This window comes from Mesocricetus auratus, unplaced genomic scaffold (assembly GCF_017639785.1).
Source record: "Mesocricetus auratus isolate SY011 unplaced genomic scaffold, BCM_Maur_2.0 Super-Scaffold_100001, whole genome shotgun sequence".
In the NCBI taxonomy this organism is placed as follows: domain Eukaryota; kingdom Metazoa; phylum Chordata; class Mammalia; order Rodentia; family Cricetidae; genus Mesocricetus; species Mesocricetus auratus.
Window position 1 is genome coordinate 9,406,735 of NW_024429187.1, and position 243,793 is coordinate 9,650,527.

The following is a 243,793-nucleotide window of genomic DNA, read 5'->3' on the forward strand; positions in this document are numbered from 1 at the left end:
AACCCCACTGCATCTTCTTTTTGACAAACTCGGTCAGTGGCATTCAGCTGGGGCTACACTGGTAAATGCTATCTGGGGTACTGTGGCAGTGTTTGTCAGTGCTTATGGCCCAGTGCAGGGAGCTATTGGCAGGGCCTTCTAAATATCTTCATCAAAGCAGCACATTTTTATTTTATTTATTTATTTTATTATTATTACTTTTTTAGTTAGGTTAGAAACAATCTTGTTTCACATGTCAATCCCAGCTCCGTCTCCCTCCCCTCCCCCCCTCCCCACCAGGCCCCCCAACCCCCTACCCAGTCTCCACTCCAATCCCCAGGAAGGGTAAGGCCCTCTATGGTGGATCTCTAGTGACTGTCATTTCATCCAGGGCAGGGCCTAGGCCCTTCCCCAAGAGTCCCGGCTGAGAGAGCCTCCCATATTGTGGCATGGGCACTCAAAGTCTATTTGTACGCCAGGGGTAAATACTACCCAAGGCCCCATAGATTGCCTAGGCCTCCTCACTGATGCCCACATTCAGGGGGTCTGGGTCAGTCCCATGCTTTCCACACAGCCATCAGTCTGGGGTTCAAGATCTCCCCCCTTGTTCAGGTCAACTGATTCTATGGGTTAAACCAGCCCAGTCTTAACTCCTTTGCCCATCAGTTCTCTCTTTCGGACACTGGATTCCAGGAGTTCAGTTCAGTGTTTGTCTGTGGGAGTCTGCCTCTGCAAAGCAGCACATTTTACATGGAGAACTCATCTGCTGTGCAGAGTGCAGAAGCTAAGTCCAGGCTGCCCTTGTCTTCTGCCCCTGTTTCTGGGTCAGTCTTGTCCACGACACCTTTCCCTTTCCCCCCATCCGTCAACTCTTCCTTTTGCACCCCTGCTCACCGAGTGAGCTCAGCACTGATGCAGACTTTCTCTGTCCCGGCAGTCAGGGTCTCCAGGTTTCCCTTAGGCTCTGCCTGTCTGGTGTTGAACTTCAGGCTATTACTCAGTCACCCTCCACAAGAAGCGGCCTTTTAGCTGTTCTGATTCCATGTCATAAACAGCTGGGTAGAGCAGATTGCTTCTCATCTTCCATCCTCAATCCTCACTTGGCTGTCTTTTTAGTAAAGAAATAATAATTTATGAGTATAAGGGTAAGCTGTTTATAATTTGCTCTAAACCCCTAAATATGCTCATTTTGGGATTCATAAAACATAGTTTGGAAGAAGAACTGATGGCCAGCTAATGTGTTTGTATATGGATCTGTTAGTAGATTGAAGGTGTGTACTTATTATTACATTTTTATAGTGTGTGTGTGTGTGTGTGTGTGTGTGTGTGTGTGTGTGTGTATGTCCTAGTGCATGTGTAGGTCAAAGGACAACTTTTGGGAGTCCTTTCCTTTTACCATATGAGTCTTGGGGATTGAACTCAGGTCCTCTGACTTGGCAGCAAGTGATTTTACCTGCTCAGCCATCTCACTAGCCTCATGAAAATATGTGTGTTTTGATTTAATATTTGAAAATAATGGTAATATTGCAAATGGACACTCAAATCCTTCTTTAATTGTGAAGATGGTGACCACCTTAGGTACTTGATGAAGGTTGTAGATTTAAGCCATTCTGCAGTACAAGGAAGTTTGCTCAGTATTTTTGTATGATAAAGCTACAAAGAATTTTTAGGAACAAATATCTGTAGAACAACAGGTGATTTATAGTTTCCAGTTAGTTTCACTATTCAGGAAATAAATTTGCTAAAGGACTTAGAATCCTTCAATGCCATTCTAAATCAGGCAGCTTCCTCCAGTTACAAAAAAATCACATGCAGTGATGTTTACTCTTGGGTCTACGTTACATTCTTTTCCTTGTTCGTATTCTCTTTTGATGATTGGCCTTATCTTTAAATCAAAACCATACTTATGAAGGTCAGTCATCTGTCTAATTAGGGAAACTTACTTACTTTGAGCAGCGTACATTTTCACATGCTCCGATAGCCTGCAACCCTGCATGTGGCTCTTACAAGGCTTGGTTTGGGCAGTTTCTTATTCTCACCCCACCTCTTAAATATTGTATTTCATTCACACTTTATTATTTTCCTCTTTCTAGTTTTCCTGATGCTCATTTTTTTCTAAATAATTTTCTAAGGTCAAAAGGAATGAGTTAGGCAGATAAGAAAGCCTGTGTGTAGCGCTTTAAGAACCAAGAAGACTCCATGAAATGAAATAACCCAAGTGCTTCTGGTTACATAAGTGGCTCTCTGGGGTCCAGGCCCTTAGGTTGGCACATTTGCTTTCCAGGCCACTAAATACCATTTAAAGTAAGCTCTGTAGCAGTTCTCCATACAAGAAAGGAGAGTAGCGGCCTGCGGTTTGACAGCGTCTGCAGTAGTTCCATGTGGGTTGTCTCCTTTGTCCTGAAAACACTTCTGGATGTTGGTTTAGAAGGATAATTTGAAGTCCTACTATGTTCCAAGGTGTTACTAGTTTGCAGAGCAGTCAAGAAGCCTAGTATCTAGCTGTGGGCAGTCTATATATACAACAATGAGACCTGACCACTTATTGGAAAGTGTGGCTAAACATGACGATAGATGAGTAATGATCGCATAGGACTTGAGAACTGAGCTACTCATGGCTGCAAGACTTAAGAAAACTAATGAGCAAATCTTGACAATATAAGAAATCAAGTGTGGAAATACCTTCTATGAGCCAACTTAATTTTTAGGTAGAGACACTGGGTTCTATGCACTGCCAGAGCTATGAAAACTGGGTTTGTGTATGCGTGTTTTGTTTTTGTTTTCGTTTTTGTCAACTTGACACAAGCTAGGGTCCTTTGGGAAGCTAGGGGCCAGAGAGTCAGTCGTGTTTCTCCGCGGCCTCTGCTTCCGTTCCTGCCTTCAGGCTCCTGCCGTGAGCTCTGGCCCTGACTTTATTCAGAGACGGACTACAGTGGGACAATGAAGCTGAAACCATCCGTTTCCTCCCCAAGCTGCTTAGGTCAGTGTTTTATCACAGTAGTAGAAACCCTGATCAAGATGGTCTGTATACATGGAGGGTGAGGACGGGACAAAGGTGCCCGGAGAGCATTGGAATACTTTTCAGGTTTTCAACAAAACGTTACTGAGTTCCCTGGGCATTTTCCTCTCTTATCTCCCTTTGAGAGCCGTGATCAGGTCTGTGGTTTCTCTTACTGGACTCGGCTCCATCTTGAAAGCAAAAACCCTATATTCCTATGAGTACACCAGCAACAACCAAGCCAGCCTGAGTACATATCTGCATGCAACCAGAGGCTGTTATCTAGTTACTTGCTAGCAGAGAGTCAAGAAGTACACAGTGGTGATTGACTTTAATCATCAGCTTGATTGGATTAAAATACCCCAGAGCATTAGAAAAGCACACCTTTGTGTGTGTGCGTGTGTGCGCGCGTGTGTGTGCGCGTGTGTGTGTGTGTGTGTGCGTGTGTGTGTGTGTGTGTGTGTGTGTGTGTGTGTGTGTGTGTGTGTGTGTATTTCTAGAGAGGATGAACTGAGGTGAGGAGACCTGCCGTGATTATGGTGGAACTGTCCCATGGACTGGGGTCCCAGGCTGAATTAAAAGTGAAGAAAGTGAGGAGGCCAGTGTAATAATGGCATGCCTCCTTTTCTGCTTCCTGATTGGCGCAGATGTGGACAAACAGCCTCATGCTCCCGTCGCCATGGCTTCCTTAGCATGATGGCCTGTTTCCTCTAACACCGTGAGCCAAAACCAACTCCACTCCCTGTACGCTGCTTCCATCAGGCATCCCATCCCGACAACGAGGACACTCCTTCCTGGAATCTGCTTCTGTCAGGCATTGCATTACAGCAACGAGGGCAGGAACTAGTTAGCACTCAGCGTTGAGCTCAGACTTCCTGATGTGTTAGCAGTGTGATTTTGAGCAGGTTTTTCTTTGTCTGAATCAGCTCCTACATAATTATCCGACAGTAAAGAGAGTTGCCTTTGTAGAAGCTTGCCTCTGTGCAGTACCCACTAAACCCTTTGGAAGACGGGGAAGAAGAGTAAGGCAGAGGAAAGGCCAGTTTCCTGTCTACTGAAGCAGAGACTTCCTCCTCCTCCTCCGCCTTGGATGTTGGCACTCCCAGCTCTGGGAATCTTTGGATTCAGATCGCATGCCTCTCTTGTTCTCTGTCCTTCAGATTTGAACTGAAACTGCACTGCTACTTATTCAGCCACCACAGCAGATGGCAGATTGTGGACCTCAAGACCTTCATACACTCTCATGAGCCAATGCTTGGAAGTCTGTACCTTTCTCTGGGTACTTGTCTATCCTGTCAGCGCTGTGGTTTTGGAGAGCTCTGATGAACCCAGAGGGTAATGCATGACAAAGATCTGGCTACTGAGTCAGTGAGGGTTTTAAAAATGCTTCACGTTGCAAAATTAAAAGTGAAAATGCTTGCTGGGTTGATAGAAATTGTTCTTCCAGCTAGCCTTGGTGTTTCATACCTGTGATCCCAGCACTTGGGAAGCTGAGACAGGAGGATTACCCTGAGTATGAATTCAGAGGATTGTCCTGAATGTGAATTCAGACTGAGTTACAGACTAAGACCCTTTCTCAAAATAAAATGAAACAACACAAAACATAAAATATGCTTACCCCCACTCTGCCCTCCCAAAGCCACAAAATTGAATGGACTAGCAAAACAAACAAACAAAAAAAAAAACAAACAAACCCTAAGTCCTTTGGTTCTAAGAATATAATTGCTGTAAAATGATATGCCTGGCTATCTCAAACCTGGCCTGAAATTTGGTGACTGTGTTAGCTGCAACCATTGAGGGTAGTGGGTAGCATGTTGCACAGTGCTTTGTGTGAGGGTAGTCGCTTAATAAATTTACTAAAAGGCTTGCTAATGCATGGCTGTCAGCCCCAAACACGGGAGGCCCAAACCAGAAGAACTCTGCATGTTTGAAGTCAGCCTGGTCTACACAATGAGTTCTAGACCAGTCTAGAACTGAGTTCTAAAGCAGTCTAGAACTGAGTTCTAAACTAGCCAGGGCTGCATAGTGAGACCCTGCCTTCTAACCAATCAGTCAGCCAGCCAGCCAGCCAGTCAGCCAGCCAGCCAGCCAGCCAGCCAACCAATCAAGCAAACAAGTAAAAAACCAAATCAAAACACAAACCATGAATAAACAATAACGAAAAGGAGATTTTTCTGTACCAATGAGAACTTGGTGCACAGAAGGCTCAGTGACATCTGCTCTTTGCTAGAGAGACTCATTTATCCTGGCTTCTTACCCTGAGGTCCACACACCACTACAGTTGTGCAGAGGGGTTCCACAGCACTCACACAACTCCTGCACAGTGTTAAATTGTGCACACAACCTACTTACTCAACAACAACTACAGGATTGTGGTCACGTTCTCAAAGGCATTTCCCTTGACTCCTACTGCACCCAACCCCTCCCAGCATCACTTAGAAGACGTGATTTGGGCATTGGAGAAACAGCAGAGATCTCCCCAATGCCTGTGTGTACTTAAGCTGCTGTGTGTATAATAAGCTACTTCTAGGAAATTCGATGTAATAAGTGTGCAGCTATAGTGCTAACTGAAGAAAGAACCATGTGGCTATGCAGGCTGCCCCCTGTTACTTGCTATATGTTTGGCTCTGTCTCCAAGATAATTTATAGTCATTAGAATATCATTTATGTGGCCCTGAAAAGCATTCATAGATTTTGATTTTTTCCCCTTCTTTTAGCCACAAGCCAGGCTTTACAGCATCATGGTGGAGAATTGTGAAGTGTAGGCTGGTGTTCCCAAATAAACCATTTCCTAATGGCAGGAGTTCTTGCCCTTAGTGAAAAGTATGCTTGGCTTAGTGGGGGAAGCTTCTGGATTGTCGGTTATAGAAGTTTTAGTCTCTGTCACTAAACACTTTAAATAGAAATATTCTGGTGGCAACATGAAGCAGAGGCTGTGATAGCAAAAGTAATGCTTGGTTTCTATGTTCAGTTTGGGGTTGAATAGGAGGTTAAAAAAAAGTAATGGAATTTTTTTAAAGCTTGCTTCAATCACTAACATTTTAGGCTAAATGTTTCTCTCTGGATACAATCAGGGGATTGTTTATAATTTCACAACTGCGTCAGAACAGTAGCAAGATTAATTCTTCTGGTTTGTAGTCAAATTGCTGTAGGAATACTTGGCTTTGCTTGAGTTGGTTTTCTTTCCTTTTTTCCTTTCCTTCTCTGGGTGTGTGAGAAATTGTCAGGGTGTGAGAACAGTTGGCAGACATTGTGCCTTCTTGAATTTAGCTAAACTTATCACATACCATGATGGCCAGATTTTAACATGTGGCTCTTTCCAGAAAAACGTTGGCCAAGTTCAACATAGTTTCGCCAATGGGAAAAGTGTGGAACGTCCCATGTGATGCTAGCCTTCTCCCCCTAAATACAGACTCAGAGATGACGATGACGCATGGATAAATGGACATATCTGACCCCATCTCCCACTCTTAAAAAAACCACAGGAGCAGAAGCAATCATCACTGCATGTCTGACACAAAGGTTTCTTCCCTGACCACATTTAGAGCCATCAATTAATATCTGAAACAGCACTTTGAGAGAGAGGGGTGCATGGAGGAATTACTGCTGTTATCACAATAATACTGTGCAGCTTGTGTATTCGATCTCTGAGTATGGAGACCCTCTCATCTCCATCTCGTCTGATAATTAGCACATCAGGCCAGTTCAGACTAGGAGCATATTTTTTTTATTTTTTGAAAAATGTACAGGAAGATTAAGGCAAACATTTATATAACCAGGAAAAATGACCCAGGAAAGACGGGAAATCTAGTGACACTCTGTTTACCCACCGCAATGTTAATATAGTCGGCAAGTGAAACAAAGCAGGGTCTTTTGAATAAATCACTGAGAAAGCACAAGGATAGACCAACAGCCAAGAGTACGCCATGAGTTACCGTGTGGCCGTATTCTCTCTGTTGGCACCAGACACACAGCTTTCCTTTGAGCAGCACACGCAACTTTCTCCTTTCCCTTGTTCCTATCGTGGGACCACAGGAAATGGTGGCCCTACCATGTACGGGAACTGGAAGAAGTGACAGGTATCTGGGAGAGAACAAAATGTCCGAGTGCCTAGGTGGCAGATCCTAGGCAGCACCTAAACTTTAGTTTAAACCTGAGGCAGCTTAGTGAACATTGAATGTCTCAAAACCGCAACTACGTGGTTGCATGAGGGTCTAAACGATATCTCACGGTGCCAGACAACGTGCCCTTTGACATCAGCGTTTCTGAGGTCAGCCTGCCTAGGGCTGGTTTTAAGAAGAATGTGAAAACACAGAGACTCACAACAGACAGAGCCTTCTTAATTCGTGTGTATGTGGTTTTGGGGTTCTGCCGGGTCATTTACAACAAGGGGAGGCTGCTGAGCGCCACCACCCATCTCTAGGCTACCTGACTGCCGGTTCACTCTGGCCAGCTGCCACAGGCTTTTGCCTCTGTGCCCTTCTCTCTGTGACAGACAGCTCCTGTCGGGTATTTGTCACAGCGAGGAGGACAGTGACACACGGGTGACATCCTTTTCAGACAGAGCTTCGGTCTAACCGTGGATATTGTGCACCTATCTCTAACTTGAGTGTCATTGCTATTACTGCCGTGCAAAGTTGGGCAGAGGGGCCCTGGGAGAAGAAATCCTGGCTAACTTTAATGCTGGCGAGAAAGAGGTCTCACCCTCAGATTTCCACTCAGGGGCTTGAGGGCCCGATAGAGCTTATCTTCCTCATTTGAGAGTCTGGGAATGATTCAGTAATTATCTGAGAATTCACTTAGCAGCTGAAATGTATCCACCACATTCAAATCAGTGCCCACAGCCTAATTACGGTTATATGTGGGCACATGCAGAGCAGTGGGACATGCCACTCACCCTAAGGTCAAACAAGGTGACGCCTTGCTCTGGGTTTTCCCGTGTTGTAAGTAAGGACGCTCCATTATTTGCTCACCTCGCTTACAGCTCTTCGTTCATTTGGTGGGTGATTTTGTTGTTGTCAAACACCCCTAAGGACCCGAACCGCCTCCTAAGGAGAAGGCTGCTGTGTGCCTTACGGAGAAGACTCGCGTGTTAGATAGAACCTGGATCGGGCGTGAGCTGTGACCATTGGCCGTCAGCATGAAATCCAACAGTATAAGCTAAGTGACGCCTATACACGTAGAAACACACACATGACCACTGGAGGCTCCGAGGGATCTAGCACTATTTCACCTGACCGCCTCGGTTCCGAAGTCGTCCATTCACTGTGACGACGACGGCGACCTTTGTAGAATATGATGACTACAGATAACCAGAATCCACTCTTTTTAGGCTGAGGGAAGAGAATGGAGGGCACCGCAGTGAAGGGGAAGAACAGAGGGAAGGGACAGAGCTGGGAGGATTCAGTTTGGCCCAAAACAGAAAATAGATGCTTATTAAAAATCAAGACTCGCCGGGCGGTGGTGGCGCACGCCTTTAATCCCAGCACTCGGGAGGCAGAGGCAGGTGGATCTCTGTGAGTTCGAGGCTGGGCTGGACCGATAGCCTCCAAAACAATACAGAGAAACCTTGTCTCGTAAAACCAAAAAAAAAAAAAAAAAACCAAAAAAAAAAATCAAGGCTCAAAGAATCACTGCGGTAGAAAAGGGTTACACGAGAGATTTCCGGTGGGCTACGGGAGGTGGAGGCGAATGCTGTCCATTATAAATGGAAGAGTTTGGGATCCATCTTGCCATGGAGTTGAGGCAAAGAATCATGCCCAGCTCCGTGAATGGAAAGGATCTGTTTGGGAAAATGGTCTGAGAAGTGGGGCAGCAAGGACAATTGCCTCTATGTCATCGACCTCAATGGGCGGGACTCGGAAAGCTGTCCTTTCCAGAGGTTGATGGGTGAGGTTGAAGGCCCAGCTTGAGGAAGGAGCTGGCAGAGCTAGAGGCATTGCAGGGAAATGAAGGAAGTGCAAAGAGAGAATTTTAACTAATAAGGAAGGTGACTTAGGAAAGGGCCCATCCCAGAACGGGGAGCCAATGTAAATTTTGGAGTCTGTGGGTGGTGTGGTTGCTCTCCTTCGTGTGTGAAAACATGGTTCTGAGAAGACTAGGCAGCCCCAGAAGTAGCCATGGAAACTGTTAAAAAACAATTCCAAATATGTAATTAGTTTCAGGGATCGCTGCTTCCCGGTCCCTGTGTAATTTAATAGCCATTGAAAGCTGCATTTCTAAGGCCAGAGGATAGCTGTTCTTTTACACATTTTATGTTTTTTTTATGTTTATGATTTAAAGTTTGTTGCTGGCCATTCAGATTCAAATATTCTGTGTGTACATGTGTGTGTGTGTGTGTGTGTGTATGAGTATGTGTGTCCTGTGGTGCTCTATGAATCCTGACAACACAGTACTTAACCTGGACCAAAAGGAAAGAATGTTTGCCTTGAAATAACCCTGGGCCACTGCTGACTGATTGAGAGTGGCAAGTTCAGATTTCTCGGGTGGGCTGCCTAGAGGCAATATCTTAATATTTATCTTGTAGTATCTCCATTAAAATTAGCTTTCAGATAGAAGTGGAACGGAGCTGCCCATGAGTCACCCAGGCTTCATTTGCAATAACCTTGGATATGTAGGGTATTAGTTTCAGAATACTTAGCCTTCAAGACAAGTTAGGGTGACATTCATGGCTTTCCTCTGTAGCCACGGGCTTTTCAGTCTTGGGAAGCTTGGTCAAGGCATCTCAGGCTACACAAGGCAATGGGGGTTCCCCTGGGGAAGTGGGTTTTGCCCTGTCAAGCAGCATCCTCCAAGTCAGCATCAGTTTCCTTTAGGAGAGCTGTTCCTTCATTGATATTCAGAATCAATCTGGGCCTCCTGCACTGCCTCCTGCACGTGGCCATGTGTCCTCATCTAGTTGGCAAGATAGAATTGGTATTTTTAATCTGTGTGTTAGGTATCACAACTTTCTATAACCCACCCTCCCTATTGTGGGCTATAACATTACTTACGTGCATAGGTGTTTTTCCTGTGTGTGTGTGACTGCGCACCATTTGTGTGCCTGGCATCTTTGGGGGCCAGAAGAGGGCGCTGGGTCCCTTGAACTGGGAGTCACAGATGGTGTGAGCCGCCATGTGGGTGCTGGGAATTGAAACAGGTCCTCCAGAAGAGCAGCCTGTGCTCTCAACAGCTCCACCATCATCTCCTCCAGCCCCACCTCGCGTGGGGTTTTGCTTGGAGGATTTGCCTGTTTAATTGCTTGGGAATAATTTCTCACCCACCAGAGCACCAAATAACTCAGCGGGTGTCATTAGTCAAACGTGGGGGGAAGAATGAGTGTTTCCTGCTCAGGGAGGTGAGATAGCAAGCAGGCCTGGCCTTCCTGTGGTGCTGCCTAGACAGCACACTGCACAGGACCAGAGAAAGGTGGCAGAAACGAAGCTTAGGGTAAGAGAGAGCTATCCACGGTTCCTCCAAGGATGGAGGATGCAAGAAGGGACGCACAGAGAAAAGAGAGAAAGGCAGTAAACTAGCATGGCGTGTGAGCTATTTATCTGGGTAGTCTCCAACACGTGCATTTGACGGCTCTTACTTCCAAGGCTCTGGATTCTACCTCAGGACAGAAAGAATTGAGAATTGAAGTTGGTTGTAGACACCCAGCCCTTTCGTATTCATGATCCTGTATCTGTGAGCTTCTTCCGTGCCTTAGAGCAGCACCGGCCTCAGCACGGGTTGAATGGGCACACTATTTCCTGCTTCCCATTGACTCAGTAACCCGACTCCAGGCCCCGCCCTCCCCCCCAAACTCACTCTTTGCTCCCTGTTTTACTTTAGCTCTTGTCATGGCCAGATCAGCCTGGTACCCAATTCTCAGCCTTCACTTGACAATTGTGCTTCTCCCAGCTGGGGCTGCCACCACAAAACGCCAGGTAAGTTAAACAGCAAGTGTTAATCTCCTCAGAGTTCTGAGTGTGGGAGAGCAAGTCCAGGGAGCGTCCTGAAGCGGATCTCAGTGGCATCTAGATGGCTGCTCGCTAATGGTGTCCACACACGGCCTTTCCTGTGTGTGAGCGTCACTGATGTCCCTTTGTGGGTCTGCCTTCCTCTTTCTGACAAGAACACCGGTCACATCGGATCGGGGTCCACACAAACAGACACATTTTTACTTCATTACCAGACTTTCCCTTCAAATGTAGTCACATTCTAGGAGTATCTGGGATAAGGCCCCAGCACATGAATTTTTTTTTGGGGGGGAGGGGACACAATTTCTTCCATAGCTGTTTGTTTCAAAAGATGTCAAGCCATCTTTAGTTAATCTGCGCATGGCTCATTTAAAAGGTATTCCTGTATTCCTCCCACAAGCTATAATAAACCAGTATTAAAAACAAAAACAAAAACAAAAACTGTCCAGGCATCATGGTGAATATGTTCAAAATGAATCATAACATTACATTTCAGCAAGTGAAAACTCATACTACAAACGAAAGCTTAATTCAAGTTGGAGATAACTACTAATTTCTCAAGGAGAAAACAGCAGCTTTATTTGGAGCTACCCCAGTGTTCAGGACAGTGGAAAGGATTGCTTTGCTGTAGTTTTGTTTCTAAGAAATAAAGCCAATGAGGACCCTACAGCCACCGAGCATTGTGCTAGACTTTGTGGACCCCTCATGGCAGTCCTTACCCATGAGGAGGAGTGGATGAGGAGGATGAGGGTGTCTGCGGGAGGGGTAGGGGGAGAATTTTATACACACACACACACACACACACACACACACACACACACACACGTCTGGCTGGAGCAGACGTCACACTTTGCGATTGTGGTAGGGGTTGGTTGAGATAAAATAGGATATACTAGGATTTAAAATGTAAAATTAATGTGGTTTTTTTTTTTGTTTGTTTTTTGTTTTTGTTTTTCCAGACAGGGTTTCTCTGTATTGTTTTGGAGCCTGTCCTGGAACTCACTCTGTAGACCAGGCTGGCCTCAAACTCACAGAGATCCACCTGTCTCTGCCTCCCGAGTGCTGGGATTAAAGGCATGTGCCACCAACGTCTGGCCTCTTTAAAAACAAACAAATAACAAACAAACAAAAACTGGGAAATAAACCGAAAGCTTTGACATGTTAGGTGGAGCTTTCCCACTGAGCTACCTATCCAGCCCCGATCAATGATTTCCAAGGGCCAGACTGAAACTGGAAAAAGATGCCCATACCTGTCCTTGTTTAGGGAGGCCGACCTTTTTGTATGTGTTTACTTTTCCCATTTCCTCTGTCGAACGAAAAACAAACCAGGAAGTTCTGGCTCAAAGGACCTTCGCATGGAGACTGGCGCCAGGCAGAACTCAAACCTGTCCTTCTGGGGCAAACCTGCCCTTCAGAGCTTAGATAGTGCATCGCGCGAGAGCCACAGTTACGACTTGTCAGTGACCCGCTCCGAACCTGAAAGCAGTCCTTGCCTAATTTCCCTGTCTCCCAGCCACCTCTCCCCCTCCTCCCCTCCACAGGCATCTCGCAGTTGCTCTGTTGTCCTCCTTTTACCCCTGTATCCCTGAAGCATTCAGGACAGTTTAAAATGGTGTTTGGGGAGGATATGTTTGATCCAGTGCAGGTGTTCCCATGGCTATACTCAGGAAATGGAGCTCTGGCTGGTCCCTCTTCCCTTCTGGGTAAAAGGTAGTGGTGTCCTGTGACTCCCAGGCCCGAGGAGGAGTGGGGTTTGATTAAAAACAGCAGTGCTTCCGCCCCTCTCCACAGGAAGAGTGGAAGGCAGGATGATTTTCGATCGGAAACGTGAACCCGAGACCTAAGCTAGCGGGAGCTGCGCCTTCTGTGTCTGAGGTTACAACGTTGTCATATTATTTACAGTTGAGACAGACAGAGCCATTAACTACGCTCCGAGGCTCGTGGCTACAAAATTCCACTCTCCCCATCCAGTTCTGTTTTCTGTTTGTTGCTTCCTATGAGGACCAGGGCAGCTGATGATGCCATGTGGCAGCGAGCACCATCCCTGCCATCTCCGTCTCAGAACCCGACAGGGGGGAATATTTCTTCCCCCAACCCCTTCTTGTGGTTTGGCTTTGGAACTCGATTTTCCAACAGATCCAACAAGTTCAGATGAGATGTTCTTTCCTGTCAAATAGGATCCCAAACCCTTTTGAGGTTTCTCAAGGACTTGTCTCCATAAGCCGAAAAGTCTGTTCTCTTTCTTTGCTGTTGCCAGAAAAGTAATTAGGCCATTTTTCTAATTATAGTAATCTTCCCCAAATGGCATATAACTTCAAATCCAAACGCCATGTAAATTGGCCGGGAGCACCCTGCTGCCAGCACTTTACCAAGACGGCTCAAACGTAGGAGTTTTGCTTTGTGTGAAGGCGAAATGTGTTCTCCCTCCCAGTTGCAAGAAATGTGTTCTCCCTCCCAGTTGCATCCGGGCTCCTCCACTCCCAGCATCTTGCCTAAGAGGCGCCAAACAGTGAGCATGGATGGAAGTTGCTCTTGTCAGTGGCATTTTGTGTAGCGTTTCTGTCTGGCAGATGAGTTAAATTCCTTTTGGAAGACATGTTTATTCTCAGCAAAGCGGAACAAGATTAAATTGCCCTGCTCCTGTTACACCCACCTAACAGATGGTCAGAATGAGGCTCTCTGTGTCACACAGCACAGAACCAAGTCCTTTCCCTTCCCCTAAGAATAACCTCCTTGAAATTAGCTCTCTCTGTCATACTAACCCAGGGGATATTAGGTCCTGCTGGTAAGTTCTGTGGGCAGGTAAATTGCCACTTTTGCATGTTCCATTAGTTTGGTTATTTTTTCTTTTTTTAAACCTTCAAATAACATATCCTTTGGAAGGTTGATTTTCCTGTGAAGCCACCTTCTCTGTCTTTCTGGAAGAGGTTCTGGATTGAAAGGACATTATGCAGAAATGTTTAGAAAACAAGATGATGGAGTCATGATGAGTAAGGGCGTTCCCCTGCCAAATGGTGGAATTATGATTTTTAGTTATGATTATATTTTTATGAGATGCCTCTAAAGCTGTACATGTGAGGATAGGATAAAAGTCATGAGGAAATGTCATAAGCCCCATTACATATGGATATTAGATAATATTAGAATGAATTTCTGGCCCCTTCTTTTTTTCCCCTCAATATGTGTTTTTATTTAAATTAGAAACATGAATGCTTCACATGTCAATCCCAGCTCCCTCTCTCACCCCTCCTCCCTTGTCCCTCCACCAGCCCTCCCAACCCCCACCCAACCCCTACATCATTCCCCAGGGAGGGTGAGGCCCTCATTGGGGGGGAGGATCTCTAAAGTCTGTCATTTCATCCAGGGCAGGACCTAGGCCCTTCCCCATGTGTCCAGGCTGAGAGAGCATCCCTCTATTTGGAATGGGCTCCCAAAGCTTATTCATAAACCATGGTAAACACTGATCTACTACCCAAGGCCCCAGTGATTTCTGTGGCCTCCTCCCTGGCATTACATTCATGGAGTCTGGATCAGTCCTCTGTTGGCCTCTTAGTCATCAGTCTGGGATTCAAGAGCTCCCCCTTGTCCAGTCAGATGTCTTTGTGGGTTTTACCTTCATGGTCTTGACCCCTTTGCTCATCACTCCTCCATCTCTGTCACTAGGCTCTAGGAGTTCAGTTCAGTGTTTAGCTGTGGGTATCTGTCTCTGCTTCCATCAGTCCCTGGATGAAGGTTCTAGAATGGCATATAAGGAATTCATCAACCTTATCATCAAGAAGGGGTTATTAATGTAGTCTCCCCACTATTGCTTAGTTTGCCAGTTGCTGTTATCCTTGTAGATCTCTGGAGATCTCACTAGTGTCAGCTCTCTCCTCAAGCCTATAATGACTCAATCTATTATGGTATCTCTCATCCTGCTCTCCTCTATTCTTACCTCGACTCAACCTTCCTGCTCCCCCATGCCTTCTTCTCCCCTCCTCTTATCCCACTCTCTTTTTCTTGGTTCCCTCTCCCCTCCCCTGATGTTCCCAATCTGCTCAGGAGATCTTGCCTCATTCCACTTCTCTGGGGTATGATGCGTCTCTCTTGGGAACCTCCCTGTTTCCCAGACTCACCAGCACTAGGATTGTAGGATGAGACTCCCCTGATTTATATCTAAAATGCATACATGAGTGAGGACATACCATGTTTGTCTTTTTGTGTCTGGGTTACCTCACTCAGGATGGTTTCCTCTAGTGCCAGCCATTTGCCTGCAAATTTCAAGATTCCATTGTTTTTTTCCGCTGAATAGTACTCCATTGTGTAAATGTACCACATTTTCTCTATCCACTCTTCAGTTGTGGGGCATCTAGCTATTACATATAATGCTGCCATGAACATAGTGGAACAGATATCCTTGTTGTGTGAATGGGCATCTTTTGGGTATATGCCTAAGAATGGAATTGCTGGATCTTGTGGTAGACTGAGTCCCATTTTCCTGAGGAATCTCCATACTGATTTCCATAGTGCTGCCCCGTTCTTAAAAGAACACTTAGGGTTTGTTAAGAGTTACAGGGGATATGAGCATAAAATATCTAAATCTTGGATGCTTGGGAATTTTGCTTCAGCAAAATTTGTCTCGATACCTTCAGAGGATGCTCAAATCCAGACTGGACAGAATGAGGACCACGCTGGGATATGATGTGTGAACTCCTGAGATATGAAGTACCTCCCCCGTTAAAAGTGTTTGATCATCAGGGAGCTTGCGCTGGAAGATCATTCTGGATCACCTGCATGCGGTGTCTGTACCAGTTACTATTTTCATCCCTGACAAAAACCAATAAAGAGAAGAAGAACTAATTTAGTGAAAAATTCCAAGGCGGAGCGGCGCATTCACAACTTTGGGCTATGGCTCCTGTCTGGTGGCGTGGTTATGAAGTAGCTTGTATGTGTGTCCACAGCAGATCAAGAGCGGAGACTTTGGCAAGAATCAGGTGGTCTGTACCGCTCTGGTCCTGACCCACCCCTAACTCTTCATCTACCGGTCGGAGGCCTCGGACCAAAGTTTCCACAACCTCCTGAACTTACTTCAGCTGGGAACCAAGTGCTCAAACACATGGGCCTTTGGGGAACATTTCCCATTCAAGCTAACTGCACCAAGTCCAGCCATGCATCCTTGTAAGAGAGGCAGACCTGACATGGAGAGAAGAGGAGCAACGTGGCCATGTGGGCAGTGAGGTGATGCGGCTACCAGTCAAGGAATGTAGACAGCCCCTGGACTCTGGGGGAGGGGAAGAGTTCTCCCCACTGGAGCCTCTGTAGGGAATAAGGCCCAAGCACACCACGAGTCTGCAGTGAGGCTCATGGTCCCCTGCTGTGTGAGGGAGTGTCTCAGTATACGTGTGTATGCCTGTGATATTCCACTGGGGACAGTGGATGCTTCTGAATAGCTATGAGAGAGAGAGAGAGAGAGAGAGAGAGAGAGAGAGAGAGAGAGAGAGAGAGAGAGAGAGAGAGAGGACAGAGAGAGAGGAGAGAGGGAGAGAGAGGGGAGAGAGAGGAGAGAGAAAAGAGAGAGGAGAGAGAGGAGAGAGGGAGAGAGAGAGAGAGAGAGAGAGAGAGAGAGAGAGAGAGAGAGAGAGAGAGAGAGAGAGAGAGAGAGAGAGAGAGAGAGAGGACTCTGTGGAGGAGTTGGTTCTTTCCTTCCGCCATATGGACCCCAGGTTGTCAGGTTTGGTGGCAAATGTCTTTATCCACTGAGCTATTTCTGAATCTCCTTTATCCCCATCTTAGTGACTGTATTCCTTAATGTGTGGTCCCCTTCCCCATTTTCAAAGTGTCGGTCCTGTCTCTTCTTCTATAATCACATCACTTTTTCTGATTTTTCCATCTATGTCTTACGGGTCCTTTGTGGTTGCATGAGACATCCAGATAATCTAGGGTTATCTTATAAAATCCTCATTTAGCTGGGTGTAGTGGTGAATGCCTTTAATCCCAGAACTCAGGAGAAAGAGGCAGGCAGATCCCTGAGTTTTTGAGGTCAGTTAGGTTTACACAGAGATACCCTGCCTTAAAAAAAACCACAGCATCCACAACAATAACCGTTATTTAGATCACATCTTCAAAGTCCCTGTTGGCACACCACCCACAGTACCCAGGACTAGAGGTTTATGCACTTTTGTAGAAGAGTTACACAGTTTGTCAGAACCCCACATCCCCCTAACGCTGTGACCGGGAGAGAAGAGAACAGCAAAGCCACCTAAGAGTAAAGACATTGTGTCCTTGAGGTCAGTTAGAAGGGTCAAAGGTTTTCAACTGAGATCACTACTGCTTATTCCATGATATGAAGATGCCGTCAGTGGGAGGGGGAGGCTTGGCTTTTTAACCGTGGAGATGAGCTCTGTCAGGAATTCCACACTCAGCTTCCCCAGTCAGTTTCTGCAGGATGATTTTGGCACCCTACTTTATAATGTTCTCTGATCTGTCTAGCCACTACTGATGGAGATGTCATTCTGTATATATGTTTCTTTTATTGGTTTATGAATAAAACACTGTCCAGTAGTCGGTAGAGGCAGATAGTTAGGTGGGAGGAGGAAATGAGGAGAATTCTGGGAAAGGTAGGCAAAGGGAGAGGGGAAAGAGACACCATGTAAAGGCCAGATGTTCTCTAGTAAGATAAGGTCATGTAGAAACACATAGATTAGTAGTTACTTAGTAGTTACGGGTTAATAATTAAGACAGAGCTAGTCAATAAGAAGCCCTAGCCATTGGCCAATAGTTTTTATAAATAACATAGTGTCCATGTGCTTATTTGGGGCAGAGGCAGCATCGGGTCCTGGTGGGACAAGAAACCTCTGAAACACACTACTTCCTATTTCTTCCTTTTCTTCTTCTACTTGACCGTGTGCTTAAGAAGCTCGTTTATTCACAATGAAAAGCACAGCTGGAGTAGGTCATTCCTAGGACAGTTTAGCACCCCCATCAATCTACAGACATTCCATGCTTTACTGTCTGCATCTTGTATTTACTGACAAGGAGAGCTATGCAGTCAAAGTGGGTAGTCACAGATACTGCAGAGCAAGGGTACGTTTCTTAGAAATGTGCCTTGTATTTTTACCACTAGTGATATGTTGGTCAACCAATGAATTATTTATATTTATTTTACTAGGAATATTTTAGACTGAACTGAAGTTTATTTCTAAAGGGAAGTTATATGGCTTCCATCTTTCTCTCTCTCTCTCTCTCTCTCTCTCTCTCTCTCTCTCTCTCTCTGTCTCTCTCTGTCTCTCTCTGTCTCTCTCTGTCTCTGTCTCTCTCTGTCTCTGTCTCTGTCTCTCTCTCTCTCTCTCTCTCTCTCTCTCTCTCTCTCTCTCTCTCTCTCTCTGTGTAGGTTAGAGGTTGACCTAGTGTCTTCCTCAGCCACTCCCTGCCTTGTTTTGACGTGATGTCTCTCATTGCTTCAGCAGGACTGGCTGTCCTGTGAGCTCCAGGATCCACCCACCTTCATACCTCAAGTGCTAGGGTTACAGACGCAGGATGGCAAGCCCATCTTTGACCTGGGTGCTGGGAATCCAAACACACATCTTTATGCTCGTGTGACAAGCACCTCACAGACCCAGCCTTCTCCCGAGTCCCTGTTTGTTTTGTCTTTGCCTCACTCTGCTGTGGCACCTCCTGCAGGCTCCTGGGGTGGCTGCAGCCATCACTAATGCTCAGTTTCTTTTGTCCTTTGTTCCCACGGCTGCCCTCCATCTAAGTTTGCCCCTTTCCATGTGATTATCAGTCTTGCCCTCTAAATCTGTAACCCCGATTTTGGCTCCCTTCCACTTCAACACTTTTAAAGGCTGCCTCAAGATGGAAGTTGAGATAGTACAGCATTTAAGGTCTTCTATGATCCGTGGCTACCCTTTTCATATTCCCCATCACAATTACACTGTCACACGTCCTGTGCGCTTCTTCAAGGTTTTCTACCTTGAGAGGTCATGACAGTTTTGAAAGGTTCCGTGGGAAGGTGAAAATTTGTGGCTAAATGTATGGAAAGTGAATTTTGTGGTTTCCTAGAATCCTCACAAAGCCCCCTTGTGGGTTAAATGACTTGGGAAATCCTATTGTAGATAAGTTGTTATGGCTTTTGGCTGATTTTTATTGAAGCCGGAAAGATTATCCTGGAGTACATTGATATTCTGTGTGCGGGTCTATGGAGGTTTTGCAACATGAACGCAATCAGGGATTGTTTAATCCGAATTGGAGATGTTGCGATTCTTTAACAACTCCCTCACTCCCACCCCCATCCACCATGCTATCCAGGCCTCCATCCCTGTAGATGAGTTTTGTTCTCAAGCTTCATGGGAGTAATATTCCATCTCTAATGTATTGATGGGATTTTTTAAAATTTGTTCTATCTGTACAGCTCAGGCTGGTCTCCCTGAACTCATGGCAGTCTTCTTGCCTTTGCCTCCTTCTGAATGCTGGCAGGTGGGCATGCGTCACGGGAGCCAGCGCTGTCATCTGTTTGAGGCTTGCTGTCTTTTGCTCAGTGTCACTTCTGTGACCTCCATCAGTGTAGCCACATAATTCGCTCTGTGACTCTCAGCCAGGGCTCAACAAAGCTTCCTCCAGGTCCAGAACAGGTGGATTAGTACAGCCTACAAGCTAAGAAGGATTTTGACATTTTTTCAAGGATTATAGCAGTCTTATGGTTGAGATTACTCAATAGAGACCGTATTTATATATGTCTTGTAAAGCCTAGAACATTTCTTTATGTGGCCGTGCCTCCTCCTCCCCCACCCCTTGTTTGCCAATGCCTGCCCTGTGGTATTTCTTTGGATGAATATACAATTTACATATTCCTTGTTCTATTTATAGATTATTTCTTGTTTTAGGTTATGACAGACGGTGCTGCTATGAACATTCTTACACATGCTTTTTTTTTGGTGAACATAACTACATGGTTTTGGGTGGTAAGTGAATTGTGGATGTGTGTGTTTCTATATGAAATACTATTAACTAGTTTTATACAGTGAGTGTACCAATTTAAATTTTTACTTTTATGTGTGGTACTAAGAGAATTCATGCTCTAATGCTTCTGTTGTGTGGATGGTATTGTCTCATTTTGCCAGGAAAGGAATAAAGGATTGCTTCAATGGTGAGTGAGAGCTGAGAATTCTCTTAGTTCCCTAAACTTCTAGAAGGAAGACTGTCTAAGAGAATGCCTGCGGTTGCAACTGCAAGTATCTAACTTGGTGGTGTCTCTACTCCTTAGACAATGGTGAGAAGATGGTTGTGAATTTGATTCATCTAAGTTGGAAGTTTAGGAGAATATATTTTTGCTGTTGCTTTTTATTGTTTTATCTATCTATCTATCTATCTATCTATCTATCTATCTATCTATCTATCATCTCCTATCAATTATCTGAGACAACTTTTCCTCTCACGTAGTCCAGCTGGCCTTGAGCTCTATGTAGCAGAGAATGACCTTGAACTTCTGATCATTCAGCTTTCTCTTCCCAAGTGCTGAGATTAAAGGTAGGCACTACCATGCCCAGTGTTTGCCCTTTTGCTGTTACTCAGACCTTCCTAGGGTTACAAGTCTCCTGACTAACCTTCTCAAGTGCTAGCGTCAGAAGCATGCATCTCCACACCTGGCCAGGGAGCATCTTATCTTAGCTCTTGAATATTTCTTGTAAGGAATTAGATATGTTTGGCTGCTAAATTCAAAGTATGTTACATAATTTAAAAACTGTTATGGGTCGAGCACATCCCTTTGAAATGAGGAATTCCCAAGATAACTATCAATTTTTAAGAACATTAGATATATCCAGAGGGATATCACTCTGTACTCATATCCACAAGTGGGCATGCGGATGCTTGCTCATTGAACAACGTTTGGTTCTATTACAAATGGCTTTCTATCAATACGCATGTGTTGACTGGAGCTTAGTGTTTTGAGTAAGTCATTATTTATAGTTATCTTCATTAGACTTCCCCTTGCTGTAATAAAATACTCAGACAAAAGCAACTTAGAAGGAGTTTGTTTTGGCTCCTCGTTCACAGTTAACAGCCCATCATCATGAGGAAGTCCCAGCAGCAAGAGCTCCAAAGCTGGTCACATTGCATCCTTAGCCAAGAAGCAGAGAGTGATAAATGGTTGTGTTCAACTCAACCCCCCCCCCTTAGTACAAGCCAGGATCCCAGCCTAAGGCACGATGCCTTCACTTTTGGGTTAGAGCTTCCAGCTCTGTTAACTCAGTCAAGACATCCCTCACAGACATGGCAACAGGATTACCTAATCTAAAGAGCATCTGCCTGGAGGGTTGTCTCCTGGTGATGCCAGGATGCCAGCTTCTGTCACTTGACACTAACCACCACTTGATTGTTTTCAGTCTTTTTTTTTTTTAAACTTCACTATTGAATCTTTGGGGGTTTAACATCATGTACTCCAATTTTGTGCACCTCCTGGTTCCCCCATATCTCCCCCTATGAAAGAAAATAAGACAAAGCAAGAAAGACAAAATAAATAAATAAAAAGCAAGAACAATAAAAGAAAAAAAACCCAGCAAAAAAAAAACCACACCGGAAACAGCAAAACCTCTGCTTTCCTTCTCTCCTCTCCTGCCTCTCCGTCACTCTTCATCTGTCCTGATGGCACTGGAGGCTTTGGGGTGTCATATAGTATACCCCTTTGTCCCATCAGCTTGACTGTCCATTGCAACGAGTCTGGTTCCAGGCCTCTGGTTTTTGGTACATCATCCTCACCGGATCTTCTCTGGAGCTCTTCGGGGGTATCCCGTGTCTTGGAGATCTTCCAGGTATCGTTCCACAGAACCAGTTCCTTCATGCGCTCCAGCAGGACCTAGACGGGGTAGATTTGAGGGTGGGTCAACCCAAGGACCAGCCGTGGGCCTGGATGTTAGCCAGCAGGTCAGATCCAGCTACTGGCCCAGGTGGCCTGAGTCAGATGCAGTGAGTGGGTCTGCTCACTGACATGCATGCCTTCAGGGTAGGTTCATTCTCACCTGTGAGAGGCGGAGGCCTTCTCTCCCAAGCGCAGGAGTCAGCTCTCCTGTTGTAGTGGGCGGCAAGAGGTTAAGACCAGCTTTCCCAGGGCAGTGAAGGGCCCGGCTGGCTCAGTATAGCCCCCTGATTTCATCTCGCATGATTCCTAAGGCCTCCTGAGGTGCCACTAGCCACAGACATCAGCACAGACCCCAGCTGTGGCTGGACCACGGACTCTGACATGGCCCTTGGCAGCAGGTTAGGCCCGTTCGACATCCTGACTCTGGGTGGAGGGAATGGCCACTCAGGGGAAAATGGTTCCTGTAGCCGTGTGGTGGCCAGACAAGCCCTCAGGTTGCCACCCAACCCTGGGCCTCTGTGTACACATCAGGGCCAGTGCAGGACCTGGACTTCAGGTCCGACTCCCAGCGGCGTTTTGACCATGGACCCCAATGTGGTCCTTAGCAGCAGCTGGGTCTGGATGCCACCATGGCTCCTCGTGATGGCAAAAGCCACCCAGATCACTGCGGTCCCAGTGACTGCATGGCTCATGAGCCTGAACTCCCCGAGAGGCAGCCCGGCCCACTGTAGTCAGCACGGCACTCAACAGCAACAGGAGCCACGGGTATCAGCACAGACCCTTGGTAGCCATTTGATCATGACGTCACCGTGGTCCCTGGTGGCAAGCAGCCTTTCTTTCTGTACATGTCTTTCCATGACATGTGAACCATTGTTCTCTGTCCCTAGTTTACTTAAAATGAGGGGGCCCAAATATCCAGTGTCATTAGGCTTCAGGTGGGCCCCTGGCTGTCTTCCCACCAGCCTGGGCCCAGGAACCTGGTTGGCTTTCTTCTGAATCATTTTCATTTTTCCCCCTTAAAGTGAGTTCTTGAAGACTTTCAGGAGCAATGTGAGAATTTTTTCTACACTTTACCCACCACAACTTTTTTTTTAAATATATGCAGTGTTCTGCCTGCATGTGTGCCTGCACGCCAGAAGAAGGCGCCAGATCTCATTACAGATGGTTGTGAGCCACCATGTGGTTGCTGGGAATTGAACTCAGGACCTCTTGGAAGAGCAGCCAGTGTTCTTAACCTCTGAGCCATCTCTCCATCCCCTACCCAAACTTTGAATGCCATTTGATCCACACTTAGTATTCTAGAAATAATTAATTTCTGAAGTCAATTTTTCTTTATGGTATCTTCTACTACACTCATATTTCAGAAGTGTTTCACACATTGATGCTGTGACATTTGTAAGTTTAAATGGATGCAGGAAGATGTGTCGTGCTCTTGACTACCATGGACCCCCCACCTGTCAAAGAGATGCCACACTGAAGGGGGCATCAGTTCTATTCCCAGGGCCCTTGTGTGTTTCAGAGTGAGTCATTTGGAGAAATACACTCATAGGGAATCCCAGCGAAAGAATTTAATAAGTCCTTAAAAAGCAGACATTGATCATGACAACATCACTTTCAGATGTTTTTATAGGCTCCTGGAACATTTCGTTCATGTGTATTTTTCTGAGGTACACAAACCCTCCACACTTTCCCCTGAGCATATTACCTTCCAGACCTGGCAAAATGGCCTTCTGTGCTGTAAGACTGCACCGAGTTAGACTGCAACCAGGACTGACCTCACTCTGGACCTGGGCAATACCTATATCCTAGCTAGAACAAAAATGAATGGCATTTGAGACCGTGATCATTTACGGCTGAAATTGGGGGCTATGTGCCAGAATGCAAGTGTGTCGAGGCGCCCAGTCTGTGGCATTCTACAAGAAAGATGTAAGGCTAAGGGAGTACAGGTTACACCCATTGAGTGTGCACAAAGATTCAGCCTTTTGAAGTCTGTTCCCGTCTTTCTATGGTTGTAACAACTGGCTCTCCATGATATTTGCTTGTGACAGAAAAGATAATTTTAAATAGTAGGAGTTTCAGATAATGTTTTAATTCAATCTGAAGTTAAAAACAGAACTGTAGTAATACATGCACAGCAGAAGACTCTCCCAGCAGTTGAGTGCCGCCCAACGTAGTTACTTTCTATCTCAGCTATGCTTTCTGATTCTGCAGTCTGTGTGAGCTACAGCTTCCAGAGAAGTTGAATACTGAAGCTGATTTGGAAGTAGCGGTATTAAAGGCAGTGAAAACATTGAGTCTTCCCCCTTTCTGTTTTTGACCCTGCCATTAAGATAAAAGGCTAGCAAAAATTATAGGGATGCCCGGTAGAAAGCAGAGAATAGACTCTGCTTGATGTGCTTGCAGATGCTAGTTCCACACAAGTGTGCAAATAACCCTGACTGAAATGGAGAGAGGGAGGGGGTTTCAGGGTGGCTCAGTGAATAAAGACGCTGGACGTGAAAGTCCAGCGATTTGAGTTCAGCCCCCTGAAGTTGCAACGTGAGAGGTGAAGAAGAGATCTGGCCTTCACATGTGTGTGTTTTCACATACAGTGATAAATAAAGGTAAAAGAAGAGAGGTGGAATGAGTTCATGCATGCTTCTGGGCAAACTAAAAAGAAAATTAAAAAAGAATCCCCACCATTCTAAGAGGGAAAAATCCAGAGACATGTGTTTCCCTCGCTGAACATTGACTATTCGAGAGGGGGTAGAAATGTTCTGGTGAGAAATGAGTTACTTAGATTGCTTCTGTGAAAAATTGGTGTGTAATTTCTCAACATATTTAATAATGTGTGTCTATTTCATTCATTCATTCAGTCATTCGTTCATTCAGTCATTGTGTGTGCACCACACTCAGTCGTTTAAATCTTATTGAACAGCCAGGAAGGAGAGAAGCAGCGGCATGGTCTTAACATCAGAAAAAAGAACCGAGTGTGTGCCAAAAAGTCAATGTTTCTTCTTGTGGTTTCGGAGAGCCCAACATTGCAGAGTAGGAGAAATGATGGTGACCATGCCACACTTCTGTCAATGTGCCTCAGAGTTTATTCACTTTTCTGTTAGGAATTGAGGGAAGCTAAATTTATATTTCATGACTTACAGCTTTTAGAAAGAAAAAAATGTAGTTGAGCACAAGCAACAATGGTTGTTATTTTTTAAATCTGGGACTGGTGTCCCTTGCTTGTGGCTGCTTTCTGTGTGTTTCTTGTTAGCGTATGTGCCAGGTGTATGGGTTTAGAAGTGACAGACACTAGATGTGAATCAGCTCACACAACTGGAGGAAAACAGTTATGACAATGATAGGAAGAATTCAACAAATTGAGCCAGAGAGATGACTCAGTGTGGAAGGATGATTTTATGCTAAGCCTAGTGTCCTGAGATCTGTCCCTGGAACCCACATGTTGGAAGGAGAGAAGTAACTCCTGCAAGGTATGCTCTGACCTACACACACACACACACACACACCACACACACAAAATAAATGAATGCATGCATGTAAAAAGAAAAAAATCACCAAATTATATTTTTGTTCTGTTCAGTAACTCCTTTATCCTGAAAATCTCTGATGCACATTATAAGACATAGTTAGGGGATGGTTCCATTTGATCTTTCTGCCTGTACCTCCTGAGTGCTGGGATTGTAGGTGTGTGCCTCCATACCTGTTAATGCTGGGGTTTGAACCCAGGTACTTGTGCTATCAACTGACTTACATCTCCTGTGTTTGTATATATTTTATATTTTAAGGGTGCTTTAGGTGATCACACTATGTAGTTCATCATTTGTGGGGGTTTTGACTTAACCTAGCTCACACACACACACACACACACACACACACACACACACACACACACAGAGCAGAGACAGAGACACAGAGAGATAGGGACAGAGAGAGAGACAGAGACAGACACAGAGACAAACACACAGAGAGACACACCCAGACAGAGAGATAGAGAGGTACAGAGACAACAGAGACAGATACAGAAAAAATAGACTCAATAGACTCCCCTCATCCCCTGGGAATTCTGAAGTCTTTATACCATTTGCCAAATTTAATAACAGAAGCCAGTTTTTATATTTCCCAAGAAGATTTCTTAAGAATCCCTGAAGCAACAAGAGACTCTTGTTTTTTAGATGGGAGGTTCCCAAGCCATCAGGTTAAGTGAAGGGCGACCATCTTGGGTGCTGCAGCTGTGTGTCTCCCGTGGGGCCGGGCTTGCTTGATATCACAGAATGAACTCAAGTCAGTGTGGTGAACCAATTGCACCATGCCAGGTGAAGGATGACTGTGAGAATCAAGGCACTCATAGAACAAGATTCAAGGGAAGCAATGGCGTAGCTCAGTGTTGTGGATGAGGACAGTCATCTTAGAAGACTTGGGAGTGTGCCACAGAGGTGCTAGATGACAAGGAAGAGAAGACAGCTGCACGCTCAAATGGGACAGTGAGTCAAGGACAGCAAAGCCTTGGAATGTTGGCCTGCTTGAGATCTGACACATAAATACTCAGTCTGCAGCTTCCTTTTAAGCCTTTAGTCTGGAGGATTCTTAATCATTTTCCTTGTTTCTGTTAGGACGATATTTAGAAACGATTTTATCTAGGTGGTCAGTTTTGTTGCAAGCAACAGAAAAAAATTACCATTCACAGAGTTGGTCTCTTTGGGTTGCATAATGCCAATCCCCAAAGCCTCCCTTCGTTGACTGGGATGAGGGTTGGGGTTAACAGAGTCATCATCCAGGGGCTTCAGACACAGAAGAAGAATGGCTTGTGATTCTGGCTACAAGAAGCTCCAAAGAGAACCTAAAATTTTATTTATTATCATATGTCACCTGAATGCCCTAGAATGGGTTTCTTACTCTCTCAATGTGTTGTTATTACAAGTTAATACTCACCAAGAACACACCAGTTTCTGGGAATGGGTGTTGGGAGAGCTGGGGAGAATATTTTGATTACTTTTCTGTGGAACAAATTCTTGATTATCTATGCAAACAAAAACTGACCTTTTTATTCCTTTCATTTCATGCCTACATTCTGTATGTAATTCAGCAGATGAATATGTAGTCATGGCAACAATTTATGAAACATATTTCATGTCACTATTTACTATGTGAGGGAAGGATTTTTTTGTGTGTGTGCTCTTTCGTTATACAATTTCAAAATCCACATTTACATTTGATAAAATACCATGACCAAAAAGCAACTTGAGGAGAAAAAGGTTTATTTAGACCATGCATTCTGGTCATGATCCATCATGAATGGAGGTTAGGGTCAAGCAGGAACCTGCAGGCAGGAACTGAAGTAGAGGCCATGAAGGAGCACTTCTTTTTTTTTAAATTTAAATTAGAAACACTCTTGTTTTACATGTCAATCCCAGTTTCCTCTCCCTCCCCTCCTCCTGCCCTGAAAGCAAGGACCCCCTATTCCATGCCCTTTCTGCTCCCCAGGGAGGGTGAGACCTTCCATGGGGGATCTTCAAAGTCTATCATATCATTTGGGGCAGGGCCTAGACCCGTCCCCATGTGTCTAGACTGAAAGAGTATCCCTCTGTGTAGAATTCGTGTACTATGGATAAATACTGATCCACTACCAGAGGCCCCATGGACTGTCCAGGCCTCCTAACTGACACCTACTATCAGGGGGTCCGGGTAGGTCCTATGCTGGTTTCCCAGCCATCAGTCTGGGTTCCATGAGCTCCCCCTCGTTCAGGTCAGCTGTTTCTGTTTCCATTAACATTTAGCAAGATTTTCTTTAAATGTTAATGGACAAAATATTGTATCTATGTTTACTTGATAACTGTTCTGTTATATATAATTTGACTGTGTTAAGGTTAACACCTTTCTTTTTATTTAGACAGAAAAGAGGAGATAATGGGGAAGTCCTGTGCATATGTCAATAAAGCACTGTTGGCCAATAGGGAAGCAAGATAGATGGGACTAGGAGTTGAGGAGGATTCTGGGAAAGAGAGACACAGTTAGACATCATGTGGCTGCCATAGAAGTAAGAGGTCCGGACCCTTTCACCTGTAAGAGAAATACTTAGATTAACAATTATGGAGTAAATACTTAAGTCAGAGATAGCCAGTAAGAAACAAGCAAACAGCCAACAGCTTCATAATTAATATAGTCTCCTGTGTGTTATTTGGGGACTGCAACTGTGGCAGAGCCCAAGCAGCTGTGGGGGGGGAGGAGGGACCAAAGCGGCTGCTGGGGGAAAACTACACGTTACAGGTGTGCACTCTTAAACACAGGGGACTTTTTGAACTAGGTCTTGAATAAAGTCCTCTAGCTCTCCAGAGTTCACAAAAATAATACAAACGATGTATCTTCACCACTCAGTCCTAAGCATTGGCAGAACCGTCTGGCCAGGAAGTTGCTGTGTAGACATAGGCTGGCCTTGCACTTGCAGAGATCCTCCTTCCTCTGTCTCCCAAGTGCTGGGATTAACGATGTGCATCATTACACGACTATAATGTCAGAGGTCATGGAAATATATAGCAGGTGAGAAGTAGTGTTCCAGTGTCAACCCACCAGAGGAATGATTCTCTGATGGAGGAGAATCCCATCTGGACAAGGCCTATGGAAACACTGACCCTGGAAACTGCTGCTCCTGTCTGTAATTTCATATATGCAAAAGTAGCTATTATGTCTTCCCAGTACCTGCATTGTAGTGTGCATTAATCTGTATCACTTTGATAGATAGAAAATATACTAGGATATGCTTCATAACTGGATCTGTTGACCCATGAGGACTATAAGACACTTAAAAGCCTGCTTTGTTCCTTTGACTCAAACTACACGCAGCTCTTTTTTTTTTAACGTTAGAGCAAGTTCAAACTAGACTGAATGTTTCCATAAATGGATCATAAGTTAAAAACTTTACAGATATGCACAAGGTCAGAGTTGTAGGTGTCCAACCAAGGTTATTAACACAAAGCAACCTAAAAAATCATGCCAATTCTTTGCTTGCCAAATCTGGCTGATAAAGTCTTGCAGCTAGTCTCACTGGGCACTGTGCCTCTGGCCTCTGGTCACAGAGACCTTGAAACCTTGAATTTCCATAGTAAATGGCTTGGCTCCTTATTGTTTACCTAAAGAATGTACTATGACCAATGAGATGTAATTCTTGTAACTTTTTTCTTTTTTTAATTTAATTTAGAAACAAGCTTGCTTCACATGTCAATCCTAGCTCCCTCTCACTCCCCTCCTCTGCCCCCCACCAACTCCCCAATCCCACATCCAATCCCTACTCCACTCCCCAGGGAGGGTGAGGCCCTCCATGGAGGGTCTTCAGAGTCTTTCATTTTATCCAGGGCAGGGCCTAGCCCTCCCCCATGTGTCCAGGCTGAGAAAGCATCTCTCGATGTGGGATGGGCTCCCAAGTCTAGGATAAATACTTGTCAGGGATAAATACTGATCTACCAACAAAGGCCTCATAGATTGCTGAGGCCTCCTCATTGACACCCAAATTTAGGGGGTCTGGATAAGTTCCATGCTGGTCTCTCAGCCATCAGTCTGGGGGCCAAGAGCTCCCCCTTATTCAGGTCAGCAGTTTCTGTGGGTTTCACCAGCCTGGTCTTGACCCCTTTGCTCATCACTCCTCTTTCTCTGCAACTGGGCTCCAGGATTTCAGTTCAGTGTTTAGCTGTGGGTGTCTGTTCTGTTACCATTAGCCACTGGATGAAGGTTCTAAGGTAGCCTCTCCACTATTTTTTTAAAGATTTACTTAGTTATTTATAATATAGTGTTCTGTCTGCATGTACACGTGCAGGCCAGAAGAGGGCACCAGATCTCATTGCAGATGGTTGTGAGCCATCATGTGGTAGCTGGGAATTGAACTCAGGTCCTCTGGAAGAGCAGTCAGTGCTCTTAACCTCTGAGCCATCTCTCCAGCCCCACTATTTAGATTTTTAGTTGAGGTCATTCTTGTAGATCTCTGGAAATCTCACTAGTGCCAGATCTCTCCTCAGACCTATAATGACTCCATGTATTATGGTATCTCTCATCCTGCTCTCCTCTATTCTTCCCCAGACTCAACCTTCCTGCTCCCCCATATCCTCCTCTCCCCTCCTCTTTTCCCCCTCACTTTTCCCCAACTCCCTCTCCCCTCCCCCCATGCTCCCAATCTGCTGAGGTGATCCTGTCCCATTCCCCTTCTCTGGGGTACCATGCATATTTCTCGTAGGGTCCTACCTGTTTATAACTTTTTTTTTCTTATTGCCTCAAGCCTCCTGTAAAAAATGTGTTTATGCTGGGTGAACAAAGAAGCAAGGGAAAATTGGAACAGAGAATTGAAACAAAGGAGCACTATAAAAAATTAGAACTTAGAGGAAAATTGGAGGACAGGAAAATAAAGAACATGACCAGGACAGCACATGTGAATTTATTTCATAACCCTCAGACAGAAAAACCTTGATTCAGTTTCACTACACCGTGGCGCTTTTATTCAAACTGCGGAGTAGCCTTGAGAACTATTCTTTCAGGCTTCTAATACCATAGTGTGACTGTTACGTCACACTCTTCCAGATGGATTTTCTGTATTCAGTTCCTGCCTCTGCCACTAATCGACTGTTTGACCTTAGACAGGTTAAGTAATTTCTTGGAGATTTTCCTTGTTTGGTTTGAAAATAGGGTTAACAGTATCCTATTGCATAGGTTTTAAAAAAATGTATATAATTATTTAATTGGTGCAAGGCATTTAGAATAGCATTTGACTTGTAACAAATGCCATATCAATATTGGCTATTATCACCAATGAGATTTCTAATGTATCCTCACAAATTGTTCCCTGAAACATTTGTACATTTCCCTAAGTAGTGTGAGGGGGGTCATTTCCCCCACCTCCATTATCTCCCTTAATTATTTTGTCAGTTTAGTAGACCTGATGTTCTCTCATTACCATTGGCATTTTCAGCTGAGATTTAATTTGGAGAAAACTTACTTCTCTTGCCATACAAGCAGTTTCATGATCTATGGCACTTCTGGGTTTTTATAATCATCCATCATTATGGTCCTGAGGCTGCACTTGAGTGATGGTTAATGCAAAGTTCTAGCTGAGAAAACTGGCTCTGAAAAGAATATTACATTAATGAATATTCATCGAATGTTTAACCAGCTACAATAGACCTACCACCAAAGGGATTTAATGAATGTAATGATTTTCCTTAATGAAACTCTGGATAACAGATGCCCAGTTCCTGTGTGGTTGGGGCTCACTACTGTTTTCAAACAGCTCTCCCACACTCATGAAATCATCTTTGCAGTTGCTCATGTGCTTTGATGGTAGTGTCATCAATCATAGAATATGGAACTCAGTGAGATGGCTTTGAACCTATAGGAGGCAGTGAATGGTAAACTCTGTAGCAATAGCCTAATTGACAGTTTCCTTTTTAGTTATGTCATCTGTCACCTCTCAAATGGATTCTTCAGATACCTCATTGTCACTGGGTGTAATCAGGTCATCTACTCTTTTTTTTTTTTTTTTTTTTTTTTTTTGGTTTTTCGAGACAGGGTTTCTCTGTATTGTTTTGGAGGCTGTCCTGGAGCTCGCTTTTTAGACCAGGCTGGCCTTGAACTCACTGAGATCCGCCTGCCTCTGCCTCCCGAGTGCTGGGATTAAAGGCGTGTGCCACCAACGCCCGGCCAGGTCATCTACTCTTAAAACGCAATCTACTCAGAATCAGAAGTACACATTCTGGTCTAAGGAAGTTTGATCATGCATTTCAGTGATTTTCCTTCAATTGTGAGAGGGTAGCTGCTTTGGCTATGGCCCTGCTGTGCTGTGCAAGCACTCAGTGAGCCGATCAGTGAATCCTGTAGCTGGCAGTTAAACCAAAAAGTCCCTGAGAGAGGTAACAACTGTTGAAAACGAGTGAGTTCTGGCAGGATTAATTATAATATGTTTGTGTCACTGTTGCCAGAATATTTGACAAAATAACTTAAACTACTGAAAGTTTATTTTATCTCCTGGCTTCAGATATTTCAGTCATATTATGACATAACAGGAAGAACTTAACCAGAAACCTGAACCACGTGAACTTAACTTTTATTGTTTATAATGTGTTCACGCTGTTGTATTGTATAATAGCATCAGAAAATAGGCTAAGACGGTAAATATTTCTTGCATGTGTTATTGTAAATGATAGTACATTTTAAACATTTACACGCTGTTGGTCTCTATGTCTCTCCCTGTCTCTGTCTCTGTCTGTCTGTCTGTCTCTCTCTCTGTGTGTATGTGTGTGTGTCTGTGTCTGTGTGTATGCAGATGTGTGACACAGTATGCATGTGGAGGTCAGAACATAACTTGAAGTCAGTTCTCACTTTCCACCACGTAGTTCCCAAGGATCAAACTTAGGTCAATGGGCTTGGTGGAAGAATCTTTCCCCACTGAACCATCTTGATAGCCTAATAGTGTAATCTTGATTTGAAATTCTGTTTGTGTGTTTCTTTTATAAGAAAAAAACTTACTTGTATGTGTGCCCTATAACTTTGCTGTAATTGTTTATTAGTTCTAGACGTTTTTAGATTAATTGTTCTAGATTTTATATATATATATATACATATATATATATATATATACAGTCTCTTGTAATGGACACACTTTGATTTCTATGTATGCAAATGCATGCATTTCCTTCATTTCATTTTCTTGTCTCTAAAATGATTTATTATTTTATTATTTTTATTTATGTGTATTCATGTGTCTGTGTGGTTGTATGCCACATATGTGCAGGCCTCCAGAATCAGAAGAGGGCATCAGATCCCCTGGAGCCACCTCAGGTGGCTGCTAGGAACCAAACTGAGTTCCTCTGCAGGAGCAGCGATGCTCTTAACCACTGAGCTATCTCTCCAGGTCCTCATCGTCCTTCATTATATTAGTGGACAGTGGAATAGGCTTCTCTTTTCCAGCAAGAAGTTGATAAATAATGTCCAGAGGTGTGTTTTTGACTTATCTTATTTTTTCAGTCTTTTTTAATTTATTTTTAAAATTAGAAACAAGGTTGCTTCACATGTCAATCCCAGCTCCCTCTCCCTCCCCTCCTCCCATGCCCTCCCACCAACCCCTTCTTCCCACTTCCCACAATCCCCACTCCTTTCCCCAGGAAGGGTGAGGGCCTCCATGGGGGCTGTCCATAGTCTGTCATTATATCCAGTGCAGGGCCTAGGCCCTACCCCAAGAGTCCAGGTTGAGAGAGCATCTTTCACTGTGGGATGGGCAGCCAAAGTCCATTTGTATGTCAGGGATAAATACTGATCTACTACCCAAGGCCCCATAGATTGCCCCGGCCTCCTTTTCTTTTGACTAGTAGGAAAACTGCCAATTTCTCACTAAGCATGATAATCTGGGGTTTCTGCAGATATTTCTTTCTTTCTTTCTTTCTTTCTTTCTTTCTTTCTTTTTTTTTTTTTTTTACGAGACAGGGTTTCTCTGTATTGTTTCGGAGGCTATTGGCCCAGCCCGGCCTCAAACTCACAGAGATCTGCCTGCCTCTGTCTCCCGAGTGCTGGGATTAAAGGTGTGTGCCACCAACGCCCGGCTCTGCAGATATTTTTTTGTTGTTTTAATTAATTTTTGGTTAGCTTACAAATTATTGTGTTTTATTATATATTTGTATTTTTATCTCTATGTATGTATGTATCTATCTATCTATCATCTCTCTTTTTGTATTTCTCTCCCTTATGCCTCCTTTACTATCACTGGTCTCTTTCCTAATCCCAAGCAGTCCCTCTTTTTTCATGTTATATGTGTGTGTGCATACATACATACATATACATACATACATACACACATACATATACACACATACACATTCACCCAAAGATAATATTGTAGACAAAGATGGGCATCAATTTGATAGATTTGCAACTTATGTTAATTATTTAATTTGTGCATTGGTTTATGGTTTCTTTTTTATTTGTATGTGTTTGTGTAAGTATATGTGCATTTGTGTGTGGGTGCCTGAGCCTGTGCGTGTTCGTGCCTGCGTGAGTGTGTGTGTGTGTGTGTGTGTGTGTGTGTGTGTGTGTGTGTGTGTGTGTGTGTGTGTGGACCAGAAGAGAGCACCAAGCATTGTTCTATATCACTCTCTGTCTATACTGCTGAGGCATAGTTCCTCCTGGAACCTGGGACTTGCTCTCAGCTGGGCTGGAAGCCAGCAACCTCCAGTGACTTTCCTGCTCTGCTTCCCTCACAGTTGGGGTCACAGGTGTGTGCAGAGACCCCTGGAGCATTACATGGGTGCTGGACTCTAATCCAGTGCTTGTGACTGTTGAGTGAAGCCTTTTCCAGTTGCCAGCCGCTTTGGTTTTTCCCCACCAGTCGCCTGGGCTCTGCCAAGTTGTAGTCCCCAAATAACACAAAAGACGCTGTATTAATTATGAAGCTGTTGGCCTTGCTTGTTTCTTACTGGCTATCTCTGACTTAAGTGTTTACCCCATAACTGTCAATCTAAGTATTTCTCTTACCGGAGAAAAGGGTCTGGGCTTCTTACCCCTATGGCGGTTACATCGTGACTCTCTGTGTTTCTCCTACCCAGAGTCCTCCTGGTCTCCTAGTCCCACCTATTGTCCAGCAGTGCTTTATTGACATAAACACAGGACTTCCCCATCATGTGACCTAAAGCAGGTGCTCTTAACTATCAAGCCCTTTCTCCATCCTCTCCACGTTTTCCTATAGTGGTTTTCCTCTCCCGTGTGAAGGAAATACCAACACCATAGAACGAATTCAGAAGCACCCGCGTTATCCCAATCCCTTAAAGAGATCATAGAGTACTGGAAGGACTTCTCTCTTAAACACTTCACAGACATAACCAGTGACCCCATATAGACCCAGTAGGGTTATAGCCTGGAATATTATTAATTATTGACTCAATTTCTAGATTATCTACCTCTTCTTGTGGAAGTTTGGGCAGGCTGCCATGAAGTCCATCTCATCTAGTTTACCAAATGTCTGAAATCAACCTGTGCACAGTGTTCCTTCGTTGTCCCGCCAGCCACCCCGGGAGAAGGAAAGCATGATGATGGAAGACAGGTGGGAATGGCCTAGTGAAGGGTCTGGCTGCCTGAGGCTGATACAATGAATTCCACCTGAGAGATATTAGTAGGTTGCATTTCCTGCAGAAATGACGAGTGTGGTTAGAGCAGAATGTTGGATTGTGGCCTCTAAGTATTAGGGACAGAGAAATGACGCAAAGAGATTTGTGTTTTAGAAAGTTCGGCCTGGTGTGGTGGCTGAGGCAGTGGGGAACGTCTTAAGTTCAGGCGAGTTTAAGATACAATCCCATGGCCAGAGAGTCTGGGAAACAGAAACTTCATTCAGTGGCTGATGGAAGAAGAGGCAGACTCCCACGGCTAAGTACTGAGCTGAACTCAAGAAAGCCAGTAACAGAGAGGGAGGACTGATGACCAAAGGGATTAAGACTGGGCTGGTTTAACCCCAGAAACAGTTGACCTGATAAGGGTTAACTCTTGAATCCCAGGCTGATGCCTGGGAATCCAACATGGGACTGATCAAAACCCCCTGAATGTGGGTGTCAGTGAGGAGGCCTAGGTAATCTATTGAACCTTGGGCAGTAGATCAATATACATGCCGAGTATACACATGGACTTTGGACTCCCATCCAACAATGTGAGATGAACTCTCATCTGAACTCTTGTGGGGAGGGCCTAGGCCCTGCCCTGGATGAAATGACAGCTATGGACACCCCCATGGAGGGCCTCACCCTCCCTGGGGAAATGAGGGGATAACGGGGGAGTTGGGGGGAGGGCCCGGGAGGAGGGGAGGGAAAGGGAGAGGGACCTGGAATTGACTTGTGAACCAACCATGTTTCTAATTTAAATTTAAACTTAAAAATAAATAAAAAATAAAAAAAGATACACGTGAGCTGGAGGCCAGCCTGGGCTACTCAGTGAGATGCTGTTTCAAACCTTGTCCTCCAAGAGGGAAAACTCCCCTCCTAGATATTATGTATTTGAGTGGTAATACTGATAAACCACATTGTTGCAAATCAACACATCCACACAGTCACACATGGACTTGGGTTCAGCATGCATGAGTAATCCCAGAACTAGGTCACACTGAAGTGTCATGATGTAAATGTCCCATAATCATCAATACTATAGCCACATTTGGTATGCGTGTTATATATGTATGTGTACAGGGGTGTGGGTGTATGTATGTGTGTGTGAATGTGTGTGTGTGTGTGTGTGTGTGCAGGTATGTTCTGCATGGGCATGTGGAGACCAGAAGTTTTTGAGCTGGGATCTCTTCTTGGGACCTGGGGCTCACTGATTTGGCCAGACTAGCTGGCTAGCAAGCCCTGGGTTTCCTCCTGTCTTATTTCCCCTGCACTGGACTTCAGCTAGGAACTGCTGCCCTTGATCTCAGATTCCCAGGCTTGCACAGCAAACACTTTACTTCCTCTTTCTCATCTTTCCTCTTCCACAAATACTTAACTCCATTTCTTTTTTCAGAGAAAGTACACGTGATGTGTGTTCTCTTCACTATTTTAGGGGAGCTATCATGGGAATAGTAAATATGCATTTGTCAGTATCTTGGGAGTTTACCTCTGTGTTCTGCTTATTCGAGTCTTCAAGAGCAAATAAAAGTCAGATTTAGACTCGACCAGATTAGTGGATGAAGATGCAGTTGTGTATGTGTGTGTGTGCGCGCGCGTACATGTGTGTATCTGTCTCTCAGTATGTGTATTTCTGTGTATCTCTTTCTGTGCATGTGTGCGTGCGGGCATACGTACGTGTGTGTATGTGTGTGTGTGTGTATGTGTATACGTGGTATCTATCTATGTTCCTGGCCTGCCTCCTCAGTCATGCTCACTTGGGGTGTGAACTCTGAGGATCATTACTTTTCTCTTCCTTTTTCCCACTTACGACCTGTGAGCTTTGTGCTGCCAACTGTGACCTTTTGCTAGTCTTGTCATTTTGGTGTAGGAGCACTTAGTGTCCCTGAGAAGAATGGAGGGGGATGCTTGATGCATCAGAACTTTTGTTCCTGATTTGCTGGGCTTCCAGTGTAAAGGGTTTCTGCCTTGCAGTTAACTACTCTCCAGCTATTCCCAGGGCTGTCACATAGACTAGATACCACTGTACTGCAAGGGTGAACCTGCTTCTGGGAAAGGTTCAGAGTCATGAAGCTCGCTTGCTTTGTTGACTCTTGGGCAAAACTTCCCTTTGTTCTTTAAGCTATGCTTGTTTCCAATTGGTTTGTGCTTCCCTTTATTCTCTGGCATTCTGATAACCTTTACTTAAGATTGAAGGAGGATAAATTTGGTTACTTTTTCCGATGCAAGGTTATCTTCTCGTTCTGTTCCCATAATTATTACATTTTGTTTATTTTCCTGATCCCGCCAGTCTCTACTGAAGCTAAATGGAGAATTTTCTAAGTAAATGTTATAACCAATTGCACTTTCCCATAAAGCCCAGTTGACGCTAGTGGGGAGAGAAATGTACACTAACTAGAGCTTTGAACAAATTCTGATCCCATTCATTGAAAAAATGAGCCAAAGCAGCAATTTGGTAAGAAACCAACCCACGGGACAGCTGTTCTTGGGTTTCTGAATTATGACTAGTTTTCACTGTTGTATCTTTCATCGCTTCATTTGTAGGTAATGGGACAGACTGAAAAATGTGAGTACTCAACTCCTCGTGAGAGAATCTATTTCTAGCCAAACCTTTGGAAGCCTGGGGATTTCAGGGAGGTTGAACCAGATTCAAATCCTTAATTCAGGGTGAATTCTTACCTTGACAAGAACAACCAGTTGTTACTTCAAATACTCAAAGTAATAATCAGAAAGCGAAGGAGAAAGAATAAAATTATTTTTTTGAGGGAGAGGGTCTATCTTTTTATTTACACACCATTAGAAAATGGAGCAGAGGGAAAAGGATTAAGTGAGTGTGGAAGGCATGGACACCCTAGGGGTGCTGAAGAATACTCCCCCAAACAATGCCCTTTAAAAAATCAAAGGTGTTGGAGTGGGGGAGGTGGCCTGGTTGGTTAGGTGCTTGCTGGGCAGACCAGAGGGCCAGAGTTTGGTCCCCAGCATCTACATAAAGAGCCAGACATGATGTGTGCTTAATCCTATAGGGCTCACTGGCTCCTCAGTCTAACCCACTTGGTAAGCTTCAGGCCCCAGTGAGAGACACTGTTTCAAAAGTAAGCTGGAGAGTAACAGAGGAGGTTACCTCATGTCAACCCCTGGTCAGAAGGCATGCACTCACACATGTGCACACATGAATGTGTACACATGGACGCACGCAGACACAGACCCACAGACGCAGACAGAGAGAGAGAGGGAGACAGAGAGAGAGGGGAAAGAGAGAGGGGGAGGGAGGGACTAAATGAATTTGAATCTTTATCCCAATGCAGAATCTTTGGGGTGCTTTTAAAAAACACACATACAAGCGTACAAATGTCTAGGGCCAGAGAGATGCTCAGTGGAGCTTCCATATGGTGACTCACAACCATCTGTAACTCCAGTTTTAGACTATCTGACAGCATTCTGACCTCTGTGGGCACGGCAAACACATGGTGCACATATTCATACATACACTCATATGTACAAAATAAAATAAACAAATCTTAAAACAGACAAACGTCTGCTCCAATTCATAATCCCTACGTGTGAAAACCCGAGGCAGCCTTCTGCGTCTCTGTGTTCCTCAAGATAGCATGTGGTTCAGCTGGTCACAGTCCATACAGGTTGGGATAGTTACGTGCCGTCCAGCGGCACTCATGAACCGATTGCATCCGAGAAGACATCATGGACCGTGTTTCTATGACGTGTTGCTCTTCCAACTTAACCTCTCTGCTCCTCAGTCACATAGGGAAAAAGAGATGGGATCCTTCAATACAGACTTCGCTGTGGTAGGCAAAAAGAGCAGACAGTGGCCTCGAGTTAATGGCTGCGAGTCTGTCCTGAATACAACCCACGATGCTTCCTGCAGCATCCACTCTGATAAGCTGTGAGGGCGAGGTGTGTGGCGAAGCTTTCTGAAAGGCGTCTCTCTCTACTTTCTCTGGTGAGAGTGAGACAAATCTTGCCTTCACACTGAAAGACAGGGGCCCACGGAGGAAATCTGTACCTGGACAGAGTTGCTAGACAAGAAGCCCCTTGAGTCAGAACAGTTTAAAGTCTTTGTATGGAGGACCACTCAAGGGGGATCCATAACTTCACTCCCTCTTGACTTTGATTATAATAATCCTTGCTCCTTCAGCAAGGACAGCACTGTATCCTAATGCATTTAGTTGCCGGTGAATGTGTATTATGAACACATGGATTACATATGCAGCTTTCCCAAAGGTGCTTTTAGGCTATGAGGGGAACATACCTCACACTGGTAACTAAAAATGAACCAAGAAGATGATTCTTTGTCTGGAAGTTCATCTACTGCTGGGGCAAGCTCAGCTGAAGGTGATTTCCTGATCTCTGTTTCTCTTTCCATCTTCCTCCTCTTCCCTTCCCCCTCCTCCTCCATACATGTGTATGGAGGTCAAATGTCTTTCTCAATCACTGTCCTATCCATCCATCCATCCATCCATCCATCCATCCATCCATCCATCCATCTATCTATCTATCTATCTATCTATCTATCTATCTATCTATCTATCTATCTATCTTTAAGGCAGTGGCCTTCACTGAACCTGGAACTCACTAGTTTCAGATAGACTGACTACAGGGTTAATTTTGAAATGGTTTTTGTGGGGGTAGGATGGGGTTGGGAGATGTAGTCTTTCACAAGCTGGTGCACCTACATGGCAAACCTGTGATATTCCACTGGGGACAAATGCTTCAGAATAGCTATTAGAGAGAGAGGGAGAGAGAGAGAGAGAGAGAGAGAGAGAGAGAGAGAGAGAGAGAGAGAGAGAGAGAGAGAGAGAGAGAGAGAGAGAGAGAGAGAGAGAGAGTTTTGGGTAAGATTATTCTAGAAGTGAAGCCAAGGAAAAGAAAAGACTAGAAGCTAGAAGAGAAGGAAGACAGCAGACACAATCACCAACTTTTGCCAAGTTTAAACTCATGGGCCATGTCCCAAAGGTTTGAAAAATTCACTGAGCAGGCAGAGACTAAAACCGTCCTATGGAGAATTCTGGTAATGTCAAAGAGTGACAAAGGGATATTAGTGACGGATGAGTTGAACATAAAGGCAGTCTCCAGATGTTTCTGTCTCTACAACTTTGCCTTCCTGTGACATAGTTAATTCTCTAAAGTACTCTCACACTTACCAGGGCGGCACCTTTGTTTGTTTAAAGCAGAGAGTTGAAGTATCCCTTCTCTGTCAGTTGTCCGAGCCCCACAGGGAGGACAGTTACTCAGAAGGCTGTGGCTTTTGTGCAAGCATCACTCAGACCTGGCGGCTCCTACCCTTGCTATTTCCCTAGTGGCTGCCGCTTGGTGTGTGTTTTATTCAAGGGAATTCCGAGTACGAGCTTACGTGAGGAGAAGTCATTAGTTTGTGTGTAAATCCTGTTCTACCTTTCATTTCAGGAGATCAAACAGTTCAGCCATCGAGTTAAAAAAGAAGTCTCCAAAGGAACAAAGGCATGGCCTCCCGGGGAGTACGTAAAATTCTGCTAAATGCTTGTGTGCACCATGATGGTCTTGCTCCCATTTCTTCTGCATCTGGAAGAATATGGACTTAGCCACCCTGAACCTCGCTTAATACCAGCAGATTGGAAGGCTGATGGCATTTGAGCTGAGCTTTTTTTCTTCTTCCCTGCGTCTAATGGATTACTAAATTTAAGTGCTCAGGGCATAGTTCTGCCCTCCTTTGTGACTGCTGGGCTCTTATTGACGTCAGCGGGAGCCCTGTGTCTCTGCAGGGCAGAGTTTGGCGCTTCCACGTAGAATATTTTTAAACTATAAAATTGAATTACAAAGGTATTGCATCTGCTTTTTATATAGTGATTGTTTAGTTTATTAAAGAATGCTTCATAAATCTGGCCAATTCTGCAGGACCTACATATTTAGCTAAGCAAACTATTTTTAGAAATTACATAAAAGGAAAGTGAACTTTTAATTTAAAATCGGGGTTGTTTAGGACTGAGTTTATAGATATGAGGGCGATATATCATAGCAAGTGAGCTTATTATTAAACTGTGCCCTTATTTTTAGCAAGTGTGATGGGTTGTAGAGCTTTGCTTTTATATTTTTGTTACGAAAGCACAAATGACAATGTAAGCACAGTATTTAGCAGACTATATTACCACTTTAAAAATGTTATTTCTAAAATTTCTTACCTACTTAATTTAATTTAAATTTATTAAGCTTATTGGTAGTATATTTGTTAGTAGACTAACTTTGGTAGAACTTGTAGGACATCTTCACTACAGCAGAACAGGGTAAACATAATTGAGTATTCTTCTGTCTCATTCCACATCCATACCTCACAATTGTTTATACATTTTCAGAAAATGCCTCACTCTGTAGCTCAGGGTGGCCTCAAACTCTGATCCTTCTGTCTTGCTCTCTCAAACACTGGGTTTATAGCTGTATGCCACTATGTTAGATTGAAGTTTTATTATTATCATTTTTGTTATGTATGTGTGTACACGTTTGTGTGTGTGTGTGTGTGTGTGTGTGTTAAGGCAAGAGATCAATCTTGCCATTCCTCAGGACCCTCTGGTCTTGCTTTTAGGCCAGGGATCTCACTGGCAGGAGGCTTTATGGTTAGGCTGACTGGCCAGTAAGCCCCAGGGATCTCTGCAGCCCCCCAACCCCTGTCCATGTTTGAAATTACAAGCATGCTCCATCAAGTCTATTTCTTCTCCACTGTGGATTCTGGGTTTCAACTCCTGTTTGCATAGCATGTGGTCTACTAACTGAGCAGTTTCCCAACTGCTCCATGTTGTATTTTAAGCCACTCCCCTTACCATTTCTCCTGTCAATCTGTCTCGATTCCCCCAGGTACTGGTGAGGGCAGGGGTGGGTGAACAGTGATTAATAGCATACACTGTGTTGCTTGTGTTACAACTGGATGGATCTAGAATCCAGAGTCCCTCTCTAAAAGTTTTCTTGGTTTGGAATGGAATCCTCCAGATCTTTTACTGTCTCATGTATTTGTTTTGATAGCTCAGGACTCTAGAGAGTGTGGTAGGCATTTCACGACCAAAAGTCTTCAGTGCGGCGTCCTCTGTCACTGTATGTTACTGTTTCTGATTTTATCCCCCGACCCCTTCGATGCAATTGCAGTATTGCACACTTCAATACAACCAAGGAAAAGTCACTTCTCTTGAGCTATTACTAAGTATATGATAAACAAAAGAACTCACAACTAAACATTTATTATTATCATTTAATGTGTATAGACAGTTTGCTCGCATGCATGTCTATGCATTATTGTACATGCATGGTTCTATGCACCATGTAGATGCCTGGTGTCCTCAGAGTCCATAGGGGGCATTAGATCCCCTGGAACTAGATTACATATGGTTGTGAGCTACCATGTGGGTGCTAGGAATCGAACCTAGGTCCTCTTGAAGAGTAGTTAATGTTCTTAACCACTGAGCCATCTCTCCAGCTCATTCATGGTGCAGTTTCAGTTTGTTGGCAGATTTACTATCAGGAATAATGTTTATAATTTTTGAAGGTCAAGCCTCAGTGACAATCTAACAAACATGCCCAAATAGAATCCCAGTTGAATTCCAATGCAAAAGCCATTAAGGAAACTGATACCATTTGCAAGAATACAAACACAGGCTGGTTCTGAACCCTTACACTCATGACTGTCTTAGGAGCCTGGAGGAATTCCCATGTGCTTGCTCTTTGTTATTTCAAGTCTGCTTCTTGAGAAAACATGGCAGCAGGAGGACGCTGGGGAAGGAGCCAGGAAGTGCTGCAAACCCAGTGTGTTTGAATGTTGCTACGGTAGACACGAAAATAAACAAGGACCAGCGAGAGGAAGCATCTCTCCTCTGACCGAGAAATTATAGACCCCAACAGGCCGCAGTAGGAGATGCCATAACTCAGCCAGACCGGGAGCAATTGGAGTCCCTGGGCTGATGTATATCATTGCCTCCTCCTCTTCCTTTTATAGACGAAGAAATGGCGAAGGGGAGAAATTAAGTGGTGTGTGCAGTTACATAGTGACAGGTTTAAGATGGGAGCCAACTTCCCCAGCTCATCATTGCAGCCTGATTTTCTGCATCAAGGCTGAAAAGGCGGAGCAGTTTTTGGAAACTATTTGTTCTCTTTCCTCTGCCCTTTGTGGTATTTTCTTATGCAAAGCGCCAGCACACGTTGGTAGCGAGGGATGGGCGGTACTATTGGTGATGCTTGAATAATGCTTCCACGCGACTGGAGGCGCTTTCCTTTTCCCGTCGTCCTCCCATCCCGCACGCTACCCATGTCTACTGACAAATGTCGTCCCAGAAGGGCGTTGGCGTGAGCATCCATGACCATCCACACTCTGCATCTTAGCTTCATACTTCAACCCGTTTCCCCCAAAATTTGATTAATAGTGGAAACTTCCAAGTTCCTGTTAGGTTGGTTAAAAGGACTTCTGGGGGCATAGTTAGCATAACACAGGCCACAGCAAATGTGACCCTGCTTTCTTAGAAGTCAAATGTTGATCATGGTTTTCTGAGATAAGATTATGTAAGTGGGGGAGGGGCGTATCTAGGACAGAGAGTATTTTAGAATTTTAGCAGTTTTGGTGTATAAAAGCTATGGAGGACCCACGTACAGTGTGAGCCATGGTGACAACTGAAGTTCTTAACTCCCTCAGGGAAACAAACAGAAAGGGAGATTTAGGGACACAGAGACAAGAACAATTGCAGGCAGACTTGCCTTTCCTTGTGGAGGGCTGGCTTGTACAGAACGGAGAGTGTACCGTGGAAGTGTGCAGTGTAATATACTGCCACACATGGACTCCTGCATGGAGCCACCTTAGGATGGGGAGTTGTTCCAGCACTCCAGTCAGCTTGCTGGAGAACCACTTGTGAGCATCTCACAATCCTTGGGTAAAACCACTAAGCATGTGCTTGGCCATTGGCACTGATCTTGTATAGTCATGTGTGTATCTCTCTCTCTCTCTCTCTCTCTGTCTGTCTGTCTGTCTCTCTGTGTGTGTATGTATGTATGTATGTATGTATGTATGTATGTGTGTGTGTACATGTGTGCAGTGTCCTCAGTTGTGGTGCTATTTTGTTTACGGTCTAATAAAGCTTGCCTGAAGATCAGAGAAGCAAAGCGGCTAGCTGCTAGCTCTTCAGACCAAAATGGGCGATCCTGTCTCTACAAATTCTCAGACTAAAATGTGTCTCCACCATACCTCAGACTGCTCCTGTTTCCTCCTACCTTATATTCCTCTGTAGTTCTTAGATTAAAGGCATGCCAGCTCAAGTGGTGGGGTCAAAGGTTGTGAGCTCTGTTTCTCTTTTAGACTGATTCACTCTCATGTAGCCTTGAACTCACAGAGATCCATCTTCCTCTGTCTCCCGAGTATTGGGATTAAAGGTGTGGCCACCACTGCCTGTCCTCTATGGTTACCTAGTGGCTTAGGTATGTAGCTAATTAGTGGCTTAGATCTTAATAATGTGTGTGGCTAACTAGTGACTTAGTTCTGCACTCTGATCTTCAGGCAAGTTTTATTAGATCATAAACAAAATATCACCCCACTCAGCTCCAGGAGAGGGTGTCAGATCCCTTTGAACTGGAGTTACAGATGTTTATGAACCACAGCATGGATGCCAGGAACCAATATCAGGTCACTTGCAAGAGCAACAGGAGCTCTCAACCACTGAGCCATCTCTTCAGTCCCTTTCCTTCTAAACTAAGGTCTGCCAATAATTATGAAGATGAGAGAAAATATCATTTAATCTGAAGATGAACCATTTAGCTCTGGGCTTTTATAAGCAATTAAACTTGACCACCAATAAAAATGTGTAGCCAGTTCCTTTACACAATATTTTACTAACTGGCAAGTATTTTACTTTGACAACTCAAAAATTCCTTGAAAGGAGTTATTTTTAATATGCACCAAGTATAAGGACAATGACAATATCCTGATTTCTAATTTTCTCTGACTCAGTGGTCTCCAAGCCTCAGTGTGGAATCTCTTGCCTGTGTCTCTTGTAGCCCTGTGAGCTGAGGTGAAGAAAACCATGAACTCACGTGACAATCGAGAAGAAAGTCCAGCGGACACCATCCAAGATGTTTGTGCTTTTGAGGAATGAGAACATCTGAGATGGGAGAAGCTGGAATCTCATCCAGCTTCTACTCTGTACTCCTTGGCTTTCAAATCTTGACTATTTCATTTAGCAACGAGAGAAACTAAAATTATGGCTGAATGGATTGCATTTAAGACCCATGTTACAGCCTCTACTATCTCATGGCACAACAACTTGTCTGTTTCAGGAGGCTAGCACACCGGACTTCAGCTTGACAGCTTCGTTATAATTAAAAAGGGTAAAGTAAGGATTAGCCTCCTTGTCGTTGCCAAGCATCTCTGTGAAGTACTGCACAGGAGCACATCAAGGTGTCAACATTCGCCTAGGTTTGATGCATTGTTTTACTTTCTGTTTTTGAGATATGCTTTGCTTTGGGCTTTTTGGTTTGCCATCTTCTCCCTCTAGCAGAGGGAAAAGTTAAATTTTATGTTCTGTTCATTAGTATCTAGGAGTTGAAGTCACTAGATGCACCATACAACTAAGCAAGTGTTTTCATTCTGGGGCAGTTAAGATACAATTGAGTTGACTTTCTTAGGCAATGTGATTTCTTACAGGAAAATTTAAAATTTTGACTTTTGGGAAAGATGGATATGGGTTATCCATTGTTCATCCTAATATTATAGGAGATTTCATACTTGTACTTGAAAAATTCTACTCTCTTTTGTAGCCAGGAAACTCCAGAGAGTTAAATTGATTTAAAAGTGGAGGTGAAGGTGGAGTGCTATTGCTACCTTCTTAGGTTATTTTTGGCAAAGGGATGTTTACACAATTTGACCTTTGCTTGAAATGTCACAGTGACATTGAGCTCTGACATCCAAAGTGGGAAGGCAAGCTTCCAGCTAGTAGGTGTAGCTTGTAGTTGTGTCCTATTTGGGGAATCATACTTGAAGCTGTCATAGCTGGCTTCAGTTGTCAACCTGGTACAGACCCAGATACACCCAGAGAGAGGGACTCTCAGTTGAGGAATTACCACTGTCAGACTGACCTGTGGGCATGTCTATGGGGGCATTTTCTTGGTTGCTCACGGCTGTAGGAGGGTCCAGCCTATCATGGTCAGTGCCACCCTGGGCATATGGGTCTGGGTTTTATAAGAAAGGTAGTTGAACATGAGTCTGGGAGCAAGCCGACAAGCTGAGTTCCTCCGCAGTTCCTGCCTCTGCCCTTGCTTGAGTGTCGGCCCTGACTTTTCTCAATGGTGGCTTGTGGTTGGGAAGTATAAGCCAAACAAACCCTTTCCTCTCCACATTGTTTTTGGGAATGGTGTTTATCATAGCAACAGAAACCAAACTAGGACACCAATCAAAGACAAGGAAAGGAACAAAGACGACGAGAAAAGTATACTCATGGCAACTGAAGTCTGGTGGGAGGAGCTATGCAGAGTTAGCGGATCAAAGGGAAAATACACAGGAGAGTTGTAGAGTGACTTTGAAGTGTTTAGACAGAAGCAGGTACAGTAACCATACCAATTATTTACGGCCCTAAGGAGGACTACCAGACTGGGTGTGTGAACTTAAAGGGTGGCAGATTTTGTTTTTAGCTCACCTTAAGAAGTTGGTAACAGTCAGACAAGAGCCCTGTCAGAATGTACTGCATTGGGAAATGCATGAGATGGTCTTCACATATGCTGCAGAGTTCAAGAGTGTTGAAGACTGAAATAGCATCTTTTGGATGTTTGTTGCGGGGCAGGGGCTGCATCTCTGCAGCATGATGCTTGTCTAGTATGCATGAGGCCCTGGTTCAGTTGACCTGAAGAACCTCGTTTTTAACCTTCTGATCCCTGAGTGGCTATACTTATATTGCATAGGAGTCACAGAGGTCCCTGTGATCCCAGATAAGCACTAGGGAACTGGGAATGCTAACTATACAGCCTTGTTATCTTAAAGGAAGGGATACATAACCTGTTGTCTGCCCAGAAGGCTGGGGGCAGACGTAGTTAATAGCTTGGTGGCTTTCATACTAGCCAGGGATCACACTTGATCCATCCCCAGACCCTTTATTGTAAGCTTATTTTTCTCAATCAATCTATGGAACTCATTTTTATTGAGTTATTACTTGTAGTCAATCTGTAGACTCCATTTTATTTTTTTCATGTTGTTTTTTTTTTGGTTTTTATGAGACAGGGTTTCTCTGTATTGTTTTGGAGGCTGTCGGTCCAGCCCGGCCTCAAACTCACAGAGATTCACCTGCCTATGACTCCTGAGTGCTGGGATTAAAGGCGTCATGTTTTTTTTAAACTAAATTTATTAATTTATTTTATAACCCAACCAAAGTCTCTCCTTCCTCCTCTCCTTGCACTCCCTCCCTCCACCTTCCACCCATACACCCCTTCTCCATATCCATTCAGAAAGGGACAGAGGCCTCTAGGGCATCAGCAAACATGACATATCAAGCTGCTGTAAGACCAAGCATCTCCCCCTGTATTCAGGCTGGGCAAGTCAATCCAGAATGATAAATGGGTTCCCAAGAGCCAGGCAAAGCCAGGGACAGCCCATTACCAGGAGTCCCACAAGTAGACCAAGCTACATAAATATCGCAAATGTGCAGAGGTCCCATGCAGGCTCCCTGGTTGTTGGTTAAGACTCTGTGGAGTTCCCAGGAGCCAGGCTAACTGGTTCTGTTGGATTTCCTGTGATGTCCCTGATGCCCCTGGCTACTGCAATCCCTCCTCCCTCACCTGAGCAGGACTCCTTGAGCTGTTCCCAAACATGGGTCACTGAAGCTGCCTCCATCAGTGGCTGGATGAAGGCTCTCTGATGACAAGCAGAATAGTTACCAATTTGATCACAGGGGATGGCCAGTTCAGGCTATGCACCCACTGCTACCAGGAGTTTTAGCTGGGGCCATTCTTGTAGACTCATGGGCATTTCCCTTGCATCAGGCTAGAATCCATCTTTATGGAAGGTGTCACATATATTTTACAAAGAGTTTCAATGTCTGATCCTTTTTTGGATTTCTTTGTGCTTTATTGTGCATACAGAATTGAGATAATATCACCAGGAAAGTTTTCATCAAATTGTGCTGTGCTTAAATAGGCCTAAAATAAACTACCCAGGGTCACACTATTGAAGTTTGAACCAACACCAGCTATTTAGTTGCATTGAACTAAACAAACTTCTCACTTCCCACAGAATGTTACCGTGTCGGCCATCATAGTTGCAGAGACCCCTACATTGTTCTAAAAGACCCCATCAGTGAAGGATGGCACTTGATCAAATTTACCACCATAATAAAAGCTATTTCTTTTTTCCCTCAATATGTGTTTTTATTTAAATGAGAAACATGAATGCTTCACATGTCAATCCCAGCTCCCTCTCCCACCCCTCCTCCCATGTCCCTCCACCAGCCCTCCCAACCCCCACCCAATCCCTACATCATTCCCCAGGGAGGGTGAGACCCTCCTTGGGGGGGAATCTCTAAAGTCTGTCATTTCATCCAGGGCAGGACCTAGGCCCTTCCCCATGTGTCCAGGCTGAGAAAGCATCCCTCCATGTAGAATGGGCTCCCAAAGCTTATTCATAAACCATGGTAAACACTGATCTACTACCCAAGGCCCCAGTGATTCCTGTGGTCTCCTCCCTGGCACTACATTCATGGAGTCTGGATCAGTCCCCTGTTGGCCTCTTAGTCCTCAGTCTGAGATTCAAGAGTTCCCCCTTGTCTGGTCAGCTGTCTTTGTGGGTTTCACCTTCATGGTCTTGACCCCTTTGCTCATGACTCCTCCATCTCTGTCACTAGGTTCCAGGAGTTCAGTTCAGTGTTTAGCTGTGGGTATCTGTCTCTGTTTCCATCAGTCCCTGGATGAAGGTTCTAGGATGGCATATAGGGTAGTCATCATCCGTATCATCAAGGAGGGGTTATTAATGTAGTCTCTCCACTATTGCTTAGTTTGGTGTTATCCTTGTAGATCTCTGAAATTCTCACTGGTGTCAGCTCTTTCCTCAAGCCTATAATGACTCCATCTATTATGGTATTTCTCATCTTGCTCTCCTCTGTTCTTTCCCCGATTCAACCTTCCTACTCCCCCATGCCTTCTCCCCTTCTCTTTTTTTTCTTTTTTTGGTTTTATGAGACAGGGTTTCTCTGTATTGTTTTGGAGGCTATCGGTCCAGCCCAGCCTCGAACTCGCAGAGATCTACCTGCCTCTGCCTCCTGAGTGCTGGGATTAAAGGCGTGCGCTACCACCGCCCGGCCCTTCTCCCCTTCTCTTATCCCCCTCACTTTTCCCTGTTTCCCTCTCCCCTCCCCCAATGTTCCAAATCTGCTCATGAGATATTGCCTCATTCCACTTCTCTGGGGTATCATGCATCTCTCTTGGAATCCTTCCTGTTTCCCAGACTCCCTGGCACTGGGATTGTAGGCTGACACTCCCCTGATCCATATCTAAAATGCATATATGAGTGAGTACATACCATGTTTGTCTTTTTGTGTCTGGGTTACCTCACTCAGGATGGTTTCCTCTAGTGCCTTCCATTTGCCTACAAATTTCAAGATTCCATTTTTTTCCGCTGAGTAGTACTCCATTGTATAAATAAATGTACCACATAAAAACCATTTCTTAATGTATATACTTTATCCCACAAAAATAACTTCAAAATATCCTTCATAGCCTTGAAGATAGATAGAGGACCATCCCAATAAGGATTTAATTTACACTTCAGAATTTATTCATTTGAATTAAGGGCTTTGTAGCATGATAAATGAAAAACCAGAGACTGATACTGGGCTTCAAGCTACAAGTTGAAGATCAGAGAAGCAAAGCAGTTGGTTGCTAGCTCTTCCGTCTACCTCAGCTCAGACTACAGGTGTGATCATCCTCAGACTGCTCCTGACTTCAATGCTCCTCATGTTCACTCAGATTGCTATGCTCAGCTCAACATGGCTAGAAACTACTCTCAGACGGAATGCCTCTACTTTTTATACCTCTTCAATCCTGGGATTAAAGGTGTGAGCTCTGATTCACCTTTGGTAGCCCAGGGTGGTCTTGTACTCAGAGATCCATCTGCCTTTCTCCTGAGTCCTGGGACTAAAGGTGTGTATCACCACCACCTTGATCTCTATAGCTTGAGGCTGGCTTTGGTTTCTGAATCCTCAGGCAAGCTTTAATGAATCATGAATAATCTATCACCACAGGATTTTGAAGACCTTGAAAGGCAGCTTGAAGACTACTCCAGTGTTCTTTTCTTAACACTGGAATATTTTTTTTTTTGGTTTTTATGAGACAGGGTTTCTCTGTATTGTTTCGGAGGCTATTGGTCCAGCCCGGCCTCGAACTCACAGAGATCTATCTGCCTCTGCCTCCCGAGTGCTGGGATTAAAGGCGTGCGCCACAACCGCCCGGCTACACTGGAATATTTTTACTGACCCTCTTTTTCTGCTTCTTTATATGTTTGCTTCCACAATCACTGTAGGTCAAAGGCTTCCAAATGGTCATTTCAGTGAATGAATAAACTAGATAAAGAACTCACAGGCTTTTAGTGATTAAATCATCATTATTATTTTGTGTAATGTCTTTTACTCTTTTCTGCTTCCAGGTTGATGTTTGAGAACATGTCATTTTTGAGGGAGATGCAACCCAGGGCTTTGTGTATGCTTGGGGAGAACTCAGCCCCCGCGCTGCAACCCAGCCCCTGCCCCTTGTCAGTACTTCTTGCTCTACCCTGACAAGGACATCATCTCTCCCTCAGTCTTCTCTTTGGATACAATCCAAGCGTTGGTTGTGGACTGGTATTTCTCAAGCATGGTGTCAACTTTGCTCTACCCTGACAAGGATGCCATCTCTCCCTCAGTCTTCTCTTTGGATACAATCCAAGCATTGGTTGTGGACTGGTATTTCTCAAGCATGGCGTCAACTGCAGTAGCTGTCTTCTCAGGGAGTCTCAATTGTCCTCATTGTTGCCACTTTCTTCCCAGGTTATACAGGACTCAGGAGGATCGTGAGTACTTTCCAGCAGTCCTCAGGCATGTTAGTGGACATCTATTTTCAGAGTTTCATTTTCAATCTGGTTTATTTGCTCTGAAGATGGAATGCTTTCCTACCCCATGACTTCCTGTGCAATCTCCCTTCCACATGAGAGAGAAAGGGCTATGTCCCTCATCATGAGGTGTTTAAAAGTAGAGCAGCTTAAATATAATAATCTTCTTATTGATAAGATCACATTTTAATCCCACCTTTTATGAAGTTAAGGTTGGTCTAATTGAGTTGTTGAATAGTAGTTGAAAATAATATTTGATGACTGATCTTTGCAATTTTGACATATAACTCAGGATCTGTTTAAGGAACTGGGTGATATTTCTTTGTGAAAAAGATTTGGTTTATTTTTAATATTGTGTGTGTGTGTGTGTGTGTGTGTGTGTGTGTGTATTCACTTGTGAATGCCATTGACCTCAGAGTCCAGAATAGGCCATTGGATCTCCTGGAGCTGGAGTTACAGGTAGTTTTGAACCACCTCACCTAGGTTCTGGGACCATATACAGGTCCTCTGGGAAAGCAGTGCCCATTCTTAATCGCTGAACTATCTCTCCAGTCCCATGAATAATACTTTTTGTAACAGAACTCTTGGGTACGTATATACATGGCATTTGTAAAATTGTCCAAGACAGTGGCATAGTGAGCATTGTCTAACAATTATGGAAATTAAATCATAACTTGATCACATGCAAAGATGGCTTCTATCAGTTTCTTCCATTCCTGTGCACACATGTGCCACTTCCTTTAGTCTTGACTGAGTTTGTATCTTGCTGTTGCCGCCAGAAAGGGGAAAACAGGAGGTATATGGTCTACAGAATTCTGGCAGCTTCTACTATGTCACCAAATCCCTGAGCTACGTGAGGTAAGGAAGTCCAGTTACTCCAAATCTAGTCTGCTTTGCTCATATTGGATATTGCAAGAAGATGAACAAAGTTTCCTTCTGCCTGGGATAGTTTCCATTCTGTGCTTGAGATTTTCATATTTAATTCAGAATAAATATAATGACTTTTTCAGGATCCAACATTGTTTCCTGAACTGACATTGAGGCCTTGCTTTTTAAATTTCCCAACCAAAATAATTTCCTCCTTGTTATGTGACTGCAAGCCTAATACTAGACAGATTAACTACATTCTTTCCATTGATTACATGTTTTCTTCTAACCAAGATTCCATGAGCTGGAAAAAAATGAATTTTTACCAACTAATTCACCAGCTGGTATTCAATGATCTGTTGGTCACATGTTATTCTGTAATAAGTTCTTTCATATTGATATATTTAATGATGGGGGAAAACTAGGCTAATTGAACCAAATAGTTATTTGTGCGTATGTGCAGGGAAATTAATGCTTCGTTTCTTTATTTTTACTAGTTATGCTGGGTGCTGAGGCTAGGGCCTTCTGCATGCTAGGCATGAGCTTTCTCCCCAAGCTGCTCTAGCCCCTGGACTCACTTCGGTATCACGAATGAGTATGGATTAGGGTAATGTTTAGTTAAAAACAGGGTGCAGATTAAAACAAGGTGGACGGTATAAAACGGGGCAAGGCCAGCCATCAGGTGACCTGGGTTTTTACGCTCCTTTTGTCTGTATGGAAGAATTTTTTGGGATAAGATCTTAGTAGTTGGGTGGGTGGCAGCACGGTTGAGTCCACAGTGACTCCCTCCTTTAGAGGTGAGCCATAACATATGCAACATTGGTCCCACTTCCGTATCAGCTGGGAAACACTTTTCCTTATTTGTTTGTGTTACTTGTAGTCACCCGATGTACAGGTGTCATCTGTCTTGCTATGAAACCGAGGCTCTATAGTAGTCTGAGTTACTCACAGTGGTATTTTAGAAGCTGTTGATTTGAAATTTGAACACTTTGTAAGATTATTAAGTACAGAGTGATGGGCAGGCTTCGGGACGGGAAAGTCTGCAGGTTTCCAGAGGCTCTGGGCGGGGCAGGGGAAGCTCTGCACAAGTGTCTGCATCAGCAAACCCTACAGTAGTTTGTGGGTTGGATGGAACCCAGGTCTTTAGTACCATAAATGGAAAAGATTCTCCAAGTATTCCTCAGGGAAGATTTCCTGACTACTAGGGACATGCAGAGGGTGGTGTCACTTTCAGGGAAGCAATTGAGAAAGAGGCATTTCCTTTGCTAAGGGACAAAGGCTTGGCTCATTTGTTTTCATGAATGGAAATGAAAAATGAGAGTCTCAAGTGCAGACGTGGTTTGCATGTTACAGTGCACAAACTTGTGACTACCCACAACCTGGGACTAAATTCCTTCTGAATTTGTTTTCTCTGTGTTTCAAAAGCTCATGAATGGGATTAACTCTCCTCTCCTCTCCTCTTTCTTCCCATCTCTTCTCTCTCTTTCTTCTCTGAAGGATTTTGTTACTATGCTAGACAATACTAGTAAGTAGTCAAGGATTAAAAAAAAACAGCCAAAGATGTTCTAATCACTGATGAGTTTATAATTTATTATGCAAATGAGGTGACTTTCCTTCCTGAATTTTAGTTTGAAAAATTTCAGGCATACAAAGACATCACAAAATAATAGAACAAATACCATTTATTGAATTACTCATATCCTAGTGAGTAGGGAAGAGGCTAGAAAGCCCATTTGGGCACCATCTGGAAGACATGGTAGCACTTATGTAGATGTGTGTACTTTGTCCCTCAGAAGGACAAGCTGAAAGACTTAGGGAGAAAATGTCATAATGCCTGCAACTTGATTTTACATGAATTTAAAATATATCTATCTTGGGCTAGCAAGATGGCTCACCAAGTAAAGTCACCATCAAGCCCTATGACCTGAGCTTAATTTCCAGAACACATGGTGACAGGAGAGAGCTGATTCCTGTAAATTGTCCTCTGACCTCCATATGAATACCAGGCACTGATCTTGGACATTATATATACACACACACACTCACACACATTCATACACATACACACACTATACATACACACTCACACACATTCATACACATACACACACACTATACACACACTCACACACATTCATACACACACACTCACACACATTCATACACACACACTCACACACATTCATACACATACACACACACTATACATACACACTCACACACATTCATACACATACACACACTATACATACACACACTCACACACATTCATACACATACACACACTATACACACCCACACTCACACACATTCACACACACACTATACACACATACTCACACACATTCATACACACACTCACACACATTCATACACACACTATACACACATACTCACACACATTCATACACATACACACACTATACATACACACACACTCACACACACATTCATACACATACACACACTATACACACACTATATACACACACTCACACACATTCATACACACACTCACACACACACTCACACACACACTCACACACATTCATACACATACACACACTATACACACATTCATACACACACACTCACACACATTCATACACATACACACACACTATACATACACACTCACACACATTCATACACATACACACACTATACATACACACACTCACACACATTCATACACATACACACACTATACACACCCACACTCACACACATTCACACACACACTATACACACATACTCACACACATTCATACACACACTCACACACATTCATACACATACACACACTATACACACACTATATACACACACTCACACACATTCATACACACACTCACACACACACTCACACACACACTCACACACATTCATACACATACACACACTATACACACCCACACTCACACACATTCACACACACACTATACACACATACTCACACACATTCATACACACACTCACACACATTCATACACACACTATACACACATACTCACACACATTCATACACATACACACACTATACATACACACACACTCACACACACATTCATACACATACACACACTATATACACACACTCACACACATTCATACACACACTCACACACACACTCACACACATTCATACACATACACACATTATACACACCCACACTCGCACACATTCACACACACACTATACACACATACTCACACACATTCATACACACACTCACACACATTCATACACATACACACACTATACACACCCACACTCACACACATTCACACACACACTATACACACATACTCACACACATTCATACACACACTCACACACATTCATACACACACACACTATATACACATACTCACACACATTCATACACATACACACACTATACATACACACACACTCACACACACACATTCATACACACACACACACACACAGGTTAAGAATGTTTGCTGCCCTTGTGGAAAACTTGAGTTCATATCCCAGTATCCATATCAGGCAGCTCACAAATGCCTGTACTCCAGTTCCAGAGATTCCATGCCTTCTTCTGCTCTCCGAGGGAGTGCCCACACAGTGCCCATACATCGACACCCATCAATAGAAATTTAAAAAATTAAGTTTTAAAAAGATAAAAGTCAAGAGTAAAGAACCAAAGCCACAGTCCATAACACACCCTTGGAACAATGGCGATCCCACCTATGGTGTTCTGTTCTCAAACTTGTGAGCTTGAATTTCTTCCTGCAGTCCTAGAGTATGGGTTAATACACACATGACTTCTGAACCACTAGGAATTAGGAAACCAAACTAACTCTGGGAACTTTAAATGTTAATAGAAGACACCCTTTTCTCAGGCCGAGCTTTTATTTGTCTTTTAGCCCCAGGCTGTCATTGGGGTGGGTACTCAATTAGGAGTTTGCCAACAGCTTGCTTTCAGGGCTTCACAGGATGTTACTGTAATGGGTATGTGAGTAATGAAGGAGCTTTGACTCAGGCAGGGCTGAAGCTTCAGTACTTGCCGTTTAGTCAAATGAATTAAAACACTGAGAGAAACAATTAAGAGGAAATAGTCTTCCCTACATTCAGCTCCTTTACCATATTATCTGCCTAAGAGCGGATCCTTTAAGGGCTCTTGCTCCTTATGTGTTTGAAGATGAGGCAGTCAATTCTCAAATACAAAACGGAAGACAGCACAGGGGGAGTACTCGTCCTGATGGCAGGGCATTGGGAAGTTTTAATACACAGAATGGTTGCTTGTCCATTGCTTCCATGTTGGCGAAGGGACAGGGAGTCAGGCCTTCCGAGAGCTAACATGAAATTCCACTCTGCATCAAGAAGAATCAATTTGTGTGCATCAAATAAAGCCATTTCAGTTCTCAACACCACAGGCATGCTTTGCAGATAGTTTTCAAAGATGAAACATGAAAGTTAAGATGCTAAGCAGAGGTCCAAGTTAGCATGGCCATTCTCTTTTTAAAAAAAAATTATTCTAGAATTGTGTGTGTGTGTGTGTGTGTGTGTGTGTGTGTGCTCGTGCACATATGTGTGCAGTTGCTCAAAAGGATATTGGATCTCTTGGAGCTGAAGTTACAGGTGGTTATGAGGCACGTGATGCAGGTAGTGAGAACAAGTGTTCTTCTGAGCTATTTCTTCAGCTCCCCAAGAATGGTTACTTCAAAATTACCCATCATCTATAAATTAAGGGCCATTGCCCATCAGTTATCATTTTAAGTATTTTATGAATGAACTTATATGTGGCATGAGGAGGCTGTAGAATGCAAATATGAGTTGAATGATATCACATACCTGTTGGTAGGCCACTTTTTTTTACATCATTAAGAAACAGCTTTAAGGTCAGTTCAGTGGTGGAGGGCTAGAGTTCCAGCCTTTGCCGCTGTAAAGAGCAAGGCTGCTGTCACATACTAGAATTCTGGAAAGAGTGAACGAAGCTGAGTGGTAAAATAAAGCAATACTGGATATCTAAGTTAGGATTTAAGGTGAGGTTTGATGTGCAGCATTTGCTGAATGTAGTAAATACCCTCTCAAGAAATGACTGACGCATGTAATCTTCAAGTTATTTGTACCCAGTCTGCGTAATGCTCTTCTTTACTTATGAAGGTGGTCAAAGATCAGTTCTTATTAACTTGCTTATTTTCGATGGTCATGCATGAAGGCAGACTACTTTTTAAAAAATATAATACTTTTAAGAACTTCATACATGCATACAATCTATTCTGATCATATTCACCCCTAGATGCAGGCCTGCCCCCACCTATCCCCTTCCAATTTCATGGCCTTCACATCATCTATAATCTGTCTGTCTGTCTGTCTGTCTGTCTGTCTGTCTGTCTATCTATCTATCTATCTATCTATCTATCTATCTCTATCAATTTTGTATAACCCAATGAGTCCAATTTGTGCTGCCCATATATATATACCAATGGGTAGGAGTCATCATTGGAATGTGGTTGATCTACTAGGTGCTGCATCTCTAAAGAAAAGTGACTCTGTGCCCCAGGAGCCATCGACTATAAACAGCGTCTCAGTTATGGGTAGAGACTGGACTCACAATGAAACACTGACGGCTTGATCATGCAGAGATTTTTGTGTAGGTAATTACAGATGCTATGAATGCGTGAATACATTTCTGTCACGATCATAGCATTCTTTTAAAATATAAGTCAGACTCTGCTACATTTGTAACACTGTGTTGCTGCAAAATTCCAGAACTCAGGGTATTTTTGTACCTTACCCCCAGGACTTCTCATTTCAAGAGAGACAGTGGAATACTGTCATATGGTGCCCAGGTATATGTTCAATTTGGGGTGCCTCCCAGTTGAAGGCTGAAGTATGTCAGTCAGACATCATTTCTTTTAAAATTTGGTTTTGCAGAGGCAGACTGATTTTCTGTATTCGATTGAGTTATTTCTGTACTCATGTCACACACATATTATTTTTTCTTGTATCAGTTCCCCCTCTATAGGAGCCATTTGTCTGTCTCCTTTAACTCACAAGAAACATATACTCATCCTCTTCCCCGGCTCTGAGTTAAATAAGCACATGGGCACAGGCTTCCTGTTAAATCAATCCCTTCAAGGCTGCCATCAGAAATGATACCAAGGCAGGATCTGATGAGTGACAGCAGGCTTGGGACAGATCTAGGGTCTGGCTCAGCTGCTTTCACAGGTTCATACTCTTAACTCTATATTCCAACTCCTGTAGCTTGTAAGCAGTGATGGAAACAGGAGTGATTTCTTTGCATTTGCAGAAATTACAGTTTAAAAATATATCTTTTCCTTCATATTTTTTGAAATGTAATGTTTGTTGACCTTAATGGTGTTTGATTGAAAACAATTCACTCAAACTATATTTTATTTAAAAAATACTTATTTACATGATCTTAGTAAAATATTTTCTTCTGACTGTATGAAAACAAATAGTTCTGAGAGGTTTTGGAACTAAATAAGCCATAAAACTCAACATACCATGTATCATTTCTCTCTCAAGAATTGAAATTGTGTGTGTGTGTGTGTGTGTATGTGTTGTATGTATGATGTTTTTAGTTGTTTTTGAACCTTATGGTATCCATTCGAGGATCTAGACATCTGTGACTCAGTGTAATTTATTCAGTTGTTAGGTAACCATCAGCTAGTTTATTTTTAAATATCTAACCCTGACCTGAATGAGGCGCCTGTTTGGCATTTTGTCTCATCTCTGAGCAGAGTGAAGCGTTTCTTCTGTAGCTGGGATGTGAGCTGCTCTGTTATTCGCTTGACTGTCATGAAACGCGAGGGTAGATTCTCGGCAAAGCTCCCCCTACTAAATACATTCATACAAAACATCTCAACTGAGGGAAGTAGGATCAGAACACAATGTTACGTTGCTTATTCCATCAAAGTCCCTGCTTTTCTCTGTATTCGTTACTTTTCTCATTGTTGTGACAAAAATCAGTGACAAAAGCCTCTTGGGAAGAAGGGCTTGTTTTGACTCAGAGTTCAGGGAAATAGTCCGCGGTGGAAGGGAAGGCATGGTGGCAGGAAGGAGTCAGGAAATCAGGGAGAGATGACGGGTGGGGCTCAGCTTGCTTCTCAGTTTTTGTTCAGTTCAGGACTCCAGCAATTGGGGTGGTGCTGCCCAATCAAAGGTGCATTTCTCTCCTGAGTTAGCTCTCTGGAGGCACCCCAAAGACACAGAGGGGCTGGAGAGAGGATGGCTCAGTATTAAAGAGCACTTGCTCTTGCAGAGGACCCGGATTCAGTTCCCAGCACCTACACGGTGGCTTACAACCCTCCATAACTCCAGCTTCTGGGGACTCAACACCCTCTTCTGACCTCCTCTGGCATCAGACATGCATGTGGTACACAGACATACAAGCCAGCAAACACGCATAAAAACAAATAAATTAAAAACAAAATCTAAAAGCATTAGCCTGTTTCCTAGGTGATAGCAAACCTCCTCGGCTTGGCCCTGAAGACTGACTGTCTCAACCACCCTAACATCTATTTTTGGCCAACAGAATTGAGTTCTGTCTATATTTAGAAGTCCGTCCATCACCTTAGTGAGAAAGGCTGTAGCTCCATCAGTGTATAAAAGAAGTGGATTTGCTGTTTTCTGCAAATTATTTCAGAAAGGAATGCATTTACTTCTGTTTCCTTGGATGGGGGATTGTTGTGAGTGCTTTTTTTTCCCTTTCCTTTTTTGATACAGTCTAATCTGTAACTGGGCAACAGCACTGAAAACATCTCACATATTAGTTTAAGAAATTATCTCCTGTTCCTGTAAAAGTGACTCAGTCTATTCCGTAGTGATACAGAGTCATAAACAGAATTGTAACTACCTTATTTATAAAGTTTGGTGGCTGAATGCAGGAAGACCCCAGACCATTTTGCTTCTACACAGAGGCCCAAATTATTGCAACAGCCTGCAGTTCATCTTCTGTGGAAAGAAGTGATGCCCAGCTCTGGAGTTTCACTGCCTTGAAAAGCAACATGTTAAAGGAGTGGGAATGGAATGGGGAAGAGAGTTAGCCCAGTGATAAGCCTGGTGGGTGCTGTGCATGGTGGAGTACTGGTACAGAAAACTTAACACCAGCCATGGGCATGGGTGTTAATGACCCAGGGAAACTTTGCAGACACAAGGCTGGCATCCCTGGTGAGTTTGGGTGTCAGCTACTCAGAGTTAGGCTCTTCCGTAACACAATCTCAAGTCACCAAGGGAGCTTCAAGTTTAAGTGGAGATGGTGTGACAAGCTTGTCTTATAACTAACTACACAGTAGGTGTCTAGACTTAGCCTAAGTTGGTTTTACTTTGATGTGTTTATTGTTTAATTACTCTGGGGGAATGATTTATTCTTTCAAAGAAGTGAGATTAATGGCATCCGGTGGCTTTATTGGCAATGTCATCAGAGATGTGAACCAAAGTCTCAAAATAGAACTGAGAAGACAGATTCTAGGCATAACTCAGTGAAAACTGGATACGGGAATTGTTACCACTTAAGGGCTTTGATGGTGTCTGTTAGTGCCCTTTTAAATTCTCAATTTTAAATGTGTGGTGCTAAGATGACTTCTGTAGGGTATGTGACACTGACATTTCAGCAATGGGTAAAAACCCAGCCTTTGGGATGTTTAGCCTGAAATGGTAAGCTTTTTTCATATCCTCTCTACATACAGCAGTATTTTTGGTGGGAAAACATTTCTATTTTCTTTTGGTTTAAACGTTTCTTGTGCGTTATATTATTTTAAATTAGTATGCAATTAATGGGTTTCCTGGTCACATTTCAAACATTCTTTGTCTTAGTTGATCCAGGATCATAGATATGTGTTTTTAATTTTAATCCTTTTATGTACTTATCGTGTGTGTGTGTGTGTGTGTGTGTGTGTGTGTGTGTGTATGTGTGTATGCCATGGCCCATGTGTAGAGTCTTAGGACAACTCATTGGCGTCTTTCTTTTACCATGTGGGTCCTGGGAATCCAGTTCAGGTCACTGAACTTGAAGCCATGGCCAGGTCTGGATCAGGTATTTTGACTACTGAGTTTTCTCTAAGCTCTGTGTGTTTTCATTCTGTCTAATCTCTATGGCATCTTTAGTGATGGTGTCCTTTATATACTCTGTCAGTGTATAGACATAAAGATTACCTGATCTTATATTATTCATATTGGTTTTGTGTGTTCTGTATCTGGTCAGAGTCCCATCTCTTGTTGTTGCAGTTATTTAAACAATTGTACTTTAGTTTTCTTCACAGCTCCGAGACCTTGTTTTGTAGTCTGAAATTCAGGTGTGGACACAGTCTACTTGTCCAGGACCGTCACTGTGAGCAGCAGACTCTCCTGCAATCTGTGTTCACTTGTGCCCTCTCCTTGAATCCAGCGTCTCTGCCTTTTCTTGTGAAAATGCCAGTCCCCTTGAGTGAGGCTTCCAATTTATGGTCTCATTTAACTTCACGAGTTAAGAAAGCACTGTTGCTAAATACAGATATATTCAGGGCTAGATTTTCCACCCATGGATTTGAGAGGATAGATGTAGTTAGGATCAGATACTTTCCATGTAGGATAGTGGGTTACAAGCTTGGTCTTCTGACTATAGGAGGCGAGGCGGAGCCTAAAGGGAGGACTTTAGGTCTTTGGAGGCCTGCCTTGTAGATAGTGGGGCTCTAATTCCTTCATTCTCTTGGGGCTGCCTGAGTCCCACCATGAGGCGAGTAAGTAATTTGCTCCAGGCTTGATGCACAGTCACAGGCTCAGAGTAAGAGAGCCAAATAACCACTGGACTGAAACATCAGAAACTTTGAGCTCCAATACTTACTCCGCCTTTAAGTTGATTCATTCAGGTGTTTTGTTTTGTTTGTTTATTTTTTTCAGTGACAGAAATCTGCTTAACACAAACAATTCCTCACACTGTGCGTTTGGTGGTCCGATGACATCACATATCTGAGAGTCTTCTACACGGGCACTTCAGCCCTTCAAAGGTTACAGATGGGAATGTACATATTCACAGAGTGGGCCTCGGAAAATATCAGATATGTTGTTGCACCTGTATTTAGTAAATACACATAAACAAGGGAGGTCTCATTTTTTTTTATTTTTGAGAATGAATCTCAGTAATATGGGGAAATGCGTTTGAGTGGGAGAAAATGTAAAAACATGAGAAATTTTATAACAGACGGTTGGTAAAGCAGCATGAAAACTCATTTCAATGATCAAGAGTCTAGGTGCTTGCAGAAAACACCGATCTAGCATTTGTGTTGATTTGCTTTTTTGTTGTGGAACATAACATGTAACCAGAAAACTTGATAAACAAGTATTTCATGTGAATAAATTTGTGTGGAACACAAGTGAGGTTAAGAAATAGAGCAAAGCTGACTCTCTGCCAGTTCTGAACCTAATCATAGCTCACCTCTGGGAATCCATTTCATTGCTTGGCATGAAGTATAAAGAGAAATTAACACCTATGCGTACACTTCTAGGCTACATTTCAGTATGACCGTTAAGAACCCAATTTCGTTTGATTGCCATCCTCATTTCATTTTCATGACCTTGAAGTCTTAAACACACGTGGGGCATATCTGCATTGTATGTGTTATGGCCACATTTGATAGGTTTGTTTTTGTTGCTATGTAGTATTTGCTCTAAGGATAAAATGTATTTTTTTATGTTCTATGTTGGAAGATGCTGGATATGTTGCCAGGCACAAACATACTTTTATTCTAGTATAAGTCTGTGTTAGTTTCTCTAGATGTGGAACTGTTGAGTGGGATGAAATATAAATCTTCAATTTTCTGCAAAATTTCAAGAAGTTCTCCAGCACTGCTTGGGAACTCCTATTGCAGCTTCCTGACTTAACATGTAGTGCACTGAGCTTTTAAATGCCTTAGTCTGATGAATATGTAACAGCTATGGAAATTTGCATGCCCCCTCTTACTAATGAGTTCAGCATAAGCATATGCGTATTTTCCATTTAGGCAACATTTCCTTTTATACTCTGCCAGTGAAAAATGTTTGCTCATTTTAAATTTCTCTCTCTCTTTATGGGTGTAGCTGGAGATTGAACCCAGAGACCTGTACATTCTAGGCAAGTAGTCTACGCCTCAGCTTTACAGTATATATATTTTTAAATATTCATTTTAATGCTTATTTATTTATATATCTGTTTGTTTACTTGTGTGTGTGTGTGTGTGTGTGTGTGTGTGTGTGTGTTTGTGTATTCAGATGCCTGTCGAGGTCAGAAGAGGGCACCAGACCCCATAGATCTGGAGTTATAAGCAGTTGTGAACTACCCAACAAGGGTGCTAGCAACTGAACCTGGGTGCTGAGTCATCTCTCCAGCCTCTTTAAAACAGTGTGTGTATGGGAGGAGTTTTAAGATTTGAGGTTCCCTTCTGCGTTTAGGTACTGTGGATATCTTTGTCTGTGGTGTCTGTTGTTTCTTTACAGTCCCTCAAGAAGGACGTGCATTGGGTCTGCGCATCACTCCCTTCTTGTTTATGATTTTACAAGAGCTTGTACGCTGCCTGAAGTTTTTGTTTTTAAAAGGTCGTTATTTGTTATTCATGTTAGTAAATTGTATTAAGTCTGATTTTAATTTGATCTCAAATTGATGTGTGATTTCCTTAGAATCAGTTAATTAAACAGCTGCTGTGACTTTATGGATTGGGCTTTGTGTAGCTGCTATTACATTTGCGGCCCGATTCCAAGCTCTCTATCAGGAGACTCACATAGTGATTTTTTTTTAATTATTTACTTGAGTTGTAATCCAGATATCTTTTGGGGGAAGCTAGTTTACTTTGTTCTTCCAAAGTATTTTGGCTAATAGTGACTTTTTGAGTTTTTGGATGTATTTCAGAGTTAGCTTGCCATACTCTCTAAAGTATAAGTACACTAAAATTTTGTTCAGCTATGTAGAATATACTCATCACCAGGGAACTAATAACTTTAAAATAGAGACACGGAAACCAACGATCACATTTTCTGTTTCTTTCTGTTAGGTCATTTTACATGTTTTGATTAGTTTTAGGTAATACATATTTTTGTGTGTTTCTTCATAGGCACTTTATATATTTCTATTATTACAAATGCATCACTTTTAATTAATTTATTTTTAAGGTTTATTTTTATTTTATGTTGGTGGATGTTTTGTACCATAAGTGAGCAGAGTTCACAGAGACCAGAAGAAGCCATTGGATTCTCTGGAACTGGAGCTACAGACGGTTGTGAGCTGCCATGCGGATGCTGGGAATCAAACCCAGGTCTTCTGGAAGAGCAGCCAGTGCTCTTAACACCGAGCCATTTCTCTAATCTCTTTAATTTTATTACTTAATTACTCAGTAGGAGCTTTTATATTGACTCCTGTTGTAGAATATTATTGTAAGGTGTGTTACTTTTGTTTATGCTCTGGAATATTTGTTTAATGATGTAAAGATGTGTTAGATTAAATAAAATTAACCTGTGGTCAGGAGGCTGCATCAGCAGCTAGCTGACAGGAAGTTGTAGGGAGGAGTCAGGTGGAGAAGGGTTTATAAGGAGAGCAAGAGAAAGCATGAGGACTTCTTGGGAGACGTGAAGAGGTGAGTTGCTTGCTGTTTTTAGTCTTTCTGGGGAGCAGGATTCTACCCCAAGCTTTGAATCTTGAGTTCTTTAGTGGGACAGAGATTTAAATAAGTTTTCTTAGTAGCTTTGAAAGAGTCAGTGCTGAAGGAAACAGAATTCTCTCAGGCTTGGCACTTGCGGTCTAGCCTTGGCACTTGCGGTCTAGCCTTGGTATTTGCGGTCTAGCCACTGCTAGTAGTGGTGGAATGGCAGTTGCTGAATAGGATAGTTGTATCATGAAAGGCAGCAGCAATTAAAACAGAAAACAGCATATCCCTATGCCTATGACGCACATAAAATCCTACTTATTAAGAACTTATTTGAAAGGGATAGGGCTGTGGTTCAGTGGTTATATGCTTGCCACATATGTACAAGACTCTGGGCTTGACTCCTAGACTCTCTGTTCTTTATTATTTTGTATGATACTCTGACTGGTAATAAAATACAACAGGAGTCATGCTTACAATGGTAGGGACTCTTCCACTGTGCCTGGTACACAGGACCGGATTTCACCGTTGATATCCCAGTCTATTACGTTTTATAGATATCCTTAAACCCAGGATTGAAAAGTGTATGTATGGACCACGGCCCAAATCAGAGCTGTCATAGGTTTGCAATGAAAGTGTTGTGAGAACACAGCCACATAGACGTTCTCTATAGCAGTCTTCATTACCAGTAGAGTGGTTGTCTTGTTGGACCACATAGAGGTCCTATGGAGGAACAGATCCCCAACACCCGCTTTGCCAGATTGAATTTTTCATCTATTTGTGTGTGTGTGTGGCTGCTTGTCTGTATGTACACCATGTACATTCAGTGTCCCCAGAGTCTGGAAGGAGATATCGGATGCCCTAGGTTTGGACTTGTTCAGGGTTGCGAGCTTCCTGACACTGGAGCCGAGCACATGTTCTTTGCAAGAGTAACACACGCATTGGAACCATAGAGCCACGTCTGTCTGCTTTTATTAAATACCTTTGACCACGCACAAATATTAGCTATTGAAGGATTTTCTCGCCTGTCCGGTATTCAAATAACACAACAATGTGGAGAGTCAAACTGCTTTTCTCATGTTAAACCGAGTTTGTACTCTCAAATGAGCTGTCATTTGTTAAAATGCAGTATCAGTGTTAGCTGTTGTTAGATTTAGCTTGCTGCTATTTGGTTGAGACAATTTCCCTCTTGATTTATAGTAAGATTGGCATGTGGTTGGTTTTCTTTTTTTTTTTTTGTACTCACTGTTCCTTTGTGTTTTGGTGTCAAAGGTGTGCCAGCTCTTCAAGTACGCATAAATTATAGGTGACTCACTAGCCAGTGGAACCATGGTGCCTGGAACTGGGTTATGGGAAGGGTTCCTAATGTTGACTCAGTTCCTTGCATGGCTGTAACCCTGTTCATGCTTCCTTTCTCATTCAGCCACGTTATTTTCTGGGAACTTGGCCACATGTCCTAAACTTACACGCATTGTTATAAGCTGTCCCCAATGTTCTCTTTGTCTTTATAACAGCTTCAGGAAGATCCCTGTCATTCCTAACATGAGTGGTATCTTCTCCCTCACTTGCCCATCAGTGTTTGGTGGCCTTGGCTCCGTGTGCTCTTAATCATAAAACTTCTCTGTTAGTACTTAGAAATTTTTCTTTTATTCAGGGTTGTTGACTTGGTATTATATAACTTTTTGGAATGAATGCTTAGCCAATTTTTTTTTAAAAAATCCAGTCTCTTTGTTTTAATATGTGTCTTTAAAGGTTAAATTTATTGAAGGCATGCAAGGACTCTGTTACGGTTATTATTTTTAGGGATTTATTTATTCTTATTTTATGTGTAATGAGTGTGTTGCCTGCACATATGTCTGTGTACCATGTGTGTACCTGATGCTGCCAGAGGCCAGAAGAAGGTGTTGAATCCCCTGGAAATGGGTTACAGACAGTTGTGAGCCATCTTGTGGGTGCTGGGAATTGAACCTGAGGCCTTGGCTAGAGTAAAAATGCTCATAACCAGTGATCCACCTCTCCTGCCCCTGAGTTATTTGTTTATCTATTTATCTCTCCATCTGTCTGTCTATCTATCCACCTACCTATTTATTTATTTATTGTTTTGTTTTGGTTTTTCGGGACAGGGTTTCTCTGTTATTTTGAAGGCTATCCTGGAACTTGCTCTGTAGACCAGGCTGGCTTTGAACTGACAGAGATCCGCCTGCCTCTGCCTCCCGAGTGTTGGGATTAAAGGCGTGTGACACCAATGCCCGGCCTGAGTTATTTATTTTTATTTATGTGTTTACGTGATAGTTGTATGCTCATATGAGTGCAGTGCCCAAGAAGACCAGAGGAAGGCACTGGTTTTCCCGGAGCTGGAATTACAGGCAGTTCTTAGATGCCTCATGTGTGCTGGGAACCTGGTCTTCTGCAAAACAGTACAGGTTCTTAAGTGCTGAGACAAATCTATTTCTACCACAAGTTGGGACCAAAAAAACCATAATTTATTACAAAATTTTTCTGCTTTTCCTTAAATACCGCTCTCTATTTTTTCTTTCTTGAATACCTTCCAGTCTTAGTCTGTTTTATTGCTGTGAAGAGACACCATGATCATGGCAGCTCATAAAGGAAAGCATTTAACTGGGAGTTTGCTTAGAGTTTCAGAGGGCTAGTCCATGATCACCATGGTGAGGAAGTTGTGGCAGCAGGCAGGCACGACACTGGAGCAGTACCTGAGAGTTACATCCTGATCTGGAGGCAGGAGGCAGAGAAAGGGGAGGGGAGATGAGTTGGAGAGGGAGAGAGGGAGGGAGACTGGGTGTGGCATAAGTTTTTTAAACCTCAAAGCCCACCCCTGGTGACACACCTCCTCCAACAAGGCCACACCTCCTAATCCTTCCTAAACAGTCCACCAACCGGGCACCAAACATTAAATACATGAGCCTCCGAGCCATTCTCTGCCCAGCCCCTGCCCTTCCTTTTATACTCACTTCCTGCTCTACTGTCCTCTTTCTCTGCTTCCTTTAGACAAGTGATCCCGCTGTTATTTCATCTTCTTAATCTGCAAAACGGGAATAAATATAGAACTTAACCTTACAGATTTTTTTTGCAAGCATCAGTTGAATGAACACATGGTAACTGCTTTAAAAAATGCTAGAACAGAGATCCACAGAATACTGAAGTTTTTTACCACCACTACCATCATCATCATTGTCATTGTCATCAACCTCCTCCCTCAGGTTAGGATTGCTCCACTGTCTCAACTTTTATCGTCTTCCTAAACTCTCTTCTGTACACATTCTCGTTCTGTTTTAACAGCAAGTGCAGCATCATCTATGTAATTCATAAACCCCAGCATTGGCAACCCTGCTACAGTGCTGTGGTCTCCTCTGATAGGTTCTTTTTCTTCAAATTATTTTACTTGCGTGTGCATATGTGTGGGCATGCACATGTACAATGTGTGTTGAGTCACAGGATAACTCTGTGGAGTTGGTTCTCTCCTTCCACCTTCATGTAGATTCTGGGGGACGAACTCAGGTTATCAGGCTTGCACAGCAAGTGCTTCTGTGTGCTCCGTCATCTTGTCAGCCCCTCCGATGGCGTCTAGCTGCTAACAGAGTCAGCAATGAGCAGCAGAGGCTGACTCAGATGTCAGCCCAGCAAGATTTCAATCTCCGGTTTTTGAATTATGTGCAAATAAAAAAGTAACTGGAATTTTACAAGTAAACATAATTATTATTACTGGAAGCTTCTAGATGTATTCTGAGCCACATACTGACTTTTCTTGGGTCTTTCTGTCTTCAGTGAGTTCTTACTCAGTTTCCAACTATTTTCTCATCCTGAAGGGTTTAATTTTAATCACCCCAAGTGTCTTTCTTTTCCATATTGTTGGTGGATATGCTTTTCTGGCATAATTAGCTTCCCTTTTGATCTTCTTTCAGTGTATGGGGAAAAAACATCTTAGGACACTGCTTTATTCTTCTTTGAAAGAACAGCCTGGCTTGCTCTCCACTCTGTACTCTTTCCATGAATTATGTACATGAAGCTGTGCATGTTTGAATGCCAAGAAGATAACCCAGAGCTTAGACATGGCAGCTTCTCGCCAGACTCCAAAGGTACTGTTTCAGGTAGACGCTTCTTGGTGTTCACTTTTGGCTTAAGTGTCCCCAAACTTCTGCCCAGCTATCTTCTAAAGCCTTCCAAGGTGAACAAAGGGCAGATGGGATAAGCCTTGCTTCACGGATTTGCACTTCGTTTAGAAATCGCTGAGAGCTGTGCCTGTCCAAGGCCAAAGGAACGTTCTATTGAAGAAGTTTAAGGCCGAGCCCCAGCAGTTCTCTTGGCACACCAAGCTCTCCCCCAAACCCTCAAATCATAATGAAAATGCGGCGTGGGGCTGGCACACATCTCCTCCATAGCCCTAACCCTATGAAGAATCTATTGTGACAATATATGTTTTTGGCAAACAACATGATTAGAAAACGTTTACATTGCGAGATGGTTAAGCCAAGCTAATTTACACACGCAAGACCCCCCCCCTACTTATTCTGAATTAAGAACACTTGAAATCTCCCAGGAATCTTCAAGCCTACCTACTGTTAGTAACTATAGTTAGCAAGATGGACAATTGATCTCTTAAGATGTTTTCTAACTGAAATGCTACAACTTTGGCTAACATCGCCCAGCCCCCAATCACCCCCTCACTTTGCTTCCCCCACAGTGAGTATAACTGTTTTTTTTATATACACATATGTGAGATCGTGTGGCATTTGTCTTTCAGTGACTGACTTGTTTTACTTGTTAAATGAAATTTGTGTAAGGTCATTGATGTGGGCTGAACTGCACCTGTCAAAACAGAACAGATGAGAACGGGGGCGCACATACTGGCATCTGCACCAGCAAGAAAGATGGAGTTGTTTGTCTGATTGTCTGTGAAATTAGGGGACAGATCTGTGATAGCCAAATTCCTGAGCAGGCCAGTTTTATTTGTATTTGCGTGCGTGCGTGCGTGCGCGCGCGCGTGCGTGCGTGTGTGTGTGTGTGTGTGTGTGTGTGTGTGTGTGTGTGTGTGAGTGAGTGTGCTCACATGTATGATACTGGAGGCCAGAAGACATCATGTGCCCTGGAACTTGGGTCACCAATAGTGTGAGCCTCCAGGTAGATGCTGATATTCTGACTCAGTTCTTTTACAGGAGCAGAGTGGGTGACTCTTGGAGCTGCACAGTAGCTCTCCTGGGCTAACTGAAGCATTACTCTCTGCCACTGACAGTCTCTTCTTTAACCTTGTCCCATTTCTTTTAGTCTGCTGGCCAGTCTGGCCTGTGTTCAGAAAAAAGCTCCAGAGCACTGAGCTTGGCAATGAGTTAGCGCCTCCCCAAGCTCTGTTACCCAGAACCTTTTTAGGATCTACTCATTGCTCAGGTTCTCATGGTGCAAGCTTCCTAGGCATCCCAAATAAAAGAGTTCTTTTCCTTATCCTCAGGCCTGCCCTCTTCCTACAGCAGTAACCTCTATTGGTACCCATGTGTAGGTTTTAGTATTAATTTTTTCCTTCCTTTTTTTATTTAAGTAAGAAACAAGCTTGTTTCACATGTCAATCACAGCTCCCTCCCCTATTCCCTATCCCTCCCCACAAGACCCCCCCCCAGTAGTTAATTATTTATGTCTCACAACTAGGATGGAATTACATAGCTTCTGTTGTTCATTTGCTTCTTGGCTGAGGCCAGGAGGGACAGAAGGGGTATCTCCATCTTAATGTTTAATCAACTAAATTATTTGTACATTCAGTATTATCTTTTCCTTACTAAATTGTAAAATTTAGAAGTGAGCCTTTTTTTGTCTAGTCTGATGTAGTACTAAATTAATATAAAGAACAGTTACTCAATACTGGCAACATATTTGAATTGTATAGTTAAATCTGCCTTTGTGGCCAAGTATCTGGTGGCTAGATGGCTGATACAACATAATCCAGGAACAAAAAGATTCTCAAGAGACTTGACTATACGTGTCCTCTTAGTTTATGGGATGTATTCCTGCACATGTGAAATGGGTGTGCTAAACTTTGAAACCGGGACCAATTTCATCCATCCATCCATCCATCCATCTATCCATTCATATATATTATATAATATGTAGTCTCATGTAGCCCAGACCAGCCTTGAACTCACTATGTAGCTGATGGTGGTTTTGACCTTCTAATTCTACTGTAACTGGAGTTCTTAATTGATCTAGATAATAAATATCAGGAGTCAGATATAGAGGAAAATGCTGAGAGATCAAAGAGAAGGAGCAAACCACCGCCAAACCTTACCTCCTTAGTGTCTCAGCAGATAGTAGAGGGAGTTCCTGTTTCTCCCTACTTATATCCTGTTTCTGCCCAGCTACCTCACTTCCTGTCTGTCTGTACAGACCTCCAGATCTCTATGGTTAACTAGTGACAAGCTCTGTTCTGACCTTCAAATAGGCTTTATTTGTACAAGCAAGATATCACCACATTCTACTGTCTTCATCTCCTAAATTCTGGGATTACTGGCATGCCCTGTACCATGCCTGGCTTGTTTGTTGTCACATTCTTGATAAATTAGTTCTCTACAAGAAAAATCACGAGTTGTGTTTCCCTTTCTTGATGTATACAAGTTCATATGCCACTTGAATAAGATCTTATGTTGCCCTACATTGGAACAACCATGCTATTTATTTCAACAGAAGGGGAATTAGAGAGCGACCAAATTAGAAAGGTCATTAAGAGCACAACTGAGCAAGATAATAGTTTGCAGCCGTGTATTCGTGGGAGGCGTAAGGGGGCAGAAGTGGGAAGCAGAGAGAGGGCATTGAGAAAGGAAGGAGAGAAGGGGGTAAGAGGAGGGAGAGGAAGAACCCAGAGTTCTGTATGAGACAGCTTGCACTGGAGGGCATCGGTGTTGCAGTGTCTGACGTGAAGACATTTGACATTACCTGTTTGACACTGGCTACATCCCTCTGGGACCCTGGGTTCATCTCTTTGGGTCTTAGTTTCTTCTCTTTGTGTCTGTCTGATAGGACTAAACATCCTTATAGACACTTTCTTGCTCTGTGGCTCTCTGATTCTTATTTACTCCGTGATGAAGATTGTCATGATAGGAAAAAATGATGCAGAGAAGAAGCATGGATGGCAGAGATGACAGGGCAGACACATGGGCGGCAGGGAGCTGTGTGGCTCCTATCTTCCTCCCCAACTTCCCTTACTTAATTATTGTTATTTCGTAACCGAGGAAAGCAAGGCACAAATGAGGTATGGTGACGTAAGTTACTGTAGCTTGTGGGAACCAGAGTTGCCTTTCAGACCCAGGAAACCCCTGAGACCAGAGTTCACACATTTTAATTCACTCCACACTTCCTAATTGCAACCCCCACATCAAAGACAGAAACTTACTGGACTGTAGCAGCGATAATCAGTCACCCTAGACATATTTAGGCTAGCACATCCCGTGTTAGTTTTTGCTTTCTCAGTGGCTGCCACACTTGGTGTCACTGTTTTCTTACAGACCCTCCAAGGCTGACTAACACTGAAAAGAGAGTCCTGTTCCCTGTTCAGCTGCAAACCCGACAAAGAGAAGAAAGCTGGGTTCTCCAGAGCAGGCAAAGACAGCTGAGTCCTCCTCACACTGACTTCACAAGGGGGAAGAATTCCCCCCAGATCCCACCTCTTTAAAATCCTTTATTCTCTGGTTTTCTAACCATCCCAATCAAACAACAAAGCACCATCGCCACCCACAAGTGCAAAAAGTAATGCCATTAAAATAATTCCAAGTAGGTTTTGCCATTGAGAGACCTCAAACCCGAGTGCTATGTTGTTCTCCAACTGCAGGGGGCAGCACCTCATTAACGAAACAAGTGACAGGGCCTCCTGCCATTGTTTTTGTCTCTTTCAGAGTGCTAACAAGGTCACCTCTTTCCTTAAGTTTGGCTTCTGTGGAGGAAGTACCTACAGGTTGATAAAGGCATGGGATCGGCGTCTGTTGCTGATTTAGTCACGCATAATTGAGTTCCTTGCTCTTATTCCAGCATAGTCCATGCAGTTCTTGCACTTATTATGCCTAGAGTTTAAAAGCTTACATCTGGGAGGAAACATGCGGTGCGGCACTCCTTTTGATTATAGCCGAGTGGTGAAGTGGTTAGCTTGCCTACCCTCGTAGCTCAGGCGGTGCGGCTCCCTGGCTTTCCTGTGGCTGCTTCTGTGCCTTCCATACAGCACCCAGGTGACATTGGGGTCCCAGACCTTCCAACAGTCGCTGTTTTCCCTCTCCACAGCCGAACGCACGTTTCTTCTACATTCCCTTTGACTTCCTTTCTGTCCATTTTTTCTTCGGAAGAGTAACAGGGGGACTAAGGCTGGTGCCTCGAGGGGCATTCGGGTGCCTTAAGCCCCGGCGATGACATGTCTGGAGGGCTTTGCATCTCAGACGCCTGGGAGGAGGGATGCTCACTGACGGATGTCCTGAGCTAAGAGCTAGGCCCTCGCCAAACCTCAGGGCATGGCTGCTCTCTTGTCAGAGTGCGTTAGACGTCATTCTCCAGCCCGCTGTCCAAGACCCCGCTGTCCCCTCTACCCCAGCTTCATTTTACAGCTTATTTACACATGTATGGTGATTTGCACTATTGTAAGAATTAGAATTAGTACCTAACGACAGACTCATACTTTCCTGGGCCCCAATTGCTCTTTTAAAAAATCTGCATTTGTTTCTTAAAGAAAAATCTTGTATTTCATCTTTCAAAATTTTAGAATATTCATGGTGTGTGACTTTTCCCTAAGGAGACAAGAGCAAATATCAGTTCACCCCGAATAGGGCACTGACCGACCACAGACCAAAGGAAAGAGTCCAAGTCTAGCTTGGTGAGCCAATGAATCTACTAGGTGAGGGAGCTACAGCAGCATAGGTAGCTGAAAGACTGTGGCATCACTGAAAAGCCCGCCCAGCACGGGGGCCCAGCATAAATGTGCATCCCAGCTGCTCCCGGTCCGACTCGCAGGCAGCTCCACTTAAGAGTCTCTTCTCCCCAGCGATTGTTGCTGCTTATGCATCCTTGAGAAGAGGCCTGGGGAATCTCTGAACTTTCAGAGCCCTGCACGTTTCCTAAGTTTCCTTAAGGGCCTTTCCCCTCCCTCTAGGTGGGATGTCCTCCATGAAAAGAAAACAGCCGTGTGCCAATGCCAGCGCATAATCTTTTCCCCCTGTAATATCTGGAGCATATGTTTTGTCAGTCTTCTTCTGATGCTCGCTCTGTGTATCTGTGTGCATGCATGTGGAGGTCAGAGGAGTCTCCACATGAGCACACACAGATGTTTATTATTTATTTATTTGTGTGTGTTTGTGTGTGTGTGTACACATGTGTGGTATGTTATACCCACAGAGGTAGAGGACAGCTTGCAGGAGTCAGTTCTGTTTCGAGCATGTTGTTTTTTAGGGCTAAGACTCGGGTTGTCAGGCTTGGCCACAAGCATCCTTACCTTCTGAGCCGTCTCTCTCGTCTTCCACCTTACGTTTTGAGGCAGAATCCCTCCTTGAAGTTGGAGCTTACGGACCGGCCAGGCTAGCTGGTCAGCAAATGTGTTTGCCCGACCCCAGGGACTGGTGTGGCAGGTGTGTGCTGAGTTAGAGCCAGCTCAGGTCCTCATGATGGTGCTGTGAGCGGGGAGGGGTGAGGGGAGGCTACCGATGCTTTTCAGTGCACGGATTCTAGCTCCTCTGAAACCGTGACCTGTCCCAGGACGCACTCAGGCTGGCTCTGCTCTGGACTACACGGTGGCCCTGCACAGAGGGACAGGCATCTCCAGCCTTTGACATCTCTCCGTCCTTCTCGTCACCACATCCCAACCTATTTTGTGGCTGCTGTGGTTGATCATGTTTTAGGATGGTGGAGCAGGGTTTGCTGGAGGCCCACGCATGCTGACTGATGATGGTAGGCAAATGGTTCCACAGGGTACCTTTGGCCATCTTGCTCTCTTCTGTATTAAAAAAAATACCTGGGACCGTAAAAGTAAATATTAAAAAGCTGGGCTAGCTGCCTCTAAATAAAATTTGGATTTGGTGTTAAGTAGTAGGAAAAATAACTGCTGGAACCTTAAACTCAGTGTGTTTAGAGCTCTGATGTGGGACTTATGCAGCTGAGCCTGCAATAATACCCTGGCCTTTGAGTTCTTGATTTTACACCTTTCTTTCTATTTCATGTGCTTTGCATGGAGAGACAGTGTATGTGACATAACCCTGACTAAATTCAGCCACAAAATCATTTTAGATCCCCAAGTTTCTCTCCACCTCTTTGTAATTGACCCCTCATCTGCCGCTTTTGCTTCACATATTTCAAACTCAGTATTATGTTCATAGATTCATACTTGTTATATCTTTTTGGAAATTTTTCAAAGACATTTTTTACAACTAAAATATCTTTACATGTAAAGAGTTACTGTACTGCTCAGCATAAGGTCTCATTTATTTTTTTCTTCTCTAAAAGTCAATTACTTTTACAATTTTATGCACTCATAATACTCTTTGATCAACATTCTTTCCAGTATCCCTTGCCTGTCCCAGGAAATCCCTTCTTCCCAGGTGTCCGGCCCACCCCCTCCCCCAATTTGTCACTACAAGGTTATTTTCTTGACTAGGGACAATGTTCCAGCGTCTACTCCACAGAAGAATATGACCCTTTCTTCCAGAAACCTTTAATCATCCATAGCTTTGCTGGGAGGGGGAGGGTCTAACGAGCCCCTCCCTGACCCATGATTAATTTGATATAATTTTATGAGAGTTGATAATACACATTGCCTTCAAGTCTTAACTGATAGGAATGAATACTCTAGCCTTCATAATCTGGACTTTTTTTTTGCATACTATATATTTTTCTCCTCACTTCAACTTAACCTACTTTGTAGTAAAGCTTGTCTCTCTTAAGCAGCGTGTATTTGTTCTCATTATTTATTTGCAACTGCTAATTGGTTTGGGGTGGGGGACCACTCTGTGGTCCAGACTGGGCAGGACCTTGCTGTGTATCTCAGGCTGGCCTTGTAATTGCTGTCTTCCTGTCTCAGCTTTGTTGTGTGTGTGTGTGGGGGGGGCTAATATGATATTTCAATATAGGCCTCAGCTCAATTCCAGGAGCTCGAATCTCCTATTGTCTTTTAGATGTTGGCTGGATACCTCCTGATGGCCTGGCCATGGTGGAGAATGACTTCTAGTTTGTGTAACAATAGACCTAAGCCCCACACCTATCATGGGGGCTAGTGGGATGGACGTGCCTGGGGGCCAGTGAGATATACCTGTTATGGGAGGCTTGAGGATTTGTGTACCTGCATTCTAGGACCATCTCTAGGGTTAAAGGAAGTGTTTCCCAGTCAGCCCTATATACATGATATAGATGTCTTCTGCCAAGTCTTTCTCTTAGTCTTTGACAGGTTTTGAAGAATGCCTATCTATTTGAAATATATCTCTGTATATCTAGGAAACCTAACTAACGTAAGTTTTGACTATTATAGGTGACTATCTATAAATTTGTAGTTTTAATTACACATTGCATTTGTAAATGAGCTGTATAAACACAATATCTAAACAAGAGTGACAATATACATATAGCAAAATTGACCTTAAATTTGTATCAATAAACCAAAGCCCATATCAATGTATTCATTTATATCTCATATTCACTTTTTCTTTAGAAAGAGATCGACTGTGATCATTAACCATTTGTAACCAACCTCATTTAAATGGAAACAAACATTTATAAACAATATTTAGGAATGTGGGTGTAGTTCTCTCTGAACTGCTTCCTGTTGTTTGGGGGTACTGCCAGTCACAAGGGGATTCTGAGAAAACCCAGAACCCTGGCCAAATCCTGGCTGTAATGGTCTATGAGGCTGCATCATCTCAGCTGTATTGAATGTTGAATCACCTGGGCTGCTGCTTTGGGGGTCTTACTTGATCAAACCATATTAATCTGGAAGGAATCCACAGCTTTTCATCTTTTGTAGAAAGTAACATGTCCTTAGACTTAAATTTCGAAGTCAAAGCATATAGTCAAAATATATAGGTTGCATTAATCCAGCATCATTTATAATCAAATGTCTTTTAGCAGCTGTTACTCCTTCCTCAGCAGTCAAACAATTCAAAGGTAACATAATAACACATAGTACCTAGACTCTATTTTCTTTTTTTCTCTCTATTCCTTTTACTTTTTTTGTTTTGTTTTTTGAGACATGGTTTCTCTGTGTAATTATGGCTGTCCTTGAACTCACTCTGGAGACCAGGCTGGCCTTGAAATTACAGAGCTCTGCCTGCCTCTGCCTTTGGAGTGCTGGGATTAAAGGTGTATGCCACCACACCCAGATACTCTATTTCTTTTTAAATGACTTTATCCATTTTTTTTGCTCCCAAGCCTATGTACATTAATTTTGTTCCTCTGAATCTGTCTTCATTTGTCCTTCTTATCTCCCTGCTACTCTGTTGTCATCATGTTTCATCTACACACATGAAAACTTCGGCTCCAAGAAGAAAAGATAGTCTTCTTATTATGATACTCATTAACCCCCATGTTCTATTGGTTCCCAAGGGGCTAGGGTTTATACATGGAGTCCCCTCTAGCTTGTAGGAAGCCATGCAGCTGCGGGAAGTACAACTTTTCCTTGTTAAGTCCTGGTATTCTCATATAGACACTGAATGTTAGAGCTCTGTCCAGCACATCAGTGAGGGAGCAAGATGGTAGGGGATTGGTTCCTTTGTAATTTTTTAGTTTTTGAAACAAGGTCTCACTGTGTAACATAGGCTACCCTCAAGCTTATGATGCTCCTGCCTCATCTTCTCCCAGATAATAGGCATATGCCACTATAGGTTCCCATGGCCCATGTAATGGCAATCTGATACTCTCCTTGGATGTGTCCCTAGCATAGGAGCCTCCTACGATTTATATTTACTGATTTTAAAGTCATTGACCCTTGAGTAAGAATCATATAATGTTTCAAAGCCTTCATTTGCCATCCAGATTTCTGAATATTTTTATTCTTGCTGTCTTCACATGTTTATAATCACGTTCTTATAGCTTCTCAATCATCCTTAGACATTGTGGGCTTGTTAATTCTCATTGGTTTTTTTATTTTCCTCTTAAACAAGATGGGCCAAATCAGCTTCCTGTATGAACCAAAGCACTGTTTGCAAATTTAAAAGTTTACCCCCCACTCCTTTTTATGCAGCCAATACTCATGGATTTGAGAATTAATTTTGCTACAGATTTTTTGAAATAGAATTATTTATTGTATAGCCCTTTAAAATTAAAATTTGACATACAGAAGAGTTCAGAGTTCTAAGCTCTAAGTCAAGAGTTTCTAAGCATTTTTATTTTTAGAATTTATTTTCTTAGAATGTATAGATTTTTCCCCATCGTAAAATGTGTGCATGCGCCTTTGTGTGTGTTAGAGTATATAGTTCCTCATTTCTGTGCATTATTCACTGTAAAACATACAGGAAAATTAGAATTGAGAAAAGAATGATGAAAACTGTGACTACAACTTCTAACTTGCGTTTGAAAATAACAATGGGTTTGTTATGTAACCCAGGCTGGCCTCCACCTCACTATCCTCTTGCCTCAGACTCATGGGTTCTGAGGTAGGAGGTCTGCACCAACATAGTTATCTCAACACATCTTTTCTTAATGTCTTCTTGAATTCCAGGAATGATGAGTGCTTTGCCTGAGGTGTGTGGGTTCTCCTTCTAGGCCCCTGACTCCTGACGGCCTCGCACCGGGCAGTTTCCTTAGCCTCCCTGGCTTCACCAGGGTGTACCGTCTTTCTTTTTTTAATTTTTTAATTTAAATTACAAACATGCATGCTTCAAATGTCAATCCCAGCTCCCCCCCCCTCCCAGCCCCATCCCCAATCTCCCAACCCCCACCCAATCCCCACATCTTTCCCCAGGGAGAGTGAAGCCCTCCTTGAGGGGATCTCCAGAGTCTGTCATTTCACCCAGGGCAGGACCTAGGCCCTTCCCCATGTGTCCAGGCTGAGAGAGCATCCCTCTATTTGGAATGAGCTCCTAAAGTTCAGTTGTATGCCATGGTGAACACTAATCTACTACCCAAGGCCCCAGAGATTTCTGAAGCCTCCTCACTGACACTACATTCATGGAGTTTGGATCAGTCTCCTGTTGGACTCTCAGCCATCAGTCTGGGGTTCAAGAGCTCCCCCTTGTCCAGTCAGCTGTCTTTGTGGGTTTCACCAGCACGGCCTTGATCCCTTTGCTCATCACTCCTCCATCTCTGTCACTGGGTTCCTGCTGGTCACTTCAGTGTTTAGCTGTGTCTGTCTCTGCTTCCCTCAGTCACTGGATGAAGGTTCTAGGATGTCATATAAGGAAGTCATCAACCTTATCATTAGGTAGGGACATGGACTTTGTTTCTCTAGTGTAGTTCTAGGGACAGCTCATGTGCTGCACTCCAGTGTTCATTTGATGCCTGGCATTCTCAGTCGTAGCCGCCATGCTTGCTTGGCATCCTCGGCTGCAGCTGCCCCAACAGTTGCTGGGTTGGGTGATAATGCTGCAATAGAAGCCAGAAACCGTGCCGCTCTGGGAAACGCCGCTTTCACAATGAACCAAGAAACATATGTTTCTGTTTAAAAACATCTATCATGGTTTCCTTTATATATATATATATATATATATATATATGTATATATATGTATATATATATATACACACATATATAAATATATATTAGATAAGTTTGCAGAACCTGCCCAGGTTTTTTTTAATTTAATTTAATTTTATTTTCCAGTTTAAATTTAGATAAGAAACAAGGTTGCTTCACAAGTCAGTTCCAGGTCCCTCTCCCTTTCCCTCCCCTCCTCCCGTGCCCTCCCCCAACCCCCCCCTCGTTATCCCCTCATTCCCCCAGGGAGGGTGAGGCCCTCCATGGGGGTGTCCATAGTCTGTCATTTCATATAGGGCAGGACCTAGACCCTTCCCCAAGAGATCAGGGTGAGAGTGCACCTCACATTGTTCTATGGGAGTCCAAAGTCCGTGTGTATACTTGGGATGGGTACTGATCTGCTGCCCAAGGCTCAATAGATTACCTAGGCCTCCTCACTGACACCCAGATTCAGGGGGTCTTGATCAGTCCCTTGTTGGATTCCCAGGCTGATGCCTGGGATTCAAGAGTTAACCTTTGTCAGGTCAGCTGTTTCTGGGGGTTAAACCAGCCCAGACTTAATCCCTTTGATCATCAGTCCTCCCTCTCTGTTACTGGCTTTCTTGAGTTCAGCTCAGTACTTAACCAAGGGAGTCTGCCTCTTCTTCGATTAGCCACTAAATGAAGTTTCTGTTTCCCAGACTCTCTGGCCATAGGATTGTAGGCTGGCACTCCCCAGATCTATGTCTAAAATCCATAGATGAGTAGAACCTGCCCAGGTTTAATGCTGGTTGTGGAAATGTCTGAGGGCTTGTGGTCTCTGAAATCTCATCATAAGCTGCTTCTCTCTGCCTCTGCCAAGAGGGCGCGAAGAGGAACGCACAGCCCTCACTCCAATAGTGGCTCTTTCCCCAGCACCAGAGCTGCTCACCACACTTTTGCATTCCAGTGTATGTTGGAATACTTGTTTCTAACCTTCTATCTGTGTCTGCTGTCGCTAGAATCCAGCTGCTAGGGTTTGGAGCCCAGCAGCCCGAAGTCATTTGAAACTACTCATTCATTTACTGGCCTCTGACCCTTTCTTGTTAATCACAACACAGTTTTCACACTCTTCCCCCCCAGTTGGTGACACAGACACCCAATAGTTTACAGGAATACGCCAATTTAAAGTAAGACGGTTCGCAGCTGAAGATGGGTTTTGATGACATCACGAAAGTGACCTTTTCCCAAGTGAGCATCACGCATGCTCCTTCATGGTGCTGGGCAACGGCAATGAGCAGAATCTCTCAATGAGCCTTGTGTTTGTCGGGGCAAACAACCTGTAAGCCTCAGAGTGCTCTGTTGCTAAGCTGTGCTGTCTGGTAACTTAGCTTGATTGAGAGCATTTCCAACTGATGGTGTGTTGAGCTGAGTGTAACCTCGACGTGTGCTGGGAAGTATCCGCACAACACGAACCCCTAGGAATCAAAACCAGCATGGCCCTGAAATGTAAACGGACATGAAAGCAATGGCACAGGACACGACCCAGGCATGTGCAATGCACTGGATTTTCCCAAACATGCTTCAAACACCACGGAGAAGGACTGCCTCTTCAGTAAGTTAGTGGTGTTAGGAAAACCAGGTGTTGTGCGCAGAAGGGTGGGAAAGTATCCCACTCTACACTGTAGGCAACATCAACTCCAAATGTATACAACATTTATTGTGGTAAGACTCAGACTGCTATAACTGCTTTGACCTGGAAGAAACACCCACCACATTGGTCTAAGCAATGGTGCTTTAATTTTAGAAGAAACATAGTAACAAAAGCTAGAATAGGCAAAAAGGGGTCACAAATAAGTCAGTTCCTGGCTAGGGAGTCACAGAGTGAAGAGACAGTCTAAGGAATGGGAGACAGTATTTCCAAATGCTACATCTGACAAAGCACGTTATGTAACAACACATATAGATAGGTGAACTAGATAACATAACAGAATAGAGGTAAACAGCCCAAATGAAAAACAGATAACAATCCTGGAAGGATGTTTTTCCAGAGAGGAGATGCAGATGGCCAATGAGCATGTAAAAAAATGTTCATCAAGAAGAGTGCAAGTCAAAGCCATGAGATTCCATTGCACTCCTGTTAGACTAGCTGATAATCAGAAAAAAACAAGGAAACAAAAACCAAGTGAGCGTGTGACAAAAAGAGGGGGTCCTACATATGACTAGTGGAAATATAAGTTAGTATAGCCATCATGAAAAACATTCTGGAGGCACCTCAGAAAATTAAAAACAGAATTCCTGCATGGTCCAGCATTTCTGCCACATAACCAAAAGACAAAAAAAAGTCAATGCCAGACAGTTATGCACACCCTCTGTTTCTTGCAGTGTATTAACTAAAATATGGAATCAATCTAAGTGTCCCCCGATGGATAAATGATAACTATAATGTACATGGAATAATAAATAGAATAGCATTTATCCCTTCAAAAGGAGGGTTCTGTTACTTGCAATAACATGGATGGGCTCTGACAACATTATGTTAACTGAAACAAGCCTTGCCTATAATGTCATTGCCACATACCCTGACACGCCTACAGGGGAACCTAAGAGAACTCGGTTCTTAGAGACAGAGAGGATGGTGGGTGGTGGTGTAGTGGTGCACATGGAAAGGTGTAGGTCAAAAGATAAATCCCCATGGGAGGGAAGGAGCCCAGAGCATCTTCTGTGCAACGTGATGAATACAGTAACCATGGTGTTATTGCGCTTGTGGAAATACCGAGAACGGATGTCCCCCGTCCACGTGTCTGCTGGATCTAACCATCCTGCAGTGTGGATGCACTCCCGCATAGCAGGTAGTGTGTAAGTTCAGCTTTCGTTTTGCAAAACAATTTTAGGCTCTGCAAACGGTGACATGTAAAATTTCTCTCACCTTCTTAGAAGATAAGCCGCCAGAAAGAGTGGCTTTTCTCGAGACTGATAAATTGCCAGATGAGGTGGCACAGGCCTGTTTATCCCAGATTTTGGGACAATCAGGCGTTCAAGGCCATCCCTGACTGCATAGCTAGCTTGAGGCCAGCTTGGGCTACATGAAACCCTGTCTCAAACAAACATCCAATCAAACACAAACAAATACTCCTGTGCTGACACTTTCTTCACACTCTTCACTCGACTCTCAGTTCCTGTGTGGGTGTCCGGGCTAGCTCAGGGAAAAGCCCACTTTTCAAAGCGCCCCCTAAAAATGACTGGTAGCCTTCTCCTTACACTCTGAAGTTAGACCAAGGCATCTTCATGTTTCTGTTGTTTGTCTGTGGCAGCAGAGAGTCTGGGGAGAATTTCTCAAGGGAGACAGTGTTCTTCGTCTCTATGGTAGGATTTTCCCTTTCCGTCTTGCTTGTGTAGTTGGCAAACGGATGGCAGCAGACCACAAGGTGCTCCCCAGGGACATTGCTTATGTGTGAGTCTCACAAGTCACAAGAGTAGTTGTTTCTGAACACATCTCTGATAAACTTGAAAGTTATGCGCACAGCACCTCTTGGGTTTTTTTCATCAGCATCATGGTATAGGATACCACTGCGTCACATGAAGGGTGAAATCTGAGTTTAAATTTACTTCATCTAAAATGGCAAGCGCTCTAAATATTTTTTGAAAACTGATAGATGAATTTTATTATTAGTAGTAATAAGTCAAGATCTGTGCTCTAGTGACTCCGCCACAGACCCTGTGTTGTAGATAAGCTATTCCCATCCCTGCCTTAGTCAGGGTTTCTATGGTTAAAATGAAACAGCATGACCAAAAAGCAAGATGGGAAGGAAAGGGTTTATTTGGCTTATACTTCCACATCTCTGTTCATTATCAAAGGAAGTCAGGACAGGAACTCAAACAGGGCAGGAATCTGGAGGCAGGAGCTGATGCAGAGGCCGTGGAGGGCGCTGCTTACTGGCTTGCTCCCCACGGCTTTCTTAGATTGCTTTCTTATAGAATTCAGGACCACCAATCCAGGGATGGCGCCACCCACAATGGGCTGGGCCTTCCTCCATCAATCACTAATTAAGAAAATGTCCTACAGTCAGACTTTATGGATGCATTTTCTCAACTTAAGCTCTCTCCTTGGATCACTATAGCTTGTATCAGCTGGAGTAAGACTACCAGAGTAATCCCTTGTCTGCAAAGTGAACTGCTTGACTAAAAGCTTTTAATAACACCACAGCAGGTCCTTCTTTGATGGAAGTGGGGAGAATCATACTTGATTAGGAAGGGACCCTGACTGTCATTGAAGAGGGCTGATAGGCTCTTGTAATATTTATATTAATGGCATGTGTTATTATAAGTATCTGATGTCTATGTATTTGCAGTGGGGGGCTAGGATGGCCTGGAGCTTACTATCTATTATAGGCTGGTGTTAAGCTTAAGACCATCCTGCCTCAGCTTCCCAGATCTTGGGATTATAAACATGAGGATCCTCATATTCCTCAGCAAGAAAGATTTCTTGCTGCCATTGTGGTATTACAGGCTCACAGATCTCCTGTTGAGGGTGAGGACTCTGGGTTTCTTTTGAGATCCTAAACTCAAGGATTGCTTTGCATGTGAGTAGGGTACAATAAATTTATGTTAGGATAGGTGGAAATTCCAGAACTTTATTCTCTGTCTGAATCTGACGCCTTATAATAGCTTCTGCCTCTCTCTCTGTTCACTTTGCTGGTTATCTCGTGTGTGTGTGTGTGTGTGTGTGTGTGTGTGTGTGTGTGTGTGTGTGTGTGTGGGCACATGTGCTTGCTTACATGTGCATATGCAGGTATGTGGGCATGCACAGGAAGATGGGAGGTTGACAGTCTGTGTCTTCCTCACTTGTTTTTCATGTATTGAGGCAGGGTCTCTCACTGAACCCAGAGCTCACCTTTTCAGCTGGTCTGGTGTGATAACTTGCCTCAGGCCCCACCCCCTGGTTCTGATCCTGTGTCCTGGGACCATAGGAGGATGCTCCACCTTGCTGGCTTTTCCCTGAGTGCTGGGGATTTGATCTCTAGCCTTGCCACTTGCCTGGCAAGCACGTCACCCACTCCTCTCTTTAATGTCATGTGCTTCACGTCATTAACATGTTTTCCCTTCCCGCCTCCTCCCTGTCTGGATGTCTAATGCAAACAAAGAGACCTCTCCACTAACAGTTAATTGTCTTCTGCTTACCATCCGGTCCCATTTGAGGTGATAAACCACTATGAGCAAAAGCAGTGCAGGGGAAGAAAAGGTTAATGTGGCTTCTGCTTCCAGGTCACAGTCTATCACTGAGGGAAGTCAGGGCAAGGATGTAGCCAGGAACTGAAGCAGAAGCCACAGAGGAACCCTGATCACTGGCTTCTTCTCAGGCTCATAGCTAACTCTCCTGTGCAGCCCAGGCCCATCTGCCTAGGGATGGCTCTACTCACAGTGAGCTGGGCCCTGCCTCATTAATTGCCATTCAAGAACATGCCCACAGGCCATTTGCTAGAGGCAATTTTTCAATTGAGCATCTCCTTTCCCAAGTATATCAAATTGATAGGTGATGATGACTACTTTATACTCTGCATGTTAAATGAAAAACAATAAGTTTTGAAAATCTTTTGAACATTTCTCAGCGCTGGGTAAATAGTAGTTATTACTGTTAGTGTGATTATCAATAATAAGCCATATTTATCAGAAATTTCTTTCCAACTGTTGTTTATCATTCTGTGTGGAACAGTGGTGATGGTGACATATAATACAAACATTCATTGCTTTGCCATCAGACGTTATTCTAACACAGTGGTTCACAACCTTGGGTCACATTCCTTTGGGGGTTGTATATCATCAGATACCCTGAATATCAGATATTTACATTAAAATTCATAACATTAGCAAAATTACTCTTATGAGGTATCAATGAAATAGCTTCATGGTTGGGGTTCACCACAACATGAGAAAGTATATTAAGGGGTTGTAACATTAGGAAGGTTGAGAACCACTGCTCTACCATCTTAGAAATGGCCTATAAAGTTTTGCTTCAGTAGTGTAAAAGTACAGGTTGTGTCACAGTATGAATAAAATCAGTATGGACTGATTTCACTTTCTGGAAAACCAACAAAGGAACAGCAGTGATGACTACTTTTTTTTTCTCTCTCTCTTTAAGAAAATGTTGATTGACTATCCTGGTGATTTCATGTCTGGCCTCGAGCCTTTGGATCTATACTTCTTTCAATGAACTTATTTTCATTTCCAATTCCAAGGACATTTGTTAGAGCAGTCTTCATTTCATTATGAACAGCATTTCTCTCAGCAAATGTCTTTGCCTCATTAGAATGCTTGGGGCACTTTAGAAAGAAAGTGGTGTGTGTGTTCATCTACTTGACAGGGGATTAGCTAGAGCTTTAATCATTTAATTACTTGATATTTGAGTAAAAGTCCCTGATTAGCTTTCTTGTGGTTCTATATACTTTAGTGATAGGGTAGAAATCTAACAGAAAGGGGCCGGGCGTTGGTGGCGCACGCCTTTAATCCCAGCACTCAGGAGGCAGAGGCAGGCGGATCTCTGTGAGTTCGAGACCAGCCTGGACTACCAAGCGAGTTCCAGGACAGCCTCCAAAGCCACAGAGAAACCCTGTCTCGAAAAACCAAAAAAAAAAAAAAACTAACAGAAAGCCACTACATGTGACTTCTCCAGGAGGACTGGTTTGAGATGGACCAGATTCATAGGGCTAGCTCAGTACTAGAGAGAAAAGCCAGTAACACAGACATTCTTAATTAGTTCAGCTTCCACCCACCAGCATGGAAACTTCTTTTTTCAGGAGCCATTGCAGAACACCATGACTGGTCAATGTGCAGAGATTTAGTGACTGTAGATTTATCTTCTCAAAAGGGGATGACTACAACACAACTCCTACACAGAAAGCTCAGGGAACATCAATGGAGAGAGGCAGAAAGATTGTAAGATCCAGAGGATCAAGAGGACTGTGGGGAGACAGTGACTTCCAGACATGGCAGGACTTTGATCAGTATGTTTTCCTATACAAAACCTGCAGTGGACAATATTCCAGAATGTACGGGGGAAGGGCTTGAAAGGCCCCACCCTCAGTGCAAGAGCTATAGGCAGTTGGTGGCTCTGGAGGGAGGAGAGTCAGTTTTCCTCAGGAATAAGACTCCCGATGAGCTGACTGTGTCCACATTGACATGTGCCCACACCCATGCACATGTAAGCAACATTAACTGGACACACACACACACACACACACAGAGGAGAAAAAGACACGAATTTCTGATATTAATCTGGGGCACAGGAAGAATGAAAGCATGTGGATAATATGAAAATATATTGTACTCATGTATAAAATTCTAAAACCAAAACAAAATAACAAAACTCAATTACAAAGACAACTTCAACAGAAGGTAGGAAAATGTCTAAGCCTTTCATGTAGTTAATGTACTTATTTGGTTTAACTGTGATCTCTAGTACTTTATTAGTTCTTAAAACCATAAGATAGTTGACACTGTGGAAGTTTCTTCTTCTCTGTGGGATTTCAATCATCTCCAAATGGTTGGCCTCTTGAAGTCAGAAGGAATCATGTGGCTCAAATATGTTCCATTTCCAGATGGGAATGTAGGAGAATTACAGGGAATATGGCAGGCCCTGACTCTTAATCAGATATGTTTGCCTGCAAGTGAAAATAAGAAGCAGATTTTCAGAAAGGTGTTCTGATTTCCCATCATTTCTCAGTGATTGGCCACCATCTCCCAGGTCAATAATCACTCCTTTTAGCTACTGATGTAAAATAAAAATTCTGTGTTCCAGTATTCGTTATGTAGCTTTCTCTCAGAAAGAGGACTGAGCTCATTCTACGGTGTGTGTGTGTGTGTGTGTGTGTGTGTGTGTGTGTGTGTGTGTGCAGGAATGGGCCAAAAACTTCATGATAGTGGGAAATATCTAATAACTCACTGAAATTTCAGAGCTTTAGGTTGTGTTCCCCAAACACTGGGATGGATGTCTCAGGTGATTCCAGTAGAGAGCAAGGATAGATCACATGTTCAGAAAGAAACAGGGTAATGAAGAAAAATAGAATCGTTTCAAGGAAAAGAAGGATCACCCAACTGTGTGCAGAAGAAATGTTAGGGCATAAAAACCCAAAACAGCTTTCCCTGGAGGGGTCACTTCTGAACACACTACATTCCAAAGAACTATTTAATGAAAGCAGAATAACTCAGGGGGCCCTCACAGGGTCGATAGGCTGTACCCTCCTAGAATAATAGTCCTACCTCTTGAGCCAGGTTGTGATTAACTTAAAAATTATAGGTATTTTTTCATGTGTAGTGCCACCCATGTGGAGTTTGAATACAATGATTGTAGGTTGACTGATGAATTTATTTACCCATATTTTGAGTTACTGCTTCATTATGCAAATTTATGCAAAAATAAAGCAAAGCCACATTTTTTTGAGCCAAGAATCCCGTTTTCTTTTTAAAAAGAGTTAAAAGCAAGCAAAATCAAGTTGAAGAGCAGTAGCACTAAGGGAACATCAGAGTGACATCTGTTGTCCTTCTGGGGCAGTCCCTCTCAGGACTCCAGAGACGTCGCGGGGTGCTGGGTATGGAAACACAACCTGCAAGTTCAAAGCACCATTCTGTGCCTTCATCAGCGCTTAATAGGCATGCAGGCTTGCGGGGTGAAGGGTTTTCCATTGGCCAAGGATCAATGTCTTCATGTTCTGAACTCACTCTGAGAAGCAAAGGCAGGAAGAAAGAGAATTAACAAGCAAATTTTCATGCTAAATAATTTCCCAGAAAAGTTGTTCCTGTGTTTGGGGAAAAACGGGCCTGAGAAAGAGCGTTCATCTTTATATTCTCTACCCTTTTGTCCTAGTATTAAATATTTATAAATTTTCTTAGGAAAAATAGACCTTTGAGTCTTGGTCATGTCATTTTAAGGAATGTAAATTTCCAGTTGAATCACATTTTTTTTCCTACAGTAATCAAGCTATAAGAATCTTGACTCAGAATAGCCCCCAGTTGCTGATCTTACTCCTCGGTATAATGTCAGAGTCAGAGACAGCACCACTTACAGTATTTGTGTCCATACATTCGTTGATCAATAATAGTTTATGCTATAACTCCAATTCTGTGTGCAAACACACACACACACACATACACATACACACACACTAGTAAGTTGATGCTGGTTGTTCAATAACTCTCCATATCTATCTATCTATCTATCTATCTATCTATCTATCTATCTATCTATCTATCTATTTTTGATTCAGGTCTCTAACCCAATCTAGAGATTTTTGGTTTGGCTTGGATGGTTGACCAGCAAGCCACAGGGTTGATTCTGTCTCTTGCTCCATAGCTCTGGCCAGGTTTTCTTTTTTCCCTCCTGGGCACTGGGATGTAAACACTTGTGTGGCAAGCACTTTACCAACTGAGTCATCTTTCCAGCCTCTATATTCCTAACTTTATGACTAATACAAAACATTTGTCTCATCCAAAGGCTCCATATCTTGCCGAGTATAAATGTCATGGAACATAATATGACAATCACTAAAGACTGATGGATACTGCTGATACTACTGAGAATTTAGGAGAAATCCAGGGATACCTTCTAGATGATTGCAACTATGAACTGGAGCAGTAGAACATAGAAGCTTCTCCTGAAGGATAAAATTGAGTTGCATGTACAGAAAAAAAGTTTGTGGGTGAAGGCAGGGAATGGAAGACAATATTCTAGGTAGATGAAACAATGAGACAGTGGTACTCACATTTTGTAAATAGCCTAAAAATATCAGAGATAGAAACTTATAACTGGAGCAAATGATCTGAGTACTATGGATAAAGTTTGAAATGCATCCCATAATAAATGTGAAGAGTCTAAGACTCTAAACCTTAGATCGAATTTAGCACACCAAGAAGGATTGATTGTATGTCAGCCTTAATCTGGAAACTCATGTGCAATGTGCAGACTGCATTTGAGTGGCCAATGAAAACAATGAAATCTCACTGGTCTTTCCACAGGTCTGTGGTCATGCTATTTCAGAGCACTCTGTGAAAGTTGCTTTATCATATACGATAAGCATTTATTGCATGCCTGCTATGTTTCAGGAACCCTTTTAGGTGCTACAGTTGTAGCAATGAAAAGGATGAAGGCATTGACTTCAGTAAGTTTACATTACAATGGGAAAGTTAGATTAGAATAAGACGGAATTACTGTATGGGATATGTGGTAAAGTTGAGCAGTATAACATACGAGTTGAGTGGGAACAGTCTAGATGGAAGCAGCCAGAGAAAGTGTCTTTGAGGCGGTGGTGTGTGACTTATACCACGAAGAGTTAAGAGAAAGGAAAAGAGCATGGGAAGTAACAGGACAGACACTCTAGCTCTTGCCTGTATGTACTCTGTGTGGTTTGAAGAAGCTGTGGTGTGTACTGTTGGACACTCTAGCTCTTGCCTGTATGTACTCTGTGTGGTTTGAAGAAGTTGTGGTGTGTACTGTTGCTGTTCTGTTTTCTTTTCTGCTAGGGAATGAGGCATTCATAAACTCTTTAGACATCTCTCTTCCAGTACTTTGGAGAGTGGAGCTTGCATTTCTTCATAAGAAGGCAGGAATCGACACAAGGAGATCACCCTGGGCTCTTGTGTCATGGTGCATTTAAAGATGGCAGGAAGCAGTCAAGGAGAACATTTTTTTTTGCTTCTTAGCAGAGGATTCCAGAGATGATTAATGTGAAATGTTCACCATAGGCTCATGTGTTTGAACACTTGGTCTTCAACAGCTGGTGCAATTCTGAGAGGCATGGGAACCTTGAGAGGCAGATCTCGCTGGAGGAACTGGGTCACTGGAGTAGGCCTTAGGGTTCATGGTTTGGCTCTGCTTCCTTCCCTGAGTCTGTTTTCTGGTCTGCCAAAATGCAAGCAAACCCCAGCACTGCAGCCAAAACTGCCTCTGTGTCTTCCCCAGCCTGATGGACTATAGCCCCTTGAACTGTGGGCCAAGATAAATCTTTCCTCTCTTAAGTTGCTAAGGCAGGAATTTCAGTACTGATAGAAAGGTAGCTACATGGAGACTAATTTGAAATATCAATGGTTTTATAATCCAAAGCAGAATCTTTTTTTGAAAATGTAAAATGGAACACTTTAGTAAAATGTTTTAAAAATTTTAATCATAATATAATTACATCATTTCCCTCTTCCCTTTGCTCCTCTAACTGCTCCCATGCTCTCTCTTTCCAGCTCTTCTCCTGCCCCACCCTACTCCTGCTCAAATCCGTAGCCTCTTTTTCTTTGATTATTATTGTTGCATATTCATAAATGTAGGCATATAACATACTAAGTCCATTTAGTGTTCCTGATATGTATATGATTTCAGGGTTAACTACTTGGTATTGGATAACCAATTAGGGGGATCATCCCCAGGAACGGCTGAGATTCCCTCCCTAAGAGGTCTGTGGCTGTTTATAGTTGTTCATCGAGGGGTGGAGCCCCATGAGATTTCCTTGATTTGTATCAGCATGTGTACTGGTGTTGTCATTGGTGGGAGCTTGTTCAGGCAACCACATTGTTGCAATATCATTGGTGAAATTTCTCTGTCCTTCTTTCAGGGCCTGGAGAGACAAACTGCCCCAGATATACTATATATGTTACAAGGAATGGAGCAGAGAGATCAATAGACCAGTAGCAAGAGGACCAGTTCTAGGAACCCAGGACTCTAGGCAGAACAATTTGATTAAAAAATACCACAAACCCACAAATCTTTAAGTAATTTATCAGTGACATAGGGACAATGAGTGGAGAAGTCATTATTCCTTTATTGTCTAATACATGCATGCATAGATCCTTGAGTGTCCAGGTGCCATCTCTTCCTGTTCATGGTCAGAAACCATTTACTTGTGCTCCTTATTGTCAAGTGTGCCTTCTTTGGGCAATTTCCTGTTCGTTTCTACTGTAGTTTGTGTCAGAATGCCTCTGGAAGCCTCATGTGGTAAAGGCTTGATTGTAACCTCATGGTGCTGTCAGAAGGCAATGAGGCCTTTAGGAGGTGATACTTAATGGAAGAAGTTAGGGTATTGGTGCTTTGTTGATGACATTCATGGCCACAAGTGAAAGTTTTATATGCAAAACACAAGAATGTATTGGTAATTCAATTTTCAGGCCATGCTCAATATAAACGTAATACATCCTATGGTCTAACCATGTCTTGCCTTCAACTCCTTCAGATTCTAACCACTATATTTCTAGAATGTGATGTCTTTCAAGGTTAACCCCGAATCTACCTTTCATATGCTTCCATTTATGGGGAGAAACTAAAAGTGTATTTGAAACAGGTCTTTCCTTGGACCATCAGCTCCCAAATAATGACAAGCCTTAGCTTAGGCTTGTTCCCAACTAGCTCTTATATCTTAGCTAACCCATTATATTACCCTGTGTTCTGTCATATGGCTTGTTGCCTTTCCTCAATACAATGCACATCCAATTTCTTCTACATGATGATGTTGAATCCCCGCCTTTCAGACCTCACATCCCCCTGTCTAGTTCCTCTCTCTCCCTGGAAGTCCTGTCTATCCTGTCCTGCCTTGGTATTGGCTGTTCATCTCTTTATTAAACCAATAAGAAAGTTCTATGGCAGAGGCATATCTTTACATTATATAAAAACATTATTGTAACGTGTATTCTTTTCCACCGGCCACCTCTGTCCTGCTGCTATCTCTGCCCTCCAAATAACACATGAAATACTATATTAATTATGAATAATTAATTGGCTGTTGGCCTTTTGCTATGGTTTCTTAATGCCTAGCTCTGACTTAATTATTAACCCATAATTACTAATATATATTTTTATAAGGTCTTGTCTTACCGAGAATGCCAGACTTGCGCCCTCTCCTCCTGGGATCACATGGTGACTCTCTACTCCTGACTACATTTCCCAGAATCCTGCTCAACTCCTAGTCCCACCTATCTTGCTTCCTTATTGGCCAACAGTGCTTTATTTATCAACCAATAAGACAACATATACACAGAGGGACTTCCCCCATCACATTATCCTATAACACATATTTAGTAGAATAGGGAGAGTTTTGTCCTGTGGAGTTGCCTCACATTGCACACGGAACAGCAAGATGCTGCTTTCATGAGTTTTCTCCCATGTTGGAGTGGGCTTTCTAATTATCAGCTGCCTTAGAGTCACCCATGCCTCTGTAAGTAACCCCTCCCCCACGCTCTTGTAAACAAGCCCAACACATGCATTGGTTCACCAATCTAGACTTGGATGGAACAATTGTTTTGGCTGTACCCTAGTTATCTGTACCCTCTCTGAGGTGAGTGTTCACTTATTCACATCTTTCCAGGGAAAGTGGTATCTGTTCCTGACGAGAGTGGGGCTAATCACGTTTGCATTTCACCATGAGATATGCTGCAGGAAGAAAGGGGAGAGAATGGAGAGCATTTGTGGGTAGGGGTTATCCTGATACTGATGAGGAAGAGGAGAGTGCAGAGTGGAATGATAGTCAGGCGAGGAATGGTCGGGTAACCAGCTGGAGGTCTTCATTGCCTTCCTTCTTGGACTGCCCAGTCCATATCCTCTGTAATAGGTTTGTTGCATTGTGGCCATATGAAACCTCAAGCCGGTAGGTGGACCAGGTCAGGCTGACCACCACACGTGATGCTTCTACATATTCTTGCTCTGCTTTTATTTTTGTCTGACTGAGTCTCTTGTCTTCTAGCCTCTTCTTCCTCCATGGTATACTTTCAGCAATTATCACAGCACCCTGCAGTTACTCTGTATTTACTTCAGTTAGTTTCTCTAATTAAAATGCAAGTCTTGTGAGAGCAGAGAAGCATGCATTATTTATGCCTGTGTTTCTGGCACAGGGCTTGGTCCACAGCAGACAAACGTTTCTGGCATAAGTGAGTGCTTTGGGGGATTTCAGAACAGATCACAGGTGAGGAGCCTCCTGCCCCGAGATAGAACATTACTGCTTCTACCTCTCATTTCAATATTCATGAGCCATATGTTCTCTTTTTGATGGTAAAAGGATATTTTCACAACGCTTTAACCCAGTTTCCTCATTCACCTTTGGCTTCATCTTGGTATCAGCCAGCATCATTTATAAATAGCAGCAAATAAAGTAGGGATATTCAAGTAGGGTCCTGCTAGGCATGGTGGCACATACTTGCAATCCCATAACTCAAGAGGCCAAGGGTTTGAGTTCAAGGCCAGCCTGGGTATATTAGTTACTTTCCTGTTGCTGTGACTAAATGTAACAACCAAGACAACTTACAGAAGGGAGAGTTTAGTTTGCCTTACAAGTTACAGAGGAGTCACCATGGAGGGAGAGCACGGCAGCAAGACGCTCACACATTGAACCACAAGCGCAAAGCAGAGAGAGCAAAGGAAGCAGAAGAGGCCTTTTCACCCCAAAGCTTCCTCCCAGTCTTCTTCCTGCATCCCATAAACCCCACTAAGCAATGCCACTTACTAGAGACAAAGTGTACAAATGTCTAAGGTTTTGGGTGGCGTTTCTCATTCAGACCACCACGCTGGAATATATAGAGGGACACTGTCTGGGGGAAAAATAAGGAGGACTATCCACAGGTCCATGGTGGTTCTCTTTACGCTCAGAGAAGAAAAAAATACCTCTCAGGAAACCTCTCAGGGGCACCATCTTTGTGGGCAGACAGGTGAATCACTGAGGGCATTAATGTAAGATTGTAGATGACAAGAGATCCCTTTTGGATTTCCTATTTATCCCTCCCTGTTTGTTCTTCATAGCACAGATGAAATGTGAATAGACTATGCTAATCCTCCCAGTTCTTTCCCTAGTCAACTAAGCTCTGGCAATCTGGATTTCTTCTCTGAGGGATGGTGGTGTGTATTGCTTCTTCATCCGTTGAAAAGCCTTGTAGATGCAGGTGTCGTCCTGTAGATTTCTAGTCATATTTAGAAACATGAAGCAGAAAGTAATCTGAGAGATGTTCTCTGTCAGTTTTGGGTTTCTGAACACAAAGTGGCTCCGTATATAATGTGACAGAGCCTCCCCTGGAAAGGCTGGTTAGTTAATGGTTAAGGGATGGGTATACAGCTCTGTGGTAGCACATGTGAGTAGCATGCACACAGCCCTAGGATTGGTTCTTTGTACAACAAAACGAAGGAGCAAACAAGCAACTCCATAGCTGGATGTGGTGGCGAATGCCTGAAGGATCAGGACTTGGAAAACAAATGCAGACGGATTGTGAGTTTGAGACCAACCTGGGCCACATAGTGAATTTGAAGCCAGTATACATTACATAGTGAGGCCCCGAGGAACACAGCATGGCAGAGTCTTTATCCAGTGTGCAAAAAAAAAGGACCCTGGGTTTGTTTCTTATCACTGACCCAAATAAAACAATAGTAAACTGAGTCAGAGAGCATGCCAGTAAATTTTTGATTTTGTGGAACAGGACTGTGGATGTAGGTTGGTGTTTGAGTGTCTGCCGAGCATGTGTATGGCCCTGGAGTTCTATGCCAGCACCACACACACACACACACACACACACACACACACACACACACACACACACACACGCACAGACACACACACACATGCACAGACACATACACTCTCTCTCTCACACACACACAGTCACACACACATAAGGAAAGAAAACAAAGAAGAGATGAGTAGTAATAACTTGTAAGTGTGTTTCTAATGAGATCATCGCACAAAGCTCATCAGAACAAATGTTGGTAGACTCTTGTGCCTAGAAGGAAATGGCCCTAAGCCCTAAGCTAAGGTTTGATGTACTCACGACTTTAATGCCCAATAAACAATTGAAAAGTCAATTAATTTGGGCCGCACCATAGAATTTATTTTCATCTTCATTCTAGTAAAATAAACATGTGGGTTTCTTGTATGTTTTGTCATTTAATGATGTGAGGGAAATTAGCCCAAGTTTGAATAGAGCATAGCGACTGGGAATGCTGCTTCCTGTCAGTCCTGATTGACCTCAGAATTATATAGAGAAAAAGGACAATATATAAGCTGGTAACAAAAATGGTTACATTAATTAAACTAGGACTGATGAGTATATGAGAAAGGGAAACCCTTATCCAGTGCTGGTGGGAGTGTAGGCTGTGGAAGTCAGTGAGAAGGCTCCTCAAGAAGTTGAAAACAGAACTACCACATGACCTGTTCTTACTGTTCATAAGTCAGCAGAGCACAGAGACACCCACACATCCATGTTTATTGCTGTACTGTTACAATAGCTAAGTTACTGAAGTAGCTTAGCTGCCAATAGAGAGAAGAGTAGGTAAAGAGTGGATGTATACACAATGGAGTTTCACTTAGCTGTAAAGAATCATGTCACTTGCAGGAAAACTGATACAACCAGCTCTCATCACATTAAGCCAAACAAAGCAGATTAAGGATAGACAAATATTGAATGTTTTCTCTCATTTTATGTAAGCATATAAAATTATACGTGTGTCTAAAGACCCAAACGTAGAAGTGAGTCTGAGGTTATGACGGAAATAATGAGAGTGGGGCGTAGAAAGAAAGGGTAGGTATGTGGTAAGTTTATATGAAAATGCCTTTGTAAAACCTGTAATTATGAACAGTGAATACGTATTAATAAAAATTCCAAAAATGCTATGTGTTGTTGGAATAAGATTACCATACATGGCATAGGGGTGACGTAGGTTAATTTTATTGGGGAGAAATCACTTACATGAGAAACCAATAACCTAGGGTCAGCACTCCTAGCATCCAATTTACAACATTCTCAAAGAAATAATAATAATAGTGTTTTAAATATGTACACATTTAGTCTGAGACAAACATCTATATATGTATGAAATTGCTTAACTTTAGCAATAGACTTAACAGTGAATCCATGACATAATTATTGCTATAAACTCATTACTGAAGCCTCTCCTTCTACAGGCCTAGTGAAAATATAAACTCTGCACCATTATGAATTCCAATTGCAGCCAAATACATCCAATTATAATCAGTTGCAGTGAAGTCCCGCTCTGCATTAGGCATAATTAACCATGTGATAATAATCAGTATAATAACATTTAATGTGCTGTGGTAGCATTTATAAACTACTCGTATGGAGTCTAGAAAACAGAGTGTCAATGCCAACCGACAGCGCCTGTAACCCTTTCCTGATTGAAATTTCATGCCTGCTCCTTATTAGGAAACTTTCAATATACCTACCTGAAAATGAAAATTGGATTTGCCTAAGGACATAATTATGTTTGTTGTAAATTAAAAAACCTCTTCTTTTACCAAAATACTATTTACTTCTATAGCCTTTAATAAATTATATCCCTAAATGCGGGTACCCTAGAGGAGAACTTATTACTGCCTCTGTATTTTTAAGCATTCCCAGAGTGGCTGAGATTTTTGTTAACATAATAGAAGGATTTAATAGTGTTTAATGAATGCACCTGCAATTTAAGAAGGGTATCACATCTGGTTCATTTTAATAACAAAATTTCTATTATATCCTTACATGAAATGAAATCTATGTCTATTCAATGCGAAAAATAATTGTTTATTGTAACACATTGTAGGGAGAGATCTTACTAGATACCTTTGGAGTTGACCACGCCCATTTGGGTGAGGCCGCAGGTATGTGACTGAGAAGTCTTAATTTTGTAGCAAGATATCAATAAAACAACTTTAGGTACTAATGACTTTTAAGCTGAAAATTCATCCAATAGTGTAAAAACATAATTACATTGAGAATCCTTCTCTCAAGCCAAAGATGGCTACACAAGATTCCTGCCTTTGTGGACTCCTAATCATGTCTTCTTGTCTCGTGTGAAGACTTTGCTTTTGGAGCAGTTGATCTACAGTATGCAAGGATAAGATGCAGGGAACAGAGATGGAGGGCCGCTAGGATGACAGTTAGTCCTGGAAAGCTGAAGGAGAGATTGTAGGCCTAACCAGGGAAGAAGAAGAGCTGGGGTCATGGCACCACACACACCACAGTCTAGAGGAGTCAAGACAATGGAGATTCAACTGTGTGTAGAGAACTGAAGATTACTATTTAAGAGTGGACCTGAAGTTTTATTTCAGAACCTCAAGGAGAAATTCAGAGGTGGAAGTCATGGTACATTAACATTGTTCCAGTCAAATCCAAAAACTACTCTTCCCCCAACTTTGTGATGTTTAGTTACTTACTTAGCAGTTAGTGAACCCCTGAACATCTCAAATGTGAAAACAGAAGTTGCTGTCCAAGTCATCCAGGAACAATGCATAGAGAGAAGGGTTGTATCCCAGGAGCAAGTCTCCCGTGACTTCCCAAATCCCTAGCTTCTTGATTCTCCAGGTTCTTCAGACACTGCTAAAGCAGAGGGCACTGGATGCCCTGTTGAGAAGCACACATAAGCATCCCAGGGTTAAGGAGTTAAGGAAACCCCTGAATTCTGGTCTATGCAAGACTAAAATATAGACAACAAATTCTGGAAAATTTTAGTATTCAAATTTCCTTTTGCTCAGGTGTGGAAGCAACACAGAAGTGTGCTGTTGAATAATTGTACTGACAGTGTAACAGTTAACAGAATTTAGTAGAGATTGCAAAACATAAGAAAAGAAATGAAACTGAAAGACACTGGAATCCACATTAATTTTAACAACATCAGCATGTACATAAAGTTGAATGTAAATTGACTGAGCATGGTAGGAATCCCAGAAAAAAAGTGAGAGAAACTGAGTCTGTAACCCTTGGCATAAAGAAAAAAACTCTGAGGACCAAGGAGAGGGGCCAGAAAGGTTGGCTCCAACTTGGTGGGCCTGTGGGAACTCTGATACTTTAAGGCAGATTTTTGTAACCAGCTGCGGTAGCCTGGGTGCTGGAGTGCAGAAGAATCACCAACATAGTCCAAGGACACAGTTGAGAGGATAAGACCCATCCATCCAAAGGCAGGGGATGTAGTAGCTTGGAGATAGAATGCTTGCCTGGTACACTAGCTCCTTTTCTGTTGCTCTGACAGGATGACAGACATGAACAGCTTAAAGTATTAAGGATTTATTTGGGCTCATGGTTTAAAGGGATTCTGTCAATCAGCCAGTGGCTCACAGCGGAATGTGACTCATATCTCGGTAGGACCACGAAGCGCAACTGGCTTTGTTTTAAATCTCTTTTTATTCAGCGAGGAACCCTAGCTGGTGAGATGGTGCCACCCATATTCCTCCTTCAGCTAATCTGTTCAGAAACCTCTTCGAGTGCGTGCGCGCGCACACACACACACACACACACACACACACACACACACACACACACACACACAAAGGGCGCCTCACTAATGCCCCAGGCGTCAATAATCCAATCAAGTTGACAAATTAACCATCACACTTAACAAGAACAAGGCCCTGAGTTCTAGCCCTGCATGAAAAAATAATGAGGATGATGATGAAGATGAAGAAGACGATGATGATGATAAAATAATACAAGAGGAAGAAAACGGAAGTCTTGTATCCCAGAAAATGTCAAGGAGGAGCTGCCTGATGAAGTGGCATCAGGGCAAGGAGGCATAGCAGCTCTGGCCACAGCAAAATGACCGGGAGGTGTCAGTAGGTAGACTGCCTCAGGCCTAAGTTATGCATCATAGTATTTCTGGCCACCAACATCAGGATTATAGGAAACCTGTGAGTCTCAAGCACCTTTATCAGAGAGCTCCAGAGGAAAAGAAGCAGGGACCCTGCAGTTAGCTGATGGTCTATTGGCAGCTGCTATGTGGTATGCTTGTATGTGTGTGCGTGCGTGCATGCGTGGTGTGTGTGTGTGTGTGTGTGTGCGCGCGCATGTATGAATATGTTTAGTGAGGTTTCCCCCTATTAATCCTTTGGAAAATTAAATAGAACAAGCAAAACCCCTTGAATATTCTGAAAGGCACCGGGCAGGCTTTGTCTACCACATCTGCCCTTCAGACAAAGTGTGTATTCCTCTTAGCATCCGGGCATCTCTGAACATCTCTATTCATTCCCAAATCTCCTAGTCCTGTCACAAACTTGTTGTTCATCCATCATTAGGCTCTGACTGATGCAGGCTGCACTATCCCTCTACTGGATCCCTGAAGGGTCCTCTTACCTTGAACCCCATTGTAGGGCCAAAGTAGTTTCTTTTTAAAGAGAGTCACACAGGTTGTATCTATCCTAGATCTCAATGTACCTCACCAGCATCTCATTTCCTCTATGGGCAGACTACAATCATTACTGTGGAGGATGAGACCCAGTGTGACCAGCATCCTGTTTCTTCTACGGGTAGACTACAGTCATTACTGTGGATGACGAGACCCAGTGTGGTCTGTCTTCCTCCCCCGATTTCCTTAACTCCTCTCCTCTTTTCTTGAGACAGTCTCATGTATCACATGTTGGCCTCAAACTCTAGAGGAGAATATGACTACATATTCTCATCATTAGTTCCCAATGTGATGTGATAAAAAGCTTTGCAATGTATGGTTGGAATTTCTTACTGGTAGGTTGGTTTCAATATACATCTATGGGATTCATACACTAGATGGTCTGTCATTCTCTATGATGTCTCTGTTGAGTCCACAAACAGGGTGTGGTTCAGGAGAAAGGATGGGGATCTATTTTGAATCTATTACAGATCCATTATAATTGCAGTTAGAGTGAGCAGCACCCTCACAGTAGTGCCTCAGAGAGGGGACTGGGAAGATAGGGATTGATATGGCTTTGAGCCTGGGATCAAGTCCTCCCAGGACTTGGGTGGGCAGAGACGGCTGCTGGGCAAAGTTTCCTATACAACAGGCTTTGTATAAAACGTAAGGGAGATGTCATTGTGTTTTTTCTGCTGAGTAGTGCTCCATTGTGTAAATGTACCACATTTTCTTTATCCATTCTTCTGTTGAGTGGCATCTAGGTTGCTTCCAGGTTTTGGGCTATTACAAATAATGATCCTATGGACATAGTTGAACAGATGTCCTTGTGGTATGAATGTGTATCCTTTGGGTATATGCTTAAGAGTGGAATTGCTGCATCTTGAGGTAAACTGATTCCCATTTTCCTGAGAAATCACCATACTGATTTCCAAAGTGGCTGCACAAGTTGGCATTCCCACCAGCAATGGAGGAGTGTATCCTTTTCTCCACAACCTCTCCAGCATAAACTGTCATTAGTGTTTTTGATTTTAGCCATTCTGATGGGAGTGAGATGGTATCTCAGAGTTGTTTTGATTTGCATTTCCCTAATGACTAAAGATGTTGAGCACTTTCTCAAGTGTCTCTTGGCCATTTGGACTCCTCTATTGAGAATTCTCTATTTAGTTCTGTACCCCATTTTTTAGTTGGATCCTTTGGTGTTCTGGAGTCTTGCTTCTTGAGTTCTTTGTAAATTTTGGAGATCAGCCCTCTATCAGATGTGGGGTTTGTGAATATCTTTTCCCATTATATGGGCTGTCGTTTTGTCTTGTTGACTGTGTCCTTTGCCCTGCAGAAGCTCCTCAGTTTCAGGAGGTACCATTTATTAATTGTATATCTCAGTGTCTGTGCTACTGGTGTTATGTTCAGAAAGTAGTCTCCTGTACCAATTTGTTCAAGGGTACTTCTCACTTTCTCTTCTAACAGGTACAGTTTGGATGGATTTATATTAAGGTCTTTGATCCATTTGGACTTAAGTTTTGTGCATGGTGATAGATATGGATCTGTCTGTTGTTTTTTACATGCCAGCATCCAGTTACTCCAGCATCATTTGTTGAAGATGTTTTCTTTTTTCCATTGTATAGTTTTAGCTTCTTTGTCAAAGATCAGGTGTTCAAAGGTGTGTGGGTTGATATCAGGGTCTTTGATTTGATTCCATTGGTCTACCTGTCTGCTTTTGTGCCAATACCAAGCTGTTTTCACGACTATAGCTCTATAATAGAGTTTGAAGTCAGGGATGTTGATTCCTCCTGAAGTTCCTTTATTGTACAGGGTTGCCATGGCTATCCTGGGTCTTTTGTTTTTCCATATAAAGTTGAGGTCCTTTCAAGGTCAGTGAAAAATTGTGCTGGTACTTTGATAGGGATTGCATTGAATCTGTAGATTGCTTTTGGTAAGATTGCCATTTTTTACTACGTTGATCCTACCTATCCAAGAGCATGGGAGATCTTTCCATTTTCTGGTATCTTCTTTAATTTTTTTCTTTAAAGACTCAAAGTTCTTGTTATACAGGTCTTTCATCTGTTTGGTTAGAGTCACCCCAAGATATTTTTAATTTAAATAAAAAACTAAACAGGTATCTTGAATGATAGCAAGAACACATTTAAAAATAGCTGTACTAAGAGACAAACAGAAATGTGAGGGAAGAAAGGAATGCCTAACTCTATCAACTGACCAAATGCATATTACTTAGTGGTGGTCACTAACTTATTTACAACTCACAGGTCCAGCTACTTGCCATGGTCATTTCTCACCGTTGGGAGTGAGGACTCTTTCCCGAAGCTGGTTCCAGGTATGGTTGGTGTCCATATTTGCTCCAGGTTTCCTCCTCTGGTCATGCAGGCAGGTGTCGTGTGTATTCTCTTCTATTTGTATCTGAATGCTTTGGCTTCCAAAGGGCTGCCTGAGTACAGTGCCTTCCTCTTTTCAGGATGCATGTTCACTGTTCACTTAGACAACCCTCCTATGCAGTTCCTTAAAGGTCCTGTTTCCCAGAGTCTTTGAAGCTATATTACTGCCTCTGCCGCACAGGTGAAGACATTGCCTTCTGGAAGGCTGTTACAGACTCGTTTACATTATGGCCCAGAGAGGAAGTTACTAGGGGAAGACATGCAGAGCCCTCGCCCACCTCTAACTGTCAAGCATTACATGTGCAAAACAAACGCCCAGCTTAGTACATTTTGCACTGTGCAAACCTCTGAATGGGAATTGCTCCCAACTCAAATAGAAAAGAAAAAGCAGTAGGGAGCAACATGGGATGAACTTGTGATAATATTAAAACGTACACTAGCTAAGTGTTTGTGATTTGTCACTTGGGTGGTACCGTTACATTGCTTGATACTGTGATGATATCCACAAAGTATGTCTGATGTCTGAGGTTCTTACATCTCACATAAAACCCCAGCTCTGCTGTTCTCTCCACGTGGTACTGCCATGTCGTGTGCAAACAGCAAAACGCTGGGGCCTGAGATGCGTGGCTGAGTCACACTGAGTACAAATGTGTCCTCCAACCCCCCACATAGGACATCTCCATCAGCCCTTCCGGTTTAAAAACATCCCCACCGCAGACGTCGGGAACCCACTGGCTCTATCTAGTCCAGTATTTTGTTTACGTGGAAATGTACACTGCATACTGTTTGGGTCCGGCTGTTCTTCCCCTGCAAGATTATTATTTTTTGGGGGGTGGGAAGGGGTTCATCTGTTGCACGTAGCCATGGCCTGTTCCTTTTCATTGCTTATATGTATACCAGACTGTAAATATCAGTTTATTTATCTGATCTATAGACAGGCAAGGAGCAGTTCCTGGTTTATTCCTGTCACAAGGGAAACTTCGATAAACATTATATGGGGCTACAGGACATGGGGTTTCATTTATCTGAAGTAAATATCTAGGAGTGAGACTGTTGCTATGGTGAAGTGGGTATCTCTACCATGCTGTACTTCCGTCAGCAGGGGGCAAGGGTCCTACTTGTTCCTCCTCCTCATCAAAGTATGTTCCCACTGCTTTTTTTTCAGCCGCCTTAGCGGAGTGTGTTGTCACTGTGACTGCAATCAGCTTTTTTAATGATAGCCAATAGTACTGAACACTATATGCGATTATTTGACATTTGTGTTTCTTTATATATATATGTATATATATTCATTTTATTTTTGTGTATATCGTGTTCTGCCTCCATGTAAGTACTCACAGAGGTCAGAAGAAGGTACTTGATCCCCTGGAGGCTGGAGTTACAGACAATTTCAAGTCACTCTATGAGTGCTATGAACCAAACCTGGGACTTCTGGAAAAGTAGCCAGTGCTCGTAACCTCTGAGCTGTCTCCCCAGCTCCTGTATTTCTTCTCCAATGAAATGCTGTATGTATATCTTAAATTAAGATGCCTATCATTTAGTTAGTTAAGTTTTTACAATTCTGAGTTTAAACTTTTGGTCTTTGTATATATTATGAGTATTTTTCCCAGCCTGTTTTCCTTAAGGAGATCTATCTATCCATCCATCTTCTATCTACCATGTGCATGTGGCATTGTGTGTGACAGTGAGGACAGAGGACATCCTCACCATCCTTCTTTGAGATGCTATCTCTCTTGTTCACTGTTGCATATGCTAGCTAGATGGCCCATAATCTTTTTGGATCATCAGTCTCTGTGTTCCATCTCCCAGTAGGGGCTCAGGAGGATCACAGAAGCATGTGCTACTGTGTCTGGCATCTTGGCATCTTTTCATCTTTTCTTTTAATTATTTCTTCTTCTTCTTCTTCTTCTTCTTCTTCTTCTTCTTCTTCTTCTTCTTCTTCTTCTTCTTCTTCTTCTTCTTCTTCTTCTTCTTCTTCTTCTTCTTCTTCTTCTTCTTCTTCTTCTTCTTCTTCTTCTTCTTCTTCTTCTTCTTCTTCTTCTTCTCCTTTTCCTTCTCCTTCTGCTTCTTCTTCTCTCATATAATATACCCAGACCTCCCTCCCTCCACTCCTTCCAGTTACCCCTGAGCTCCTTCCTCCCCCAGATTTACCCCTCACCCTCAGCACCCCCCCAGAAATGCACAGGCCTCCCAGGGACATCAACTGAACATGATACAATAAGATAGAGCAAGACCTCACACGAACCCTCGTATCGAGCAGGGTTTGGCAACCCAGTAGAAGGAAGAGAGCCCTAAGAGCAGGCAAAAAGAGTCAGAGACACCTCCACTCCCACTGGTAAGAGTTCCTCCAAAGCACTAGGCCAACAACCATAACATGTATGCAGAAGGCCTAGCACAGACCCACGCAGGCTTGGTGACTGTCACTCCAGTCTCTGTGAGTTTCCATGAACCCCGGTTAGTGGATTCCACTGTCTATGCTCTCCTGGGGTCCTCAACCCCTCTGGCTCCCACAATTCCTCCCCCTTCCATGTGGTTCCCTGAGCTCTGAGAGGAGGGAGGGATCCAGTGGAAACCTCCATGCTAGGCTCCCTTTCTGCCTGTGGATCTCAGCATTTGCTCCAGTCAGCTGCTGGAGGCAGCTACTTTGATGACTGGTGTGCTAAGCACTGATCTGTGAGTATAGCCGAGCATCACTCGGAATCATTTCATTGGCTTTTCCCTAGTCATTTTGGTTCTACCATAGGCCTCTGGGCTGTCCAGCTTCTGATCCCTGGTCATGATGTCATTATTTTAAACAGCTGTGTAATATTCCACTGTGCAAATGTACCACATATTCTTTATCCAATCTTTGTTTGAGGGGCACCTAGGTTGTTTCTAGTTTCCGGCTATTATGACTACAGCATCAGTTAACATGGTCGAGCAAGTGTCCTTGTGGTATAATGGCGTGTCCTTTTGGTAGATGCCCAAGAGTGGCATATCTGGGTCTTAAGGTAGATGGAGCCCCAATTTTCTGAGGAACTCCCACATTCATTTACAAAGTGTTTGTATGTTACTTAGGGTTTCTATTGCTCTGAAGAGACAGCATGACCGTGGTAATTCCTATAAAGGAAAACATTTAATTGGGGTGGCAGCCTACAGTTCAGAAGCTCAGTCCATTATCATCATGGTGGTGAGCAAGCCAGCACGCAGGCAGACATGATGCTAGAGAAGGAGCTGAGAGTTCTTACATCTTGATCCAAAGGCAACAGGAAGCTGTTTGACTCATTGGGTGTGGCTTGAGACCTTAAAGCCAACCTCTACAGTGACACACTTCTAACAAGACTACATCTACTCCAGCAAGGCCACACTTCTTAATAATGCCACTCCCTTTGGGGCCTGTTTTCCTTCAAACCACCACAGGATGTACATACCTTCACTCCCACCAGCAATGGAGGAGAGTTCCCCTTGCTCCATATCCTCATCAGCATGAGCTGCCACCTGTGTTACTGATCTTAGCCATTCCACTGTGTCTGGGCTTCTAATGTGGCTTCTGGGCTGGGAACCTGTATTGTCATGATTGTGTGATAAGTGCTTTACCCACTGAGACATCATTCCAGCCTGTGGAAATTTTTAAAATTGAAAACAAAATATTAATTGAGATGAATAATAGCTCTCAATTTTTCTTCTATAAAAAGTCCTTTCTTTTTATTACTGGTTTTGTTTTTACTTGTGGTGTTGGTAATGAACACTATGTATGCTAGGTAAGAGCTCTAGCAATGAGCTATACCCCAACCCATGCCTTTCTTATTTGAGAATATTTGCTTAATTTTTTCTTCTGTGTTTCAAGTTCAGCTTTTATATTTGAGTTTGTGAACTCTTTGAAATACCTATCAAGAGCTTTTCTTCATGGTTTCTGCTCACTGTAAGTTCCCTGGTCAGAGTTAACACTGTGTTCCTGCTTTCAGGTTCCTGCCTTGATTTCCCTCAGAGATGGGCAATGACCTGGAAATGTAAGATGAAGTAAATTCTTCCTTTGACAAAAATAAAAGAAAGAACAGATGTAATGGCCATGCATCCATACAGGAGTGTGTGGTTAAAAAAAAAATAAGGTTTATGCTTCAGGTCCTCAACAACAGAAAGGTTTTCATAAATGTCGTAGTAGAGAAGCCTTTTTTTTTTTTTTTTTGGTTTTACGAGACAGGGTTTCTCTGTGTTGTTTTGGAGGCTGTCGGTCCAGCCCGGCCTCGAACTCACAGAGATCCGCCTGCCTCTGCCTCCCGAGTGCTGGGATTAAAGGCGTGCGCCACCACTGCCTGGCCCGAGAAGCCTATTTTTTAAAAAAAAGACTCCTTAGAATATCCGGGAGACATCATGAACAAACAATAGCAGAAGAGGTAGACGACTACACAAACAATAGCAGAAGAGGTAGACGACTACACAAACAATAGCAGAAGAGGTAGACGACACAAAGCAAAACAAGACTCCACAATCTATGCATTTCTCTGTAAACTGAAGGGTCAGTCAGTTACGTCTTATTGTAGATCTTTTCATCACATATTGCATTTTCCTTTTTGCTCTGGAGATCCATATATTCCCATTGTTGAAAGGTTTCTGTTATGGTTATTATTATTTTAAGATGTTCATTACATTTATTTCCATTTTTGAGTGCATGTGGCAGTCTGAGGACAACCTGTAGGAGTTGATTTTTCTTTCTGCTATACACATTATGGGGATTGAACTCAGGTCATCAGGCTTTGCTGAAGTACCTCAACCCACTAAACCATCATGCTGCCACATGTTATTATTATTAAAACATTATTTTTTTAAATAATGAGCTCCCCACTCTTTTTACTTTTTTTGGACAATTGTCAGTTCCATGATATGCTCCCCAAATTAATCTCCCTAGTCTTTATTTTCTTTCTCATACCACCTACATTTTCATAGGTATTACTATGCTGTCTGAGAAATCTGTTCATTTTTCTAGACACATAGTAGGTATCTTAGTTAGGGTTTCTATTGCTGTGAAGAGACACCATGACCACAGCAACTCTTTTAAAGGAAAACATTTAATTCAGGTGGCTTACAATTTCAGAGGTTTAGTTCATTATTATCATGGCAGGACATAGATGTTTGCTTATTTTGAAATAGATTTTTTTTTCTGCTTAGAGATAGTACTCAGATACTATATCTTATCTGTTTATGCTATTTCCTTTTGTAAAGAGATAATATTTCTTAGCTTTGGGGCTGAATTATAGTTACTCTGTATTAGGATTTCAACACTTCTCAAATTATTAAAAATATTTTAGTTTCATAATAAAATATTAGTTCAGGAAGAACATTTTTCTCTTTCATGAAGCTTTTGTTTTCTGAGTGCTAAAAGCAAGAAAGTTAACTACAAAAAATTTATAACCCAAGATTACAATATAATGAAGCTTAATTAAGGAGAAATAAACTTTAAAAGTTGGGGCACAGTTATTAGGTATTTATCCAGATTTTGAATATTCCTGTTTATAACACAAATTCAATAAACGAGACACAAAAATAATGTTGACTGAACAACAGGATATTGTTCTTCCAAGTCATACAGCTGATGTTTGTCACTGTTACCCATTGGCTCTCTGTCAGTAATGCTAATCTTTTATGGATCTGGAACCCACATCTTTTAGTGACGCAGTTTGAGCACATGCAAACAAAGCAGTGCTAACCCCAAGAAACCAATTGCCCAGAAGTATCTCCTGATTGGCAAGCAGCATGGAGATTCTACTATTATTGCTAACATGTCTCTGGGTTGCCTACCTGGTGACTGATACCATGATGAACTGTATTGTTTTTATTGACCAGGTATTAAGGAACTGTGGGAAAACACATGGTATGCAAAACAGATGGCTGGAAATAAGTAAATGAGACGGATGAGGGGCTAAGGGGATAAGAAAGCCATGACAAGCATGATACTGTCATATAATTGTACCTGACGAGACACAGTTTATAGTGAGAGCATCCATTTCAGGAGCCATTATTTAGCAAAGCTACCTATGTTCCTGGCATGCATCATCTATCCTCGTGAAAAAGCGTTTCATCACGGAACTACTTCATGAAGCTTCAGGGGAGTGGTTTTCTGAGTGCCCTGTAGACCCCATCTGTTTCCCTTTCTCTTATTTCCCTAGCATCCATGCACCATACAACCCTGCTGTCCTTCAGAAAAGGGACAGAGAGCTTTGTCAGGGACAACTGGGATGATGAATGGAATTTAATTTGTGAAAATCCTGTGGGTCAATCACTGTGGTCCCACACTTTGCTCTTTATTCTGCTTGGCTGACTCAGCTCTGTGTGAGAAGGTTGGCACTTGTTTATGTAAGCAGCTCGGTGATGTTCAAATATTCATCACGAGAATGGCCATGAGAAAAAGCAAAATGGAAGGGGAGGACTGGGGAGAAGGAGCTGCCTAGACCTACTAGGAAGGGCGGGAAAATGGAGAGGAATTTGGAGACCTAATTTGGAATGAGAGATTTATTCCAGAGGTGATTAAGGAAATGGATTTGAGGCATGCTTGAAGTGCTAGGGTACCATTAATTGGCCTTTAGCCCATACCAATCTTAGCCTTTCTCTGCTATTCCATAAAATCTAATAAAATTACTTTATTTCATTGTAGAATAATGAGTGCCTTGTCTTTATTAAATGCTAGCTAATTATGGCTATAGCCTACTTTCTTCTCTTGCTAACAGTTACACATTCACTTTGAAAGCTGGTGACCATGTAGAACAGTGGTTCTCAACCTGTGGGTCATGACCCCTTTTGGGATTGTATATGAGATATCCTACATATCATGCACTTATGACTCATAACAGTAGCAAAATTACTGTTGTTATGTAGCAGTGAGATAATATTATGATTGGGGTCACTACAAAATGAGGAAGTATATTAAAGGGATATTATAAAGGTTGAGAACCTCTGCACTGGAAAAATAATAGAACAGACAGTACCCAACTGTGAGCACCAAAGCGTTCACAAATGATCAGTATATGTCTGCAGATATGATGTAAAGTAAAAAACCTATCCTATTCATTTTAATAAATAAAAAATTCTCACCATGAGACAAAGTTCTCCAAAATGATAAACAAATGAGCAAATAGTTTCATTTGGAAATGCAAAGTTGGAATCTGTGTCATCTTGGACTCACTATTTATGTTTCTAATTTGTGTCATTGATGAGTCATCAGTTCCATGGGTTATAAATGTGTAGCTATGCCAGTTTTCCTTAAGTAATTGGTTAGAAGGGTAGGTAAACAGTATTGGGATTTTAGAAGTCACTTGGGCATATCAGCAGAGGTATTTTCCTTGACATTACAAGGGAATGGTAGTTAGGAAGCATTAAATTTGTTTGTGAAGTCATTATCCCAATTTAGTAGTGAAATTTTCCCAAGTATATTATAGATATGGAATCATTATTTATAGAGCCATCTTGCTGGCTATTCTCATTCTTTTATTAAATAGAAAATAGAATTTTCATACAATATATTCTGATCATAATTTCCCTTCCCGAAACTCCTCCAAGATCTTCTCCACTTCTCCACCCATCCAACTCAATGCTTTCTTTCACTGTATCTTTACAGGCAAACATTAACAACAACAGATTTAAAAAAGGAGAAACAGACGCAGTGACACACACTCACACAGATGCATACACATAGAGCTCATAAAAACACAAATTTGGAAACCATCATATACAAGCAAAAGACCGGTAAGGCAAAAAAAAAATGCTCCAACAAAGCAATATGAGACAATAAATCTAAAATACCATTGAATTTGTTTTACATTGGTTATCTACTGCTGGGCATGGAGCTTGCCCTTAAATGCGGTCTATACTCCCAGTGAGACTCTCTTGGAGAAAACTAGGTTTTCCTTTGTAAGTGGTTGTCAACTGGAAATTAGCTTCTTGGACAGGAATGGGAAGTCACGTCCAGTTTTCCTTTCAGTGCTGCGTCCCCGTCTAGCTTGGGCCTGCGCAGGTCCTGTGCGTGCTGGCGCGTCTTTGTGAATCCGCACGTGTGTTAGCCCTGACACGGTCGGAAGGCCTTGCTTCCTCGGTGGCCTCATCTCTTTTGCTCTTGCAATCTTTCTGCGTCCTCTTTTGAATAGTTTCCTGGGCCCCGAGGGGAGGGGTTTAATGGAGATAACCCATTTATGGCTGAGTGTTTAAAGTTTCTAGCTCTCTGCATAATGTTTGACCGTGGGTCTCTGTGCTAGTTCCTTTCTACTCTAGGAGGAAGCTTCTCTGATGACGCCTGAGCAAGGTACTGATCTATGAGTGTGGCAGAATGGTCACTGAGAGTCCTTTTATGGCTACGTTCCCTTAGCTGAACAATAGTAATTGGTTTTCCCCAAGGCCTATGGCCTATTTAGTCTTGGGTTCTTGGCCATCTGAGCAGTGTTGGGGCTGCAGCGAGCCTTATGTCTAATCATATAGTAGTTGGTCACTCCTACAACGTTGGTGCCACATTGCACCAGCGTATCAAGAAGGCAGGTTACCACTCCCCCCTCTTGCCTTTTGGGTTCTGGGTTATCTTTTTTCTTCATTATTTATTATTTTCTCATATATAACATTGCATCTTCACCAGTTGCCTCCCTCCCCTCCCAGTCCCTCTCCCCAGCTTCCTCCTCTTTTGCCTTCAAACATGGCATAGCAAGTTATAATAAGACTAGGTACACACTCTCACATTAAGGCTGGACAAGGCAACCGATAGGAGGGAAAGGGTCCCAAAATCAGGCAAAAGAGTCAGAGAGAGCCCCTGTTCCCACTGTTAGTGAACACCAGAAGAACACCAAGCTGCACAAACCATAACATACAAGGAGAGTACCTAGGTTTAACCCATATAGACTCCCTGATTGTTGGTTCAGTCTCTGTGAGTCCCTAGGAGGCCTGGTTAGTCAATTTTGTGGACCATGTTTTAAATGGTGTCCTTGATCCCCCTGGCTCCTAAGTCCTTCACCCTCATCTGCAGGATTCTCCAAGCTCACCTAATGTTTGACTGTGGGTCTCTGCATCTGCTCCCATCAGTTTCTGGATGAAGCCTCTCTGATGATGATTATGCTAGTCTCCAGTCAACAAGCATAGCAGAGTATCATTAGGAATCATTTCATTGTCTTTTTTTTTGCTGGTCGAATTTGGCTCTATCCTAAGTGTATTGGCTATCAGGTCTCTGGTTCCTGGCCCTACAGGCAGTGTCAGGGATGGGCTCCCTCACATGGCATGGGTCTCAAGTTGGACCAATCATTGGTTGGCCACTCCCACAAGTTCTGCACCATCTTGACCCCAGCACATCTTGTTGCAGGACAAATTGTAGGTGGAAGACTTTGTGGCTGGGTTAGTGTCCCAATCCCTCCACTGGAAGTCTTGCCTAGTTACAGAAGATGCCTTGTTTAGGTCCAAATCCCCCATTGCTAGGAGTCTGCCTGAGACACCCTTGTGGGTCCCTTGGAGTTTCCATTGCCCTGGATTTCTAACTTACCCCCAGATGCTCCCCACCCCCCATTCCAGCTGTCTCTCCTGGTATTCTCTCCTTCCACCCCTCCCACCTGAACTTCCTGTTCCCATCCCCGCCCACCCCCACTCCACCTGTGAAATCTGTTTCTCATTCCCAGGGAGATCCATGTGTCCTGCCCAAGAGCCCTCCTTGTTGCTTAGCCTCTTTGGGTCTGTGGATTATAGTATGGGCATCCTTTACTTTAAAGCTAATGTTGTGAGTACATGTCATGTTCGTTGTCTTTCTGGGTCTGGCTTACCTCACTCAGGAAAATTTTTTTCTAGTTCCATTAATTCGCCTGCAAATTTTATGATGTTGTTGTCACTATTTTTTTTAACAGCTGAGTAACACATCATTGTGTAAGTGTACCACATTTTCTTTATCCATTTCTTCTGTTGAGGGGCATCTAGGTTTTTTCCAGTTCCTGGCTATTGTGAAAAAAGCTGCTATGAGCACAGTTGAGCAAGTGTCCCTGTGGTATGATGGAACGTTTTTTGGGTAGATGCCCAGGAGTGGCATAGCTGGGTCTTGAGGTAGATGGAGCCCCAATTTTATGAGAAACTGCCACATTACTCTCCAAAGTAGTTTGTACTCCAGCAGCAGTGGAGAAGTGTTCCCTTGCTCTACATCACTGCCAGCATGAGCTGTCACTGGTGTTTTTGACCTTAGCCCTTCTGACGGGTGTAAGATGGAATCTCAGAGTCATTTTAATTCGCATTTACCTCATGACTAAGGATGCTGGAAGTTTCTTTAAGTGTTTCTTGGCAGTTTGAGATTCCTCTGTTGAGAATTTTGTTTAGATCCCCAGTTTTGAATTGGATTATTTGGTTTGTTGATGTCTAGTTTCCTGAGTTCTTTATATACTTTGTCAGATGTGGGGTTGGTAAAAATATCTTTTCATATTCTATAGGGTGCCATTTTGTCCTATTGACAGTATCTTTTGCCTTGCAGAATTTTTCAGCTTCATAGGGTCCCATTTAGTAGATCTTAGTGCCTGTGTTGTTGGTGTTCTGTTCAGGAAGTTGTCTCCTGTGAAAATATATTCAAGGCTATTTCCTACTTTTTGTTATATCAGGTTCTGTGTATCTAGATTTATGTTGAGGTCTTTGATCTACTTGAGTTTTGTGCAGGGAGATAGATATGGATCTATTTGCAGTCTTCTACATGCCAACACGTAGTTAGACTGGCACCATTTGTTGAAGATGCTTTTTCTTTCTATTATATATTTCTGGCTTCTTTATTAAAAAAAACAGGTGTCCATAGTGTGTGGATTTACCTCTCAGTCTTCCCTTCCATTGGTCCACCTGACTGTTTATACATCAATATCAAGCTGTTTTCATTACTATAGCTCTATAGTAGAACTTGAAATCAGGGATGGTGATTCTTCAGAAAGTTCTTTTATTGTATGGTATTGTTTTAGCTATCTTGGGTTTTTGTTTTTCCGTATGAAGTTGAGTATTGTTCTTTCAAGGTCTATAAAGAATTGTGTTGGAATTTTGATGGGGATTGTGTTGAATCTGGATTGCTTTTGGTAAGATGGCCATTTTTTACTATGCTAATCATATCCATCGATAAGCATGGGTAACCTTTCCATTTTCTCATATCTTCTTCATTTTTTCTTCAAAGACTTGAAATTCTTGTCATGAATGTCTTTCCATTGCTTGTTAGAATTGCCCCAAGATATTGTATTTTTTTGTGACTATTGTAAATGATGTGGTTTCCCTTATTTCTTTCTCAGTCTGTTTGTTGTTTGTATATAGGAGGGCTACTGATTTTTTTGAGTCAATCTTGTATTCAGCCACTTCACTAAAGATGTTTATCAAGTTCAGGAGTTCCCTGGTAGAATTTTTGGGGTTGCTTGTGTATACTATTATGTAATCTGCAATTATCTCTACTGTGACTTCTTCCTTTTCAATTGGCATCTCCTTTAGTTGTCTTATTGCTGTAACTTCAAATACTACATTGAATGGATATGGGGATAATGCACTGCCATGTCTAGTTCCTGGTTTTAGTGGAATTGCATTGAGCTTCTCTCCATTTAATTTTATGTTGGCTATAGGCTTGCTGCAAATTGCCTTTATTATAGTTAGGTATGGCCTTTGTATCCCTGGTCTCTCCAAGACTTTTATCATGAAGGGGTATTGTAGTTTGTAAAATGCTTTTTATTCAGCATCTAATGAGATGATCATGTTTTTAATTTCACTTTGTTTACATTGACAGATTTTCTTTTTTTCTTTATTATTTAAATTTAAATTTAAATTAGAAACAAGGTTGCTTCACAAGTCAGTTCCAGGTCCCTCTCCGTTTCCCTCCCCTCCTTCTGTGCCTTCCCCCCAGCCCCCCCAATATCCCCTCATTTCCCCAGGGAGGGTGAGGTCCTCCTTGGGGTGTCCATAGTCTGTCATTTCATCCAGGGCAGGGCCTAGACACTCCCCCAAGAGTTCAGGGTGAGAGTGCATCTCACATTGTTGGATGGGAGCCCAAAGTCCATTTGTATACTGGGGATAAATACTGATCTACTGCCCAAGGCTCAATAGATTACCTAGGCCTCCTCACTGACACATATGTTGAGCTAGCCATGTGTTTCTAGGATAAAGCCTACTTGATCATGGTGATGAGTTTTTGACACATTTTTGGATTTGGTTTGCAAGTATTTTCTTGGGTATTTTTGCATAAATGTTGATGAGGAAAATTGGCTGTAATTCTCTTTTTTTGTTGAGTCTTTGTATGATTTGAGTATCAGGATGACAGTTGCCTCCTAGAAAGTATTCGTTCATATTCCTTCTGCTTTTATTTTGTGAAATAATTTGAGGAGTATTGATACTAGATCTTCTTTGAAAGTCTTGTAGAATTCTGTGTTAAAACTGTCTGCCCTTTAGACTTTTAATGACTGCTTCTATTTCCTTATGGGTTGTAGATCTATTTAAATTGTTTAACCTTGGCAATTGGTATCTATCAAGAAAATTACCCATTTTAGATTTTCCAATTTTGTGGAGTACAGGTTTTTGAAGTATGACCTAATGATTTTTTTAGATTTCCTTGGTGTTTATTATGCCCCCCCCTTTTTTCTGATTTTGATTATTTGAATATTTTCTCTATCTTTTAGTTAATTTGAATAAGGATTTGTCTATCTTGTTGATTTTTTTCAAAGAACTTTGTTTCTATTTTTAGCCCTAAGTTTGATTATTTCCTCCTGTCTACTCTTGGGTGTGTTTGCTCCTTTTTTTTTTGTTCTAGAGCTTTCAGGTGTACTATTAAGTTACTGGTATGAGGACTCTTCAATTGCTTTATGAAGACACTGAGTGCTATGAACTTTCCTGTTAGCACCTCTTTCATTGTGTCCCACAAGTTTGGGTATGCTGTGCATTCATTTTCATTGAATTCTTGCCCTCCTTCCCTCCCTCCCTCCCTCCCTCCCTCCCTCCCTCCCTCCCTCCCTCCCTCCCTCTCTTTCTTCCTTTCTTTCTGTCTTGACCCAATGATCATTCAGCAGAGAGTTGTTCACTTTCTATGAGTGTATAGTCTTTCTGCTGTTTCTGCTGTTGTTGAAATCCAGTTTTAATCATGGTGCAGTGGTTATTACAATTTTCTTCTATCTGTTGAGTCTTGCTTTCTGACTGAGTGTAGCGGCATCTTGCCTTGCCAGTGAACTTGTGGTGGTGAACACACCCTTTGGATGTGGTTTCAGGGCCAGACATGACCCATTATAAGGTAGAGGAGGGGTTGGCTCATGCTCTCTTGGATTGAGGAGAGCATTGGAAGTGCAGAAACTGTATCTTCTGGAGCAGGAAGATGGTGGCAGTTATTTTCTCTCATCTGTGTAAGTGCTTCCCTAATAATACCTATTTATTGTTTATCTTGGGTCAAATGGACTCATTTAAACCATGCCTTCAACTGAATATGTGGTTAATTTTGGAGAATACTCCATGAGGTGCTGAGAAGGTGTATGCTTTGTGTTTGGGTGAAATGTTCTGTAGACATCTGTTAGGTTCCTTTTGTTTATTATGTCTGTTAGCTCCAGTATTTCTCTGTTTAGTCCATTGGTGAGAGTGGAGTATTTATGTCTTTAACTATCAATGTGTCAGCATCAGTGTCTGATTTAAGCTTCAGTAGCATTGTCCTTTACAAATGTGGGTGCCCTTGTGTTTGGGTCATAGATTATAAGAACTGAAAAATCATCTTGGTTGAGCTTTCCTTTGATGAGTATAAAGTATCCTTCTCTGTCCCTTTTGATTAACTTTGACTTGAAGTCTATTTTGTTAGACATTAAATGGCTACACCAGCCTGTTTCTTAGGTCCATTTGCTTGGAATTTTTTTCAGACTCTTAGGTAATGTCTATTTCTGATGTTGAGGTGTTTCTTGTATGCAGCAGTTTCATATCCATTCTGTTAGTCTATGTCTTTTTATTGGGAAATTGAATCCATTAATATTGAGAGAGATCAATGACCAATAATTGTTAATTCTTGTTATGTTGTTGGTTTTATGTGTATGCGTGTGTCTATGTGTTTAATCTTCTTAGAGTTTTGCTGGCATGAGATTACTTACTGCCTGTATTTTTGTGGGTGTAGTTAGCCTCTTTGGGTTGGAGTTTTCCTTCTAGTATCTTGTGTAAGGCTGTATTTATGCATAGATATTATTTAAATTTGACTTTATCATGGAATATCTTGCTTCTCCATCTATAGTAGTTGAAAATTTCGTTGGGTGTAGTAATCTGGGATGGCATCTATGATCTTTTCAGACTTAGAGTCTCCATTGAGAAGTCTGATGTAATTCTAGCAGTTTTGCCTTTAGATGTTACTCGGTCTGTTTCTTTTGCAGCTTTGAATATTGTTTCTTTGTTCTGTGTGCTGAGATTGATTATTATGTGGTCCAATCTCTTTAGTGATCTGTGAGACTCTTGTACCTTTATAGGCATGCCCTTCTTTGGTTAGGAAAATTTTCTTTTGTGATTTTTGTTAAAATATTTTATGAGTTTTTGAGCTGAAATTCTTCTTCTTTCTCCATTCCTATTATTCTTAGATTTGGTCTTTTCAGGGTACCTAAGATTTCCTGGATGTTTGTGTCAGGAGTTTTTGAGATTTAATGTTTACTTTGAACAACATATTTCTTCCATTGTATCTTCAACATCTGAGATTATCTTTTCCATCTCTTGCGTTCTGTTGGTGATGTTTGCATCTATGGTACCTATTCTGTTACCTAGATTTTCTATTTCCAGAATTCCCTCAGTTTGTGTTTTTTTTTCTTCTGTTTCTGCTTTTAGGTCTTGAACAGTTTTCTTCATTTCCTTCATCAGTTGGATTGTTCTTTCTTGGCTTTCTTTAAGGGGTTTATTCATTTCCTCCATTCTTGTTTGTCTTTTCCTCAGTTTCTTTAAGGTATTTATTTATGTCATCTTTAAAGACCTCTGCCATTGTTACAAAATTGGTTTTAAGGTTATTTGCTTGTGTTTCAGCTGTGTTGGAACACTCAGAGCTTGCTGTAGTAGGATGGCTGAGCTCTGGTGGTGACATATTACTCTGACTGTTGCTAATTGTATTTTTATGCTGGTGCCTAGGCATCTGGGTTTGGGGTGATTATAGATCTAGGTGTCAATTTCTGACTTTGTTTTTATTGATGGGTGTTTTGTTCCTTGATTCCTGTTTCCTCTCTCGTTTTCTGGATAGAGTGATCTGCAGTTGAATAGAAGGTCTTTGTCTGAGCTTGGGGCTGAATGTCCAATGGCCAGGATGGTCTCTGATACAGCAGGGCATTTCTGCCCCAGTTGGAGTTCTGGAGTTTTGACCGTCAGCAGGGCCTCTGGTCTAGCCAGGGATCCTCTGGGGTTCTTGGTGCTGCTATGACCTCTGATGGAGCAGGGGATTGGAGTTCTAGGTACCTGTGTGGCCTCTGGTCTAACTAGTTGTCTTCTGAGAGTCTCAGTGTTCTGATGGAATAGGAGCTTTCTGCTAGAGGTATGGGCTAGGATAGTCTGACAATGAGATGAGGGGCTGTTGAGATTAGACTGGGCAGTCTCTGGGGGAGGGTTGGTAGTCCATGAAGTTTGGAGGGAGGCTCACCCTGTGACCTTGGTGCTGGCATGAACTCTGGTGGGGCAGGGAGTTTCTGGTGAAGGTGTGGGCTGGGATAGGGTGACTTGAGTCGGGGATCTGGGTGCTGGCGTGATCTCTGGTGGAGCAGCGGCTTCCCTCTCAGCACTCTTCAACCCCCCCCACCATCTCCTCTTCCCCTTCCTCCTCTTCCTCCTCCTCCTTTCACCTTTGTCTTCATCCTCTTCCCTTTCTTCTTTTCTTTATTTTCTCCTCACTCTACAGACCAGCCTGGGTTGGATCTCTCTTCCCCTAGCCTCCTGGGCACTGGGATTACAGATGTACAGCACCACATACAGTTCCTCTTCTTATAAAGATGACATTTTCAGGAAAAGGTGAGGAACTGTTCTTGGAAGCAAATGAAATAACATGAAATTATTTTAGAAAATGCTTCCTATGTGTGTGTGTTTATGATACTGAGGACTGAACCTAGGGCCCCATGTTTGTCTGCCATGAGCAGGCAAAAGGCTCTATTACCAGATTGTATTCACAGCCCACTGTCAGCTTTTTCCCTTTAGGTAGACCAGAAGAAAACATTGAGAGATTCTTCTTCAGTAAAAAATACAAAACAAAACAAACAAACAAACAAAAAACAAACTCAAGATAAATGTCTCTACTCATACACCAAACATTAGCATCGTCATATATGACACACTTGTATGATGTCTTCTCAGTCTCACCACAAATAACTCTTGGTCTCCTTCTAAGATAGTGTTTATTTTTTTCACTGTAAGAAAGGAATTATGACAAATGAACTTAAAAATGAAATGGTTATTACTATAGATTTCAAAAAAAGATAGAAGAAAAAAAGATTTTCGCATCTCTACTTCATAAACAAATGATCAGTGCTGAAGGAGACAGATAAAGATTTTCCTGGTTTGATTTCTGGTCAATGTATACATTATCTAAATGTCATAGGGTGCCTTACACATCTTGAGAGGGCATAGGGTCCCTGGACATGGAGTCATGGTCAGTCGTGAGCCTCCCAACATGGTCCTTGGACCCAAACCAGGAACAGCCAGGATGCTCAACTGTTGATCTCCTCTCAAGCTGTTTTTAAGTTCATTAGACTTAAGTAATGTATTCTCAGACTCATTAGTGAAGGCCTTGAATGGCAGTTTCCTGGCATTCCTGCATCACAGATCATCTGTTTTCACACAGAGTCCTGAGTCTGCAACACACGGTGTCACACAGCCTTGGCCAACCAATTTTCCACTCTCTTCAGACCTTGTCGGCTGGCAGGCTCTCCCATAAGAGGCAGTGTTTTAAGCTTCAGCCTTTGTCTTTAGTGTATTCCATTATTTGCTCTTTAGCTGTTACCTGTCTGTAAACCTCTCCTTACAAAACAATGTGCAGTCCTTTCTGCCCCCACGTGTTAATGCTGCCACAGGAGTGCAAAAGTCACCTGGCTGCCACAGATTGAGGCCTCAGTAAATTTATGGCTTCCCATCTTACCTGTCCCTCTGGACAGTCCCCACGCCCACTGCGTAGGCCCGCATCCAACACCTCAACTCCTCTTGTCATAGCCTTTCTGGTTACCAAGCCCCATCCATGAAAATAGCTCAGCCTCTTACCTCAGAAGAAAATAAATTCCCAAACTTTTAATTAAATTCCCCCTGTACTTTGGTGCAATTTCCACTTTGAGCTGTTTCTTCTAAGGAGGTAAAACCAAAATTCTCTCAAAGAGAAACCACCATTGTCCATCCCTGTCCTCCTTGGGTCAAGAGTCTGCAGGCAGTTTTGAGGAGTGGGGCATAGAAAGACTTTTTCTTTCTCATGTCTGCTGACTGTGGGGATACTTACATTGCCTGTCCATCCTCTTGTTCTTCGTGGGTTGTTGTCTCGGGATTTCGAGGGGTTCTTTGTGACTGGGAAGTCCCTCTACTACAAATGTGAGACCTAGGGGCTCAGCTGGGACTGCTTTTAGCTTGTCCCAGGAAACTAGCAGGAATGTAAGGGTTGGAGGATTACTGGAAAGTCCACCTGTCTAGACCAGTGATTCTCAAGCCTGGTGGCTCAGAAAACTCACCTGAAGGGTTTCACACTCCCAGCTCCTGGGGCCATGCCTCCAAGTGGGGTCAAGGAACAGCCGTGTTCAGCCTCACCTGGAGACGGCACACCCCACACCAATTGTGCCAGACTACCAATTTGTTTTCTGAAGGAAGACCCTTCTCTGTAATCCTTGTTTTCTGCTAACCTCTGGGAACCCCATCATGGCTCAGGGACTCGGGAGCAGTTCCATTCTCTGGTGGCTTTGTCATTTGGCCAGGGAGGAGGACTAGGCAACCCTGTCTTGGAGTGTGATAGGTTGTCACCTGTTCCAGACTGCACATGGAACAGGGCGCAGATTCTAGCTGACCCAGACACAGCTTGAGGCCGACTTTCTCTGTGGAGTAGCTTGTCTGACTTTCTTCTTCCCTCAGTCTACACTTCTTGCCGTCTTCAGAAGTAGAAGCTGAGAGGTGAAGCCTCAGGCTTACTCACGACAGTTTTCTCTAGAGCGTTGTAAGGCACGGGGTCTGTTCCTGTAGGGAGTTCCTCTCGCGGGAGGTTGTGGCATGTGTGTCTGTACATGCCTCCCAAAGCTGGGCAGTGATCCCTCCACCCTTACCCCACCCTGATTCCTCTGCCTTCTGCTTGCACATGAAAACCTCAAGGGTATAGCAAAGTTAGTCTTTAAATATTTTATATTTCAGTTGACCTTTCAATTCAATATTTCTCCCCAAAGGATAGAAAGTTGATTTTAGTGTATTAAGAAATTCCCCATATATTTCGTATTCTGGGTTGTATGTAGTTTATGTGGAGGGAGTGGATGGATTTTAGTCATGGCCCAAGTATGTTGACATAGGGAGTGTGGCAAGCCTGAAGGAGCCCTGTGTTAGGAGCCAAGAGAAGTTTCCTCAGACATTTTCACACACAGATGATGGGAGTGGGCTGGCAACAGTCTATCTGTACCCATGCAGCAAAATTAGGGGTTAATTTTTCACATTCTCTAATACCTTAAAAATGGCTAGGGTTGAAAATTTAGGAGTATCCCATGATAACTGATATGGAGGAAGCCTCTTGAGAGACCTATGTCCTTGGGATTTCTGTGCAAACTCCAGAGCTTGAGGAAAAATTCAGTCAAGAGACAGGAAAGTGATGGTTGGTGGGTTTGTGGTCTGATTCCCTTCTGGCTGTCTCTCTGTAAGAGCCTTTATCACAGTCACTTTAAAAAATAAGTTCTGGAATGTTTTTGGAAACATTTTCAACATGATTAAAAAAAAGAAGCTGAAGAAAGCACATTACAAAATCAGTCCAATAAATTGACCACACTGTTTAGATATTGCCTTTTCTAAATATCTCCCAGTTTTTTCTTCAGATCCCGAAAGCCTGTCTTAGATAGAGATTCCCATAACCCTTCCACAGGAGTACTGCATGTTGTCCCTAAGTAAGGAAACTCTCCTTTGTAACCCAAAGGAAACTCTCACAATCATAAAATGGGCTGGGGAGCTGGATAAGTATGTAAGAGTGTTTGTTGCACAAGCACAAAGACCTGAGTTAAAGCCCCTAGTCCTGCACACAGGCTGCCATCCAGGGCCAGGGAAGCAGAGGGAAGAGCATTGAGCTTGCTAGCCACGAGCTCAGCTCTAGGCTCAGTGAGAATAAATAAAGTGGGGCATGCCAAGCAGGACACTGGCTGTCATCCTCAAGCCTCCATGAGTATGCACATGGCATATACATGTGAGCTTCCACCACACACACACACTCACACACACACATGTACTTACACACACATAGTCACACACACCAAGGAGTTGTCGACACAGTTGGACACAGTACTATATCTCTCTCATACACACACACACAGACACACACACACATGTGCACACACAGACTAACATGCACACACACACACACACCAAGGAGTTGCGGGCACAGTACTGTATCTCACACACAGATCCCATTCACGTTTCTCCATCCCTTCCAACAGAGTCTTCTCTTCAGAGCACAGAGTCCCCCAGGAATGTGTGTTCCATTTAGCCACACCATTCAGGGGCTTGCAGTTTGGAACACAGGCATCTCTCTTCCCTCACCTCACTGTCATAGTTTTAAATAACAGGCTGTACTTCTGTTTATAGGATGACACATGGCCCGGCTCTGCCCAGTGTTTCCTTGTGACTGATTCAGATCAGGATTTCTGGGCAGGCATCCACAGGAATGATGCAATGTTCCCCCCAGGACACCAAACCTCCAGGGTACCTCTAGGTGTTTCTAACCTGTCATCTGGTCATGTTGGTGCCTGCTGTATTTCTCTACCAATCTTCTCTTGTGTGTTGCTGATCATAATGCCTCACGGAGTAGATATCCCAAGATCATACCACATCCTTTTCTTTTTTAATTAAACCCTAACCCTCAGCCTTCCATCCTTCAATCGATAATTCTCATGGACATTAACCATCATTATGACTGCCCAGTGTTGATTTTCTGTTGCCTGCTATATTGATTTCTTGACGTTCTTGTATCAGAAGTTCTTTCTGAGCTGCGGAGATGGCTCAGTGGGTAGGAATGCTTGCTGAGTAAGATGAGGATCTGAGTTCAAATCCCCAGCTCCCATGAAAAGAGCTTGGAGTGGCCACAGGTACACCTGTGACCCAAGCACTGCGGGGGATGGAGATGGGGGGGTAACTGGGGCTTGGTGGCTGCTCTCCCAGCCCAAATTCAGTGAGAGACTCGGCCTCAAGGGAAATAGTTGGAGAGGGATGGGACACTGAGTGTCTTACTCAAGGCCTGTGTGTGAGTGCTCAGGCAGGCCCACATACCTGCACACATGTGAGCTCACACACAGGGACACTCAGAGCCCTCTCATATTTGTATTTGTTACCTAATCAGTCTTTGCCTATGGAGTCCCACTTTTACCCATTGCCTTTTAAGTCTTTTAACATCATTGCCAATTTGACATTCCAACATGTCCTAGATATGGGCCAATAGAGCCACATTCAAGGTGACTTCCATGTCCTTTTGACATGTTCTCACTGTTCTTTGAGTATTTTATGATATTCTTGTCTCACCTGCCTAGTTCTTTGCCTGCCCCTCATCATGGAACCAGCAATGGGTCCTGGATGTTGAGATCTCAGTTCCTAGTTAGTTAAGGAGCTACGTTAGCTCCTTAGCCAGCGCAAGTGAAACCAGCAAGCTCTCCTTCTTCCACCCTCCCCCTTCTTCTTGTCACCCTCTTCCTCTTCCTCCCTGTCTCTCTCTCTCTACATATCCAGGTAGATAATTAGACATTCTTTCTCTGGCTTTCAGATATCATGCCACTTGTTTGTAGGCATCTTTCGTCTGTGTGTAAGTGCGTTCTTCAGTAGGAGAGCCAAAGTCTGGCAGTTGTTACTCTCAGTGACTTACTTTGTTGGGGTCCAGCCAATATTCCAGTCGCTACTGCCATCTCCACTTCCATACACCCATTCCCGAGGCTCTTGCCTTCTGAGAGGTCAGCAGGTTCTGTGCTTCTGATGGAAGAGGGTGTGTTCTCTCCTGCTTGCCCCAAGTGTGCATGCCCACTGCCAGGGTGCTCATATGAGCCGGCATTACTCCTCCCAAGGGTTGGGGTGGGGGTCAGAAACAAAACAAAGAGGAAGAAAATGTAAGGGAAAGGCTCAAAAAACACTTCAGTTTCTATCTCAGAAGTTGCCCTCCCTTATCAGACCCGAGCTGACAGGTGATCTTCAGCATCCTGTGAACGGACTTGTATTCTGTAGGTATCAGAAATCAGTCATAAATCATTGAATTGATCTTCCCTCCAGATTTATACTCTTGGCCTTGAACATTTCCACAACACTCGCTGATGACAGTCTTATGGGAGATTTTGTGTAAGACCTTGTGTGCTTTTGAACAATGAGCTGATTTGCATACTGTAGTATTTAACTGACTGTAGCAAAGTGAAAGTTTCTAGAAAATGTAATCACCTTTCATTTATTAAAGCAGCTTTTTGAGACAGTGTCAGGCAGCTCACACTTGCCTCAAACTCACCATGCAGTTGTGCTGAGCCGTTGGTCTCCTTTCAAGTCCTGGGATTATAGCTGTGCAACGCTGCATCCTGTACTTTGTCGGGAGGCTGGGCACCCTTGTAGGTCTCGAATGAATGGCTGCTAAAGGGTTACCAGTTTTGGGCTTATCTCCTTCTCACTTCACTAATTTTTTTTTTTGGTGAAGGACTCGGGTGTTTCTGTCACATCCTTAACTTTCTGAAATTTCATCATTTCATACTCGACAATTTTACACACTGTTGCTTCATGTTAAATTGTCCTATAGACTCCACTTGCTGAATGTTTGATCTTTTCTATGATGCCATCACTTTTTATAGACGGAGACTAAGTCATTGGTTTTGTGGTGCGCCTCCACTGCTTTACACTTCTAAAACGCATAGAAAAGTGTGTAACACACATGGGTTACCTAATAAGTATTGGCTGAAATAAATTCCCATGCTGCGTTGTAAATAATTGATGGTTTTCCCCTGTGCCACCATGAAAACTTAGACAGCATTAAGCATACCCCAAGTCAACATTCAGTAAGTTGGCTAACTGCTTGATGGGTTGCTGGTGGTTCCTGCCCTGGTTTCCTTGCTGATGCTATAAAAAAACGCCCTCACCAAAGGCAACTTGGGGGAGGAGAGGGTTTACTTCAGTGTAAAAATTACAGTCCATGATTGAGGGCAGTCAGGGCAGGAATTGGAGGAGGAACTTGAAGCAGAGGCCATGGGGAACACTGTTTGCTGCCTCCTTGGCCGTCTCATGCTTAGCTGGCTTTTTCCTGCATCACAGGGCTAGCTACCCAGGTTTTAGTTCTAATCATAGTGGGCTGGGTTCTACTATATCAGCTGACAATGGGGACAGTCCCTCACAGACGTGTCCACAAGTCAATTTGATGTAGGCTACTTCTCAATGGAAGTCTTTCACTCAGATGGTTCTAGCCCGTGCCAAGTTTACAACTAAGACAGTTCTCCATATAGAGTGGTTTGGCTTCACTTTTTTGGGGGGGGGCAGGTAGTTGACTTTACAACTTGGTGCTAAAGGAATGTGCTTGTAGTTGAGTCCAAACTTTGAGTTTGTAGTTTGATCTCCTTTGCGGGTTGTGGTATGTAGTCTGATGTCCTGAGCTGTCCAGTGGCAGTGAGCTGCATCCCCCATTCAGCCCTGTGGTCACTAGGGCATCATAACCTGTAGCATATTGTGTTGCTGGGCTATGATCTTACCAAATGTGTCTATGTTTTCAGGCTGCCATGAGCTTTTCAGGGCACAACTCTTGCATCAACTGGACACCAATGTACTTGTACTATTTGTTCTCTAGTTCTTCTTGTTCATAAATTCTAGGTGTGTTAGTTAGTTGACAAATGAACTTCTGATTCTCACCTAGAGCCATAGGTAGGATCTAACAACAACAACAACAACAACAACACACACACACACACACACACACACACACACACACACACACACACACAAAATCCCTGCCTGGCTGAAAACTCTCTTTGTACATCAGTCAGCTTTGAACTTCAAAGATCTGCCTGCCTCTGCCCCTCGAACTGGGCTTAAGGGCATGCACCACCACACCTTGACGCTTCTCCCACTCCTATGGATAGGATTTTACTAATGAATTATAGCACTGTTTGCTTCTGGTTTTGAAGTCTACTTCCAAAGCTTTCTCAGTGTCATCTTGGATAAACAGAACCAATCAATTGCATTTGATAGTTGAATCCCCTCCCCTTTTGTGCTTTTGTTTGATGTTTCTTTTCTAAAATTTCTTTTATTTTTGAGACTGTGATGCAGTCCCATCATTTTTCATTCCCTCTCCACCCTCCAAGTCCTCCTGTATACCCTTCCTTGTTCTCTTTCATAATCAAGTACTCTTTCTTCAGTAATGGTTGTTGCCTGTATATACATGCAACTTTTTGGCATGCAAGCTGTGATTGCTAGTGTTGATTTGTCAACGTGGCAAGGTCTAGATTCATAGATAACCTCCGAGTATGTCTGTAAAGGTATCCCAGAGTGGGTATGAAGACCTATTCTGACTGTGGAGTCTTGCTAGATGATGATCGAGAGGGCTGACACTAGGATCTGTTCTTGCCACGATGGACTGAACTCTCAAACGGTGAAGCAGAATAAGCCCTTCCTTCCTTAAGCTGCTGTTGTTATGTGTTTTGGTCCAGCAAGGAGAAAGATAACTCTGAGCAGATCTAGACTGACTGTACTGAAGACCCAGGACCTACTTGAGGGATGCCTCTCCAGTAGTGTCTGGTCTGGGGAGCTTGCATGTTTGCAAATCATAATTCGTGTAGCTTTTGGTATTAAACATATCACGGTTCTTTTGACCCCCCCCCCACTCTTTTACCATCTGTGAAATGTCCGTCATCTTTATTCAACACCGGGCTTCCTGTTTAATCATCCCAGAAGTTGAGTTATGAGAGATCTCAAGTAAAAGTGTTTCTAGTTAATCTTAGATTTCAATGTATTCTGACCTTTGCATCAACTATCCTGGTATAAATAAAAAGATGATGTTTAAACACATTGTGCGGTTTTTCTTTTTGCCTTTCCTTTCTCTAGCACATGGAATCAATCAAGGCAGGCTACAGCTGGGCAGAGGTAAAGTAGGGATGCATAAAATGCCATCTTGTAACATTATACAGAAATACCTCCTTTGTTATTAATCATGTTAGTCTAAGGGAAGGTTGGCTTCTCAGAGCTTCCTCCTCGGCCCTGAAAGAAGGTAATTCCACAAGGAATTTTTCTATCAGGGTCTCAGGCTGACTGGTCATTAACATCTCAGTCATTGAAGTTACATTCCATGTTTACACAACTAAACTTCCAGAGCTTACCATATAGTAGTGGTTATTTAGTGCTTTCCATTTAGGGCTAGGGGCAATCAAGAGCCGGAGCATCTTTCCACAGAAGAGTGATGAAGTAAATATGATGCCCTTCATCTGCTTTAATGAGGGCTCATGGTGCTTAGCAGCAGACATTTCTTCACAAGCACATCTGGCAGCCAGCACAGTAATGCGAGTTGGCTTCATATGTTAATGATTGGAATGACTTAGTTGGAATAACACACATGTCATTGTCAGCCCACATGTAATCAGAAGAGTTCCTGCTACGTGCAGGGAAATGGAGTGGCTGGGAGCCACATGTGGGTTTTTAGTTATGGTTGGGTCCTTAGAAACTCATGCGGGAACTGTTCACAGTGATCTCAGAGAAGGGAAGGAGTAATCCACGCACTGTCCCAGACTCCAAAGTCCAATAGTTCTGGGACTGCTTTTGACTGGTATTACTACCTAACCTTAAAGCTATGATGATGCTGATGTTGGGTCAGTGTTAGCTGTCATTCAAATAAAGTTGGCAAGGGGCTCACTCTGTGGCTGAGTGGCTACCTAGTGTATGGGAAACTGAGCCCAGTCTTTAGCACCACAAAAACTTGTGATTGTGGCTCTGAGTTTCTCTTTTATAAAAGTGGATTCCTCTTTTTTGGTTGTTTTATTTTATTGTTATTATTTTTTATTCAGAGTCACTTGCAACACTGGCCTTGAACTCCCGAGTCTTCTATTGGCATCATAGCATGACAGGCACACACCATGCCCAGACTCCATGTTAAGATACTTTGGGGGCTGGAAAGATAGCTCACTACTTAAGAGCACCGGATACTCTTGCAGAGGAACTGGGTTTTGTTCCAAGCACCCACATGGAGGCTCAAAACCTCCTATAACTCCAGCTATGCATGCTCGGTTAGCTGGCCAGAGAGTTACAGATATCTACCTCTATGCTCTGGGTTCCAAGTGTCCAGCTTCTCCCTCCCTCTCTCTCTCTCTCTCTCTCTCTCTCTCTCTCTCTCTCTCTCTCTCTCTATCTTTCTATCTCTGTCTCTCTATCTCTATCTTTCTATCTCTGTCTCTCTCTCTCTATCTCTCTATCTCTGTCTCTCTATCTCTGTATCTGCCTGTCTCTCTGTCTCTGTCTCTCTGCCTCTGTCTGTCTCTCTGTCTCTATCTCTGTCTCTCTATCTCTGTATCTGCCTGTCTCTCTGTCTCTGTCTTTCTCTCTGTCTCTGTCTGTCTCTCTGTCTCTGTCTCCCCTTCCCCCTCCCTGCCTCCCTCAATGTCCTTTCTTTCTTTCTTTCTTTCTTTCTTTCTTTCTTTCTTTCTTTCTTTCTTTCTTTCTTTCTTTCTTTCTTTCTTCCTTTCTTTCTTTCTTTCTTCCTTTCTCTCTCCCTCCCTACCTCCCTCCTTCCCTCCCTCCTTCCCTCCCTCCCTTCCTTCCTTCCTCCACAGGTTCTGGGGGTCAAACTCAAGTCACCACACTGCTAGCCACCTCTGCAGCCCCACCTGCACACTCTTCACCTTTCCAGGACCTAAGGAAAGTGTAGAAGAGCAGGGAAGAGGGGGATGGTGAGCATCAGAACAGGAAGTGGAGCCCTGAGGCCCCAGGTTTAAGCTCGAAAATGTCAATATGTGCTGATATAAAGAGACAGGCTGAGCCTTTTGGAGTTATTAGCCATAGTAAAGAGCTTAGAGATCTGTTCTGCATCTTTCCCATCTGCTTGTAAAACAGATGTTTTTCTCTGTGTGTTTACTGTTTAGATTTTTTTTTACTTTCTGTTTCCCCATGAAACTTCCTTTGTTTCTGAGTCAACCACTTTACTTTTTTAGGCTATAATAGAAATCTTGTGATGGTACCTTACCAAATAAATTTATTTTCTCACACACCACTTATAATTTTGGAGCTCAGGACACTGTGGTTCTGCCTCTATCCTGTTCAAGGTTTAGGTAACAGGAAGGAGTTAGACAGAGTCACGTATTAACACTGTATCTACCTTTTGGATTATTGTTTTTTTTCCTTTTTGAGTTAGAGCCAGTATAGCCTCCTATCTCTACCCCTCATGAGCAAGTGTGTGCTTCTGAACTCAGGAGTATCTGGTGTTTAAATCAGGGAGACAGCAGGTTCTACGATAACGCGTCACAGTGGCCTTTCCTTCACGTGCTATTAGGCAGAACTGTGCACTTCATACACTCGGGCTCTGGCTTCTCAGGCCTCTGGAGGGGAAATGGGTTTTGAATTGGGGGTATATTGCTACTCCAGGCAAACCTGTCCTTCCCCGTGTAACGAACAGAGGGAGACCAGACAGCACACAACCCGCTAGCAGCATCTGCTGCCGCTGTTTACTGGACTCAACTTGGAACTTACTTATTTTCCATCACGAGAGCAGTAGACAGTACCTGCTGCGGCTTCTCAGCCCGACCAGGTTGTGGATACTTCACCACCTGAAAGCCTCAGCTCTAACTGGGTCATTCTAAGCATCTCCACAAAGCAGCCTGAGTTCCTCTAACACAATACTGCCTCTAGAGCGACTGAACTATCACCTGTCAGTTTGTACTTTATGTGGCAGCCCAGCTAAAAAATGCACAGCTGCAAAATGCCCCAGGCTCTACTAAGAGTCCAAGGAGCTGAGTCACCTACTTTGTCTTCTTGTGCTGTGACTCCTTCGTGAGAGTATTGGTAAGGCCGTGCCTGCACTGTTACTGTCCCCAGCATGAGGCCCCTGGCTAGCATCACTCATGTCTCTCCCCAGTCCATGACGTCTTAAAGAACCATGTCCAGAGTAAAGTAATAAGTCAATAAAGTTTTCCATGTTCATTACTATTTTGAAATATTTACCTTTGACAGGGTGGTGGTGGTGCACGCTTTTAATCCCAGCACTTGGGAGGCAGAGGCAGAGGCAGATGGAACTCTGAGTTCAATTCCAATCTGGCCTACATAGTGAGTTCCAGGATAGTCAGGGCCAGAAAAACCCTATTTCTAAACAAAATGCAAAAAAAAAACCAAAATATATTTTACCTTTGTTGGTTTAGAGGAGAGAAACAACTTTAAAAAATCCATCTTTGTAAATTGCATTAAAAATATGTGTGGCCCGGTGGTGGTGGCACATGCCTTTAATCCCAGCACTTGGGAGGCAGAGGCAGGATCTCTCTGAGTTTGAGGCCGGGCTGGACCGACAGCCTCAAAAACAATACAGAGAAACCCTGTCTTGTAAAACCAAAAAAATATGTGTGAATGAAACTGTGGCTATTGGATCACTGTGCTCTCAGGGGGGAAGTGTGTCTTCTGTCTATGTTCAGGCAAGACAGTACAGAGTTCAAAGCTTCAGATTTCACAGTAGGTGTCTGTGGCAACCTTCCTGGGAAGGAATCCTTGGGGGCCTAACTGCAGAGGGAGTGAGTCCTGCAGGTAAAATCACCCTTATGTTGGAATCCTCTGGTTTGGGTGACAGCGGTACATGAGGATCACATGTGCTGGGCTGTGGTGCACAAAGCTCTCATGGGCTAGCCTGGGTTCAGGGTGAAGGTATTGTATTGTGAATGCGATGCTTAGTGCCTGGGGGTCTGTGCATTGATGATGGCTCTCTTCCCTGCCCCTCTCTCTGGCTGATTGTAAACTCAAAGCCAGTGAGAAGATGAAGATCTCTCTCCTCTTTTTCACTTCAGGGTGATAGCACATGGTACCTGGAGACAGAAGAAAGAAAGTAAAATATTTTACATTATGCCCTAAGATCCATCTGTTTCCCCCCCCCCGCCCCCGTGCTGGGGTTAGAGGTCACCACCCTCTGTGCTGGGGTTACAGGTCACTACCATAATCAGCTTTTATGGGTTTTTGGGAATCCCCACTCAAGTCCTCAAGCTTATGCAGCCAGCATTTTATCCACTGAGCATTCTCCCCAGCCCCTCTTTCCTGCTTAACTTCTACTGCTTGGGTCAAGCAAACATAGTACGAGTTGGGTAGACCATTTCCTGTAGTACTTTATCCACAGCTTCAGGCCAACCCTTTCAATAGATTGCTGTATACTTTCCTCAATTGTTTCAAGTTTTGTCTTCCCAGTACCACTGGATAGTGGAGACAGAAGAATTCTGGTTTCACGGTGAGATTCTTCCTGCAGAAATGTCTGTTCACGGACTGAGAAACCCCACAGCAATTTAGACACATTACATTTCCCTAGTCACCCTTTTCGGTACTTCAGATTGAAAATAGGTTCTACTTTATTTAATAGATGTTACTATTATTAATCAGCTTTTACAGAGGGGAAGATACTGGAGCTATCTAACCTCTGATTATTCAGCTAGTGATGTAGATTTTAGACCTCTTTTTATTATTTTTCCAAGCTGAAGCCAACTGACGTTAGCCTCAGGAACTTTGTGAGCTATCTTGCACAGACCTCGGCTGGGTTCTTCTGCCAGCTCAGTGCCAGGATTAGTAAAGAAAACCATCCCTGCTGTAGCTGCTGCCAGGCATGGTCTGACAAATGCTCCTGGCCAAATCTCCAGGGTAGCTTGTGACATTTCAGTCCACATGGTTATCCAGTGGTTGGCTTAATAGCTCCATTTGCAATTAAGAAGGGAGCTATAGCAGGGTTAGTTCTAACTCATGATGTAATTCTCAGGTCAACAAACTCCAAGGACAAATTGGGAAGTGTGATCTTCCTGGGTTTTCCCTCACCGTGCCACACAGAGTCCTGCGAAGGCCCGCCCTTGAGGTTTTCTGAAAATTTTTATGAAGTGTGTTACTGGACAGAGTTCTCTCTGGTCTCCATTGTTCGCCATTCGACACAACAAAATTATGTCCTTTTAAGAATTTCATGAAGTGCCGGTAGATAGAATCGCAGTTCAAACACTGCACTGATTGTGAGCCTTGCATATGCCATGGTTTCAAGCTAACTGGGTCTTTCCCCAAGTTGAAGGTGTCAGAAGGAGATGCCCAATGCGGTAATGTCAGGTGGCAGAACCCCCCGAAGATAACCCAGTCACCAGCCTCTTCACTGGCAAGTGGGGTTGCTGATGCTGCTATCAGACACCTTGAGGGAGTGTGTTAACCACTTCCATCATGGAAGACACACAGAGGGTGTCATTTGTGAAATCAGAGGCCCTCACCAAACATCCACTCTGTTGGCATTTTAATTTTGGCAAGCTCTCATGCAGTGCAGGCTGGCCTTGAATTCTGTAAATAGCTAAGGATGACCTTGAACTTCTAATCTGCCTGTAGCTACCCTTTGAGTACTGGGATTAGAGACAGGTTACCTCCACCTCTCCCAGCTCTGTTGGTATCTTAATCTTAGATTCTCAGCCTCCAAAACTATAAGGTTAGGCACTCATTATGCAAGCTAAGATGCTTTGTTAGAAAGTGAAGACAGACTAAAGATACTGGGCTAGCCGGGTGGTGGGGGGCGCACACCTTTAATCCCAGCACTTGGGAGGCAGAGGCAGGTGGATCTCTGAGAGTTCGAGGCTAGGCTGGACCGACAGCCTCCAAAACAATATGGAGAAACCCTATCTCGTAAAACCAAAAAAAAAAAAAAAGATACTGGGCTAAAACTCTAAAGAGGGGGAAAAAAACAGAATAAATGAAAACACTAGAATAAAAAGGAAACACCCAGTATTAAGGAACAAGCATCCTAGTACTGGAAAGCCCTGAAGGGGGTCTTGAAGAAACCCTTCAGTTCACAGCTGAGATGCTTTCTCAGTTCCCACAGGGCTACCTTCCAGTTTTGTCTTCATCCCTGAAGACACAGCAGAGATAGACCAGGCCCGAGCACACGTGAGCACAGACGGAGAAGGATGCTTGCTTGAGATCCAATGAGAAGAGCCAGGCACCAGTTACAGTGCTGCTCTTTCCTAACCTGTTCCTGTTTTCGGTGACGCATCCATCTACTTTTTTACCCCGTTATCCATGCATTGAGCACCAAATGCCCCATCCCTCTGTGTGTCTCACTTTCCTCCTCTTCCCAAGGCTGCTGATCGGATAAGATTGCCAGAGGAGGGCACAGATGGGGGAAACACTGCGCTCTGGGATGCTATGATTAGTCACACAACCTGCCTTCACATACATGTGCATCCATCACCTGCCTTCACATACATGTGCATCGATCCAGGCTACCCCAGGACACCAAGGTGTGTGTGCACATACACAGACAGACAGTCAGACAGACAGACAGACAGTCAGACAGACACACACACAGACAGACAGACAGACACAGACAGACAGACAGACATACACACACACATTCAGCCTAGCCCAGTTAACTTTGTAGCAGCCAGGACAGCCTTAATAATTACCTCATCTCCCCAGGGAGCTCACGTTCCTATGGATCATGCTTGCTGATATTCCATGTTAAGCATCAGAAAATAAAACAGGAATATTTTTAATATGAATTCACATTTACTTAAAAAAACCCAATATTCACATTACATGTGAATATAGGCAGTTGCTTAAAAAAAGAAAAACTCATTCTATTTACAGAGGCAAAAGCAATTGCCACAGCCTCCCGCACCCCCACAAATGTCCCTGAAACCTGTTGTCTGTGCTCCTGGGAGAGGTGTCGACGGAGAAGTCTGGATTTAGTCTGTGATGCATTTAAACATATGGAGAAGGAGAGATGTGCTTCAGAGTTGTCTGGGTGCCTGGACACAGACTGTACGGACAAGCAAGTTGCAGTTGTCAGTGGTATCACGGGATTTGTGTATTAAGAAGGCACATTCTCGTATTTTCTTCTGCTTACTTTGGTTCAATGATCTGTAGCTGAATTGTAGATCACCGTGAGTCTTCTCAAGATGAAAGTGCATGGGGAGAAGGGTGCTCCCGGGAAGTAATATTACTAGGGATGGGACAGCAATATCAAACGTGATCTGTTTTAGTATTATGATTTTTAGAAGATGGTATCCATCTTGGTCACTTCTTCACACAGCAATAAATGGCTATGCTTACTAACAATATGTTCTTAATGTTTTTAGATTTACTTGTTTTGAATGTGTGAGTTTTGCCTCCATATATGCACATGGACCATGTGTGTAGAACCTGAGGTCAGAAGAGGGCGTCGGATCCCCTGGACCTGGAGTTACAAGTGGTGGTGAACCACTGTGTGGCGGCTTGGAGTCAAACCTGGGCCTTCTAACAGGAGCAAAAATTGCCCTGAACTGCTGTACCATCTTTCTAGCCCTAGTATTTCAACATAGAGAGCTAAGCGCCTTACTGCTGTTTTTATAGCCTTGAAGATTTCTTTCATTTCTCTGTGGATAGTAAGAACTGTGTACTCCGTAGGATAAAGGAATATGGAGCATCTATCAGATGTTCCAGCATAAAGAGATACCTAACAAGTGACTGACGCCTCTGTTCTCTGTCCCCTCTCAGCTTTGCGTAGAACTGTCTGTAGAGAGAAGCCTTTTCCTTGCCAGCTGCTTTGGTTTTTCCCTACCAGTCGCCTGGGCTCTGCCACGTTGTAGTCCCCAAATAACACACAAGACGCTGTATTAATTATGAAGCTGTTGGCCTTGCTTGTTTCTTACTGGCTAGCTCTGACTTAAGTATTTAACCTATTTAAGTATTTCTCTTACCGGACGGACATCTTACTTCTCTGGCAGGCTACATGATGACTCCGTGTTTCTCCTACCCAGAGTACTCCTTGACTCCTACTCCCACCTATCTTGCTTCCCTATTGGCCAACAGTGCTTTATTGACGTAGTCACAGGACTTCCCCATCAGCTGTCCAAACAGCACTCATGGACTCAGTGCCTCAATGCACTCATACCCTGTATGAGAGAAAGAGAAGAAAATCCCCCCCCCCATTCCCTCCTTTTCTGCCTAGCTTTCTTGGCATACTCTGGGCCTTCCTTACGCTGCCACCATTATGCCTATTCCCCCCAGCCATTAGTATAAACACATCTTGACATTACTGCTACGCCACCACGTGTATATTAAAGAAGTCCCCACATTTATTTCATTCACAGAAGCCAATGTTTCCTCTGAGTACGTAATTGCCAACATTTGGGATCATTCGTGAGAATTTCTGCAAAGGCTGCTTGCATTTAAAATCATTTTTCAAAGACACACACATGTGTGTGTTTGCTTAAGCATATGCTGTGGTTTTCTTTATCAAGAGCTGTTGATTAATATTTACATAAACATATCATGTAAAAAGATGAATCGTTTCTTTCCCAGATGGTCCCGGAGAAGCTCGTTTCCCTCCCACCGAAGCTAACGTGGGCAGAGGACAGTGACTGCTAGCTGACTTTGGTAGACTTAGGGGGGCCTGTGGGTCACTGTGGGCTTCTCCTGAGGCCAGGATTCAGAGTGACTTACATGATTTAAGACACTGTTGTAGTCTGAATGTGAACTCTCTCCCGCAGGCCCATGTGTTTGAACACCCGGTATCCAGATGGTGGCGCTGTTTTGAGAGGTTGTGGAACCTTAGGAGGTGAACCCTCACAGGGGAAAAAAATGAATCATTGAGGGTTTGGGCCTTGAGGTTTGGTTGCCAGGGCCAGTCCCACTCATACGCTTTCTACTTCTTAACTGTGATGGTGAGGGGACAAGCGCGTCCGTCGTGCGGCCTTGCTATCATGGTGGACCGTAATAATTCTGCAAGCCCCAGTAAATACTTCCTACAGGAAGATGTTTCTTTTGGGGGGTGTCTTGTCACATCAATGGGAAGAATAACTCGTGTTGTGACATTAGATCCCAGAGATGAACAACAAAGAAAGGTAAACAAACAAATCAATGTAATTAGTATCACGTGCATGACCTAAGACAGCACGAGAAGCAGGAGGATCAGGAGGGAGGGTTGCAATGTTGAATGCAGTGTCAGCGTCAGAAGAGCAAGTCGCAGTTTTGTATACAGTGTCCGGGAAAGGCTCAGGAAGAATACACTGCGAAGCAGATTCTCGATGGGTAGGAAGATGGGTTTTCTGTGTAGATGGACTTCAGGCAGGGAGGGTCTGGGCAGAAGTATGCCCTGTCTCCTGGTGTCCTTCTAGTATTTTGGAGGGGAAGCAGAAGATGAAGTTACAAGGGTTAGTAACTAATGTGGACATTAGATCCCAGAGATGGGCAGCAAAGAAAAGTAAACAAATAAATCAATGTAGTTAACTGTATCACGTGCACGACCTAAGATAGCACGAGCAGGAGAATCAGGAGGGGGAATTATAATGTTGAATGCAGCGTCAGCGCTGCAAGGGCAAGTTGCAGTTTTGTATGCTGCAACTTTATCATCTTTGTCGTAGCTTAACAGACATCTTGCTTAAAAAACAACCTTCTTTTGTGTGTTATCATGGTTTCCTACTTTTTTTTTTACTTTTGAAAGTTGGATGAAAAGGGATCAAAAGTAGATGGATTATTCTCAGAATACTTTAAAACATGACTTTAAATAGAGACCTTTTCCCTCATTTTTTGTTGTCATTTTCCCTCATTATTTTGTTGTTGTTGTTGTCATTGTTTGCTTTGCTGAGACACAGGCTCATACAGCCTGGGCTTGGCTTCAACCTGCACTGGCCTTGAACTCCTGGTCCTTCTGTCTTTCCCTCCAAAGTTCTGAGACTCCGGGGGGGGGTGCTCCACCACACCTAGCTGAGATTGCAGGGGTGCCCCAACCGTCCACAGCTGAGATTGCTGGGGTACCCCACCGTACCCACAGAAGATTACGTGGGTGGACCTACCGTACCCAGTTTCCCCCTGTCCTAAGCATAATGGAGCTTTTCAGGTATCTCCAGCCTCCTTTGCCTCTGTCATCTGCTGGGTGTAGTGCTGCGAGGAATATTTTCAAAACGTATTTCTGAGCTGTCACAGAAGGACTCTGTTTCTTTGTTTGCTAATATCATTTGGAAAGGAGTTGGTGCACACCGCACTGCCATGCATTTGCTTGTCTCTCGTCTGAGTGCTGGCCAAATTTCCAGTCTCAGGAAAGTCTTCCATCACTGGACAGTTAACTCACCTCTATTCAGTCTTACAGAGGGTTTTATGTCTCCGCCTTTGCCCTTAACTTTGAGGCCATCTCCAATAAGAACTCCGCCTTTGAAGCCTTATTTTCCTTACAACTTAACTATAACTCTAGCTCTAGGGAATCTAACCACTGTAAACATCTGAGCATCCATTTATGCATGTGTGTGTGTGTGTGTGTGTGTGTGTGTGTGTGCATGTGTGCATGCACACACACACACGTATAATTAAACGGTAAGAAAAATAAATCTTTAAGAAGCAATCATTAGAAAATTAAGTGATTCAATACATGTGCTGTTTGGTGCCAAAGAAAAGAAATTTCACTGACTATCATCACAGTCATAGAAGCCAAAAGAAAAACATCTGCGTCCTAACTAATATACATGCCCCTAACCTCCCACAAATTGTGCTTCATTTAGTGATATCTAACCTTGTACAGCCACCACCATCCAGGTAGAAACTCAGATCCTTAGGTATTAACTTCCCTGAGTGGTTCTGACTCACTTGGTTTAAGGCGTGGCCTAGAAAAACCTCCATGTTTGTAACCTTAAGTGACTGCGATGGATAATACCAGCTCAATTGAAAAAAAGATTATTTATGAATCTGCTCTGCTTGTAGTATTTCTTAGATGCTCTAGATACGCCACATGATAACTCATTTGAGTGTCTGATGCAGGGGCTGGGATACTGTGGTCCATAGCATCTCCTTATGAGATTTCCTAAGACAACTGTTTTCTGTTGTCCTTGTTTATGGCATGGCACTTTGCTGTGGTGCCGTGTGACCAGTTGAAGGCAATACTCAGAGGAAGAATGTGTTGGGAGCTTGGGAGAAGAGAGGATTGACCCAGGGTGAAATGCCTGAACCCTGTCTGTCTATATTGTACATGTCCTATGGTACCGTGTGCATCCTTGCAAGAACTCTGCTTTGGCAGGGAGGCCCTGGGGCCTTTGATCTCTGATCTCTCCTGACCTCCATATGACAGTTTGCGGCTGCTGGCAAGGGCTCTGTGGGCAGAGCCTGCGATGAGCTCTCTGTCCCCCCCAGTGGACCTCTGCAGGCTTTTCTCTTGATGCTGGAGCCAGCTCTGAGAGGATGCTGGAAGCTGTACCTGCTGCTCCTCTTCCTGGCAGGGGCTGCTTTGGCTGAAGGCGAGATAGAAGGAATTTTGCTCTTTTATGCAAAAACAAATGCATCCACTAACTTGGGGCAAGAGTGGGAATTTCCTTTACAGAAAAAGAATGTGAAAGAAAGCCCTGGATGGATGGGTGGAAATGGTATCCTAGCAGCAAGCCTTCTGAATATGACTTATATAATGTAGTTGCAATGAAATGGGGGGGTTCTTAATTAGCTGGCCCCAATGGCAAGGACATCAACAAGGAAGCAGATGTCTCTGATACCCTGAGTGCCTTGATAGTTGGTGACATTTCTTTCCTTTTATCTGTAATAGCATAGTTGATACACCTTCAGGAATTTGAGTTAGTTTTCTAATGGCTTTTTAGTATTTATTCTTATTGTTTTTAAATTATGTGTCTATGTTTTTGGGGGTCATGTGCAGTGCTGGAGGATTCTGGAAGAGGACACCAGATCACCAGGAGTGGTATTACAGGCTGATGAACCACCAGAAACGGGTGCTGGAAATCAGACTCAGGTCTTCCGCAAGCGCAGTATGCAGAGGCACCGATAGTGATTCATGGGACCAGGCTCAAATATAGGTTAAATACAATTTATTTCGGGAAGAAGTCACTTACACAAGAAGCAGATGGCCGCTGCAGGGTCCCGCTCTAAGGATCTGCACAGGCTGCTCCCTGTGACCCGACCAGAAGCCAGAGAAAGCCACCTGCCTGGATCCCAGACTCACTCTCTTGTCAGTCACCACTTGTGACCACGCCCAAATGGGCGGGGTAGATAGCTCACTGCAATTCCCCTTTCAGTCTAAAGAAAAAGATGTAGGCTTGATGGAAAACTATGTACACGGAAAGCAAATATCGAGTGTGCTCCAGGAGAAGGAAAAGTGAGAACAAACACACTTAGGACCTATCGCCAGCTAAGCAACTAGAGCAAAAGGCGGGAACGACAACCGCGTGTACTCTTAACTGCCGCGCCACCTCTCTAACCCCTCTTATCTAGTTGTAACAATCTTAATTTGTTTGCTAGTGGTTTTTATTTTCCACGAGTAAAGGGGTTATCTGGACAGGTCTTGTCCTGAACCGTACTTTTATTGCCCTCTTTATACCCAAGGCTAATGAAATGTCTCCTGATTCAACACGAAGAATTCTCAAAAGCTGGGTAACTCGTATGTCCTGACTCAGGAGTCTGATCATCTCATGTGATCACCTGGGTGAAGGACGTTTTGAACCTAAGTTCATATCAGTGGTTTACTTCCTTGGTCCGAGAAGGGGTTAAATTCCAGGCTTTTCCTATGTGTTGCCATTTTGTATGCAGAGAACAACCCAGTGTCTTGTTTTCCTGTAATAGACGAGAATACGATGTGCTAGCTAGACCCCAAATGACGTGTGTACAGAAATAACAAAAGCCACGGCCGTCACGATGACATGCATTTCCTATAGGCGGGAGTATTGCAGGGGCCGGAGAGATGGCTCACTGGTTAGGAGTGCGTCTTGCTGGTGCAGAGGTCCCACGTCTGGCTTCCAGCACTAGCGCTGGATAAAACATGACTGCCTATAATTCCAATTCTGGGTGGATCTGATACTCCTGTCCTCAATGGATACCTGTACTCGTCACCACACAGAGACAACAGATTCACATAATTAACACACACACACACACACACACACACACGCATACACACACATGTATGTATATATCTGTATATATACTATAGGTATATTTGAAGACAACCTCACAATGGTGTTCTGTTTTCCCCATTTCCCAGAAGAAGGAGTGGGAACTCAAGGAGGCAGAAACCGGTACAGACAGCCAACATTTACTCGGGGCCCATCATCTGGAGAACTTTCCTCGGTGGGTGCAGTTAATCCCCGGGGACCCTAGGAGGCGCTGTCTCATCTTACAGACAAGACAACTGACCCAGGGTTAGGCAGCTTATCCACAAACGGAGAGGGCAACTTGCTTCAAGTCCAGCTGGTGGCGAACGCACTGGGGAGGCCGAACCCCTATCCCAGGCTGCGTAGTTTTAAGATTCCACGCCGTTTTCAGCGCACCAGGTGTCCCTGGAACCTTGCGCTGGAGTCTCGCCAATGTCCCAGCTGCCCTCATAACCCGTCTCTCTTCTCTACTCCAACTGGGTCGTCTGTGTCCGAACAAATTCCATGCAAGGCTTTCTGGAAAAGCTCAAGGCTCTTCCCCAGCACGGCCCAGAGCTCACAGCCAAGGCTGAGAACACTAACCCCCAAACTTGTCCCCTGCCTGCTTGTTCCTAATCTCAGCTGCACATGCTCCACAGGGGGAAACTGCTTTCTCAGAGGATTTACAGGCCCGACAGCATGGCCAGGGTAAATCTTTATTGCCCTAGTGCCTTGGGAAAGACATTATCTTTCGGAGTGGGTAGCGATAAGCTTTGACATCAGCGCGGTCTACCCTAGTGTTAAAGTACGGTCACGGGGTCTGTTTTATTCTGTTTAGTCACACTTGCAGATATCGTTAAAGAGACACTTCCAAGCAAAGGTCGTTTTTTGTTGCTGTTGCTCTTCGTTTCTGAGACAGTGTTTCACATAGCTCAGGCTGGCCTTGAACTCGGTACTGAGGATGCAACTGAGGATGGTCTTCTTCTCTTCCTACCTCCTGTCTAGTGCTGGGATTTTAGATGTACACCTTCAGGCCCAGTTAGCACAGGTTATTTTAAAAACTCAAGACAAAATTATATGATGTACCTGTAATCATTTTTTAATGTTGCACTAAAAACAAAACAAAACAAAACAAAGCTCCTTGAGTCTTAAATGGTAACTAGTGAGTATTAAATACTCTATCAAATGACAATTTAAAAGAACCTTTAGTCTCACTGGTTATAGACTTAATTATTTGAAGGTGCTTGATAGGAAACAAAAGTTTTGTTACTTTATGTTTTCAAGTAACACTAAGCAGACACACCTGCTAAGGTCAGACATGTGGTCGTATGTGTCCTACAACATACGTGATTCTAAGTATGTCAAAATACAAATTTTGTTGAATGGCTCGGTTTTCATGCATTTAACATTGATTGAAAAGTATTTATTTTTATAGTAGTTTAATTTTGTACACTTGTGTGTAGGTATGCACTCACAAGTGTGGGAGTCTGCAGAGGTTGTTGGTTTCCCTAGGAGCTGGACTTACAACATGGGTGCTGGGTGCTGGATTTGAGTCTTCTGGTAGAGCAGTGCTTGTTCTTAACCTTGGACCCATCTCTCAAGCCCCAGCATGTACTAATTGCTGACAAAATATTGGTGTCATGGTTTAAGGAATAGGAAAGCTTAAATGATTTTTATCATATAGCTTTGCATAAGACCATTTTCATACAAGTTTATACGACCCACATTATCCCCCACCCAAACCTCACCACCCTCTCATCTCTTATTCCCTCCTTAGCCCCTTCATTACCAAGACAATTCTATTTCGACATTCATAAAATCTATATGCATGTGACTTGTAGAGTCCAGGAGCAACAGAGCAAAGAGAGAAAGAGAGCATGTGACATTTGTCTTTCTGAGACCGCTTAGCTCACTTAATATGAGCCGATTTTCCTGTTAATGGCGCAACTACACCCATTTTCATAACTGAACACAATCCTTTGTGTGTGCAAGGAATGGAAATCTTTGGCCAGAGTGTTCAGAACTGCTTCTGTTTTACTCACCGCCAACTATGTAGTTCTCAGGAGCTCCGTTACTCTCAGATGCCTTCAATGAGACCTGCTTTCCTACATTGCAGTGTTGACTTGAGAATAAAATAAGATGATATGGATAGAGACTGAAGAGAAATAGTAGTTAGACATTCTCTACAGTTTAAACTGTGGAAATGTATTTTTTTACCTAAATATACCCATTCTCATAACTTACATCACATTTATAGTTATCATTTAATATTACATATATTTGCTTATGTTGTATGGACGGGGTGGTGGTGTATGTGCTACAACACGTGTGTGGTGGACAGAGGTAAGTCTGCAGTAGCTAGTTCTCTCCTGCTACTGTGTGAGCTCCAGGGGTCTTAGGCTTTGGTGGCAAGCTCCTTTGCTCACTGAACCCATCTCCCTGACTCAGGTGGCCTCGTATAGGATGTATTTGTTCTTGCTAGAAGATGAACAAGTCACCTTGTCATGAAAATGTAAGGTGTGACTCTGAGGTCTGAGAAGGCTTCTTTATCTATTGCTTTTCTGGTCCTGTGATAAAATACCATGACCAAAAGCAACTTAAAGAAGATATTAATGGGCTGGAGAGATGGCTCAGCCATTAAAGGCTAGGCTCACAACCAAAAATATAAGAAGATATTATTTTGGCTTAAAGCTCCAGAGGGCTAGTTAACAAAGTACTTCAGTCATATTTATGAATAAGAAAGGGAGAGAATCTAAGGTGATTTTAGGATTGGGGAAAGTAGCTCTGAGGGAAAACTTGAGCTGACCACACCCAGAGTTCTGGGCTTCATCTCCATCATTGCAAATAATACTAACAGTTATTATGCTCTAGACACCATTTTAGCAAAAATTAACTAACATGTAATTTTGTAAAACAGATTGAAAAAAATCCCCTTACTATTTCATAGTTTAAAAGCCATCCCTGTTCATCTTAAATCCCTAAGCAACATGGAAAGCTCAACTCTAGGCACAGAGGCCGGGTGCAGTGACTGCGTGCTCAATGGAGATTGCATGGCTTGTACCTCACCTCGGAACAGTTGCTTGCAGTCGGGCTTCTTTGTCTGGGAACTCAGTGATCAAAGAGAGCAAGTGGCAGGTTTTTGGCTAAGAGAAACAATTCTCTACTTTCTTCTCATAAAACTTTAAGTATCTTATGAAAGTTTTAACTGTGGTTGACACAGGGCAATATTGAATTCAAATGTCCAGATTTGGACACGTGGAAAAAGACATCATTGTACTAGAGCTGGGAAAAGAAGCAGAGAAATTCTGAAGTGAGAAGTGAAAATACTGAAGGTGAGTTATGAAGGTGTGTGTGTGTGTGTGTGTGTGTGTGTGTGTGTGTGTGTAGCAAATACATGGATGTTGTGAATCTGCTCTAACCTAGTGGAAGAATTGTTCATATTAGAATTTTAGTTTCCTTTTTAAATTTTATGTATGTGAGTGTTTTGTCTGTATGCAAAAATGTTCTTGGTCTCCCTAAATAAGCAGGGTTTTGCTGTATGCAAGTGTTAAATGATAGTGGCAAGTAGGTAAGTAGAAATGTACATGAAAAGGAATTGGATCCCACGATCACTCTCTAATGTGCTCATAGTCTGTGCTTTCCAATGTCATCTCTTGTGGAGGAGACAAGAGCATAGGAAAGAAAGAGAGAAAGAAAGGAAGGAAGAAAGAAAGGAAGAGAAAGAAAGAAAGAAAGGAAAAATATAAGTCCTATTTTTAGAAACTCTAGACTGAGTCAACTTGTGTTATAACCATATAAGCCTTTGGTTAAATGTGTGAAGCAGTTCTCTTCAGTCTTTCCAGGGCCTTTAACTCTGCCCATAGCCCCCAAATACAGCAAAACAGACACCATCAAAGAACCAGCTTCTGACTGACCTTGCAGACTGCCTTTGATGAGGGGTGCATGCAACTCCCAGAATATACTAGGCAAATATTGGTGTGGGTGCAGAGTGTGGTGACACCTCTGCCGGACACTTAAAAGCAAGGGCTGCCAAATTTACCACTTCTCACTTAAGACTACTGCTTGCTACAGCTTGCTATACCTTTCATTATTCATGTGTGTGTATGTGTGTGTGTGTGTGTGTGAGAGAGAGAGACAGACAGACAGACAGACAGACAGACAGACACAGACACAGACACAGACACAGACACAGACACAGACACAGACACACAGCAAAGCGGGATGTTCCAACTTCCAGAATTTTACCCCACCATTGATGTATTTTAGCAACATCTCTATCTGAGCAGTTTCTTTGCCATCCTGGCTGGCATCTGTTTCACTTCTGGGGTAGCTTCCACCAGAGCCTGCATGTGATCTGATGACCCTAGGTCTGTTGGGATGTTTTTAGTATTAGTGAATGCTCGTTGGGTCACTAAAACAGTTTCTATCTCCTTGCAGATTGTATTTCACCTAGGCTTCACATGGGCTTGCTCATGGCAAATGCTTCTCCCAGAATTTCTTTATTTATTTCAACAATCAGACCTCTAGTAGCCTTCCAGATGCTTCTTTTCATCACAAACAGATTAATCCCTTTTCCCTTTTGAAGAGTTATTAATATTTTTGTATTTCCTTTAACCTTGTGTTACTATTTCTGTTTCAACCAATGGTTTTAATCAATAGCTCAGTATAAAATATATGGCCGAGTAAACACATGGATAAGATCTACCCAGTCATATATTTATTGGCTTGGATCACAGACAACGGCATCTCCTGATCATATCAAGTCCAACTCCCTCCTTCCACTCCTCCATCCCTCCCAATACATGCCCCTCCTATCTTCACATCCTTTTCTTACCCCCTGTCACACAATGAGTCCAGTCAGTGCTACCAGCATATGCATGGATACGGGGTCATCCATAAGCACATGGGTGGTTTACAGTGGCCACATCTCAGAAGAAAACTAACTCCTTTTGCCTCCAGCAGAATCCACCAATTAGCACTATCTCTTCAGCGAGGAGTGGGGCCTCATGAGCCCCTCCTGCACCCATGCTGGAAGACTGACTATTCCTGTGCAGGCAACTATACTGCTGTGTTCATGAGGGCAGTGGTCATGCCATATCTAGAAGAAAGCATGTCACAACACTCCTTTCCATCCTCAGGCTCTTACATTATCCCTGTTCTCCCAGGATGTTCCCTGAACTGGGATGGGTGAGGGGTTTGATACAGGTGACTCGTTTAAGGCCGACAGCTGAGCAGTCTCTTGTCTCTGCATCTTGGCCGAGTACAAGCCTCAGCATGGATGACTACCCACTGCCAAAGGAGACTTCTCTCACCAAGGCTGAGAGCAGTACTGATCTGTGGGTATAAACAAATACTTAGAAGGCAAATATTTCCGATTTCACACACAAGTCCATTTAAAGCAGCGGCATTATTCCCTTCCTGAAGCTATTGATTTAAAAGCACTAATTATTTTTTTCTTGCCCTCATACACTGTCATTGGTCATCCCAATGTCCAGATTTTGAAATAGTCACAATGGGTTTCAAATCCTGGCTCAAAGAAGCCTTAGTTATCTCTGGGTAGGGGATGATAATGGCTCCTTGATAAGAATGTTTTGACAATTAAGTGAGATTGTTTTCTGAGAGCACTCAGTGCTTCTGTGGGTATCACTGAACAGACTATTTTATTAAAATGGTGAGGACACTGGGAAACAGAAGGAGGCAGACACGTGTTGACACCCAAGTTCCACAGCCAAGATGAACATTTAATGGGCTGAGTGGGAATAGCTAAGGTCTTAGTAATTTGTCGATGACTGTTATCAGTTACCGCAAGATTCCTACAGTAGACTTTCCATGCCAAGTGCAAACAAGCAAGCTCATTCCTGTGTCACAGGAATAATTTTTAAAATGATCAGAAATGTGAAACTTGTATGACTTCTTAAAAAAATAAGTTTGCTGTGTTTAGATTTCAAATTTGGAGTGCTGATATGGGATGCTTGCAACTTCTGTTTCATTCACGGGTAAATATATACAAGGTCTTTCCTCAGTAACACTCACCCAGAGAGGAAGGTGTTAATCTGTAAAGGGTATACTAAGTGCAGTGACGTCACAGACAGAGTATTGCATTCTTATGGTCAGGGGTTATCTCCTTTCCTCCTCTGGAGTTCGTCACGGGACTCCAACATTTGTAAACTAAGCCAATACAATTTTTCTCAAATATGTGCAATATTTGCTCATTTGGAGATGTGCAGTTTCCTGGCTCTTGTCTTTGTTTTTTCCATTCTCTTGCCTTTTGGAGCATTTTAGGAGTCATCAGTGTGACAGTGGCAGGGTGGGAAAGAAGCATGGGGTCACAATTAAAATCTCTCTGACAGTCTCATTTATCAAACTTAGGCTCTGAGTCACCAAAGGGCTTTGCAAGACAGTGTAAAAGCCCCAAAGCTTTTGTGGTACAGGCTGCCACTGGCTTGTTCCAGAAACGGGGCAGTTTGCCGGGAATAAAAAGGGTGAGAGAGCATCCCCTGTCCTGGGGAGAGGGTCTGTTTGCAGACATCTCATAGAAGGAGTTGGTCTTTTCCAGAGTGAACCACCGCACAGCCCAAAGGAGAGGAGCCCAGAAGAGAGCCCAGAGGCTTTGGGAAGAGTAGTGATGTTAATGCTCTGGGGGACAGATGATAGGAAGACAGGCCAAGGAGTCAGGGGAGGGGAAGGAGAGGAGAGCAGAGGGGAGGGGAGGAGGGGAGAGCAGAGAGAGAAGGGGAGGAGGGGAGAGCAGAGAGGGGAGGAAAGGAGAGCAGAGAGAGGAGGGGAGGAGGGGAGAGCAGAGAGGGGAGGGGGAGGAAAGGAGAGCAGAGAGAGGAGGGGAGAAGAGGAGAGCAGAGGGGAGGAGGGGAGAGCAGAGAAAGGAGGGGAGGAGGGGAGAGCAGAGAGAGGAGGGGGAGGAGAGGAGAGCAGAGAGAGGAGGGGGAGGAGGGGAGAGCAGAGAGAGGAGGGGAGGAGGGGAGAACAGAGAGAGGAGGGGAGGAGGAGAGAGCAGAGGGGAGGGGAGGAGGGGAGAGCAGAGAGAGGAGGGGGGAGGAGGGAAGAGCAGAGAGGAGGGAGAGGAGGTGAGAGCAAAGAGAGAAGGGGAGGAGGGGAGAGCAGAGAGGGGAGGGGGAGGAGAGGAGAGCAGAGAGAGGAGGGGGAGGAGGGGAGAGCAGAGAGAGAAGGGGGAGGAGGGGAGAGCAGAGAGAGAAGGGGGAGGAGGGGAGAGCAGGAGCAGGAAGGTGAAGTAAAGAAGAGAGGAGGAAGAGTGAGGGAGGGTAGAGGGGAGGGGAGTGGAGAGAAGAAAGTAGAGGAGAAGGGGGAGGAGGAAGAGATGGGCAGAAAAAGGACATGGACGAGGGAGAGAGGAGAAACAGAAGGAAGAAAAGAGCAGAGAGGGACAGAGAGGAAGAAGGAGCAGAGGCAGAAGGAGGAGGGGAGAGGAAGCAGAGATGCCATAGAAAAGGGACCAATCAGCTCAGGAGAGCAATGGAGATCAGGAGATAGGCAGCCCCACCCCCGCCCCTGGTTTGAGACAGTGTCTCACTTAACAAGGGTCAGGTTTGAACTCAGTTAGCAACTGGAGATGACCTTGGAATCCCAGTTTTTCTGCCTCCACCACTCAAGTGCTGTAATTTCAGGTGTGGGACACAGCACTCTGTTGACAATGTAATTTAAAAAGTACAGAATGTTACAGCACAGTAGCAGAATCAGTAAATCAAGGAGTCCCTAAAACACACACACAACAGGGAGGAGAAAGTAAGGGAAACTGAGGAAAGTGGACAGCGCCATTCAGATCAGCCGCTCTAGGCTATTGAGTAATCATTGTGGGCAGGGCAGTGGCATCACCGAGCAGGTGCCTGTGGGTATACCTTAGGTCACAATGGCTGCAAGGCACTTGGCAATAGTTCCAATTCAGACTGTAAACATTTAGTAAACTTAGATATTACTGAGGGAATCATAATAAACGAGTCTTTTTTTCTTCAAATTCTAATCTAGGAGAAGTTATATGTTATACATGAAAAGAGGAAGGCAGTAGATTCACCATTTTTATTGTTCATGCTGTCTATTTTCTGCTGCTCTGCTTATTATTTTTAAGTGTAGGGTATCCATTTAATCTTGACGTCAGTGAACTAAGTGAGGCAAAGTCTTCCAAACTTGCTCTTTGACATTTGCTATCTGTGAAGCCATTGTTCATGGACTGACTTGGTATATATGTCATCAGAGTTGGATCTCGAATGTGGGAAACTATGCAGCTTGGATCCCTGGAATGCATTATTTACACAGGATAGCTCTCAGTTATCTTCATGCAGCTATCAGTTAGCACTGTCTCAGACACATTTTTCCTGTGTCTAAACCCTCAAAATGTATCCCACGTTTGATACAACACATGAATTAGTTAAATTTGCTTTTAGTTTTAAATTATATTTTCCGTACCCATATTCTGATAACCCAATACCGAGAAAAATATATTTTAAATTTCCTATCTCCTAGATAGGATTCCCTGACTTGCCAACAATAAGTTACTAGAGCCCTGTAAACAGTAACCACATTTAATTTCCTCTCATTAGTTTGGCTGTTACCTATCAGTCAAAGGTGTCATGCTGAGAACAAACTAACATTGATACTAGTTTTCTTTTCTTAATCTTTTATTTCTAAGAGAGGTAGAAAAAAAGGAAATTCAGCAATACGTTTTAAAAGTTTTTTTTTTAAACATGGGTAGTTACATGCATTTTTAAGAATCCATTAACATATTCGCCTAAATTGAGTGAATATAAGGTGTCTATTTAGGCTAGACTACTGTACTTCACTTGGTTGGGTAGAATGGGTTTTGCTATATGAAATAGTTATTAAATACAATGAAAAGTAGTAGCATTTAGAAAATGAACAGGGAAATTTAAAATATAACTTTTATATATTTTGCAGTCAAGATACAATTGTGATTGTGTCCACCTGGTGCCACAGGAGAAGGAATGGTGTTTATTGTTTAATGGGCACAGAATGTTGGGGTTTTGTTGTTTATTTTTCTTTTGAGTGAGTTCCAGGACAGCCAGAGCTGTTACACAGAGAGACCTTGTCTGGAAAAATAAAAAAAAAATGAACTTCCCTTCCTCTGTAATCAGATTAGTGACTACCTTAATTGTCATACTAGAACCTTCATCCAGTAACTGATAGAGGCACATGTGGAGATCCACATGATACAGAGGGAGGAGAGATAATATGAGCAATAAGATCCAGACTATGTTGGGGAAACCCACAGAAACAGCTGACATTTATTTTTTTAAAACAGGGTTTTACTCTTGAACTCACAACAACTCTCTAGTCTCAGCATGGCAAGTTCCAGAATTATAGAAGTGAACTGTCATGCCGGGATTATATCCTCCCTTTGGAAGATAACAGACATCAGTGGGTAGGTGTGGTGACAGTCTCACACACTGTAAATGTACTCACAGCTATAGACACATAAAAAGCTGAAATGACAATTTTCATGTTATCTACATTTATGTCAATTGAAGTTCATTTAGAAAAACCAGCCATCAAAGGAACAAACATGTTTCTGCTTTAAAATATTTTAATAAGTGTCAAATAAAAAAATTGGCTTCTCTCAGAGTTAGAAAAAGAAGCCAATGGATCTTCTGAAGGGCAGAGTCTATGTTCCTGTTCCTAGAAAAGACTATTTCTGTTTTTGATTTGTCCATTTGGTTCATATAGATTCAATTGTAGCAGGCATTCCTTTTGGGTCACCAACCTCCAAATCATGACATGGAGTCTTATTACTAGTTATGAATACTCATCCTTTTCTTATGCTTGTCCCAACTAGTTATTGTAACTTATTTTAACCTGTTTCTCTTCATCTACATTTTGCCTCAGGGCTTTTTTATTTTTATTTCATTCTGTATGTCCTACTCCATGTCTGTCTGTCTGCTGACTGACTGACTGTCTGTCTGTCTGGCCCTGGACTTCTCTCCCTCTTTCTTCCTCATTCTCTTTCCCCAGCCTAGATTTCTCCTCCTACTCATTCTCTCTGCCCACCAGCCCTGCCTATCTCTTTACTACCTAGCCATTGGCCTTTCAGCTTTTTATTAGGCCATTCAGGTGCCTTAGGCAGGCAAAGCAACACACATCTTTACATTGTTAAACAAATGCAGCACATCTTTGTATAGTTAAAGTAATATTCTGTTCCACAACATTCAGTTATATACAGATATGACTGAGTGGATAGTTTTCCCAAAGGTTTTGATGCAGACCTTACCGAACCAAATCAGATGGCTTGGCATAGCGTGGAGGGAGACCAGGGTGTCTCATGCTACAGCCTGTCAACCATCATTTGTGCAGGGAAGACTGTCCTACACTGTTCAACCCCTTCTATTCTGTCAGCTGACTTGGGTCGTCTATGGGAGAACTGAAGAGCAACAACCCTTGTGAAAAATGAGTCACCATCAAGCTACTGAGTTGGGGATGAACTATTGCTCAGCAAAAGTTGGACAAACAATGGCTGCATACTGGTGAGCCTGTGCTGGTGGACCAGCCCATCCAGAGTTGGCCGAAGTTGTGGTGCTAACCCAGCATCCACCCACAGGAGGAGGCTAGCATGGGTCTGCTTCGGACCCGCCTTCCACTGCCCTGCTATGAGCCTCCTGAGACCTGGGGACTGCACACCGGGAACCTATTCCAGTGGACCAGCCCATCCATAGTCTGCCAGCATTGTGGTGCTAGTCCCACCTCCACCCACGGGAAGAGGAGAGTCATTGGGGTATTGGACCTGCTCACACTCACCGGGAGAGAACCTTGGACCCATATCCACCAGGAGATGGAGAGACCCCACAAGCACCCACTGGAATAAGGGCTGGGAAGACGGCAGTATAAGAACATAGTCAAGAGCAGAAAGATCAGTATGACGCCACCAGAATCTAGGAACTCAACACCAGCAAGACCTAAACATCCCAACACAGATGAAGCAGAAGAGATCAGCCCTGAAAACAACTTTATGAAGATGACAGAGATCCTCAAAGAGGTAATGAGAAAATCCCTTAAAGAAATGGAAAAAAAACCCCAAAAACTTCAAGTAACAGAGGAAACACAAACCAAAAATTGCAAGAAATAAACAAATCTCTTAAATAAAATGAGGAAAACCAAGAAAAAAAACAACAAACAAGTGAAGGAAACAATTCAAACAGTGCAAGGCTTGAAAGCTGAAATAGAGACAACAACAACAAAACAGTCTGAGGGAATGCTGGAAATAGAAAAGCTGGGTAAATGATCAGGAACTACAGATGCAAGCATAACCAACAGAATACAAGAGATGGAAGAGAGACTCTCAGGCACTAAAGATACACTAGAAGAAATAGATTCATTGATCAAAGAGATTCTTCAGTCCAACAAATCCCTAACACAAAATATCCAGGAAATATGGGACACCGTAAAAAGGCCAACCCTAAGAATAATAGGTATAGAAGAAGGTGACAAAACCTACCTCAAAGGGGCAGAAAACATATTCAACAAAATCATAGAAGAAAACTTTCCCAACCTAAAGAAAGGCATGCCATTGAAGATACAAGAAACTTACAGAACACCAAGTAGAGTGGACCACAAAAAATGTCCCCTTGTCACATAATAATCAAAAACCAAGCATACAAGAGAAAGAAAAAATATTAAGAGCAGCAAATGAAACAGCCCAAGTAACATATAAAGGCAAGCCTGTCTAAATTATACCTGACTTCTCCATGAAAACTTGGAAAGCTAAGAGGTCCTGGATAGATATTCTACCAACACTAAGAGACCACAGTTGCCAGCCCAGACTACTATACCCAGCAAAGCTTTCAATCAATAGATGGAGAAAACAAGATACTCCATGACAAAACCAGATTTAAACAATATGTAGCCATTAATCCAGCTGTACAGAAATATCTGGAAGGGAAACTCCAACCCAAGGAAGTTAACTAAACTCACAAAAACATAGGCAATAGATAATCCCACTTTATCAGTAGCCAAAAGAAAAAAGGGAGGGAAATTCACACACAATAGCATCACCACCAAATCCAAAACAAACAAGAATTAACAATAGATGGTCATTAACATCCTAAATACTAATGGTCTTAACTCACCTATAAAAAAGACACAGGCTAACAGAATGGATATGAAGACAGAATCCATTCTTCTGGTGTATACAAGAAATTCAACTCAATTTCAAAAGGTATTCCAATCAAATGTACCCAAGAAACAAGTTGGTGTAGCAGTCCGAATACCTAACAAATTAGACTTCAAACTAAAAATCCATCAAAAGAGATGAAGAAGGTCATGTCACATTCATCACAGGAAAAATCCGTCATGATGAAGTCTCAATTCTGAACATCTATACCCCAAATACAAAGGCATCCACATTTGTAAAAGAAACATTATTAAAACTCAAATCAAACATCAAAACCTCACACACTTGTAGTGGGAGACTTCAACACTCTGCTTTCACCACTAGACAAGACACCAGACAGAAACTTAACAAGGAAACAAAGGAACTAATAGAAGCTATGACCCAATTGGGTTTAACAGACATCTATAGATTATTCCATCCTAACACAAAAGACTATACCTTCTTCTCAGTGCCACATGGAAGCTTCTTTAAAATTGACCACATACTCGACAACATAGTAAAACTCAACAGGTAAAAAAAAATAAATTGGAATAACCCCTTGTATCTTATCAGAACACCATGCATTAAAGTTAGAATCCAACAACAACACAAATTGCAGAAACCCTACAAACTCATGGAAATTGAACAGTGTACAATTGCACCATTCCTGGTTCAAGGAAGAAATGAAAAAGAAGTTAAAGACTGCCTAGAATTCAATGAGAATGAAGACACAACGTACCCAAACTTATGGGACACTTTGAAAGCAGTGTTAAGAGGAAAGTTCATAGCACTAAGTGCTCACATGAAGAAACTGGAGAATAGTCACACTGGAGAATTAACAGTACAACTGACTCAAGAACAAAAAGAAGGAAACTCACCCTGGAGGAGTAGATGCCAGGAAATAATTAAATTGAGGGCTGAAATCAATAAAGTAGAAACAAAGAATAGAAAAACAAAGAATCAATGTAACAAAGAGCCAGTTCTTTGAGAAAATCAACAAGATAGACAAACCTTTATTCAAACTAACCAAAAGACAGAGAAAGAACATGTAAATTAACAAAATCAGAAATTAAAAGTAGGAAATCCAGAGAATCTTCCACAAACTCTGAAAACTAAAAGGAAATGGATAATTTTCTTGATAGATATTACTTACCAAAATTAAATCAAGAACAGATAGGCTATTTAAACAGACCTATAACCCCTATGGAAATAGAAGCAGTCATCAAAAGTCTCCCAACCAAAACTGCCCAGGATTAGATGTTTTCAATGCAAAATTCAACCAGAAATTCAAAGAACAGTTAATACCAATACTCCTCAAAGTGTTCCACACAATAGAAGCAGAAGGGTTATTGCCAAACCATTTTTATGAGGCTACAATTACCTTGGTACCTAAGCCCCACAAAGCACACCTAAGAAAGAGAACTATAGATCAATATCTCTCGTGAACATTGATGCAAAATAATCAATAAAATACTGGCAAATAGAATCCAAGAGTGTATCAGGAAAATTATCCACCATGATCAAGCAGGCTTCCTCCCACGGATGCAGGGATGGTTCAACATATGAAGATCCATCAATGTAATCCTCCATATAAACAAAATGAAAAAGAAAAAACACATGATCATCTCACTAGATACTGAAAAAGCCTTTCACAGAATCCATCACCTCTTTATGATAAAAGTCTTGGAGAGATCAAGGATAACAGGTACATACCTAAACATAATAAAAACAATATACAACAAACCAACAGCCAACATCGAACTAAATGGAAAGAAATTCAATGCGATTCATCTAAAATCAGGATCAAGACAAGGCTGTCCACTCTCTCCATATCTCTTCAATATTGGACTCAAAGTTCTAGCTAGAGCAATAAGACAACAAAAGGAAATCAAGGGGATACAAATTGGAAAGGAAGAGGTCAAATTTTCACTCTTTGCAGATAATATGCTAATTTACTTAAGCCACTCGAAAAAGTCTACCAGGGGACTCCTATAGCTGATAAACAATTCAGTAAAGTGGCAAGATACAAGATTAACTAAAAAAAATCAGTAGTTCTACAGACGATAAATGGGCTGAGAAATGAATCAGAGAAACACCACCCTTTGCAATAACCGCAAACAACAGCTTGGTATTGGTAAACCAATGGAATCCAATTGGAAACCCTGATATTAAACCACACACCTACAAACAGATTTTTGTCAAAGAATTTAAAATTCTACAATGGAAAAAAGGAAACATCTTCAACAAATGGTGCTGGCATAACTGAATGCCTGTATGTAGAAGATTGCAGATAGATCCATGTCTATCACCATGCACAAAACTTAAGTGCAAATGCATCAAAGACTTCAACATAAATCCAGCCATACTGAAGAGAAAGTGGGAGGTACCTTTGAATGAATTGGTATAGGAGACTGCTTCCTGAGCATAACATCAGTAGCACAGACACTGATATTGACAATGAATAAATAGGACCTTCTGAAACTGAGAAGCTTCTGTAAGGCAAAGGACACAGTCAACAAGAAAAAATGGCAGCCCGCAGAATGGGAAAAGTTATTTATCAATCCCTCATCTGACAGAGGGCTGATTTCCGAAATACACAAAGAACTTAAGAAACTAGCCACCAAAACACCAAATAATCCAATTAAAAAGTGGGGTACAGAACTAAATAGAGAATTCTCAATAGAGGAGTCTAAAATGGCAGAAAGACATTTAAAAAATTGTTCCATATTCCTAGCCATCAGGGAAATGCAAATCAAAACAACACTGAGATACCAACTTGCTCCTGTCAGAATGGCTAATATCAAAAACACCAATGACAGTTTATGCTGGAGAGGATGTGGAGAAAGGGGAACACTCTTCCACTGCTGGTGGGAGTGCCAACTCATACAGCCACTTTGGAAATCAGTATGGTGGTTCCTCAGTGAAATGGAAATCAGTCTACCACAAGATCCAGCAATTCCACTTTTCACATTCATACAACAAGGTCATATGTTCAACTATGTTCACAGCACCATTATTTGTAATAGCCAGAACCTGGATGCCCCTTAACTGAAGAATGGATAATGAAAATTTGGTACATTTACATAGTGGAGTACTGCTCAGCTGGAAAAAAGATCTAATCTTGAAATTTGCAGGCAAACAAATGGAAATAGAAAAAACCACACTGAGTGAGGTAACCCAGTCTCAAAATGACAAATATGGTATATACTCACTCATATATGGATATTAGACATAGAGCAAATGATTACCAGTCTATAATCCATACCGTCAGAGAAGCTAGGAGACATGGAGGACCCTAAGAGAGACATATATGGTCCCCTGGAAAAGGGGAAAGGGACAAGATATCCTGAGCTAATTGGAAGCATGGTGGGAGGTGAGAGGGAGTTAGGAGAAAGAGAAGGGAAGAAAAGGAGGGGAGAGGAGGGCATGAGGGAGCAGGAAGATTGAGTCAGGAAGAATGGAGGGTAGCAAGAAAAGAGCTATCCTAGTAGAAGGAACCATTATAGGTTTAAAGAGAAATCTGGCACTAGGGAAATGTCCAGAGATCTACAAGGATGACCCCAACTAAGAATCTAAGCAATAGTGGAGAGGCTACTTTAAAAGACCTTCCCCTATAATGATATTGAGGACTACCTTAAATGCCATTCTAGAGCCTTTATCCAGTAGGTGATGGAAGCAGAGGCAGAGACTCACATCTAAGCACTGAGCTGAACTCCTGGAATCCAATTGCAGAGAGGGAGGAGTGATGAGCAAAGAGGTCAAGACCAGGCTGGAGAAACCCACAGAAACAGCTGACCTGAACTAGGGGGAGCTCATGGACCCCAACATAGGACTGACTCAGAACCCCTGAATGTGGGTGTCAGTTAGAAAGCTTGGAAAATCTATAGGGCCTCTGGTAGTGGATCAGTATTTATCCTAAGTATTTGAATGGGCTTTGGGAACCAATTCCACATACAGAGATACGTCTAGACACACGGGGTAGGCCTAGGTCCTGCTCCAAATGATATGACAGACTTTGAAGATTCCCCCATGGAAGGCCTCACCCTCCCTGGGGAGCAAAAAGGGGATGGAATAGAGGGGTAGTTGGGGGGGCAGGGGAGGAGGAGAGGGAGAGGGAACTGGGATTGACATGTAAAACAAGATTGTTTCTAATTTAAATAAAAAGAGAAACAAAACAAAACAAAAAACACTGTCACTAAATGGAACCTTTCCCAGCCCATTCAGTCCTTAAGCATTTAAAGTTTAGAGTTATAGTTATTTGTCCTCATTTTCTCAGAAACAGCCTTCAATCTATTGTCAAATGTTAACCAATTTTTCCTCCAAAATCAATCCCCAAACTGACTATATCTTGTTGTTTGGCCTGTTCTAGGAGTTATGCTAAAGAAAACCAAACAAAAACTTTAGGAGCCAGCAACAGAAACCATGCCTTTAAATGTGTTTCCATGATGTTCATGATGCTTGCATTTCTGCCTACACAATCCTCCTCAGCTCTTCCTCCTAGGTCATAGCTTTCCATCTGGGACACGTGCCCCACCCCAGATCCACTCTATTCCCGGTAACCCGTAGGTTTTATATTTCTAGCTTTTAATTAGTGTTGGCATATATGTCTGTGTGTGGGTTTTGTGTACATGGGTACAGTGACAGCAGAGGCCAGAAGAGGGCATCAGACCCCTGGAAGCTGTAGCAACAGGCAGTTCTGAAGCCTCCAATGTGGATGCTGGGAACTGAACTCACTGGGGTATCCTCTGCAATAGCACATTGTACTCTTTACCCCAGAGCCATGTACCCAAGGCCTCTCTCTTTCCACCTTTACGTAACTTTCAGGGATTGAACATTTTTGAGTGGCAAGCACTTTCACCTCCTGAACCATCATGTTGACTCATGTCTGTTATTTCATACATTTATATGTATCTATATCTTTCCAAGTCTATATCTATATCATCTATCTATCTATCTATCTATCTATCTATCTATCTATCTATCTATCTATCTATCTTGTATCTATCGTCTATTCGTCTATCTACCCATCTGTCATCATTATCTATCTGTCTATCATCTATCTATCTTCTGGTTAATTTCATTCTGTGTTATTTCCCTACCACTTGTATCAATACCCTTTAAAATTTTTTTTTGACATTGACTTTCATAAAACCAATAGTGTTATCCTGCGCCTTAGAAAGCATTTGGACACTCCTAGATGATTCCTTGTTTCCTTCTGTGACTTATAACAGTCCTTGAATATGTTTCCCAACTCCACAGACCATGGCTCTTGAAGGAGCATCTTTTTTTGTCCAGTGTCACAGCATCACACACAGAGTGAGTGCTAATGCTTACATTCTTGAATGCCACTGCATTTCTACTTAAATTCATGAAAACTTCCCTCAAGGACAGTAAGTAGTCTCTGAAGATTCAAATGTGAATAACAAAAGTCTGAAGACTCTTCAGACAAGTATGTAATTTTATTTGTAAAAAAAAAACAAGCAAAGGAAACCACTAAAAAAAATCCAAAGTACCGACCCAAAGGTTTTTTTTCATCCTAGGAGAATGAACTTTTTTAGAACAGTGCTTTTTGTGTGAAATGGGCCAAAAACATGTTCTCGATTAGTGAGTTCTATCTTCTCATCTGGTCTTCTTGCCAGAAAAGATATTAGGGCTAGAAGAATTCATTTCACTAATATTAGAATCTATTGGACTTTTATGACTTTTGAAATATCTAGTAAATTCTGAAAGCTGGAGATATAAGAGCTCACTTTTTCCAAAGTGTGACCATCTCTGACTAAGAAAATATTAGAATAAATATTATTTAAAAAGCATGCTTAGCACCAAGTTGTTTTCATAGAAACAGAACCACACAAGCACCAAGTTGTTTTCATAGAATCAGAACCACACAAGTTATTGTTGAGCTCATTATTGAAGAGATCTATCCTGAAATTACATGATGACAATTTGATGGTCCTAGAGACACCCATTTCCAAACTGTGAGCTGTATGTACCACAAGGTCTGGGCAATTGGCACTCCCAGTTGACCGTCTGAACTCCTGAACGCTGTAGCCTGCAGTGTCTATTCAAGGAGACACAGCACTGAAAACTTAGGTCGGCAACATTCTGAACCCCAAATTCCTAGTGTCTCACTGCTATAACCAGTGAAAAATCTTGTGGTTTCTTCTCTTACTAGGTATGAGGTTTTTCCTATGTCTCCCTATCTTCATTGCTTTTGCTCTCCCTTACAAAGCATGTGTTTCTCATTCCTAGGTCAGGATGTTCCCAAGGTTGTAAAACTCACCTGTCCTAAACAGAACCCCAGTCTTGCTGAGGCTGTTACGGCATATAGATGATTCTGATCCCTCTGTGAGAAATCCTATGGCAAGACAGGAAAGTTCCCAGGGCTGTCAATAAAACAAACAAATAAACAACAAAGGGAGATGCTACTCATATTGTCATTCGTTTGGACTACTTGAGCATACCACTATAACTCTGAGTTCAGAAATGGCTGTCACACTTACAAAAACACTTATGTTCCCAGGACTTCTGTAAAAACAGGATTTCAAAGCTTTTGATTGCAAAAATAAAATAGGTGATATTTTCAATATTAATAATTCTCCTTCTAACTCATCAAAGATCCAAGATTCACCTTCCCCTGATAAACTTCATGTCCTTAGAATAAGAACCCATCAATTCCAATTTGTATTGTCCACATGTTCCCAGGTGTGGGACCATTCATTGGAGTATGACCAACTTCCTAGGACGACACATCCTTTTGAAAATATATTCTCCTTCTCCCAGAAGCCATTAACTGTATACAGCTTCTCAGCTAGGGCCAGAGGCCTGTGAATGCCTTCCCAGTCCATGCTGGCTTGATCTTGTGCAGGTCTTGCATAGTGGTGAATTCACAAGTGTAGGAGTCTTATTGTATCAGAAGATGCTGTTTCGGTCTATCATCCTTACTCTCTAACTCTTATAATCTATCTGGCCTCTCTTCCCCAGTGGTTGCTGAGCCTTGGAGAGGAGATGTGATGTAGATGTTCCATTCATGCTGGGCATTTCATAGTCTTTCATTCTCTGCACTTGATGAGTTGTCAGTTTCTGTGTAAAACACTGTCCACTCCACAAAGAAATTTCTCTGAAAAGGTTTGAATGGTGCACTGATCTATTAGTAGAGAGATACAAATTTAGAAGTTAGTTTGATATTATGTCCATTTAGCAACCTAATAGTAGGAGGTTCATTCTTGGGTCCAGTGTGGTTCCCCGGCCACAGGTTCCTGTACATATTTATAAAATAGGCATGCTTTTCCTCTTGTGGAGGATGCCTCCAATAAAATTAACAAGTGGTTGGGTAGTCTCATAGATGCCATTGTTGCATCTATGAGCATATTTGAAATGTAGTTCTCAGGATTCACAGTTGGGTAAGACTGGTGGTAACTTTCCTACTACCAGCCTGAATAGCATCTTCCAGTACTAGGAAAGCTATCAAGCAGGAGGAAGCTTTCTGTTGAGTACCATCTAGATTTCTCTCTGCCCTATGACAAATGTATATGACATCAGCAGCAGCAGTAGGGTCTTACCATTAAGTTCTGGTGTGCAATCAAGGGCATAGACAGTAGCCTGCAATTGTTTTTAGGGTCTCTGGGCACCTCTGAACAACAAGGCAATTGTCCTCCTCTTCATACTGCCAATACCATATTAATGACCTAGATGAAATTCCAGATGCAGAATTCAAAAGAATGGTTATAAATATGGTAAAAGAACTCAAAGAAGACTTCAATATTCTCTGAGAACACAGACAACTGAATGAAATAAGCAAATCAATCCAAGATATGAAAAAAGTAACAAAAATCTAGAAAAATAATAAAGTAATGAAGATCTGAAGAAAACTGAAATAATGATGAAATGAAACATAAAATAAGTCAAATAAAAAGTTCAGTGGAGTAGAAGTAGTAGTTATGCATATAGTAAACAGAGTTTAATATCAGTTGTTGTGCTCCTTGCTAACATAGTGGCAGTACTTAAAATTGATAGTCATATCATTATTATGAATGATATATGAATATAGATGATGAGAAAAAATCAATGGAAGATATATTGCCAGGCCACTGTTGTTGGTCTCTGGCTTTTCCTGCACACATTTGCTGTTACCCCAAAACCCAAACCTTAGACTCCATTTAGTTCAAAGTGAAGGTCTCATAGTGACCTGTTTCCAGTCCTCTACTTCTGTCTTGAGTAAAAAGATATAGTCATATAGGATGCTACACAGTGGACTGGAGGCCTGTGAATTCAGGGTTTGTTGTCTGCTCAGTGTTTCTCAGCTCCTTGGGGGACAGGCCATGTTTCTCTCCTTCATCAGGGATCCCTCAACCTCAGCCCTTGGCAATCATATTCTTATAATTTTTTACTTTCTAGAACTTATACTGTAAAGACAAGAGTTCTTCTCCTTCCCCAAAGTATCTTATTGTCCACTCATTTGGATAATAATCTTTCTACAGATGCAAGTGTTGAAGAAGACTCAAGAAGATGATGTTACGGACAAACCTGGGTGAGTAAACCAAACTTACAAGTCTCAGGGAAACGTAATTACAAGTTCACGTGCCTGCCCAATCCCCAGGTTAAAAAAGCAGTAGGAGATCTTCTTCCCAGCCAAGTTGCCTGTAAGTTATGCAGCGAACTCCAAGGACCCAGCTTTAATGAGATATCACCCATATTGGAGGGGGCTTTTCCATGATACAGCTGCTTTTGTGTGGTCCATGTTGCATGAAGTAAACCCTTACCCAAGCTTTTATTAGCAACCCCAATCATCTGATTGGTTTACCAAGGTGGACTTGGATGGGTTCATTCCTTTGGTATGTTGTGGGTGCGGATCTGGGCTGAATAGAGGTTTGTTCATGTTCCCTTTTAAGCATGGCTCCATGGAGATTCTGTTCTGTTACTGGCATTATAGAGGATAAGGTAGTATAGCCATTTTTTCTGGGAAAAGGTTAGTCTAGCAGTTACAGAAGTAAAACACAAATGACAGTGAGCACGGCTAAGGTTCATGGGTGACAGTGAGCATGGCCAAGGCACAGGGTTGATGAGTAACCTTCAGGGCCAAGTCTTCTGCACACATCTTCTCACTGATGCATCATTTCACGGCTTCAAGCTAGGAAGCAGTGCAAAGGAAGCTTTGCTGATGGCAGCAAAGTCTGCTTCTCAGCAACAGGAATAAGAATTTCTTTGTGTAAACAAAGGTGTTAACAGAGGAGCAGCGATGATAAATTATGTGATGTTGAGTGCCACAGGCTGCTTCACTGATTGAATTTTACATAGGAGGTTGTGGAATCATTGTTGTAAAATATTATTTTAAGAAGTGTTACATTTGTTTATGCTGTGGGACATTAGTTTTAATGATGCAAAGATGTGTTGCATTCTTTTATGTTGCATTTGTTTAGCTCTGTGAAGCTGTGCTACTTTGCCTGTCTAAAACACCTGAATGGTCTAGTAAAGAGCTGAACAGCCAATAGTAAGGCAGGAAAAAGGACAGGAGGGAAATGATGCTCCAAAGACGCTGTAACGATAAACGGCACACTTCCTGAAAGTAAAACTAAGTATTTATTGTAGAAATTACTCACAAGATACCAAACAAGTAACACAGATGAGCCCAGTAGTTTTCCACTGCCAAACCGGAAGCCGAAATCTGGGAAAAGAGACCAAGACTTCCTTTGTGCAGTCTTTTATGCCTTCCCCTGTAACGCGCCCTAGCCATGCCCAAAAGTGGGCCTGGCTAGTGACGTAGTTCACTGCCTACGTACGTATACGTCTTTATGTCTGTCTGTATACGTCTTTAGTCATGCCTAAAGTGGGTGTGGTTAGCAGTGTGATAAACCGCTCTTTTGTTACCTCATCTGTATGTGCCTCTAGTAAGTTACATGGTTAATGGCGGCATACAGGCTTCCTCCTATAAGGGACTGGCAGGCAGAGAGAATAAATAGAAGGAAAAATCTGGGAGAGAGGATCAAGGAGCAAGAAAAGAAGGAAAGAGGAAACCAGGGGCCAGCCACCCAGCCACCCAGCCACCCAGCCACCCAGCCACCAGCCACCCAGCCACGGAGTAAGAGTGAAAGTAAGATTGCAAAAGTAAGAAAAGGAAAAAGCCCAGAGGCACACAGTAGATGTGATAATTTAAGTTTAAGAAAGACTGGCTAGTAATAGGCAAAGCTAAGGTTGGGCATTTATAAGTAATAATAAATTTCTAGGTGTTTATTCGGGAGCTGGGTGGAGGGCCCTTCCAAAGAGGAAAGGCAAAAGAGTAAAAAGTAAAAAAAAAACAACAACAACAAAAAATTACCAACAACAATTGTTTAACTCTCCTTTCAGAATATTTTGTCACTGGGGTATCAACAGAACAGATGGGAAGTAAGCTTTAGAGTTTAATCACTTACCTAGCAAACAAGACGGGGTAGAAGGAGAGCTTGGGAAGGGCGGGGTGTTGATGACTGCTACTCTGCATGTACAGTTGCCCTGGGCATGCACAGCACAGTTCTGGCAGGCAGTGCTATCTGCATTTGTAGCCATTATTGCTTTCTATATTTACAATGGCAATTTTCTAGCAGATGTCGGTGCATTGTCTTGAGGAAGTGTCAGATTCCAATAATTGTTGCCAAGATGCTTTGGAGTGAGTTAACTGTTGTTTGATTATTATTAGAGAATACTGCCACTTCCACGTGCTTGCCTGTGAACAGAATGTAATATTCCAGAGCTCAGATTTCTCAACTACAGAGTTTTTTTTTTTAGGAATACCTCTAAGTGTAAGGATAGTTGTTAGTTAATGGGCTTACCTGTGTAAATATCCCTCCTGGTAGCTGCCATAAAGTGGGATTATTATGGTTACATTCTGATGACATGAGCTAGTGACAGAATATCCTTTTAATGAACAATTTAAAACTATCTTGGTTTTCTATGCTTGCATACAGCTACTAAATTCAATCTGATGGTAATACTAATGGTAGTTTATTCATGCATATATATCTTGAGACATGGTCTTGTGAGGAATAAGTTGGCCTGATTTCATTATGTAGCTGAGGACGACCTAGAGTCCCTCCTGATCCTCCTGCCTCCACTTCTCAGTTGTTGGATTCTCAGGCATTCACCATCACACTCAGATCTGATGACAGTTTGTAGAAAAAGCTTTCCAACACAGCAGATGAGGGGAAGGAAGGGTTGTAGGAGCCAGAGGGGTTGAGAACACCAGAAGAACACAGGCTGTGCAGTCAGCTAAGCGGGGCTCACAGGGACTCGTGGACGCGGGAGTGACACACAGACCTTCTATAGGTCTGAGCTAGGTCCTCTGCATATATCTATGGTTGTGTCACTCGATGTTCTTGTGGGACTCACAACAGTGGGAGTGAGGGTGTGTCTCTGGCTCTTTTGCCTGTGTTTGAGATTCTTTTCCTACTACTGGGTTGCTTTGTTCATGCTTGATTTGAGGGTCTGTGCTCAGTCTTAATTGTATCTTGTTAGGCTGTGTTCAGTGGATACCCCTGGGAGCCCTATTCCTCCCTCCCTTCCTTCCTTAAAAAGGGAAACAGAGGCGGAGTTGATCTGGGGGAGATGGAAGTGGAGGACTGGGAGGAGTGGAGCTTGTTATGACGTAATGTATGAGAGAAGAGTGAAAGTTAAACAAGTAAAGGCATAAACATATATGTAAAAAAGAAAAGGTTTTACAATATGAATTCTTGTTTCTTATTGTGAGAAATTTAACTTCCAAAGGGTAGCTATTAAATCCATTCCCGAATTCCAAATATCTCTTTACTTATGTAATTAAAATGCTACGACGTCACAGCAGTTAAATGTCGTGTTCACCTTACGAGACTGAATGCTGTCTTAGTTGAGGTTTCTAGTGCTGTGCTGAAACACCGTGACCAAAAGCAACTTGAGGAGGAAAGGGTTTGTTTGGCTTAGACTTCCACATTGCTGCTCATCAAGGAAGAAAGTCAGGGACTCCAGGCAAGAACTGGGAGGTAGAGACTGAAGCAGAAGACGCAGAGGCCACCACTTAGTCACTGGCTTGCTCTCTATGGCTTGCTCAGCCTGTTTTCTCCTACAACCCAGGGCCACCTGCCACAGTGGTCTGGGCCTTCCCATATCAGTCACTAATCTATAGACATGCCTACAGGCCAGTCTTAGGGAAGCATTTTCTCAGTTAAGACTGCCTCTTACCGGATATTCTAGGTTCGTGTAATGTTGACAAAAACCAACCAGGACGATTGCCATCAAATAAAATTAATATACTATCATCTGCTTAGTGTCTTCAGCACACAGGGCACTTGCATGGCCCACAGAAGTTAACATTCTCTAAATTAAACAAGTTTTATTTGAATATTTACTGTTTTTGAAGGATAACTTGGTTGGGCTCACCTGACACCACCACTACCATCAATGCTTTCTTTTGTCATCTGAAGACTGTGGCACAAAGTGACCTCTAACCCCTGACCCATCAAGACTAGACCAAGATGAAGTGTGTGATCAGTTCCTTGACTGTGTGAAATTGGAGCTCAGGCATCTGCAAGAGTCATGGACATTCCCTCTGTGTATTAAACAGAGTTGGAAACAGGAGACAAGTTCATTCAACAACTGCTTTTGCATGAAAAATGTCCATTGTGAAGGCCTTGCAGGCTGCTCAGAAGGGCCCAAGAGCAGCCTTAAGATGTGATCAATGTTTTCTGAGTGCTAAAATATATTTCTGTATTTGGCAGCTCTACCATCACACAGCACATGCTTTTTCTGGGACTTCCTTTCTCTTGATCTGGATTCCCCATCTCTCCCTAAATGCAGCTGACCCTGAGTAAGAGCAAGCAGCTCTCTGACATTTCCCCCAAATCTTACTGAGGCAGGAAGTAGGACTCAGATTGTTCAACTGACACAGCATGGAACCTGTCCTCAGGGTTTGAGTTCTAATGTGCTGGGCCTTCATCCCCTCAGAACAGGATCATGCTGTGGTAGTCCCTGGTCTCTTCCTTGAAAGCTTCATACTAATACCAGGGCATCAAAGCTTGTGAATTACATCTTCTTATTTTGAATTTCTTGGCTCTCCTGCAAACAAAACAAAAAAACTGAGCAGGGAGGACATAAGAGAATCTGGAGACTGGTGACGACCCTAATTGTCATTAGAGAGCCTTTATCTGATAACTGATGGAAGCAGATTTGCAAAGACCCACAGCCAAGCACTGGGTCAAGCTCCTGGGAGTCCTGCTGAAGAAAGAGATGAGTGATTGTAAGAGCCATCGTGGAGGGGATCAAGGTCATGACTGGAGAGCCCACAGAGACAGTTGATCTGAGCTCCTGGGAGGTCATGGACTCTGGACCAACAGATAGGGAACCTGCATGGGACCTTCCTGGGCCTTCTGCATGTGGGTGACAGTGTGACATTTGTGTAGCTTAGTCTGTTTGTTAGGTTCCTAGCAGTGAGATCAGGACCTGTCTATGGTGCTTAGTTGGGTTTTTTGCCCAGCCTTGATGCAGGGGGAGGAGCTCAGTCCTGCCTCAACTTGATGTGCCATGCTTTGTTCAAGCCCATGGGGAGGCCCTGCCCCTTTCTGAGTGGAGGCTGAGGAGGAGTGGATGGGGAGGGGGATACCTGGGAGTAGAGCAGGGGGGAGGGAACAGGAAGAGAGCATGAAACAGTGAAGCAGGGAAGGATTGTGCAAACTTTATTACGATGAGGATGTTATGTGGTCCTGGAAGACAAAAACAAATGCTTTCAAATCCACACCACAGCATCAGTGGATTACCAGAAATGGTAGCAATAGCCCAGAATTTCTTGTTTTGTGACAGGGCCATTGGAGACATTTAGTCAACACTCCAAACTTGGGCAGTCTTATTCAGAATTGTAGTGTGTGGGGGTATGCAGCATAGAGTCCAAGGTGATCACATAGCCACATACCGTGTGACACTTTAGTTAGTGAGGTAACACATGGTGACATCGCCACAATTTAGTAGTTCAAGCCCACAGGGAGAATTAACAAGTGTCAGGGAGGAATAGAAAAGTGATAACCTGGCTTGTTCAACCTCGGTGAATAGGAGGGACTCTTTGATCTCTTCTCTGACCCCCATGAGCTCTTCTGATCAGTTACTGCCGCGGTCACCCTGTGGTGACCTGGCCCTCACTGCAGCTACTCTGGTCTTCCCCATGATTATGAGACACAGTAATAATTTGCTGCTGGATCCATAAATAGAATTCCACAGTTTTCCAGACCCACAGGTATATTTACATAACATAGGAGTTCTTGTGACAATATAGAGGGCAATATATTAATTATAGAGCAATTATAATTAAAGGTTTAGATTTGCAAAAGTTGCCAGTATAGATAAGTGCAATAGAATAAACCCTAATTGTTTTTACATGTTTATTTTATTATTTGTGTTGTGTTTAGTGCACTTGTGCATAGGTGTGCTTGTATGTGCCTGTGTAGAAGCCAGAGATTAACTGAGTGTCTACCTCTACTTTTATCCACCTCATCTTTGAGACAGGGTTTTTTCACTAACATGGATTGCACTGTTTTCACCGTGTTGGCTGGATAGAAAGTCCCCTCAGGGTGGGTCCACCTTTCTACCCCTGTATAGCACACCTATAGCATCACATATAGTGGATGTCTAGGATCTGAATTCAGGTCCTCATGTTTGCTAAATAAGCAATCTGACTACTGAATCATCTCTCCAGCCTATTTACCCTGAGTGTTAAAACACCAAGAACTTCACAGAGCAGATAGTGAGTGAAGAATGAAGTACAAAGATTGAAAACAAATTTATCTTACTGGTTAAAAATTGACAGACATCGTAAACCTGATGACAGTTTTCTTTGCTAAAGCAGCCACTCAAGCCAATAAAAGTAGTTGGCGAATCATGATTCTGCTTTGTGTTGTTGTTTGAATCATTTTATGAAATTCCAATCTTTCATTGAGATGGCGTTCTCTGTCGTTGGAGACCTTTATGAGTAAGTCAACTAATTAATGTTAACAACTGCTTTGTCACATGATGTCTGAGGATTATAACTAAACATCAAAAGAGGCGCTAGTTCTTTGGATGACGTCCGGTTACAGTGGAAGGCATTTCAAATAGAAGGTGTTTTATTACAGCCATCTGTGGTTCTGGGATTACTTACATGAGGAGAGCAAGAGAGATAGCTGGAAGGAAGGTCCACACTGGGCCTTAGAGGATGGTATGTTTCCAGCTGTCATCACAAGTAACGGAAAGATGCCATTGTTAACCCGTTACCAAAGATATTAATTTGTTTGAATGCTATAAAAAACCCAACACAGTGGCAAACAAAACCATGACTGAAAACAAACATCAACCCCACATAGCATATATACTCTCACAAACACATACACTCTCTCTCTCTCTCTCTCTCTCTCTCTCTCTCTCTCTCTCGGAATTATATAGAAAATTCCCATGTTCACCTTTAAAGAATTATATGGCACTGCTAAACATTTTCTTTTGTTTATGTGGGACATGTGTATGCGTGTCCCCGTGTGTATGTGCACCTTTACACTTGAGTGTGTATATATATATATATATATATATATATATATATATATATATATATATATATGCATGTGCATGGGAGTGGAGGCCAGCGGTTGATGTTCTGTGTCTCTTTCCCCTGCTCTCTCTTACTTTTGGAGATAGGATCTCTCACTGAACCCAAAGGTCACCAATGACTTGAACGGCTGGCCAATAAACTTGAGTGGTCTGCCTGTGTCTGCTTCCCAGTGCTAGGACTCAGGTCCTCACACTGAGCACAGCAGGCCTCATACTAACCTTCCCAGCCTTGCACACGCTAACATCTTCAGTGGTGTGAGTGCTTATTTTTTGATTGTTAGTCTAGTCAGATACTTGAGTTATACAATATTGAAATTTTATAACAGTGATTGTCAGCTGATGGGCTGTCTCTCTATGGAGTAATACCTTAGAATATTAAGGGAGAGTATAAGGACAAAAAGAAGCTAAGAGCTGAACTTAATGCTGTTTATTTTACATTTTTCCCTGGCACAGTCATAAACTCATGACCTTATGTTATCCCATTTTAGTACTTATGCTGTGTACTAACGTTTCTTTGTCATTGAAAAACTTTTTTATAACAATATTTCTGTTGACCCTTTTGTTATCCACTAAGGAAATGTTTCCTCAAAATAAATCTTCCTGGCAACTGAGAAATCAGTAGGTTGGGAGGTTTTTAACCACAGTGACCTTCTTCCTACCATGGTTCCTTTTTGAGCTGTCTCTCTGTGAGCATTTAGTTTTTATGAAAACAAACAGGGTTATGAGTGTGCCATGGTTTATGCTTGTTGTTGTTAACTTGGTGCTTTATTTACTCTTTCAGTTTTGAGTTTATCTTCTTGGATATGTGGATATTCCATTAGGGAGGGCAGAGGTCAGTTCTGTGGGGTGCAGGGCTCTGTGGGTAGTCAGTGGGCAGCCCCTGTATACTAGTCATGTAACTGTGTCCCCAAAGTTTATATGCTCATCTTAAGAAAGTTTTTGAAGTTATTTATTTTTTATGTGTAGGGGTGTTTCGTCTGCATGCCTGTCTCTGCAAATAGTTTCCTGAGGGCCAGAAGAGGGCATCAGATGCTGTGGGACTGGACTTGTACCTAGTTGTAAGTCACCACCTTGTGGGTAAAATCAAACCCAGGTCCTCTTGGAGAACAGCCAGTGCTCTTAACAACTGAACCATCTCTCTAGCCCCTATATCCTGAAATCTTAACCTCGGGACCTGAGGAAGTGATCTTATTTAGAAACAGGGTCTTTAAGGAGGTCATGAAGCTAAAATGAGTCAGCCCATTGGAAGGGTTCCAAAACAACCACCATGCTCATTACAAGAAGAAACAGAGTCACATGTCCAGAGGGAAGATTTGTAGATGCAGGCAGGTGTCCTCTCTGTGAATGGCACAGAAGACTCGCCAGAAACCAGACATGCTGCCCGATGACTTCAGTCCTGAAGGACTAGGAGAAAGTTATTTTTTTTCTGTTGTCAGTTTGACGTTTGTTCATTTATTGTTTGTTTTCTCTTGAGATAGGGTCCGTTTATGCAGACCTGGCTGGCTTAGAACTTGCAGTGTTGGTCAGGTTGTGAACTGTAGTGATTTTTCTGCCTCGGCCTTCCAAGGACTGGGGGTGACCAGTGTGTACCTCCCTCGCTGACAGTTTTGTGTGGTTGAAATGCCCAACCTGTGTTCCTTCATTAGGTAGCTCCACAAGACTTGAGTGGGTGACAATGAGTGCTGGAAGGAAGGGCGACTCTTGCTGAGGTTTTCATTATTCTCACGTCTGCTTTTGCCCCCCCCACACCATCTTGATAATTACCCACCGAAAATCGCTGGGTTGTCTGTTAGCCACAAATAATTAAAACGTTTCGAACCTCTCGTTTTAACTGTAGCGTTCTACATTGTCTCCGGTGAAGGTTTTGGTGACTGGCGCTGCCGGTGATCCTTGTGAGTCTCTTTCCTGTCCAGCCCTGGTGGCTTTGTCAGGTTTGAGTTCCCTGTGTCAAAGGAGTGTGCTGGAAACATTTGCCAGGGAGATTTAAGGAGACGATGTCTGTGAAAATATTGCTCTGTGAACTTAGCAGGTTGAGCAAATGCTAGCCAGCGTAAGCAGAGGTCTGACTCCCTGGCAAGGATTTGCTGTGGGGTAGTTGTTTGTTATATTGGCTAATTTATCATTAACCAGTAATAAGTTATTTGAAATGCTGATAATCATGGCTACAGGATGAATCAGCACTTAATTGGAATAATCATTTTTTTTCTAATATACACATTTGAGAAGTGTGATTTCTCAGCTCATTTCTGACAAGGATTACTGGTTTCAGGCTGCCTTGTTGCTTTGGGGGACTTTAAAGTCTAAAGAGATAAGATGCCCTTTTCTTTAATAATTTCAAATGGTATTCTGCAGTGGTTCCTACACTTACAGATCCAATTTTATTCCACTAGTGGTACTTAGTTAAAATTTTATTCATTTCTTTTATTTCTTTGGAGAAAGTGTTTTACCAAAGAGTTTGTCTTGAACTGAGAATCCTCCTGCCTTAACCACCTGAGCACCAGGGTTACAGATGCTTGCCACCACGCCTGGCTAGATTTTTATTAATTGCTTGATAAATGAGTATTAGATATGACTCATGCACATGCTGCGTAGTCTATCTATCTACCCTTTTATCGGTCATACTTGAAGTAATTTGAAAATAATGAAAGAAATTAGTTTGGAATTCTGCAGACAGTGATGGCCATTGTTTTAAGGTGGCAATCATCTTTTAACTAGCAGGTGTGCATGGCTCCAAACAGCTGTAAGTTACACATTGGAAATTAATTAGTGCATATCAGGCACATCATAAAAATGATCTGTTTGTAGGAGTTAGTCTGGCGCTTTGAAAATGGGTGCACTGCACATTTAAAAAAATGAGTTTCTGTTCTAGTAGTTTTCAACTCATCAGTGTCCTTTCTTTCCCACATTGGTCTCACAGACACGTCACTCATTTTTTTCTTTACCAGTCTCAGGACCTGATAGACCACTTCCACCCATGAACATAGACTCAATTGGGTCAAATGCTAAGCCATTTAAAACTAAAAATCTCATCCATCTGGGCACAGAACGTCTTCTTTCCTTTGTTAGTGGAGGTTGGGGGGATAAGATTCAGAGGGAGAGTTGAGTGGAGAAGGTGGAGATAGGTGGATTGCTGACTGATGGCTGCCTGCCCAGCACACCCAGTGAGTTCCATGCCAGGAATACAACTGTCTCAAGGAAAGGTGGACCCATGCCGAGGAATGACACCCAAGAGTATGCTGGTCTCCATGTGCTTGTGAACAACCTGCCACATACACATGTACATACACATGCACATACATTTGTACACACATACAGTAGTAAGTTGCATTAATTTTGACGATACTCAGACTTATGGTCTCTGTTTCCCATTTTAGAATCTCAGCTATGAGAGATATTAGATGCCTTCATTCTTTTATCCTTCCTGTTTTTTGGGGGATAAGATATACATTTTACTTTTAACCACATCTATCTTGCTATTGAGATCATTTTTGTCTCTGTATTTCCCATATGATTTATGCATTGACTACTCTAAGTGGCAACCATCGTCTATACTCTAATTCAGTTGGATGCCAGGGGTGTCCCCTTGGAGGACAGCTTTTGTTCTAGTGCTTGGGTAAGGCCTGCAGAATCATCCAGAGGTTTTAGCTGTAGTCACTGTTTCTGAACTCAGCTGACGAATGCTTCTCTGTGCCAAACAGACACTTCCCTTTTAGGTTATGACTCTACTTGAAGAGCAGTTTTCCTTCCTCGGAGGAAATATCGACATGGCTATAAAGTAGAAGTGTCTCTGAACAGCCGAGAACCATCCAGGAGCAGCGCAAATGGGGTTGGGGAGTGAGTGTGGAGAAACAGTTCCATACCACGTACCCAGGTCTCTCTGTCCCGTTCTCTCTTTTTCTTTCTGTCATCTGAAAGGTCACTTCACACAGCCCGCGGAAGCACCTATTTGATTTCATTTTTGAAAATTCAGAGTTTCGTGCATGGACATAATAAAGTTGTTATTTTCACTCCCTGTGTCCCGGGCTCATCCCTTCCTTCTGCCCCTGAGAATTCTTCCTAACAATGCATCCTCCTACTTGTGCATTTCTGTGTGTGATCCACTGAGTTTAATTAGAGTTGTCTGCATGAGCATGGGGGGTACTATTTGCTGTAACATGTGACACTCAATCCCCCCAGCGACTGTTAATTGTCAGTAGTCCCTGGGGGAGATACAGGGCCTCATGAGACATTTGCCTTTATAGGAGAAATGTGGGCCCACTCAGTGTTGTGCAGCTAACCACAGCTACAGCGAATTCATGCGCACAGTGGTCCTGCTGTGTCTGTTCCTTCTTTCTCAGTGTACGCCAAGTCTTGTTGGAGGGGGTTGAGATAGAAGTACCATTTCTGGCTGAGAGAGGGTGTGCCTGCTTTTATCGTTGTTGCTGTTTTTCTTCTCTCTCTCTCTCTCTCTCTCTCTCTCTCTCTCTCTCTCTCTCTCTCTTTCTCTCTCTCTCTCTCTCTCTCTCTCTCTCTCTCTCTCTCTCTCTCTCTCTCTCTCTCTCTCTCTCTCTCTCTCTCTCTTTCTATGAGACAGGATTTCACTGTGTAACAGCCCTGGCTGTCCTGGAACTCACAGAGATCTGCCTGCCTCTGCCTCCCAAATGCTGGGATTAAATGCATGTGTCACTGCCATCTGTCCCCTCCTTTTATCTTTAAAAACACTTAGTGGATGGTTTATGAGGTATGTGTCCTAGTGCAAGGAGCTTGAGGTGTGAGCCAGGAGACTTTGGAGACTGCTGTTTGTTGCCGGGTATACTCCAGAGGTTTTTTTTTTCCCAAACTGAGCTGGAGGAGAGATGCTCAGATTCTCCATCTAAAGATTCAGGAGAGTGCTGCGGTGTGGGTCTGCGAATCTAGCTTCTTAGAGGTTGATGCAGGAGGATCAGAAATTCAAGGACTACCTGAACTATGCGGGGAGTTGAAGGACATCTGGGTAACATAGGGAAACCCTGGTTCAAAACAAAACATGAGTGGGGTTGGAGATATATCTCAGTGGTAGGGTGCTTGCCTAGCATGTGGGAGGGATTTGGATTCGATCATCAGCAAATAAACAAATAAATAAACAAGCAAATATCTGCATCTGTAACTAGAGACTTCTTGTGGTGAGCAAAGATGTTCACAGAAACATGAGCTCTCTGCAAGCAAGAGTGAAAAACCTGCTGTTTAATCAGTGTTAAAATGCCCAAATAGACAATTGTTTCCTTCTGATAATTTCGTCTTCTGTGAAAGATTGAGCTGCCTTTTTTTTTCTTTTTCACCCCTCGTTTTCTCCCCTGTGCCCACACTCCGACCGAGGGCCTTGCAAACGCTATGTGGGTGCTGCTGTTAAAATGTTTATGTTTATCCAGTAAGGAGACACAAACCATGACTCAACGATCCCACGTGGAGTTTATTGGTGGACGGGGAGGGAAAAGGGGGGGAGAGCAGAGAGGAGAGAGGAGAGAGGAGAGAGGAGAGAGAGAGAGAGAGAGAGAGAGAGAGAGAGAGAGAGAGAGAGAGAGAGAGAGAGAGAGAGAGAGAGAGAGAGAGAGAGAGGAGAAAAGATATGAGAGAGACAGAGTAAGATAAGAGCAAGAGTGTAAGAGGGAAAGAGAGCGTAAGCAGGCAGGGGCCAGTCCTTTAAAGGGGTCCTCTGCACCTGCGCGGTTCTCACAGAACTCTGGGCTGGCCAGAGTGTTGTCTGAGTGCATCTTGCCAGGGAACAGGGCAGGCCAGCTTAATGCCTGAACCTTTCAGGTGCCTCCTCCTTTCTCTGTCCATCATTGGAGAGGAACGCATTCTCTGCTCAAATGTCTTCATTCTGGGAGGCAGCTATGGACAACTTGAGCTCCAGTTTGTGGATATTGACATCGTCTAATTGTGAGTGCGATGGCCGTGCAGGCACAGGGCAGTAACACTTCTCAGGCGAGTCCTCACGCATTGCAGGCTGACTTCAAACTCACCATGCAGCTGAATTGCCCTTGACCTCCTGAGCCTTCCGCTCCTCCCTGTTGACTGTGGGGGTTGCCTATGCATCCTTGCCCCTGGTTTATGTGGCGTCAGGAACTGAATGCAGGGCTTTGTGAGTGCTGTGTATATGCTGCACCAATTGACCTACACCCCTAGATGCAACATGGGACTCTAAACCTAATGGGTTTGAACCAAATTTCCCCAAACTCACCTTGAAGTCCCACCCTCAGCTTATCCCTCACATCTCTGTTACCACAACAGAAAAGTAACTAAGACACCATCCAGCTGTAGCCATTTGACAGCTGGGTATGGGGTCTATACTGTACTTTTTTTTTTAACCTCACTAGTCTTTCAACTTATGGTGGCTTTTATCATTACATAGCCCATCATAAATGATGAAGTATCTATAATGTTTAAAACCTGTTCATTTTCTTCTTGATCTTATTATATCATACCCATTTTCTTTTGTTTTGCTAATACTGTGGATTGGGTTGTAGCTAGCTTTTGCAATATCCTGATCTTCCTGTCTCCAGTTTTTCCTCTTCTGAACCTATCTGTAAGGAAGTTGTCGAACGAGGCTTGTGAAATATCACTTCCGTCATGTAAAGGCTAAGTAGAGCTATTCACACAAATCCTGCTTCCTGTGCCACATTTGATTTTTCTTTCAGTTCTTTGGGTGTCTTTCTTTTTAGTGGTCTGGTTGAGTCATGTTTGTCTTTTGAAGCTTACTGATGTCCAATGTCACTTGCTTGAAGAAGCAGCCTGATGTCACCAACTCTTTCATCTCCCATGCCCCATGCATTGTATTCAACTTTCCTAATGGTGCATGGAAAACTCTCACGCTGGTATTGTATCATCGCCAGGAAGCATCATAAAAGGAAGTGAATTAGAGACAAGAGAAAAGAGGCAAGTGCCTTTGTTTAGCAAAACTTCTGGATTAGTGATTTGGGTTGTGGGAGGATCTCAGAACACATGCAGGGGATAGGATGGAGACCATTAAATTAGAGTACAAAATGCCAGAGAGACATGAGGGAGGTTAGAACAGTTTTACTCATGGAGATAAAGAGAAGGGAACTTACAGGAAGGAAAGGGCTAATGGATATCTACAGCCCTTGTAAACAAGATGAGAATGGAAGGCAATGAATTAAAAGACTTTTAAAGAATAGAGCTATGTATCAATCAAGTTAAACCCCATGTACTAGAGGGTGCCCTCAGTATTATGACAAATATTTAGGAACCATCTATTCTAAGGTCCTAGGAGAAAAAATATGTCTATACATTTGGTATTCAAGGATAGATGGTAGAATTTGTATGAATAGGGTTTAGGAAAACAAAGGTGGGCAGTAAATTCATGTATTTTGAAGGAGAGAGAAGAGAGAGAGAGAGAGAGAGAGAGAGAGAGAGAGAGAGAGAGAGAGAGAGAGAGAGAGAGAAGTTGCCAGACGGAAGCAGAGGGAGAAGTTCAGTGGAATGGAAAGGTCAGACACTTGGAAGGAGCTGAGAGACAGTAAATACAGTCAACATGCCACAGCTCCTCGGGGAGGGACCGGAAAATATGATCCTCTTTGGCTCACTCAACTCCAATGTGTGATGTTTCCAGCATCTTCCATTGTCCACCCCCACCTGGAAGTCAGTGGATTCCAGCAATCATTGTGTAGAGTGTTATCTCCAGCCTCCTGAACTGTAGATCAGACCACATTATGTGGTTTTGAGCAATTAGGTGGATTAGAACAATTTGAAGGGGCCGAGAGAAAATATTCATCACATACAATTGTGTGATGATTGTGAGATCAACGACAAATGAACAGAATCCCACAGTGAAGTTAACACGGGGCAGTCCGCAGAATGAAGTGGCAGCAGGCGACACTCAAGATACTGAGAACTTGCTGGAAACTGGAATCAGGAGTAGCGCACACTGAAGATTCACTGTTTCCTTTTCAAGTTGTATGTGGGGCTTTGGTTTAGTTTCATTTGCATCTCTAAGGCAGAGCAACCCATTGAAATACAGGGCTCTTGCTTATTTGTACACATAGCTTGCTTTCTCTACTCAACGGCATATCTCCCCAAAGAAATAAGTACTCTCCATGTTTTATGCTAAGGAGATTCACAAATGATGAAATTACTCTATCCAGAAAACAGCCTCCAACCTGCCATTCTGGTAGAGCCCTATTTCATTGTATGTCTTATCAGAAATACGTGTGTGTGAGCATGCATGCATGTGTGCATGTATGCGTGTGAATGTAGATGTGCTTGTGTTATGCTGTGTGTATAGAGGTTACACGACTCCCTTGGATTCTGGCCCTAATCTTCCATCTTATTTGAGACATGATTTCTTTGTTGTTTTCCTGTCATCACCTCCCATTTCCTTGTATGAGCCCTGGGATTACAGATGCTCATGCTGTACATTCAGCTTTAAGATGGGGCTGGGGATTTGAACTCAGGTCCTCATGATTGTGTGGTAAGTGTTTTCACTTATTGAGCCATCTCTCCAGTCCTTTGATTAGTTATTCTCTTATTGGATCATACCTTGTTTTGTGATAACTCTGCCTTTGCTCAGTTGGTTTCCACATTTCACAGAGTCACCAAGTCAAGTCTAACTCATAGCAGGGAACTCTCTGGTTCCCTAGTATTTTATAACTTTCTTGGTTTCATTAAATTAGAAATGTTCAAAAATGCTTATCTTTCATTTGTCATTGGAAGTAAGTAAAACTTAGGTTGGCTAAAGTATCTATTAAAAAAAAAAAACACCAGCCAAAGGCCTACATATCATTAAGCACCCAGGCCCCATTCCTGCTGGCTGAGGTTTGTTTTAAAGATTGCTCATTGACAGGATGTATTATCATCCACTTATCTAGAGCTGTTATCAAATGAAAAGAGAACACTAAAGATGGATGATGAGCAAATATTGAGATATGCATTTAGGAGGGCTGGGTGGAGGACCTTTCTTCGGGCTGCTAGTTGCTGAATCAAGGATGTGAACAGAAAGGGACAAAACCCTCCTGGCAATCTGGAGAGCATATTTCTTCTGAGTTGGCGCTTTCCTGCCTAGCATACCTAGTTCTTGGGAGCCGTTGTCTTTTACATCCTCTACAAAGCTAACCAATGGTGTGGGCTGACTTAAATAGCATATTTCTTCAAAATCATTGAGGCAAAATGATTAAATCCAGTCTGTATCAGTGGCTAAGGGCATGGGCGTGCACATGCGGGGTGGGGGCGGTGTTTATAAAGGTCTGGGTTAGGCTGCTCCATACAGTGAATGGAGTGTCTAAACCGAGGACCTTAGCGGAGTTTGGTCTGATTCATTATTTTACTCCAGACACACAGCAGCAGGGAGGTGGATACCTCACCTGATTTATCTAGAGGGAATGTTGAAATCAGTGTCTGGGACTTAATTTTAGGCATACCCTTTGGATTACTTGATTTAAATTTATTGTAACATAAACATGGCCATATGAAGTTAAGGCTTGGGAAGGCCTGTGCCACAGGCCAGCTGGTAAGACTCGGGTCTGTTTTGACTTCATGTGAAGTCATAGTAAGGCTTCATAGTTGGTGAGACCAATATATCTAGATGTTTTCTGCTTAGCTCTCAGTGTAGGTAAACTCTTGCTGTGTTAGGGAGTCAGAATCAGGCATATCTGAGCTGGCCAGCTTCCTGCTGACAGTTTAATTGTGCTTATCTGTTTAGAGGGACAATGCCCACCTTCCAGCAGTTGTTTCTGGCTTTTAAAATTCCCACATCTTGTTCCCTAGTGGTTTTCTGTCTAATATCATAATCATTCTCAATGAAGTTTATATTCTTTTCTTACTTGAGTTCCTGCTGAATATTAATAATATAAAAGGATTGTATCTTAACATAATGCATTCTTCCAAAGTTTTGTTCTGTCTCTGGACATTTAAACATCTCAGCTTAATATTAAACCTTTTATGATCTTGCATAATTTTGTGCATGGAAACAGAAGGGAAATGGATAGTGGCTAGTATGCTAAAGAATGTGATTGGGAAATTGCTAGAAAAGATTAGGAAAAAAAGAGCCCTTAATTCTTTTAAGTAATTCAGAGTAAAAAAAAATTAAGCAAACGAGTATCTCCTGAGATGGAAGCCCACACTCTCACTATATATACATGACCTTGGATAAAGCATAATACAGGCGAGTAAGACCAGATTTTATTTTTCTTCTTATTTTAGATTTATGTTCATTTTTCTACAGTTCTTATTAGAAGCAGGGGAGAAAAACACCAGGAAATAGAAGTAGTTAGAGCCCTAAACAATGTAAAAGGAAATGGCAAAGCTACGCAATTCCATATTTCATCGTTTAGACAAAGGAAAATATTTGGTTTTTAAATATCTTCTTAAGACTATTTACACAGTTGATTTAACAGTCTATCAGTTGATGCCCATTGTATGTTTTAGATAACATTGTTGGATTTCCTTTGACTTCACATAAGGTGAACTTGTCAGTGTAGAGAGCTATGCAGGCAGGCATTCCTCAGTCCCGATGAAAGTCATGTATTAAACAGCTGCTGGAGTGCCCAGTCCCAGAAGGCTTCAGCCTGAGTGCCAAGGAGACCACATTCCTTACATCATCCTCTTACTGTGGCTCTACTGACTGGACATCTGTAAACCATGTTCTAAAACAATCAGTCCAAACTGTAAGAAAACTGTGCAGTATTCACATCTTTACACTAAGCATATTTGCATATTAATTCTAAGAAATCTATGAAATCTGAATGTAAAGGTCTTTTTTCCCAATTCATGGAAAGTAGAGTACCTCAAAATATTAGTGATCCAAGTGTTAGTCTGTTGGGGTTCCCATTCGAAGTGGGCAAATAGCCACCTCTTATGCAATAGCAGTCTCTTAGGCCAGTAGTCTAGTGCTGAGAAGCCACAGGTCACCTCTCCCGCTGGTGGTGTCTGAAGGTCCCTGTTCTCCTGGCCCTTGGCAATCATGATGCAAGTCTTCTTATAGCCTGCATTCTGAGCATGTGGCACTCTTAACAATGAATCAAAATATTTTTCATATAAGTCAACACATATTGTGGAAAACAAATCAGTATACACACAACAGACTCCTGTTTTTTAGCCACAGATCATGTGGGCCTTAGTTTTTAATTACAGTAATTTAAAAGTTATCCATACCTGTATAGGAAAATACTCTCAAGATAAAATGGCCATTCTAGAATGCCTGTGGTCTGTGTAATGATTATCGGTCAAGAATGCATATACAGGAAGCAGTTCTTTCCAATGAGCACTGAATTTTTCTAGAGAAAATTACATTGTAAATGCAACACGAAGGCTATATAAAAGAGCTTTCATGTAGCTCAGACTGCTCCTGTGCAGGTTTTGAGGATATAAAGAAACCTCAAGTGACTTGCAGGATCACAGGTCTGGGTGACAAGATATTGAGATACGAGGCTGCACCTGCTCCCAAAGCAACCGGTTGGGAGCAACAGTCTGCATGACTGTGTGCTCCTCTCCACAGGCACACTGGGGTAGCTGAACTTGTTCACGCTATCACCGTAATGGGGACAAAGCATACTATGTATAACCAGCTATGTCAGTCACAGCCGGTTGAAGGGGCTCGTGGTTCTTAAGGGGCAATGATATCTAGGCTGAAGAAAGCATCGAACTTACTTAAATGATATTTACCCATGAAAATGCTTACCAGCCAATTTGTACAATACATCCAATGTTCATAATAATGCCTTGTGTCTTTGCATGGCTTTCCTTGGGTAATCAGGAACAAATGTCTCAGCCCAGATCTGGCACGAATGACCACAGAAGCGATTCCACTCAAGTCCTGCTTGGGGAAAGAGTGTTTGCTGAGATCACTAACAGAAGGTTCACCCCAGCGTGCTAACAGTCCACAAAAACTGCATCCCAGGAGCTCTCTGCCCGACTTTCAGACAGCTCACCAAAGTTTCCTCCTCTCTGCAGCTGTTATCTGTGTTTCTAAGTTTAGGTGGGGGCCTTGTGAATCCTGAGGGCTCCGAGCTACCTACAGCTTTGTAAGTCTTTCTGGCTGAGTCTTATGAACCTCCCTCTAGGGTGGGGAAAGCTTCAGTTTGGAAAAAGGAGCTAAGGCAACACATAGGAAATGATGCAAAGAAAAAAGTTGATTTTTTTTTAAATCACCAAATGTAACTTTCTATTGATGCCTTTGTTTCCATCGCTGTGCGGTGCACAGAGCAGAGGGCTGGCAGTAGCTAGGGGGGATCAGAAAGCCAGGAAACACCGAGTTACCAATGGCAAGGAAAGCAGTTGATGTGTGATGGGCAATAGAAAAAAATATTAGGTGGACGCTGTGCTGGTCCTTGAAGGTCTGCTTTCATCCAGAGCACACTGGTATCCAGGAAGCTCTCCTTCTCACCGGAGGGAAGAGAATGTTATCATCGTTCCTAGCACCGGGATGGACCGCAAAGAGAATGCGGGCAAAATCCTCAGGAAGCGGAGCATTGTGGGGAACAAGGGCGACTGTGAGATGCAGGGCCACCCTGAGCAGAGAGAAAAGCCGCTTGAAGAAGATAAGTGATATTCTGAGAGGGCAGGGGCATGCGCAGAGTGCACGGGGCAAGCCAGGCCTTCAGAGGAACGCTCCTCATTGATTTTGTGAGTAAAGTCCACTTTGCGCACAGAGCAGAGCAAGCCAAGTCGTTCCTCAGAACAGGAAGGGCGTTCACAGAGGGGGCAGAGGGGACAAGAACCGCACAGGGCTGCAGAAGAATGGCCTCCACAATTTACTTGCATGGAAACATGAATCACTCAGATACAGGGAGCCCCTGGTGTGGGGAAATACTCCATGTCGCGGCCGTTTTGTGGATTGCCATATGTATTTGTGCTGAAGGAAACGCAGGCTTCATTAAAGGAAGTAAAAGCAGAAACTGAAGGCAGCGGGCTGTGGTGGAAGCCGCTGAGGATGACTGCTTGCTGGCTTGCTTCCTGTGGCCCTCTTGGCTAGCTGGTTTCGGACCTATCTTCCTAGGGATGGTGTAATCTTCAGTAGGCTGGATCGTCTTACATCAACTGGCAATCAAGAATATGCTTCCAAGACATGCCCCCAGGTCAATCTGATTAAGTCAATCTCCAACTGATGTCCTGTCAAGTGACTCTAGGGTATGTCAAGTTGACTGTAGCATGAATAATAAAAACCCAGAGGCAGATATTGGGGTTCAAGCTGAAGCTCAGAAAAGCAAAGCAGTCAACCACTAACTCTTATATCCACCTCAGGCTGAAAGGGCTGCCTTGTCCTTAGAGTGGCTGGAGAATAAATCACTGAGACTTGACTACTGAATGTCCTGCTCCCAAGTGCTGAGATCTCCTTTGTGTTAGCTGTTTCTCTTTTAGATGGATTCACTTTAATGTAACCCTGGGTGGCCTTGAACTCACATAATCATCTGCCTTTGGGATTAAAGGCGTGTGCCAACACTGACTGCCCAGCTTCTATAGCTAACTATTGTGGCTGGGGAATTAATGGTGTATATCACCATTGCCTGTCTCTATGGCTGTGGCCTAGCTTAGCATTTTGATCTTCAGGGATTTTATTAAATCATAAACAATATATCACCAAGGTTGACAATAGAAATTCAGCATAAGACCCCCACACTTTTATTTGTGTGGGTTCTATCAAGTTAATATCTATTTAAATTGTAATTAAAATCTTCAATATTTTAGTATTAAAAGTAACATAAATATCCAAGAGTGGTGATAAGTACCTGTAATGCTAGAACTTGGAGGCAAGAATACCAGAAGTTCAGTGTCCCACTCAGCTAACTAATTTAAGGTCAACCTAGGCCTCATAGCAAAACAAAGCATCTTAAACAAATTTAAGTAGGCTATTGGTAATAACTGATGTTATTTATTCCCTCTGCAAATCTTGCTACTCTGTGTCTGTACAGAAGATAGCCTGCTGATTTCCCAGTATCTGCTATGCAGACAGCCTTGTGCTGTGTGATATTAAAGGAAGTAGGTGAGCGATCTACCTTATCCATGCCCCTTGTTGGAAAATGCAAGAGTATTTTAAAGACAGTTCGGGTTACTGTGGGTATCCTTCATCGATGTTACATCAAAACCCACCCGGAGGTTGCTTCTTGTTGCCGTGTGAGATTGTCCACATTGGTGGACACACGTGTCCATTGATGTCTCTTACACATCCTTCCATGATAGAACCTGTGTCCTGATTAGTGAGGTGGAAACCCTGATTTCTCTCTGAATTAATACAAACCCGCAGACCCTAACATATTTCATATATAGTATAAAACCATTTTCATTAAAATCACCACAAAATCCATTTGAAAAGTCCCTGAGAAGTAAAGAAATGATCAAACCCATGGTGACAAACACAAGCCTTCTAAAATTCTAATTTTGTTCTCCTTTTGTGGTTTGGAAACTTAAATTTTATAACGGGCTGCAAGCCTGTGAATTTCCTTCAAAATGACTTGTGAGCTTCTTTCATTTTTGAAGGAACCGTCAGCCCAATGGGCAAACTTGTGCAACAACAGTCTGCTTGCCATCATTTTTTTAAAAGATGCATTACAGAAAAGCAGCAGATCATTTAGTTTTCAGTTTATAAATATCATATCCATTATTCTTGCAAAACCATTATGCTTTATTGTACTGCAGAGTGTTGCATGTCTACTGCTCATTACATTGCAGGGGGTTAAAAAACATTGATATTTAATACCATTAGCAATGTCTATTGCTACCTTAAGGAAATTCTTAATTAAAATCATTTTTGCTGAAGCTTATGAACAAGTACATCTGGGCATCCTTCCTTGGGGCTGAGCCATAGTTTTACATGACAAGCTTCTGTTTTGCTGTCAGGACACATGTGGGAACAGAGGAAAAGGCACAAGTGCCCCCCCCTCCCGTGGGAGCGTAAACACAATCCTGGTTTCTCAAACCACTGAAGAGTCTTCAGGGACCCTGCACAGTTCTGTAGAACATGTCCTAAGGCAGTGGTTCCCAACCTTCGAAATGCTGAGACACTTTAATATAGTTTCATGTTGTGCTGACTCCACATCATAGGATTACTTTCATTGCTACTTTAACAGTAATGTTTCTGCTGTTGTGAATCGTAATGTAAATACCTGACACGCAGCATATCTGATATTAATCCCTGTGAAAAGGTAGTTCAGCCAGCCCGATCCACAGGCAGAGAACCACTGTTCTAAGGTGTCTACTCCAGAACCATGTGTTAACTCCACGTACGTCTCAGGAACCCTTGCTTACAAGTGAAACACTGGCAAGCTGGTTCAGTGAGCAAAGCCACTTTTATCGTTAGTTTTTAATGTATATTTCTTCTTGTTGGTGTTAACTTTTCTCCTGGATAAATGCAGACAGGTGGACAGGTTTTTACCTTCAGATTTTCTGATCTCAAAGCAGCAGCTTCCCTGCTTCTTTGGAGTGAGATGTATTTGGTCATTGGCCAGAAGACGCCAGCCACCTAACTTAACGTCTCCCCAGGATTCGTTTGTTTTGATGTCATTCATCACTCTGGTTGGTTTCTGCAGGCTGTGGGCTCAAAGAGGTCTCACGAGGAAGGGCCAGATAGCTAATCTCTTGACACGGCTTTGTCAAGACAGCAGCTGTCCCGTGTTAGGAGAGTCTGCACTTTAATAAATTGTTGGCCTGGCTTTGTGAGCCTAGTGTGTTGGAAGCAGCCATCGACTTTCTCCTTTGTGGTTAGCCATTGTCCACTTTCTGGAGGAAAGAAAGGGAGATAAATGAAAGGGAGTGAGGAGAGAATGCGTGTGATTGCCCGTACGTGTGTATGAGTGTGAGGAGGTCAGAGGTCATCGTCAGGGGTCACCCAATCTTGTATCATGCCCCACCCTGTTTTTCTGACAGTCTCTCACAGGTCCCGGAGCTTACAGCTAGCTTGGGGCTGAGAATCTGCAATCAGGTCCTCGTATCTGTGCAGTGAGTGAGCGCTTCACCCACTCAGCCATCTCCCGGCTAGAGAGGAGACTTAAAATCCCAAGCTGAACACATGAAAAATTAAAACGAGCTATTATCTAACAGGGTAGTTTACAAGGTAAGCTGTATTTCTGCTTCGTTCAGATAGTATTGGTGGAGGGGAAAGCTACCTGGAGCTCTGGCTGTAGTCAGAAAGAAAAACAAAAGATCAAAACAAGGACCTGGGTTTCTAACTTCGCCCATGTTTTAATTCTTTTAGGTTTTAATTTTCCGCCAAAGACAAATTGAGTGTCTAAAGGGCAGTGTAGCAGAGGCTAAGCTGGCTGCAGGATCACACAATCACTTTGCTTCTTTTGTGCTCAATCCCGGGGACTTATATGGGACCACCTGTAAATCTTGCTATGGTCAGAAGAACATGGGAGAAGGTCTTAGCTTGGGTGTCAGTCATGATTCTAATCATGATGTCTACTAGCTACCTGACTCAGAGAGATGATTATTCTTCAAATACCCGTTTTCTTAAGTTGTGAAAAAGAAATACAAATATCTGCTTCACAAAGTTGTGAGGACCCATCTATGACTCATGGCAACAGCATCATCGGCACCCATCCACAAAGGCATCATCCGCAGCAGAGCATCTCATCAGCGGGGCTGTCTGCTGAAATGCCCGTCAGAACATTAGCTCAACAAATATGAACGAGTCTCCCTGCTGACCTCCTAACCTGCCAGCTGAAGAAAGCCTAAGCATTTAATCATGTTAGGTTTGCTCAATAATGAGTAATTACAGAGCAACCAAGTCGAGAAAGTTTAAAAACATTCATCCGATGGGCAGTTTTTTAAGCTCAGCTAATTTCCTTGATTTTACATTATTTTATTTGTGTGTGTGTGTGTGTGTGTGTGTGTGTATGTGTATGTGTGTGCATATATACATGCCATGGTATGTGTGTGGAGGTCAGAGTGTGGCTTATAGGAGTCAGTTCTCTCTTTCTAGCATGTGGATCCCAGGAATTGAACTCAGACCTTCAGTGGGAAACGCCACTGATCCACCTCACAGAACCTAAGCTCTACTAATTTCTAGTGGGCATCACAGGACCAAATCTGAGTTTAGTTATGAAAATCCAGGGTTCTGTACTCCTTACGTGTGTTTTCCTTTGACGTTGGCTGGGCGTTGGATGCAGTCAGTGTTTATAAAGAACTAGGATGGCCTGGAGCCTGCACTGTTGGGCTTTCGAGCTTTTCTAGCAAGCATCCACACCCACATCAGTAGCTGAACAATCTGTATTTTATCAGGGCGGATATGCAACTTATCTGCGGACAGCCAGAAAGTGAGTAGAGAATTGCCAGGGAAAAAAATTTATACTTTCAGATTAATTCTCTCCTGGAAAACAAAAACAAAACAACAGAAGTTAGGTATTTACAGCCAGGCGACCCGAATTCCAGAGATTCGAGCACACTGGGGAAAAATGAAAAAGGGGGCAGTTTATAGCATCCCCCGACTTATTCTGGAATCTGTAGAGTTATGTCTGCGAGAGACGGATTTTCGCTAGGCATATGTTACATTTAACATGGTGAAAACAGAGTGTAAATCTCTGTATCCTGATCCTTCCCACTGGCCGTGCTTTTTTTGTTTTGTTTTGAAGCAGTAAATGCTAGCAGTTACCACACATCTGCTTGTGCAAACTATAGACGATGGATTTTGGAGTGTGGTAGATCAGCCAAAAAGCAACGGATGCCTTCTGATGACCTACATCTGCTCTCTGCCTGGAGCCAATAATGTGAGTGAGTCAGAGATAAACATGCCTCTTCGGTCAACAGCAGCCCTTTTCCGTTCGTTTTAGGGATGGCTGGGGTCTAGAGCCAAGACAGTATAATAAATATGAATTCATCCTTTCCTTGCCTAAAGGCAAGGACGTGGTGGACAGTATTTTCACCATCTAGAGGAAAAGGCTTCACAATTTCCTAGAGCCCACTCAATAGCTTCCATCCTGTCTTCTGTCACCATCGTTAGTTAAATCCCTTTTATTCATCTGACTTCAGCCTGCACTCCACAGGGGGTGGGGTGTGGGGAGCAGTTATCATTCTCCTTCCATGTCCTTTTGTGTTGTAACTGACTGTGAAGTCACAACTGGCATGGTATTTCAAAATTCATGGGCCCAAGGAATGATTCAATGAGTAGATCCTTGCTGCAGAGCTGAATGACATGAGTCTGTTCCCTGGGACCCATGTGATGAGAATAGGGAATTTACTCTTAAGGGTTTATCTGTGACCTCCACACGCATACTGTGGTACACGCATGTTTGCACACATACACAGAATAAATATGTAAGAGTAACTGAAAATTAAAAAAATAATAATGGTGTTGGTCACGGGTACTTGCACATGCTTGGGATCCTAGCACCCAGGAAGCTGAGACAGGAGGATTGTTAAGGTCAGACCTAGCCTGGGCTGCATATAAATTGAGTTTAAGGCAAATCTAGGCAACTTTTTCAGGCACCGAAATAAGCACCTATGAAAAATCATGAAGATATATTTAGAATGAGATAAATATGGCTTATGCTGGTAATGTAGCTCTTTGTAAAATACTGTCCACATGTGTGTTCTCTTTAGATGTACACAAATGTGCTCTGACATCTATAAGCACCTAGGAAAAAATAAAACAAACAAACAAACAAAAAACTACTGCATAAATTTTACTTCGCTTTTTAAAATTTTAGATAGTTTTTTAAAAACTGAAACAGAATTTAAAATTGAGGCTAGGGTGTGAATTGTGTACTGACTAAGTAAGTAAGCACATCTGTGTCCTTCAGTGTTTATCGTTTCTTTATGGAAAATACCCAAAATCTTCCTTCTAGGTTTTGAGAATATAGTATGCTGTGTTTCTCTGCGGTTACTCTGATGTGCAATGCCAGAGTTTCTCCCTCTGATCTAACTCATTCCCCACTGATCAACCTTCCCCTTTCCCTCCTTCCTCATGCCCTTGGCCGCTTGTAACTACATCCCTCCCCCCATTTCCATCACATCAATGGACCTCCTGCTATTCTCCACGAGTGAGCACACAGTCCTGACTCCCTGGGCCCTAGGATTTCGTTTCATTCCATTGCCTCCAGTTTCATCCACACTGCAAACCATGGATTCTGTTCTTCTTTTTATGGCCAAATAGAAGTCCATTGTGTATGCATACCACATTTTCTCTATCCATTCTTCCACTGATAGACATGAAGTTTGTTTCTGTTTCTTGACTATTGTGAGCTTTGCATGTTTCATGCTCCCTGGAGCTGACAGAACACTCTGCTCCTGGATGTGACATGACCATAAATGTGAACACTCTGGTCTAGAGAATGGGTTCTTCCGGTGTTGGTTTTGGCATGCCCCACCCCCAATAACTCCAGAGGAGCATCCAGCATGTTTGGACGAATATCTGGTACCATGGTCTACCCACATTAGTTTGAAAAACTAATCACCACACAGTATAAAGTACTATAGTGTGGCAAGTGAGATTTTATAAATTTGTAGTTATTTTTATGTTGCAGTGATTTTCATGCCTCTTGGCATTTTACATTATATGTTGTGATTATGAGACTGTCTACCTGCTCACCCCATCCCTGCTTCCTGAGGAATCCATGGGGATGAGTCAACAGTGTTATTCAAATCTGCAGAAAATATGAGGTCACCTCTGGGGATTTTAAACAGATGACCTGGGATACTGTAAAGCAAAGTTCGAAAGTTGTTCAGTTTTATCACATTTTACCCAAAACACAGAATGCTAGACATTAAAAATGGGCAAAGGTTGCCATGTTTTCTAAGCATATGCAAATTTTAAGAGAGAAAGTAAATCTGGCAGTTCTCATGGTAGTGAGAGATTGTAGAGCCTGTTGGGTGTGTGCATTCTCAAGCTGTAGACGTTGCACCCCCTTTTACACATCACTCACCTTACGCTCCCCACTTCCTCTGTGTATTTAATTAGCTGTCTGAATCAATAGTTGCTACATTCAATATGTTTCCTTCCAGTCTTCCAGAACAATTTGAGCATTTCCAACTTGGAGTCTATCCCAGGTCTTATCTGGACTTATTTATTTATCATCTTATTTGAAAGCGTGTATTGAATTTATAAACAATAATTCAAGATAAACAGAAAAAAAAACAAAGCATTCATATACAAAGAGGCCAGGTGAGGACAAAATGCTGAGAGCATCCACGCACACTTGCTTCCTGAGGGCACCAGGACTTTGCCTGCAGTCATAACGCTGCTTGGATGTGGATTTGTGACAATACTTGAAGGAGTCTTATCACTGCTTGGCTTAGGGAGACCATGGATGTGTTCAGTTAAAACGACTGAACACACATAATCAATGGAAATGACATTGACCTTGGTGCTAAATTCTGCATAAATGGTTAACAACAGGAGAAGCTTCTATGCTAGCTTCCCGTCCCATTGCCCTTTCAAGAACAAGTGTGACCTTTGCTTTAACTTGTGCAGCATGCAAAAGAATTTCAATTTCACATAGACACCCTGTGCCTTCCCTGAGGTCTACTGCTTTCTTTACGATTTCTAAGTACAACCTCATGTCGTCCTGCACTGAGAAGACCCAGTCAGGCTCTGTCATGTGCAATATGCCTGAAGAGTAGTTGTCTATTTTCTTACCAGGGCTCCTTTTCCCGTCACCCTGGGAAGCTTCTGCTATTAAGAAGGAGCTCATCCTTCTGTGGCTGTCATTTCCTGGTCATATCTCACATACCCTTCAGCACTGCCTCCTTAGCCGCTGTTTTCAGTGTCACTAGCTGCATTTTGACTTCAGTGCTCTGACACTCCCTGGGCAGACTACAAGCTCAGTACAGTCTGACACTCACTCCCTGGAGTTAGTGCTGACCCCGCTCTTAGCTGGTTCCATGCTAAAGTTCCTCAAACTAAGTGATTTGTAAGCAAGGCAAGCTTGTCCATCAAGTTCTGGAGGTTGGGAAGTCAGAGACCAAGGTGTGGGTAAGGACCTGCTGTGTGGCTTGGGCACATGTACTGTGTCCTCACACAATGGAAGTAATCAAGGAGGGGAAGAGAATCCTGGCCTCACTGTTAGGTAGCCAGGAGGATATTAGCAGGATTGCAGGGCATTAGACTGGACTTCACCCTCATAATTGACAGCTTCCAAAATTGAGGACTGAAGCTGTGGAACTTTAATTACCGCTCAGAGGAGCCGACTTCAGTCATCTCTGGAAGAGACATGACATCCCGAACTGCCTGTCATTAATGGATAACCATCTGGCCCCAGCTCCTGCAGCCCCAGTCACTTAACAGGAGACCTGTCTGTAGAGAACAAGGACACACTGGGGCTCCTTCCCTGGCCTCATCCAAGAGGCAAGAGAGATGGTTCAGCAGCTAAGCATCTGGAATGCTTTTGTAAGGACTTAAGTTTGGTTTCCAGCACCCATGTGTGGCAGTTCAACAGCTGTACCAGCTCCAGAAGAATCTGTTGCCTCTGCCTCTGTAGGAACTACATTTATTCACACACCTATACACCTACCCAGACCCAGACTCCCCCCCCACACACCCACAAAATCAAAAAGAGTTAACTCCAGCTGGATTAACTCTACCCAACACCTGGACACAAGAATGCCCTGCAGGAAAGATATGTGTTATAGAGGCTTTAAGAAATAATATAAAGTTTATCTAAAAACACAGACTTACACGACAGTCTCTCTGGCCATTGGATGTTGTCACCCATTTCAGAGTATTTTCCTCCACAAGGGTCCCTCTGGACACAGACCACTGCCATTCTCCAGGGTCCTACTCTTCCCCTTGGGAGTACTTTCCCCTGCAATGGTCCCTCTGGTCACTGACCACTGCCATCTTTCAGACCAGCTTTACCTCAGGATAAACACAACTGTCTTCTGCCTGAGTACTCTGTATGTGTCATCTGGATTCTTCTGATGGAGTTCACAAGAACAATCCCAGGAGCCATGGGAAGACTACAGTGAGATTTCAGTAGCATATCAGCTTAATCCCCTTTTCTAAGGACCTGCATCCTAATACGTCCCTGGGTTTGGCTATCAAGAGATGAATGTTGGGGGAAAATCAAGTTCATCACAAGACTGCCCTAACTTCAGTTGTCAGACACAAGTTTTACGCTTCCTGAAGCCATGTTTAATGAGCCAATTCCTTCCTAAAACTCCAAGGCAACCTCAAACTACCTTGGGTGGATAATTCACTAAAATAGCTCACAGGGATCATGGTAAATTCTTTACATATGGCTGTAGGGTACCAACTGGGTAGGGCCAAATAGGGAGAGGCATGGGCAAGGTTGGAGATCTAGGGCAGCACAGAACTTCTGTCCCTGCTTCTAGAATCTAGGACCATTACCTCAGCAATAGTAATCTATATGTTCACAGCTAGCCATCCTCAATGGGCCTCAGTGTCCAGAGTTTTTGTTGGAATTTTTTCCTGTAGACATGATTGATGGATTGATTGAACAGTTAGTTTGTGATTAGACTCACCATCCTTCTAAGAGGGTCCTGAATTCCCACTCCCTCCTCTCATAGCTGGTCTTTCTTGTAGCTAATTCACATGATGAAGTCTAAGAAGAACATAGCTTACAAGCCAGTAAATGTCAAGCAGGTCTGAGCCTTGTACCAGGAACCAGAGGCAAAAAACAGAAATGTAAATGTGTGTGTGTGTGCACGCATGTATGCGGGTGACTGTGCATGGTTGCATGAGTGTGCATGTGTGTGCGTGAGTGTGTGGTGTGTTTATTTATTATACCACAAAATATCCTTCTAATTTCTAGCTTTTGTTTGTGAGATGGTTAAATGAGGTTGAACTGGGTGATTTTGGTTCTTCTATTAGGCAGACTCAAGGAAGGCATGGCATTTCTGCTGATGTAGCTAAATAAAGCTATTTAACCCATTCAGGATCTCATAGGAGAAATGAAAATCTACTTTTAAAAGATGTGTTGCTTTCTTTCAGGGTTTCCATGCTCCAAGATACACAGTAGAGACAAAGCCTTACTGGTTCATAGATGTTATTTGAGCCCCTTTTGTACATAAAGCACTCTGTAGGTCTGTTAACACAGAAAAGGTGAGTTCCTTTCTCTCCAGATGCTAGGCTAGGTTTAAGAGCTGAGTAATAACGTGCACCCCTGATCTCCAAATTTCATTTTCTTCTGAACTGAGTACTGAACTAAAAATCACCACAGGCAAAACACAGATACTTAGAATGGCCAGGATAAACCAAAATGAGAAGCAAGAATAGGAAAAGACAGTAATTGTCCTTCGGAGACTGACTTAATTCCTGGGATCAACTTATGTCATCCATTTTTTTCTGAAAACCAATTAAGTTTGTTCTTTATGTTGGAAACAGAGTCAACTGTGAACATATATCCTGTTTTCTTTATTTGTCACTCTGTTGTTGGACACCATGATTGATTCCACAGATTAACTACTGTGAGTCATGCATCAATAAATATTGACATGTAGGCATCTCTGTGATGCACTGACTAGATTAATAGCATACATGCATATATGATACAGAAGTAGAAGCAGAAAACTGCCCAGAGGTACAGAGGGCACTCCTAGGAGGAGAGAGATAGCAGGAGGAGAGGGTAGGGAGACTAGAAGGGAATATGCTCAAAGCACTATACACTATTTGCAGGAAAGTGGCCTCATATAATGCAAAATTGAATTTATATAATGACAATATTTAAAATTGAACAGGTGATTGGAAAGTCTTCTGTAGGGGAAATGATGGGTAGAGAGAAATAGGGGAGTAATGTATAGTTTTTGAGACACTATAGTTTATTCTCAAAATCTTCCAGGTCATTCATTTATTGTTGTTTTTTTAATTTTTTTTATTTCATTTTACATTCCAACCACAATTCTCCCTCCTACCCCTCATTTACCCTATTAGGCTCCAGCCACCCCCTTCACTTCCTGCCACACTCCCTCACCTCTCCCCACCCCATTCAAAATCCATTCCTCCTCTCAAGTAAGGACTCCCATGAGGAGTCAACATAGTCTGGTACAATAGGTTGGGGCAGGGCCTGGCCCGTCTCCCATGCATTAAGACTGAACTTGTCATCCCACCATAGGGAATAGGCTCCAACAAGCTAGCTCATGTACCAGGCTTGTGCTGTAGTCTTACTGCCAGGTGCTTTTCTGATAGTTCAAGCTTCACAACTGTCTCCTACATATGAAGGGCCTGGAGTCTCCAAAGTTGTAGGTCTAGAGTTCATGAGTTTGGTTCAGCTGTCACTGTAGATTTCTCCAGCAAAAATACTCAATAAAATACTGGCAAAAACCAATCCAAGAACACATCAAAAAATCATCCACCATGACCAAGTAGGCCTCATCCCAGAGATGCAGGATTGGTTCAACATATGGAAATCTGTCAATGTAATCCACCATATAAACAAACTAAAAGAAAAAAAAACCACAATCATCTCATTAGATGCCAAAAAAAGCTTTTGACAAAATTCAACAACCCTTTATAATAAAGGTTCTGGAGAGATCAGGAATACCTAAACATAATAAAGGCAATATATAGCAAGCCAACAGCCAACATCAAACTAAATGGAAAGAAACTCAAAGTGATCCCATTAAAATCAGCAACACTGAGTGCTCTTCCAGAGGTCCTGAATTCAATTCCCAGTACTCATATGGTGGCTCACAACCATATGTAATGAGATCTTTGTGCTCTCTTCTGGATGGAGGCAGAACAGTGTATACATAATAAATCTTTTAAAATATCAGTAACAAGACTGTCCACTTTCTCCTTACATATTCAATATAGTACTAGAAATTCTAGCTAGAGCAATAAGCCAACAAAAGGAGATAGAGGGGATATAAATTGGAAAGGGAGAAGTCAAACTATCATTATTCACAGATGATGTGATAGTGTTCATAAGTGACCCCCAAAACTCTATCTACGACCTCCTACAGCTGATAAACACCTTCAGTAATATGGCAGGATACAAGCTTAGGTTAAAAAAAATCAGTAGCCTTCCTATATACAGACGAAATGATAAAGGGGCCGAGAAAGAGATCAGAGAAACATCACCTTTTACAAAAGCCACAAATATAAAATATCTTGGGGGTAGCACTAACCAAACAAGTGAAAGACCTGTACTGCAAGAACGTTGAGTCCCTAAAGAAAGAAATTGAAGAGGATATCAGAAAATGGAAAGATCTCCGATGCTCTTGGATAGGTGGGACCGGATCATTAACTTTAAAGATTTATTTTAGTTTTATGTGTACGTGTGTATATGTCGGTGAATATGTGTGCATACATGTGTGCAGATGCCTGTTGAAGAGCATGGAGGGCACTGGACCCCTTGGTGCTGGAGTTACAAGCACTTGAGAGTGCCCAGACGCTGGTGATCGACAGCAAACTCTAAGAACAAGTGCTCTTAGCTTCTCAGCGTTTCTCCAGCCCCAAGAATAATGTATTTACGATTTAGCAATGACTTCTGGAGGTATATTTTATCTACATAAACCAAGGGGAGACTTGTAGGTTAACTTTGAGCAGACAGCAATGTCACAAGCAATTGAGAAAATGTATCTGAAGCTGGTAAAAGGTTTCAACCGAGAGCAAATGGCAGGTGTAGAAAGAGAGGGCAAGGGCGTACTTTAACTCTGTAAAGGATGTAGACAGAGGACTTGCAAGCATAAGTGCACCGTATAATTCAGGTGAGGACACCAGAAACTGCAGGGAAACATAAAATTATACTGTGGTGTTAGGTTATCCCTCAGGCAAAAGCAAAGTTTTAAGATGGAGGTGGCATGTTTTGTCATGACCCAGGGAAACGGCAGGGATTGGCTCTATTTACTGGTGCATTTAGGTTTTAATGACATAAGGTGACTCAAGGATGTGTGGCCAAAATCATTACTAAATACATATAAATATTAAAATACTGTGCTTAAAATTATTGTCAGAGGGGACTGGAGAGATGACTCAGTGGTTAAAAGTACTGGCTGCTCTTGCAGAAGACTTGAGCTCAGTTCCCAGCACCCATGTCAGTGGTTTACAGTGGCCTGTAGCTCCAGATGCAGGGAATATAATGCCACATTCTGGCCTCTGCAGGTGCCTGTATGGATGCTCACACCTGTGCGCATGCGCACGTGACCTAGACAATGCTTGCTTTTTGAAAGCAATTAAGTAAGCAAACTCTGAGTAGAGCCGCCTTCCAACAGCTGAAAAGCATATTTCAAAATAAAATGGGGAGGCAATTCTCATTTTAAGGTAATCGTTTTCAAGACCAGTGCTTATTTCAAACACTGCCGGAAACCACCCAACACGCTCGATCCAGCTGTACGCCTCTGCAAACAGCTGGGCATTTGGCTACTGTGTCACACCCCACTAGGGCTGCCTACAGGAAGCCATAGACTCAAACACTTTGGTCAAACACAATTTTCGAGGCACTAGCCAAACATTTTTTTTTCCTAACAGGAAAAATGCTCTGTAGGCAGTCCCATCGATCACGAGGCATATTGTAGCCTGTGGTCTCTAGTCCCTGAAATCGGGGCAGACTGAATAATCCGCTCTATTTATGGTTAATTACCGGAGGCTTAAGGTTAATTGCTATGTTTTCGTGTCATTAATTCCCTTCACAAAGAGCTATGCTGGTGGGTTTACAACATCCACTAATCAGTTCCCGCCAGCGCCCAGCCCTCCAGAGAACGCGGGATCCGGGAGGAGTCCTGCAAACCACTGACAGCTCATGAGTATTTTCACTCGGACATTTTTCAAGCATGAGAGAAACTGATTTTCTTGCTGTTTATCTCTAGGGGTGCCTGGGTTTGTCTCCATTAAAGTCTTTCAGTTCCAGGGGACCGAGAAACACCTTTGGCAGTTTTGGACATGTGTGGTTTAGACTTCTTGTGCCCAGTTCAAAGTTCCTCTGTACAAACTGACTTGGTAAGTTCTGACACTGGCCCCTGAGATGCAGCACAAAGGCAGTTTCTATTTGGACATATCGCCATTGGGGGTCTCCACGTGAACACCTCAGCAAGAAGCTTCCAGAGTCCCTTCATCAACAGATCTAAAAGTTGCAGTGAGCACTTTTGGCTGGCCTCAGCAAGCATGTGGAGTAAGTAACTGAAATTGTACTTGTTTATGGCTCAGTGGGTAAGAGGGCTTTTGGCATAAGCACGAGGATCTGAGTTCAAGGCCTGAACCACATTAAAAGTTGGACATAGCAGCACATGGTGAGTGGAGACAGGAGGATTATTTCAACTTGCTGGCGGCCTAGATGCAGCTTAGTGAGAGATCCTATCTCAAAGGAATAAGGAGGAGAATGATGAAGGAGGGCATCTGAAGTCCCTTTTTAGTGACTGTGTGCCCTGTACATGTATTCCCCAATACAAAGCTTTACATTAGTGGTCCTCAACCTATGGGTCACGACCTCTTTGGGAGTCGCATATCAGATATCATGTATTTACATTGCATTGCACTTCATATCAGCAGCAAAATTACAGTTATGAAGTAACAGCAAAATATTTTTATGATGTGGGGTCAGCACAACACGAGGAACTGTATTAAAAGGGTCGCAGCATCAAGAAGGTTGAGAACCACTGCTCTATATGATACAGTGCACTTTTATAAACTTACTTCCACATCTCGTACGAGCCCTAGACCTGCTTGTTTTCTGTCTCTTGTAGTGTTTTGTGTGCTTTACGGCTTTGAAAAACACCAGTAAAATTGTTCTGCCAGTTTCTGCTTGGTAGGTGATGCTGTGTAATTTGCTAGTATTACAAAAAAGCTGACTATTAAAAACCTTCATTTTTATATACGAAACACATTTGAACTTTGAGAAGGCATTCAAGTGATAGCATTTGTGCTAAATAACTACACAGCATCAAACCAGGTAATAACAGTACGCAGGTTTTAGGAGGATGGTGGGTCCTTGGATGACACATTTCACCAGGCAGAGTGGGAGGGGATGGAGCGTTAGTGGAGGGGATGAGTCAAGACGGAGGGTCTGGAATGTGAGTGTGAAGTTAAGGCGGCTCCTTTAGTTGCTGAAGGGGACACTGTCAACCTGTGGGCTCCCTGTCATCTCTCAGATGATTTCCATTGCCAGAAGTGGATGCAGTTTGTTTTTCGAAAATATAGTTCCTCACCAAAAGGTTTCAAGTGATGATAAATGTCATGCTATGAAACTGTGTCTTAATGACCTTATCCAACTACTGTGCTTACTTTTCAAATATTTTTCATGTATTGACTGATTATGAAGAAAAAAAACCACATGGCAAGAAATACAGTAGTCTTCCCTGTGGTTTCACTTTCTATAATTTAGTGACCCACAGAGATAGCTATTTTAAAATACTAAATGGAAAATTCCAGAATAATTCACAATTTAAAAAATTTTCACCATTCTGAGCAGCAGGATGAAGTCCCCTCTGTCCCACCCAAGATGTCAGCCACCTTTATGCAATATATATCAGTTTGTACTTCATGTTACCTGCCCATTAGTCACTCATCAGCAGCTTTGGTTATGGGATGGGTTGCCATAGTATCACAGTGGGCGTGTGTAGGAGGAAGCCTGTATGCCGCCATTAACCATGTGACTTACTAGAGGTGCATACAGATGAAGTAATAAGAGGGCGGTTTACCACACCACTAACCACACACACTTTAGGCATGACTAAAGACGTATACGGATGGACGTAAAGACGTATACGTACGTAGGCGGTGAACTACGTCACTAGCCAGGCTCACTTTTGGGCATGGCTAGGAGGCGTTACGGGGCAAGGCATAAAAGACAGCACACAGGAAGTCTTGGTCTCTTTTCCCTGAGTTCAGCTTCCGGTTCGGCAGCGGAAAACTACTTGGCTTATCTGGGTTACTTGTTTGGTATCTTGTGAGTAATTTCTACAATAAATACTTAGTTTTACTTTCAGTAAGTGTGTCGCTTATCGGAGAATAGTTCCGGGCTCCTACCCCATGGAGTTACATCTTGAATCTCCTTGTGTTTCTCCTACCCAGAGTCCTTCTGGACTCCTAGTCCCTCCTATCTAGATTCCCTATTGGCCAGACAGTGCTTTATTGACAAATGCGCAGGACTTCCCCAACAGGCATGTTCCAGTAACCCTCACTCTTCTTGACCATGACCCCAGTGTGCTTTAGAAGAGTGATACATGGAAGCACCAGGACATAAACTTAGGAGAGCAGATTGGCCACGTGTCACGAGACAATACTGTAGGGCATATTGGAAGCTACAGATAGGGTTCAATATCATCTCTCATTTCAGGCATCTTGGGTTGGGTGGTAATCTTTGAAGACATACCCTGTGGAGAAGAAGTGCCTACTCTACTTAGCACTATGTGATTCTTCAGCCCGCTTACTTCCACTAAATGCAATAACAGGAAAGCTGGTTTAATTCATTTCCGCAGCCGAGAGAGGCATGCACACTTTAAATGTTGCCAGGCCCTCGGTTTGACTTACATTTTATCATTTGTTAGTCTACACAGCTCCATTAGTGTATGAGAGGCTGTGGTCCTCCAGACCTTGGGCCCAATTTGGAAAAGTTTTAAGATGCAATTGTCTTGATGATGTTGGATAAAACCTTTCTGAACTAGAAGACTGAATGGGTTAATGGAATTCGTGTTCTACAGTATTTTAATTCATTGAATTTACAGACCTTTCAAGAGAGAGGAAAACTGAAGGTATGCTTACAAATTATGACTCTGGTTTGGCAGGGTAATTATTGTTCTGCTCTCTGTCCTTGGGTATATGCGATAACTGATAACATCCTACTACACTGTTCAACAAGACTTTCTGAAATGTTGCTAAATGACCACTTGCTTATTGTAGAACAAGCTAAATTAAAAACAAAACAAAAAACGTTAACTCTCTAGGGTCCATTCTCTCCCAGGATGTTGTCATTCTTGGTCAGCTCAACTTTGAGAAAATTGTTGTGACCCACTCTACTATTTGCTAATAGAGTGTGGGAAGTGTGTGGGGGATGGCTTTATAGATATGATCCATGTTTGCAGAAAAATGCAAAAAGTCAGACATTTTAATCTCCTCATCTAAGTGTAGTAGAAAATAAATCATGAAAGCAATGTGAGAAGTAATTCAAACCAATCTAAAATAAAGAATGGCAACAAGAAAACAGGAAGCTGCCTGGAACAGGACTTAGTCGTAAGTCAAGTCAGGATTTATAGTTCTCGGGTCCCAGCCCTGAAATGACGACTGTTTTTCCTCTGATTTGAATCTCAGGCCACTTGGTGACAATTTTTTTTTGTATTTCATTGTCCTTATCTACAAAATGCAAAATATAGTTTTGTTTCTCGCATGCCTGTGCAACCAGCTCAGAGACCTCTTCAGAACTGATAATAAGGTATATCCATCAGTGAAGACAAGCTAGTCTTCTTTGTAGTGAAGTTGCCTGCTGGGCCACTAAAGTCTTCTACATACAAAGAATCTGTGTGAGCTATAAACTTCTACTCCAGGGGTCAACTATAAAACTTCTGGATTAGTAAAGACCCCCCCCATACGCTTATGTTCTAGGGGATGATTTTCTTTGTATCTATAAAAATAGAATTTATTCGTTAAGAAATCTCCTTCTGGAGTATTTTCATGGACTCATTATTTAAAGAACTAGTAAATTTACATAGTTTTGGAGAGAAGTAGCTGTTCTAGCATGATTAAGAGAGTTTAGACCATCAAGAATCAACCACCCAGACCTGGAATTATTACGTTAAGTGAAGTAAGCCGGACCCCATAAGACACATACTTCAGGTCTCCTCTAATAAGCAATCCTACCTAGACTTTAATTTTTATATATGCCTGTCTGTGTGTTTGTATGTAGATACAAGTCAACAGAAAGCAGACCACGTGGAGGGAAAGACAGTAGCGGTGGTAGAGAAGAAAGCAGGATCACTGAACACATGTCACATAAAACCAGACAAAGGGCTACTGGGGAGAAGAAGGAGGCTAGCAGGAATAGGGCTGGGGAAAGAGAACCCGCAAGATCAAACCCATATATAAAAATGCCTGAGCAAAATCGTTACATTGTGGGCAAATTAAAAAAAAAACTATTAGCATCTTTAAATAAAAAAAAAGTCACCCAGCCACAAATATGGGAAATAGCCATCCACCATCAAAATAGCACAATTTGTATGGTAATCTATCATTCATTTCTTTACACGGCCTTTGAAAATCACTTCGAGCTTGACTTTGTTATATAAAAAAATGAGGAAAGTTTTAAAGGTGTACAGAATTCCCTAATTGCCTGCTTGTCGTGGATTTGATTGTTGTAGTCGATCAGTTGTTCATCCTAAGATTATATAGGTCAGAGGATTAAGCCACTAGCTGTACTTAAAATGAGGTCAGATAGAAAGGGGAAATTACGGGCACATGGGAGAGGAGCAAGAATTCCAGGATAATTAATAACACTGGCTTAATGCCTTTCCACCTTCCAGGCTGTCAACCTATAGCTTTCAAGGAATCTCATGTACAGTGACAGACGTAGTCTAAACCCCTTTTGTAACCCCAGCAACTCCTGATTTTAGGTCATCAGATTATCATGCCATCAAATCGCTTCCAGAGCCTCCCCATCTCTCACTTATCACAAAGAGAAAATTTCTCAGCAATCCTTTGAGATAGAAATTGAGAGGCACCAAAAAGCTAGAAATAGGGCATTACAGGGTCCAGCCATTCTATTGCTAGAAATAGAATGTCTCGGGGGAACTTCAGAAAAAAAAGCATGTTACAAAAACGAGAAAGACAAATTCCAGATAGACTCACGCTCGATTCTTTTTCTCATGAGCAAATTTCATAGCTTAGTGGATATGATTTATCCAGTCTCTGGAGAGCAGCAGCTGTGTTCCTGATTCAAATCCTGCCACACACAGTCCTCATAGATACATATGCCCCTGCAAATGGAGAGACTCGCTGGCATCCCCTTGCCCCAGATCCTACAAAGTGAGTTCCAGTTTAGTCTCAGCTACATGAAACTTTTCTTAAAAAATAAATAAGGAAGAATAAAGGAAAGAAGGATAAAGCTCACAATTTTAGTTTGCACTTTTCATTGTTATAAAGCATCTTGTAAATTATGTTATTTGAGGTTGATACAAACATTGGTATTTTTCAGAAACACAGTCAATTTCCTACTTATTCACACTTAGTGCTGTCTCTTACAAAGATATTGTTGTAATTGTCACTATTAGTTCATTTTAAATCAAGGTTGGAATTTCTAAATTATCTTTTGAGAACTTGAATTGTTTGACATTTTCTATTGTCATGTTTAACAGCCTTAAATGGCAAGAAGACATATTTTCTGAACTGCAATAACTCAAGAAATTAAATTTAATAATTACTCTTCATGTGTTCATTATGAACTTGTAATGTCAGTCTAGATAGGATTAGATTAAACTCTGCTGAAAAAATCCAAATTAGCTGAGGCTATAAGCACCAAAAAAGGAAAGAAAACGAGTAAAAACCCAGGATAATTAGTAGTTGTTGCCCACCCACTCCCCCTCAGTCCTGTGCATATTTTCTATTGTGATAAAAGGCAGATTAGCATGATGATCATCTTAGCCAATTTTAAGTGTATAGTTAAGTGGTATTGACTACACAGGTTTGCATGTGCATCATAGGAGTGGTTTATTTGCAAATTTAGGTATGTATAGCGATAGGTTTCACTGTGACTGTTTTTACATTTACACAATGCATTTCGATAATGTGTATATCCATCTCATTGCCTTCTTTTGTCCCTGCTACCCTCCTACTAATCCCGTTCCATTTTCCGACTAGCTTTTCCCTTCCCCTGCTTCACACTCTCAAGCCTTTTTGTTTTGTTCATACCCAAATGAGTTTCATTAAGGTAGTTCACAGAAGTAGGGGTGGACATTTGTAAGTTTTTATTTAAAATTTTTATATAGTATCATTTGGTCGTATTCTTCCCTCCTTCCAGATGCTTCCTAGTTCCCCACCCATCCAACTTCATGTTCCTTCACTCTCTCTCAAAACCAGGCTCAAGGGGAAAGAAATTAAAAGAAGAAGAAAATGGAAATCAGAACATAAAAACTAAAAAGAAATCAATAAGACAAAAAAAAAACAAACAAAAAGCACTCTTGCGCAATGTGTGCACACGTGTGTACACACACACACACACACACACACACACACACACACACACACCAAACAACATGAGGTACAATTCCCACTTCATGATGGCCAACTACTCCTGGGCATGGGAACTATCCTGGGGTATGGTTGATACATCAAGTGAAACTCCATTGAAGAAAACTGATTTTTCACTTTCCCAGTAGTTGTCAGTTGCAAATCACTTTCTAGTTGGGGATGGGATTCTGTGTCCATCCTCCATCTCAGTGCTGGGATTGTGCTGATTTCAGGGTGCAGTGTCACAGTTTAGTGTGTATTGGTCCTGTTGTGTCTGGAAGGCTCCGCTGACTCTCACCCTTTCTCACACAAGAGTCCTGAGCCTCGAGGGGTAAGCGCCCCAAAGTCTTTTACTCTACATATTGTCCATTTATAGATTTCCTTGTTAATTCTCATCTATTGCAAGAAGCAGCTTCTCTGATGAAGGTGGAGTGGTGCTCTCATCTATGGGTATGACAATATTCTAATTAGGAGTCATTTTATTGCTATGTTCATTTAGCAGAAGAATAAGTAGGTTTTCTCCTAAGCCCATGACCTATCTAGTCTCAGGTTCTTGACAACTTTAGCAGATTCATTTATGGGTTGCATTTTATCCTGTAGGCCTTTAATCCAAGTGAAAATTGGTTGGTTATATCCATAACATTTGTGCCACTACCATACCAGTATATTTTACAAGCAGGTTGCAGTATTTGTAGCTGGATGATACTGATGATTATTTTTCTCCTCCTGTAAGTGCAAAGTGCCTATCAGCACCATGAACACTTGTCAGTAGGGGTGAATCTTCTAGTTACATCAGGTATATTTGAGAGGTTTTTATACAGGATCATTATGAGCACCTTACCAAGGGCTACACCACTAAAAAATACCTCTTTCTTCCCCAGCAATAACTGCATACAAATCCTCAGTGAGGATTGGGACTCCACGGTCCCATTTACTTTCGGTGAAATTGCCAAACCCAATCCCCGTGCTGGTAATTGTGGCTCTTCTGAATTCAACAATGCAATAGGTACATCACACATCATGCCCTGTAGTCACATTCCACATCCTCGCAGTCCCCTACCTCTGGCTCCTCTGTTCTTCTGCCCCTTGTTCTTGTGATACTTCCTGAGCCATAGAGGAGGGAATACAGATGTCCAATCTATGACTTGGAACTCAGTAACCATTTATTCTCCATCCTTTGACCAGATAGGAATCTCTGCAGTCACTGCTGACCACAGAGAAAAGACCAAAGCTGACAGCAGCTCTAATCTACAGACAAAATTATTGAGAAGGCAATTTGACAGACTGATCATTTCTGTTTCGCAAAACAACAGTAGTTTCCCAGCCCACTCTTATGACCTCCTTCCCTAGCAGTGGGCTCTTGAGCATTCCTCTTTACAGAACTTGTTTAACTACCTCTGTTTTAGTTTTTCTCGGAATAATTAGAATTTATTGTGATAATTCAGCAGTATAAACTCACATGTGAAAATTCAATGTAGTTATACTACAGTGATTTATCTGGGCAAATTTATTTTTTATAATTGTTTGGTAGTACCAGAAAGCCATGAAATGCATCCCTTTTTTTGACTGCATGCAGATTATTTTTAATAATTGGTTTGCTACGACCTGGGAAGATAATTACTTAGATCAGGCTGGCCTGTGGGTATGTCTGTAGAGGATCATGTTGGTTGATAGTTAAAACAGAAAAGGCAGTTCTTTATGTGCTGGGCTCTGAACTGTGTAAGAGTGCAGGAAGTTGGCTGAGCAGAAACAGCCACTGGGCAGTGTGGTGCATTCATTGCTCTCGGCTCTTGACAATGAGGGTGATGTGACCATCTGTTTGAGTGCCAGCTTGACTTCCCTCGGATGATGGCCTGTCACTCAGAACTGTAAGCCAAACAAGCCTTTTCCCCTCATAACATGGTTTTTGTTAGGATTATTATTATTTTTTATCACAACAACAGAATGAAAACAGAACACACCAGTGAGTATATCCAAAGCACATTGCCTTGGGGTCTTGACACATTTTCTTTCCATGTCTTTTTGGTGAGCAGGCAGCGTTTTGTGCTTTGGAGAGACACATGTTTAGTTATAGTTCTGACACATTCTAGCCTTTTGACCTCATTCTCTTCATCTTTGAAATGGGCGTGAGGCTAAAGTCATTGCCAAAAGGGTCTCAACTTTGGCGTGTACTGCTGAGGTCTGGAGCGGTTCCAGACACTATTATACTAGCGTATCACAGATGTCAGGGGGGCTTGCAGTCATTTCTCACGGCTGGCTATCGGGGTTCCTGTTTTATCTGGCTCTTCCGCTAATTTGTAAAGTCTAATCTAGTTGGTTCCCGCGTTAGTAACACAGCAAAATGGAACTTGTGCAAGACGTTGGCACAGAGAGAAAGGTACAAAGTCAAGCCAGGAACAAAACAAGGGTGGAAATGCTGAGGAAACACAACAGCATTCCAGAGCACCGTCTGGGTGGATGGAACACTCGGGACGTGACTGGGGCCAGATCGCACTGCCCCAAAGACAGAGTGAGAGCCAAAGTCTGCGGCCCAGTCTGGGATTGTAGGTTAACCGGGGTGTCAGAAGACAGAACAGTGGTCCTGCCTGGACTGGGCTGGGAAGACTTCTTGAGACCAATAATTTCTTTTGTCAAGCCTCTCAAAGGCTTGATTGAGGGTTTTCCACAAGTGTACATTGAGCTTTTGAAACAAGTGCAACCCTCCAAGACTAGACTCTTGCAAGTCAGAAAATAATTTTTTGGGATCGTAAGGTGTTTAGACATTGATTAAACACTTAGAGAGTTGGTCAGAGCGCTGAGCAGTAAGAGGCTTTTGTCATGCAACATTGACCTCTCGAGTTCTGTCTCCCAGGGACATATACTGGAAGGAGAAAACTGACTCGAAAGTTATTCTCTGACCTCCACAAGCATGACCACACTCACACACACACACACACACACACACACACACACACACACACACACACTTTTAAAAAGACAGAGTATTTATTTAACCAATACTCAGGAATTGCATTAATCATCTTGTTTAGCTAGCTTGCATATCTTTTATTTATCAGCATGTTTTTGGTGAGGCGATACGTTAATTTTCTTGACTGCATTTATGTGTGAATATACAAGCCAGATGAAACAGGAGATTCCCTCTTAAGTTTAAGTTTAATCTTGAGCTTCAAATAAACAACGATAAAAGGTTTAGAGTAAGTGTGCTCCAAATGCTATCTTATACAACTGTCTCCTAAGCCAAAATACCACCACCTCCGTCAGCTTCCAGCTAGCCAAAGAGGATCACAGCTGGGCTTGGTGAAAGTTAACACCTCCTCAGAGAAGGAAGGGCAGGGAGATCTCTGATTCTCCTCACCAAGCTCCCCAGCCATTTCTGTGTAATTCTCCCTTAGTGTCATGTGGCTTTGGGAGAGGCTGGTGTGTGCTCAGGAGGTGTCTCCATCAGGGTAGTCATGAGGGAATCACCATCCATCCAAGATACAGATTTGCAGTGTGCCTGCTTCAAGGCTACCTGTGTTCCTACCCATAACTTCTCACACTCTTCTCTATAAGAAACCAAATAAACTCCTTGTTTTCCCTCAGTGGACGTTGATGGAAGTTTACTTTGGGTTGTTGTGAGAATTTAGGAGGAGAGGTGGATGTTGCTTATATCTCCTCCAGGGAAAGCATTTTAGCAACAGATGTATATGTTCCTTTAAAAAGCATTCATTTTTTACTTGGGAATTCTGTGGGGTTTCCTGAAATTCAGTACTCCCTACATAAGAACGGCTACAGTAACACAGATAATAGCTGGTGTTTATTGGGCATTTCAGGGGACAGGTACTGCTGTAACACACATTGTGTTATTCTAGTTCTTAAAGCAATGGATAGATATAATTCTTGTTTGGTATAGTATCAGGAAGAAAGATTAATGTCTTTTTCTAAATTCTGTTTTTAGTTACTGTATATGTGGGTGAAGTGTATGTGTGTGGGGGGAGGGGATACACTGTGTCCAACACACATGTGGAGGTCCTATGACAGCTTTGTTGACTTGGTTACAAGTGTTCCAGGTGTGGAGCTCAGGTCACCAGGCCTATGTTGCAAGCGCCTTCATCTGCTGCGACACCTTGCAAGCTTAGAAAAACTGATAGTTTTCAGACAGCAAGCATTTGCACTCCAGCACATTGGTAATATGCTGAACACAGTCTTGTTAATCTCAGCTCACACTCATGAATATGCATCCGAGAAGGCAAACCCACCTGCGGTGGCTTTCTGTGACGTGTAGATATTTACATTCTGGCCATAGTCATTTGTTTTAATCTCTTTATTTTCTTTGAACCAAAAAGCAAGAGCATAGCTGTGATTCAGGTTGCCCGGCCTCACATAGGTGGCTGCTGGCTGTCTCAGCAACTGCTTGTTTGCCTACTTAGCTGGAAGCCACTTTTAATGTGACTCGGAGACAGGCATTGGACCGCTCTGATTCTGCTTGTGCCTTGGAAAGATCTCACGGCAGCAATTTCACTTTCTTGTTCACTCTTTTTACTTCCCAAGACTGTGGAGTGTGCTGAGGTAAACATTAGCCTAATGTGGTTCAGTTGACCACTTTCCGGGACTTAATTATTGGCAATTAGCCTTTGTCATTAAATATTAAGTATTACAAACAGGTGAGGCTAATAAAACCACTTAAGAAAATGGATGTCATCATGACACCAATGATGCACTTGCAAAGCGTTAGATGTTCAGCCTTTGTGTGGGAGGATGTCGGATTTTTTTTCCTATTTAACACATCTGATGCATTTCAAATAGTTACTTAACTCACTAGAAACCAGACTCCTTCCTCTAAATTAGAATAGGCTATCGATTTTGGGGAGAAGGCATTTTCAAGGATCAGTCTTGAAAGGCTCCAACTCTCATCCCCCTTCAGCTCTCCTGTTGTAATTGACTTTCATTGACAAACATGTTCTGGAAGCATTTGCTAGTAACACAGGCTAAGCGATTCTTTACAAGACTCTGAAAATTTTCAGCATCCGTGCCATGAAGATTCAGGGCAAGTTAGGATTTCACCACCATTATCTAAGAGATCCTCCCTGCTGACGACAGTATCTTGGATACAACTTCAGTTTGGTTGTATTCTTTAAAAGTCTGTTCTCAGTGGATTATCCTGAAAACAAAAGCAGTAGAAAAACTTAAGTCTGTTAAAAAGGAGTCTATGTTCTTTTTTGTTTCATCTATTAGCATATCCCACAAAAGTTTCGGTGATTCCAATGGTAGGTAATTCTGTTGTTGGTGGTGTTGAAATTTTGTCTCTGTTTTATAGATCAAGACAAAACATCAGGATTTTATGTATTGAGTCCTAGTTTCATATTTGAAAACATATGCAGTGGAAACATTATTTTCAACTCATTAAACCTATTTATATTTTCTCTTAATGTTTAGGTTGTATGTGAAGATGCTCTCATCTTCAATGTGTTGTAATAAGCTTGGGCAAGTATTGTCATCATATTATATAAAAGTTTTGGGGGTGAGTAAGAGTGAGGGATTCTTTGGTGTGAGAATCCAATTGGGTCTGAGATGTCAATCATACAGTCTTCAAAATGAACTGTCAAAATAGGAGTTCTCCTGACACACAGAACCTAGTTTCCCCTGAGGAAGTAAGCTGCTTGCTGGAGTGATGATTAGGTTAGGAGCACATACAGTTCTGGTGGACAATTCCAACAAAGTGTGTGGTAGAACCTTCTCAAATGCTGTGGATTCTCAGGGACATTTTAATGCTTTCAAGACAATGGTGTCTGCATACTGAAATACATGATATTTAGTTTTACTAGGTTAATTCCACACAATCCAATAAAAATTATCACTTGTTTTGTACACTTTGCATGCATGTCTTTGGAGTAGGGTCCAGAGCTCAGAGGTCAGAGGTCAGAGGACAACCTCAGGAGTTATTCATCAGGAGCTGTCCACTGCGATTTTTCAAACAGGGACACTCACTGAACTTACAAGTAGCTGATTTGGCTAGACTGGATGACTAGAGAGTTGTAGGGATCCACTTACCTCAAACTTCCCAGTGCTGGGATTACAATTGCAACCATGCCTGGCTTTTTATGTGGCTTCTGAGGATTGAACTCAGGACCCTATATCTGTGAGCCACACACTGTACCAGTTGAACTATATTTCCACCTGCTCGAAGCAATACTTTATAATAATCTGTATTAGAGATTTATAATAGAAGATGGTCAACTAGTGCCTACATTGGACAACTGAGCAGAACACAAGAACCATTGTGGTCACGAGTCGGTCCTGGGATAAGAACAGTGTCTGTGAGAACCTGTCTTCCTTTACCTTTTCCTCTCCTGTCTTAATGGAGAACTTGAAGGATTGCTGATCGAAGGTCTGTAGATGTTATTGCAATGTTTGAAGAGGCAAACGATGATGTATGAATCTAACTTTTGGCTATAATAATTTTGTTATAAAATTATTTGAGAATTTCATACACTGTCATTGTGCTGGCATCATTTACACCCCCTCTCCCCATTCAACTCAGCCCATGCCCCCATAAAATTCTCTCAAATTTATGATCTCTTCTTTGGTAATTGATGGTCACACACACACACACACACACATACACACACACACACACACACACACACTGGATACATGTAATGCAACCTACTGAGTCCAATTTGTGTTGTCTCATGCATATGTATTTGTGGTTAACCACTTAGGATTGGGGGTATGTCCTTGAATAAAATGTGTCCTCCTTTCCCACTAAGGGTACAGCCTTGGATTTAAGAGGTGTCAGATTACACATTGTGTCTTATTTCAGAAGAGTGAACTAGCTATTAAAGTACATTACATGAAAGGGCAAATATGTACTCAAACTTCACCTCAAATTCTCTATTCCCTGTTTTCATAAAATTAGGGTGAATTGTTGCTGATGACAATTAGAGCATCTTAACAAAGCTGTTGTCATGGAAATCTAATTCACACACAAAGGGAGAGCGGTACAATAAAACCGGTATAGTCATTTCTCAGCTTTAGGAGTTGTCAGTACATCAGAACTAGGAATTCACTGTTCAGCCCATTTCTGAGCACTATCCTGGCCTGTTTATGTTCAGTCTCAAGTTTATATTGCCTTTCTTTATTTAAACATTTCATTTTGAACCTCTCAAAGATACAATCAATTTTGTTACACCCAAAAAACAACAGCAATTTGCTAATAGCATCAAATATCCAGGTAATTTCTAAATTTATTCATTTTTTTCTAGTTTATCACACAAAAGAACAAATACAGTCTGTACACTGTTGTCAAGTAATGACCTTTAAATAACAGAGGTGGCCACCGGCATCTTTCCTATACAGTGTCCTTGGCCTTACTCAGAAGGTTAAAAGAGAGAGTGTTGTCAGACTAATGTTTGATTTATGCAACACCAAATAAAATAGCCAGATTTATGATAATGGGTCTGAATTGCTTACTAGGAAGAATCTAGTTTTTCATTGCTTCCCATTTCTATTCCGATGTTTTCTTATGTGTATGCAGAATTTACATTTTGACATTTGAAAATATTGCTATTGCCAGGTATCTTATTACAAATCTTAAGTTTAAGTACTCAATTAAAACCATATCCTCTTGCTGGTAGTACTTTTATGCTGTGCTCAATCTTCTTATGCAGAGCACTGATTACAAAAACCACAGCTAGGCTGCCTTATCTTTGCATTTCCTTACCTGCTATGAATATGAAGAGTGAGATTTGGATGGAGATACTGCTGTCATTTCTGCGGGGAATAGCAAGAGACTGTTTGTGTGTTCCAGGATATATTAACTGTGCAAATTGTTTTTCTTTTTCTGAATCAACATGTGCATTCAATCAGCACCGTTTTCCAATAGATACATGTATTTTTTCCACTTTTGTGAAAGAACTGGGGTTGCAACATCTTATCTTCAGTTGATTCCTCTTGCGACATCCTTTGTGATTGAAGTTGCTTCCTTAAATATAATTTCAATTGAAGTTCTGAACAGCAGGGGTCAGGCAGAGAAGGCACCCCATGCCTTCTTCATCTAAAACCAGGAGCCCTGGCAATGCCTCATCATTCTTTATGTGTGTCAGATAATGCTACAAAAACCTGGTAGGCATATCATTCATTTGATCCTCATGCCCTCCTTAAAGTTGCACATATTAAATTCTCAATTTCTAAGTGATTAAACCGAGGCATTACAGGTCAAATGACTGATTGGTCTTTACAGAACTAGTTGTGGTACAGCTGGGGGTTAAACTGAAGCATTCTGGCCCCATAATTTTACTTTAATGCACTACTCTATACTGTCAATATACAATATACAATATACATAGATTGAGGATCTATCTATCTATAGATAGATAGATAAGTATATATACACACACACATATATAATTGTGAATAGAACTGATTGCAGGAGAAATGGAGGTGTTGGTTGTAGAGTTGATTTAATTAAATGTGTGCGTTTTGATGTATGCACATCTGTTGTATGTCATATGTGGTTGAAGCTGTAGGAGGACATCAGATTCAATACTGTCACTGTCTATCTTATTCTCTTGGAACAGACACACACACAGAGAAATGTCACACTGTGACTGGAAATCCGTGCGACCATGGTGTGTCAATTAGAAATGAAAATATGTTATAAAAGGAAAGTTGTCTTACAAAAATGTTGTCTTTTTTTCCAGGGTACTTGACTGCTTATTCAGAATCCTACATTTTCTGTTTCTTATCAAGCAGAACATCCATTAAATCAGATAATTTTTACCAATCTCTAATCTCCAGTTGACAGCAACATTGCTAAGTATAGTGCGCCTGCTTTGCACCCAGATGCTTAGATTCTTTGCAGCTGGAGTTATAGGCAGTGTGTACTGCCCAGTATGAATGCTTATGCTTTTACCCATTCCCACCCCTCCAAACACACAATTAAAATGTCTGATCACAGAAATATAATTCCTAAACATGGTTGTGTACTGTTGTTAAAAGTGCCAGGACTCTCCCTTAGGGGAAGCATAGCCATGGTAATAAAGCTGGACAGAGAGATTATATAGCTCTGTAATCGTGAGTCAGTGTTCTCATTCTTATGACCAGATACCTGACCAAAGCAACATAAGGAAGGGAGAGTTCAGTTGGACCCATGGCCTAATAAGGGCATACTCCATTGTGGTGGGGACAGTGTGACAGCTAGAGTGTACAGTGACTGGTCACAGGGTATTGCAGTGAGGGAGCGAACCGTGCTGGTACCCCATTCTCTCCTTTTTACTCAGCTCATCTCTTCCACCGATAGGATGATGTTGCCAGAATTCATGGCACACCTCAGCTAAATCGCTCTAGAAATAGCCTCATAAACAATTCAGAGCTGTGTCTCCTACATTTATTCTAGACATCATCAAGTTGGCCATCAGTTATAGCCCTCACACACAGGGTTGATGGGTAGGGAGATAAACATCATGAGATGAAGATGGACAGATGAAGATGGGCTTTAAACTGTCTGATGCATCCTGAAATACTTATACTCTATTGCTACTTGTAACAATACTTATACTCCACTGTTGCATGCAGCAATAGAGCATAAATAAAAATAGCACTCTCCCTTGAGTCCTAGCGTCACACTTTCCCTGGATACCATTGATGCTCCTCTCCTGTCTCCTTGCTAGATCCAGTAATGGGATGGAGGCCTTAGGATGTGTTGGGAGCACTGTATGCAAATTCCACTATAACAGCTGGTTACGGAAGTCTAGCGCCAGTACTTTTGACTGGCATGGCTGCAAACAAACCTTTTTTTGTTTTTATTAAGCCAGTGAGACCTGTGTGGTTATGGCAACTCACGCACCCTGGCATAGAAATGTCGAGGGATGTCAGGTGGGAGGGAATGTTACAAGGGGATGAAGGCAACTGTTATGCACAATGAACTTCAAGATGTTCTGTGCCCCGAGTGTGAAGGGGATGAGGTTGGGATGGGAGGTTTTCAACTTAATTGTGAATGTCTCTACAATTCATGTTTATGGGACGAGGGACTTCATACTAAGTGGCATAGGAAGCATTTCATAAGGTTTAAATGAGATAAGGAAGTGATTAAAACATGTTACCCTAAAACAAAAATATTATCCCGTAGTAAACATGTTAAGGTACGGTGCGTTAGAAGAGGAGGCAAGACAAGTGGAGGCGTAGCAGGTTACGTAGTTTGCAAAACTCAGTGCAAAATGGAAATGTGGGGCATGTGGATCAGAAATTAATAAAAGCTATAAGCGACAGCAGCAAAACATTGAGTAGAGTTCAGAGTTCTTGTAAACACAACACCTGTGTGACTACAGAGAGTTCTTAAGAGACTCTGGAAACCTGGAGAAGAGATATTGGTGGGACCGGGGCAGGGGGGGGAGAGCACAGAAGAAAATTTGCCTGCTAAGCAAGTGCAAGGACTGGAGTTTGCATTCCCAAAACCTGTTAGGGCCAGGTGGGTGTGGCGCCCCTCTCCCTGTGTTGCTCCAGCCCTGAAAAGCAGAGGGGACTCCCAGAGCCATCTGTCAACCTAGATTAGGACAAGCTCTGGGCTCAACTGAGAGACCCCACCTTAGTGAATAAGGTGGGAAGTGATGAAGGAAGACTTCCAATTAATGGCAGCCCAAGTAGCCACACATGTGCAAATATGTATGCATACCACACACACACACACACACACACACACACACACACACACACACACACACGTGCATTCAAGGAATAAAGAATTAGAGGTGAATTAGCACAGGACCATGGCTGTTAAAGTGGAGCAAAATGTATGCATTTCAGGTACATCTTAGTGGACTAACTGGCAGATATTTTATAGCACAGGAAATGGTGGCAATGTGATGGATAAAAGTAGACTCCACAATGACTTCCCTATTTCTGTGAAAGCCTTGCCTTAGTTCCCGTTCACCGGAAGGGACACTCTTATCAATACAACTAGCTGATCTATAGAGTGACTCACTGGCTGGGTCCACAAATGAGCTTGCTGTTGTAGTCATTGACTGGGCTGGCTTAGAGCCTGAATCAGTTGGGAGCCTGATCTACTGCTGTTGGCTGGGCGCTGGGCTCATCAGGATGGGCTTCGTGCCAGGATCCACTGTGAAGCCAGGTGCCCACTTCTGTCAGCGGCAGGGTATCCCTTCCTGAGCCTCTTCCCCAAGGCCCAGGAGTGAGGAGTGTGGGGATGGGTTGGATGCTCTGAAGCTGCCCACTCTTCTGTGCGCGTCTTGCTTGTTTCTCGGCTCTGCACAATAGCTATAGAGTCTGGACTGACTTCCTCTTTTCTTTTTTCTTGTCTCCTGTGAAGGTGTTTTCATGCATGGATGCTTGTTCAAACACAGGTGTCCTTGAAGGGATGGGTGCCGACGCCTTCTATCTCACTGTACTCACTTCAGAACCTTGTTTGTGCACAGAGACGGCGGTGAAACCAGACAAGTGGCTAACCGGCTGTGGCCACTTTCTCACTTGTCACAGGGGGCCATGTCGCCCATCGAGAATGGGAGCAGAAGTAAGCTCGAGGAGAGTGAATAGGCGTGAAATCAGCCTTTTGGTCGTGGAAAAGCGAGCCTATTAAAGAAACACAAAATGAGTTGCTCACAGTACAGAATACCAATTAAAAAATACACTTAAAGAAAACTAATTCTGCCCTCTCATCAACTGTCAGTTACCAATTGCTCCTCAGCTAGGGGTAGAACTTCATGTTCTATTGTCCCTTCCTGTCTACATCCCAGGAAATGCCCATCAACATCTGGACAGCACAAATTGGATTTGGTATGTTTTAAAAAAAAATTGAAGACATGTTGAAGTTGGGTGGGTAGGGAAGGAGGAGGATTTGAGAGGAGTTGGAGAAGAGGTGAGTATGATCAAATTACAGTGCAGGAAATTCTCAAAGAATTAATAAGAATGTTTTGAAAACACATTTAAAATAAAAAGAATTCAATGGGCCATGTAATATTTCTTATGTGTACTTTTTAGGAAAAGGAGACAAATGGTTGGTTCCATGCCACATTTGAGTTTTAGTAAGCTTGTGTATAGGAGAAAGGTATTTGAATTTATAATGAAGGACCCCAACACTCAGAGTGGAGAAGGAGGACAGAGAAGGCTGAGATTATCCGTGGGTGACTGGAGACAAGGCACACTGGTGGTCCTTTCATCCTGGCATCTGAGGCATATGGGTGTAGAGTGACATTGTGTTGGGAAAGAAGTAAATATATATAACTCAAACCTTAAAGGCAGCAAAGATTTGGCTTGAATAGGTCCAGAGTGAACCAGTTCAAGTCGATGGAAGGGCTGTACCAAAATGAAAAGGCCAATGAATTAGGAAAGATGGATGTGTGTGGAACAAAATGGAAAAGCCACTCTGCCACCTGGTTGTGGGCTGGAGAGGTGGCTCAATCATTAAAGACTAGTCTTACGATCAGAATGTCAGGGTGAGGGGAAATAAATGGGAAATGAGTGACTAAGAGGAGGAATAAAGGAGGTGGAGGTTTGGTTTTGAAACTAAAATATACAGGGACTTGGAGGCAGAACAACACAGAGATGGTGGGCGGTGGGGATAGACACACTACCTGTGTGTCAGAGAGCTAAAGAACAGAAATCCTCCACTTGGTAGCAGTGGGAAACCTGAACCTGTATTTGAGATCCGGGAGGGCTCGTGAGGCAGTGGGGCTTCAGGCTTGCCTTCTGATCAGAAGAAACACAAAGAGAGCCGTTCGTGATGGTGGCTGACACAGTCAGGTCTCAGGCCAGGTGACGTCCACTTGAGTCCCCTCCTAGGCTGTGTTTCATGGATGAGTATGGTGATTTGAGTAATGAATGCTGTGTCTGCTGTGACTGCTTTTGACTCTTCCACTAAAATGTGTACTATAATAAGGGTAGCGGTGTTTGGAAAGGTCGCGTGCACAAATCTCTCTGTGTGCTGCAGTGTGTGTGTGGAGGGAGGAGGTCAACGCTGTCCAGTTGTCTCTCCTCCCTTTATGTGGAACCTGGGGGTGAGTGCAGCTCATCAAGCATGGCCACTTTACCAGCCCCAATTTTAGTTCCTGTATTAGATATTTATATAGTTGTGACCCAATACCTCACTAGAAGTAACTAAGGGAGGAAAGTTTTTGTTTTGCAGGGGGGGAGGCTTGCGTTTTGAGGGTGATATAGTCCATGACAGTATAAAGGTCATGGCATTAAGAGCCTTTCCTGGTAGCAGGAGTATACAGCCAAGATTCCATACCTGCTTATATCTTTGTATAGCAGAAAGCGAAGAGGAGACAGAAATACGAAAATCTCAAGATCTGTCCCCAGTGACTGGCTTTCCGCAGAAAGACTCTATCCCCCAAAATTTCCATAACCTCTCTAAGCAGCACCACCAGCTGGGGACTGATACAGAAATGAATGCTTTGCACTGGTGTGAATTTTGGTTTGTTGACACAAATTTAAGGTCAATTTGTTATATGTCTATTTCTACTCTTGTTTAGGTGTTGCATATATGCAGCTCTTTTAAAAATGTAATGTATAATTAAATACAGTTTATCGATAGTCACCTATAATAGTCAAAACATACAGGCATGTTAATTAGTTTTCTAGATGTGCAAAAATATCTTTGAGATGGATAGATACTATTCAAACCTTTTAAAGACCTACAGACTATGGCGTTTAAAATGGTTTATTAGTGTTTTTCATGACAACGAGACAAAGCTGCTCCTGGCGACACTAATTACATCAAAGGGGAAAATGGACTTTGAAGAAACTCGTTATGGAGTTTGCCTTCAACATGGAAGGAAGACCGATTGCACAGGAACTTCTCCTTCCTGGACTGTTTGACTGTGTGCTGTATAAACTGGACATGAAGGACCCACAGGAGAGTGACTGCTGAACTTGTCAACACAGGATGGGACACTCAGTCCTTCAGGGTTCCTGCTTCATGGAAGTCTGCCAGACACTCTGCAGGACACAGAGAAAAATGACTGACAAACTTTCCCATGAATCAGGAATCCTGTCACTGGAGCCTACAAAGGAAGTTCTACATTCAGACTACAACCATTCTGCACATAGCCTGATTATTCACAGGACCCTAGAGTAGAAAGTAGCTGAGCAATACTGGATTCCCAAGTAACAAAGATCTTCATTTCCAGTCTAAGGGCTTTGATGGATGTTACCCTCTAGGTATCTGAGGAGTGTTTGTTTTGCCTAATGTTGATCTTCAAATCTATTGTTGAAATAATTTCAAATAGGGCCTGGAGAGATGGTTCAGTGGTCAAGAGCACTTGCTCTTCCACAGGACCTGGGTTCCATTCCCAGTACCTACATGACAGATCACAACAGTCTTTAGTTCCAGTTCCAGGGAATCCAACACCCTCTTCTAGGCTTCATGGACAGCAGGCAATACACTGTGTATATACGTGCACGCAGGCAAACACTCCTTCACACGAAATAAAATTAAATAAGTCTAAACATTTTTTAAGCAATCCAAATTACTAACCTATAAACAGACAGAGATAAAGCAAATTCAGCCAGATCCAGATTGTTTTTGAGCTAGAGTATTCTTCTGAACCAATAAGTTACTTCAGCAAAAGGTAAGCCCATACCAACCCCAAACAGAATTAAATATGCAGACAAAATGCTGTGAAATGCTATTTTACATAGATCTAAATAAAGGCAATTTTCTGGTTTTGTAAGAGAGACAGATGCAGCCCATTGTGAGGCAGCCTTTGAGTCCTTTCACATGATTTGGTTATTTTTAGATTTCTGAGTCATCCTGCCCTCCATACTAGTCATTTTTCAATTCCATACTCTCTATTCATGAGGGACATTGGGCTACATTAACCAGCCCAAATTTGGTCATGGGGGTTTAATCCTGCAAGCAAACAAGCTATATATCCATTCCTATTCTTAGTAATACCTTCAGACAAGTCGAGCGTAAATAAAACATTTGGGCAATACTCTCTAACACTGCAGAATTCTGGTAAGTGATGCCAGGAAACCCTGGCGTGCACGTTATTGCATACTTGTTTTGATTCACTTTGATTGTCTTTTTAATGACCCAAATCCCAAAGCAATAGGAATACTTATGAAAGGCACAGAAGTGTGGATAACACAGCATGAGCCAAAAGACCCTGCCAATGTTTTGTCCAACAGACTAGCATAGCTAAGAGATAGAGGGAAGACGTTCTTGGAGACCTCCTGTAATACATGTGATAGCTCAACATACCAAGGAGAAGAGTAGTAAAATCTCCATTCATTGTGTCACCGAAGGAACCCACAAGTGTAGGTATGAAGAGGGCTATAAGGCAGCGCTGGGTGAAATTTGGGATTCCTCTCTATGGGAGTTGGTGAATTCAGTAGAAGAGGGTAGAGGGGGTCCAACAGAAAAGGAGAGGAGCCTTTCTGACCCCCACTGTTGAAGAGGTCTGTTCATTTGACGGACTCCCTTCCAGGAGCATGAATGTGCTTTCTTCTCCTTGAGCCTCTATTGCTCAACACACTGCCTGATATATAACAGACATTCAGTGAGTATTCATTGAGCAGGATGAAACCTCAGCTGGGGGTTCAAGCAGGCCAGCACACGCTGTTTCACCATATTGTCCCAGGAAAGCCAGCATGCTGTTGGAGAAAGGTGTCTTAAGCCTCCAGCCATACAACTGCTCTGAAAACTCCAGGGACCCAGAACCTAGCCCTGCCTCACTCCTAACCTTTCTGTGGTTTGAATATGACTTGTTCCCACTGGCACACACATGTAGAGGAGAGTGAATTCCTTCGTGCCATGGTATTGAGAGGTAGCGAAACCTTTTTGGAGGTCACTGAGTCGTGGGGTCTCCACACTTGGAAAGGGATTAACATATCTCCTGTGAGAGTGTTTGGTTGTCACCAAGACGGGATATTAGAAGGTGCCCAGCCCTGTTCGTCTGTTTTCTCTCTCTGCCTTTTCCATGTCTGCTCTTCTCCTGTGCACATAGCATGGCTTTCACCAGAGGCCGCGCAGATATCAGCACTGTGCTCTTGTGCTTCCAAAACATGAGCCCACACGGACTCCCCTCCCCTTTATAAATTCTCCAGACTCCAGTATTCTGCTACGGTGATGTGCCTCTTTGAGCATTTTGCTTTTCTTTTTTCCCACGGGCAGCTTATAGAGTCATCAGAGCTTTAGCTGAAGCAGAAGCCTGGCTCACACAGGAGGGCATCTGAGGTGAGCATTGGCTTCTCAGGCAGCTTGCGAGGTAAGGGCTCTGAATCTGTTTCAGTCCTCAGGCTGTTTGTCCTTGAGTACCGTAGCAATGATGGGCTAATGCCTAGCTGCCTCTGATAGCTTCTATCAGGAAAATCGAGTCAGTAGAGACCAAAGACCAAAACGTGTGGGCAGTTTGTATGCTCTTCATTCCCAGTGTGTGTTGCTGCTGAATTAAGGAGACTTTTAATAAACTCCTTATTTCGTGCTTTATTGAGTGTTTAGATAATTTTATGTACTTGATGCCATATCTATCACATGGGAGAATGCCAAGACAGAGGAAACAGTCTACAGTTACTTAGTCAGAAGGAAATCAACTTGGAAAAATAGCAAAACTATAATTTTCTAGTCTTCAACCCCCATCAGAGACCTGAGGAGGATAAAATATCACCTGAGTAAACAGGAAGTGCAGAGCAAGCAACTTCCAAATCTATAGAAATGAAAAAGACAGGTGGCTGCCTGGACAGTCACTAAGATTCTTCTGCAATGTTGGAGCATCCATCTTCAGCCTGTGAAGCAAGAAGTTTGAAAGACTCTGCTACCTTGTCTTGGCAAAGTTCATCAGTCGACTTCCTTTGTGCCCTGCTTGTCTAATCTGGACAGCATTCTGTCAGCAGTTGATGCAAGGGCTATTTCCTGGCCAGTGGCTAACTTTGCCACAATAAAAGCAAGCTCCACATAGATGTTCCTCAATGCCCACCAATTTCTCTGAAACAGATTGGTGCTGCCAAGAGCAGATGTGTATCTCACTGTCACAAAAAGCCTTATGTTACTAGAACATTTTAAATGCCATATTCTGTAAATCTCTGAAGTGCTTGATGAACACCTATCTAACTAAAGTATATCTTTATTTGACATTGAAAACATACCTAGTATGTGTACGAGTTTGATTTGTTATAGATGACTACCTAATAACCTGCATTTCATAATTGTCCTAAAAAGTTTGTAATAACAGCTTTCAAGAACTGGAAAGTTTACATCACATTTTTAAATGAAGTGCAGAGGTCCAATACCTTAAACAAGAGTAGAAACATATATACAGTTTGTTCTAACAAAAATAACATTAAATTTGTATCAATATACAAAAACTCATACCAATGTAAAATATCTAAGACTAGTAGTTGCTTTTTAGTTTAAAAGTAGATTCAATAATCTACTCTTTTATCCTATCATTCCTATATCTTCCCCCTTTTTTCACTATATAGGAGAGAAAGAAGGTTAGAGGAAAGAAAAACAGAGAAAAAAATCCCTTAATCTGCCCTCCTTTGTTTACTTTCTTCCATGACCATGACCAATAACAACTTAAAACTAACCCCCCTAAACAATAGAATATATGTATAACCCACTGAATAACCAAAAATCACTCACCCTAACTCTTGGCAATATGGGTGTCATGTTCTTAAAATTATTGACTGTTGCCTGGAGACAATAGCATCTTTGGGTGACCTTGAGAAAATTGGGATAATGGTCAAATCTTTGGAGAGCTAGATGTGTCCCTTGTTGTCCAGTTTCTTTGTGATGGGGAAGTGTGGAGCTTATCTGAAGTCAAGACTGGAGTAGTCTGTGAGGTTGGGCCATGTTAGCTGGCTGCATTGAGTTGTTCTGCATGTAGATTTTTAAGGAAGCAGCAATAGAGGCATTCTGAGAGGGTGGATCACCTGGACTACTTGTCTTTATTGGTGCCTATTCTTTTTTTTCTGAAAACACACAAACTTTTAAAGGTAACATACATATCTGCATCAACACAGTTATGGAATGTGTAGTATGTATAACTCAGCTGAGGATGATTCTCTTCTCTGTGTTTGAACAGGTAAAAGACATCTGTCAATTTTACAAGTCCATTCGGATGGCATAAACAAACTAAAATAAATCTTAATCCATGCCATATGAAAGAATGACATGTAATAATAAGTCACGATGACTCTGTAGCCGACAAGATTTATCAAGTCTCATCCAGTTTCAAAGCTGTTCCCATGTAGAAACAAAGGCATAACCTCTCTTTCAATGCAACATATTTCCTGACTTCCATTCTGAAGTTAAGATATCCTTAAACTATGTAGGCTGGTTTAATTTAGCAGTGTTTTTTACCCACATAATCCTATATATCTCAGCAGCTGTTGATTTTTGCTCATGAGTCTTTAAAATTTTTTAAGTTAATAAAGTACTACATAGGATCAAAGTGCCTTATTTTATGGTGTTTCCCATACTTACATGACTTGTACTTATTATATTACTTTACTCTTTAAGGTCTTCACTTTCTTATTTTTAAACTATTTTTTCTATGACTTTCTATATCCATTTTCTTTTCTTTCTTCTGCAGCTAAGCACATTTTCAAGCACACTGTCCTCATTTAGAGGTTTTATCTCAGTTTGAGCCTGGCTTTTTGTGTGGCTCTCTGACCACATGAGTCAAGCCTTAAAAGGGCAGGTTGCCTGACATGACCTACCTGACAGGAAGAGGTGGTCCCATGCAGTAAGCATATACAAGCTGACCAGAGAAACTGTGTGCATCTGTTCACTCTGGCTCCTGGGAGAATGTTCCTGTTGCCCTTCTGTGAGAGCTGAGCCTTTCACTGGCCACGCCTACTGGCCTCAGCTCTGGGGAATTGATGAGCCTGCAGTGTGGCAAGCATTTCTCTTGCTGAGCATCCCACCAGATGTTCAAGTGTTCAGCTGCACATTAGGGCCTCTTAAAGTATCCACTTCAACTGCCTGAGAGACTGTGGTTGCTAAGAAACACCAGTGTCCGGAACATTTCTGGGGTTTCTAGGGTCCTATACTTGGATATACATGCCTCAAGTTGGATGCCAAATATAGTCAGACTTTCTTTGAGCCACCAGCTCCCAGTTAATGACATAGAGACTTTTTATTAATCATGAAATTTTGGCCTTTTCTTAGGCTTGTTCCTAACTAGCTCTTAAAACTAAAGTTAACCTGCTTATATTAATTATATTAATTAATTTTATCATTATGCCACATGATTTTTAACCTCTCTTCCATACAGTGCATCCAATTTCCCCTGTGTCTCATTGGCAAATCTCCATCTCTCTGATTTCTTCTCAGAGTTCCTAACTATCCTTTCCTGCTTAGCTTTTGGACATTTAGCTCTTTATTAAACCAATTAGAAGATGCATTGGAACAGACACGTCTTCACAGTGTGTAAAAAGATTATCTCACAACACTGCCCCTTGCAGGGGAACTGGCCCCATACTCAGGAGAGTTGGCCCTATCACTCACTAGGTGTAGAAGAGATGGCTCCCAGCAGCCCAGACTGACTAAATCAGCTACCACTCAGACCCATATCCAAGGCTTTGAGTTCATTCACACCATCTATGATCTGCAAAGTCTGTGAAGAGACCGGCCCTGGAAAACCATAGACTCAGGATCTCCATGACTCAGGATAACAGCAGGATATCCTGTAGGAGTTTTGGTGAGGGTGCAGTACTGATGGTGAACCAGAAGCCAGAGGCCAAGAACTAGATCAACAACTCATTGCAATGAACATTTGCAAGTAAAGTTGAGTAGACAAAAGGGTGTACTGTGTAACAACACCGCAGTTCTCAATGCCACCAAGGTGAATGAAGAGGTATTGGAGAATCAGGAAAGACAGAAACAAAGTACGTTTTTAATTAATATTTTTAAAATAGTCTTTTGAGGGGCTGTTATGTGGGTGGAGACAGATATGGGGGACTGGAGAATGAGTGGGGTGGGATACATGATGTGAAACTCCCAGGGCATCAATAAAAATTATGCTAAAAAACTGATCCCTCAAGAACAGGGTTAACTGTCTTAAGTTTCTAGAACCTGGCTTTTGGAATTCAGTTTATCCCTTCAGAGCAACTTTGGCACCAGGGAGACCTTGGCTCAATACTTACTTTCAACAAAGTTGTTCATATAATACATGTTATGTTTACAGCTTATATTTTTCACTCGGTTATGTTTCTAAGAAGCATCTGAGCTGTATTTTAATTGTTTATAGCACGGATTCCATGAAACCCATCATTATGTGAACTAGAGCTATAGTCCAATGATCCAGCTCTCTGATTTGATGAAACTAAATACCTGTGTGCAAAAGGAAATTAGCAGAGTGGAAATGACAAACTCAATAAACAAGCCAAACTCACTCTAAGGATTGCTTTCTTCCCCCTTTAAAAAATAGCTTATAGACAAGTATAATCTCTGTTTTCTTTCATTGCCTAACTATTTTGTTCAGTATCCTTTATTAAATTCACCTTTGGGTCATGTAAAAATTACATTTGTAGATCTAAGATTTGTGTATTTTAATTTAAATTTCCATAGTGTAACTAGTGTCCAATCTGCAATATTGCAAGAACATACTGATAGACATGAGTTTCATTTTCAAGCAGGTCTTGCCCCTTTGTTCTGTCATCTATCCCTAAAAGCTCTGTAAACATCCTTTATTGTGTGTTTCTTGGTACCCAAGATCAAGAAAGCCCAGCGCAGTGGAAGCAGAGAGTAAGACTTGGGTGAGGAGGGGTGTTATGAATATCACTAGAAAATTAGCTTAGCAAAAATCAGGTTGGGGGGCTAGAGAGCTGGCTCAGCAGCTAAGATCACTTGTTTTTTCAGAGGACCCAGGTTCAGTTCCCAGAATCCATGTGGTGGCTCACAACTGTCTGTAACCCCAGTCCCACGAAATCCAAATGTCCAGAAGCCTCCTCTGGCTTGTATGGGCACTAGATATGCCTGTGTTGCAAAGTCATACATGCAGACAAAATACTTATACATATAAAATAATAGAATTAAAAATTTCAAACAAACATTAATCTCAGGACGACTCAACTCCCCAGTCTTGAGGTCTAAGACTTGCTGGAGGCACTGGTACTCTGGCAGAGGCACCAGAGTAAGTAACTTCTAGCTCATTGAAGCACTGAAGCATGCACCCCTAGGTGGGGACAAGATGCTTGTTCTCTCTGTTTGCTGTCTCTGTTTATGTCCAGTTCCTTCTTTGACCCAAGACACAGGAACCCTGGAACCCTTTGGAGATACCTTTTGAACCCTGCTACTAAGCAGATGTCACAGAAGCATTCACAAGCCCTGAGCACAGGACTCACCTGGGTCAGTTAAACACAGACCCTCCTCATGACCCTTCCAGCTTCTAATGCAGCAGTTTGGGGGCCAAGTAACAGTAAACACCTTGGTGGTTCACATGGGTAACATGGATTTCAGCCTCCATAAGAATGCCGTGAGTGCTTTGGGAAGAGGTCTCTACATCCATTAAAGGGTTGTTCCACAGAATTTAGCACATGGTGGCTTGGCTCTGCACTATAAAACACCTCATGGCAGAGGCTGGTGGTGTGAAGAGGCTTCTTCAGTACAGATAGCATGCAAAAGCAAAGGCTACCATTCCCTTTAAATGCCTCCTTTGGAAGTCAATTAGGGAACGAACAGGAAGTTTTCCTCAGAAAGTGTCTTTGCAGGGGCTGGGGAGACACTTCAGCATTATGAGGACATGCTGTTTCAGAGGACCAGGGTTCAGTTTCCAGTACTTACATGGTAGGGCTTAAAACTGTCAGTTAGCCCAGTTCCGGGGGATTCAGCACACGTGACTGGCCTCCATGGACATTAGGCATCCAGGTGGTGCACTTGCATACACGAAGGTACAACATTCATAACACACATGTACATTTAATGTGTGTTTGCAAGAGTAGTTTGTTAGTAGAGGCCCATTTACTGAGATTATGACATTTTAAAGGGACAGTCATGGTGATGGTTGATTTTATTGTCAACTTGTCACAAATTAAAACCACCTGAGTAGGGAGCCTCATTGGTGGACTTGTCCTCATTGCCTTAATGGTTGTGGGAAGATGCTCCTCAAATGTGGGCGGCATCTTCTGGTAGCAGCCTATACTAAAAGCAGCGTGACAGAGGGAATGTCGCTGCCTTTTTCTGTGCTTGACCTTGAGTTGGTTTACTCGGATGCTGCTGCTGAGGATGATGATGGTGATGATGGGGATGATACATGATGAAGGTGATGGGGATGATACATGATGAAGATGATGGGGATGATACATGATGAAGATGATGATGAAGAAGAAAATGATGGTGAATACTTTGCTGCTGCTGCTGCTGCTACTTCCTTCACTGGTATCAGAACCAGTGTTTCCAGGCTTCCATAACTGACTGAGGACTAGCGGTTCTCCAGGAACCTTTTGGGGTTCAGCACCAGGTTGGGACTGACTGCTGTAGCACCTGAGTAAATGCCAGCTTTTCAGCGTCTGAGACATGAGCAACACCTGCTATTACTATTTCACCATAATCTGAATTACAAATATATACATATATGTAGTATTTTTTCTGTTCATCTTGAGAATTCTGCTGAACATAGTAACATACCAAATAAAGCTAATGATCTAAAATATTTGATTAGACTTTGAGATTTGTTGTCCAAGATTATAAAGTTTTTCTTCATAAATGTTACTGGATTCTTCTAAGAGTCCCCCATTCCACTGATAACATTTCTTCTCTATGGCTCTTTTATAGTAGTTCTTTATATAATATGCAGTTTGGCTTGGACATGTTCAGAGGGTATGCTATGTTTGCATTATGTTTGATTTCCAACAATATTTTAGTTACTTTTTTCGAATGTTTCAGTGCAATTTGAAAAGCGGTGTATAGTTCATGATTTGGATTTTTGAAACACAAAACGTTGTTCTTTAGCTAAGACGGAGCCCTTGCCATCTGCTAATCAAACTGATAATGCATAGCATTCGCAGATGGTTTGTGTTTTTGTTCCTTCATACACTTGTTGTCATTTTATGTTGATCAACCCTCCAGGGTCTTATATTGCTTCCCACATACACTATTATCTGACATAATTTCAGTCTTACTGATAACAACAAAACACTGTATTCATAAGGACAATTTAGAAATCAGCAAGCTATAAAATGTACTTATTTGAAGCACATTGCATATCAGAGTTATTTGTACCATTGGATTAATCGAAACATCAAAAAGTATAGATTAAAGTCTGCTGGGACTACCTTTCTTATCAGTCAAAGGGAACTAAGAAGATCCCCTCCAATGGACATGAGTAGAATTATTCAGTCTACACTGAAGTTCACTGAGCTGATTAAAGAGCAATTTGTGCCAACTGTCTTTAAAATAAAGTGGAAGGGGCACCATCATCGAGAGGATAGGCACATCGAGCATCGCAGGGCTTACATTCTATCTGGATATTTATTGGCTGGATCAATAAATGACTATTCCTGTTTAGTATTTACCATGCACTCAACTCTGTGCAAAGCATTGGAGTATTCACACAGTTATGAGCTAACAAAATACCACATGCTTAGCATTTACTTTCACAGAAGCATGCAGTCAGACAGTGTACACACTATTTCTTATCATCTTTCTATGCTCATGTATTGTAGACTTCAGATCCAACTCACTTTGGCCTTTAAGACATTCCTCAAAGGGAGGTTTTCACCAAATAACTTGGAGACAAAAACAAAACAAAACACTGAGAATAATGATGAGAAAAAGCAATTGCCCACTGGACATGGTGATGCATTCCTTTCATTTCAAAACGAAGAAGATAGAGGTGGGTAGGTCCCTGTGAGTTCAAGGCTAGTCCAGTCAGTATGCTGAGTTCTGTGCCATCCATGGCTATATAGTTAGACCCTGTCTAAAAGAACAAACAAATAAACAAGCAAGCAAACAAACAAATAAAACAGTTGCCCACATATCTACCACCCAACCTGATAACTGCTAAGTTGCATATTGCAGAGGGAATTGGGAATATTACAGAATTTATTAAATAGTTCAAAGACAGAGTGAGGTCTAATAACAGACTAATCATCTCTTTGCATTTTGGTATTTAAACTTTTATACTTAACTGTGTGCCAAATACATTATCTTAAGATCTCCTGATAGATATTGCCCTGTGGAGCCTTAAACCTTTGGTTATCTTTTAAATTTATATTTTTGTTATTTTAATTTTGTTTCTGTCTCTCTGTCTCTCTCTGTCTGTGTGTGTGTGTGTGTGTGCGTGTGTGTGTGTGTGTGTCTATGTCTGTGTGTGTGTGTGTATGTGTGTGGATATGTGCAAGTGTGTGCAGTATCCACAGAGACCAGAAGAGGGCATGAAATCTCCTGAAGCTGGAGTTGTAAGTTTCTGGGAACTGAATTACAGGTTCTGGAAGGGCAGCAAGTACCCTGAATTTCTGAAGCATCCATAATGCACTTTGTCATTTCTTCTAAATTGTATTCTGCTCTGTTTCTTCAGCTGGATAGTTTTTGGTTTTTGTGGGGGGGGTTGTTTATTTTTTTGTTTTTGGTTTTGTGAGACAGGGTTTCTCTGTATTGTTTTGGAGGCTGTCGGTCCAGCCCGGCCTGGAACTCACAGAGATCCATCTGCCTCTACCTCCCCAGTGCTGGGATAAAGGCGTGTGCCACCACCAGAAGAGGGCATGAAATCTCCTGAAGCTGGAGTTGTAAGTTTCTGGGAATTGAATTACAGGTTCTGGAAGGGCAGCAAGTACCCTGAATTTCTGAAGCATCCATAATGCACTTTGTCATTTCTTCTAAATTGTATTCTGCTCTGTTTCTTCAGCTGGATAGTTTTTTGTTTTTTTTGTGGGTTTTTTTGTTTGTTTGGTTGGCTTTTTGTTTTTTTGTTTTTTGTTTTGGTTTTGGTTTTGCGAGACAGGGTTTCTCTGTATTGTTTTGGAGGCTGTCGGTCCAGCCCGGCCTGGAACTCACAGAGATCCATCTGTCTCTACCTCCCGAGTGCTGGGATAAAGGCGTGCGCCACCACCGCCCGGCCAGCTGGATAGTTTTTATCTATACATGCAGTCACCTTTTTCTATAGCAACTTCATCCTGTTGTTGAGACCATCCTTACACGTTTTAGTTTTAGACATTATATATATATATATATATATATATATATATTTTAGCCTCTAAAGTATCACTCAATTCTTTTTTTAGAGTGTGTATTTCTACACTGATTGCCTACTGTTTTATTCAGTTCATGCTTTCTTTTATTGTACAGGAACTAGATTTATGGCCAGCTGCCTTTGTCTTGAAAATTGATATTCATCACATAATCTGGTTTTAGTCAGAACACTGTGAATACTGTGTGTGTAAACTCCGGAGAATGCTGGATTTTATTCTAATTTATCAACTCACTGTCTATCATGGAGTCAACATCAACTTTTAGATTATTACTTGACCTTTCACATCCTTTTTAACCTTCATGGATTTCCATACTATAGCTCTTTGTTTAGAAACAGACACATATTTATTTACTTCTACTTGGAAAAACTGTGTCTCTTGAGTATACTACTTTGATTGCCTTCACTTGGTGTAATTATTTGAATTTTAATCTAGGGTCAGGTCGTGTTCTCTACTTACCTCTTTGTATTGATCAACTTCATTATTATTCTACTTTTCTTTGATTACAGGAGCCTTTTGCTTATGCCCTTTTAGCATTATATTTTAAATCATAAGAGATATATTTAGGTATTAATTTAATGTTAACTGTCATGTTTAGCATCCTTTCAAATGGTGAAAGTAAATCATAATGCTTATTTTTACTGCCTTATATTATTCAGTAAAGTTACTCGTGTATTAGTAAAGTTATTTACTCTCTGTTTGTTAAACTTTTAAAAATTGTTTATGTGTGTGTGTTCCATGTTTGTGCAGTTGTCCATGGAGACCAGGAGAGGGTGTTAAACCCTTGTAGATGGAATTACCCACAGTTCTGAAGTGAGTGTTGGGAATGGGACTCAGGTTCTCTTAAAGAATACTAAGTTCTCTTAGCTGCTAAGCCATCTCTCTAGCCTGCTCTGTCTTTTAAAGCACTTCTGATCTCTAATCACGGCTGCTTTTTATTGTGATATAAGAATATTCATTAAAACTTCCTACTCCACACAGCTGCATGTTTCTTCTAAAACTGCATTTATTTCCTTAATATTTTGAATTATAATTTTTATCAAGCATGTGATTTAAAGTTAGTGATTGTTAAGGAAAGATCACCGTACACTAGGCATAAATATTGATGGTCAATTTGTTAAAGACAACCATTCACAAGAGAAACCGATAACCAGGTTGGTGCTAGGAGAAACCCGGTCTCAGCCACACTCTGAGGCTCTCCTGGAACCCCGTAAAGAGGCTGAGTGCCTGTCTCCTCGGCCCTTTATTCCACATGCCTGTACACAACTGTAGGCATGCCCAAAACAGGCATGATCAGTGGCACATGTGGCTAGTTCTCTCCCTGCAGTTCCCCTTTTAGTCTAAAGAAAAGATTCAGAGTTGAAACAAAACTAAATTGTGTCAGTATACAAAATGCCTTAAACATATATAAAGCATATATACATAGAAGGTGATAAGGATATTTATACATCGAACATTGTGAATAGAAAGAAGACCTTACACAGTATGACAAATTGCGATATACAAATTATAAATCACCAGAAGATATAATACTCTACCTATATCCCATCCTAAGCATATCTATCCCATCTAAACCTTAAACTCATCTGAAAGAGAATCCCTGGACATTGGCAGACAGCATTGTAACAAAAAAAGAAGAAGACAAAACAAAACAAAAATCAACTGCTGGGCTCTTTTAAGAGGCTCTGAGCAGCTGGCAGTGGCAGTGACCACATCTCCATGCTGTCAGCATGCTGCTTTATGGTGGCATAGACTAAGGCAGTGAGCACAGCTCCCAGTGATGGCAGTAAACTTGCTTCTGCCATGTTGGAAAGCCAGTGGCTAAAACAGCCACCGCTTTAATTGTAGCAATGTTGTTTAGCAGATAAAAGACACGTGATCAAAAAAAAAGGAAGATTTACAGCAAAGTCAGATTCAGATGAAGTAAAACCTCTAAAAAGTTTAAAGTGTGTTTAAAATTATCTGTAGGCTTGGGAGAGAAAAAGAAATAGGGTAGTGGTTAAAAAAAAGAGACAGATTATCTGGGTGTGGTGGCACACAGCTTGAATCCCAGCATTCGGGAGGTAGAGGCAAGCAGATCTCTGTGATTTTAAGGTCAGCCTGGTGTACAGAGTACATTCAAGAGCAGCCAAAGTATCACAGAGAAACCTTGTCTCATAAAAGGAAAAAATAAAAGTAAAACAAATAGAGTAGTAATGATAAATAAGTAAATAAAAAAGCCACGTAAAGATGGAGTCTGGATAGTGTATGCTATCTTGCTGTCTTTCAGTTGTTCAATTGCTAAGGAAGGAGTAACAGCCACTAAAATACACTTGATTATAAATGCTGCTGGATTAATCCAACTCATATATTTTTAAAATGCTGCTGGGTTAATCCAACTTTTCTATTTTAAAAATGCTTTGACTTCTAATTTAAATATAAGGATAGATTACTTTGGAAAAGACCTTTTGCTTGTGTTTTCACAGAAAATTAAAAGCTGTGGTTTCCTTCCAGACTTATATGGTTTGATGAAGCATGACCCCCTGAAGCAGTGGCCCAGGTGATCCAACATCCAAAAACAGCTGAGACTATGCAGTTACATATCACTACAGCCAGAATTTCTGGGTCTTCTTAGGACCCCCAAGACAGCGCCCCCTAACAGCAGAAAGTAGCTTAGAGAGAACAATGCCCACATTCCCAAATATTGTTTATAAATGTTTGTTTTAATTTATACAGGGTTGGTTATAAATGATAATGATCACAGATCCTTTTCCCTTTTCTAAAGGGAAAAAGGAAATATGATATAGAAATGAATATTTTTATTGGTATGGATTTCATTTATTGATACAGATTTAAGGTCAATTTTGTGACATGTATATTTCTCCTCTTGTTTAGGTATTATGTTTATACTGATCTTTCAAAATGTAATACATAATTAAATATAGATTATATATAGTCACCTATAATAGTCAAAACTTATAGTTAGGTTTTCTAGATATACAGAGATGTATTTGAGATGGATAGATATTTTTCAAACCTTTCAAAGACCTACAGAATATATGGCATTTAAATGGTTTAGGATTTTTCATCAAAATGAGACACAACTACTCCTGGCACACCAATTATGTCTGAGAGGAAGATGGGCATCGAAGAAACTCATTATGAGTTTGCTTTAATGTGGCAAGATTAGCCATTTGGGCAAGAAACTGCTCTTGCCTTTACTGTTTGATAGACTGGACATGCAGGACCCACAGAACAGTGACTGCTGAACTTGATGGGACAGTCCTTAAGTGTTCCTGCTTCATGGAAGAGTCTGCCAGAGATTCTACAGAATACGAAACAGTGGCTGATAGACTGCCAATGCAGGAGAACAGTTTAAATTTTCCTGTTTTGCTGAGAAGTCTGCCAGACACACTGTGGTCTATGGGCTGAAGATGGATGCCCCAACGTTACAGAGAAACTTTGGGTGACTGTCCAGATAGCAAGATGTCTCTGTCAATACTAGTGTTTATATATTATACTTCTGTGGTCTTTGATGGAATTAAAGACAAATAGTTATAGTTAATAGTTTTCCTTAGTTTTGATAAAGGATAAGCTACATATAGGACTTTAGACTCACACAGACAGGATAGATGATAGAATACTTTCTTTAAATCTTGCTAAATGTTAATGGACTAAATGTTGTAACTATGTTCTTACTTAATAACTGTTTTGTAATATATTTTACTATGTTAAAGTTAAAACCCTTCTTTTTATTTAGATAGAAAAGAGGAGATGATGGAGAATAGTCTTCTATATATATATATATGTTTGTCTTATTGGTTGATAAGTAAAGCACTGCTGGCCAATAGGGAAGCAAGATAGGTGGGACTAGGAGTTGAGGAGGAGTCTGGGAAATGTAGTGAAGACTAGAGAGTCACCATGTGATCCCCAGAAGAGAGGACACGTGGCTGGTGTCCTCAGTAAGATAAGTCCTTGTAAAAATATATAGATTAGTAGTTATGGGTTAATAATTAAGTCAGAGCTAGCCAATAAGAAACCATTGAAAATGGCCAACAGTTTCATAATCAATATAGTGTCCTGCGTGCTCATTTGGGACTGCCGTGGCTCTGGAACAAAGATGGTGGGAAGAATGCTGGTTACAAGTGATTATTATTTTTTAGGCTCACTTTCTCACTTATTTGCTCTCTTTTTGGTGCCGGTATGCCATAATGTCTCAGGTCTGCTGGGCAAGTGCTCTACCACTCAGGCCCAGCCCTCCTTGGCTTTATAACAATATCACCTTAGCTATCCAGAATCCACTCTGAGTCTGTTCCTTGTTCTAATTCACTTTGCATTGTTTCTTATTATTATTTTAAATAGTTCCTCCTTTTGTTTTTATTCCTTTGACACAGAAAAGTTAGGTAAAGAATTTTTCTTCACAATAATTAATAATAATAATAGTTTGCTCATTGGATGTCTTGAATGTGTGGGTTGCTATACCTATGCCTTTTCAGTCCTGACTATTGATTTTTGGATGGTTTTTAATAGTTTCTTCTGCTCTAGTCTCACCATCCCCTCCATAGCTTTACTGGGATGCTGGAAAGCTGGGATGCTGTGATCCTGCCTTATTGAGAAGCTAGGATGCTGGACTGTTAGGATTCTGGGATACTAGGGTGCAAGTACAAGAGACAGCACTCTTTGTGATGGGTGAATTTCCAACATTCTTCCTCTGAGAGGGTTCTGGGTTGTTATTTATCTCCCCTTAATTCACAAAGCCTATCACAGCACCACTCAGCCTTTTACTTCTAACTGCTGAGTTGGATTTAAACACCTGAACTTATACCTCTGAATTCCTGTCCTTTTGCTCTAGAAAATATCAGGGCAAATTGTAAACCCTTATTTTTTTCTTAACTTCAAAACTTATATTTATTTGTCTGTGTGTGCCCAAGTATGTACCAAGGTGGTATGCCAAGGTCAGAAATCAGCTTGTAGGAATCAGTTCTGTTTTTCCTCCATGTGGCCAAGGTATAAAACTCAGGACGTCAGACTTGGCAGCAAGCACCCTTTCCCACTGAGTCATCATGCTAGTTTGCCCTTTGATCAAGTTGAGAAGTCTTCTGTTACTAACTTTGCCATTGATCTTCAGGTTTACATATGTCCTGAACTGGCTACTTTTGTTCATCATCTTTGGAGTTACATTTGTAATTCTAAAACAAATGACAGGTCTGAATATCAGGGAATTGCCCCTCTTATGTCATGGATATTCAGGTTTATGGAATGAATTTAGATAGAAAGTTTCACTTCCTCATCCTGCACATCTGTTTTCTATATAAGCTGTAGGAGTTATTACTAAGCACTACTTAGAATGTCATGCATGAGCTAGAATTTATGTAAAGAACAGAGACCCTGAGATACAGCTTCTGTAGGAAAATACCATATATTAAAATAAGCATCCTGGGAATCTTAGGAATTATTCATGTGAGTGTGAGATCAGTGATTGACACAGTTTTGAGTATACAAATGAATTCTCTTTCCCTTTTAAAATGAATTTTGTTTCTTCCATTCAGAGAAAGATTAAATATAAGACACCATCCAATCTTTTTTTTTGTAAAAAGAATTCATTTCACTTTGATCATAGCAGCAAGAGATTAAGTAAATAGAATTTTGAGAGTTGGCTTCTGTGCCCATTTCTAATCGGGCAAATGCTTTGGTTCTGCCTGCACACGCAGACAACCATGGCACTCCTTACCTTAATGAGAAGTGAGGATTTAGAGTGGGGCTTAGCCTGGCCTCCTCTTTTGACTGTCACATAAGGTGACAACATAGACACCTTCTCTCTTAGCATAGCTGCTTGAGCAAAACTGTCTTGCATGAAAGTAGACTGTGTTACATGACTCCCAATATAGCATCTAGCCACAGTTGGAAAAAGCCTTCTATTTATAGCTCTTAGAAGCAGCCTTTATCAAGGAATGTTTACCCCTCTTGACCAGTATTCCCATGACCTTCCTAGGACTATCTTGTCTGCAGTGGCCTAGGGCTTGCTTGTTAAATAGAGTGAGTAAGTGCATCTAACAAGGAAATTCAAAGGGAAAGATAAAATCACTACCAGCTTCTGCAGAACCCCAAACTGAGAGAGCTTGATTAATTCCCAGCATTCCTTCAGGACAAATTCTACCACACTGCGGGCTCCTGCGAGCAGGGTGTCATGTTCCCCTGCCTTGGTCTTGATGAACGCTTCCCACTGTGGCCTGACCATTGATTCTTTTAGGGAAAGCAAGCTCAGCTACTGAGTTTGAGGATCTGTTTGCACCAAATAAATCATGTCTTGATTTAACCACAGCAAGCAATGCCAGGACACTTGCTTACCCCCACCAGCTTCAAACATAGTAAGAGCTGTGAGTTAAAACCCACTGGTGGTGGTAGCTACAACTTTGTACAAAATATAGTCAGAACTTATTTAAGATGAGTAGCATTGTTCCCGACTCTCTATCCCTCTGATGATCTCTGGGGACTTCTTGTAGAATGAGTGGTTTAAAATCCTCAAGTCTTCAGCACTTGGAAATGATATGAATGTTTTTGTTTCATGAAAAGTGTTAGATGGTGGGCTGGAGAGAAGGCACACCAATTAAAGAGTATTTGCTGTTCTTGTAGAAAATGGGAGCTCAGTTTCCAGCACCCATATGGGGAAGCTAAAGACAGCAACCATCACTCCAGCTCGACATGTATCCAAAGAAATGAATCTTTAAAAAAATACTAGGTGTAAAGTACTTAAAATATACAAAAAGGTAAAAGTAAAACCACATAAAATATTTAAAATGAATTGCTTGGACTCCTTGGGACATTTAAGATTAAAAGAATCCTTTGGTTCTTATGAAAAAAACCCTGTTTCTTTTGTAACTTAAAAATACACCTTAGTCCATTTTAAGGAAGTCTGTCTTGTACTGTATGCACATTGTCTCCTCTAATGCGATACTCCAGAATTTTTTCAACACATACTGTCACTCAATTATTAAAAGCATTTTGTAAGAGACAATAGAAACCTGAATTTTGATCACTTACTTTTCTATTTCAAAGGAGGTAACCTTTTGTAAACCAGAGTCAAGATTCAATTTCAGAACTGTGTTGCCAGGTGATATTGTCATCCTGTGAGCATGGAGTGTACTCACATGAATACTACTAGCTCTGTGAAGCATAGCCATGAGTGTTTGCACATGTCTGTAGTCCTGTTATGCAAGAGGCAGAGGCAGGAGGGATCATGAGTTCAAGACCAGCTTGGGCTACATAGTGAGTTAGCAGCATAGTAAAACCTTGCCACAACAAAACACCACACACACACACACACACACACACACACACACACACACACACACAAACTACAAAATAAGTTGCTATTGGACTGGCTTTTAGAGTAAACTTAAAAAGGGATTTATTTATTTTAATTTTATGTGTATGAATGTAAAGATCATCAGTAGATGACTTTATTAGGGTCACTTAAAAAGCATGGGTAAGGGGTTATGGGCTAGAGTGTGGATGCCCGGTAAGACAACCACCCTGGAACATTGGCACTTAACACAGGTGGTGGCTTCCCATGGCTTTGTAGGAGGTCTCTTTCCCTGAATTATTCTCGGGTTGCTTACTCTAGTCCCTCCCTGAGGCCATATTTTATTAGTACAGAATTGCAAAGTAATCATGAAATTGTTCAACTATTGATAGGAAATGTGCTGGAGGTCTCAGGATTTCATAAAAACATCATGTCAATAGCAAAGGTTTGAAAAAAAAGATTTTCCATCACTTGACAACAACTCAAGGATATTATAAGGAAATGTCTTACTTGTTTTTTATACAATCAAACTCCACTCTAGCAGGAAGTAACCCAAAGGATACTCAAAAGAATGGAATATGGCAGATGGATGCGTTTCATTTTGTAGGATTTGGAAAATTAAAGTATGTACACCACACCATTGATACATATTCAGGTTTTCAATGGGCAACTGTTTTGAGTTTGGAAAAGTCTGATTTTGTAATCACACATTTGCTAGAAGTTATGATCATCATGGGAATACCTATACAAATTAAGGCAGACAGTGCTCCAGTATATACTTCTAATAATATAAAGCAGTTCTTTGCTTATTGCAATATAAAACATATTGCAGGTATACCATAAAATCCTATAGGACAAGAAGCCATCGAAAGATCAAATTGAACTCTAAAGAATATGCTAAATAGCAACCTAGATGCCCTTCAACTGAAGAATGGATAGAGAAAATGTAGTATATATACACAATGGAGTATTACTCAGCAGAAAAAAGCAACAATGAAATCTTGAAATTCACAGGCAAATGCATGGAACTGGAAGAAAACATACTGAATGAAGTAACTCAATCACAGATAGACAAGCAGGGTACATACTCACTCATGTATGGATGTTAAACATAGAGCAAAGGTTTACCAGCCCACAGTCCACACCACCAGAGAAACTAGAGAACAAGGAGGACTCCAAGAGAAGAACATATGCCCCCCCTCAAGAAGGGGAGAGGAACAAGACCCCTGAGCAAATTGGGAGCATGGGGGGGAGACAGGAGGGAGGTGGGAAGGGGAGAGGAGGAGAAGGGGAGGGGTTGGAGAACAGGAGGAATCAGGAGGACTGAGACAGGGGAGGAATAGAGGAGGGCAAGAAAGGAGATGCCTTGATAGAGGGAGCCAGTAGAGGTTTGAATAGAAGTCTGGCACTAAAGAAATGTTCAGCATTTCACAAGACAAGGGTGACCCCAACTAAGAATTTAGGCAGTGGTGGAGAGGCTGCCTTTGATGCTCTTCCCCTATAGTGAGATTGATGACTACCCTGGTTGCCATTCCTAGAGCCTTCATCCAGTAGGTGAGCAAAGCAGAAGCAGGTACCCACTGCTAAACACTGAGCCATACGCCTGGAATTCAGTTGTGGAGGGGGAGGAGGTATGAGCAAAGAAACCAAGATTGTGCTGGAGAAACACGCAGAAACAGTTGATCTGACCTACTGTGAGCATGGACACCCTAGTCATAAGACTGGGGAACCAGCATTGGACCAAAACAAGCCGTCTGAATGTGGGTGCCAGCTGGGAGACCTGGGCAGTCTATGAGAACTCTAACAGTGGAGCCAGTGTTTATCCTTAGTGCACAAATGGACTTTGGAAGCCCATTCCCTATTCAGGGATACTCTCTCAGCCCAGATACATGAAAGAGGGTCTAGGCTCTCCCCCGAATGATGTGACAGACTTTGATGCCACCCCAGGGCCTCACTCTCCTTGGGAAGTGAGTGGCGAGTGGGTTGGGGGGGCATTGGTGGGAAGCTTGGGAAGATGAGAGGGTGAGGGAATGGGAGGATTGATATGTAAAATAAGATTGTTTCTAAAATAAAAAATTATATAAAATAGAATATGCTAAATAAACAAACAGGGGTAATAAAGATCCCCAGGAATTGCTTTATTAACTTTGAATTTTCTAAATGCTAATGAGAAAGGAATGACAGCTGTGGAGAGACATTGGGTAATACAAAAAAATCTACAGGAATTAAGTCAGCCTGTATACTTTAAAGATGTGCTGACATCAGAATTGAAACCAGAATATGTGTTATGCTGTGGAAGGGGTTTTGCTTTTGTTTCTACAGCAGAAGAAAAGCTATGGATACCATCAAAATTAATAAAGATTAGACTTGAACAAGAGAGACCTCTTGATTATAAGAGTTGATAGTTCATCAAACAGCATGGTCGTTCAATCTAAACTAACTTTAAAACTAACAAATGCTTTTCATTTATTTGATCAGATATAACTTACCATAAGGGAATCTATTCAAAATTAGGGTTTGGAATGTTTTTGTTTTTAGGAGAATAAAGGCATCTAGCTAAGGAATCTTAAAACCATTGGACAAATGAGACATCTGAAGAAAAAGGACAAATTATCCAGAAAAAAAATGTCCCAAGAAAAATAGTATATTGGTCTATTGGTATATCACATTTCCAACAGGATAAAATTTCATAAATTTTTCTAAATATTTGTTTCTGCTTTTCTTTATAGACATATAATGCAAATGGTCTTTTTGTAGTTCCAGTCCAATTAAAAATTAAAGCTGGTTTTAGAGTTGGAGTGTGGCTCTCTCCTTCTCTAAACCCAAGCATGATTGTCTAAGGGAAATCCAAAATCTCTGTCTCATGTCAGAAGAGGCACCTGATATGGAACAGAAAAATAAAACAAAAACAAAAATTAAGGGACTATTGTATTATTACCAATCTTCCACTCCATCCCCCCTCCTCTCCCCAGGGAGGGTAAGGCCTTCCACGTGGGATTTTCAAAGTCTGTCATATCATCCTGGTGACTCTTTAAAATATTTCTTAAGGTATAAATGTTATCTCAAAATGTATAAGATTATATATATATATATATATATATATATATATACATCTAAAAATTTTGCCAAGATACTAATGGTTATATCTAGTACCAATTAATTATAGAAAAAGGCTTCACCAAGTTTTCTGTATGTGATTTGTGGTTTGAGTCTCCATGAGAAAACTAGGAATTTAAGCTTTTGTACTCTGGATGTATGTAACAAATATTGATCCTTTAACCTCTTTGAGATCTGCTGCATACGATATTTAAAATGTTTAAGTTTTCTGTAATGAACCATGACCATGTGTAACAGAGACCTTTGAATTCTCCAAAGGGATGGTGTGGCACCACAATAATGATGCCACCAGGACTATGACAATGCCTCTAAACTGAAAAACACCACCTAATGACTGGCTTTGGACTACAAAATGCTGAGGACAATTTTGAGATGGCTAGTCGAGATGCTCCAGCCTCGCAGACTACTCTAGCCAAGACTTGAGATAAGCCTTGCACTTTCGCATTACACAGAGAATAAACAACAATAACAAAATGATACTGTTACTTCTCGTATGCCCTTGACAATTAACCCAATTTTTTCTTTTCAGGATCCCCTAAAGAATGCCATCATCTCCAGAGAGTAGGGAGTAAATTTAAGAGCATGACACCCACATTCCTAAGAGGTACAGTGGGTAGTTTTTCATCATTCAACAGATTATAGATATTTGTCATCATTTTGGGTGGTTGTTTACAAGTTGTTATTTATAATGGTCAGGAAAAAAGCTGAACAAAGCAGATAAGATTCAGGATTAGAAAAAGGGGAATAGAAATGATAGAATAAAAGGGTAGATTATTGAAATCTACTCTGAAAAGAAAAAGGGTGTATATAGACATGATAGGATGTAAGGGTAGATTATTGTATTCACTCTGAAAAGAAAAAGGGGATATAGAAATAGTATGAAAAGGTAGATTATTTAATCTAATTTTAAACCAAAAAAGCAATTGCTAGTTTTAAATATTTTACATCGATAGGGATCTTTGTATATTGATACAAATTTAAGATTATTGTTTTAGAACATACTGTACATACGTTTCTAGTCTTTTTTTAAGGCATTGCACCTATGCAACTCATTTAACTATGAAATGCAAATTTTTAGCCCTTGAAAGTTATTATTACCAAATATTTAGGACAATAAGGAAATGCAAGTTAGCAATTAGTCACTTATTACAATTGAACTTATTAGGTATGTTTTAAAGGTCAAATATTTTAGATAGATCATTCTTCAAACACTGCAAATATATACAGAATATGACATTTTAGATGTTTTAATAGCATAGGTTCTTTTCTTTTTATATGACAATGAGTCAAGTCTGCTCCTGGCAGCACCAGTCTACTTCAGAGAATATAGTGGGTATCTAGGGGACTCCTCATGGAGTTAACTTTCCTTGTAACAAAAGTTAGAAACTGGGTAAGAAAGTGTTCTTGCCTTGATTTCTGACAGTATGCTATCCAAATTGGACAAGCAGGACACAAAAGTATGTGGTTGCCAAACTTTGCCAAGACGAGGTAGGTCAGTCTTTCAGAATATCCTGCTTCACAGAAAAGTCTGTTAGATATACCAGGTCTGTAGGATGAACATGGAGGCACCAACATTACAGAGGAACTTTGGATGACTGTCTGAGCTGCCAACTGTTTCTGACATTTCTCACATATTTTGGAAGTCACTTGCTTGCATTTCCTGTTTACTCAGGTAATATTATTTCCTTCTCAGGTCTCTGGTAGAGTTGAAGACTTTATAGTCATAGTTATAGTTTTTCTTGTTTACAAATTCAGAAAAGAAATTCACTAAGGAGGTGTAAAGTGTACAGGGTTGAGAGATATTAAGTGATAGTTTTGGTAACACAAGTTAGAATAAAAAGTGAATTAGGTACAAACTTTTGTACTCACCAAGATAGGAGAGATACGTAATATTTTCTCTGAATTTGTCAATTGCTAATAGACTAGACATTGTTGATAAGAAATTTATTGCCTGTATATATTGTACTTACTGTATATTTTTCATATATTAGTTATAACCTTTTTTATTTTAGACAAAAAGGGGAAATGTGGTGATATCTTGTTTTTACTCTAACAAATAATGCTTGCTGAAGATCAAAGGTGCAGCTAGTCACTAGTTAACCATAGAAGTCTGGAGGTCTGAACAGACAGGAAGTTAGATGGCTGGGTCGAGAGAGGAATATAAGGTGGGAGGAGACAGGAGCATGGCCTCTTTTCATTCTGGAGATTTTGTAGAGGTAAGAACTCTCTAGTGGCTAGCTGCTGTGCTTCTCTAAGCTTTCATCTTTTACCCTCTAATATCTGACTTTGGGTTTTTATTATTAAGACCATTTAGAACTTTGTGCTATATAGCTCCAAGGGATCTATCTCTCTATTATGGCCTCTGTGGTCACTGAACACACATGGAAAAAAATGAATCTGAAAATATTTGTGGTGCCAGCTGAAGAAAAGATCTGGAAGCTTCAAGTCAAGATTATCTGTCTTCTGAAGTTCCTTGTGTCTTCCAACTCTCACATATATGAGCACTAAAACCTTTGTAAGAATGTTGGTTGTTGAAATGATTCGGAATGATGTGATCCATTGTCATCAAATTAACATTGTTCTAGACTTAACCAGTGGAATGTAATCAAGCACAGAGATTAGTTTTTCACCTCCTTTGTGCTATCTTGTTTAGGACAGAGTTGGGCATCTGGATCAAGGTACTGTTTATGCGCATGCTAAACTGTTAGTTCAGTGGGGTTTATTTTCAACTCAAGAAGTTATGAGTGAATACTAACATGGCCTTTCTGGAAGCTGTTATGTTGGAATAAACTTTATATCCTAAGTTGTCCTTCACTTGTCAGATATATTGGTTAGGTACCATGCAGAGTAAGTGGGGGGTATTTTTCAAAATTAACAAAATACCATTTTTCAAACAGCAATTTATTTCATGTGTATGAGCGTTTTGACTGCATGGTATGTATGTGCACCAGTGCATGCCTGGTACCTCAAGAAGCCAGAAAAGGGTGTTAAATCCTTTGAAACTAGAGTCCTATATGGGCACGGGGTACTGAACAAGGGAAATTATATGCTAGTGTGACAGAGCAAAATAAGTAACATGGACATTGGTTCTACTAATGGAACCCAATGGAATATTGTTCTACTCAGACTGGGTATTGAGAAGAATTAAATGTTGGAAAATATCTGGGAGAGGGACAGATTGAGGGGAGGGGCATTCATGTCCCTTGGATGAGATGTGATAATATACAATATTTTGAGAAAGCCTGGTGAGTCCTAGACACTTTCTATACTACAAAGTACAAAAGCAGGAAAAGGTAAAAATATATTTACTGTATATAAACTGTAGGTAATGGAAGAAATTTAAGACAGTTTTTAAAATCACGAGAAACACTGATTCTTATATAGTATAGTCAACATATTTATATCTGCAATTGAGGCTGATAGGTCCCTCTGGTTCTTGAATGGGGAACTTGCTTGAAAGAATAATGGTGGAGAAGCTAGGAGCCAGACTATATTATTAGCACATAAGAATCTCAGCCAGGAGGATTGCTGTGAACTGATGACAGCCTGGGCTATATAGTGATTACAGGGCTACCCCGGGCTCAACAAAGCCAAAGCAACCAAACGCAAAAAGAGACATGAATAAATGAAGCAGGTCACCGTTTTCTCTAGGAGAGTATAAAAAGTGAACATGGCATAGAACACCAGGCAGCAACTCTTAAGAGAGGCAGCAGTGTCTCAGCATCTTCAGCATGTGAGGACCGAGCTTCAACTCTGTAAATTATCCATGAGCCTTCTGCTTTACACAAGCTCAGCTGGTCCACTGAGGCAGCCACTAGACACACCAGGCTGCTTCTCGCTCTCATCCTGGAAAGTTCAGTATCACCACTCTCACTGCTTTTTCCAGTGGAAGGGTCCTTCCTCTCTCGTCTGTCTGGAAAATTCTAGTATGCTTTCAATTTTGTACTATCTTATTCAAGAAACTTTTCACCCATCCCTCCCCCAACTTCTTTCTTCTTGGACCCTCAGGGCTGCCTGCAAACACTTCTGTTGACAGTTACTTCCTGCTGAGTCCTTACTCTATTGGTCAAGTCCAATAATTGTCTCAGTTGGCAAAGTGCAGTACCACTGTAATATACCCCAGGTTATTAATGGAGAAACTAGCAAACGTGCCCAACATCTAATGCTTGGAGACTTGAGGTCATCCTTGTATTTCTGTGCTTTTCCTAATGTCCAGTTGTTTAATTTCTTTCTCACATTTTACACCATCGACTGAATACAACTTCTATGTTTCTGTGATGGCTGTTAAGTAAATACCAGGTGTTCAAAAGCTGTTTTTATTTTTGAGGAAAGATCTCATTTTGTAGCTCAGGCTGGCCTTAAAGTTCCAAATCAGTGTTTATCAGTTTCCTAAGCAGTGTTATTTACTTAAGAGACACCATTCTACATGTGGTCACTACAAAGATAAATATGATCGATGTCTTATCACTGAAAAGTTAAATAAAGATTTCTAAAGCTTATGGAATAATGGGGATCTAAATTTGGATGTATATAACCGAGGAACAGGACAGAGGGTGGAGCCGACTATGGCAGAAAATGCCCACATTAGCATAAATTCCCTGAAGGCTTCATAGAGCTGGCATCATTTGACTTGAGAGATGGGGTTTTGGAAAAATTTGGAGTAGCTACAACAAAGTTGCAGAAGTATGAAAACTCCTGGCATGTTCAGGGGAATGGGTGGCTTAACATGACCATAGAATAAGGTGTAAGGTTTAATGTAGCAGGAAGGGCAACATGGGGCCAGGCTGGGATCGAGAGAGCAATATATGACCTGCCTAGGATATTGGGCTTTCTTGTGCAAGGTGTTGTTCCAGATTTTTATGCTGAAGCCCATGTGTCTGAGTGTGTGTATGTGTGTGCGTGTGTGTGTGTGTGCGTGTGTGTGTTTGTGTGTTTGTGTGTGTGTGTGTGTGTGTGTGTGTGTGTGTGTGTACAAGAGGGAAAAGCTAAAGCATGTTCCATGGGGTAGATATAGACTGGCAATGAAGGAGGGACCAATTCCAGAAATGTTAGACTCATAAAGCCTGGTTTCTGGGAGGGGCAGAGTCAGCAGGCATCTTCGTCTGAGCAGACACAGCAAACTTCCATATAGACTCAGTAGTTCATGATCTGTGAGTCTGGGAGCTCACAGTGCAGCATGGCGGGCTCTGGTGAGCCACCTCTCCTGGGGGATGCTCTGCTTCCTTGTATTGAGTCTTCACATGATGAAAAGGTGAGATAGCTCTCTGGGTCTCTGAGGTGTGGACACTAACCTCATCCTCACGACCTTAATACCACCAAAGTCCCTGCCCACTGCCAAGTATGATCACACCAAAGGTTAAGTTTCCATTCATGAGATTTGAGGGGACACAAATGTTCACTCTACTGGGCATAGCTTCTGGCTTCTGACTTGGTGGAATAAGTTACTTTTCACTTTTCTAGATTTAGGAGAAACGGCAGGCATGGATACGGGGGGGGGGGGCGGGAAGACCATGCACGGTGTGCTTCCTGCTGTGAAACACGAGCTTTTCTGTTAATGATGATCTGCAGTCATTTCTAGGTTGTCATTGGCTGTGTGGCCTTGGGAGCATTGTTAAAGAAGTCAAGTCTAACTGGGAGATTCCAATTGAACTTTGCAGGAATAGCTAGAGTAATCAAGTTACTTAGTGAATTGTTGAACAACTGAGGAGGCATCGGGGTTAATGCTGTGCATTTATTAGATTCTAACACTAGTTAGTGCATGTCCACAATCTAATTTCCCAAGCTATCATGGTACATTAATATTTAGAGAAATTCAATTCCGGAGTGGCACTCTCAGAAAACACTAATTAGCCATTTTCACACCATAAATTCACTATCTATATTAATATTGGTGTATCTAAAGAAGTCAGCATCATCTCCAGAGGAGTGGTCAGTGGATCATCTCTCTCTCTCTCTCTCTCTCTCTCTCTCTCTCTCTCTCTCTCTCTCTCTCTCTCTCTCTCTCTCTCTCTCGTGTGTGTGTGTGTGTGTGTGTGTGTGTGTGTTAAGGTGCACATGGAGGCTAGAGGACACCTCTGACTCCTGCTGTCACTTTTTTATTTCTGAGCAAGGGTCTCTCCCACTGATCCAGAATTCCCCCAGTAGATTGGGCTGACAGGCCAGTGAGCTCCAGGGACCTACCTGTCTCCATGTCCCCAGTGCTGGATGAGAAGTGTATTTTTTCTAAATACATGGGCTCTGGGGTTAGAACTGCAGTCCTCATAATTGTGAGGTAAATAATTTGCAAACTGAGCTATCCCCATAGCCTTGATCTATGGTTTAAAAATAGTGTTAGTTTGTTGGACAGCATGAAACTCTAAATATGACACATGTCCTCAGTTGAAGACATTCTGATGGAGAAACCACAGAGATTTGCCAAGAACAACAAGAAATTGGAAAATCTCATTCTTAAATATTTTGTTGCCTTTTTGCTGGGAAACCATAACAGACAAGGTAAAAAAGAAACAGGACTATGTTTTATACATCTCTACCCAACCAAGCCAACATTTAACATAAGCCAAAATATAGGAATTTGTCCTGAAAGTCTCTGAGTCAGGGGAGACCAGGTAGTAGATTCCTCATCAAGCATGCAGTGGCCAGATAGCGCTTGATTGGAGATAGACCCATTTTAATTGGAACAGGCCCCTGAGGAAAAAAGACAGACGTCAGCAAGCAGCTCTCTGGATAAACAGTGGCTGGGAGAACAGTGAAGCAATCGTGTTCTTATTTCATTAATTCTCCTTAAAAATAAACTTAGCCTGTATTCTCTGGAACCAAGAGTATCAACCCCATGCTTTCAAGGGAAGTGGATGTGTATGTTATGAATTCATTGTCTGGACGTCTGGAAAATGTCACTGAGCAGGGTAGACGTTTATCAATCTCTGCAGCCACAGGCAAGGAGCACAAGACCAGCCATGCTAGAAGCAAAAGTCTCCCCGGGAAGAGATCTGACATCAGCCGCTACGATCACTCACCTGCTGTGAGCAGAGCAGAAAGTTCAGGATAATGTGGGTCTTTCCCTATCTGCTGAACACAAGTAGAGCACGATGTTAATTGGACTGTATTATGGTGCTTTTATTTTTAACTGTTATTTATTCACAGGTATCTGCCCCTTGGCTGTCATCCCATGTACCCAGGCACAACGCCATCCATCACTGCTTGATCTCAAGTTTCAGGACACATAGCCCACTTCTGACAGGAAGCGTCAGACACTTTGAAGCTATATTCATGCGTTCACGTCAGAAATCTATGAATGGCTTACTAAGGAATGAGAATGGGGCCAGCGAGAAGAAGGCGAGGGCATTGGATGTGCAAGCTTGACCACCTGACCTTGAGCCCTGGCACCCAGAGGGGAGCTGACTCTCCGAGGTCATCCTCTGACCTCCACACATGCATTGCGATGTGTGTTCACTTGCGCTGTCCCCTATATGATGCGCATGCATGATTATAATACAATTCAAATAAAAAAGAAATGAAAAGAATTCATCATCTCCTTTTTGTTTCACTTGCCAAGGTTTCCCCGTCTTCTGGATCTGCATGACGCATGAGAATCTGACATGAAATCTGTAAGAATGGGTGGGGTGCATGTTTATGTTTTTAGGTTGAATTAGTTCATATAGTACTCTGTAATTAGATATTTTGAACTCTCTTAGACAGGACGCGTTAAATCATCGTTTGTTATTAAAAGTCAACAATCTGCCACTCCTAGCTGGTGAATTATACTTGTCTACTGGTTTATTTTAAAAGTTAGATTTATCTATTTTACTGTATGTGCTTTGCCTCCCTGTATGATTGTACACAGTATGAGTGCTGGTGCCTGTGGGTTGTCAGATCTCCTGGTACTAAGGTTACATGTGCTTGTGAGCCGCCCTGTGGATGCAGAGAGATGAACCTGAGTCCTCTGCAAGGGCAATGAGTACTCTTAAATGCTGATTCATCTCTCCAGCCCCTAGCTGAAGTTTTAAAACCAGGTGGTTCTGCTTGTAGAGTTAGGTTTTTAAATAGTATCTTACAATACTTTATTCAAAATAAGATCTGAGGTGATATGTGAGTTCTGATTGGGGAAGTAAAGTGACTTCATTCCCCGTGGCTAAGCATCCTTTTCAACACATACATTCTAGCTCATACTCCTCGTAAGCTGTTTTTCTTCCCAACAAAGAATCCAGCCAAAATATAAGCACCCAATAGCAGATGTCATAAGAATATCACTCTTGTATGAAAAAAGTATTCAAGAAACATTTCAATGGGGAAGAAACAAATTAAACTTGATTTTCCAACTTGACAAGTAAGAGAATGAGTTTGATAGTGTGTGGGACTGTGAAATAGTTGTGTATCTCTGATCCTAGATTCCCAAAAATCTTATTTTCTAGAACCAGGAATTAAAACTTATAAAGGCGTACAGTAAATTGTCTTGCTCTCTAGAGCAAGAAACATTATACAGTGCCAGAGGCAGAACCTAGGGCATCTACCTATCTACCTATCTATCTACCTATCTATCTATCTACCTACCTACCTACCTACCTATCTATCTATCTATCTATCTATCTATCTATCTATCTATCTATCTATCTATCTACCTACCTATCTATCTATCTGATAGCTAAACATTTTCCCACAGAGATGCTTTCTTGGAAATAATGAGTTAAATTGCAAATAGTCTTCTAAATATATGGATTGTGTAAGCATTAATATTTTACAACTGAAATCTTGTGGTTTCCTTAATGGAACACCTTGATTTTGAGCAAAGAAAAAGAAATCTCATTGCTTTGTATAAGAAACACCAAAGTAACTATTTGTCTGTTGAGGCTCTGCAGCGTATCTGGCACTGTACCTGAACGATCAAGATTATGCTGGGATCTTAGTGCACCTGTCTCAGGGTCAGGGGATGTTATTGCTTATGATCTAATAAAGCCACTGGAGA

The 243,793-nt window shown here is 42.4% G+C and overlaps 1 long non-coding RNA gene across 3 annotated transcripts; it reads left to right on the forward strand.

Annotated features, from left to right (window-relative positions):
* Positions 1-50,625: 50,625 nt before the first annotated feature.
* Positions 50,626-242,334, forward strand: LOC110341417. Of its 3 annotated transcripts, none has more exons than XR_005876593.1 (4): positions 50,626-50,893; positions 141,821-141,932; positions 159,208-159,257; positions 241,975-242,334. It is a non-coding gene; the product is annotated as an uncharacterized LOC110341417 (long non-coding RNA). The 3 variants fall into 3 exon arrangements; XR_002383356.2 differs by lacking the exon at positions 50,626-50,893 and adding an exon at positions 101,346-101,415; XR_005876594.1 differs by lacking the exon at positions 50,626-50,893 and adding an exon at positions 138,730-138,817.
* Positions 242,335-243,793: the final 1,459 nt, after the last annotated feature.